This window comes from Silurus aristotelis, assembly GCF_946808225.1.
Source record: "Silurus aristotelis genome assembly, chromosome: 12".
NCBI classification, from domain to species: Eukaryota; Metazoa; Chordata; class Actinopteri; order Siluriformes; family Siluridae; genus Silurus; species Silurus aristotelis.
Genome location: NC_139585.1, coordinates 13,564,418 through 13,813,164, shown reverse-complemented (window position 1 = coordinate 13,813,164; position 248,747 = coordinate 13,564,418). Strand labels below are relative to the sequence as shown.

The following is a 248,747-nucleotide window of genomic DNA, read 5'->3' as shown; positions in this document are numbered from 1 at the left end:
TTACTTTTACAAGAGGAGTGATATAGCATATGACTAACCACATACAGGATTAAAAGTCGCTCCAGAAATAAGGGCATCTGTTAAATGCACAAGTGTACACAAGTGTAACTGAAATGTACGATTTTGACATTTATTCACCATTTTTCGCATGTCATTTGTGAAATGTTGTACAGTGTTTATTTTACACAAAAAAATGTTTTAAGTCCAGTGACTCTTGTTCCAGTGCTATCTTGTTCCAAAATGAGCAATGGTACATGTTTTTTGGAAGTTAGTAGAATCAATCATATTTTAATTTTCAATGTTTGGAAGATTGTGGGCAGCAAAGTGTACCAAAGCTATTACATGATCCATATACTGTGAATGAGTCATCTGAAGCTGAAGCTAATCTTCTAACTGTGAATCGCTCAGAACAGATATTCACATTCCATAACTGGAGCACCTTGCTTTTAATTGTATTATTTACTGAGCATGACAAGTTGTGTCTTTTTGTGTGTTTGCTTTTGAAAAATATTCAAGAATTAATTAGACTTATGAGGTCTGATGAATACAGATAGTTTTCCAAAAGAAAATACAGTTTAAAAAATGCAGTAGTACAGAAATGAGGCCTTGGTGCTTTGTCTGATGGAAAGCTTATTGGTTTATTTGTTCCACTCCTTTCTGTTCCTGTAAATTTGGTCCTTTGTCTTAGGCACCCAGAACTGATGAAATATTGCCAATATGTGGCATGAAACCACACCAGGGCACTGTTGATACATGGTGATAGTGGCCACTGCAAACACATTTTAAATTCCATTCTAAACGTGAACTAGAGGAGTGTTGTTTTATGGTGTGGCTGCAAACAATGATTTTAATGTTTTGTTAGTTTGGGCTTTCTGTGGAAAAAAATGCTCAAAAATATTTCATGGGTTTAATATTGCTTTATCTCTATTTACAACACAAAAACAATAACTAATTATTAATGACTAGCCACCAGGCTACAATTAATGAATAGTCAACAAAGTAGGAATGGGCAAATCCTGTAACAAGGAAATGTTCCACTTGACAATTTTCAAAATTCTTGGTTTGGATAAAAAAAGGTAAACATGTATCTCTCTAATTGTAATGTGTTTTTGTGGTTTTTTCAGCCTTAAAAAAAATCCATCTCCTTTTGAGTTTTAAAGAGAGTGTGGTAATGGAAAAAAATCTGTTTGTCTCTCTAATGCTTAAACTACACAAAACACAAAGTCAGACACTACGCTAGTAATTTTCCTGTATTTCAGCATTGGGGCATCAAAAAGCATTAAATCAGTGGTGACTTTAAAGCCAAATGGCAAAAAGCCACATGAAATCCACAAGCCAAGTGTTGACTGTCAAGGCTCACAGAGCAAAGCACAAAGCATGAACAACACCAGAGCACCTCTCACCTGGGCCTGTCACCTGATTCTGTGCTAACCACAAGCCAATTACTGTTGCTTTTGACTAACATTTTGCTATAATCACTTCAATGTTTCATTTTCTGCAGCTTACTAAAGTGAAGACATACAGTGATTATAGTGTATGCAGAAGTATTACGCTGTATAGAATGGCAATAATATACTGTATGTCTAGCAGTTAAAATTAATATAGGTTTATATAATACATAGAATTTATTTTAAACTATGCAATGCATACATTTTTATTTTTTAAATAATTTAAACATTTGTATTACTTTAGCTTTTTATTCTTATTGTATATCTTGTGTGAATTTGTGCCTTGTCTTTATGCATGCTGTTGAAACAGTTTAATTTCCCCTGGAATCTTAATTGTATGACCAAGTGATCCTATAATCTTAAAGCTATACACCTACACTGGTGTCTGCTTGTAAAGAAACTTCCGTTTAACATTCTTTCTGAGCTTAACACGAATTCAGGTATTACAATTTATATTATTAGCAACAACTTCAGTGAACAGTACAATCTTAAAAAGTCAATTTCAGTTTGGAATTTTTTTATTTGTCCATTGTTTGCATTAATAACATTCTGGATTTGATCTAAAACAGACCTCAGAAGTGTCTACAAACGCAGACCCATATTAGATCAAATCCATCAGCATGTTGTCTGTAAACCTGCTTCAATAGAAGGTATAAATCAAAGGATAGAAGGATATAACAGAGTCAATATAACAATGTTATTTACGTTTAAAGAGTGGCTTACAAATTTTACATGTGTTTTTAAACAGTCAAGATCTAAGTTTCTTTTTTGTTTAATAATTAAAAAAAAAATTTTTTTTTGTACAAATTTTCACTTTTTCAATGTGGTTTTAGAATTTTGCACTCCACTGTGTTTGTGTCACAAACCTCAAATCTCATTATGTTTTGGTTAAGAGAAAAAAAACTTTTAAAAACGTATTTTTAAAAACTTTATTTGTTTCCTATTTAATAAGGGAATCGTGGGGTTAATGACTTCCTGAGTAATTAGTTGTTGCTAAAACTTTGTGGATGCTTTCCTTTCTTGCGCTTCCCTTATCCACCTTGTCTTAACTCAAAGCCCTTGGCTGAAGGTGACCAGCATCAAAGACTAGCGTTGACATCTGAGCTAATGGATTCCAAGAGACAACGTGAATAGAATAATGCTGCCCTTTAAGTATCTTTAGTTTATGTGTGTGAGTACATAACAGTACCCTTTGCATGTGTATTACAATTTAGTAGTATTTAATATTGGCAGCAACAGTTGTATGACTGATAAAAAAAAAAAAAAAAACATTTTATTTGTATATAGCTTTCAATGTAGATCTTGGAAAGGGATCATAATTAATATAAAAGTCTGATAATTATTGCTCTCATTAGATGACATGAAGTAGTGGAAAGTTCTAGTAGGGGCAACAATGAACAAACTGCTTAAATAGACATGCATATTGAAATGTTTGTGTAGATTATTAATCTTTTAGCATTTCATAGTTTTGTTATCTTCACTGCAAATAACTCTCATGGACAACATCCCTCTTGACTTTTAAATGCAGATAATTTGTCTCCTTTGCCACCTGTGGTTTGATATATTGCAGGTAACTTTGTTCTATGGCCAGTTGCCTGCCTTCTGGAGGCTTTTAAAGCCAAGTACTAAATCACTTATCAACTCACAAACAATGTATTTTTTTGCAAAAGGGAGCACAAGGCTACATTTTATGGACCTAAACCTTGCTTTGATTATTTTTCCCTTGCTTCTCTGCCTTCAATAAACTTCTACTGCTTAAAGTGAAAATTTATGAGAGAAAAATAATTACTGTGCAGTAAATAAAGTCATTACTGAACTGTGATGATGAGTACATTTTTGATATTGTGCTATCATTCATAAGGAACAACAAAGCAAGACTGGCAATTGGAAAATTGCCAGAAAGTTTCTTAATGTTTAGCTGTTTAGATTCTCATATGCTCACTCCATGAAAAGAAGGCTCCTTTTCAGGAGATAACAAAAGCCTCACTGCATAATTACCCCAGCATAGGTCACCTTGGGCTTTGGAGGAACACGCTAAGGTGGAGACATTAGACATAATGAGGTCCAGAAGCGAAGGACAATTTGGGTAACATTCCCTACACTTATGGATTGATTTTAATGTTATTTATTAAACATTTAATAACCTGTAGCTTTCACAAACAAAAGGCTTTTAGTCTGGTCAAAACCTGAACATATATATATAGATATATATATATACATTAACGTAAATACATTTTTATCGCACATATTTTATTAATGCACGATTAATGCAGCACGCATATCTGTTTGACCAATTTTATTACAAATATAAATAAATAAATATATGAGGCAAAATTAAAACCTTCAACGCAACACACATTTATTCACAACGTTCTTTCTTAACAGAAATATAAAAAAATTATCTTCACAATTTTTAATCACTAAACATTTGTTTTATTGATTCGCCAAGTCTCAAATTAAGCACCAAAATCCTCATGATGCACACATCCGGCAATGAAAACCATCTGTGTGGAAAAATAGCAAAAGTTGGGTTTGGTGTCCTGATGATTTAAGTAATTTAAAACACCATAATTACTTTAAAACATTTACAAGAATATTTTGCCTTAATGCTCCATGTTGAGTATAGTTTCACTAATAATAAACATACATTTGCATAAAGCATCCATATTTGTCCATGCCCATGTTGATTAGAGTATTAAAAACTTGAAAAGTATTAATTGAAGGTACCTTCAGAACAGGTAAAAATCTAAGATGCGATTATATATCAATTGACAGCCCTAATATATATATATATATATATATATATATATATATATATATATATATATATATATATATATATATATATATATATATATATATATATATTCTTCACAAAAATTACTAAAACATTTAGAGGAGAACTTATCTTGGACATTGATACTGGTCAACACTTTCATATTGTTTCTTATATAATAAGGTACATAATAAGGACATAGAAGAACTATATTTTAATCACAATCCCTAAAGTATAAGGTGGTACTAAATGCAGAAGGTAGCATTCAGACAAGTCTTTCAGTAACCTCTTTTAAAAAAAGCCGCAAATTACATGGGATCTATTGATAGGCTTTTGTGATTTATTAAAGCATTGTAGGTACTTGATAATACTGATAATAGAATACCATTTGATTCACCCTGCAATGTGGAGAGAGCAAAAGAGATACAGAGAGAGAGAGAGAGAGAGAGAGAGAGAGAGAGAGAGAGAGAGAGAGAGATCAAAAATATTTTTGACTTTCTTGAGGTTTATAAAATTAAGTGTTACAGCTGATTACATGGATCAACACCAACTCGATTTTCAAAATAAAAGAAAAAGGACACATTACTATAGATAGTATAATCTATTTATATACCACATTAATTCTTAAAAAAAAGTCTTGTACAATCATTGTATTATTGCACTTTGTTAAACAAAAGAAAGCCCGAAATGTATAGGTCTGCTTCTTTTTTAGCAGAAGTCAATGGTAGTTTTCAAACTGGTTCTTGGAATTCAGTTTCAGCTGTGTGGAAAATAAATTTTTAAATTTGAAGGGTCAAACCTCAGACTCTAGACTAGAGATCCTTCCCCATGTCAGAGGTACACCTGGGGAACTGACCCTGTAAAGGACCCTGCTGCCTGGAACAGGGAGCAGATGGCCATCCTGCAGGTGTACAGGAGCCCTATACCCCCTATACCTACTTTCACTGGGATGACCCATGCAGGGAAAGATGTTGCACAGTTCAGCTGGTCCATATGGCAGTGGGCTCTGGTAGGTTGGAAGGTCAGGGTAGGAGTATTGTCTATGTACAAGACTGGAGGCCCTCCTCATGCCTATAGCATCATGATGTACTGCTTCCCTGTAAGAGGGTAGGTAGGTCGACTGGGAGTGCCTTAACTTCAGATTCTTTCGTGGCTGGTGGCGGTATGAGTGAAGGTAAATGTGTTCCACAGGCAAAGGGTGGTATTTATTTCTTCGTTGTCCATATACCTCTGTGAAAGGAAACAGATCGGGGATGTCCACTCGACAAGAGACTGGGTCAGATGGCCTTTCATTAGGAAACCGCACCCTGCCTGGGCCCCAGGTGGCTTTAAGGAAGGAGGGTCTGCGATGGATTTTTCTCTTTCCTATTAAAGGTATGCCATCTAGCCCAGGATCTGCATATGTATTAATGCAGGAATTACAGGTAATATCTCCTGGTCGATAAGGGCTTTCTAAAGAAGAAGGGTACACATCATGCGCAAAATGGTTTGCTTGGACTTCTGAAAGACTTACATTGTGACCTATGTCATCATGTAATCCTCTAAGATCCACAGACTCTTCCAGACAACTTTGGGATCTTTTTTTCCATCTGGGCCCCACAAAGTTGTGGCAAGGTTCCTGATGCTCAGCGAAAATGTCTGGTGTCTGTAGATCCTTATGTGAGGTGAAACGAGAGGTCCTTTTGACTGGCTTTTGCGAATGTAGATCATACGTTGCTAAATGAGGAGTGCTCATGCTGGACATGGGAAGAAGCCCTTTATACAAGCCACCAGATCGTGAAGGGACAGTGTAGTGAGCTGGAGTGGGGTGTGATATCAGTCTTTGGGTAGATGCATGTGGTGAACTGGCAGTTTCAGGATAATGCTGTGCGAACTGGGGTGCTATAGAGTGTTGCACAAGGGAAGAATGGTTTTCTGTGATGTTAGTAATGTAAGAGAGGTGAGCTGGGAGTGTATCAGTGGTGGTCACCTGTGGAATGCGTGCTGGTAAACTCCCACCTTTTCGACTCCAGTTCTCAATAGTTTTTGTTGCCTTGTCCAAAGAATTCTCCACCTTTGCTGATGAGACAATGTCTTTGGCTGTCTGAAGCATTTTAAGCATGTTAGCCTGGGCATAGTTTGCTGTGATGTCAAGATTCTGCAAGTTTGCTGATTTTTCTATGTCCTCAACACCATTAAAGCAGCTGTAAATTCCCTAAAAAAGAGACATCATTGTATTATGAATGTATTACACATATTTAATATGCACTCATAAATTTAAACCATCATGACTAATTTCATAATGAATTATTAATAAACAAACAAATTAATAAATATAGTAAAAATCATAAAATATATCAAAAAAATATATGCTATGATACTATTTCATGCAAAATGATATTATATAAATATAAGGTTTTCCCTGTCACATGATGTGGGGCTTGAGATGTTTGCAAAGGCAGTTTTTTAATGTTTGTTTCTGTCTTTGTCTGTTTGATTTGTATCAAATTTTCAGGTTTTTTTTTTTTTTGGTTGATCAACTAGTAAAAAAAAATAATTAAAGTTTTCATTAACACTTTGATATCTTTTGATAACCTTATCCAGCTCTGAGAACGTTCGATATTTTCTCTTGTGTGTGTTATGATAGCTTTTTCCTGATCTCATCCCTTTTACCTTGACTGCTCACAGAAAACTGCTTTGGAGTTTAAACCTATTTGAACCCTTCGTGGCTAAATAAAACTAAACCGAGAAAACATGTTGACAGGTTTGAATCATTAGACAGTAATAGGAAAAATGCAAACAGTTAGAGCATGTCAATAGGGATACAAACATTCAGCTGGCTAATAAAGATATTGACTCAAATGTTTAAATGAGACTTTGTGGTATAGAATTTTATGTCAAAAATAATGTGAAAAATAAGACACATTTATATTTTGTACAAACATTTTACAAACATTTCACCCAGAAAATAAAGGGATAGAATGCTTTGCACTCTATAAAATATATTTATGTTTTCTTTACAAAGTATCATCTAATATTATTTTTAAAAATAATAATAATGCCATAAAGCAAGAACAAGCTGCTTCCATTGTATGTGATTCAACTGAAGGCTTCTAACAATTTACAACCACACATTAAAATAAACTACAAGACTAAACACACTGTCTGAACACACTGTGATATTTTAGAATGCTAAAACATAAACTAAATGCTTTAGCATTCCTCAACACCACCAAGCTTGACTTTGCAGCCTTAGTATGAGAAAAGCTAATTGGTTTTATGAAACAGCATGCTGTTGTTTGGCATACACCTACCCTGCTTATGGCCAAGAGGAAGTCTAGACGTTCAGATTTGTGCACACAGTGTCTGATTTTCCAATAAAGCAGATGTTCCCAGGCAAAGACAAGCAGACTCAGACCCATAGCCACTAGAAGCATGTAGAAGACACCTGCCATGTTGTCTATGTCCAGCTTGGAACTCATCACCTCATTCTTCTCATTCTGGCATATTCCTGACAGCCAGACAGTTTCCAGTCTCTGTGTGTCCCCTTCAAGAACATTTTAAGAAAGCTACTTAGTACTGGCAATGAGAACATTGTTCAACAGACAACATGTCAAATATCATGCAACACATATATACGTATTTTTTATTTGTAAAAAATGTCTATATTTTATACTCAAATTCTAAAAGGTTTTTATATTTATCTATATGCTATATTTAAAATACATTTAGAGTGTATTTTAAAACTAACAGTAAGTTTAGTTTATTTACATACATATAGTAAGTAAAAATAGTTTGCATAATGTTAAAAGGGATTCAAACGGTCACTGTAATAAACCTTATGAACTCACGGGTCTCTAATGGTATTATAGAGACCCTGAGAGAGGACAGTAACGGCTTCACATTGAGATTGAGGATATTAATTGTGGAACAGATCTGATCCCCTGATGATGATTTACCATCTCCCAGGAACTGGAGGAGAGCCAGGTCTATGGGGCGTTTCCAGCGGGAGTCCTTCTGCAAAGCAATGCCATAGCCTGTTGTAGCAAACACCTTCCCACTGCCAATGGTCACCAGCTTGCAGCCCTCATCCTTGCCAGCCATGTAATTAAGCACTGCAGCATCATATATGAAGGCATCCAGCTTCCTGAAGCAAAGACCATGTGACATTTATCTTACTGATAAGCTCACGATAAAGTAATAATTACATTGGGTTACGTATAATTACATATACTTACATCAAACAAATAATTACTGTCTGTTTATTTGACTTAATAGTAGCCTGTTGAAGGTGTATTCAAGACCAGCTGCTTTGGATTATTCAAAATCACAATAAAGTTCAGAGAAAAACGCACCCTGTTTTGAGACTGTTGAGTGCCTCTTCCACTCCTTTCTGGTTGTATTTGGTCATGTGACTGTGCATGTCTGGATAATTGCTGCGAATGTTTCTCTCAGTGCTGCCATTTGGTACTGTGCCAAAGCGAAATGGGGGGTAATGCTCTTGGGGCTTCTGAAACTGCAGGATAACACAGACTGTGAACTTTGGTTAGATGTCTGATTGTTAGCTGAAAGCAGTGTTAAATTTCCCCATTTTTAAAATTTTTCTAATACTTCACTTAGTATTTTCTTTCATAGCTCATCAACAAATTGTTTTGGCAAATATGTGTCAGATATTCCACACTACATTTTAAAGGTGCATGCGTAAGAAGACATTTTGCATTTGAATGTTTTGGACAATCTGGTAATTTCCTTCCAAAGCCTCTCTAATCTTTCTAAAATAGAATAGGATCAGTCTGCAACATATAAGGTTTAAGAACAGATTTTTTAATTCCTCCCTGTTTTATTCTGAAGCATAGTGCATGTGAATTCTGCATACATTACGTAAACTATGTATCACTGCTGTCAGATTTATTAAATATGCATCCTGGGGTTTATTCAGTTTTGTAGATCTGGAGCTCTTGAGAGTTATTATGTAAGCATAAAAAAATCTTAATGGTGGTAATTTATTTAACTGTAATTAACAACTGGAATATAATAACTTTTCTAAGCAGAGCACATCTGTTTCTATACATATGTATATATTGCTATGTGTAATTCAGAACATTAAACTGTGATCCTAATTTTTTAGGAAGTGTCTGCTTGTCATACCTTTTTATCGCTGAGCCCAGACACAGTATCTATATACTGCTCTTGTATCATGAAGGCAGCTAAATTTGCAGTATAACTGGCTAGAAAGATGACAGCAAAAAAGGCCCAAACTAGAACCATAATCTTGCTGGTTGTTCCTTTAGGGTTTTCTATAGGGACAGAGTTATTAAAGACAATTCCCCACAAGAGCCAGACTGACTTCCCAATAGTGAATGTGGGTCCCCCAGGCCCTGTGTGAAGAGATGAAGAAAAAGGAGAAAAAAGAAAATCACTCATGTATTACTTCATGTCATGACTCGTATTCTGTCTAGAACTGATATATATATATATATATATATATATATATATATATATATATATATATATATATATATATATGTAAATGGCAATGTGAAAAGAGTGAAAACAGTTTTTAACTTAGTTTATTCTTTCTCAAACTGTTACCACCAAGACTGATACATACAATAAAATTTTCCTCTAATTTGAAGTAGGAGACACAAACTTTCTCCAGCATGACAATGCTTCTCTGCACCATGCAAGCCCCTTGAAAACATGGTTTACATGTTTTGAAGTGGAAGATCTTGATTGGCCTGCTATAGAGCTGTGACCTCAACCCCACTGAACACGTTTGAGATTAAATGGAATGCTGACTGCACCACAGGCTTCCTCATCCTACAACAGTACTTGACTTTACTTTAACACCCTTGTGGCTGAATTAGCACAAATCTCCACAACCTCACTCTAAAATCTTTTGGAAAATCTACAGCAAATGTCCCCAAATTTGTGCTATGGAATATGGACTGGAATGTCCAAAACCAAATACAAATCTTACGGTCAAACACAAACGGTCAGTCTGCTATCCTTCATCATCAAAACAGAGGAGAGCTGCTAAGTGTAAAAATAAGTAAAATGAAATTTTCTTTAGAATAGTGCTGACTGAACAAATCAGTGATTATTTATTTATTGAGAAATATTAAAAGTACAATCATCAGCCGAGGGAAAAACAATGATTGTACAACGATGAGGCTCATGTTCTCATGCTGCAAGTAATGAGGTGATGAAACAGAGCCTGGATGATGCTGATAATCAAATTGATAACTCAAGTGACAAGTTATTTCTCATTGTAAATGTACTGCATAATTCTTTACAATTTGACACTAATGTTGTTTTCCACAAGTAGATTGGGTAATAATGTATATGTAGAGGTAGGCTGGGTGTCTTACAGTGGAATTGGAACGAAATCTTTAAAATTAATTTTCCAATTATTGAGGTTAACCAGAGTTCACAATAATATAACACATATTTCAGTTAACTTTGTAATTATATTAAAACTAGAAAGAAATAGCAATATTTTGTAGCCTAAAAGGCTTTTTTTCCCAGACCACAAAACGTATATCTTTTGTCTTTCTTTTATAGTCTAAATAGATTTAATACAATAATGTTACTGATGATGTTAATAAAAGCACACACACTAAATAAAAGCAAATATATTGTGTCTGATTAGAATAAAGAAAGAATTCTCAAAATGTTGTTGGCTGATAAGTGATACATGTATTCTGAAGAGGTTCTGCTTTTTTGATAAGAAAACCCTCCCAGGAATCTTTAAAGTTACTTTAGAGAGTAAAAGAAAAGAAAATTTTAATGATAATGAGAGCATATATCTATTAATTATGCTAGTTTTGTTCTGTCCCTTGTTTTCAACAGAACTTTAAAACTCAAATCATGAAATTATAATAATAAAAAAAAAACATCACTAACCTTTGGCATTGACTAGACTACGATTGTATCCAACAGGACTGAAGTACTCAAAGATGAATACTGTTACAGCCACAACAGTCAGGCACATAACAAACATCATAACCCACACTGCTGGACTGTAAGGCTCTGTAAGGAGAGAAACATATTAACCTACATTTCACAACCTCCAAGAGAAAACATAATGGCATTATTAACCACTGCAATCAGACATGATGAGATATACTACATTATTTCAGGTCTCTGCTGTCCTATTAGAGGATGAATAAGGACTTGATAAATGATTAGCCTTAGAAAACAAGAACAAAACAAAACAAATGGCAGTGCTTTGTTTTTAAAAGACAAATAGGACATGAAATCTGTAAAAAACCTTTTTGCTTCATTTGGGACTTGTCCCAATTTTAGATGAGAACTTTGCTCCAACTGTAGCTGAACAAAACTTCAATTAGCAGAAAATATTTAGTGCTGTCTGTAACTGTTTCAAAAAGTCGGTGTGACTGCCAAAGGGGAGAATGACTGTGAACAAAACTTTCTCACCTAGAAAGGCGGATGGGGAGACAGTGCCATTGCTCCTGGCTACCATGACACTAATCCCCGTCTCTACAAATGGCACAGAAAAGTCAATGATCTCCGAACGCTCTTCATTAATAGTGAGTGAGCCAATAGCCATATCCGCTCGCTTGTAAAAGACCTAAAAATCATTAGTGAGAAATAGATCAATAATGAGTCCAGCTAATTAATGGAAGGCATAACTACTAACATTGCTTAAATGGTTTATTTATGGTTCATCTAGTTTTGGGGTGTTTTTATGCATGGCTTTATGATTACTACATTACAGCTAAAACAGCACCTAATTATACCCACACAGGATTAATTAGATAAGAACTAAGTGTGTAACAGCACATATCAGTATGACATATACACTCTATAGCATTGCCTAAGGAGAAACCTCAAAGTAAGATGGAAAGACCCTGTCAAACAGTTATGCAGTATTAATAAAGTTCAGTTCATCAATTGCTTTTTCATGGCACAAACATTTAAATACTATGAGTGCTAATTTTAAATGTGGGACATGTGGGGAGGTGCAGGTGATAGAAATGCTGAAAACACCAGCAGCTGTGGAAGACACTTAACTACCGGATCAAGTGAGACTACACGCGACAGGAGTTGACAGGATGAATGTTGTTGAGATTGTATTTAAAATTCGGTTCACTCTGTGAACACATTTAATGACACAGGCTGCATCTCACATAATAATTAGACACACACAAGATACGTGTTGAGGAAAGGATGCTCCATTAGAAGTTATTGCTAGTTTTAAATTTAGAACAATGTGTTTAGTTATAATACAATTGAATTTTGATGAGGATTTAATTATCAGTGTATGTGCATGTGTGTTGTGTGTGTGTGTGTGTGTGTGTGTGTGTGTGTGTGTTTGTGTGTGTTTGTGTGTGTGTGTGTGTGTGTGTGTGTGTGTGTGTGTGTGTGTGTGTGTGTGTGTGTGTGTGAATGCTAGCATCTTTAATACCTCGCCGATCATCCCATTCCAGATGCCTCGGACAAGCTTCCCATGTTTACCATTGGTGACCAAGTAGAGATCATAGGAGAACTTGATTGTGCGTGAGAGCTTCTTAAGAATGTCGATGCAGAAGCCCTTGCAGCACAGTTTTGTGTAAGGCTCTGAATGACCAATAACACTATAAATAGAGGTAAAAAAAAACATTATTTACATTATTTTGAAAATATTAGAAAACTGAACACAACCCACCAGATACACAACAGTTACTTGTGTCAAACTTTCAGTGAAACTATCATTAAGAGTACTTTTATGTTAAAAAGTCAATACTATTTAGGGCTTTGCAGAGCTTATAGTTAGTATGCCAATTTAATAAATAATTTTCATGATTTTTAGAGTTGCATAGTATTTGATAAATTCTCTATTTGTTTTAATGGCAGTATGCATTTGAGCTGGCAAGAAATCCCCAAGTTTGTGTAAAACCTTGAAATAGTGCAGAATGTTTTTCTTAAATATTCGTTGTATTAAACATTAACTACTCTGGTTTAAAATAAAAAAAATATATATATTTTTTTTCAATGTGTTCTCAGAATTTTGGACCTCATAGAGACAGATGGACAGAAAGAAAAAAAAAAGATAAATGGACAACAGACAGACAGATAAAAGTAAAGGTTTCATAAAACAATGCACACACACTAATCTGTTTAGACATCAGTCAGATGGAGCTCTGAACAGAGAAGCACTAAGAGCAATGATAGTGCATCACCTCTACTCTTCACCAGACCTCCCACCTGCTGCTGTAGCGGAAGAGACAAGGACAGGTGGACGCCAAGCAAAACAAAGGAAAACAAATGAAGTGTTGATGTGAAGATGAAAGTCTCCGTGTGCAAGCAACCCAGGCAGAACATAAACAAGCTTGTCCCCTGCTACCCAGTCTCTAGTAGCTGAATGTTGCACTAGAGATTTTGGGTTAAGTGGGCTGTGAATTGTAGCCAGATTCTTTAATCAATGTGAGCTCACACACATACTATAGACACCCGAAGCGCTTATGTTGAAGGAGTGAGGTCACTGTAAGCAGTATAAGGAGAAAATTGAGGTCTGAGTTCATTGGTTTCTTTAGTGGGCATGTGCACACATACTTCTTACTTTTTCTGTTTCAAAATAAATTGCTTGGAGATATATCTCTTCTGCCATTATGAGCTTGTTTAACATGGTTAAAGGATCAGCAACAATGTGCTAAAACAGCTAGCACACTAGTGAACAAAAATATTCAGTGCATACAGGCAAAACATTGTTTACTGAATGCGGTTTCAACATTTATACCACAATCAATTGTGGTACATTACAATATCTTAAACTCATTTAATAGTTTTAAGAGACTGTTGACTGTGTTTCCGCAGGTAGAAAGCAGATGAAATGATATATAATTATGGAATTCACTTTAATATATGGCTAAAGGTGCCAAGACTTTCCAACCAGTAATGTAATTTAATATGGAGATTTGTGACAGCCCAGGGCACTGATTTCATCATTACTGTTATTTATCACCACGCCCCTCTTGGGCATCCCATCTTCCCTGAGGGGTGATTATTCCCTTCACTGATTTATTAACATGTTCTCTCCTCAGCATGCTGTCATAATGAAACTATCCTCTATTCCCTCAGGATACAAGGTGCTCCGCACTCACTATGTGTTTCACTTTACTGCCTCTGCACAATTCATTGATCCACCTTTTATTGCCATGTGAGCTGGGCAACACCAACACTACTATTTTGATTTCATTCATGCCTGCTTGTTGGGTCCATATCAGTTTAAAACGCACACCACCATCATTTTTCCATGAAGAGCTTCATGTTCAAAGAAAATATATGGTTATTATAATTATTGGTTCTTCCTAACCCTAAATAACTGGAAGAAATCTAAAATGCAAGCCAAACCAAAGCTCAGGTCTTAGGAGGTTAAAGCAAAAAATGTATATAACAAAATACTAAGAAACTATAATTATGTAAATATTTTAAAGATTCCACATTTCCTTCAAGTACAATCGATAATAAAAATTGTTGTATTTGATTAGAAAGAATGCAAACTAGACACATCATTCAGGCTCAGACTTTGGACCCCACTGTCAGCTTAGATTGAACCTAATGAATATGTGGCATTTAGCTTCAGATATTTTGTTTCATCTGAGATAATACATAACAAGTAAACCATGAGGCAAAGTGAAAAGGGCATTAACACAATATAGTTTATAATTTTACTAAAAACATCATTGCAGAGTGTTTTATACCTCTGATACAATACAATTGTGTAATTTGCCAAAGTATTTTTATTTATTGAGTAATGACATTTCATGTTTTGTCTGTGAAACAAATTTGTTCTGTTTTCTCTTACATTATAGTGGCTATAAACTTAATTAGTCACCTTTTCTCTTTGTTGAATGCAAAAAACAAATGTACTTAACGATGAGAAATGTGCTAAAGACATTTATTTGAGTTAGGATTCAGTACTACTGTCAGAGCTGTGCTGTTTTAGGGAATTAATCAACAACTTTTAAACAATCAGATTCGAGAATTCATCATCACTGTGGTATAAATTCAAATTCTTCAGAGAGCCACATCTATAACGTTTGAATATTTATTGGTAACCCTGCATTCATAATTAGATTAGATTAGATTAAATTAAACTTTAATATAGATGACAATAGACAATATAGATGTATTTTATAACATGTTAGAAAGCATCCACTGCAGCTGATGATGCACCTGATACATGCATAAAAAATTTCAATTATGAAATCATTCAATCATAGTTGGATATACAGTATAAAAACTTAAATTGTCAATTTTTTAACTGCAGTGTATGTTATTTCTATCTCTTCACCTAAAACATCCTGCTTTTTAAATCACCTTGTTTTATACAGCTGCTTTTTGTTTTCAAAGTCACACTGAAAGGCAAACAATACATAATATCACACAACATCAAAAGTGAATGTAACAAATAAAATTTGTGTAAGTGACAAATAAAATTTGATTTGATTTGATTTTGAAAGAAAAAAGTCTACTGGCTTACACTTCAGTCCTGTTAGCCTGCCGACGACAGGGCACAGTGTTCCTAACACATGTCCCTGTGCTTGGATCAACACTCTCCACGATGACAAAGGGTCTCTCTTCCAGCGTGGCAACTGTCAAGTGACGGTTATCAGACACAGGCTCCAGGAAGCTGCCATAGCGAGGCCAAACTGGGTAGCGCATGTGCAGTATTCCCGCTTCATATCTCCCTACCTGTGAAAACACAAAATGAAAAATAAGTGACTTCACTTTAAAGCTTTGGGATGCCACTGTAAGGGAGAGAAAAGAGATGACTAAAAGGGCACTGAAGTTCTGCAGGTGAGTGGCAGCAGTAATAAAGAAAAGACATCCCATAATTCAATTAAACGTTTACTCCCCACAGGTAGTGCACATCAGTTTCATGCTGAATAAATAATTTGCTCTTCAGTATGATACATTCAGGTAGTGCAATTCTGTCAGTCATCCTAATGACAAATAACTAGCAATAAAACATAAAAATTATATTGTGCTCTTTTAATCCAAGATTCAGGTTCTTCCCTAAACTGGAAGAAGCATTCCTTTAAAGAAATAACTGCCACTGGAATCTACAGGATAAAATCCACACAAAGCACACTTCTTTGGCTTTCTGTGTAACAAAACTATTAGGTGACCTTAAGTCTCCTGCTGTGAAGCTATGAAAGACCTCCCTAGCCTAAATAAGCATATTTATAAAAAAAAAAGGAAAAAGACTGAAAGAAATAAATAGTTGCTGAGTTCTAACATAAGTACAACAGAAGAGAAAACAATATATGGAAAGTAAACAGTTGGACTGCTCCTTGAAATGCTGTTACACAGCATTTACACAAGCTTTCCAAGTACACAGAAATACAGCTCTTTTTTTTTTATCTGGCACTAAAAATAAAGTGTGCTTCATGTAGCTATTTAAATAAGAAGTTTAATCAGTTGATTGTTGTAGCAGATTATCATTTATTCAGACAAGTCAGTTTTACTATATCAGGACTGCTTAAGTAATCATTTTGTTCTATGATTTTTGAGTGAGTGTTATTCTCTCCCCATAAGAACAAGCGTCAAGAGACTTTTCCAAAATCATCTTATCACGTACAGCAGGGTGTCTCTTAGCTCTGTTGGAAGCTTCAAAAGCTGTGCTGGCCTCCAAAAGAATTTTGGGTTTTGAGTTTGATCAAAATTGTTAAATAATATAGACACTCTGGCAAACATTCCATTGCCAATTTACCATTTTCAAATTTAACATAAAGCCAGGCTTCCCATGTAGTCTTAATAACCTGTAATTTATATGATTGTCTTGAAAAGCAATGCCAATTCCCTGACCCAGTAATAACTGAATTATGTATTACTTCTAATCCTAAATTTGTAGGTTGTCATGACATTCAAACATAATTCATCCCATAATATTATGGCAACAACAACAATGCATGTATGTAGCTTATATGATATATATCTGTTTATAAGCCTTTATAAACTTTCCTGCAATATTATCTCAGCTGCCACTAAATGGGTTATATAAGGTCATGTAGACCTACAATATAATCACGGCTCTAATAAATTCTTAACCATCTGCTATTGTTCTGGTGATCTGAATGCAGAAACAGGAACTGAAATCAGATTGGTGATAGTCCACATCATTGTATTCTATGTTTGTTCATGATTAACAAGGATGATAAGCTTAGGCAAAGGGGATTTATTGAGGTATTATTCACAAAATCAGCAAAGCAAACAAATCCAATATTGTGGCTTTGAGGTGTGGGTAATGAGACAGGCCTGCTGCATGATAACAATGGCTCTGTCTTTTGAACCATTAATAATCACCACTTGGTGGATGGACATTGTAAATAAAGGTACAATGCTATTCTTTTCAAACAAGAATAGATTAAGTAGACAGATGTGATTTAACCATGCAGAGTCTTGGTTGTTACTCATGAGGTAACTTTACAGGTGCCAAAGATGAATAAAGTAATGTAATTTTAATTTACATTATTTGGGAAGACAGGTTTTTGATGGAAACAGAATCTGGTCTGTATAGAAGTCTAGTCTGTAATCTGTATAGAAATGTAGATTGTAGAAAAGAAATGTAGAAAAGTAATTTACCTTGTGCTGTGAATGATGAATCTACTCCTGTCACAGTAAATAGTACAATTTATGTTTTTTTTTTGTTTTTTTTTATAAATTCTAAAAGAGCCAATGCACTACTTTGGCATAGACACACTCTCAATGATCAGCACTCCAAATCTCTGAAGAGTAAACAGCTACTGTATTATGTCCAAGAATTTAATGGCAGTATCTAAAACTATCTATTTGTACATATTTATTTAAAGTCATGTGGGTGACATGGTGATTCAGCAGGTAATACAACCTGCCTCAGAGCTTCAAAGTTATTGTATCTGAGGTTCCACTTGGTTCTCCGGTTTTCTTATTCCTTTCAAAAACATACGGAAGGATTGGCTTTTCTAAATTTTACGAATGAGTGTGAGAAGATGCATGTGCATCAAAGGTACTCTGGATGGGTTCTGAATTTACTGTATTTAATTCTTTTTTTTTGTCCTAATGAGACACATAACTTCCCGTGGGCTCACCACCTGCAGGAGGGACCGTAAGGGACGGTGCTGTAAGGATTGTGCAGCAGTCGAAGGTGGGGGCCTGCTTAAACTGCTGCCCTTTGCAACCCGAATTACGGATAAGCGGGAGAAAATGAATGAATGAATGAATGAATGAGACACATAACAATTTAACAAAAAAGCATAAAAGTGGCAGCTTCTGTTCATTAACAGGAAATGCTAAAAAGTTCAATCAGTAAGACATAGTTGCCAAAGATCCCCAAACACAGTAGATATCTACACTCTCTGGGATGTCTTTTGGCTGGCACTTTAAAATAGTGCAGCATGAGTGACAGAAGTAGCACTAAATTGTTGATAGGAAAACAAGCAATACAGATAGAGCTAAGTTGTAAGGCAGCAGACATGACTCTTTTCTAACCCCATGCTGCTGATCTAGAAAGTATATTTATCTTGTCTTTGTGGTCTGTGTTTAACAATGTGCTCATTCGTATTATTTTATCCTCTCATTCACCTCAAGGAGGCTCTGATTGACCTATTTATATGCACATCTGCTTCTGCAGTCAGGTGGCGTTAGCACACTGCCAGCCACTCTCCACATGTCTCATGTCATCAGAAAGAACCATAGCCCTGGGGGTCTGACTAAATGAGGGCAAAAAAATTGTTTTAGACAACAAACTGTAATTGCATCATCTGCTGTCGCTGACAGTGACAAATGATTTGTGTATAACAATATAAGAATAATTATAGTTGTATTCAACTTCTAACAGGTGTAATTTATTGCCCTTAGTATTAACTCATCTGAATTTCTGCAGGAATTGCACCTAAACTGTGATATGACCCCATTCACAGGTATGAAGTACATGGAATCATAACTAACAATACTTCTCATAGCTACTGGTTGGTTATATGCAGTAGTCAGAGGCAATTTAAATATATAGAATACAAAATGTCTTTATTCTAAGTTTCAGTTATTTTTCTATGTGTTTGATTTGAAAATAATCTACTGTCTGCTTGACCGAACATATTTTTGGATCGCAGACAGACATCCTGCTGTATAATTTCCTAGATGACCTACTGTGTAAATCACTGCTCCCTTTAATGATGGTACATATGTACAGCAAACAGTTCCTGAGGCAGCAAAACATTCTCTAATGATTTAACATGTTTTTGGTTGCATTTTCTTTTTTTTCAAAATTATAATTATCTTATACAGTTTTCCCAAAAACAAAATTCTTTGTACAATTACAAATTTCCATTAATTACACAGTTCTGTGGAACATACAAGTGGTTTTAAAACACATGGTTTCTTTCATGGTTCCCTTCTATTATTATAATCATACTTTAATCTTTTCTTATTATTTGTTCAATTCTGAATATATTGTCATTCTTAAAGTTCTTTTTGTCACTTGTTGGAAATTCTTTTTTTTTTGGTTTTGACCAATTTTATTTGAGAGACAATTCATCCACTGAATCTCACCAAGGTCTGACCCATAAAACCTTTAAATGAAAATAAAAATTTTTACCTTACCTTGTCCCAGAGTTTCTCTTGGTCTAAAGCAATGATCACCATGGAGGGATTTGTGAGATAGCCATGAGCATTAAAAGACAAGTCTCGGTGCTCCCATGTAACATTTAGCATATGTCTATAAAAAAAAAAAAAAAAATTTTTTTTCAATACTTTTTTTGCATTAGTCAGACACATCATTAGAAGAATTAATTTTTTTCATGTTTGGCAGTCCTGAAACTGATATATCAAGTACAAATTTTTTTTTAACAAATATATTGAAAATGTATAATAATAAACTTATTAAGTACCTAGCACAAACTATAAAAGAACAATAAATATAAAAATGAAATATTAGAATATGTAAAACTGATGTTTACTTCAGATGCATTAAAGAACATTTGACTTGCCCATTTCATAAATGCCCTTTACAGTTGCTTTGTTCAAATGGACACATTAGAATTTTCTGAAAATATTGCACCAACAGACAAAGGACTTAACCATGCATTAGATTTTACTATTTAATTGCTAAATAGATGGATCCCTATCTATTGCTATGAGCAATTAAACCTCAAAAGCCCAATGCTAGAATATAATCAATGAAAAAGTCTTCAGTGTGCCTCTGAAACTCTTGATCACAGACGGTCTGGGGAAGTATTTGAAGCAGGCTTTAATGAGGTCAGCTGTTCCCAGGTGAAAAACTGATTTAACTAGGAAATCTCTGAATCTCATTAGAAAGAAGAAGACTGATCAAAAAACACCTGTGATCTTTCATTTTTGCCTGTAGAATATTTAGAATGAATGGCATCTCCATGTTTACTTACAATAGATCCTTTTTTTCTAAGCCTATTTAAACTTCTTGGTATATACAGAATAGTTGCATACAAAAGATTTTCTGATATAATAAGAAAAAAAGAAGTCAAGAAGAGGGCATAATGATATAGGGCAAAGAAGGACTACAGTTATTATAAGTTTATATATAAAATTTCTATATCTGTATCTAACACATTTCTGCATATAAAACACACACACACACTATATATATATATATATATATATATATATATATATATATATATATATATATATATATATATATATATATATATATATATATATATATAAAAGATTAATGTAATTTAGTTAAGAGTTCTCCATAACCAGTAGGTAAGGAAATGTTGAAATCTCACCTAAAAAGTAAATGGTGTTCATAGGATTTTGCAGAACTGTTACATTGACTGTGAGCTTCAGGAACAAATCCTCTATGTTTGTGGAAACTGTATACTCCCTGGACCACCACGGCCACTCCTTCCCTCACCCTCTGGCGGAGAGTTTTCCTCCAGTGATCTGAAATAATGCTAATGACCCCAATCGGAAAACTGTCTGGAGGTGAGGCCTCTGGGTTTCCAACTGCTAGACTGGGGATGACCCAAATGTAGCCTGGTCCTAAGAGCCCCACATCAGATGCCATTCTAAATAGGTACTGAGCCTCATCGTGTGAGCAGTACACCAGATACACCTGAGCATCCATTTGTTGGAGCAGCCGACGTGAGCGGATGTCATTGGCACCCACTGACATCTCGAAGCTCAGCACATCCTGCAGCTCCCAAAGAAAGTAACTGGAGTCAGTGAAGGAGCGGATGTAGTCCACAAAGTTTTCATAGCCTGGATGAAGGCTGGTTACTACTACAAAGCTTCCCCAGTTGTATTCCTCCATCACTTTGAACATAGTATTGATCTGCTGCTCAATGGAAGCTCCCATCTGGAGGAAAGTCGAACCTTCAGCCTGGAAGAAAAGTGTTGAAAAAGACATGCCGATATTTTTTAAGCACTTCTGTAAACTACAATAAACGAGTTGTGTAAAAGAGTGGTTACAGTTTAGTCAAAGACTATAAACTATGACATAATTGTTAATATGTGAAAATTGTTTGTTTGGAATATTTCTTTTCTGTCATATTTTTTTATTGAACAACAAACAATACAATTGGAAATTCAAACTATGCCATTAAGTAATGAACAGCTGAAAATAATGCATGTTCTGAAAATAATTTTCTACTTTGAATTGTTTTTCTATTAACACGAGTAAGGACAAGATAAGAGATGCCCTAAATTGTTATGACAAAATCTGATGTAAAGTATACATTTTTGCTTTTGCTTAAGAAAAAAATTTATGAACAATTTAGGAATGAATGAAATGACAGGTATCATTTAGGCACCTGTTTGCTTTAGAAATTATGCCTTAAAACAGCACAAAGGAAACTAAGTGGATCCCATTGTGGGGAGGCACATTTGAATTTTCTTCTAACTATCAACGTGTATCCATGAGTCACTCTGAAAAGTTGACCTTGAGCACTTTTTCTGGTGTGTAGGGGAGTGGATCCTCAATACAAAGATAAATTGCTGGAATATTGATTCAGCTGTACATTTGCCACAATCCACAATCATGATTTATTGTCCAACTTTTAATAATATTTCTTTTCATTTCTTGACAATTTAGTTTTAATATCGGTTTAAAGTTTGTGCTGTTATATACAGTAGTCATGAATGTATAGCAAAATTATTCACAAATTACACAAGTACACATTCTTCTTGCCTTTTAATTCTGTCAAATTAGAAGATGTCTTTGTGCACTATTCTGCAAGGAGCCTTTCCAAGGTGGCTGAAAATACAGGAGGGAGATGGAAATGCCCAATTAAGCTCTGATCTGAGAAAAATGAGTGGAAAGGTCTCGTCTTGTCAGGAGCTGGGAGACATTTTCCCAAGACTCCTATCTGACAGGAGCTTGCTCAAACCCATATATGCTGATCCAGTGTCCTTCAGGTAACTTCTATAGCTTGCCTAAAGTAGGCTTTCTATGGGAATGAGAAGGGCTCTAGCTGATGAGAGCTCTGGGACTTACTCTTACATTTCAGTGTAACTTTACTTTATTTTAAGAAGGAGAAAAAGATCACCTAGGTCCACCCCTCTAGGGCCTGACACCCAGATGCATCCAATTAATTGAATCGAAAGTAATAGGCTTGTTCCTGCATATCTACCATGACGGAGATATTTAAATGGGGATCACTCTGTTTTACTATTCAGGCTCATAAATTAAGCGCTATTAATTCAAAACAGAATATCTTCTCGATGAGTGCATGTCATACATGTGCTCAATTTATTGGTCTTTCAGTTCCTGTTATGAGCATATACTATACACTTTGTATTAGTTGAGAACTTAAAAGGAGAATCTCATTGCAGATGTTTTTTTCAAGCAACAGGATACTGATAATTGACTGACATTTTATCCTTGGTGAGTATATGACACAATCTTGGGAATTTTCCTTTAATACCTTGAATTAGGATTTATTGCATTGTACAGCATACATTTTCTATGCAAAAGTAATAATAAAATTTTTTTTTGTGTTAATTAATTTAACTGAATAAGCTTATAAGATCCTAATAGTGACACTACATTTAAAAGATATTTGGAGTATAGTAATATTTTTCACACAGTCTTTGCAAGGTACTGTACATTTAAGTGGTATAACTATGTAGAGGTACAGCTATACTGTATGTGGTCTATTTTTGACTCTGTTTTTCTCTTTACTGTTTTACTCCTTTACTATAAAAAAATACAGCCCTTTTGTATTAAATGAAGATTTTATGGCAAATAATTACAAAGTTATTGGGAGAAGTGGAAAGAGCATGTAATTGCATATCGAATACAGGAATAGAAAAAGATGCAATAAAAAAGTCAAAACTCATCTGCTGGTATTTAACATGCATAAAAAATGTATAACAAAAGCTCTACTTTTTCTTAGCTTGTTGGAAGGCGAGCAGAATCAGCTTTTTTTTTTTTTTTTTTTTTTTCAATTAAAACAATTTCCAGTACCATCATGATATGAAGGATGTTATGTGTCTTTCTGTTTAATTATCTTGCACTTCATTTATTTATTATTTAATTAGCAATAAATAAAGAGCAAACTGTAGTCTTTGTATTCAACCCTAAACATTCAACACCATCTATCTAGTAATCACTGCAAGAAATTATATGTTGTGTAAGATGTTAATTTGTAAAACACTTTCTTTTCTTTATCAATCATAAAATATGGTGGGACACTGACACGTTCTTGCATGCTTATAAAATTTATAATATATTTATTTTGAGGCCTCACTGATTCTACTGGAAAATAGTACTGCAAATTTAAATATGAATAAATAGGCATCGCTTTAATCCTTTTAAATGTGTGAAGTTGTATTGTAATTAAACAAAGTTTGTACCTGTCTGTATAAGATTCTGATCTGCTTTACAGGTGCAACTAGGAACACATGATATTTAACATTATTTGACCCTTAGTGTGTGTTATGTTGCTAGCTGATTAAACATTTTTGTTCATATCTGTAAAGAGTTCATTTGAATGCAGTCTTTTGCAGTAATATATCAACCCAGATTAGTCTACTTTAAGGATACAGTGTTCTATTCTACTTCAAGAATTAAGCTCACATCTTATTACTGTTAGGTAGCAAGGTTTTCTTCAGTCAGGTCTCAAGCCTTTTAATATGAGCTTCAAATGATTGGAATCCACATTATTATTAAAGGCACTGATGCTAATTTTAGATAAAATTAACATTACAATTGATCACCTCAATTATCTCTATTATTTGAAAGAAATTAATTGTAGGTCTAAAACCCTGTGTCACTTATGGAACATATTGCAGTAGTGGGTTACTTACACATCTCTGAATAATAAACACAAATTTCAATAACATCTAACATTTACAAAAGCAAAAGTTTGCACACCATAATCACCGTGCACCCAGGCATTTATTGCCTTTATACAGTATATAAATAGCCGATCTATTGTGTAGGCTTACGCTAGATATGTCAATTTACCTTTTCAGGAATGACTAAGGCAGATCCTCCATTGATGCCAACTATAGGTATGGACGTCTGGGAAGAAAGAAAGTCTAGAATCTGAGCTATAGCCTCTGAGTCAACATCATCCTCGAACACCACACCATGGAGGCTCTCAGCAGCCATGGTTTGACAGAGGCGTGTAAGCAGTGCACTTGGGCTTGTATCATTTACTAACACAGTGATGGGGTTTACATCCAGTGGCAGGTCCAGAAAGTTCTCCCGGCTGAGGCGGCCCTTTATTTCAATCTGGTGACCGGAGCTGCTAAACACAACTGCTACATTAACTGTAGGGGGCCCAAAAAAAGGACGAGCCTGGTAGTGTGGCATGAGAGTAAACAACAGGAGGAGCTGGAGAGAGAGACTCAAACACCCCTGATGAATGGCCATTTCAGGCACCTACAGCCTACAAAAACAAAGAAAACAGAGAAATAAATACATGCAACAAAATACAAGCTAAAATAATTCAATACCTAAGATTTTTCCTGTACACTCTCTTTGCATGTGTCCAGTACAAAGTATATTGAGTACACGCTGTGTATTTGTATACAATGTGTGTTTGGTCCTGACTACACCACTGCTTTGCTCTCAGCATGTTGGTTGTGTGTGTATCTAAGTAATTCTGACACACAACAGGTAGTTTTGCAATATAAAGAAGAAATACACTGAGCGCACTGTCAGGAGGTCACAGCAAACTGTGCTCTGTTAACACTTCCCAGTGTCCACTATTTGACTCGACTAACACACTGAAGGTGCCAGTCACTTAAAGAGAGAAGCACAACATAAAACAGCTGTTGTTGTGTGCGTGTGTGTGAAATTCTGTGATATACTATAGACTTTTATATTTTCCAAAACAAAAATAATGTGACACTGTAATGGCCGTAATGATAAAATGACCAGACAGAGACTCAGTATACTTAATGTATTATATAATACTGCATAATATTATTTTTAATAGGTTTCTTATAAAACTAACAATTCAATAACTAATATTATGGCAGGCCATAAATTTGAAATATAACATTTTAAATGAGAGATCTGCTTATACAATAGATAACCTATAATATTAGTGTTCAATACAATGTGTGAACATTTCGATCTGCATGCTGCATTGACCTAGGGACATTTGTGAGAACAAATAAATGTATTGCTTTTTTGTGTTTAAATGAATTTGTTTATGTCTGAAAATGGTAATGAGAGTCTACCAGTACTGGATAGACTCCAAAACAGTGACAGGTGTGCTGCTAATGGTGTTGTTTGAAGATTCTTATAAATCACTAATCATTGTCATTGTTAGATTATTTTACCACAGATACCCTGACACTCTGCTTTTCTCCTTTATATATTATCTGATAACAATATATGGTCCCCAGGGTACATGCAAGCATGTGAGCACACATCCTTGAGGATAGATATCCTCATTTCAGGATTTAGGACATCCAATATTTCAAAAGACTGCACAAAGGATAAACAGGATTATGTTTGATGCATGATGTGATAAATACTAAAAAATATATATGAAAAACCTTACCAGTGCTCAGTGGATCTGGATAAACTTATAGCTTCATTTCTACAATCAGTATGGGTCCAAATTATGTGATGTCAATGAGATCACTTTTCTTAGGAGCAGTGTTAGTACTGTTAAAAACTAATTTCAACAAGTATAAGCTGTCATGAAGCTTACATTTGTGATTTTGTTGTAATTTTTTCTTTTTTTTTCTTTGTGTTAATACTGCAATCAAGACTGCCATTGTCAAGTCCAAGATAGATCAAGCCTAGCTGAGATCGGGTTAGGATTGATTCTTAATGGAATCGAGACCAAGTCAAGATCAAGAGCAAATAAGTGTCAAAGCCTGAGAAAGGAAACCATCAAATAGTTGTGAGGCCAAATCTTTAATTTACTAAGTTGCCATTATCTTTGCATTAGTGCTTCATTGATTTGAGTTTTCAAGATGAAGCAATACCTTCTCAAATTGTGTGCATGTGAAAAGAATAGACAACAAAAACATTATTTTTATAAACTCAGACCAGTCCTATATTTAGAAAAATTTATCCCAGAGACTGTGATCACTATAAGTCAAAGTACAAATTCCAATATATTTGAAATCTATAAAGAATAGAGCCCATAGCCTCTCCTAGACCTGGCATTAACATCATTCTGGGTGACTGGATCACAAGTACGTACAAGTGTGAACTGTGTCAATTGTGATCAGTTAACTCAAACCAAATTCAGAGGTGTTCTGGCACATATATGTCCATAATCACATTTATAGTGTGAATACAAATGTGCCTTAATGTGTCCCAGAGAGCAATGCAAAACAATCTGCCTGAAAGCCTTTGATGTATGAAATCAATCTGATCACAAGTGGTCAGTGGATACATATTCATAATCTATTCATCATTTCTGGTGCTGTGATTGTAATATCGTGTTTTTAGAACAGTTTTTAGAAATAAATAAATGTCACAATTTTCCTATTAAACTTTTCAATCACATCATCATCATCAATTGAGAAAATTATAACAGAGCCTAATTTCACAAACATTTATTACACTTGCAAAAACAGTTAGACATTTTTATACATAGTAATATTGATATAAATAAATCTGTCCTAAAGGGTTTATGCATGTCACACAAAGTTCATAATTAAATTATTACAATGAATTAGCATTATTAAAAATTGCACACATGATCCATACAAAGCAACATAGAACATAATATCTACAGAGCTCCATATCCCTAGCGTACGAATTAACTATTACTGTGGTATAGAGTATTCAGCTAATACACCTTATTTACTGTAGCAGATACAAAGTACAGTGATATTAAAGCTATATTTAGAACTGCATTCCTGCCCCACACCACATATAAACTTAAATTTAAGCTTAACATTATATCCCTGCATTTAAAATATCAGTTTTTGAGGCGTTCATACCACCAGATTGGGCCATGGCTGATGCTAACTCATTAATTACAAATGACCAAACTGGCCATTATGCACTGTGTGTCCCACAACATGTTGGCCCTGTCTTTCAGAGCTCTGATCAGGTTCCAAAAAAAAGGGAACTGATTCACACACACAGCACAAAGCTGTGTGCATTACAGAAAGCTGCTGCTTTTTTTAAGTATGAAGCCAAACAGCATTACAGCATAATGAGATAAACCTGATTTAGAAGCGTAAAGGTTATTCCCATCAATCCATGCCAGCATTTTACATGTGCGACCATACACCCATTTAAGCAATCAGAGCAGCTACAATACTCATCTAAATTACAGTGATTGATAAATATCTGTTGCTAATCTGTAGTTCACTCAATAGAATGTTTAGACTCAATGATAAAAAAACAACTCCTTGTTTAATTGGAGATCATAAGAAGTATCCAGTTCGGATGCAACAGATGGCTAGGCAGATAGGATGACATAGTGTCCATCTAAATGAGGCTCAAAGCAAATCAGTGCTTGCCAAGAGGAATCCTAGGTAGGGTATTTATACACCCTCATTTTCATTAAATTATCACATTTTCGTTGGTATACTGATTGTGGAAACATGAATCCTTACTTACGTTATGGAGACAATGCAAAATATTCTACTATATGTATAATCTTTGCCTAAGAAAGAACATATGATAAAAACACACAAAAGCACAGGGATTGTTAAATAAATAATTCATAAAGTTAGGAGATTTTATAACGTTCAAAGCATCATGACTTATTCCTATCTAACTACGAAAATTGACTTTCCCAATCAATAGACAAAAAGAAACTGGCAGAAAAAAACATGATTTTGCTTTGTAAACCGAAATGAGTTTAAAGCCATGCTGAGCTACTATACAGTATGCGTCACATATAATAGAATTCATTGTTTCATTTATCTAGCTGTTCCCTTTTTCTAGGAAATAAGGAGGATGATTAGATTTTTTTTCCAGTCCCACTTTTATGGTTTATTCTTTTGCATATCCTCCCAGCAGTATACTCTCAGAACAATGTACTAAACTGACACCTTCAATGTATATCGTTTGTGCCTTTAATATCTGTATTTAAAATGAAAATGTGGATACAACATACCTAAAGAAATGATTTAAAGTATGTAAATGGGTTGTAAATAGTTTATTAAGTCAAGTGTAAAAGATACAGTACATGAACATTTCTATGTAAAAGTATCAGAAATGTATTTGTCTTTGTTGTTTTGTTTGCTATAGCTATTTGCTTTTTTAATGTCTCCACTTCATCTTGTCATTGGTCTTTACCAACATGTTCACCTGCATTTTGTCACTGATTCTTTTTTGAAGTTATTTTAACTTGTTTTATTTAAATGCTTCTATTACTCAAATGAAAGTCTTGCCCGGGGTCTTGGTGCATTTCTGGGCATATACTTTGCCTATCTCTGTTTTTGAATAATGATTATTCTTTTTTTTTACATTGGCTGCAGGGGTTTTGACTCTTATATCAAACCATGACTATGACTTTTGGATTGGTCACAATGAATAACATGCACCTGTTTCTTGCCTCATCACACAGTGTGTTACAGAAAATTACATACCAAAGGTATAAAAGGTAAATGCATGAGATATCCCAGGAACATAAAAAAAAAAAAAAGGGTTAGGGTTAGTAACTTTTCTGAGCTTTTCTAATTTTCTGAGCCACCGAATGTATAGCTATATTCTTATTCTATAAATATTTGTATGTATATCAGTACAAGAGACTAACATTGATAACACCACAAAATATATTATTTATTAATCATATGATTATTATTCAGCCTGCACCTTTGAATTTTTAGATAATTCAAATTAATGATTTTAGATTATTCTAGTTCTAGTGTTGTTGGGAGATAATTCTGCCAATTAAACAAGACAAAAAAAATTATTTGGGCAAAAATATATAGGCATTATAAGAATTTAGAATCAGCTTTACAGGCAAAGTATACCTGTGCATACAAGGACTTTGTTTCCGGTATATAAACTTATAGTACATTTATTGTCATTATATTTACATTCAAGAACTGATTTGTTTTTTCTTTTTTTTTCCCGATAGAGTATTCGTTTTTTGCAGTAAGTAGCACTGACTTTAAAATGAGTAAAAGATGTGGTGATTTGTTACTCAATGTACCATTTGTTTATTAATTTGTTTATTTTTCTGCACAGTTTCCCAGAGTAAATCAGTGAAACACCTGCAGCCCTCCTTTGATGGCAGCAATAGCATATAAGCTGTGAATGGTGTTAATATATTCACATTGCAGCATGTTGGATGTGCTGGAGATCTTCTCATGTCCATCATTTGAACTCCTCTGATCCTTTTTCAAACACTTAAATGTGTTTGATCACAGGTCCTCTTCAAAATGAGCATCAGAGATAGAGCATTTGTTTCCTTAATTAAACCATCATAGAATAATAATTAAAAAAACATGAAACAAGTTCTTTTGCCCCCTCATGTCTGGTATTAGTGGGGCAGTAGAATGCAATAAATAAATAAATAAATAAAATAATTAATTAAACAAACAAAAAAAAACTACATATATTAAAAGGTTATATACAGTATACACTAAATGGTTATAGTGTAGGTAATTTAGTTCCAATACATAATAATTACATTGTAAACAGGTTTAACAAAAGATACTGTCTATTGACTAGCAGCTTTACATAAATATGGAATTAGATTTATATCGCTATAAGAAAGCCAGAAGCAACAGAGCAGAATAACCTTCTGGAAATGAAACTACTTAGACATGCTCTCCTATTACACTCAAATCTACTCACTAAAAACGGTATAAATTATATTTGCATACATCCTTTCAGCACTTCAACATGTCTGCTCTACAGAGCATAAATACATTTTCACTTCTCTTCTCTGCCGTTGAGCTTCTCCCTTTTTCTCTGATTACCACATTAACACCACAGATGTTTGAAGCTGTTGAAAAAAGATCTAGTACAGTGCTGCTGTCAGATGTGAAAACTTAACTTATGTACATGTATAGTGCAATTCAGCAAAATGATTCATCACATATTTTAATCCCAGTTGAAAAATACTGGAAATAACATATTTATGACAAACTTCAGCTGTGGAATGACAGCTGCTCTAATGACATCTGATTCAACATAGTAGCTCCAAACACCTTCATGTGTGTGCATGAACATATAAATAATGAAACCATCATTATTAATCAAACCATAACTCTTTATCAGGACAGCAGTGGTTTGATTGATCATTTAAAAAAAAAAAAATCCCAACACATAATACTTTGTGGGTTTTTTGTAATGTAATTTTATACCTTTAGATAGTAATAGCCCTGCTGTTGATTTTAATATTTCTGTGATATTTCACAGGCTAAATTATAATTTTTAGTGTTAGTTTTGACTTCTAGGTGGACTGTAAATTACTTTAAGTGTGATAGGGTACATATACATATATCTAAATGGAGTAAAGTGGACTGAGTGGACATTGCCTTCAATAGCCTCAGGAGACTCCATTGTCCTGAGGTGAGAACAACACCTTTTCTTCCAACTTCTAAAATAATCATATGAGCATAGGTAACCCAAAAGTCTCTATGTTTGACTATATTGACAGTGTCCATAATTATCAAGTGCAAATAAGCAAAATTAGCCAAAAGAAGTTACAAGGCACACAGCAATGGAGGTTTGAGTAATGAGAACAGATGTGGATGGATACTGCAGTAACGAGCCCATAATGGTCTTTCCAGAAATGTTAAAAGATTTTCAAACCCCATGAGCCAATATTTTATTTACAATAGAACATAGAGAACATAACAAATGTTTAAACTGAGAAACTTTACACTTTTAAGCACAAAATTATTTCAAAATTTTAAATTTGATGCCTGCAACAGGTCTCAAAAAACTTGGCACAAGGGCATGTTTACCATGGTGTAACTTTTATTGTCAAAACAGTTTAAAGATGTCTGGGCATTGAGGTTATGAGTTTGTGGAGTTTTGCTGTTGGAATTTGGTCCCATTCTGGCCTGATATAGGTTTTCAACTGCTGAAGAGTTTGTGGTCGTCTTTGGAGTATTTTTTGTTTAATGATGCGCCAAATGTTCTCTATAGATGAAAAATGGACTGCAGGCAGGTCAATTAAGCACCCGTACTATTCTCCTATAAAGCCATGCTGTTGTAATAGCTGCAGTATGTGGTTGTGGTTGCAGCTTGTGTCCTGCTGAAATACACAAGGCTTTCCCTGAAATAGACGTCATCTTCAGGGGAGCATTCTATATTTCTCCAGTCTTTCTACATCTTTTCATCATGTTATGTTCTGTAGATTATAAGATTGTCAAAGCCTTTGCAATTTGACGTTAAGGAACGTTGTTTTTAAAGTATTCCACATTCTTTTTACGCACTCGTTCACAGATTGGAGAGCCTCTGGACATTGTTACTTCTGAGAGACTCTGCTTCTCTAAGACGTTCCTTTTATAGCGAATCGTGTTACAGACCTGATGTCAATTCACAAAATTTCTGGCTTTTTGAGCCCTTTGTGGCCCCTGTGCCAACTTTTTTGAAACCTGTAGCAGGCTTTACATTTTAAATGAGCTCATTTAGTGCATAAAAGTGTCAGATTTCACAGTTTAAACATTCTCTACGTTCTATTGTGAATAAAATATTGGCTCATGTGATTTAAAATACTTTGTTTTTATTTTATCCAATTAAAAAAACATCGCAATATTTCTGGAATTCGGTTGTATTATGAGATAAGTGATGCTTATGGACATAAAATGCTAAAGTAGCAACACATTAGCATCTCTCTGATTCGATCGGCAACATATTTCTCAATCAATTTAGCCTCTTGTTGCATCCCACATTGCAGTTTGATTCATGTGTTTACAATAAGGATAATGGCAGCTGAAATTAATTACACAATTTGCAGCTCTTGGTAAAGCTTTTTAATGAATTCTTCTATGTATATGACTTGGAGTAACACACAACAGTATAGTATGCTTGGCAGGTTTTTATTTAAGCTATGCTTATCCCTATTGGGTGGTGATGCGATTTTATGTTGCTGCATATTATTTGCCTGCTTTGCATAGGCTATGAGATATTGCATGCTGTTGGGCTGCAATCATAGTTAAAGCTAAAAAGACTGAGATAACATTCCTTTAATATCAAGGTCACAAAAGTCATGTCAAACATAAGCACTTTGTTCTCCTTAACCACTCAGTGAAAGTATACCAACCAGCACACACTCAGTTTGTGTGTTAATTTATAATATAATCTACGCTTATCATGAAACGTGCAGATTATTTACACATTAGCAACTCTGATTATCGAGTGTTCAGTATGCTAGACAGTAAAAAAAAAACTAACATTCATGTATCCACATTTTTTTTCTGATCATATGAAAGAGCCTATGAAAACAGCTCCACAAGGTCTGCTTCAAAAAACCATAAACCTGACATGTTAGTAATTACATTTCTATCTAAATAGAAAAGTCAAGATGGGTTTCAACATTAGTAATGGAGTTGTAATCTTCATTTATTACCTACTTAGCAGTGTGAACATAAGCAGACATTAACTGATGCATTAGACTCCCTATAAACATGTCTGCATGCAAATTAAACTATAAATTGTTGATGCTGTTTCTTTTTCTCAGGTGTAGAGCATGGTCTTACAACTACAAATTAGTAATCAATTGCATGAGCCAAGCCTTAGGAAAAAAGTTAGGAAGGGTTGCACATTTGGTGCTCGTGGTTACTTTTATAGCTACGTACATAATAAAAAGTTGTTTTGTTTATAGTTTATTTAAATTTATTGTAAGATTGGTTAAAACAGGTACATGAAATCCATATATACAACAATGGACAACGATGCACACATAATTTTCAAGGTTACACAGAGGAGAACAAACACATGTACAATAGCATAAAGATTCACAGGCTATTGCATAAACTGTATGTAGTCATATGTATATGTCAAGCTCAAGCTATAAGATTCCCCATATAAATATAATAAATCCTAAATTCGTTATCAGATTCATAAACCATGCAGCTTTCTCCACTGTGACCTTGTCTGATTTGATAGACTGCATTTGCAATGAATGCAATGATTATCAAACCTATATTTGGATTATATCTTTAGCACGTCATAATAGTAATAAGAATAATTGCTTTAAAGAAACACATTTTGTGCAATTTTTAACTCTGCTCTCCTTCCTAAATGCATTACTTAACATAATACAGTGAACTGTAACCAATACTTAGTCAAATATTAAAGACATGCATATAGTTATACAATATATTTCTGTTCACCATACATGCTTTACATGTGAAAACATTGCTTGCACTGAAAGACCTATACCTATGAATAGTCTGTCAGCATTAGCATTGATAGAAATTAAAATATTGGATATCAAGTTTCAAAATAAATATTATTGCTAATGTATGTTACAAGCCTGGGTGTATAACATACCATTTATAGCACGTCTGCTGTCTGCATTGCATTTCCCTCTTTCTAGGAACACTATTACTACAAGCTGACAGCGAGCAGCACACCTGTTACCACACTATAAGTCCCCCCTACACAGACATCACCTTTGAAATGCAAAAACACAGTCTCTCTGTGCAAACAGCAGGTACAGCAGCGACTCGGGAGCATCAACCAATGCATCCAAAATAGAGATCTGAGTTAAAATCCATGACTCAGAAACAGAAAAGGGCATATACAGAAGGAGTGAGTTTGCTTACCTGCACTGGCTGGATGCATCCGCGCCTGACCTCGAGCAGTGCGTACTTTCACTGCAGGTGTCTAGGGTTCCCCTATATTCCTCCCGTCCTCTTTTGTCTCTTTTTTTTGTTGATCCCTTTCTCTCTGTCACTCTTTTTTTCTTTTAGCTTTTAGTGAGTTCACTGATGTACAAGCAGAGGACCTTGCAGGGGCAGAGATCCTTGGCATTAAGACAAAAGTTGTGTCTGGTGAAGACAAAAAAAAAAGAAAGGAGGAGTTTTGGAGAGATGAGCGTCCCAGTAGAAGCAGAAAGGCAGATGTTGGCAGCTTGACTGCCTCGTGATGGCAGCGAGAGGTATCTAGAGGATTGCAGTTGTGATTTCTGCCTAGGAAAAGATGTGAGTGCAGGTGGAGAGGTGAGCCGAGTTGAGAATGGAGATTCCCTGCCAGGACTGTGTGTGAATGCGGATATGTCTGAGAGAAAAAGCTAAATATTTATAAAGAACATTTGATTAGCTTTTGCCAAACAGATTTTAGGGTCTTGATTTGTATGATTGGTGTTAATTAAATTGCCAAATTTTGCACAAATTTTATGTTTATACTGAATTTCAGATTGTTAAAAAATAATGCTAAAATACAGAGACTTTTGAAAGGACGACAACATGAAACAGCTGATAATTGACAAAGATGATGAAAAAAAAGAGAAATGGTGTGATGTCTGACCTCTTCTATTCCAGCTGCTGCTGTTTTTTCTGATAATTAAGGCAGAAGTCCAGAAGTCCAAATTCCATAAAGTTGGTTACACAGAAATGGATTTAATTATTTAGCTGTGACTTTTTCCCTGTAAGCTGCAGCTCCAGTTCCTCAATTCAGATCCAATGAGGCAGTGATGATTGAAAAGCATGAATAAAGAAATAGGCGTAGAGTTTTCTGTCCTTGTCCTGCTTCCGTGCTTCAGTGGCATGTCAGAGATGTTCAGGCACTTGCTGCTCTCCATGCGATGCAACAGCTTCTGAGCCCTGATAATCTTGCTGTACGGATTTATCCTCCTCCTCTCCCTCCCATGCTCTCTCCTCACTACCACACACTCTTCCCCCCTCTTTCCATCTCTCTCACTACCTGAGCCCCTCACTATCACTGATTCTATACACATCACTGATTCCCCATTTTTACACCTTCTCTGATTTAGTTTATTACATGCAGTGATATTTTTTTCCACTCACACCTCTCTGATTTCTGAAGTTTTGGAATTTGAGCCCCTCTCATTTTTCCCCTTTCTTTCCATTTTCTGTGATGAGTATGAAGGTTTTTCTCCAGGTCTTCCATTTTGTGGATTTTCTCCTTAATCCCTTTTTACCAATCTCACCACATACACGCGCACACACACACGCAGGCACGCACGCACGCACACACACACACACACACACGCACACACACACAAACACACACACGCACACACCCACACGCACGCACGCACACACACACACACACACACACACACACAAACGCACACACACACACACACACACACACACACATTTAGACATACTACAAACTTTACCTTGAAAATATCTAGACATTGCATTGCCACATATAAAAGGTATATATAAAAATTCACTATAAATTAAGGGAGTTTGAATAATTGAGAAAATATCATGCGAAAAAAAGTTTTTTTACATGTCTGTGATGAAATTAGAAAAAGAACAATGCTTAGTGCTTTACAGTTTTTACCAATTGTTTACACACGTTTTCAAAACCAAGTCTCCTTTTTTCAAAACTCTACACACAATTCTCAAAACTGCACACACAAAATGCAAAATAGCTCACATCTCCTTCAAAATGCAACACTGCATTCAAAATGCCATAAACACGTGTCAGAATGAAAGCATTTGCATCAAATGGAAAACACCTCTTTAATAATAATACATTTCTGGATATACCATGTAAACACTGCTGTTTTAAATCTAAAGCTCTTTGGTCTTTTATAGACTTATATTTACATTTCAATATGTTCTACAGTGAAAGTAACCTGCTAACAAGTACACCGGAAATGCCAATGCAATGTAGAAACAGAAAATATGTATTAGGCCAAAAATTACTGTTGTATACATTAGCATACAACATAACAATAAACAAAAACCAAAGGTATATTCCTTACGGTAGAATACCGTAAATTGTGTGTGGGGTCCCGGTCCAGGTATTGGCACGGGGGAGGGGGGGTGCAGTCCCCAGTGCTAAGCTTCATCTCTTCTCCGAGTCTGGCCACAATACTCGTCCACATCACAAACTACGTTTTCTCTATGTCCCCACATTCGTCCTCCATTGCCTGGAGAAGTGGCATGTGGGCCAAGGGTTGTCGATCATACACTTTCCAGCACCAGGCTGAGAAGAATTCCTCTATGGGATTTAGAAAAGGTGAATATGGGGGTAGGTACAAAACTACAAATTGTAAAAGGGTGGCAAACCAGTTTTGCACCAGAACATCCCGGTGAAAACTAACATTGTCCCATATAGGCACAAACCTAGCAGGCACCTGATTTGGATCAGGGACAAGCATTGTGTGAATTGCATCCAGAAAAGTGAGTATATGGCCGGTGTTTTATGTACCCAGTGTGGCATTGTGATGGAGGACCCCGTTTTGAATGATGTCAGCACACATGGTTATATTACCCCCACGCTGTCCAGGGACATTGGTAATTGAACTCTGTCCTATTACATTTCGTCCACGGCGCCTGGTTTTGGTGAGGTTGAAGCCAACTTCATCCACATAAATAAATGACAAATTACATGGGCATCCATTCAATGCAGTGTAGTAAATGGAGGGCTTAGAGTTACAAATGTTTATGCAATACTATGCAGTCATACGTATTTTACAGTACATTACTATAATGCTAAAATAGTCATTACATAGTTGCATACCTGTTCCCATTTCTGAAGGTTTGAATTATGGGTGCCACTGGAAATCGACTCAAGTTGGGCTGGACTCTCAGTCCAGCCTCTCTCATGGTCAAACCATGGTTGATTACATGATCAACAAGTGTTGCCCTAATCTCATCAGAGATGGCTCTCTATCCTTCTCTTATTTGCCCTCGTCCTCTTCTTCCTCTTCCCCTTCCTTTTCCTCCTCCTCCTCTTGCTCTCTGTTCATTGTTAGCAACCACTGTTGAAAACAGGTAATCTGATCTTTGACCTATTTATAGGCCTATCTATACTACTGTAAAGTAAGGCAGTGATTGGTTAGTGATCAATTAAGCAATTAGTGTTTGCAGATGTGTCTGTGACCTGGTGACTAAGTGTAGCATTTTGATCGGTTGTGTTTGGAAAAGGAATGCAAGTTACTTTCTGGTAGATCTTTGTGTTTTAGGTAGAGAATTGTGTGTAGTGTTTAGAACAAAGTGTTTTATGCAATTGAAAACTGAGTCAAAGGCTGAGAAATAGCTTATGGTTTTGGAGATTTGACATGTAGTTTTGCACTTTGAGTGAGAGGTTTAAAAAATCGTGTGACATGAAATGATTTTGTGTGTAAGCAATTGGTAAAAACTGTAATATCTTGTACTCCTCTGTTACAGCTCAGCTAAGGGATTACTCTTAGTAATGTCGTTCACAATAAGTGTGATCCTCTTTTTTTCTTATTTGAACAGCCCCCATTCCCCTGTTTCAATCTCTATCTTGTATTCAAAGAAAAGTCTAAAAATTGTCTGTAGTGCTTTGTTTGCTGCACATTTATTTTAACGAAAGCTAAAAACAAGTTGAGATATTTTTGATCAGGCCAGGTGATGACATGCTGACAGGTGCAAGAGCTAATGTCTTGCTTCTTTGAACATCTATTACAATACAACGCTCCCAGCCTTGCATGAATCACATTCACATGTTACATAAAAGTCCTATTTTGCCTCTATTGCACTAATTTCCCAAAAATATTATTCCATTCTACTCTTCCAGACATATACTCTAATATTGTTTTTTAAATGATAAGCTAATAAACACTTTATTGGATTTGTGACTGTAATCCTTTATTTAACTAATGAACTAATATAAGCCATGAATCATCAGTTGCATTAGAGAAGCAGCGTGTTTACCACCGTGTCCACATTTTATTTCGTGCCAAACTAAAAGATGCAAAGTTACACAGTTACATGTTTGTCAGATTAAGAACATTATAATCAATCAAATTGAAAGGAGAACAGTAGGCAATCAATAATGATAATGATAGTGTTTAACTGATGGGTTACTGGAATATAGCTGGTGGCCATTTCTATATCACATGTAATGACTAATTCAGTGCCGTCCAGCTCACACATAGCACTGCTGTTTATTTGCGTTGAACTATAAGAAATGCATTCATTAATTCATTTATTTGTCTTCAGTACCAGGTTCATGCTGGTTATGGTTGCTGTAGATCTGGAGCCTGTCTTTGGGAACATTGGTCATAATGTAGGAATACACTCTGGATGAATCACCTATTGCTTTAATTATATGTCGTCCTTTTTCTAGTGATCAAATCAGTATGATTTCATATTTCTCAATACATGTAAAAACTTTAAAAGTTTTGGGTCGGCTTTTATACATTTTCTTACAATCGGATTCAGTAATAAAATCAAGCACTTTGCTGAAGTTAAATGCATTTAACTTGCATTACAAGTTACAATACAGTCACATTAAAATAATGTATATTGCAGAGTTTTCAGAACAAGGTATTATGTATATCCAGATGCAATGGCACTATTATGTAAGTCCTGGGTCTTTTGAGTGCAGTTGTAGTCACATGGAAAAGTCTTCGGAAGGAGCTTTGATGTGGTCTGGTGTTCTCACATGGCTAAGGTTGTGTCTGTCAGTCTGTCAGGTCTCTCAGCAGTAGAGAGCAGCAAACCCCAGGAAACAGCTGCCTGACTTAGTACATCAGATGGACTTGTAAGAGACAAAGAGAAAAATATTCTGTAAGTATACAAATACTGCAGTGTATTATGACAGATATTTTGCTGCTGTAAATGGTAGCTATTATTAGAAAATGGCTTTGTGGAGAAAAATCAAATTAATTAGGGTTAATCCCACAGCCAAATTTCCAGGAGTAACATCTGGAAGACTGCTGTTTTTGTTCAATGGGAGCCATAAAAGTTTGCAAATGGATTATTTGGAAACTTGAATAAATTAGGCAACATAAAGCTTAGTAAAGTTTTTAGTCAATTAAACTCAAGGTTTACCTTTGAAAAAAATAAGGGGCCATTCCAAGTGATTAATGTATGTGTTGAATAATAAATAAGTGATTTAGAGAAATATTATAGTATTATAATATCATGGTCAAAGTGCAAATATAATAGTCAGCTGCATACAATTAAATAGCGTGTAAATGAATGTTTCTGTGTAGCGTGTGGTGAAGTGTGGAGCAAATATCCACTACACTTCACCACACCTGAACTCTGGTTACTGACAATATGTGTCCCATGTGTTTTTTTTTATACGTTTTCTGGTTTTAACCCACCAATAAAAACATTAGTGTGTGGATTAGCTAAAATTAATTTCCATATGCATGAATGCCTGTGTGAATGTGTACATGAATGATGTTTTGGATCCCATTTAGCATGTGGCCCTTCCTAGAATAAGTTATAACTAGGGATAAACACAATTCTTGCTTCCCATAGCTTTATTTTGCTTCCACGTTTATTCTAAACCAATAAGGAGAATTATAATTCCTTCATGGGTATTTAATACAGTTTTGTTGTTAGCTCTGTGACTGCAGACAACTGTCACTGTGTCAACTCTTCTGAGCAAGGCCCTTCATCATCCCTCACTTACTGCCACAAATCCCCAGCAATAACATCTTTAAACTCAGAAATTGATTAAAAGATTGAAAAAAAAATAGACATTTTTCCTATCACATGTTGAAAACTTACGTCCAAAAAAGTCCATCCCAATGGTTACTTTGTTTTCTCTATTTTATGTTTAGGCACAGCATTTATTTAAAGATCTTCTCAATATTATGAGCAAAATGGCTTGAGAGCTTAATACTGGTGCAGAGTATTTAGAAGGTAAAGAGATTACCGAAGGTGTGAATCCTCTCCTGACTAAACATGGGGCGTTCACAGCTCAGTCTGTGCACAGATTTTTCTTCAATTTCTACATGACACATTCAGGCTCCAAAAATACTTCCTGTATTTCTCTTGATCCTCCACTATGAAATATCTGTACTGAATGTGTTTATCTACTGCTCCATCTGCTGACTGGTAAAACTGGAGCAGACAGAAAACATAGCAATACTTAATTAACTCTCGTACATCACCAGATCTATGGATAGATACTTTATGTAAAAACAGTATCTTGACTCTGTGTTCACTCAAATAAATATTGCTGTGAGATTTACTCAAGAAATGCAGGACAACAATCTTCAAACATAAGGCTAAGTAAATATGAAAAAGCACTGTACTAAATACACACAATCTAAAAGCTATCCTTATTTGACAGTTACACCTTAAACAGTCCAACAAAATGCAACACTTTACTGGATAAATGCACACCAACTTTCAAAAAGACTGAACTGGTAGAACTCAACATGACTATATAATTGAATTGCATGCACACACTAAAAAGCATATGCCTGCCTGAGAAACTGTAGGATGAACCAGGAAAATAGAATAGCTTTAGGATTTAAATACAAAAAAATATATAATAACCCATCAATACACTCAATACATCCTAATTAAATAGTTACAACTTTTTTAAATGATCTACAACATTTTCTAGGAGCTTAGAGGGAGGATAAAGGGGAAGTTTGACGTTGGCCTGTAGTTACGTGGCTAGCTAACATGGTGTTCAGTTTTCTTAATCTAAGAGAATTCATCCATGGAACAGTGAAAATCTGACTCTAGGATTTTAGTTGCCTGATCAAGTTCTGTGGTGTCAGATGCTGAAATATTCAAAATGGACAACTCTGGAAGATTTTCAATGAAATGATGTGCTGTAGGTGATGTGATTGTACATGTGTGGTGAAGTGAGGGCAGACAAGGTTGGAAGAGCAACCAGGCTACTAAATAATTGCTAATTAATATTTTTTTTCTCTTTGCCAACCTTATCTATGTGCAGTGACTTGGAGTGTGGCTTGGAGCCATTCTTGTCTTCTCCTGCTTATGATTTATAATGATAACTATTACCAATTTGTTACAGGAAACGTACGGTCGAATTTTGTAATCTAGATTACATAATGATTATCTTTAAATAGTTTGGCAGTACTGTTAAACTGTGGTGAGTTTGAAAAATAATTTGGCATGAGGAGACAAATAATGCACAGCACATTCTCTTGCTCAGACAAGGGCAAAGCAGTTATTTGGATCAAAATGACTGAAAATTGACAACTGGACAAGTTTAATGATCATAAAACCCGAGGTGGCCCGCTCAGAAAGCTTTTTTCCCCTCCTGGCCAGATGGCAGTCTGCTAGGCTGATGAGTTTTGGCTCTGTATGCACAGACACACCTGCAGACTGTCTGTCTGTGGCTTCTGTTCCCCACACATGGAGGGATGAGGGTTAGGACAAAAGAAAGTGGTCAAAATATATTGCCTTAATAGCACCATTTGAATAACATTGCTTGTGGTGAGAATCTAAAAAAACCACTTTGCAAAGAGCCCATTGTGGGTTTCAAGATGTATGGACAACAGGAAGTGAGCCTGTTAATCTTATATAAACCAAAAGTATTTGAAGGCCAAAAAGCCGATGCATGAGCAGTTTCTCATTCTTGTAGCTGCTTAAAACAATACCATCAGTCCACATGTGTAGTTTTAATCTGTTAAATCTTATACAGTCCCTTCTCAATAAAGATTCAAGATTGTATACAAGCATAAACCTTGGTACATTAATTGTTTGCTTCTGGTTTGGATGGGTTTTTTTGGTCAAGTATTAAAGCTTGTGCTTTTGTCCCTTGCATTCATTTGTCAAGGTTGATTTAAGTGTTTTTAAATAATACATCTGTAAAGACTCCTATAATCCTGCCTGTCAGTTGTTTTGGATTCTGTCAGTTTAATCTTGTCAATTCATTTCCTGTTACATTAATATTTATATATTTATTTATTTAAAGGGACATCTCACAGTGCAATCCCACAACTCTAGTCATATGTGTATTTCATGTGGAATGTATTGTTAAACCCTCACATTGTCTATTATGTTCAAGGACCCTGCATTATTTAGGCATGTCTACATTACCCTGGTTTACTGGTTATTGCTGGAAGTGACTGTATCATTTTTATTACATATTGTAGATGTCTTCTTGAGCCACCCTTAAAGTCTTTCCCTTGATACACAGCTCAGTAATGTAACAAGCATGCCATCTGCTGGCTCTTCAGCTCAAAGCTATCATCTACCATGCTGCTATATTCTTTTAAATATATGATTATATAAAGAAGTAAATATGTATAAGAAAATAAACTATTTGTTTTACTGTAATGTCTATCACACAATTTCTGTAGACTTCCAATGATCAGCATAAACAAGTTTGAACAAAATGCTTGCAATATATGTATCTGATTACTGTTAGATTGTAATGTTTTTCAAGTATTTCTAGATCCATAATACTTATGTAGTATACCAAAATCACTTGTGTTTTGCAACATTACCAATCAGTCGGCTTTGCCAGCTGTTCCACTAAAGAGTATGTACAGTATGGTTACCTGTTTTTATCTCACTAGGATATTACTGTAGCTCTGATGCTCAAAAAACAGAGCTGCTCCTGCCAGAACTCACCTTAAAAGCAGGTCATTTCAAGGGAAGGGGATGGGTGGCCATTAGGGAAGTTTGTTTTGTTTTTTATACTGTGATACACTGCAATACACTGTATGCATGCTGATAGATAAAAAAAACAAAAAAAAGATTGTCATGGAATTTCTTGACAGAATTAGTATAATTTTGAATAATTTTGAATAATTTTAAAATTTAAATTATTCAGAAAATGAGTAAGAATTAATCAAATGGGCCTCGTGGGAGACCTCATGTGCCTCTATTTACTTGTTTAGTTTTGCTGTAGTGAACTGTATGGGAATAACTAGAAACAAAGAAATTCACTTCGATACTGTTTTCCTTTCAGCAAATGTAAAATTACAATGATTAATAAAATGTCTGATGCTAAATTAAAGCACACACAAAAGCGAATACATGTTAAAGTATACAAAATCTTTCATAAATATCTGTTGGAATCTTTTTTTTATATAAAAAGATTAGTTTTTAATCAGCTATCTGTTACACCCAATGAAGTTTACCAAGCTCATATATGGAGCCAGGATTGATAAAGCAGGAAGAGATCAACAGTTAAATTGTGACTAATGATTTGTTGATTAGACCATTAAAGTTTAATATTTTTGCCACTTTGGGCTTGGCCTATTTTTTTATGCCCAGCAGTGTGTACTGTATATAGAGCAATTATGAGCTGCTTTTGGGATCTGGGCATGTTATGAAATCAAGAAGGGCATGATGTAAAAATCTAATGTAATGTTATGAGTACTGAGTTTATTTCAAGAAATCTGGGCTGAGGAATGTGCTGTACTTTCACATCCTAATAAAGCGCACTGTAGGTGTTCTGAAATAGCTTCAACCCAAAGAGAGCACGACAAGCACTCCATGCGATTCAGCCTGACTCAAGACTTGTGGATCTTCTAGTCAGTGCCTCAGGGGTTCACTTTTTAGAACAATGAAAGGGTGTTGTTTCTAACCGTTATGTTGTTCTGCAATAACATTTACATCGAGCAGCTTTTCTAGCTTTATATTTACAGATAGTTATAGTGTACAATTATTGTGTAGGACTCCTAAAAACATTAAAACTACATTAAATATTTAAGATTTACTTTTAGAAGTACTGATAGATTTACAGTGTTTTATGACCTGATTAATGCATGAAAAAATGTCAAACAGATCAAATCTGGTTGGTAACGCTTTTATTAAAAAGAAAAAGAACCTAATAGCTAGTTAGGAATTGCTGTTGATCTGCAGTGTATTTGAAATTGTTGTGTTGAATTGGTAACAAAAAGTCACGTTAGCATTAATTAGGTTCTTCGATCTCCCATGTCTTTGGTGTCACTCCATATAAAATATTACAATACTGGTCACTTTTCAGGTGCATAACAATAATTAAGAAAAAGAACAACATTGTATCAAACAACATGACTTAAATACACAATACAAAGAGGTGCTTTTTCTCAACACTGACGTTCTTTCAATGCATGTACCCTGAAGAGAATTAGAATAAGAGTAAGAAACAAGCTGGTATTATCAACTAGGTCCACTGTAAAAAGAGCTATTTCAAAACAGGACTTTGTTTACTGCCACTGTGCTTAATCTGAGTCTTAGTAAGACCGCTTACATCCTCAGAGCTATACAGCAGTGCCATGTGTTTTTATCCCATCAATTACAAACAGGATGAATTTTTCTGTACATATATGAAGAATATGGTGATGTAATGGCTTGACACTAATTCCTTTTCATGGGTCTGTTCAATCTCTTTGCGCAATCACATTCAGTTATAAATATGAAGGACACATCCCAAGTATCTGATGAAAGGATTACAGACTCTTAGCCACCGAAAAATATCCCTCACTTCAGTGAAACCCTGTTCCCTTCGAGCAGTGAACTGTAACTGTTTGTTGATTTTGTTAGTGAAGACTGTGTAGTCAAGACTACGATATCTTGCACGTGGTCCTCGTACAGCTCTGTGATGGGCTCAGGGGAGGGTAGATGAGTTTGGATTTCTTCGTTCCGTTCCTCTTCGTGCCGCTGCTGGCTATGACGGAGTATGAGCGCCCGTGCATCATGCGGGCGTTGAGGCCGTTGGCCATGGAGAAGGACTTCAGGTGGCTCTTTAAGGCAACAGGAAGAGGGAGTTTGTCCACCAGGTGCACAGGAGTGCAGGAGACGATGGATCGACAGCACAGATCCTGCAGACTCAACACTGCATAGAGAGTGAGAGAGTGAGAGAGAGAGAGAGAGAGAGAGAGAGAGAGAGAGAGAGAGAGAGAGATGATCTAATGATACATTCTCTAGATTTATCAGTGTTATTAGTTTTTTAGTTTAGAGCTTTATTTATCCCCTTGGGGCAATTAATTTAAGCTGTCGTGGTGCTTCACACAATCAGAACACACACATACAAAAAATAAATAAATAAATAAATTATAAAAAAAATATTAAATAAATAATTTTTTTTTTTTTTAATTCATCTAATTCAACTGGATTTGTTACATAACCATATTGCTTTAGGCACAAAAGTAAATTCTTACAGGTTTGTGGAACATTTAGTTGATCTTAAACAGTCACCGATAATTTTGTGTGTCAGCCTCATCATTTGCTGTTCATAATAAAATGTGAGACTTCGCAAAGGAACACCTACAATTTTTGAGCAAAGATTTACTTTTCCTTGCAGGCGATTCCTATTCTTTACAGACAATAAAGAAAACCAACAAATAAAAGAAAAAGACAAGATACTTTCCACAAAAGAGTTATAAAAGGTCATAAGAATACGTCTCTGTACATTAAAAGAATTTAACTTCCTCAGCACAAATAATCTTTAATGTGACTTTTTACTAATTGCATTTGTATTTTGTTCAAAACTTCAACCTGTTATGTGTTTACTGGCAGTCAGTGTCTTCAAAGAGACACTACTTGTCTGCCTGCATACAAAACAATACTTCTGTTTTAGGTGCTTAGTGACAGCTGGAGGTGATATTAGAAAGGAGATTAAAATCTAATATCTTTCAGTGACAATAAAGCTATTAGGGTTGAGTAATGCATTATATTGCAAAGTATCACTGACGGCACAAGAGAAAATGCCTGGGGAGAAAATATGACGTATACACTCGCACACACACGCACAGATACAGCTCAGATAGAGGGTAATTCAAATATTGTAAAGTGTGCATTGCTTTACTGGTTTCAGGCCACCTTTCTATAAATACCAGAAAATCTTCCATTTGGGATAAACTTTTTACTCGTTAGTGGGACAACTGTTGTATAAAAGTACAAAAAAAAAAAAAACTAAGGATGTCTTGTATTATTAGGATAGATTTTACCAAAAGCTTATTTGCTGATCATGGCTACAGCCAAAACAGAGCTATTTCCACAAATTAAAGTTAAACTAACCCTAAATTCACATTGTTTATGTTTGCTCTCTAACAGCTTTGTTTAAATCCCAGGCTTTTGGAATTTAACCACTGGGTGTCTCCAAAGTGGCTGTGGAAGTTTTGCATGCTTTTGGTTTATGAAGCATTCTTTGGCTGCATATGTAATTTCTGTGTAAAGTTATGAGGTCATTTACGTAGAACTAAACAGGATTGAAGTGAAAACCAGCAATAAAAGTAATAGATAGATAGATAGATAGATAGATAGATAGATAGATAGATAGATAGATAGATAGATAGATAGATAGATAGATAGATAGATAGATAGATAGATAGATAGATAGATAGATAGATAGATAGATAGATAGATAGATAGATAGATAGATAGATAGATAGATCATTCACTTTTTTAGAAAGATATGCACACATGCTTATTCTTGCAAATATAAAATCAGCCAATGCATAAAAGCATGCTGATACAGTTTAAGGGCTTCGGGTAATGTTTACATCAAACATCAGAATGAAGTATGATCTCTCTGCAAAAAACAATGATGATGGTTTTATAGGCAAAAATGGCTTGTTAATAAGAGAGGTCAGAAGACATAAGAGGATTGTTTAAGCACTCTTTAGACTCATAAGCATGTGAAATGAAAAAAATGAAAGCCTCAGATTCCTTTTCTTGGATGGCAGGAGTTGTATATGTACATTCTTTTGTACAATCTTAGCTCATCCACCTCAAGGTTGGATGTGTTGTCCATTTTGAGATACTTTTGTGTCTCTTGTGTGACAATTGTGTGACAATCCCAGGAGATCACAATGTCTAAAATACTCAAACCAGCCCATCTGGTACAAACATCCAGGTCACAAATAAAATCACAAAGATCACTGAAGCTCTTTGCTTGTATCTGCTAGATTTTATGCATTACACTGCTGCCACATGATTAGCGGTCTAGATAATGGCATAAATGCACAGGTGTTCCTATTGAAGTGGACAGTGATCATACATTTAAATCCCTACCTTTACACGCAATGGAATTAAAGCCTAAGTCAGCATGATACTTTAGACTGTAAATAATTAAATAGTTTGGCGCTGGCACCTTTGTTAGGTCTCCAGAGTCTCTCCATGCCGTGCCGCATAAGAACTATGCGTGCCAACTCTGTGAAGGACTCTGTGATGTTGAAGTTACACAGAGGGCTGACTTCAAAAAATGTGACACCCAGTCGCTCAGCAAAGGCTTGGGCATTCTCAGTCGTCACCTGGCGTTTGTATGCCAAGTGCAGACGGTTCCCCACAAGAATCTTCGGAACTCCTGGCGCATGCTGGGAATTAATTATAATAATAAATTACAAAACATTTTAGCCACATCTAATCAAACAGAGACATGCAGACTTTTACAGTTTTCTGTAGTCCATATAAACATTTACCTACTTATATTTATATTCATATACACCACAGAAATCTAATACATGATTTGCTATCAGAATCTTAAAGACAAATGAGGGCATAAGCATGGGAATATTTTACCTCATCAATCTCTTTAATCCATCTGTCAATTCCGTCAAAGGACCAACGATTTGTAATGTCATATACAAGGATAACACCCTGTAAATAACAAAAAACAAAAAAACATTACATTAGATAATTAATGGTAGTAGGTCTTATATGGCATAAAGAAAATACAGTATATATTAAATTCTCTATTCTGATTGGTTAGAAGATTGATTATGTTTGATGATGCTAATTTATTTCCTGGAACAACAGCTCTGACGGTGCAAGTACGTTATTGTCTATATAGCAACATTTGAGCCACAGAGACTTTTTTTAACAGAATCTCCACTGCAAGTATCAGATAGTAATAATTAACAGATCAAACATGTTTTGTTATTTAACAAAAGAAAACATAATTGTTGATATGGTGAAATGTAAGGAGATGGTTCTGTCAGGAGAAAAGGCTTTGTGATAACATAAAATGTTTTGGGGTTTAATTTAAAAAGGAAAAAAGGAACAACATGTTTACAAATTTTCCACAACATTCAATGGAACCCTAAAAAGTGTAAAAGCACAAATTGTCAGTCATGGATAAATACAAATTTGTACAGGTATGTATCAGCAAGTTTTTTAAGTGCAATGTTTACTAGCATACAGTATCATCATGTTTCACTCCCTGCTGAATACACAGTCCATAAAAAGAAGTTCCCAGGTGACAGCAGGAAAGCTGAAGGTTATGCAGTAAGCCCAGTTACTTTATTACTCTTTTAATGAGGGATCCAGTAATATTTTTTATTAGCTCCCGCAGAGCACAGATACCCAGATATAATATTGTGCATAAAGCAGCAGACATAGTGCGGGTGTCATTTAAGGGAACTATTTCCTCTCATTGTGGACGAGACTCTCATGTGTGTTTGGGTCTGACCACGGGAAATGTCACATTAACAGTAGCGACCCACCCCTGTTTAACCACATACCACACAGTTTGAACAGGAACTGCTGATCTCTGGGTGGAGCTTTTCAAAACTCTGGCTAAATTTCAATAACTCCTCCAAAATGCACTGCCCAAATCCTCTCTCTCTCTCTTTCAATTCTCAAATGCAAGAGATTTTCTGAGAAACATGCAAGCGTGTACCTGTGCTCCTCTGGAGTATGAGCGGAATATGGTGCAGAAACGCCCTTGTCCAGAGGTGTCCCTGCAATATAAACATTACCACACTCAGTCCAGTATTTTTGTGCTAAGGAAAACAATAGCATACACAGGGCAACTTCAGTTCAGAGGTTGCTGTCTTTGTGGCTTTGTAAAGTATATGGGTTCAGGTGCATGCTGAGCAGAAGCTCAGGGCTCAGGGATAGAGAATGTATTATTATTATTATTATTATTATTATTATTATTATTAATATTTTAAACTTTCTTCAATTAAGTTATTCATGCACAGATGGAGGATTAAAGAAAATATGCAGGAATGTTACGAAGACTTATGTATCACTAATGGTAAAATTTCTATACTCAAGACTTCTGGTATACACTTCTGGGCAATAAATATAGTCCAAGCCCAAAATGTCAAGAATATGAAACCTTTAATGGTTATAACAACAAATTCCTGTGGTTCTTTCTCTGCTCGATCAAGCCTGGTTCCATTTATGACTATAATATAAGGCCCCGTTATGGACTGCATCAGGTGTGGCAGGTAGAAAGAAAAAGAAAAAGAAAAAAGTCTGTTAATCGTGATTTTATCTTTGTGTACAAAAAGACAATGTAAAGTGAATTACTCTGTTTCTATCTTTCCAAACAGTTTTTTACATCAAAAAGTACATTGTGAGTCAGAGCTCTCAGGAGGGCATTTGTTTAATTCTTGCTCATTTTCTGTTCTTTGATTTGTTGTCAAAAGCATTATAAGATTCATATTTGAAATCTTAGTGGATTTCTTTATTCAGGACTGTATTTGAAAAAAATATGTATATATTTTCACCAAAGCTGTAACTTGACTCTACGCCCATCAAGCAGTATGGTAGTGGTTTTGCAGTCAATCCCTGCAGAAGAAAACAACAGAAATAAATGGTGAAAGTACCAGAATTGTATTCTTAATGTTTGGGTTATGTTTTACCATTAAGATTTTTGACAATAACAATATTCACTACATGACATTATATCCTCTATAATATGAACAATATGAAGAGCAGGGCTCAGGCTGTAAGGCAAATCACAGTCTAATAATATTGCACTCAAATAATATCAAATAATATAATCATTTTGTATCTATAGTTGCTTACTGGGACTTATGTACAGTATGTTAATAGTATAAATGATAAAAGTAACTAACTTCACTTGTGGGTGTTAAGTAACAATGCAGGTAACTGTAAACTGACAAAATATTTATTTCAATGTTTAACTAATAAAAATGCCATTGCTGACAAATTTCTAACAAATATAAGAAAATTCTAAGTGTGCTGATAAAGGTAAATAAAATCTACTTCAGGATGGTGGTAGTTCAATGGTTAAGACATTGAACTTTGGATCTAGAGGTCACAAGTTTAAAGCTGCCACTGCTGGCCACTTGAGCAAGGCCCTTAACCCTCCTTCGCTCTGAATAAGGGCGTTAATGCCATAAATGTAAATGTAATGGTAAAATCATCACACTATTATTGATTATTTAGCTATATGAGCATGCCAAGTAGTGTTTTATTTTTCACTCTAAGCATAAACTCCAGCATTTTGCTTCCTACATACAGTACATACATTATTATATACATACACATTTTATTCACATGTACATTTTATTCACGCACGCACGCACGCGCACGCACACACACACGCACACACACTGATCACCTGGATTACTTCTGAAGAGCTGAAAGCCAATACTGTGAAGAGATACTCTTTTTTCTTTTTCTAAAGCATATCTAAGTGACACGGTTTGGTTATAGATCTGTCATTGTCTGAAAAGTTTTATCATAAACTCTGCAGGCATTAACATGAGACTGAGATGTGGAAACCAGAAATAATCTGAAGATATGCTTTAAACAGAACATGTCCTCAAACAGAACATTGTGCAATGGCTTTCTTTCAACTGTCTGTTAAACTTTCTAGCATAACACAATCAACGTGTTTCTGTTACCAGTCGAGTCACACTGTAAGGGACTTTAGAAGAATAAAGTAAAGACCTGAACACTTTTTCAATGTGGATTTATGTCCTTAAAAAATTAAACTGCACTGCTTTTGTTAAATATTCCACCCTAGACTTAATTGAACCCCAGCAGGGTTTTATATATATATATATATATATATATATATATATATATATATATATATATATATATATATATATATATATATATATATATGATTTTAACCCATGTGGTTTTTTTTTGTCCAAAAAGCAGGCTTCCTGTTTGTGTAGGCAACCTCTGATTCATCTGACAGATTTTTTTTTCCACAGCAACTTGTTCCTCTCTCTGAGCAATTATTCAGTGCACATCTTTTCTCTTCCTTCACACAAAACAGCAACGAGGCCTGGACAGTTTTCTGACATGATGGAACACAGACAACTGCAAAGAGGCAGTAGGAAAGCTGAAATCTGTAGTAGGTGATGACGTTCTAGACCTCAGGCTCACAGAGCTATCACCGGCACACACTCGCTGGTACAACAAAACAGACCAAACCACAACACAAATGCCCTTTGTGTTCCCTCCATCTTTGAGGAGACGGATTGTTTTATTAACCAAGCAGCACAAACAAGCCGAAATTATCACTATCTGACCTTAAATGTTAAGTTCCGTTCAAAACATTTAAGAGAAATGTTTGGCTTAATCTTCAGCTGTGAGGTTTCTTTCTCAGCTTTGAATGTTGTAAGCGGAGAAGCTTCATTTGTCGGTGACGCACTGAAGAACAGGCTACGGAGAAAGGCATCTTTCTATAAACATTCATTCTGGGAACACAGTCTTCCAAAGAGGGTCACACAAAAGCGCTTAGACAAACATCTGTATATTCAACGCTTTTATTGCCAGCAAACCTTGGCTGGGTTCACACTCCCACTTGGTTCATCATGTTTAGTGCCTGAGTGCCGAGGAAAGCAGAGTTATGTAAGTGGTTATGACAGTCATAATAATTGTGCCAGACAGAAAAAAGCCTTCTGCGATCTGGCAGCTCCGCATGGTTATCATCTTACCCATATTAATTCCAATCTGTTAAACTAAATCACAGGGCTACAGTGCTAGTATACTGACTGTCAGGATATCTTGAATATCTTAGAGAGTCTTGTTTTTAGAATAATACTATCTTGGCAACTGCATGTGGAGGTCTAAGGAGGAAAAATGATGCCAAAGATGAAGCACAGTAGATGAATCAACTGTGAAAACTTCAAGGCAAGAAGAAAGAGGATGGCAAATGTTCGATGTACGCATCACTCTCCCACCAGGAATCTAATCTTGGAACCGTTTGGATTCAATATATCCTGTGTCAACAACAAAGTGCGATGGGCTTGTCTGTTTGTAATTGCCAGCCAAAGGTTCCACATAAAGTAAATCCAACCAGCAGTTCTTCTGACATGAATCACATAAATCCCCTGTTTCCTTGTTTGCATTCAACACTCACAAAATAACACTGTCGGTGGGATGAACATAAAACAGCTTGGAAAGATATTCTGTGATCTTTGACATGGAACGAACAGGCTGTGATTCCCATTATATGTTGTCACAAGAAACAAAGTCAATCTGTCATTAATCTCCCCATTCTACACATCAGAACAAAAAGCAATCATATGTAAATGAGTCTCCAAATACTCTACTAGCATTTAGACTTTTAATAAAATGATCTATAATAAGACTAAGTGAAATCTAAAGCAGTTTTAAAGTCTGTAATAATTTATGATGCAATAGGTCACGCCGACAACACAACAGAAGGCAACAGCACGTCTGAACAATCCTAATGTTTACAAAAGAGCTACAGATGGTTGATGGGTCACATTTTTACAGTATCAAAACATCAACTTATGCAGAGTCTTGCCAGGAAAAACTGAACTTAAAAATATATATTTTTTAAAAGATAAGAAAAGGTCTGTGCTGCCAAGACACTTATAAATGTAATAAACAATCCCTACACTTATCGATCCAAAGTATGCACCTTAGGAGACACTGTTTACGAACAGGTAGGCTTGTAGGTGCCACTATTTCCAACATTTACATAATTTTCCCTCTGGTGTTTCAATCCACACTGGTCCCAGAGGAGCAGCTCTTTTCCAGAGTAGGTAATGTGTTACCAGAGTTCAGCTCCTAATGATAAGTCAATGTCTGGTTCTTAATCTATAAATGGTGAGCAAACAAACCAAGTAAATGCATCCTAACACATTCAATTAAAATAAAAGAACATATCCTACCCCACTAGAACACTGATGGCTCACTTTTCTTTACTAATTTTAATGCAAGTAATCATCATGCAGTTCTGTTCTATGCCGTACATTCTGTATCTCCTCTCGATAAATATTACTGTATATGATTGTAAATGCATAGCATATCCCAGATTATCCTATATAGCTATCATCTAGATATCATCTGTACATGCACTGTGTATAACATTTCTATATGTTTTTACGTACATCTCATATTGTAAATGTATATATCCCATATTTCTATACATAGATTGTCTCTAATGCATCATGCTCTAATTTAATTTTGTGTGTGTATATGTATATTCTTAATGCACTTGTTTAACAGCATTTCATGTTCTTGCTTAACACATTTTCACTGCCCAGAACCTTAATATTTATTTGTTGTATATATATTTACATATTTATCTGCACTTCTTAAGTTTGCGCAATAGTGATATTTGCACTTCTGGTAGATAATAAACTGCATTTTGTTGCTGTGTACCTGTACTCTGCCATGACAATAAAGTTCTTTCTTTCTTTCTTTCTTTCTTTCTTTCTTTCTTTCTTTCTTTCTTTCTTTCTTTCTTTCTTTCTTTCTTTCCATTCATCCATCCATCCATCCATCCATCCATCCATCCATCCGTATTGGACTGTTTCCATTAGCTTATGTCAAGCTGCAACCCTTTACACCTTCTTCATATTGAGAGGAACATCTCAACATTATCTGATTTGTGGCATAATGAACAAATTTTAAAACATTACAGGAAACTTTTATTTTTTTTAATGTTTAAGGAACTTTACATTTTTTTTTCTTTTTTACTTACTAACAGTACTGTACCTGTAAATGAACTTCTCGATCACACATATAAACACAGACCTTCTCAGAAAAAAAAAAGAAAACACAACACAAAGTAGGCTGGAGAAAAGGGAATAGGAAGAAAGAGAGAGAAAAAAACCCAATAAATCTTACATCTTTAAAGACTTACCCATATTATATCCATAAGGAGATTCTGTAGCCCCGTCCTGCAAACTGGCCAATATCTCGCCCTTGCCCACATCACTGTCTCCCACTAGCAGGAATTTCAACAGGAAATCGTACGCTTTAGCTGGGCTGCTCCTGTGGCTCATCTTCACCGCGCGCTCACTTCCATGGCTCAGTCTGGAGCGGCATCTTTTTTATTTATTTCTTTTTTATATATATATATATATATATATATATATATATATATATATATATATATATATATATATATATATATATATGTATTTATTAAATCTTTACTCTTTCTTGCTTTCCTCTAATCACAATCTCCAGAGCTGAGATTATTTTTACTGGACATTTCGCTTGATTTCCCCCCCCACACCCAGAGTACAGCTTGTTCTGATCTTTGTGATGCTGTCGAGGAATTGCGTTATGTCCCTGGGAATAAAGACTCTAATGTGCGACGCTTACATCAGTCTAAATCACTGTTTGCTTTCATTTCTAGTGTAAACAGTCTTTATAACCTAAAACAATAAGATATTTACACTACATAAGCTCATTACAGCATGCGCGTCCAAAACTTGCTATATTTCTTTATCTGCATTGTTTTGGTATTTTCCCTAATCCGCATCGCTCCATTAGGGTTGATGTGCTGTGATTCCTCTGGAGCTCCTCTCAACAAGGAGGAAAAAAAAGGGAAAAAGGCAGGGTCGTCCCTGGTTACATCCTGATTGGCTGTTCTGTGGAGTTGCTAGGGCAACTCGGTGCTTTTTCAGTAGTTCGAGAACGCGTCCGTCAAGATCCTTATTTATCTGTGCGTCGGGGCGGAGAAGTGGGCGTGGCTACCGGCGGCGAGCCCCGCTGAAGCACTGACTCGGGCGCAGCGGTGACGTCACCGAATCGGTTCAGTTAACAGCGCGCGATCGCGGCGCAGGGCTGATCCCAGGTCGGCGCGCTTTCTCCGCTCCGAGCGCAACGTGGTCTGGTTTGTTGTTTTCCGGGGCATCAACAGTGACGTAGGCTCGTGAAGCACAATACCCAGTCACTTCTTTCGTTGTTTTTTTTTTTTTATTTTTTTTTTTAAGTATGGTCTGAAAACATTCACAAAGTCCCGATCAGCAGTCAGGACTTTGTTGGGGATATTATATATATATATATATATATATATATATATATATATATATATATATATATATATATTTCCTGTTGCACATCTGGATTACGTAATTAATTCTTAACATGTCTGATCAACATTCTATTAATGACATTTACCTTTAGTTGACTTTGACGTATGAAAACGTCATCATGTACAATCAAACCAACCAACCAATCAACCAACAAACAAACAATCTGCACTTAACTCGAGGTTAAGTAATATATATATATATATATAAAAAATATGTTACTTCGGTAACTCAATTACCGTAATTCGGTTACGCTGTAAAATTAATTATTGCCCCTATTTCCTGTTAACAATCAAACAAATAGAATCTGAATTATAAGTAAAACATTATAAAGCGCCATTGTGCATTACAGCCAATTATTAAACATTGAGCTCACTTCTACACTTGCTGTGTAAATAGAAGGTTTTGCCCCTGGACTTGTTTTTATTCTCTCACCTTTATCTCATATCTTTATTTATGTGCCATTCCTAAATTGCGCAATATAGATTGTTTTTTCCATGCAGGTTGATGTGATTTTTCCATGCAGGTAAGATGTGTCTAACGTCTTCTAACACGCTACAATCCGTCAAGCTTCCTGAGATCTCAAAACTCCAGACTTCTAATAGTTCCTAGAATAGCAAAGTCCACTAAAGGCAGTAGAGCATTCTCACATTTAGCTCCTAAACTTTGGAATAGTCTTCTTGACAGTGTTTGTGGCTCAGACTCACTCTCCTAGTTAAAGTGCAGATTAAAGACGTATCTTTTTTGCAAAGCTTACACATAAAACACATCACATCAAATGCACATGATCAACTTGTGCTGTTAATATCATGAACAGCAGCTACGCTAATTCCTCTCCACTGCTTCTCTTTTTCTACCATCCCGAGGCATCCTGAGGTTGCTCCAGCCCCAGTCACGTCCCACCTCATGAAGAGTGTGGACTTTTAAATAAATCCCTGCAAACATCCCGAACCATCTAGAGATATACCAGTGCCATTTGGATCCCACTTCATTTGGAGTCAGGACACTGGACCTCCTGGAGTGTTTAAAGGCTCTGGCATAGAGAAGATGGTGTTGGATCATTAGCAAATGTTAAGCTATTTTATGAGTTGCTCAGTAGCTCCTAGTTTTATAACCACAAAAAAGACTGTATAAGACTGTAGAAAGAAAATTACTCATAATCTTATAATCCAGTGCTCAGGTTAGCTGCTTTGAGACAATGTCTGTAAAAAACAGAGCTATTATACGTTATATTCTAATCTATGCACGTATTTTTTTAGCGAATGAAGGCAAAATAGAAATTTACGCAGTTTCGCCATCTAGTGTTCACAAATAAATCATCCCATGCAGAAGAAAGTCAGTACACTTGATTGATTTATTGCACTGTAAAAAGTCATTGCCTACATGACAACATTTTAAGGGAAGTATCATAACCTTGTCATTGTGCATTAGTTTCAGTTGAACATGGATAACATACTGGCAAGAATAAGGAGAAAAGGCTTTAGCAACACCATTCCATGAATACTTCTCTCTTTATGGTTTATTAAATATCTTAAGTCTCAAAACAACATACTGTAGCATGTGCTGCAGGTTTAACTGTAGCCAGGAAGTGGTAATGTCTGTCCTTCTTTAGCTTCAAAAAAGGTGTAAGAGAGTGTAATTGTGTCCACTCGAGCCATCCTGGGATCTTCATCAAACTCGGGGTCAATGTAAAAGAAAACGGGCATGTCCACCTCTTCATGAGGGTTTAACCTCTGTTCTTCAAAGCAGAAGCACTGTTTTAGTACAAAAACAATTAGTTTAGTTTTAATGAAGGCACAAAGAAGAGGAAATTTGAAACGACACAAAACATACCAGCAGAGGACAGAAAAATAAACCTGGGATAACTGGGAAAACTAACAAGATTGTCAAATTTTTTTAAATCACTTCTGTCTTGAATTCAACCAATCTTTCATCAACATTTTGTTTTCTACATTTGTGTCTGCAGTGAATTCTGGTACTTTAAGTCCAATGTGCAGTTTTGTTGTTGTTTTGTTGTTGTTGTTCTGTAATTTGTGTGGCAAAAGAGTGACATGCAACCAAAGAGCTAAATTGAAGCACTAACCAACAAATCAGAACCAAAATCAGACCAGCACATAATCACCATTTCAAAATAAAATAAATGAATGCATTTTGGGCTTGTGTTTTCTTTTGAATTATAAAAGACAAAACTTTAAAACTATACCCATGTTGAAACAAGGCAGATAAAGTGACGGATGGGAAGCAGTATTTCAGCATTTACACTATTACAAACATTATATTAAGTTCTCTACATCACCTGAATCTTGTTGAAGTACTGCCCAGCTTCAAACGGCACCACGTTGTACGTAGCGATTCCGATCACCGGTTTATCTGTGGGATTCTGAGCCGTGTAAAATGCCAGTGCAGTTTCTCCTGGCACAATCTAAAATAAAAAAAATCAAGCACTTGGGTGAATCTACAGCAAAGAGAAGATCTACATGACCAGACAAATCTACTTTACTGTCAAAAAAACCATTAATCTAAAAACAACTGGACTTTTGCATTCATGTTGCATGTTTGAACAACAATTTAAAACACATAATATTTCATCGTCGTACATAGATCTCTGACTGTTGAGGACGAAAGTTCCACTGCAGGCTGGCGTGTGTGTCAGCATTAAAGGTCACTTTAAGAATGCGGTCCTTAACTGGCTTCATTGTTTCCACAACATCTGTATCGTTTCCTGCTGTCGCTGTGCCTCCCAGTCCAGATGCCTGAGGTACAAAAACAAATCATGTGCAATCAAAGCAGTAAAGTAGTCAGAGCTGCACTATTTTGATGTTAGCTAAATAGGCCCTATAATCAGCAGCATTAAAGTCATAATACATCCAGCACTTACCTGGCAGTACAGTCTGTAGAGTGGCACAGCAGCATACGACATCCCAATCATTCCAACTCCAGCTGCTGCAATATATGTCAAAATGGTCTTGTTTTTTCGCTTCCATTCCTCCTCCTGTTGCTGCTTCTGCCTGTGAGTTTTAACGCCTCGTTTCTGGTTGACAAATCGCTGAGGGGTTCTCCTGACACACAGCTGGCTGTAGGAGGTAGAGAGTCCTCTCACATTCAGGCTTTTAACACATTTCTGGGCAGTACACAATGCTTGCTGTATATAGTGCCGTGCGCAGCACTGGCGGAGAGCACAGGATAGTAACATTCCCTTTAAAGATGTACAATAACACCTCTTCAGGACTGTTCTTTCATCAGTCTGTAGCACCTGAAGGACAAAATAGAACAAGTAGAACAAAAAACTTGCATTATAGAATATCTAGTACTATTACGTCTTGTTACACTTTTATTGAAATAATGCTTGACACACTCTGACCAGGCATAATATTATGAAATTATAACATCATCATGGCATCTGTTAGTGGGTAAGATATTAGGCAGTAAGTGAACACTTTGTCTTCAAAGTTGATGTGTTAGAAGCAAGAAAGATGCAGGATTTGAGTTTTACAAGGGCCAAATTGTGATGGCTAGACGACTGGGTCAGAGCATCTCCAAAACTGCAGCTCTTGTGGGATGTGCCCAGTCTGCAGTGGTCAGTATCTATCAAAAGTGGTCCAAGGAAGGAACAGTGGTGAAAGAGTCATGGGCAACCAAGGCTTATTGATGCACGTGGGGAGAGAAGTCTGGTCTTATCCAACAGACGAGCTCCTGTAGCTTAAACTGTTGAAGTTAATGCTGTTAATGCTCCACAGGTCAGGACTGTTTTGGCAGCAAAACTGATTTGGGACCAACACAATATTAGGCAGGTGGCATAAAGTTGCCTAGTCGTTGTATAACAAATGATCAGAAAATGACTAACGTAGTTAAAACATACTATGCATCAACAGACACTGCCTAAATCGTGTAAATGTGTACAGATATTATATGTTCAACTATTTAAATAATATAATGTGCCACAACTGAAATACATGATTTGCAATGTTGGGTTAATCCATGAGTCAGTAGAACTGGGTTTTTCTCTGTTTGTAGTCTGTTTCCTTATTGTAAAAAAAAAAATCTCAAAACTCAGGAAAACTTAACTTTTAAATACTTAAACATGTAAGATAACATTTTGCCTATTTGCTAGATTTAATAAAGCTTTCTACTTTAAAACTTGAATCACACACCAGATCCAAGTTATTTGCGGACTTGCTCTTTTATTTGGAGGAAACCCCATTAATTTTAACTGATCAGTCAAACATGGCAAATTTTTCGGTAACAAACTGTGTGTGTGTGTGTGTGTGTGTGTGTGTGTGTGTGTGTGTGTGTGTGTGTGTGTGTGTGTGTGTGTGTGTGTGTGTGTGTGTGTGTGTGCGTGTGTGTGTGCGTGTGTGTGCGTGTGCGTGTGTGTGTGTGTGCGTGTGCGTGTGTGTGTGTGTGTGTGTGTGCGTGTGTGTAAGGACATCTAGCTAACTAGACATCTAGCCGGTCCAACACGTGCATTTTAGTATGCTTTATCATTTCATTTGTTGTAGATAACTCAGTTAATGTGCTTTTATTAATTATTTAACAAATAATAATGCCACATTAAAACATGAGATTCTTACCGACACCAAATAACTGCGCTGAATACAACACTGTCAACCTGCAAGCAGTATCAGGAACATTGGTCCCACTAAATAATTACTCCCCCCGGAAACAAAATGCAGTAGCACTGGTTCCGACCGTCGTCTACTTCGTCTTCTTGGCATCCACACTGCCCTCTGTTTTCTGACGTGGGAATGCAGCAAAGATCCAATCAAGCCTCTGTGGAGACAGAGACTGCACTGCTTTATTTAGTTCACCTCTCCTGCATGTATGTGTAACAGATAATTCTATGAGCAAGCCAAAGGTTTGATCTGTGTTTAATCTTATCAGTTAGACCAATGATAGCTATTTGAAATGCATTCATAGGTAATTACTTATATACACAGATTGATCATATTTCTTAATGAAATACATACGTTAAAAATGTATTAATTCACTTTAATTCCACTTTCAACTGCTTTATCCTGGTTAGTCCCAGGAACACTGAGGGAAGGATGGGATCTAAGTTGGTTATAACAGGTCAAACTGTAAACCAGAATTCACACTTACAACAATTACACATGACAAACCCACCTACTGACATGTTTTTGGAGGGTGGAAGGAATAAAGAGCACCTGGAAGTAAACACAAACAGACACAGAAACAACATGTGCAAGAACTCCACATAGACAGAAACTCAAGCTCTGGCTATTGGATCTTCTTGCTGCAAACCAAAATTAACGAATTATAAGCATCAATTAAAAATGAATGCATGTCTGCAGCTACTTATTTAGATTTTCATTTAGATCATTACATTTGTTTTGCTGACTGTAATTGCATTAATGGAAAACTGGTAATTACAAACAAACAAAATCCTCTGAAAATAATATGAAAATAAACGATAGTAATGCATGATAGACCCTATTTTATATTTAATGTATATATGTTTGATAGATGTGTGTGACCTTATCGTACTCTGTTAAACTTCCAGCCTTATGTTTGTTTGTTGCGTTGTTAAAGATGCAGAGATCCATATTATCAGGAGTGGCTGTGAATAGAGAGGTAAAGCACACCATGTGACTGCTGGGTATCAGGGGAGATTAGTGGATAGGTAGGAGCGTGTCTGTAGCTGTCAGTCTAGATTGCTATGTCTCGGTCATCTTGGACCGTCCTGATTTGAACTGTCATCCCCCCCAACCTGGTGATGAGGTTGCATCTATAATATTTCATTCTCTGTTTTTTGAAGCTGCAATGCCACTGCTGCCAGAGTCAGTGGAGGCAGAGCACTTTGACGGACTATCCCTGCTTTACTGGTAGGTTGGTTTTGTTTGTTTTCAGATGTAGAATGTTTTCAGGTCTGGCAATGCTGTGCATGTTTTTTAGACTAGTTTTTCTCCTGAAATCATGACATGATTTGAATTCTTTTTTTTTTAGTTTGGGTTGAGGGTGTGACAGTGAGATACACTGAATGACTGTGAGGGTTAGGTTAGCAGTGCATGTGTAAGTGAAGAGGATTTGCTGTGTTTATGGAGTCCAGGCAGGATTTACGCACACACATACACACATTGTTTGACTCGGAAATTTTACAATAATTCAAAGCAGAGTGCAGTCACAAACAGTTTGTACTAATTTCTATATAAGGAAAATTATTTTGTCATGGAAATCCATTGTGGTGGAATTTTGCAGGCTTTACTTTTTTTAATGCATTCTAGGCATGCATGCAGCATGGTTCCACAGTCTGTATCCTAATGTGGTACATTTAAATGATCAGTTTTAATGCTTCATCTCCTGCAACACAATCTGTTATAGCAAAGCCATGCTGATTCTGTTGCAGAGATTAAACTGCAATGCTTTTGAGTTGCATTTGGAAGTGGCAACAGTTCACACTGGGAAAAGTTCAAACACACCAGGTCAGACACAGGTCATCTTAGCGTGGTCTTTATTTCCTGATTTTCCTTTGTTTTCTCACACATTAGCACATTAAATGCAACAGGAAACAAGTAAAATCCTTTTCTTAATGTATTTTTTATTTGCTTTATTTCTTATATTTGTAAAAAAAAAAAAAAAAACAGCATTTAAAGCACTTTCAAGATCTACATTCAATGTTAATGGCCTAGATACAATAAAGAATTTAAAAAATCTTCATTAATTCTGCCTGTTATTGTAGAGATTAAATTCTAGACATAAAATTGGAGGTTCCTTCAATAATGATTAGGTAGTCAATTTAAATGTTAGGATCAGTCGCTTAACTCCATTTAAAATCACTGCTTTTCCTTTTCTATTGTAAAGCTGTATTTGATTAATTTTGCAGCTTTTATTTTAAAATTGCTCAAATGTAATTAGTGGATAACAACATAAAAGGTGTTTTTCAGGACAATCATGGGTCCTCACGGCATCAACCGAGCTGTGCAAAGACTGGAATTCTCTGACTGCCGACAAGGACTTGGTGAGGACAAAAAAAAAAACTGCTTACAAATGCTTGATTTTGCCATCAGTTTATTAGTTTATTAGAAAATGAACAAATGTTCCAGTTCTATGATTCACATTGTTTCAATGAAATTACATAGATAGTAGGAATAATTACAAAGAGGGGTTACAGAGGTATGTCACAGGGGCACTATAACTCCCAAACCTTTGCTTTTGTCTGATAGGGGTGAAAATTATTGGAGGTTACAGAGAGCTGAGTGGTGAAGAATTCGGGATTTTTATTAAGCGAGTGTTACCTGGTGGTGTTGCAGCACAGGATGGTATGTTGGACTTTAATTTCACATAACATATCTATAATGAACAATTGAAATAATTGATTTGTTAATTCTATTTGTGCCAGGACGACTTAAAGCAGGTGACCTCATATTAGACGTCAACAACATGAATTTAACAGGCATTACAAATGAGAGGTAAACATTTTAATACACCAACGGTGGTCTATACAATATTGATGAATATTTAGCATCACATTTGAGCATCAAGAATCTGTTGCTCTTACCCACCTTGTCAAATGCTTCTATAACTATATCCTAATCTCAATTATTCCATTCAATTCAATTCAATTTTAATTCATTTTTATTTGTATAGCGCTTTTAACAATGGTCATTGTCTCAAAGCAGCTGTACTTAGAAAAAAAATAATGATTATTTATATATGTTTATTCACATATTTATTATTTATATGTGTAATTGCTGAAATAATGCATGTATTAATACATAAATAATAAAGGAATGTTGTTTGCTGTGTTTTGTCAGGGCAGTGGAGATTTTGCGCATGGCATCAGCCACAAATCACATGTCTCTTCTCATCGTCCGTGACGAGGAGTCCAGGTATATGCTTTATGTATAGGCTACGCTTCATGTAATTTCTTTCATAAATGTATTTTTGACAAGGTGTCTTTATCTTTTAGTCATTGTTATAAATAAAGTTCAGAGATAAATTCTGATGTGGGCAAATAAAAAATATTAAAACAAAACACATTCGCTCATTTATATTAATCTTGTTAGATGGTGACAACATGGCCTCTTTATTTTTTTTTATAAATCTAAAAATAGTCTTAATACATTAAGTACATTAAAGACTTATGCTTAATTCAGACCGTTGTACAATTTTCTTTATATTCTCAAAATTTTTTTACTGTATTGTGGAACTATTTCTTAGCACACATCTAAAGCTAGATGCTAATCTTGGTTACTGCAATAGAATAATCAGTATTTTCTATCAAGGACATCTGTCTAAATCTGCTGATATTCAGTTGGCTTAATTGAGCTGGCATTGTGTTCACTACTGAGACTGTCTGTGGCACAGAGCTAGAGCTGGATGCATGTTGACGTATTAGGGCCACCGGTCAATCAGATGCCACCTGGAATGAATAAGCAAAATAAAAACAATCCCTACACTTTGAAGAGGAACATTACTGTTAATGAAAACCTACTTATGTGTTTCAGTCTGGGTGCTTTCTTTATTAGTGTTTTTTATGTGTTATACATGTACATTTATTCATTCATTCAGACATTCTAGCTTAGAAATTTTTTCAGCCCAAAAAATGTTTTCCGTTTTGTGTGTATATATATATATATATATATATATATATATATATATATATATATATATATATATATATATATATATATAACAATCGATTACAATATTTAATTGCGATTAATCGCATGATTACCGTAATTTCCAGACTATTAAACGCACCCAAATATAAGCCGCACCCACTGAATTTGACAAAGATTTTTTATTTTGAACATAAATACGCCGCACCTGTCTATACGCCGCAGGTGTCTGCACTGAAACTAATGAACTTTACACAGGCTTTAACGAAAGAGCGTCTGTTACATGGCTTGTATCTAAACAGTAGCCTACCAAGAAAGTCATTGTTCACTGTCTTCCTCCTTCCTTTCACAACTATTTCTCTGGGGAGTTTATCTTTTGACATCATTGTACGTTTAAAAAACAGCGGCAGGTCAAACATCAGAGGAACCTTATCCATATTTATGATGTGGTGCAGCCCGATTCACTGGGAGCGCATCTGATTTCATATAAAGAGTTTCATTGGTTCACCTGAACCCGTTCCGCAATTTCATTGGTCTAATGTTATGGGGCTCAGTTTTTTGGCTTGAAGTTTGTGAAACCGGGAAAAACCCAGGAAAAAAATTCATAAATAAGCCGCTTCGTTGTTTAAGCCGCGGGGTTCAAAATGTGGGAAAAAAAGTAGCGGCTAATAGTCCGAAAAATACGGTACTCTTTAAGGCAGTCTGGTGCAAATTTTGGGACACAAGCTCTAAGTAGAAGCATTCATAGCTCCTGTGATTTGCATGCTCGAGACCATGTAATTGCTCTATTCAGACATGACCTGTTTGACTGTTGTGTATATTCTTAGAGGAGAGTTTGCTGAGCTCATGGAGAAATATGGCTCAAACAGCAATACAAGCTCAGGAACGGGCAGGATTTCTCCTCCTCTTCTGTCTACAGGTATTTTCATTATGTAAAATATTTCTAAATAATTGGCAGACAGATGTCTGTTAACCTCTTTAGCTTTAAAAATAAAACTACTCCTGGAATCTAAGTAGACTAAGTAGACAGTTGACGTATTACACTAGAGATTTAAGTGACCTTTTCTTTACCTCTGGCACTTTGCCCTTCAAGAAGGCACTTAATCCCTCTGGGCCAAACCTGTGTACTTCCTGCAGTGCATTCTGCAGCAATAGGAAAGAACAAATGCTCTTTTTTTTGCAATTCATAGATGGCTTGAGCTTGGTATTTATTTAGTTGTTGTTTTGGTGAATTTGTTTACATTTGTACGATCTAATAAAAATTTATTTCAATTTTTTAGGTAAACTGACTGACACTGCATCATCGTCATCATCATCCAGATCAACAAGCCCTCAGATCTTGAGCCCTAAAGACTGTAGCATGAACTCAATTACTCCACAGGTCTGCTGGTAAGATCTGTACAGGGGAATCATTACAGTTATTGCACTTTTATTATTGCCTTTTATTATTGCCTGATTCATTTGCACTTTAATAAGGAATGTGCTTCTTACTGATTAAATGTTTTTTTGTTTTTTTTTACTGAAAACCTGTCCCAAGTATCATTGCATAGACTGCTAAGTTAATAATATTGGCATTTTTGCAAAGCTGTGTTCCTGCAATGACAGATGTTTGTTCTGCACAGGTAGAAAATCCTGCAAATGATTACTTCAGGTCGGGAAAAAATATTAATCCGCTTGTAAGTAATTATATTGGCCACAGTTGTAAATTTTTTTTTTCTTATCCCCCAGTGACTGCATGATTCAGCTGATATGTGTTGCAAAGGGAACAGGACTAGGCTTGATCATTAAAGGTGGAGCAAACCGTGCAGAAGGGCCAATTGTGTTTATTCAGGAGATCATTCCTGGAGGAGACTGCCAAAGGGTAAAACACAATGCCACTTTCATTTATTCGGTTTTTATATATATATATATATATATATATATATATATATATATATATATATATATATATATATATATATATATATATATATATATATATATATATATATACAGTGAGGAAAATAAGTATTTGAACACCCTGCTATTTTGCAAGTTCTCCCACTTAGAAATCATGGAGGGGTCTGAAATTGTCATCGTAGGTGCATGTCCACTGTGAGAGACTGTGTGTCCAGAAATCACAATGTATGATTTTTTTTAACTATTTATTTGTATGATACAGCTGCAAATAAGTATTTGAACACCTGAGAAAGTCAATGTTAATATTTGGTACAGTAGCCTTTGTTTGCAATTACAGAGTTCAAACGTTTCCTGTAGTTTTTCACCAGGTTTGCACACACTGCAGGAGGGATTTTGGCCCACTCCTCCACACAGATCTTCTCTAGATCAGTCAGGTTTCTGGCCTGTCGCTGAGAAACACGGAGTTTGAGCTCCCTCCAAAGATTCTCTATTGGGTTTAGGTCTGGAGACTGGCTAGGCCACGCCAGAACCTTGATATGCTTCTTACAGAGCCACTCCTTGGTTATCCTGGCTGTGTGCTTCGGGTCATTGTCATGTTGGAAGACCCAGCCTCGACCCATCTTCAATGCTCTAACTGAAGGAAGGAGGTTGTTCTCCAAAATCTCGCAATACATGGCCCCGGTCATCCTCTCCTTAATACAGTGCAGTCACCCTGTCCCATGTGCAGAAAAACACCCCCAAAGCATGATGCTACCACCCCCATGCTTCACAGTAGGGATGGTGTTCTTGGGATGGTACTCATCATTCTTCTTCCTTCAAACATGTTTAGTGGAATTATGACCCAAAAGTTCTATTTTGGTCTCATCTGACCACATGACTTTCTCCCATGACTCCTCTGGATCATCCAAATGGTCATTGGCAAACTTAAGACGTGCCTGGACATGTGCTGGTTTAAGCAGGGGAACCTTCCGTGCCATGCATGATTTCAAACCATGACGTCTTAGTGTATTACCAACAGTAACCTTGGAAACGGTGGTCCCAGCTCTTTTCAGGTCATTGACCAGCTCCTCCCATGTAGTTCTGGGCTGATTTCTCACCTTCCTAAGGATCATTGAGACCCCACGAGGTGAGATCTTGCATGAAGCCCCAGTCCGAGGGAGATTGACAGTCATGTTTAGCTTCTTCCATTTTCTAATGATTGCTCCAACAGTGGACCTTTTTTCACCAAGCTGCTTGGCAATTTCCCCGTAGCCCTTTCCAGCCTTGTGGAGATGTACAATTTTGTCTCTAGTGCCTTTGACAGCTCTTTGGTCTTGGCCATGTTAGTAGTTGGATTCTTACTGATTGTATGGGGTGGACAGGTGTTTTTATGCAGCTAACGACCTCAAACAGGTGCATCTAATTTAGGATAATAAATGTAGTGGAGGTGGACATTTTAAAGGCAGACTAACAGACTAATAGCTGATAGACAGGTGTTCAAATACTTATTTGCAGCTGTATCATACAAATAAATAGTTTAAAAATCATATATTGTGATTTCTGGATTTTTTTTTTTAGATTATGTCTCTCACAGTGGACATCCACCTACGATGACAATTTCAGACCCCTCCATGATTTCTAAGTGGGAGAACTTGCAAAATAGCAGGGTGTTCAAATACTTATTTTCCTCACTGTATATATATATATATATATATATATATATATATATATATATATATATATAAATGTGTTGTGTTGTTAATAATAACATAACAATATAATATATGTTTCATGCTAGGATGGAAGACTTAAAGCAGGAGATCAGCTCATATCAATCAATAAAGAGTCCTTAATCGGGGTAACACACGAAGAGGCCAAAAGCATTTTTAGTAGAACAAAGCTCAGGTAAAAGAGAGTTTTGCAATGTTCACATTAATATTTGTTTCTGGAAACTTTATGAATAACGTATTTAAAGATTCCATCTGATGCCAACACAGACCTGATCCAACAGTGGAGATAGCATTTATCAGGCGAAGGTCTTCCTCTGGGTCCAGCAGTGGTCCACACAGCCCTATTTCCCTGCAACCCCTATCAACTACAGGTTCCCAGCCCAGACCACTGGCCCATGGGGGAGTAGCTGTAACTATGCCAGGAGGTCTAATGCCCAAAATGAACATGTCCCCTATCTTCGGAAGTGAGACACTGCCTTCTGTCAAACTTACTCAGGCAAGGTTTGGTTATGTGCATTTGACAAAACAAAAAATTCCATTGAGTTCTTAAATGAAACTGGAAATTCGTTAGCCAGTTATATACAAGGCATATATATATATATATGCCTTGTATATATATATATATATATATAGTATATATATATATTTATATATATATATATAAAGTAATGCTGTATAGCAAATAATTCATCTTTAAAAATAATGATTTGCCTCACATCAGTAGTCTCAGGCACAATTATCCAAACATGCTTCTGTTTTTGCTGATAATCTACACAATACTTTTTTTAATTGTAACTTTTCATTGTTGATGGTAAAATAATGTTTTACAGATTAAATAATGCCAATGGCAAACTCATAAAATAGTCATCCCAGATTAAATTTAATGAAAAATACCCTGCCTAGGATTGTTAACAGTAATGTGCCTGATGAAGCAAATGGTGATAGAAATTACAAAACTGCATGATTATTGTGATTATGATTTTATGTTCAGGCCAGGAGACTTCAATGCTGCCTTAAAAAAAAAAACCCATACAAATAGGAGATATACCTATACAGGAAAATATTTATGTACAGTACATATGTGTGTGTGTGTGTGTATGTACACTTGTACATAGGTACATAGGTATATAGGTACTTGAAGACCTCTGATTGTTTCTCTCTCGTTCTGCTTAGGTGCGGGAAGTACCAGTGAAGCCAGAGCTTCCTTTAGTCACTACCTCTGACAATGCCTGCACCACAGTGGACAACTCTGGTACTGCAACATTTATATTTAAATAAGAAAATAAATGAGCTTTTTCATATATATATATATATATATATATATATATATATATATATATATATATATATATATATATATATATATATATATATATATATATATATGTGTGTGTGTGTGAAAATGACCATTAAATCTTCCAATCACGGACACTTTACCTCCGTCCAATAGAGGGCAGTGTGGTCATGTATGGCGCGGTGGGACATTAGTGAATTTGGTTACGTGAAATGGCAGTCTGATTTGTTAACGAAAGGAAAGGTGGACTTTTGGCTGTACTGGTGTACTGGTGTACATTTTGGACATTAAAATCCTTAATAAACATCAGTTTCAAGAGAGTAAAGTGTATCTGTTCAGCTGGGTATGCTACAGTAAGAGCTTAGCCCTTACTCTGGAGAGTAAGCGCTTTACCACGTTAGTCATATCACATATCTATAAGCTGTTTAACAACAATCAAAGCAATTGAGAACAGGAATCTAAGTCTGTGGCACTCGTGTAAAGAAAATGGATGCCTCTGAAAATAAAGACCCAGACCAGCAGGTGGAGGTCCTAAAGATGGATATTAGTGAGAGCCAACTGGTAGCACTTATTAATGCACTGGAGAAAGGACGGGATGATGTCATGCACATCTACCTGGAAATCAGAGATTATATTGCTCCATCCAGTGACACTAGACGCAGAATTGATACTTGTGAAGCTGTGACAAAAGACATTTCAAAGATTATATTTGACAGAATGGCATGCCTTGAAGAATTTGAACAAGGAAATGTAAACCACAACCTGCAGCAGTTACTCCATCATGATTATGCTCGCTCTGTGTATGGATCCAGAGTTTCATGCCCCACATCATCAAGATCTTCTGTTACATCCATTGCAGCCAAGCGGGCAGATGCAGCAGCTGAATTAGCGGCCAAAGAAGTGAAATACGTAATGATGCAAGAGATTGAAGCTCGAAAGTGTGAACTGGAAAAACTAAAGGCAGACAAGGATCTGAAAGCAGCTCGAGCCAGACTGCAGGCTTATGATCAAGAAATAGCACAAGAACTCAGCATTCATTCTTCAGACTCAAATATAAAGGAAAAGCAGGACGCAAGTATAACAGCGCAGCAACATGTGGTCCCATTTCCTACCCAACGTCCTACTAACATCAGAGCAACATCCTCACCTTCAAAATCTGATATATCCTATCTCGCTCAAGCTGTCCAAGATTGCATAGCCCTGAACAGACTGCCTACAACAGAACCATCGGTGTTTAATGGTGATTCTATCCAGTTCATTGAGTGGAAGGCTGCATTCTTGTCACTAATTGATGGAAAGGCCATTTCTTCTGCTGACAAGCTACACTATTTAAAAAGGTATGTTGGTGGGCCAGCTCGTAAGTCTCTTGATGGAATCTTCTACAGAACTGATGATGAAGCATATAATGATGCATGGAACAAGCTGAACCAAAGGTACGGACAGCCATTTGTCATACAGAAGGCATTCAGGGAAAAACTAGCCAGATGGCCCAAGATTCAAGCTAAGGATTCAGAGAATTCTCTGACTTCTTGAGTGCATGTCATCAAGCTATGCCTCATGTCAAAGGGCTTGAAATATTAAATGATTGTGATGAAAATCAGAAACTTGTACACAAATGACCAGATTGGGTGGCAGCCCGGTGGAACCGTCAGGTCACACAGACATTGATTGAGACTCAAGACTTTCCAAAGTTTATGGATTTTGTGACCTTCATGTCAATGGAAGCAGAGATCACATGTAATCCTGTCACCTCCTTCAGCGCTCTTCGTGCCTCTGAACCCACTTCAGAAAAACTTAACTATAAGGACACTAAAGGGAACAGGGCTAACGTCTTTCACATTCAAACAGCTAGTGAACGTAACCAAAATGGTGAAAACGAACAAAGGTCTTCTAAAGGACATTACACAATGTGTCTCCTCTGCAAAGACAACAAGCATAAGGTTCACAACTGTTCTAAATTTGTGGAAAAAACATTAGAAGAGAAATGGAAATATGTGAAGGAGAACAAACTCTGCTATGGTTGCATGAAACCAGGCCACAGCGCAAAGGACTGCCGTTACCGTCTATCCTGTGACACCTGTAGAGGTAGACATCCAACCTGTCTACATGATGACAACTACATAAGGAAAGTTTACCCTGCCTCAGTATCAAACCAAGGTGCCACTGAGACAACTACTGCTACGTCTCACAAAGTAGAGAATAAAGAGTCATTCACCAACACTTCAATGATCGTTCCAGTGTGGGTATCAACCGAGATGAATCCAGGCTCTGAAAAACTTGTTTATGCTTTGCTTAACACCCAGAGTGACACTGTGTTTGTCGACAAAGAGCTAAGCAACAAGCTCCAAGCTGACTCTTGTCACATAAGACTGAAGTTGACGACCATGACCTCAAAGGATGTTGTTGTGCTAAGCGAAATGGTGTCAGGTCTCAAAGTAAGAGGTTACAGCTCCTCTGTTGTTCTCAATCTGCCCCCTGCCTACACTAAGGACTCCATTCCAGTGAACCGTACTCATATCCCCACGTGTGAAACAGCACAACACTGAAAACATCTCTCTACAATAGTGGACAAAATTCCACCTCTGCTAGATTGTGAGATTGGTCTTCTGATCTCCAAAAGCTTTGGCACCAAAACAAGTGATTTTAGGAGGAGACGATGAACCTTATGCAGTAAATACAGACCTAGGATGCAGCATTGTTGGTCGCCTGTCTTCACACCATGAATCACAAAGCTTTAGCACTGTCTGTCATAGAGTCAGCATTAAAGAGCTTCCTCCAGTGACCCCAGCAGATGTTAAAGTATTGGAGTCTGACTTTAAAGATGCTGGTGAAGATGATAAAACTGTCTCGCAGGACGACATCCTTTTCTTGACCAAACTGCAGCAAGGCATAGAAAACAACAACCTTGGGCATTATGAGATGCCTCTTCCTTTCAAAGCAAGACCTCACTTGCCTAACAACAAGCAGCTTGCTCTCGTAAGGCTCAATCATCTTAAAAGAAAACTGCTGAAAGATGAAAGGTACAAGGGACTTTATGTAAGGTTTATGGAAGAGATCATTGAGAGAGTTAATGCAGAAGAAGTGCATGATAAAGGAAAGGATGGAGAAAGGTGGTACATCCCTCATCATGGGGTGTACTATCCTAAGAAGCCAGACAAGCTTTGTGTTGTCTTCGATTGTTCCGCCAAGTACCATGGAACCAGCCTCAATGACTACTTGCTCCAAGGCCCAGATTTAATGAATAATCTGACTGGGATTCTTGTAAGATTCAGACAACATCCCATTGCTCTTATGTGCGATGTTGAAATTATGTTTCACCAATTTCATGTTGAAGAAGCAGATCGAAACTACCTCCGTTTCCTATGGTGGAAAAAGGGAGATTTTGCTTTATGCCCACAGGAATACCGCATGAAGGTACATCTTTTCGGTGCAACTTCATCACCTGGGTGCGCCAACTATGGTTTGAAACATCTCGCTAAGGAGAATGAGCTTACATATCCCCTTGCCTCAAAATTTATCACAATGGACTTCTATGTAGATGATGGTGTCACCAGTGTGGCCAGTACAGAAGTAGCTGTTCAGGTAGCAAGAAAAGCTCGACAACTGTGTGCTTTAGGTGGTCTTAGCCTGCACAAATTTATTTTGAATGACAGAGTTGTTCTGGATAGCATTCCAATGTCTGAACGAGCCCCTGAAGTAAAGGCACTAGACCTCAACTTCGATGACACACCTATAGAGAGAGCTTTAGGGATCTACTGGCACATTGATTCTGACAGACTCAGATATTCTGCTGACCTCAAAGACCAGCCTGCAACACGTCGTGGCATACTATCAACAATTGCATCACTGTATGATCCACTGGGCTTGATTGCTCCTTACCTGCTCAATGGAAAATTAGTGCTTCAGAAAATGTGCAGAAACGGAACAGGCTGGGATGACCCCGTTCCTAAAGAAGTACAGCCAAGGTGGCAACATTGGAAGGCTGATCTTGTGAACTTGAAAAGTTTTAATATACCCTGCTGCTTTGTGCCTGCAAACTTTGGAAAGGTCATCAAAAGAGAGCTTCATCACTTCTCTGATGCTTGCAATAGTGGTTATGGCCAGTGTTCCTATTTGAGATTCACAAACGAAACAGGAAACATTCATTGTACTTTGGTAATGGGGAAATTCAGAGTTGCCCCGATCAAGGTCCAGACTATTCCCAGGCTCGAACTGACAGCTGCTGTCATCTCAGTTGCTATGAGCAATATGCTTAAACAGGAGCTTAAATATGAAGACATAGAAGAGCACTTCTGGACAGACTCTCAAGTGGTTTTGGGATACATTAACAACGAGGCACGCCGATTCCATACATTCGTGGCAAACAGAGTGCAGAAGATACATCTTAGCACTACTCCTCAATAATGGAAATATGTTCCCACTAATGAAAACCCTGCGGACCATGCATCAAGAGGTTTAAGCGCTGGTGAAATTCTTACATCCAATTGGATGGCAGGACCAGGATTCCTATTGAAGAAGGATATACCTCCTGTCGCAGCTATTGACACAGCATTAACAGTTGGAGATTCTGAAGTGAGACAGGCTCAGGCTTTGAGTGTAGAAACAACAGAGTTTAGCCTCCTAGACCGCTTGTCAAAGCTGTCTTCATGGTCTAGAGCTGTCCAAGCTGTGGCACGTCTCGTTCGCCGAGCCAAAGCGGACAAGTCCAGTATTCCCAGTACGGTAGCTGAAAGAGAAGATGACAAACGCATCATAATGAACCACTTACAAAGAAACACATATTCTGAGGAAATTAAGTTATTGAGTAAAGAGGCCCAGCTGTCACCTAGCAGCAAATTGTATCATCTGGATGCCTTTCTTGATCAAGAAGGAGTTCTCAATGTGGGAGGAAGGCTCAGTGATGCGCTCTTACCCAGCTCAGTCAAACACCCAATAATCATTCCTAAAGATCACCACATAACAAAGATGATCATCTCTCAGTGTTATGAGAATGTCAAACATCAAGGAAAGGATCTCACAATTAATGAGATCAGATCACAAGGCTACTGGATTCCAGGAATGAACAGAGCAGTAGCATCCTATGTGCATCACTGTGTGACATGTCGGAAGCTCAGGAGACCCAAGGAGGAACAAAGAATGGCTGATCTCCCTTCTGAGCGTACAAATCCATCTCCACCCTTCACCTACTGTGGTGTGGACTGCTTTGGTCCCTTTGTCACTAAACAGGCTCGGAAGGTTCATAAAAGGTATCTTCACGTTTCAGCTCCAGAGCTATCCATATTGAAATGCTAGATGACATGTCTACAGACTCTTTCATCAATGGTCTGCGCTGTTTCATTGCATTGCGAGAGAGACAAATTAGAACAGTGAGAAATGTTCTTCGCTCAACACTCTCACTCTCTTTTGGCAGACTGGATGATGCATCACTGCGCACATTCCTTTATGAAGCTATGACGATCGTAAACAGTAGACCACTCTCAGTTGACAACCTAAATGATCCTAACAGCCTTGTACCTCTTACCCCTAATCACCTGCTTACTATGAAGTCTGCTCCAGCATTACCACCCCCAGGCAGATTCATCAAAGAAAATATCTATGCAAGGAAAAGGTGGCGTCATGTTCAGTTCCTCGCAGAGCAGTTTTGGAGTCGCTGGTGTAAGGAGTATCTATCCAACATTGCCACTAGGCAGCGCTGGCATGCAGCAAAGAGAAACCTGCAAGTAGGAGATATTGTCATGGAAAAGGCTGACTATCTTCCCAGAAACGAGTGGAGGCTGGCCAGAGTAACGGAGACTACTACGGATAAAGACGGGCTTGTGAGAAGAGTCAAGGTGTGTCTTGGTGACCGGAATCTAAAAGGGGATGGTCGTCGCCTCAACAAGCTGTCTGTCGTTGAACGCCCAGTTCAGAAGCTGATCCTGTTATTAGAGACTATTTAGCTGCTCTCGGGAGCAAGAAATGTATCCCTTCATCATATTTAAATTCTAATGTTCATTCAGTATAATATGGTTTTTGAGTTTAAGCTTATTTTTGTTTTAAATCATTTGTACTCCTTAATGTCACACAATCACCTATGATTTGGTGGGAGTGTAAATGACCATTAAATCTTCCAATCACGGACACTTTACCTCCGTCCAATAGAGGGCAGTGTGGTCATGTATGGCGCGGTGGGACATTAGTGAATTTGGTTACGTGAAATGGCAGTCTGATTTGTTAACGAAAGGAAAGGTGGACTTTTGGCTGTACTGGTTGTCAAACACGCGTTCTTAAAAGGGTTTCTTCCTGCCTCTTAGCTCCTAGCTGATGAAGAGCACAAGGTATCATTTTAATTTTATTTGTGTGGGAAATTTGGTGGTTTTGAAATGTTTATTTTAACCCATCTCCATTGAAGCTAATGGGTAATGCTAAGCAGGTCGCTAATGTATGTATGCAGGTTAACATTCCACGTGCTGATTTTGCTATATAGAGATTGGAGCATTAATTGTTGTTTTAAGCATAATAAGGTGTATTGTTATTTTGTTAACATTATGATTGTGTGTTTTCAGTTCAAACGTTTTGTTTGTAGCTATGTGAGTTTTATTTAGTCACTTTGTATGTTTTGTGTTTTTATTCAGCTCTTACGGTGCTTTATTTTGGACATTAAAATCCTTAATAAACATCAGTTTCAAGAGAGTAAAGTGTATCTGTTCAGCTGGGTATGCTACTATATATATATATATATATATATATATATATATATATATATATATATATATATATATATATATATATCAAAAGTTTGAACACAACTTCTACAGTGTTTTATTTTCGCATTGTACTTTAACATTAATAATATTAGGAAATTCACAGTAAGACATTCAAACTATGAAAGAGCACATATGGAATTATGTCACACAAAAACCCCAGAATTATTTTTTTTTTTTTTTGATTGTCCAAAGTAGCTACATTTTGCTTTGATGAAACAGCTTGGCAAACTCATTACATTCTTTCATTAGATTTACAAGGAAGTCACCTGGAATGCTTTAAATTTCACAGATGCATCTTGTCAAGAGTAAATTTGTGACATATCTTGCCTTTTTAAAGTGCCCTATACCATCAGTTGTCTCAGAGAAAAGGATGAGTAGATAGTCAATAGCCCTATTAGTGCTACGACAGCTTCTGTTAAAAAAAATCTATATTATGGCAACAAACACTCAGTTAATTAAAGAGAAAATTCCGTCCCTACTTACTTTAATAAATGAAGGTCAGTCAATTAGAAAAATCTCAGGAAATTTCCTGTTCCAGGACAGGAAGACTAAGAGCTACCCATGCTGAATAGGATGAGTTTATTAGAATTACTAGCCTCAGAAACCACAGATTTACTTAAGTGCTACTTGGAGTTTAATAGCAGACGTATTTCAACATCCACTGTTCAGAGGAGACTGCCTGAATCCGGCCTTCATGGTTGAATTGTGGCAAATATCATTACTTGAGAATAACAATAAGCAGGAAAGACTTGTTTGTGCCAAGAAACACAAGGAATGGACATTAGATCAGTGGAAAACTGTCCTTTGATATTATCAGTCCAAATATGAGGTTTTTGGTACTAACTGCCAAACCAGAGGGTGAACAATCGGTTCCTGAATGTGTGTTCCACTGTGTAGCATGGAGGAGGAGGTGTGATGGTGTGGAAATGCATTGCTATGCTTTGAGGGCACACTTAACAAGCATGGCTACCACATCATTTTGCAGTGACATGCCATCCCATCTGGTTTGCACTTAATGGGGATCATAATTTGTTTTCCAAAAGAAAATGACCCCCAAACACACCTCTTGTTTATGCGAAAGCTAATTGTTCAAGAAGGAGAGTGATAGAGTGCTGCATCAGATGACATAGCATCCACAATCACCTGATATAAATTCAGTTGTAATGGTTTGGACCTGAGAGTGAAGGAAAATCAACAAAGAAGCACTTAACACTTTTGGAATCTCCTTAACATTATTGGAAACCATTCCAGGTGACCACCTCATGAAGCTGACTTCCAGAATTCCAAAGCTGATTGAGAGAAAGCCAAATGTAAAAAGCTGTCTTTTGTTTACTACACAATTCCATATGTATTCTTTCATAGTTGGATGTCTTGAAAATGTGTATATATATATATATATATATATATATATATATATATATATATATATATATATATATATATATATATATATATATATATATATCATAATCTTGTGTATGACCTGGATGACCTTTTCACTATAGCAAGCTTTCAATATGTACTCTACTGATTATATACTGTGTGTGTATGTGTGTGTATATATATATATATATTTTAATACAATATAATTTGTATATTATGATAATCCAGTCAGCAGATTGTTGCTTCAATATCAGAAGAGTAAAATTGATGTTATCAACTTATTTCAGCATAATCCTCCAGGATAAGACAAAAATAAACTAAGGTCAGTTTAGGTCAGGCACAAACTGTCGAGGAACAGTATGACCGAGTTTTTGTTTGACACCAGTTTACATGAGGAAGTTGCCATATGGGAGGCTCTGGGAGTTTAGGATTCTTAACAGAATAGAAACATATTTCTAGTCTTATTTATTTCATCCTTCTGCTATGTTTATGGTAATATGTCAGTGCTACATGTGGTCCAGGGAGTTTATTTATTCAGTTATTACCACTTGAAGATGTGCAAATAGAAAGAAAGTAAAAAATTTGTTTTTAATAATACAAATCTAGTTGAAAGTATATGCACAGACAATAATTCTATTAACATTTTTTCCAAGTGTATACATAAACTGTATTAGGAGAGTAATTTGGCCACTGTGAGGCATCATTATATGAATGTTCTTGTACTAATACAGAAACAAATATAAACCATTTAATACTGTATTGTTTATGGTTATTGTTGTACTTAATAGTGAGCATGATTGCAGTAGTAATGTTGTAATGGTAGTAATGGTCAGTTTTTTACTCAGCATTTCTGAGATAACTAGTCACTGAAGTCATCAGTGGCTTTTCTTTTGCAATCTCTTATCCCTATGTGAGAGCTCAGGGTAATAAAAATACATTTATTAAGATTTTCTCGTCATAAAAGACTACAAGGTATATATACTAGTTTTTAAGTCATAGTAAATATGATATGAGCCTGGGTATATATGTATATGTATATATTTCATAAATGTATATATTTCATGAAAATATTTTTATTTCAGATTCCACTACTGCCTGTAAGTTCAGCACCACGATCACCGTCACTCAACAGAAGCCTTCTTCACTTCTATCTAGCTGCAGAGTCAAACTGGAGAAGCTGGAGCAGGTTCATTATTTACTACATGTTAACAGCTGGGTCAAATGTTGGTGAACTAACCAGCAGACAATCACGTTAAATTCTGCTCAGCGTTGCTCTTTATTACACTGAGCCATTACTGTGGTGTATCATGTAGAAACAAATTACTGGCACTGCTGGATGCTATAAAGATGATACATGTCATTAGTACGCTCTTGCTGTGCAATAATGGGAAAATTTGATAGCAGCTGTTCACCCTGCTCAGTCACACCAGGCCGTGACATTTTTAGTCTGCTAATTTTGCTATATTTCATTTAAGTCGTTTTTTTTTGTAGTTTTTTGTTTTTTTAAAACTGTAGTGTCTTTGACTTAGACATATAAAAAGTAAATGTTTTAAAAATGACAAGAATGTGAAAAGGGTTAAAAGAAAGGATAGAGAAAATAAAATGAAATTACACTCTGAATCAGTTTTTGTAAGAGGACAGTGTTATATCCGCAGGCACTGGGGGTCTTGGGCCTAAAGCTGACGGAGTGTCAGCTCCAGACACTGAGAGAAAGACTCCAAGTTGACCAAGGAGGACCCATGGCCTATGGAGGTGAGAAATTTCTAATTCATTATTAACTTAATGCTGCTGGTTGTTCAAATCATGGTAAATAGGAATATAAAATTTGTTCCTTTGTAATCATTTAAAATTTACATTTTATTTTACAATATGGTTCTAAACAAAATAATAGAATACACATGTTCCCATTCGTTTTGTTTTGTAAATCAGACTTTGAGATGCTGATAAAGGAATTTTTGAAGTTGACAAACAAATCAGGAGTAAGACAGCAAACATCTGGAGTCACTTCTGGTGATCTGACAGACTTATCTTCAAATCCACAGGTAGGATTTGTATACTCCTGACTAGGGTGGGAAATATATAGGATATAATTTTGAAAAAAAAAAAAGCATGGTGAACTTATGTTCTTCTTTGTGTTCTCTGAGGTATCAACATCTGACACTGATGACCTGGATGAGATGGAGAGAATGAGAAAAGATCATATTGAGGCCTTAAGAGAAATAAAGAGACTGCAGGTGACATTTATTATATCACTTTGAGTAAACATGAAGATAATTTGCCCATTAAAATGAACAGTGGTGTAAATAACATAAAGATACACAACTTATCTATATATAGGCTATATATATAAAGAGTGTAAAGACAATTAAGAATGTTATTTAGAATAAATCTGAAAAAGCTAATTATTCCGACTTAACTGAAGTTTAACCCTGACAGGATAGGGTGGCTGAGTCTGAGAGTTTGTGTCAGGAGATGCAGCAAGAGCTGACTAAAGCCAAGCTGGTGAGTACCTGTCACTTTACATCAGATCTTTCCATGATTATATTTGCATTGCACAAAAAGCACTAGGGGGAGCTCTCTGCAAGCTGCCTTTATGCTCTACATAAATCATGTTCTGTTGAAAATTATCAGCATAATGTGAAGTGGCTAGTGCTGAAGATGCATATGCAAACTTTTAACATGTATATGACTAGATGTTGTGCATATACTATACCTCATTCACACTATACTTCTATACTCCATTCTTAGCTTTATGTGTGTGTTAAAGCTGCCCTGGGTTCAGGAGGCATGTACCACGCACTGTATGTGGGAGTTAGAGTGTGTAGGGCACAGTAAAGAATGGAGCTTGTGTGTAGAAATAGTTCTCTTCAGTGAGTCATGAAAAAATTAAATCAACTCCAAGAGGCGTTTTCAGTTCAATCTGTTATATAAATTAAATTCATTAGTCTAGCAGATGTAATTGAATATCATTAACACCAGATGAAGTTATTAAAGGATTGTACTGATGTCTTAATATAACACATTGAAAGTAAGATTCATTGGAATACGTTTTTCGTGTAATGAAGATAGATGTATGGGGTTTTATGTATCCCTTTTCATTTTTGCAGCAACTTGGCCTAAAAAGATACCTGAGATTTATCGTCTCTGCCTTGCTCTCATCCTTCTATATTTGTGCTAAAATTTCAGTGGTCCAGCTAGAATTTTTTTTTTTTAGTTTGAGTTATTACCAAGATGTAGAAATGTAGAAAAGAAAACAACTGAGCTCCATCACTTAGTCTTTTATCACTATATCTACTTACATATATATATATATGAATAGCATGATTGTCTTGAGTTACTTAATGATTAATCACAGCATAATTGCACATTTCTATCTATTTTAAATGTACCTTAAGTTAATACTTTTAAAGTTTTTAATACTCTAATCAAATATGGATGCTTTATGCAAATGCATGTTTATTATTAGTAAAACCATACTCAACATAGAGCATGATATAACAAATAACAAAATATTCTTGCAAATGTTTTAAAGTAATTATGGTGTTTTAAATTACGTAAATCATCAGGACACCAAACGGAACTTTTGCTATGTTTCCACACGAATGGTTTTAATTGGCAGATGTGTGCATCATGGCGGATGTTGGTGCTTTGTTTAATGTTTAATGATTACAAATAATTTTTTAGTGGTTCTTTATTTTTTTCATATCTAAGTAAAAAAAAAATAAGGACGTTGTGAATAAATGTGAATTGTGTTGAAGTTTTAAATTTAATAAACCTCTTTTATTTTTATTATTTTTATTTTATTTTATTTATTTTTTAATAAAAAATGGTCAAACAGAATAAATATTTGTTTAATTAAAATCAATTTGCTGCGTTAAGATGTTATTAAAACATTAATTTTGACAGCTCTAATGTGTGTGTGTTTTTATATATATATATATATATATATATATATATATATATATATATATATATATATAATAAATAAATAAATAAACAGGATCTCACACCCCTCTTATTTCAGCAACCATTTAAGTATATCTTCTCAAGTGATAATACTACAGAAATTAACCTTGCATATATTTTAGAGTAGTCAATGTGCAGATTGTATAGCAGTGTAGATTTACTGTCCTCTGAAAATAACTCAACATACAGCCTTTATTGTAAAAATAGCTGCCAACAAAAGTGAGTACACCCTAAGTAATAATAACTGTATGTCATGTAACCATGCAAAGCCATGTCATATAAAATAATGTTTAAGGATTTTGTCTGCTTGGTAGGAACATTTATCTTGTTTATCTTGTATTAGATCAGTTAAAGTGTGGTGATTTGAGTACAATTCTCTTATACTGACCACTGGATGTTCAAAATGGCACCTTATAGCAAAGAACTGAGGATTTAAGAATTAGAATTGCTGCTTTCCATAACGATGGCCGAGTCTATAAGAAGATCAGTAACACCCTGAAACTGAGTTTCAGTACAATAGCCAGGGTCATACAGATGTTTTATAAGACAGGTTCCACTCAAAACAGGCCTTGCAAGGGTTGATCAAAAAAGTCCTGATTTCTTGTGCTGTCAGGTGCAGAAGCTGGCTTCAAAAAACAGATGCGTGAGTGCTGCAGCATTGCTTTAGAGGTTGCAGAAGTGGAAAATCTGCTTGTCAGTGCTCAGACCATACGGCGAACACTGCAAGTTTTCATGGCCGTCGTCCCAGAAGGAAGCTTCTTCTGAAGCTGGCTCACAAAAGCCTCAAACAGTTTGCTGAAAACAACCTGTCCAGGAGCATTAATTACTGGTTTGATGAGACTAAGATAAACTTGTTTGGCCCAGATGGGATCCAGCATGTGTGGTAAAGCACTAGTGAGGATTACCAAGAAAATCGTGTCTTGCCCACAGTCAAGCAAGGTGGTGGTAGCATCATTGTCTATGGCTGCATGAGTGCTGCTGGTACTGGGGAGCTGCAGTTCATTGATTACCAACATGTACTCTAACATTCTGAAGCAAAACATGACGCCCTCCCTTCAGAAACTGGGCAGTTTCCCAACATGAAAACGACCCCGAACACACTACCAAAATGACAACTACCCTATTAAGCACCTGTGGGGCATCCTCAAGTGGAAGGTGTAAAAGTGTCATTTGTCTAACATCCAGCAGCTCTGTGATGTCATTATGGAGGCATGAAAGAGGAACCCAGCAACAAACTGTGCAGCTCTGGTGAATTCTATGCACAGGAGGATCAAGGCAGTGCTGGATAACAATGGTGCTCACACAAAATATTGACATGTTGGACACAGTTTTAACATGTACACTTAGGGTGCACTCACGTTTGTTGCCAGTTATTTAGAAAATAATGGCTGTATGAGATGTTGAGTTTTTTTAGAGGAAAGTAAATCTGTACTTCTATACAAGCTGCACATTGACTACTATAAAGTAATCCCTAATAATATAATATAATATAAAGTCCAATTTTAATTTCGTTATTTTAATATTCTCATTCATTTTAATAAGATGGTTGCTGAAATGTGACAGGTGTACTTACATTTGTAAGATTATATATATATATACACACACACACACACACACAGATAAATCTGAGATGTGTGACCCCCCACCTCTTAAAGGGTGATTGGGTCAAAGCAAACCTTCTCCTCACCTTTGTCACACTGAGCACAATGATAGATTTGTGATCCCTACCCCACACTGAGCTCCATTACTTAGAAAACCAAACACAAATGCAACCAAGAGGGAGCGCTGAAAGCCCAGTCTTGAGGAAGCAAGGATTTATTTTAAAAGCCTGCACTTCTTTCAAACCTGGATCTGCCTCTCTGGATCCGTTCTGCTCTCTTCACCCCCGCCCACGCGCTCTGTGCTATATATGCATTTGAGTAACAGGTAGGCAGACAGGCTGCCCAGCAGAGGAGCAGCAGGCTTTTAAGCCTTCCCTTTAGAGATGAGTGTGCCATCCACGCATTGCACCAGGGCCACTGAGCACTGAAAAGTGTGTGCGCATGTATGTGTGTGTATGTGGGGTGAGCTGTGACCCACGTGAGAATGGGCATGCAGTTCAGGAATGAGGTGTCTCCATTTGATTCTTTTATTGAGATGTGCAATGCTTCAAATAAACTGTTCCTGGATTTAATATAAATGGAGTATTACCATCACAAATAAATGTGCTTCATGTTTTAGCTATAAGCATGGCTTAAACATTGTCTGAATGTTTTCCATGCCATAATTTGCTATTCAAAACAGCATACAAAGCATTGAGCACTAGTATTGAACTTTTTGAAGTATAATTAGCCTCTAAATGTTGGTTTGTGTTTTTATAAATCAGGTCTTCCTATGATGCTATCTTTATGTATTTATTTACTATATAATTGCATAGTATTATTATGTAAAAACAATGTACTGTATTGTGCAAAAATAAATGTGAGAGAGACCTGTGACTGCTAAAAGGAGGGAGCACTGGAGCTCATGGTTTATTTGGCTTGTGAAAAGTTGGCAGCTGCTGCAGAAGTTTGAAGAGATTATTCCTGCTCCTTATAGCACATATCTTGTGCACTGGTGACATGAGATTGATATTGCAGGGAAAACTTGTGGAATGAGCATTGCCTTGTTCACTTGTGGAAATCTATAGAAATATATGTACAAATAGTCTTGTGATGTTGCATTTTTTTCTGTGCACTGCTTAAGAGTCTCATCATTTTAATGAGGTACTATGGAAAAGTATTTTTGTTTATGAATGATTGCATTAAAATAAAGCATTTATTAAATATGTAACTGACTCACACAAGCTACAAATGTGATATGAATCTCTTAAGACATATGCATTTTTCTCTAACAGTAGCATGTGTATTTAATCAGACTTATGAAATGGAAAAAAAAGATTTGACTCATGCCACTAGTGTTACCTGTTTATTACTCACCATTAAGGCACTTCATTGCGTTTTAATTCAACTGGCCTTGTAGCATTCCCCCTGTTTTTTTTTTTTTTTTTGGAATATGTTTTTCTGTGCACTGGCATGATTAATACCGTCCCGTCCCGTCCCGTCCCGTCCCGTCCCGTCCCGTCCCGTCCCGTCTCCCTCCCTTCCTTCCTTCCTTCCTTCCTTCCTTCCTTCCTTCCTTCCTTCCTTCCTTCCTTCCTTCCTTCCTTCCTTCCTTCCTTCTCACTCACTCACTCACTCACTCACTCACTCACTCACTCACTCACTCACTCACTCACTCACTCCACTCCACTCCACTCCACTCCACTCCACACCCATTCACTGTAGATGAATTCAACAACATTTCTTCAAACCAAAACCAGAGTTAGACTCTGCATTCAAAAAGTTAGAATTGTAGCTGATCTAGAGCAGTGCCTGGTCATGCTGAGAGCATGTGGAGACAGTGAGACAGCATGCTGAGTGTGATTTGTTGGGGGGAGAACCCTTTAGCACCGTACTCAGTGCATTCCCAGCAGCATCGTTCTGACTCTTACTGTGTTGCTACAGGAGGCAAAAGCGGCTGTGGATGAGAGAAGATCTCTGCAGACGCAGGTCCAGCTGGCTGAGGCTGCAAACAAGCAGGCACGGGGCATGGAGATGGACTATGAAGAGGTTATCCACCTCCTGGAGGAAGAGATAGCAGAGATGAAGTCTCAGAGAGCAGAAAAGTCAGACCAACCCAAGGTATAGTCCAGGAAAAAAGCTAGTCTCCCAGCCACTAAAGTAAAGACATTAGCCCACTCCTCTAACGCCCACTTCCCATTCCCTACTCTGATCCAGCTCAAGTTTTCCCTCTCCCCTGTACCATGAAAAAGTAGGTCACTGTTTGCTTTGTATTATTCAGTAACTGGGCTGAAGTGCAGTAAAGGCTTTTAGCGTGGTCTTGCTGAGTGACGTGGGTTAATGAAGAAAAATCTGGTTAACAGCCTCACAGGTCACAGAAGAATCTCATTTATGTTATTGTATTTGTAAGATCGCAGTTTTTCACCAAATGAAAAGTGGAAGTGAAAAAAGCATGACATACTTTATTGTTTGTCTGAAGAGCTTTTCTGCTTTCAAGCCTAGAAACACCGCAAGTAGTTTTCATCTTTTCCCTGTATATATATGCTGTATTTAGATATAAACAAAAACACATTGATATGTGGCCAAAACACTGGCTCTTTTGCATAAGTATTGTTAGAATTTGGAATTTTGCTTTAGGCTTTACTAATTGGAAAAGACAGGCAGGAAGGGACAAAATTGTTGCCAGGATTTACTGAATCTTAATGCATGTCTTAGGAAGTCTAGGTGACACAAGCTAGTTCCCCTACTCTCATAAACTCTTCCTTCAACCACTCCTTTCTTCAAAAGTGTGCTGTATGAAATTATAATATTCTACATGCATTTGCATTTACATGAACATTTATTGCATTTGGCAGAAACCCATATCCAGAGCGACCCCAAATCTACTATTCATATTGATCATGCCTATTATACCATTACATAGGATGAGTGCTACTTTTGTGAACAGAGCAGCATTTTGCACTGTAATAACAAGATTCAACATGGACCCAATAATTTCATAACTACACTTAAGGAATGTGACACATTCAGTGAAAGAACTGTGAACAGTGACACATTTTGGTTATGAATGTGACAAGACACAAGATAAAATAAACAAACAGCAAAGTATATGTACAACAGTGTCTGGATTAATTTCTGTGCAATTTAAGATGTAAGGTGCAAGTAAAAATGAAAATTCTAAAGGAAATTACATGCAAAAAACACCCAGCATGGGATCACTTTTTTCCAGGGCTGCAGAGAAAATTTTAAAGTTGGTTGGAAGTAAATGCTAATAGATAAATGTTAACATCAATACTGTCTGGTAATACCATCTAGTAACTTCAGTATTTGATTCAGGAGGATCAGGATTTGAAGAAAAGGATTGCTCTGCTCGAGTGTCAATTAAGGAAAAGTGAAGCTACAAAGAAAGGCTTTGAAACTTCCAGTGGCAAACTTCTGCACTTTGTGGAGGTAATGTATAAATGAATAACTGTGTAATCATATTCAACTTTGCCAATTTATTATTTGTCAATTCTGTGTTTGGCTATAACCTTATTAACCTAACTATGATCTTGACATAACATCTTATTTTTTGGACTTTGCCTAATACATTGCACTTAATAATAAATCCTCCTTGTTAGAGAAATCCCCTGTTGTTTTCTATTTTTAATTAATTTAAACTAAGTTCATAATAATGGATCTATTTTAATGGATCCATCTACTGTAGCCCTTTACCATTACCGTTTATTTACTGGACTTATTATTTAACATCAGGGGAGGTTTTATAATGCATATGACATATATAATGTTAATATTAGACCAGATAAATGTATTAACAAGTATAAATAGATAATAAAAATATAAATAAAAACTATAGGAACTTACACATTAATGGTATACTGTAAATATATTTTTGCCAGGTCATTCAAGATTTTCTAAGAGAAAATCAAGCATCTTTCGGGAGTTATAGGTAAGAGAGTTTATTTTTACCTTTATGTTTACAGACCAGCTAGAGAAATACAGTATAAGCTCATTTATTATATATAAGCTTAATTAAAATATTTTTTCATAAACATTTAGAAATGAAATTATTATTTAGGCACAAGTAAAAGTAATGGACATATGATTTACTAGTGCGCAGATGAGGTAATTATTGTCTAACATGTATTTTCTACATTTATTAAGGATTAGAAACAATACAATGTGCTAAATAAAAACAGAATTCAATAATTTGCAAATCTCATTAAAACCCATATTTTTCACAATAGCACATAGAAAACAAACTTCAAAGTGTTTTGCAGACTGGTGAACCTCTGCCCATCTTTACTTCTGAGAGACTGATGCTCTTTTTATACTCAGTCATGTTACTGTTGTCACTTAAGCCTAATTATTTGCAAAATGTTATTTCAGTTGTTGCTTTTTATAACCACATACTTTTCCAGCCTTTTAATGTCACCATCCCAAAAGTTGTGTTCTGGCCATTAAATAAAAAATTGCCTGATTTCCTTCCTAAAATGGTAAATTTCCTCATTTCAAACATTTGATATGTTTTTCTATGTTCTATTGTGATTACAATATGTGTTCATGTAATTTGCAAATCATTGCATTGTGTTTTTATTTATATTTTACAGTATCTCAACATTTTTGGAGTTTGTTGTACACAACTAAGTTACACCTTAACAACTTCTTTTATTACTATATGCCACAAGATTAGCGGCGTGTTTTAACAAGCTTCTGAGAGCTCATCGCACTGATCAGATGTTTTAATTTGGATTGTGTTGTGTCAAAAGCACAACACAATGCCTGTTACTTACATATCACAAAGTTAACTTACACTGTGTACAAAAACACAATGTAAATTACTTATATTAAAACTTTGTTCATCCTTAAATTTATTAAAAGACGATGTTAATTTTGAATGATTAGTATTATCAGTGCTTACTAATTTATAAATCGGCATGGCCTCATTGTGAATTTTTTAAGCCCCAATTAGTACAGCTACTCACATTCTCTTGCTGTACACATTTGTTAACCACAGACATTTAATGATCATCCCTACTAAATCAAGTTACTGATGTGTCTATATGTCTACCACACAAGTTCGGGAGAATGGGACATGTTTGTAAAAGACAGAATAGGCCTGCAGTTCGTTTTATGAAACTAAATAAAATGTTATTGTATTTGGGAAAAGGAACTATACTGTTGGTTAAAGTTGTCACTATATCCAAATAGGGTCTATACATGTGTAGGATAATATATATTTTGCAGTAAGTATTACAGAAAACAATCAATTTAAGTCCTGTTTTATTTGCATAGCACATTTAATGACAAGCAGTGTCATAAAGCAGCTTTACAGGAATCTGGATGTAGATTTCGATCCTTAATAAGCAGCCGAGAGGAGACAGAGGCCAGGAAAAACTCCCTGAGACAACATGAGAAGGAAATTTTGAGAGGAACCTATCCTCTTCTGGGTGACACCAGATAGTGTGAAATCTTGAAATAATGAGAATGTGTTTCTGGTCATTTGAAAAGTGAGAAAGTGAATTGTTTGCTGGAAAATATGTGTATCATCCTTCAGGTGCCAAATAATAAGGTTAAAATAGGAAAAGATCAATGAAGGAAAAGTAAATCAATAAATAATTTAAACTGTATGTCATATGTAAGAGCTTTTCAAAATGTAACAGACTGTATGCTTGCAATGTATTCAAACAACTTTTGGTAAGAAGGACAATATTTCTTTCAGCTTTGTTCCAGTGTCCTGAAAGTGTGGCAATTGTGCAATATTTTTATGTTTCATAACTCTCTATCTGTGTCAGTGGGTCTGAGTACATGAAGCCCATTCCCCACTAACATTTTCTGTGTAAGGTGTCACACTGGACAGTGGGTTGTAGCATTCAAGCCGCCTGGTCTTTGTGCTTTTGTTCCTGTCAGGTCAAAGGGAGGTCATTTTTGTATAGCTTTTATAATGCTATATTGCCTTAGAACACAATACAAAAAATACAAAAAATTTTCAATGCCACAATTTGAGGAATAAAAAAAAAATAATAAAGAAAAAAATGGATAAAGGAAAGACTGAACAGATCACAGCATGTACAGCAAATACACAGATGTAACACATTCCCACCAATTTTCCACCATAATTGATAAATCCACACACTGTATATTGTTTTAGTCACTTCCTATTAGTGAGTATTTCAATTTTGTACATTTTTATTCTGGTTATCAGCTCTGTGCTTGGCAGTCAGAGCTTCATGTTTGTTACCAATGATTGTGCAGATATAAGATCCCAGTCTCATTCAGCAACCTGGATGTAATTCTAAACAATATTATAGGTCACTGTGTCGAGCTTTACATGTTCTTTATGTGTCCATGTGAGTTTTCTTATAATGCTTTTCAGATAATGCTTTTCCTCCCACCCCCCAAATCCCTGCTGGTAAGTAAATTGGCAATGCCAAATTGACCAAAGATGTGAATGAGTGTGTCAGTGTGTGATCATGGTGCCCTACAATTCACAAAGTATTTTCCTGTCTTGTGCCTAGCATTCCTGTAATAAGCTCTGATCCACTCAGACCCTGAATGCTGTCCATAATAAAAGATCAGGAGTAGTGCAGTGCTACTTTATACTACCTTAATTCTAATCCAAGAAAACATCCAGTGACCTGCAGCCTGTTAAACATTTTCAATATTTCTAATTTATTATTCATTACAGATAACAATAAACATGTTTTTGAGATTGAGATTATCTATATAACAAGCACCTTTTCTCTGTACACATGACCAATCTAACCTGTTTAATTGGAAATAAGTGCATCATTTCTGGATACCAGTGCTGTATTTTTCTTTATGTTTTGTAGTTCTGAATGTCAGCAAACTCTGGCTACAACATCTCAAACTCTGGCTAAACAAACTGGGAAGAAAGCATCTGGAACGGCCTCTACGCTTGCTCTGGAGGCTCAGGAGCTCATTCGCACAGTGCAAGCCATCATAGAGGTGGACTGTAAGTAGATTTTATGAGAATGTTCAAAGGACAAAAAAAAATGTAAAATGAAACATTTATGGTGTGCTAGGGGTATCATCATTTTTTCTGATGATGCATTCTGATTCTGAGGGACTATTATATTTGGGGCTACCATCCAAAATCTTAATTTCCACATGTAACATGTACTGCAAGTATCTAACGAAAGTTTTTACAAGAATTAAATTTAAAACAAGAAAATATAAAGATATTGAAGATATTTGTAGACACGAATATAGGGTACTTTTATCTGATTAATTTGTTCATTTTCACCCATAATCATACGATATAGTAGATACTGAACATATTGGTCGCATTATCCTTTCACTGTACCACATTAAAGGAATATGTTATAGAATGGAATAAACTAATCAGTGAAAAATCTCATCTGGTTTTGGTGTGAAAAGAATTAGGTCAATCCAATAAGGAAGCACAATCCAAGGTGCATTTCCTGGTACAATACGCCCATTGGGTCTGATTTGCCTCAGCGCTGCAGTCGTTGCCTGGATACAAATCTCTGAAAAGGCAATTGTCAGGTTCTTCAAAAGCATTGGATGTCACGCAGCACTCAGCAGAGATCAGGCGTTGTACAAAGAGTCAGACAACAATGTCAAACTGAAACAGAAGGGGGCTTATTAAAGCAAAGCAGCCAGAAATTGCTGCCAGAAAAGTGTTTTAGTTACAAATATCTTAAATCAGTTGGCTGGTTTACTAATTATTCATTTTTTGGTTTAGTTTTCAATGTGGGAATGCATTGTATTTGGTAAGTTCTTTAATAAAGTATAGTATAATGCAGCACTGTTTAGGTTTATAAAGAAGTGTTTATCTGTTGAAGTTTGCTTATATATTTTTTTATTTATTGAATTATTAACTCATATGTACTGTTAACCTATTAAGGATGAGTTACAGATAGTGTCCACTGAGATTTAGAGCAGAATCATGAGAAATAAAGAAGCTCATTAAACCATAGGATCACTGTTTCTTTCTTTTAGTTTTTAGATCTTCATAAAATAGGATATATAACTTAATGTATATGCAGATGTATTTGGCTTTTCTGAATCATGGTTGCATAGCCCCTGATCCACAAGATCTACCACCATTGATGTTTTTTGGTCCCTGCTTAATCTAACACACCTGATACAGTTAATCATAGATTTCAGGAGCATATAGAAATGATGTGCCAGGTGTGCTGGCATGAAATTCTGCCGAGTGGATGATGTCCAGGAAAAAAGTTGGGCACGTCTAGATGTTGATGGATGAAACAGTAGAGCCCAAACCATAAGCGTTTGCCCAAACAGATGTTTCTCTCTTTTTAAAAAATCATAGACTTCTCTATCTTACTCAGTTTCAGTAGTTTTCAGTAGTTTAGTAGTTCTGGTCAGGATCACAACAGATCTTGAGTGTAACAGAGACACAGTGAACAAGACACTAGTTCATCTTAGTACACAACACAACACACACACACACACACACATTCACACACCTAGAGGCAATTTATCATAGCCAATCCACCAACTAGCAAAAGAAGGAAACTAAAAACTCAACCCAGGCAGTAAGCTCAGGATAAAACTCTTATAGACAGTGTAAAATCATCATAATGTGGATGCATAAATGTTAAATGACATGCACCACCAATGTGTTCAAGAGAATCAAGATATTTTTTCCCTATTCTCAAAGTGTGAAGGTAATATATCATAGGATCATAAATATGTTGCAGATGTGATATAAATACATACATTTGAATTATTATTTTTAGTATGAACAAACATACAACAACATTTACAAAATAAGCATGATTATAACTCTCTCTATCTTGCTTGGTGGCAATACTTATTTTATATGTATACCCAATCATGTGGACACACACAGCAACACAGAAACAATTCTGAACTGTCAGCCAAGAAAGTAATTTTAGTATAGAACCATTGAAACAGGAATGTTAAAGATTAGAAAAAAGTACAGTATTTCCTGTTCTTTTTTCAGTCTTTAACTCTCCCATCCAGCCATCAACCTCAAGATTTGATGTGGCGTGCATTCTGAGATGATTTTCTGTTCACCAAAGTTGTAAAGAGTATCTGAGTTACTATAGACTATCTGTCAGCTCAGGCTAGTTCGGACATTTTTTTCTGATACATCAATAAAATGTTTCAGAATGCTGACCCTATGCTGATTTTTTTTTGTGGTTTTTCTCACTATTTACCATTCACCATCCTGTGGCATGGGAAAGTAACAGGAGTTTCTGGAATACTCAAACCAGTACCAAATACTCTATACCAATACTGAAATCTGGCAGCAGCATTCATGCCATGGCTAAAGAATGGATGGTGAGTGTAGATCAGACATCAATCTGTTTTGCAGTAAGGAAGTAGACATTTTCCTAAAATATGATTTTATTTACAAAAGCCATACGTGGAAAAAATTTTTCTAAGGCAAAAACAGATTTAAAATGTAAACCTGCAATAGCCAAATCATTGAGCAATTTTTTTCCTTCAAATCTGGGATATTGTGTCAAATTAAAAGTTGTTTCTCTGTTAATTAAATGACGTACAATCTTCAGATTTTATCTCATACAGTCTTTAGATTCATAATGAAGAAGAAAAGGCAAGAAATTTAGAAAAGAAGGGTAAATAGATTGATGAAAGAGAGGATGATGAGGCAGTAGAAGTGTTGGAGGGGGAGGACAGATAATCAGCCAGGAGCTGAAGGATCAGGTGAAAAGAATGGCGGGGGAGGAAGAGGAAAAAAAAGGAAAACGTGTCTCACACGCTGGGCTGCATGTGACCTCTTAAAGAATGATGCTCACGTTTCAGCTGAGTGCTGTCCACTGGGAGGGCTGTTGTTTTGAGTTGCACATGGAGTGTCACCGTGCCCTCACCTGCTAAAGCTAAAGAAGAAATGCTTAACTTTGAGAATGATGATGCATGTGTGGTACATGTGACAGACTGCAGAATACTCACTGACTCATTCAATGAAGTGTAACAGAGTGTGATGTAGACTGATCACTTGTGCAAATTAGTAAATATCTGGCACACATAAATGCGTTAGAGCTTTAAGACACTGTTATGTCTGTCTCCACCTAGGTTTACCTTATGGCTGGGATGAAGCATATACTGCAAATGGAGAAAAATACTACATCAAGTTAGTTGCTTTCAGTACATTTTTTTATCTAGTATCATTGCTTATTGTTGCTTGCTCCTCGTTGATTTTCAGTATATAATAGATTTTAATTGATCACAATTACATTTGACTGCTTCAAATGAAGGGTGTGATTTGTCAGTGTATATGTGATTTGGTGTCTCTTTTTATTTCCACAGCCATGTGACTCAGACAACATCATGGATCCACCCCGTGATGATCTCCTTGGGTCTGTCTGATCCAGAAGCAAATAAGCTGATGCAGAACTCACCAGAGTTGGAAGGCTAGACCCGATCTCTGCAATAGCACATCATTTGAGTATCTTTTTTTATCAAACAAAAAACGACTGAAGCTATTGCATTAAATGCATAATATGTAGATCAAATCTAACACATTCATTTTACTAGTGTAAAGTTCAAATACACTTTACAGTGGGGTTCCATTATTTTCTGAGCTATAAGAAAATGCAGACTGTTCATGCACTGATAATTAGTACAGATCTCTTAAAGGTACTCCTACACCTATTTCCACTAAGTCTATTTTTATGTTTGACGTTTTGTGTTTTAGTCTGGACAGGTGTAATACTCTACATTTCTTAAGTGTTCACATATTTAACAAAGATGACAAGCAAGTTAAACAGATTAGTCAGTGGCATGATCATTTCCTTTTTTTAGAAGTCGTTAAAAGGTGGAGGTGCATATTGTTACGGTTACATTCAGAGCATTTAGCTGCTGTCTTTCAATACCTCACTTATACTGTAGCTCAGAATTGATGCCAGATTGATAGCAAGTGCCAGATCTGTGCAGTGTGCCAGATTTTTTCAATTGTCTTACATGGTGTAGTTATTCCTAATTGAAGCTTTAACATTAGAATTTGTAAATTTATATATATATACCCCACATGTTTTAAATCATGAACAAACACAAATTCTGCATTTTGATTGTCCAACCTTTTTCCATTTCTCTTGTTATTCCACTCTGATTTTAGCTGTTTTCCAATTTTTTTTGTCTTGGACTATTCATCATTTCTGCTCTTTAAACAATCAATATTAATATTTGAAGTCGTCAGGTCTGTCAACCTGAAGCTGAAACTTTAAGACAATAAAGTGAGCTTAGCCAACCTGATAGATATAACAACATATCTACAATGGACAGTATAATTTGATGTTTCTAGGTTGCTCACAAAAAGTGTTTCAAAGATAGAACACTGTCCATAACTCCCAATGACATGTTAAGATACTTTCATATTTAATTCTTGTGCAGTCTGATATTCTCAACACAAAAAAGCAATACTTGTCTGCTGTAAACCTATGTGGAATTTATAACTGTTAAAAGGCATAGCACACGTGAACATGCAAACAGCTGCATGCGTGGATGTACCCTAAGCCTTATGTTGATATTTTTTAAAAGTATGTCTCGAAGGTTTGCTTTGCTAAGTGCTGATCGACTTCAAGCTTTTATTATTTAACTAATGCCTAATAAGAGATATACTGTAGAAACAGATGTATTGTTTTGATTAGTTATGTTCCCTGTTTTATTCAGGAATATATACTGAATTTGTTGTGAAGGAAATAAAGTATATCAAATAACAGAATTTGATCATTTCCAGTTTACTTTTTTGCACTGAGTGTGCCGGGTCTAGCTATTTCTGAGTTGGAGTGTACAGCACAACTTGATACACAAAATGCTCAGGGCCATGTGTATTGATTTGTTTCCTCTCATTCTCCATGCTGTTAAATATATCTGCTTCCAGGGATTGAAAATCAGAGATCGCACATGCTCTACCATATCTCTAACCCAAATTAAAGATGGTCCTCCAACAAAATAAACAAATTTTAGAATGAAGCATGGCACATAGCTGTGTCATGTGTGATATAATTTTTGTTTTCAGATTTTCACTTGGGCTATGAAATAAAACTACCTCCAATAATGTTCCAATCATTTACCTAAATGCAACCATGTAAATATCATTTCTATTAAATGTGCTAAAAAATCTGAAAGGATTAAATATTAAAATTATGTTAAAGAAATTGGAAAGAAGGTAAATTTTAAGTATGACATTTAATACTATTTTACCTGATGCCAATTTAAACAATTTCTCCAAAGTTGTGTATTGGGTTTGGCATTTCTCAAAAACTTAACTCCACCCCATCTATTTATTCAGGGATCAAATATGATTAACTCTACATCTATCTGCTTCTAACCAGTAAAGCAACAACAACAAAAACAAACCCTGTTGAGCTAGTGACGGGCGAAGCTTTCAGCTGGCACATGTTGCGCCATGTGGCTGGTCGTGTTTCAGACAGAGTGGCCTCTCATGACGACCTACTTTCACGTTTATTGCTTTACTAACCCGTTGTCAAGGAAACTTCCAAATAGGAAAATACGTAATGCGCATATTTATGCGTTAAATATGTTCATGCTTTGACGCATTAAAGTCTGACTACAAACAAAGTTTGCAAAAGAAATCTAAAATGTCTTAATTGTTACTATTTGTTTGTGACTTGTGCAGAAAAAAAACCTGCACCAAATCTGAACGCAAGCGCCACTTTTCCCCTTAGCAGCGCGTGAGATTCAACGTGACCATCAAGGGGCAGTCGCACGAGCCCGCGCGTTCTTATTTGACAAAAGTAGGTCAAGCCGCCCGGATCACGTGACCTGCCGCTCCCAAGCACGCGCCCGGTGCGTGCCAGCGGCTGAGCGGAGGGCGCGTGCTGTTTTTTCCCAAACGTGCGTGCAAAGAAACAGTTGTAAAGACAAAATTTTGCTATGATCCAAAGTTACATACGTTTACAAAACCTACTGAAGCCCAAAGTGCTCCCTTTAACTCACATATTTTTCTTGTGTTTAGTTAATGATAACTAAACACATAAAACACAAGTTTGCTCCTCTCCGATGAACCCTGCTTTACTACATTGCGTTGCATCTAACACATTGGAATCGAGTTTCATTCAAACGCAAGGAGACTATAGCTCGAGCATTTGCTACTGATGTGTATTTGTGTGCGTCTGTGCGCGCGCGCGTATAGTTTCCAATGCAGCTGGAAATTCGGTCCAGCCTCCCCAGCTTTGACGTCACGCAGTGTTCACACATGGAAGTGATCATTACAGTCCACTCAACAGTTTAAGGTTGCAGAGCCCAGAGCTCATAGTACATCTATCTATCTATCTATCTATCTATCTATCTATCTATCTATCTATCTATCTATCTATCTATCTATCTATCTATCTATCTATCTATCTATCTATCTATCTATCTATCTATCTATCTATCTATCTATCTATCTATCTATCTACAGTATCTATCTACAGTATCTAGCTGTCAGTCGAGTTGATTTTTATCAGTCGTGTTTATTCTCGTCTTCTGCATAGAGGATTGTGCAATTTCTTCTGCTCGTCTCTCGGGTTTTGTTTTGCTTTTCTTTTCTTTTTTTCTTTTTTTTTCTTTTTTGCCTGCACGGAGTACGGCTGGCATGTCCAGACCTCTGACCATGAACCCCAACTTTCTACCTCCTCCAGCTTACGGAGTGCTCAAATCTCTCCTTGAATATCCAATGAAACTACCACTGCAGCACGAAGAAGGTAAAACATTTCCTTACTTTTGTCCAACCCTTGCTACAAGTCTGTAATCTATATATGAACCTGTCAAGGCGAGATAGTTACATTATTTGACGTGCAGTCGGAAGTTCATGCAGCTCAATGCAAGTTTTCTCATTTATTTTTGGATGCAATTGTTGAACTCCTGCCAAAACCGAGGCAAAGTGCAATTTGTGTTTAGAGTCAGTCCTGGAATATGACCCGCAGCCTGCTAACCTCATTTATAAAAGACCACAAAAATACTTTTATAAGAGATATATTAACGAGGCTAGCTAAATAAAGTGAAATTGTAAAGCAGTGAAACTCAGGTTTACATGTTTCCTTTACATTGCAGTGTATGAAAAGGAAAAGAAGTTGGAGGAAGAGAGGAATGTGCCACAGTCTGCTTTCCTGGGGCCGGTACTTTGGGATAAGACCTTGCCTTATGTTGGCGATCATTTTCAGTTGGAGTACATGGACCTTGATGAGTTTCTGTATGAAAATGGCATCCCATCCAGTCCACCTCAGCATGAGCAAAGCCAGTGTCCTCAGCAGCAGCCGCAACAACAGACCCCCGTCTCTGTTATGGACCTCAGCAACAGAGTCAGCACCTCCATCCACACGAGCATGGTCCCCCAACCCAGCCTCCAGAGCCCCACTAGAACAGGTACAAATGCTGTTAAAACAGAAAAGAAGCAATGTTCCTGCAGTAAAAGCTGGAAACCATTGCATGTAATTCAAGTGTAAATATATATTATATATATATTATGTATTAGGGGGAGTGGTGGCTCCAGCGGTTAAGGCGCTGGGTTACCGATCGGAAGGTCGGGGGTTCAAGCCCCGGTATCGCCAAGCTGCCACTCTTGGGCCCTTGAGCAAGGCCCTTAACCCTCTATGCTCCAGGGGACCCTTACGAAAAAAATAAACCAAGGAACGAGCCTTCCCGTGGGCTCACCACCTGCAGGAGGGACCGAAAGGGACCGGTGCTGAGAGGATTGGGCAGCAGTCGAAGGCGGGGGCCTTGACAGCCCGATCCCTGGACACGGAAAGGTGTCTGGGGAATCTGCTTAGACTGCTGCCCCCGCGACCCGAATTACGGATAAGCGGGAGAAGATGAATGAATGAATGTATTATGTATTATACACACTAGACAGAGGCAGCTGCAGTGAGCACTCAAGTGTATGCTGATGTCTATGTCAGTCAGCGTGTGTGAAAACGTGACAGGGCCATTTGCTTTAACACGTGCAAGCTCTAAGCAGACCGCATGTTCTTTCGTTCAAAGACTAAAATCCCTTTCTTCCACTTTAGCAGTTTAACCATTCATTTACATTCATAGAACACAAAATGCAGTCATTTGGGGTTTATATAAGGGCTAGTCGCTAGTCTAATACCTGATTATTGTTTGTGCTGTGTCACAGTGTTACAAGCCTCCTTTAGTGTTGTTAAGTCTCCTGAGAGTATTTATCGTGTAAAGTATTTTGATATAAATATAATCTAAAATGATCTTTTCTTATTTGAAGATGTTTTCTCAACATTTTTTTCTGCGACCTAAACAGAACCAGGCTTGGTTTTCTTGGCATCTTGAAACTGGAACTTGTTTTACAGCATTTATTTTTAGCACCAGCATTGATCTAGATAACATTTATAACAAACTAGCTTCTTAAAGAGTTAAAAACAAAAACATATTTGCACAATACAAACAATGATATGCTTCACAAGCTATTAAACTCATTTATGCATCATTCTCTTGGCATGTTCTTCCTATTCTCTGTCAAAACCCAGCCATAATATACAGTAGTTCTTTAGGGTGTGCAGGTAGAGGTGTGTGCATGAGTTACACTAGGCAACTCTAAATCTTTTGGTTAAAAAAAAAAAACTTTTTCAAATGTACATTAATTTAAAACTAAATGATTACTATAAATTATTTTGAAGGTTGTTTGGGTTTGTAAGTAAACCATATCTGTAAGTTTGAAAAGTCTTGAATATACACAGTTTTTCATTAATACTTTAGGATGCATGAGCCATATGTGCCATTAAAAATAATAAAAACAGCACCAAATTATATTTAAAGGTATTGCTTGACAATCAGATTCTGGAATGTAGCTATTGCTACAGCTGATTCACTCCTGCAGTTTACTGAATGTGTACTTACTTACAGTGTGTACTGTGTTGCCACTTAGTGGATTAGTGCTGACACTACAAGCTTATCCCGAAATGTATGCAGATTTACGTGAACAGTAACTACAGATACTTTCTATAGGCTTCTAGAGCTATCTACATTTAATGTGCATATTTATTAGACATACTTTTCCTTCCTCAAATTTTATATAAAATATATACATTTTATTTGCAGTGTTGCCTTCATCACGCAACACTCCCAGCCCAGGTGACCCAGAATCTATCCAAGTGCTGGTTAGCTACGAGCCCGACCCAACAGACCTGGCTCTATCGAGTGTCCCAGGCCAGGAAGCATTCGACCCACGCAAGTGCAGGTTCTCTGAAGAAGAGCTCAAACCTAAGCCAGTCATCAAAAAGGCACGCAAGGTTTTCATTCCTGAAGACATTAAGGTAACAGTGCAGCTACAATACTTATTCAGTGGTGTGTGTGTGTTAGGCACTTAGTTTGTGCTCTTACCCCCCTTCCCACTGACACATCCAATGTTACTTGCATCTTTTGCTAAGAATCTTATGCCCAGTATTTCATTCATTCATCTTTGGGTGGCTGAACCCATGTGATCCTACTTTTCATGGAGCACACTAGACCTTCTGGGGTTAAGATTAAAGGATTTGCCATTTTAATTCAATGCAAGGATTTGCAGAGTAATATATTGCTCCAAGCTGATTTCACAGTCATGACTTTCTAAAAAACAGCATCAGCACACAGATGGATAATTTTTCAATACTCATTGTCTCATTAAAAACAAACCTAAAAATGGTATTGACTGTATGAGACTGTTAAAAGGACATTACTCATAATTTTTCATTTCAGTGCTCATGTTAATTTTTACTCTCCAGTGTTCTGTATTGTTTAAAGACTATAATCACACTCTTGATATCACCCAAATGAGGATGGGTTCCTCTTTTGAGTTTGGTTCCTGTCAAGGTTTTTTCCCTCATAACATCTCAGGGAGATTTTCCTTGCCACAGTCACCATGGCTTATTATCAGGGATAAACACACATCGTGCACCTTAACTGTTAAATTCTGTAAAGCTGCTTTGAGACAATGTCCGTTGTGAAAAGCGCTATAGAAATAAACTTGACTTGACTTGACTATTGGATTGTATTTATACACCATGTTTTAGAGACAACTTATTTAACTTTACCTCCATGCAATGCAAGTTTATTATTGCCTGCAGTTTGTGTGAACACCTGCATATATCTTCAAAGCATTGGTCCTTGATCTAGAAATTTTATATGCAACCAGCTAACAGAATAACAATAAGACCAGTGACTTCTAAAACCTCTGTGACATTAAACAATAATTTAATATCATATGGCAAGAAAGCAGCAGCAAAATACCTGAGATAATATAATCTCTTATCATTTAATTTAGATTAAAAAAACATTTGCCAGTCAGAAATTATATTAATGTTTGTGTTATATTAATAATTTTTTATAAAACTACATCAATTGTTCTAGTAATTTAAATGGCCAGTGAGTTTTTCTTTATGATTAACTGATTGATCATTTTTGCAGGATGAAAAATACTGGGCACGGCGCAGAAAGAATAACATGGCTGCCAAGAGGTCAAGGGACGCTCGGCGCTTGAAGGAGAACCAGATTGCCATCCGGGCCGGTTTCCTAGAGAAAGAGAACTCTGCTCTCCGACAGGAAGTGGCTGATTTGCGGAAAGAGCTTGGGCGCTGTAAGAATATTGTAGCAAAGTATGAAGCTCAACATGGCCCTCTGTGAGGCCAACAGGTTCGTGAAATAGGAAGGACGATGTGTAAAGGTGTGAAGCCCTTTCAGCAGTTAAACCTGTACACACTCACCTCTGTCTGTTCTTGGCACTTTAGAATTCTGTGTTAGTGTGAGGTCATGTTTGAGTTGTCAGCCTGCTTTTTTAAAATACAGTTATAAATGTTTTAGTGTTTTATTAAACCATTTATAAAAAAAAACAAAAAAAAAAACAAAAACAACTTTTATTTGCTTGTCATAGTACTTACATTCTTACAATTTTTTTAATTAATGAAAAAGAGTTTGCAGGCTTTACATGTTTACTGTGTCACCCTCTAGTGCTATATCTGGTGAGGAAATTTTTACGTTTAGTTCTCACACTAGCTTTGGTCACTACAATGGCCTAATGTTTTTACAGAGAATAAATAATAGAAAAAAATATATAAAAATGAGTATTTATGAGTATGCTTTTTTAACATGACCATTTTCTAATGAAACTATTTTACTCTATAAGCTGTTACATGATTGTTAAATACCATTATTAGCATCCCAGTTTATTTCTGATTGGGATTTGTGTTGATATAAAGGCATCAAGCCTCTCATCAGCATGTTTGTTGAATGCTTTGACCAGAATATGATCTAGAATTTTAAATATTTGATTTTCTGGCTACATTTAACATTATGTCTTTAATAGCCATCTTTTTATTCTCAATGAAAGATTTATGATAAGATGAATTATAACACTATACTTGTGGCAATAATTTTATTGGCTTCTATATTTAACATGAATGGAGATTTGGGACATTTTGTTTATTAAAATAAAGGTTAATGACACTGCCAAGTTTTATTAGCACCAGTCATTTCACAGAGAATGGTAATATGTTCGAAACACGATTAATAATAATAATAATAATAATTATAATAATAATAATAATTAAATAATAACAAATTTATAAGAATATACACTCTGCTTACCTTTTGGAACCTGTGTGGTCATAATGTGAAGGTGGGGTAATTTTCTGTCTCTGAATATCAGTCTCTAATCCAGACCAAAAAAAAGAAAATATCTACGATGTGTTTTAAATGTTTTACAAAGCTTTTTTTTTTTTTTGGTTTTGTTTTGTTTTTTAACAGTATTTTCCTATGAATCTTTAAAGATGTGTTTTAAAAGGTGTTTGACTACATTGGGGGAAAAGCTTTTGGATATTTCAAGTGCTGTATCTTGCTGGAATTCTGCATGGGCATTAGTGGAGTATAATCCAGTCTATTTATCTAATGCATTCTGCATTTAACATCCATCTGTTATCTCTTAGCCAAACTGAGTCTATTTTTATGCATTACTGAATGTGAACAAGGGTTTTTTTTTCCCCCTTCTCTTTTGGTCATATTGTTAGGATGAACACAGTCTGCAGTGTTTCTTGCTGGTTAAATGATTTGTTTTAAAAGAGGGTATTATTATGTATTTGCTGTACTGGTGGAAAAATTGAATGTTGACTGTAAAAGAATCTTATGACATTATATTTAAAGCATGTCTATTTTCAGTAGAATATTTATTGGCTTTAAAGATGAATTTTATTGTCTGTTTATTGTTCAACATTTTTTTTCTTTATCCTGTTTTCTTGGCCAAAATCATGATCTAAATAAATTCTGAACAAAGCACTTAATGGCCTTATTTTTATTTTCAAAATATGTTATTTTTTTTTAATAGCATTAATGTCATTTGAATATTTTTTTTTATGCTAAATATAAATAAAAACTCAAGCAGCTTTTTACTTGACTTCTGTTAGTATCTGATAAAAATTATATTATAAACATGATATTTTTTAAATAAATTCTTATTAAAGAAATAAATAACATCAATGCACATTTATTTATTGCAAACTAGGCAAAAAACGTTTCTAGGTTACGTGTGTAACCCTAGTTACCTAAGGGAATGAGAGCTGCATCGAAAACGCTTTGGGAATGCCTCGCGTTGTTCACGCTCTGAATTATGTGTTAAATCTGGCCAATAGGCAGTCATGACGTCATTGGCGGGCGACATCGCGCAAACCAGGAAGCTACAAAATGGGATCGCAATGGGAGCGACATTAGCTTCTGAAAAAGAAGAAGGTAAGCGCTGCAGGGATGCAGGGAGTATGGCCCATTGACTCAGCTCTCGTTCCCTCAGGGAACTAGGGTTACATACGTAACCTATAGACATTCCCTTTCAGGAACTCGAGCTGCGTCAAAAACACTTTGGGAATGAGTGTCCAATCACGCCATACTGAACAGTCCCTGCTTAGTGTGTCTGAGCACAACCTGACCGTAGAGGCCGCCATTCCCCGCGTGGAATGAGCCTTATGCCGAAAGGAGTGGAAAGACCAGAGGACTCATAACACAGACAAATGGCATCCACAATCCATCTAATGAGTGTCTGCTTATTAGCCTTTCCCATGGGGGCCATTGCAGAAGAACAGCTGCTCCGACTTTCTCAACAGACTTGTTCTGTGGAGGTATGTGTCAAGTGCTCGTTCGATTTTGCTTTTCCTGGTTAGGGACTAGAAAAGGAAGAGGGCAGAATGCCTGCCTGGGACAGGTCGTGAGGGAGCCGCAGGCCCTCAAACTGTTCCTGCAAGAACTCCAGAACTGAACCAACTGGGCACCATGCTCACACCACATGGTGAACAGATGCCATTTAGTGGCATACAACCTCCTCGTCGAGGAAGCTCTGGAATAGAGAATGGTCTCTGCTACCTCAGTAGAAAGACCACCTGCTTCCATAACTCTGGGCGGGGGTGATCCAGGGTTTCCCCTGCCTATGAGAGGAGATCCCTCCTAGGCGGAATTTCCCAAGGAGGTCCCTCTAGGAGGGACAGCAGGTCCATAACCCACAGTCTGCCCAACCAACGAGGTGCCACCAGGAGGAATCCTGGCGGATTCTCTGCAGAACTCCCGGGAGCAGCACAATAGGGGAAAGGGCATACAGACGTAGCCTCAGCCATGTCTGCATCATGGTGTCCAGCCCCAATGGGGCTGGGTGAGAGAGTGAACCAGAGGGGACACTGCAAAGTCTCCTGAGACGCAAACAGATTCACCTGGGCTCTGTAATATCTTTGCCATCTCTCGGGGTGGAACCTCAATTTCCCTGACCTCAGCCCTTGCCTCGAAAGGGCATCTGCACACCAGTTCAACCGACCCGGGATGTAAACTGCTCTTAATGAGAGATGTTTTCCCAGGCCATGGACGGGCTGGGGCTGCGCCTGCCGAGCAGCCCTGTGAAAACGGCGGGGAAGTACTCCTGAACCTGTCGGCGATCGCCCTTACCTACAGAGTCACCTGAACAGGCCAGGTGGGGCCACCAGGGCATTCAGAAGGAAAGCCCTGTCCCTGTTCGGAATCTCCGCTTACAGGGTAAGCCACAGAAAACTTTCTGTGCGTACTAGAGCTGACATGGGCCGACCTACGGCCCGAGCCGTAACTTTGTGGCTTGGTTAGGTCGCAGCGCAGCATAACTCCTAAATTGTCAGCCCCAGAGCTGAATCCCTTGTCTATCTCTCATAACAGGTCAGCCTGGTATGCCTGCAACACACTCATCGTGTGGAGGCAAACCCCAGCCTGACCTACTAGAGCAGAAGTGTCTTTCGTAGGCAATACCGGAACCTTCAGCGATGCATCACCTGGGGAGAGATAGCTAGCTAGCTTCTCTTCAACCCTGGGCATCTTCCTATAGCTGCACTCCCTGAACCCTACTATATTCGCGTATAGCGAATAAGGGCAAAGCTCCCAGGACCTAGACACTTCTGTGTGTATGGTCGGGAAAGAACAGTAGGCTCCGGGGCGGAGGCTGTGGCGCGGGATGCAGGAAACCCTCATCCAGCTGTCTGGAAATGCGTTGCTTCCATTTCTCATCAGGCCAGGCTATCTCTAGCTTAGCGATGACCCGCGTCACTACCTCCAGGAGCTCCTCGAATAGCACAGGTTTTGAGGAGTCTGTAGGCTTGCTGGCATCCGACGAAGCGAGTGCTTTCCCCGGGGAACGGGAGCTCGGCCCAGCAGCCTGCGAGGCCCCCGCGACCTAAAGCGCCGCTTCGCCTCGGTGAGAGCGGGACCCTTGCCGCGAGAGAGCGCATAGCCACATGGCTAAAAATGCCAACAGTTGACTCCTTTAAAAGCCAAATAAGCATGCTCCTAAGCTAAGCAAACAACACATCGGCAGTCGGAATTCTGTTTGCATGTAAAACTCATGGCTGCACACAAAGCGCTTACCTGAACAGAAAAAGCTAATGCTGTTCCCATCGGTTCCATTTTGTAGCTTTGTGGTTTGTGCGATGTTGCCCGCCAATGGCGTCACGACTGCCTATTGGCCAGATTTTACAAATGATTCAGATCGTGAACAACCCGAGGCGTTCCCAAAGCATTTTTTGACGCAGCTCAAGTTCCTGAAAGGGAACCAAGTTTTCACTTTGTGCATCTGTTTTTTTCAAGTTTCTGGGTTTGTTGTTTCCACAATAAACCACTAGAGGGCAGCCTTTCGTTAACAATAAAAATGCTCTCATTCTGCGACATTTATAATTTTAGCTCCTTATATCACTATGATCCCAATCCCCACCTCTGCACTGTTCTCTTCATCATCCTATCTGCCATCATGTCAAGAGGATCTTTAATGCCCTCAAGCATCAAACAGCAGTGTCCCAAATTGAAGCGGTATCACAATTCTAATTAATTGACAGAACAAACCATTTATTAATAAGAAAATAATGGAAAAAATTTAAGAGGAGAATTGTGTGATACAACACACAACATCGAATTGTTTTATGCAATGTAGGCAGGAATATTTATATTAGTTAATATGGTTGTATTATATAGTAATTTATACAATCATGTGGAATTGGTTCTTCAATGGTTCTTTTGATAGAAAAGAGTCAATCTTTCCAAATTGGTGGACTTCTCTGTAAAGAGGAAACTCTGATACAGGGTAAAAGTTGCAAATAGCCTCTGCAAACTTTTAGATCACTATGTGGAACCTGTAAAAATCTTACCTGCAGGCATGTCTACACATACATAATGGTATAAATAAACTGTAGAATATCTCTCTCTCTCTCTCTCTCTCTCTCTCTCGCTCTCACTCTCTCGTTCTCTAACACACACACACACACACACACACACACACACACACACACACACACACACACACACACACACACACACACACACACACACACACACAAATATATTCATGGTAAATCTGTAATATCCTCTTTTGTATTCTACTTTCCTCCCACTTTCTGTTCTCTCCCTTTGTACAGGTTAATGATCTGCCTCTCCTGCTACATCTGCACTATAATGACGTGTGATCGGAGCAGCTGTTGTGCATGTTTATTTGTGTAGCCATCCTCTGGGTGAAGTCTTGATGACCATTTACCCCACACTAACACAGATGACATACTGGAGGGATTTTTGTTGCATTTATCAAATAGACACAAGGTTATATAAAGCCATTTGCAAATGCAAAGGGAGCAGATGGGATCTGCTGTTAATCCCATGCTGATCCAGGCCTGCATGTGGATGTGCTTGGAAAAGCAGCATCAGAACCCACCAGCCAGCTCAAACTCACTAACACTGTCTTTCCACCATCATCTTCCTCAGCTGTGTACTTTGTGAACCTGATTCTTAAACATGATACATCCTTTCAACCTCCGTACTCATTTTCTTGCAAAATGTTTATTTATTAAATTAGCTAAGATAATTGTTTAAAGTCAGTTAACAAGCATTTGTAATTCTTTTTTTTTTTTCAATTTGTTTACTGGACATATCTTTATATATTTATTTTTAAATGTTTATAATTGTAAACATTGTCAAAGAATACACAGTCATTTTCCTATTTATGTTCTTCTAAACAAAAGTATTTTACGTCATTTCTGCACATATTTTGAAACATATTTCATAACACACATTTGAAATAGAGGTGGTTTATGATATACATTGTTTGAAATAATCATAACTTTTTTTTTCTTTTTTTTTTTTTTTACAGATATTGTCTATTAGTTGAATAAGTCAAAACCAGTGCTGATTCATTCAGTGGCTCATTTTATTATTATTGATTATAACTTTAATTTACTGTACAATCATCTACCTTTTTTGTGCATACTGTATATGCTTTCATATTTTTATATACAATTCAGTTTTATTGAAACAGCATGTGAGAAGTTGGCCATCATAGTAATGACTGCTAAAAAAGCAACTTGGAGAAGTGCTCAAGGTGGTGTTCAAATCTAAGTGCACATCTGCTATTCAAAATCTGTAAACTAAGTATTCTTTTCGGACACTACACAACTGTCATTAGAACACATAGACATGTCAAATACACATCATCATGTATCATGATATGGTTGAAAAGGTTTATAGACAAACAAAGACAGTGGCACTGTGCAGGTCCTCAGTCACGTCGTGCCTTTAGGATTTTTCTGCTCCAGCCAGTGTTCTCCGATGATCTCTGCGCCCAGATACTTATGCTGACACCATTTTTAGAATCTGTAAGTATTCATATTGGTAACCTGGATTATAGATGGCACTAGAAAAGAAAAAAATATTTGACATACTGGTTTGTTATTAAAAATTATTAACACAATGCTGTGCAACTATAAGTAAGTATAGCTTGCACTGATATTCAACTCTGTTTCAGAGAATAATGCGTTAAAATATATAAATAATAGAAAAGAATTCATTGTTAATATTATTAATATATAATATTTTTTTAAATATATAAAAAAAAAACATTAAAAAACATTTGGTAAATTAGCAATAAGACATTTAATAAAGATGCATATGTGGAGGTAGGTGGGTGAGTGAGAAAAACTTTTAACTCCATTGTATGTGTCTCACATTATCAACGTTGTGAAAGATCAGGAGCCTATCCTAGAAATATTGGCTGCAAGACAGATCAATTTCCTGTATGGAACACCACTGCATTATAGATCAGCACCAATCATGCATTTTTTCACATCTTTGGGCAATTCTTAGTCAACAGTGCTATTACAGTCATGTTTTGGGAGGAAGCAGGAAACTGATGTTGACACAAGTAGAACAGGCAAAATCCAGGATTAAACTCAGGACATTGTATCTGTGAATCTCCAAACAATACAGGTTGTGTCCTAACATCAACCATACCTTTTGTTCCTTTACATTCTACATGATCAGTTCAATTTAAGTTGTTTATATTCAAGAGAAGCCGAAAGAAAGTTTATATTCAAGTGTGACCTTTCTTTGCTCTCTAAATGCTAGCTCTTGTATCTTGGGTTATCTGATTGTTATACCCCCTACCATCCCCCAAAACCATTTCCCCTATGCATTTGTTGACAACATTAAATGCTATTTGAGATATTATCCCAAATTCGTGCTCTGTAAAAAATGCCACATTATGACACATTACTGTACAAATTTTCTTTTTTTTTTTTACAAGCTTCAATAACTTGTATACACTCCGAGACCATTGGCAATCAGAGCTCCAGATGTGTACAAAGCAACCATTTCCAACATTAATGTGTGCTGTTGATTCAAACTGGAAGTGTGTCTTGATTGTGACAGGTACTGTTCTGCCTTCAGAATAATGCAAAAGGAATATTTTTCTTCTGCTTTAATGTTTATTATATACTGGCAGTATTGCTTTGCCATTTCTCCCTTTTGAGAGCCTAGTAAGTGGTACGTTTTGAGATAAGATTCCAATGTAATTTGTCAGCTTGTGAGCTATTTGTTTACCCACCATTGCCCTTTGACTCCACTGACCTACAGGATGTTGACCATATTTTTGGCACCATTGTCATTACAAAAATGCTTCAGTAAAAACCTACATTTACGAAACATTCAAATTTATTCAAATATAAGATGTTAGAGTGAAACTCTTCCATTTAATTTTTTTTTGTATTTAACAAAGAAAAAGCATTTAAATGTTATTGAAAGGTTCTACAGTATAACAATAATACAGTACATTGGCATTGATTGAAGTGTAGAGGTGTGAGCCAGCAAATAATTAATGTATAACAATTATATTTATAAACTGTTGTTTACGGTATAGAAGTCATCATACATGGCAAAATAGCATTTAAGTTTAAATAAAACACTATATGACCAAAGGTTTCTGGACATCTGACCATCAAAACTATAGATGGGCTTGCCCCTAACTGTTACTTCACACAACCTATTGATAACTGGATCTAAACCTGCTCCAGCATGACAATGCTCCTGTGTACAAAGATTAATAAGGACATGGTTTGCCACAGTTGTTGTGGAAAAAAACTCAACTGACCTGCAAACAAAGCTGCTGAACATTGGCTTCAAGTCAAATGTTCTCGGCTGACATCACTAACCAATGTTCACTTAAGCTTTTGTGGCTGAATGGTCACAAATCACTTTATAGTCTGTTTTTAACATCTACTGTAAAGCCTTCTGTGAATAGTGAAGGTTCTTAGAGGAGGAAAGAGGGGATTACCATCATATTAATGACTTTGAAATGTAATGTTTATTAAGCATAAAAGAGTACAATGGTCAGGTTCACATACTTTTAGCAATATACTGTATGTTGACCTTTTTAAATAAAAAAAAGTGTTTAAAACATCTGAAAATTATCCATGTGGCATTATAATAAATCATATTTAGGCCAAATGAATACATTTTTAAACTAAGCCTTGACAACTGCATTTAGTTTAAGATATTCAGTGCAATGTCCTTTTCAGAAATCTGGTGAAACAGCATGAAACAGAATGCAGTAGCTAACCCTAGTTTAATTATTTCCATGTTGCTTTATGATTAAAAATTACCCAAATCCTGGAGCATATGTCTTGTCCCAGCTGGCACATCAAAATAACAATTGTGATAATCATTCATTCATTCTTTCATTGTTTTTTTTTTTTATATATATATATTTTCATTCATTTATCCATTCACTATGTGAGACAGAAGAAAGGGAGGTGCCCTAGAGAACCATGTTTTGTATATTACACGAGGCTGACAATTTTAAGTGTCGCAACTGCATCATTTACAATATAAAGTTTTCAAAAGTTCATGTGAAAATGATTAGATTAGTATTTAAAGACAATGATAACGTTTGTGACCAAAACTTTATGAACCTTTGTAAAAAGCACACAAATCCCTATAATATTTAAAGCATCATGCTCAAAAATTGCTTGCAAAAAAAAAAGTTATGAAAAAGAAATTGGATCACAAGTAGGAAATATTGTAGTTACACAGAAAATGTAAAAGCATAACTGGGATATGTGTGTGTGTGTGTGTGTGTGTGTGTGTGTGTGTGTGTGTGTGTGAGAGAGAGAGAGAGAGAGAGAGAGAGAAAGAGAGAGAGAGAGAGAGGGGGAGAACAGTGCTGAGAGCTGACGCAACAGTGATGTGATGCAGCTAGAGATAATCTGTCTGCTTCTAATGGCTCTTCCAGGATAATGGCAAGCAAATGCTGTCACAAATCAAATATAATCCATTTTTATTAAGAACACATCTAATGTGTTCTCTGAAAACAGCCACGCGATAACAAGAAACTGAGGCGTGAAAATGAATTTTCATGGATGGTGGATACTAGAAAATAACCCTGGGTTACTGCTTTAGAGCTTAAAAAGTTATGTGCTCTATACTCATTTTGATTTCATGTCAGGTTTGTTTGCAGTTTAAAGATTGAAATTAAACTTTTAATGCCTTACCTGTTAAAGCTTGGCATTGGAGGAATTACTGCCCAGTTAAAAAAAAAAAAAAAACAGAAAAGGAAAAAAAAGTTTTCCTATTTGAGTAACCTGCAGGCAATTATACCAGAGTGCTCCTCTTCTCACGGGTATCAGGGGTGGGTGGCACATAGCTGTTGACACTCGTACTGTTGTGCTCGTTATACTGGGCAGATGGTGGAGAGTTTGCCACAGCCTGAACCGGAGGTTGCTGCTGCTGTGGGGCAAGAGGCTCCGGATCATACTCCTTAGTGGGGTCTTTGCCTCGGCAGTCATAGAGGACACAGGAGATGAGGAAGACCAGGAGCAGGATCACGTAGCTGGCAATGAGAATAATGAGGTTTAAAGTGACTGGGTCAATCTCCAGGTAGAACTCCATAAACCCCATGGCAAAGCTTCATTCCTCACGCTGGGCTCTGAGAAAAATGTAGGCACCGTGAACCATTGTCTTGCGTCTTTGCTGAAATGTCCCAGAGTGCACCAGCAGGGCCATCCGCAAAGGACAGAGTGCATATAGAGCTTTGCAGAGACAAGATTTTAATCCTCCATGCTACTCCTCCATCCTCCAACAGTGAATTCACAAATAGTGATTAAATCCTAATCCATTTAATGACTTTAGCTATCATCTTAATTGTATCAACTGCATGCTGCTGGAGGAAATTTTGAGAAATCACAGACAAATAGAGATAGCATTTTTATTAAAAGCATTATTTTGATTTAATCAACAATGATTTTGAGGCAAGATAACAATGATGCTCACTGAAAAATTGACATTTTGGACCCAGTTTTTTACATGTTAACTGTACTCAATTTTGTTGCCAGCCATTTTGCCAATAATCTTTTATTATTATTTAATTATTATATAATTATTATTAATTAAAATAGTTATTTTTAGAGTAAAGTAAATCTATACTGCTACACAATCTTTATAATGACTACTGTAAAATATATCCAAGTTTAATTTCTATAGTATTGTCCTTATATACTTCCCGTGGGCTCACCACCTGCAGGAGGGACCGTAAGGGACGGTGCTGTGAGGATTGGGCAGCAGTCGAAGGCAGGGGCCTGCTTAGACTGCTGCCCCCGCGACCTGAATTACGGATAAGCGGGAGAAAATGAATGAATGAATGTCCTTATATATATATATATATATATATATATATATATATATATATATATATATATATATATATATATATATATATATATAGTAAGAAAAATAAGTATTTGAACACTCTGCTATTTTGCAAGTTCTCCCACTTAGAAATCATGGAGGGGTCTGAAATTGTCATCGTAGCTGCATGTCCACTGTGAGAGACATAATCCAAAAAAAAATCCAGAAATCACAATATATGATTTTTAAACTATTTATTTGTATGATACAGCTGCAAATAAGTATTTGAACACCTGTCTATCAGCTAGAATTCTGACCCTCAAACACCTGTTAGTCTGCCTTTAAAATCTCCACCTCCACTACATTTATTATCCTAAATTAGATGCACCTGTTTGAGGTCGTTAGCTGCATAAAGACACCTGTCCACCCCATACAATCAGTAAGAATCCAACTACTAACATGGCCAAGACCAAAGAGCTGTCCAAAGACACTAGAGACAAAATTGTACACCTCCACAAGGCTGGAAAGGCCTATGTGGAAATTGGCAAGCAGCTCTGAATGAGAGTCGCCAGTCAGAATGAAAGTCGCGAGCATGCGAGGTCGCGAGCGCTGAGGCCGCGAGCTCCGAGGTTCCACTGTATATATATATATATATATATATATATATATATATATATATATATATATATATATATATATATATATATATATATAGATAGATAGATAGATAGATAGATATATATAGTGGGGTCTCAAACTCTCCACTAGAGTGCACTGGCTTGCTGACTGTCTATTTTTTTCGACATATCTGAGTTTCCAGTGCAGTGCAGCGATGGCAAGCAGCAGCAATTTAAGAGATTGCTGAAAAGCAGCACCAGTCCCAGGATGGAGATGACGGAACCAAGGGAGTTGAAGCTGTAACTGAAATGTCAATCGTCAGGAGCACTGAATGGTTGAGTGCAGTGATAACATGATTCCTCTGTTCCTCCAGTGGCTCAGCACTCATGTTTTTGACTGTAGAATCACAGATATTCAGAACACTGTGATTTAGCTTCAAGCTTTGCTAAGTGGCCCATTTACTTTTCTCCATCATATCATCTGAAAAAGAAAAGGAAATTTGTACAAAGTTGGAAGTTTTGAGTTTTGCTTTAACTAATCCATTATTAAGGTATAACATGAAATAATATTGTATTAGCAGTAATTAGCAACCCTATAGTTCATTAATTTTCAACATATTTGAATATTTAAATTACATCATTACTGCAAAAATGGAGCCTATCTGCAAGCTTACATAAACCAAGTAAGAGTGCAGTTAATGCATTTACTATTCTACAGTAAAAGCTTTCAGTTTTGTCAGAAGTAATCCCACTGTTTAACTTACCATGTCTTTTGTGGAGGGGTATTTGTCTGATGTCTATCTTCAGTCTGAAATAAGGAATTAGTAAAACAAGAGGGAGTTCCTGTCTCCTCACCCTATCACAGGACATATTAACCCTTACCATGCTTAACTTGTATTTCAGTTAGAAAACACAATATTTAGTATTATCATATATATATATATATATATATATATATATATATATATATATATATATATATATATATATATATATATATGTGTGTGTGTGTGTGTGTGTGTGTGTGTGTGTGTGTGTGTGTGTGTGTGTGTGTTTTAAACACACATCAGGATAATACTACAGCCTTCTAAGTTCTTAGTGCACCAAACCTTACATATTGCAAGAAACAAAAAAGTCAAACAATCACACAAACATGAACCCAATTAATATAATATATATTATATCCAGCTTATAGTACACCTGGTCAGCAAACAGAAAACCAATATTTACTCTTCAGTAACTGCTTTACATGGGTCAAGGATGTGGTGGATCTGGAGCTCATCCAAGGAACACTCTGTGTAAGGTGGGAAAATTGACTGGATGGGATGACAGATCACCAGCCACGATTGTTTTAAAGAAATTTATTTCATAATTTGAGGCTGAAGTACAGGTTCCTAATTCAGATCTCATCTGAAATGTTTAACATGTATCTCTTTCAGAAAGTCGGTATAATGCATATGCTATAACAGCATTTTACTGAACTTTCAAAAAATATTTGATCCTTTTACTGTTACTGAATCAGACAGGGAGAGTGGGGTCAGAGAAAACAACCATTCATGGTCCATGAAAGGCGAACAGGGTGCCACATCATCCCAGAAAGCAAAACAATTAATTGGGCCACAGCTGCAAGGGCAAACAGTGTCCTGGACATGCTGCCATGATGTGGATTACTGACAGATGTCCTTTACCATCTATATTCTTTCATCCTCTCCAAACTCCGGTTGCTCATAATCTGATTCTAAATCTACATCTGTGTAATCTCCATACACAAAATGCAAGTGGCTCTTTCCTCCAACTTCCTGACTGCACAGAGACATACTACACAGGAAAAGAACATATTGTGTCCTAATTCTTTTTAAAGAACATGTGAACATCTCAGTAACACTCAATTAATATTTGTATGCATTTTAGGTTCTAGTCAGCATGCCAGATTGAATCTTTATTTGTATACACACAGAGTAAAAATACACATATATTTTTGTTCTGTAAAATACAGATTAAATTTGTCTTTGAGGCCTGTTCAGGTACTTTCAATGAGTTTAACATGACAACATGCAAAACATACACCATACAAAAGACTCATCCTTCAGGGAACCAATATAGTTTCTATGTAAACTTGTGAAAATTTTTTGCATAGCATAATAAAAGAAACAAACAAAAAAACTGTACAATGTACAGAACATTTTGACTAACCCACAGCTAGGTTTTCCAGCTGAAATATCCAGCTCTGCCTGACAAGTTAACAGCACCTGGCAACACAGGCCAAGCTGGTAAAAGCTGCTTCTAAATTACTGCTGCTAATGGTGTATTAAAAATCTGCCCTGCTGAAAAAAAAGCAACAATAAAACCGTTAAACAAATTCTAATAGTTTCCACTACAAATACCATTACAAACCACCAGCTATTGCCAAATGGTTGCCATTATGTAATGTGTTTGCAACATCTCTAATGAAAAAAACTATTGTAGAAACTGCGGAATCTGCATGCTTACTGATGTCCTAATGGTGTTAAGTGAATGTGTGATCTACAGTTGCCATAGTTGTTCTTATTATTCACTAGACATAACATGAAATAGAACAACAAAGTAGAGAGCTACAGGTACAGATTAATTCTAATAAAACCGATGTTATATCATTTGTAACGATCAAAATCGTTTCAAACTGCATAAATCAAATACGGACTTGTATATATTTTTTTCTAGATGTTTAATCAATCAGTAGGCCTAAGGAATACGCCAAAAAAGTCTGATTTGAAAATGTTATGCAACTGATTTATGTTTTATAAGTATTATTATCTTTTAGTGTGTGATTAGAACAGTTCAAATCCAGTAGTTTCTATAACATTATGAACTCTTTAAAATGTTATTCCCTTTATAATGCACTTAAACATATTATAGCTACTTATTATAGCTTAATATAATCTTTTGTTGGGGGGGGATTCATCCAGATGCCCTACACTGCATCACGCAGTGCAGCTGAGGATGGTTCCACAGCCCAAAAATCCATGAAGTTCCCTTTTGAGTCTGGTTCCTCTCAAGGTTTCTTTCTCATATCATCTCTGGGAGTTTTTCCTTGTCACCGTCACCACTGGCTTCCTAGGGAAGAACTTAAGTGTTAAACTTATACGTAACATATAAATTCATATTTTATAACCTATTTATCTCCGTAAAGCTGCTTTGGGACAATGTCCAGTGTTAAAATCGCTATACAAATAAAACTAACTTGACTTGATAGCCATCTCTGCCAGACTGACTCTGCCATGTCGAGATATAAGTTGGTTATTACATTTCATGCCCACTTCTGCTTCACCATAGTGCAGCTTTATCAATGTGGGATTCTATCCAAGCTCCGAAGAGAGCCAGTTGAAGCAGTCATTCGAGTCTCTGCTCATAAGCGATGAATCCTGGGGATGAAGATGCACTGTTTATCTAAACTCCACAGCCTAATTACTGCAGCTTCGCAATTTTCCCTTTGCAACTACACAAATATTTCCTGTCCAAAGCTGTCTTCCCTCCGGCGTCTGTTCTTTCTGAAGCTCGGACTCTGATTCTCTCACTCCTTCTCTCTCTCTCTCTCTTTTTCTCTGCAACGTCTAAACGAAATCGACATTTCAAAATAGCTCATCGAAAAAAAAAGAAACATTAAAACTTTGTCAGAGAGCCGAGTGCGGAATATGAGACGCTACTCTAGACATGGAAAGTTTTCTTTTTGCTGCAAAGAATAAGTGCCAGATGACAGAGGGATCAGAGATTGGGTCACTTCCTGATGCCGAACAGGGACCCTACATGGTGAGTTTAGTCCAAAACTTTGTCCTTTTTTTATTTTATTTTTTATTTTACTTAACCTTTTATATATATATATATATATATATATATATATATATATATATATATATATATATATATACACACACACACTTTTCTTTGCTTGCCTTGTGAATGATGAGCAGTTCACGGGAAGCTCAGTTTTGAACAGACTTACGGGAACTGAATGCAGATGTTTGGAGTTGGATTTGGAGTTGGAGGGGAAAGAAAAAAAGTCTACAGAGCAGATCTAGAGAACAAAGGAGGTAGCCGAGTTAGCTTCATGAAGGAAGAACGCTATGAGAAGGAGTTATGGAGGTTTAGTGCGACCGCTGATGTGGACAGAAGAGTAAACAAATCCAAGGTTAGGGTGGCAGTGGGGCGCTTTTTGTTCAAAATAAATAAATAAAATAGGAAGAATCATGAAGCTAATGTTGAGGGACGAACGAGTTTAAGATGGATGAATGAGGAGCATGGATATGGTAACATCAGCGAGAGGGAGAAGTGTGTGTGTGTGTGTGTGTGTGTGTGTGTGAGAGAGAGAGAGAGAGAGAGAGAGGGAGAGATAATGAATGAATATTACTCCTCTTCCTCTGCTGGGAATGTTAGGAAGCTGTTATGTGTTGTGTTTGTGTGTGTGTGTGTGTGTGTGTGTGTGTGTGTCTTTTCCTTACCATTCTTCTTCTTCTTCTTCTTCTTCTTTCGGCTGCTCCCATTAGGGGTCGCCACAGCGGATCATCCGTCTCCATACCACCCTGTCCTCTATATCTGCCTCTTTTACACCAACTACCTGCATGTCTTCCCTCACCACATCCATGAACCTCCTCCTTGGCCTTCCTCTTTTCCTCCTACCTGGTGGCTCCATCTTCAGCATTTTTCTACCAATATAATTCATGTCCCTTCTCTGCACATGTCCAAACCATCTCAATCTCGCCTCCCTCACCTTGTCACCACAACATCCTACATGTGCTGTCCCTCTAATAAACTCATTTCTAATCTTGTCCATCCTCGTCACTCCCAACGAAAACCTCAACATCTTCAGCTCTGCTACCTCCAGCTCTACCTCCTGTCTTTTACTCAATGCCACTGTCTCTAATCCATACAACATCGCAGGTCTCACCACAGTCCTATAAACTTTCCCTTTCATTCTTGCAGATACTCTTCTATCACAAATCACTCCTGTCACTCTTCTCCACCCACTCCACCCTGCCTGCACTCTTTTCTTTACTTCCCTAACACACTCTCCATTACTTTGCACTGTTGACCCCAGGTACCTGAACTCCTCCACCTTCTTCACCTCTTCACCCTGCAACCGCATCACTCCACTGCCCTCCCTCTCATTCACACACATGTACTCTGTCTTACTCCTACTGACTTTCATTCCCCTTCTCTCCAGCGCATATCTCCACCTCTCCAGGCTCTTCTCAACCTGCTCTCTACTCTCACCACAAATCACAATATCATCTGCAAACATCATAGTCCAGGGAGACTCCTGTCTGACCTCGTCCGTCAACCTGTCCATCACCACTGCAAACAGGAAAGGGCTCAGGGCCGATCCTTGATGTAGTCCAACCTTCACCCGAACCAGTCTGTCGTACCTACTGCACACTTTACTGCCGTCACACTGTCCTCATACATGTCCTGCACCACCCTCAAATACTTCTCTGACACACCTGACTTCCTCATACAATACCACAACTCCTCTCTCGGCACCCTGTCGTACGCTTTCTCTAAATCCACAAATACACAATGCAGCTCCTTCTGTCCTTCTCTATACTTCTCCATCAACATCCTCAAAGCAAATAAGGCATCTGTGGTGCTCTTCCTCGGCATGAAACCATACTGTTGCTCACAGATGGTCACCTCTTCTCTCAGCCTGGCTTCCACTACTCTTTCCCATAACTTCATGGTGTGACTGATCAACTTAATTCCCCTGTAGTTACTGCAGGTCTGCACATCTCCCTTATGCTTAAAGATCGGAACCAGCACACTCCTTCTCCATTCCTCAGGCATCCTCTCCCCTTCCAGAATCCTGTTAAACAATCTGGTTAAAAACTCCACTGCCATCTCTCCTAAACATCTCCACGCTTCTACCGGTATGTCATCTGGTCCAACCGACTTTCCATTCTTCATCCTCTTAATCGCTGCTCTCACTTCCTCCTTACTAATCCTATCTACATCCTGCTTCACCAACTCCACATCCTCCAACCTTCTCTCTCTCTGATTTTCCTCATTCATCAGCTGCTCAATCGGTATAAATCCTTTTCTCCTTCCTTAGTGTCCAACCTCTTATACAGTTCCTCATATGCCTTTTCCTTGGCTTTCGCCACATCCCTTTTAACCTGCTGCCGCATCTCCTTGTACTCCTGCCTACTTTTCTCATCACTCTGTCGATCCCACTTCTGTTTTGCCAATCTCTTTCCCCTAATGCTCTCCTGCACTTCCTCATTCCACCACCACGTCTCCTTGTCTTGCTTTCTATTTCCAGATGTCACACCAAGTACTTTTCTAGCTGCCTCCCTCATCACTCCTGCAGTAGTTGCCCAATCATCCGGCACCTCTTCACCACCACCGAGCCCCTGTCTGACCTCTTCCCTGAACCTCACACTACACTCTTCCTCCTTCAGTTTCCACCATCTTATTCTTCTTTCAAACCTTACTTTCCTCCTCTTCTTCTTCGCCTCCAAAACCATCCTACAGACCACCATTCGATGCTGTCTAGCTACACTGTCCCCTGCCAACACCTTACAGTCTCCAATCTCCTTCAGGTTGCATCTCCTACACAGAAGATAATCCACCTGTGTGCACCTTCCTCCACTCTTATACGTCACCCTATGATCCTCCTTCTTCTTAAAATACGTGTTCACCACTGCCATTTCCATCCTTTTAGCAAAATCTACCACCATCTGCCCTTCCACATTCCTCTCCTTAAAACCATACCTACCCATCACCTCCTCATCACCTCTGTTCCCTTCACCTACATGCCCATTAAAGTCTGCCCCAATCACCAATCGTTCTTTCCTAGGTACACCATCTACCACTTCATCTAATTCACTCCAGAATCTTTCCTTGTCCTCCATCTCACAGCCAACTTGTGGAGCATAGGCACTGATGACATTTATCATCATCCCTTCAACCTCCACCTTCACGATCATCACCCTATCAGAAACTCTCTTCACCTCCACTACACTCTTACTGTACTCTTCCTTCAGAATCACCCCTACACCATTTCTCTTCCCATCCACACCATGATAAAACAGTTTAAACCCACCTCCAATGTTCCTGGCCTTACTCCCTTTCCACTTGGTCTCCTGAACACACAACACATCTACCTTTCTCCTCTCCATCATATCAGCTATCTCTCTCCCCTTACCCGTCATAGTACCAACATTTAAAGTACCAACCCGAACCTCTACTCTCCTACACTGCTCCTTTTCCTGCCGTCTCTGTAAACGCCTTCCTCCTCTCCTTCTCCTCCTTCGGCCAACAGTAGCCCAATTTCCACCGGTACCCTGTCGGCTAACGATACCTGTGGCGGTCGTTGTTAACCCGGGCCTCGACCGATCCGGTATGAAATTCTCATTTGTGATCCGCATATTTGATTTGGCACATGTTTTACGCTGGATGCCCTTCCTAACGCAACCCTCCCCATTTACCCGGGCTTGGGACCGGCACTAAGAGTACACTGGCTTGTGCCCCCCTAATGGCTGGGTTATGTCTTTTCCTTACCATAATATTCCTTATTCACACTGACTTTGGCTGTGCCAATTTTCCTTATTTCTGTCTCTGAGTCACAGTTCAGCTCAGTTTCCAAACCCTGTCCATATACCCCACTGTCTCCAGTAAATTGATTTGCCTTTATTTTTTTTTGGGATAAATTCTAAACGAAAAATATTTCAATTAATAAACTTTTAACTAATGTATATACATTTTCAATAAACTGCAAATATTTTTGCACCTTAATTTAATTTTTTGCACAGATAAATCCACATCCTCTAATAAACCTCTGGAAGTGCATTATATAAGAGTTCATTCTGTAACCAGAAAAATGTTCCCCATGTTGTCCCCTATTATTCTCTTCGGTGCATGGTTAGAGATGGCTCAACATGGCTTATGAATCTGAGAAGACATGCCTGTTGATTCCTCGGGAATCGCGAGCATCCTGTGTGTTCCACACGGCAGATGAGAAAGATGAGATCCCAGGCATCGGAGAGGACAGGTATCAGCTGTGTGTTTTGTGACATACATTAATGTGTGCTGTTTTAGTTTCGTTAATTATCCAAATGTTAAGCAAAATGTCAACAGCACATCAGGTGTTTCCTGCTAGTATTACCAACTGACATTTTTTAAAGAGATCTTTTACCTGATCATTATTTTAATGGATGTGTGCAGTGTTTTAGAGATGCTGAGTTACTCTAAGTTCATGGATCTGGAGTCGTGGCTGTGTATGCCATCAACATTGCTACCCAGGAGCTTGGACTCGACCTGCTCTGCCTCACCAGTGTCCACCGATAGCGAATCTGGAGATGCTGAAAATAGGTAAGGCACCTACAGAATGTCTACAGTTCATGTTTGAATAGTGGAGATGTCCAGCTGTTCATTGCTATCTGACCGAATCAGTTATGGTTTTATATTTTGGTTCACTTTTCTGTCTTTTGTTTTCTAGTAATTTTTTCTCTTTGCAATGTTTTTAAAGAGCATGGTGTTTTGATTTGCCTTTATTATTTTAAAAGCACAAAAAATTTTCCAACCTTGCAGATACTCTTGTGCAGTATTATGCATGCGTGTGTCCACCAGATGTCATAATTGAATTGATATGATGGAATTCAAAGGCAGGTTGCCCTTTTAATGTATCATCATCGTGACTATTGTAGTGTGGATGGTCTGAGTTGCACAGTATGGCAGCTCTAAGAAAATTGTGTGCTGATGGACAATTGCTATTATAGATCAGCTATACCTCATAGGAAAGTAGAATTCTAATCATTCAGAAAGTTTCAACTTCATATGAATTTTAGTGAACAGAATGTTATAGAACTTTGTTTGATTGTTTATGATTACTATGGATTCTCTGGTTTCCACACTACTGTCCCAAAATTACCAGTAGGTGGCAAATAAGTTTAAATTGACCCAGGTATAAAGGAGAGTATGAATGTGTAACACAAACCATAGTGTTCTGTGGTGGACCGACATCCCATCCAAGGTGCATTGCTGCATCTTGGCAAATGTTCCTGGGATAGAACCTGCTACCCTGACTAGGATAAAGTGGTGAATGAAGGTAAATAAATGACATAAAAATTCAAACTAAAGAATAAAAATAGTATAAGGATATGCACACTTTTATATAGTTGTAATGAACTAAAAAGATAAAATAGAAAGTTCAAGTAAAAAGATTTTGAATTTTTTCCTACTGAAGAGCAACTGTGCAAGATATGCAAAGTGAGTATTGTGTTAAAACAGGATGAGATAATGGGTGTTGAGTCCGGTCTGAAACATTAGTGTGTTAACTCTCAAGTGTTAAGTGAATGGTTAGTAAGAATACCAGATATACTAGTGATCGGTATTAGTATGCACAATGCAAGAAAGTGATCATTAGCAGATTTTAATATTGGTTGTTGTTGTTGTTTTCCTTTATTTTTACAGGCAAGTCATTAAGAACAGGTTCTTATTTACAATGGCGGCCTGACAAGTGAAAAAAACCACTTAGGGAAAGGGAAATAGGGCTAAAATAAGTACAAAACATTAAAAATACATACATGTAAACAATTACATAAATACATTATGACGAGAAGCAACTGCATATATCCGTGAACAAATACGATATAATATTTTTAAAGGTTGAAATTGGAATGAATTTATCCAGTTTGAGAGTATTTTGCAAAGCATTCCAGTTGCGAGCGGCAGCAGATTGAAAAGATGCAAGACCAAATGCAGAGTTGGTTTTAGGAATGCTTAATTGTAAATGAAGTGAGGACCGGGTTATATGTGACAGGCTTTAGCTGCAGCAAGTGACCTAAGTAAGGAGGTGAGTGGCCGAGAAGGGTCTTATAAATGAAGGTGAACCAGTGAATTTTACGGCGCTTTATGCTTCGCCACCAATTGCTATATTCTAAGGATTAGTGTTGCAGAAAAAGAGATAAAAAGCAGACGTTTTTTTATGTAAATAGTGGGATGTATTTTTAGTAAAGGTACATTTTGAAATTTAGAATATATCAGAGGGAAAGATAACTAGTTCTTTTTGTGCACAACATTCTACTCTTCTGTTTATTGCAATTGTGTTTCTGCAATAACATCAAGAATGTTTCTATGAACATGGCACATTTCGCTTCCAAAAGAGAAACTTGTCAGCTTTTAGTCACTAGAGTAGTGTAGCCTGAACAATGGATATCTGTTTCAGAAATCTGAACAGCTCTCCAACAAATTCATGTCAAGGTCTTGTGGAAGGGCAACAAAAATGAAAAGAGAAAAGAGATTTATCACTGAGCTGTTTACTGGATACAGTGGAAAGAATAGTTTACCATACAACTGGTATTGCATCTCTTAATGGAAACAGAAGTATACAGTGGAAACCGCTCATATCTCGCTTCAGGCGATCAGGACCTGGCTCATTCACAATCAGATACACGCAACACTTGACTCTTGATTGACAGACGTGGCTTTTGTGCGTTCTTTGTTGGCACACTTTAGCCGCAGGTGAAATTCAATATTTATGATGGACGTTGATCACAAGAGAGCACTACTTCTGCTTTTATCCGGGGGCCTTCTACCACCCTGTGTTTTTACTCTGACTATACCACTTAGGGAGTTCTTAACAAATGAGCTGCCACCACACACATATGGCAAATATAGATTACACGGAGGAGTGTTGTGAAAAATCGTCATGAGCTCAGTTTTGTGATGTGATGAATGAAGGATTCGCAGCTACGTGGGCAGCATGTTTACAGTGGAGCGCCTGGTTGAGTTTATACTCAGAAGAAAAAAGAAGAAGTCATACAAGAGAGGATCATGGAAAAGCCAAAGTTATACACTTCCAATCAGCAGGTACCTTAGACCAACAAGGAATTTGATATCTTTCAGGTCTAATTTGGAGTCTGCATTTTATTTTTATATATATATATATTATTATGTGGATTGTGTGTGTGGACCTGAAGATTTGACTGGATGAGAATTAGAATCTTTAAGAATTGAGTCTATTGTGTGGAATATCTGTGCAAAATTGAGTGGAATTATGATATAATGTTTTGATCATGTTTTTTGTCAGAAGCTGTACTGACAGAATTTGGCTGATGTTAAAAAATCATTATCAATAAAATCAAATTACTATTCAAAAGCTTGATTTGTAGAATATTATAGCTTAAAATGCATTATATACTTTCTTATCACCACCTACTCATTCATTACATCACACTTTTTTTCTGTCAAATGTGTCAGGGAGAATTTCAAGATATTTCTTTCTATTTGAAGAGCTTCTGCATTATTACTTAGAAGAATCACACAAAAAAATCACATAAACTGTGTATTTCCAGCAGACCCCCAGAGAGGAAGTCTATCTATCTGAACCACTCCCCAGAAAGGAAAAACTGTCATGTGCCACCTCTCCGCACTGTGCCAGTCTCTGTGACCTCTCAGTCCCCTGTGGCCCTGCAGACCTCCACTCCAGCTCAGAAGCCAGGCACGCTCTCCTCAAAGCAGAGTGCAAGTGTAAGGAAGAGGCGGCGTCTAGCTGCTAGCCCTGGAGGATTGCACTGGAACGCTTCAGGTAAATCCACAACCTTGGTAAACAGTAAAAAAGTGTTTACTTTTCAGCCTTTACTGTGATTTGAAGATATATGTCCTTCTAAAAACTTAGTTCAGACATCAAATATTGTTGACAATGGTATTTGATCATATTATATAATAGTTTATTGATGGCGATTATAAAATCAGTTCTATTCATCCAGCCATGTGCCACTGGCATTCTGACCAACTTGACCAATTGTAGGTACACCAAGCTGATGGACTCCACCCTGATAGACTAAATGCAAATAGAAAGAAAACTCTATCACTCTGTTATATCAGTATCATGATATCAGCTTTTAAAGAATTTTCAATAACATCTACCAGCTTTTTTTTATTATAAATACTATAATTACAATTTATAATAATCTATAATAGGTTTTCTTCTTTACAGATGCAAGTAGTTTTTGTTATGCCTCTTTCACATGGTGGTGGAGGGACTCTGTTTTCTTGTCCATTAAGTAAAAAATTAATTCACTCAGTGAGATGTTGAATGTTTGTAGGCTTTTTTATGAAACGATGATGAACAGCAGGTGATGATCTGACACTTTCTCAGAATTTATCCAAACAGGGTCAAAATCAGGACAAGTTTGATTGTTTTTTGTTTGATGTTTATTTTAAATGCATTTCAGTCACAAGAAAAGCTAGACTTGTTGACAGCTGAGGCATCCTTATCGATATTTGGTGTTTGGAGTTGCACTAGTTTTTTTACTTGATGTGTATTTTTACTCATTTATGTGTGCCTAGATGTTTGCCTGTCTAATTAGCTTTTCATCTGAGCTTATATCCGTTTTAGAGTTTCTTAACACTCGTAATATCTAAAGTATTTTAGCCAACAAAAGTACAGTTTAATATTACTGGCTTAGCCTGCAGTATCAGTATCTCCCACTGGGGGGCACATCTGACAGATTATAAACAACTGAGTTACTAGAAGATAAATTAAGATATTATCAGAAAGAAATATTGAATTTATATGAATAAAATTGGTAAAAAACTAGAAAAATTTTCAGAACTGTTGATGCTTATGGCCATTGATTTGAAACAGGCAAATGCAGTGAAGATGTAGTGTGTAAAAGGGAAACGGTCATAGAAACAAGACCATCTTGAGATAATAGAGAAAGGGTAAGGCTTGCCTAGGGCACAAAATGTGCTGAACATAAACATGCATTTATATAAGGAGAAAGAGAGTGGGTGTATGCTAAACTGGCATGTTGACTTCTAGACTGGACAAGATTGGCAGTGTTCTCAATTGTACAAACAAAGAGAAAACTGCTTATAATAAGTACACAAATAATGTGGAGATTTATGCATGGCATGTTTGTGAAGACGTGCATGTCGAGCCTTCGTGAAGGTGTGTAGCAGCCACATTATTATAGAATGGTGGAAACCAGGCCAAGAATGCATACAGTTAAACTCCCAATCAACAGAGGTGACCCTGTCATTAGTGCCTTGTTGGACAAGGAAATGGCTCCTAATTGCACACTGTAATTGTGGCGGCCACCTGCAGACGTTGCTAATTAGTGGTGGAACAATTGCTGTGTCAAAGCTTGCTGATGGCTTAATGAGCGATTCTTTTGTCAAGAAGCTGTCAACTAAAACAACAGTGGCTAGCGGCAATGGGCTGAGAGCAGATCAGTCGCCTCTACTTCAAGCCTTTCTTGTTCAGCAGAGACAGAGAGCTATTATCACACTCATTATGGGTGGAGCAGTGAGGCAGGATGTGACTTTTACAACATTACTGTAATGGAGGTTCTAGTACATACATTGTAGTCTATACTGTACATCTGTTCCTACGCTGATGTTTCAGTGCATTTGATATACCACAAACCTGCATACAGCAGAATTTTTTTTTTTGTAACCTAGAACAATGTGTTCCCTCAGCAGGACCATCAAAGCCCTGCAGCTTTTTTAATGCTCAAGTGATGTTATAAAATCTGGGTTTTCTGAGAGAGCTTTAACACTGTAGACATACAGCATTAGCATTAGAATCAACAGCTTATGAAGGAGGCCTGTGGGTATTGAATCTCATGCTACTTGGTGTAATGTAATGCAGTAGGTGGGAGTTGGACCACTACATCCTCTTCAGGGGTTTGTGGCTCAGTGTGAAGGTTTTTAAGATATAATCAGCATCTGATAACCACTGTCAGTGTAGAGTGGCTTAGGCTGTCTGAAATGATTGGATTATTCTGTTGTTCCTTTGACTGTTCATTTTTCCAGCTGTCCATGTGCTGGCTAATGTATGCATTTATTCAGTTCTATAGAAGGAATAATTGACCGGGGTCTGTTTAAATATTAGAAAATCATGGACACCCGAAGTGGTAATGCAGCTTTGACGCGACGCATAGTAACAGAGTAACAAGTAACGAGAGGCTTGCACCACTGATATGCAGTTATTGGACAGAGAGGGAAAGAAAGAGATAGACAGAGAGCATGTGTGATTTCAGACAGAAAAAGTCTGTGAACAAGTACAAATATATACTTATTTTTTTATTTATTTTTTTATTTTTTGTAGAATTAATTAACAACAACAAAAAACCCTTTAAACAAGTAGGCCTATCAATCATTTTTTATTCTTTTTTTAAATATTATTATAAATATAAATCAAGCGTAAATCAAGTTTGGCAAAGTGATATGGAGCTGAATGTACTGAAGACCCACCTGGAACTACTTTATCTGTACATGAAATGTAAATGCACACCTTGGAATGTCTGTTATCCAATCAGATCGGATTACAAATCAGTATTTATGTAAACCTAAACTAAAAACAGGGTTAATAACAATGTTCATCCTAAAATCACAGACAAAACATGCGATTTCACACTGTAGCATGCTTGCACCTGTATCAAAGATCTAGTGATCTGAAGAGTCAGAATGCTTTGCTGCATTATTTCAATTTTGTCATGATATTATGTTATTTCATTACTATACAGGTTGTTGGTCTAAGCATGAAAGGTTCAGGTTTATTGTTGACAATGCTATAATTCTAACTATTAATGTATGTATACATACTGTATCTCACAAAAGTGAGTACGCCCCTCACATTTCAGCCACCATTTTAGTTTATCTTCTCAAGGGACAATACTATAGAAATAAAACTTGGATACATTTTAGAGTAGTTATTGTACCGTTTGTATAGTAGTATATATATTTGCTGTCCTCTGGAAAACATCTCAAAATACAGCCATTATTGTCAAAATATTATAGGAAATAGAAAGCAAGACAAGGAGACGTGGTGGTGGAATGAGGAAGTGCAGGAGAGCATTAGGGGAAAGAGATTGGCAAAACAGAAGTGGGATCTACAGAGTGATGAGAAAAGTAGGCTTGAGTACAAGGAGATGCGGCAGCAGGTAAAAAGGGATGTGGCGAAAGCCAAGGAAAAGGCATATGAGGAGCTGTATAAGAGGTTGGACACTAAGGAGGGAGAAAAGGATTTATACCGATTGGCCAGGCAGAGGGACCGAGCTGGGAAGGATGTACTGCAAGTTAGAGCAATAAAGGATGGAGAGGGAAATGTGTTGACTAGTGAGGAGAGTGTGTTGAGAAGATGGAGGGAGTATTTTGAACAGCTGATGAATGAGGAAAATCAGAGAGAGAGAAGGTTGGAGGATGTGAAGTTGGTGAAGCAGGATGTAGATAGGATTAGTAAGGAGGAAGTGAGAGCAGCGATTAAGAGGATGAAGAGTGGAAAGTCGGTTGGACCAGATGACATACCGGTAGAAGCGTGGAGATGTTTAGGAGAGATGGCAGTGGAGTTTTTAACCAGATTGTTTAACAGGATTCTGGAAGGGGAGAGGATGCCTGAGGAATGGAGAAGGAGTGTGCTGGTACCGATCTTTAAGCATAAGGGAGATGTGCAGACCTGCAGTAACTACAGGGGAATTAAGTTGATCAGTCACACCATGAAGTTATGGGAAAGAGTAGTGGAAGCCAGGCTGAGAGAAGAGGTGACCATCTGTGAGCAACAGTATGGTTTCATGCCGAGGAAGAGCACCACAGATGCCTTATTTGCTTTGAGGATGTTGATGGAGAAGTATAGAGAAGGACAGAAGGAGCTGCATTGTGTATTTGTGGATTTAGAGAAAGCGTACGACAGGGTGCCGAGAGAGGAGTTGTGGTATTGTATGAGGAAGTCTGGTGTGTCAGAGAAGTATTTGAGGGTGGTGCAGGACATGTATGAGGACAGTGTGACGGCAGTGAAGTGTGCAGTAGGTACGACAGACTGGTTCAGGGTGAAGGTTGGACTGCATCAAGGATCGGCCCTGAGCCCTTTCCTGTTTGCAGTGGTGATGGACAGGTTGACGGACGAGGTCAGACAGGAGTCTCCCTGGACTATGATGTTTGCAGATGATATTGTGATTTGTGGTGAGAGTAGAGAGCAGGCTGAGAAGAGCCTGGAGAGGTGGAGATATGCGCTGGAGAGAAGGGGAATGAAAGTCAGTAGGAGTAAGACAGAGTACATGTGTGTGAATGAGAGGGAGGGCAGTGGAGTGATGCGGTTGCAGGGAGAAGAGGTGGAGAAGGTGGAGGAGTTCAGGTACCTGGGGTCAACAGTGCAAAGTAATGGAGAGTGTGTTAGAGAAGTAAAGAAAAGAGTGCAGGCAGGGTGGAGTGGGTGGAGAAGAGTGACAGGAGTGATTTGTGATAGTAGGGTATCTGCAAGAATGAAAGGGAAAGTTTATAGGACTGTGGTGAGACCTGCGATGTTGTATGGATTAGAGACAGTGGCATTGAGTAAAAGACAGGAGGTGGAGCTGGAGGTAGCAGAGCTGAAGATGTTAAGGTTTTCATTGGGAGTGACGAGGATGGACAAGATTAGAAATGAGTTTATTAGAGGAACAGCACATGTAGGATGTTTTGGTGACAAGGTGAGGGAGGCGAGATTGAGATGGTTTGGACATGTGCAGAGAAGGGACATAAATTATATTGGTAGAAAAATGCTGAAGATGGAGCCACCAGGTAGGAGGAAAAGAGGAAGGCCAAGGAGGAGGTTCATGGATGTGGTGAGGGAAGACATGCAGGTAGTTGGTGTGAAAGAGGCAGATGTAGAGGACAGGGTGGTATGGAGACGGATGATCCGCTGTGGCGACCCCTAATGGGAGCAGCCGAAAGAAGAAGAAGAAGATTGTCAAAATATTATTGCCAATAGCCAGAGGTGGCAAAAGTACACACATCTATTACTTAAGTAGAAGTACAGATACTAATGTTTTAAAATACTCGGGTAAAAGTTAAAGTACTGATTATACCTTTTTACTTAAGTGTAAGTAAAGAAGTTTTGGCTCTGACATGTACTTAAGTAAAAAGTAGTTATTACTTCTACCTGTTTTAGCTGTTAACTGAACCTTACATCATATTAATATTAGATAGATGATTAGATAGATAGATAGATAGATAGATAGATAGATAGATAGATAGATAGATAGATAGATAGATAGATAGATAGATAGATAGATAGATAGATAGATAGATAGAAAGAAATTTATTGTCATTGCATAGTACACAGCAACGACAGTTACCAGAAGTGCAAAAAGTAGCAATCGTGCAAATAGTGCAGATAGATATGTAGCATATTTACAGCATGTGATATATATGTAAGCATATGTACAGTGATTAAATATAAAGGCTATAGCAGTGCAGAGACGTGTGGACATCATTAAGAGCCTTCGCTATGTTTCCACACGGACAGTTAATGAGGTGATACCGGAGAAAGTGCACCTCTTCAAGTCAAGAAGCTTTTATATATATATATATATATATATATATATATATATATATATATATATATATATATATATATATATATATATATATATATATATATATATATAATCATAGACATTTTACAGATTTAATTGATGTATTGTTTTTATCTGTACGATCAATAGAGACAGTAATTTAAGTTCGTTTCGGCATTATGAGGGAAAAACCCCACAAAACGCCACCTAGAGGGTTAATTGTGTAAAACATGGCCGATTTGGTGTTTAATTTGAGACTTGGCGCAGAAATAAAACGAGAGTTTACTGATAAAAATATTTTTCAGTGGAGTTTATTTATTTATTTTATATCTAAGTAAAGAAAGGACGTCGTGAATAAGTGTATGTTTTGCTGGAGGTTTTAATTTCTTTTATATTTAGTTTTTTATTTATGTATTTACATTTTTTTAAATAAAAATGGTAAAAACAGAAATGCGCGCTGAATTGATAGCGCGTTAATAACATTTAGTTCCGTTTAAAATAATTGAAATTTTGACAGCCAAATATATATATATTAATACAAAACTAATTAAAAATGTTGTTACCTAATGAATGTGTCCAGGCTGAAGATCCACATATAGAACACAAGCAGAGAAAAGATGATGATGATCAGGAATGTGTCTGTTCTCAGTCATGTTTACATCACTGACTCCCTCTGTCTCATCCACATTAACCCAAAACTTCTTACTGCCTTCTGCCTGCTGATTCTTATCTTCGTAAAGAGTGAGAGTCAGGACTTTATACACCAGCGAATTGAAAAAGACGCGCAGTAACAGGAAATTGGTTGTTCGGCTGAAATCGACGCGCAGTGAAAAGGAAAATTTGATATTTCACCAAATCAATGGATTAAAACTAAAGTAACGAGTCTGTGTTGAAAATGTAGGAAGGAAAAAGTACAGATATTTGTGTAAAAATGTAATGAGTGAAAGTAAAAAGTTGTCTGGATAATAAATAGTGGAGTAAAGTACTCATACCGAAAAAATCTACTTAAGTACAGTAACAAAGTATTTGTACTCCGTTACTAACCACCTCTGCCAATAGCTAACAACAAAAGTGAATACACCCTAAGTGAAAATGTCAAAACTGTGTCCAAAGAGTCAATATTTTTTAGTGAGCACCATTGTTATCCAGCACTGCCTCCTGGGCATGGAATTCTCCAGAGCTGCAAAGGTTGTTGCTGGGATCCTCTTTTACTCCTCCATAATGACATCAAGGAGCTGCTGGATGTTAGACACATGGCACTTAATCACCTTGCGATTGAGGATGCCCCACAGGTGCTCAATAGTGTTCAGTTCTGGAGACCACTCCATCGCCTTTACCTTCAGCTTCCTATGCAAGGCAGTTGTTATCTTGGCGCTGTGTTTGGGGTCATTAGTATGTTGGAAAAAAGCTGTTTGGATCAGTTTCCGAAGGGAGGTCATCATGTTCTGCTACATAATGTCGCAGTACATGTTGTGTTCCATGTTTCCCTCAATTAACCGCAGCTCCCCAGTACCAGAAGCACTTATGCAGCTCTAGACTCTTCTGGAGACTCCAGACTCCAGAGCTCCAGACTCTTCACCATCTGGATTCCATCTGACCCAAACAAGTTTATCTTAATGTTATCAGACCAGAGGACATGGTTCCAGTAATTCATGCTCTTGGAGAGGTTGTCTTCATCAAACTGTTTGTGGCTCTTGTAAGCCAGCTTTATAAGAGGCTTCTTTCTGGGACGACGGCCATGCAAATAGACTTGTTGCAGTGTGTGACATATTGTCTGAGCACTAACAAGCGGAGCTTCCGTCTGTTTTTTGAAGCAGCTTTTGCACCTGACGCACAGCATGAGGACTCAACTTCTTTGAACGACCCTTGCAAGGTCTGTTCCGAGTGGAACCCGTCTTTGAAATAAAACCTCTGTATGACTCGGCCAACTTTGTGGAGAGCAACAATTCTAATTCTCAAATCCTCAGTTCTTTGCCTTGAGGTGCCACGTTAAACATCCAGAGGTCAGTATGAAAGAATTGTACTCAAATCACAAACTTTTCACTGCTCTAATACAAGATACACACGTTTTTATGGTCCTGTCAAGCAGACAAAAACTTGAACATAATGAATAGGACATGTGGCTTCGCATGGTTAAGCGACATACAGTTGTTATCATTAGGGTGTACTCACTATTATTTTGCTAGCTATTTAGACAACAATGGCTGCATGTTGAGTTATTTTCAAAGGACAGTAAATGCTTCACAATGACTGCTCTAAAATATATTCACATATTTTATACAATTATCATACAATATAGTATTGTCCCTTGAGAGGATACAAATTGTTGCTGAAATGTGAGGTCTGTTTGTATATATATGTATATATGTATATATGTGTGTATGTATATATCTTCCCGTGGGCTCACCACCTGCAGGAGGGACCGTAAGGGACGGTGCTGTGAGGATTGGGCAGCAGTCGAAGGCGGGGGCCTGCTTAGACTGCTGCCCCCGCAACCCGAATTACGGATAAGCGGGAGAAAATGAATGAATGAATGAATATATAGATAGATAGATAGATAGATAGATAGATAGATAGATAGATAGATAGATAGATAGATAGATAGATAGATAGATAGATAGATAGATAGATAGATAGATAGATAGATAGATAGATAGATTATAGTCATTATTTGAGTCCACAAAAAAGCAACCTTGATGTTAAAATGAGACTTTACTAATTAACCTCATGAAAGAGAGTTGGATGTCATTGGCATCCAGTAGATGGGCATGTTGTGCCAGCTGTGCAAGACCTTTTCCAGTAAAGCTGCTGCATTTATCATTTCAGTGGACAGGCAGGAGCAAATCAGCATCTTAAAGCTGTAAAAACACTGTACTGTCCAGCTGTCTGGATTTGTTTCCTGTTCAATTCACTGCTGTTTAAAAAAAATCACTTTTAGGATTCCCTGATATGTAATAGCAGGAGCTACGGTAAACCTTTTTGATGAGTGCCAAGTGTCTTTTTCATTCAGTACACAATCTTTACTTTTCCTGTAGAGGGCACTACAGCATTTGTTCTAGTGCAACAGGAAAGGGTGGAAGCTGTGTAACATTTCTGAAGAGATAGTTTCAGACTGAAAATATTTAGTTTCTCATCTCGCAAGTCTCTTGAGTTCCGTTTAATCATGTCGGCACAGGGAAATGCTACAGGGCAATAGATGGCCTGCTGCTCTTTCCTCTGGCTTACGTTCCGCTATAAAAATGTCTTTTATTATTCACGCTGCAAAGGCGTGATTAACCACACACACCCACAGCATAAGGTAGAACAGCCATTGACACCTTGCTTTTAATCTCCTGCGATTTGACTTTGCTCAATGAAGTGAATCCATAATACAGTTATAGAAAGGGTGTAAGACCAGGGCATTGGGTTATTTCTGTTCTATGCCACAATGTTTTACAAAATTATGTGGTTTGGTCTTTTTCTATTGTATAAATTGCCTATTTAATGCATTTTATCACAAAATAATAATGTATATTAGCTGTTATTATCACATTACTAGATTATTAGTCATACATACCTATGTAATACTACCATCATTCTATCTATCTATCTATCTATCTATCTATCTATCTATCTATCTATCTATCTATCTATCTATCTATCTATCTATCTATCTATCTATCTATCTATCTATCTATCTATCTATCTATCTATCTATATTATTTTTTTTAATGCTTTGCTTTTCTATATTAGCTTAAAGCCCTGGGGTATACCTAAAACTAGCATTCTTAATGCATTTCTCAATAGCAGGATGTGATCAGCTACAAGCAGCTATAAAACCACCCTCTTTATGTTTTTTTTTTAAAGATGAATATTAGGATGATGATGATGATGATGATGATGATGATGATGATGATGAAACTCATAATCATTACCTATGCTTTGTTACAATAATTTTTGGACAATTGAACATGCAGTAAGAAATGTAAGTGAGTTTGTGCATAAATTGCCCTGTACTTTATCTTGTTTGCACTGGATAGACAGAGACAGCACGAACAAAGACTCCATCTCAGAATTTCTTTTTTTTTTTTTTTGGGGGTTTTTGGGTCATTGAATTTTTGAGGAATGATTACTTTCATTAGACACACACCACTGAAACACAAAGACTTTTATATAACTTGTAATTTGAAAGTACATGATCATCTAGTGCAATACGATACAGATCAGTGCATCTGCCAAAAAAACTTTTAGTCCAAAAAATATAGTCCAATTAATGAATCAAAAGTTTGAATTGATCAAGTTATTACTAAGCATGTACATGATTCAGTTAGAATTGAAGTTGCTTGAAGATATTTGATATACTTGGTGTATATTGATTTGGGTATATTAAGCTGATTAGAGTTGAGTCTGCAACGCACTCTGACGCACGAGTGCCTGGGGTAAGACCGGGTCTTGAACAGGTAAGCATCTGCTCAGTTCTTAGTGACATAACTGCTATTGAATTTGTTGGTCAAACCCTAATTGACAAAATTTACGCAAGCGAAGATTTTAAAGCTAACGAATGGAACATTCTATGTATCATGAATGTAAAAAATTGTGCCCACTTTTACAGAAAATGTCAAAATGGAATTTTCATGCTACCGATTTTATGTTGTGTGATTTTTATAATGATCAAAGGTTCTGTTTCACACAACATAGTGTGCCATATGAAGTATGCCTAAAAATAGAGAACTTTATAGATATAAAAAATAAATTATTTGCTGCAGGTGGTATGACATATAACTGTCACATTTAATGAGTGTTATAAAAATAAGCAACCCTTTCAGCAGGAGCTTGTCTTTAAGCAACTGTCAGCTCTCACTATGTCTGCCTGATCATGCATTAGTGTGTATTATCAAGGTGTAACTATGCTTATTGCTAATATGCAGTGCACATATCTCCTACAGAAGGTCACCTCACTAGATCTGGTTGAATGGATAAACATTTCTCAGTGTGAATAGAGTGACTTTCCGTTGGGCTGTACCCATCTCTGGAGCTGTCAGTTGTAAGCTGTCATGTGAACAAAAGTTACATGGCTATAGAACAATATTTAAAATACAATGATCAGAACGATCAGAGACTGGTGGATGGTGTATCGAATATCAAATAGTGAAGAGTTCTGAGTTTAAATACTGAAAATGCACAGAAATTACACACACAATTATTTGTTATCAAGTTGCTAGCTACTATTGGTTCTTTAGCTCATACAATTTTTGTGACTTGGAAATGGTAAAAATTTCACAAACAAAATACATCAGAAGATTACCATTCACAAGCTTTATTTTTCTGATGAATAGGGTGCCATTGCTGTCTGAAAAAAAAAGAAAAACTACAAAACTAACCATGGTTAATCTAACAAAACAGATGGTGCGAAAAGATACATGTTCATAATGAGAAAATAATGACACAGCCTCGCATACTAGCACTCAACAGGAATCCTACTCCAGCGAGGCAACATGATCCAGCACAATGGGACACATGATATGGATACACAGCTCTGCCTCTTTTCCCCTCCGCCATCACCATCAAAGTCACCATAGTGATGAACTACAGGAGAGACACTCCAAACATCTCTAAAGTATGACTGTGATACCACAAAGCCTCTCGCACTGGCACTGTTCCCAGCATCGAACAAAAGTACAAAGAAGCAATAAAAAAAAAGGAATGTTCATACACAAGCCGTAGGAAAGTGGACTAAACAAGTGCCAGTAATTCCACATCTGAGCTTCATTGTCTAGTGAATCTGCTTAGTTTTTACTTTAGCGTTTTTTTTTTTTTTTTTTTCACAATTACTGCAGTGTTTCATCACAGTGGCTCAGAGGTCATTCCTGTTCCCATAACAGCTTTCTCTGGAAGACAATACATGCAAAACGCTCATGAAGTTTTAATTGCTGAGCTGATTAAACACTAGGTGGCTTCCAGTGACTCAGTACTAGCTGACTAGATAGATACAAGGATGAACTTGATCTACTGTTGCTTTGCAGATGGCGGGAATGAATACGAGGAAATGAGACACCCTCTCACCTGGAGGTGTACTGGTACCTTGTGTGTGTGTGTGTGTGTGTGTGTGTGTGTGTGTGTGTGTGTGTGTGTGTGTGTGTGTGTGTGTGTGTGTGTGTGTATATGTGTGTGTGTGTGTGTGTGTGTGTGTGTGTGTGTGTGTGTGTGTGCATGTGTGTATTTATGTATGTGTTTTAATCTATCTATCTATCTATCTATCTATCTATCTATCTATCTATCTATCTATCTATCTATCTATCTATCTATCTATCTATCTATCTATCTATCTATCTATCTATCTATCTATCTATCTATCTATCTATCTATTCAATAATTCTGTATAAAAAAAAAATTTGAGGCCACTTTAATTAACTGCTTTATCGTGGTGTTTGAAAATGTGCTGCATATATTTCTGAATAAAGTGTCTGCATAAAAACATAAAAAATGTAATCAGATTATTTAACAGTCCCCAACATATATAGCACATAAGCAAAAAGAAAAGTCAAAGATATTATACTTAGTCATTTATTTAGGAAAGTGACCCAATAGCACATATTTGTAATTGCAAAAATGTTCACCTCTAGAATTAACAGTTGATCTGAAACAGAAATTGAAATAAGGTGTAATAAGGATTTCAACCAAATGGATGACAATTGAAAATTGCATACATTTTTGTTTTTTTTTATCTTGCCTGGAATATTTTGATGGTTCCTACGAGCAAAATTAAATTGTATTAAATATATTTAACGTTAGTTGAACAAAAGTATTTTATTCAAGCAAGACCAAAAGCATTTTAATGTAATGCAATACAGTCATTCTTCTTTGTGTGTGAAATTTTTCTTTAAAAGCTGCATATTTTATGATGTATTTTTCTTTTCTTTATGCTACTTTGGCTCCATAGAATAGTGTAAACTGGCTCCATGTAGTATTTTAATCATATCCCTTTGTCATCTTAATTTTTCTTGTTCTTTGTCTTTAATGGAATAGTCTCAGAGTTAGTACTTGTTTGTTCTGTACCAGATGCATGCTTTCATCTCTGCATCTCAATGATTAGTGTAAGCTCAGGAGAATGTAATGGCTGTCAGAAGGAAGTAGTGGGATGCACTAAAAAAAATGATCAGGACCAAGACAGGAAATGAGTCAAGTGGTCGCTTTGACAGCTAGTTTATTATGAGCATCCCTGTGAATGAAAATAATAATTATCACATTTCCTGTTCTCATTAAGCTCCTCTCTCTGATGCACCCCCACCCCCCCTTTTTTTCTCTGGGTGTCAGTTATCACCTGAGGTGTCTGTTTTCCTCTCTTAGGCTCAGTGCTGCGTGAATACGAGCGAGGAGAGGCGGCCGCTGCGTTGCAGGTGAAACGCGTCCCTAAACCTTTGGAGTCTGCGAAACCTGGTGCAGAGCTGTGGGGGGACAAAGCAGCACTCAGGAAATGTGTGTCAGTGGATGACAGCCTGCTGCAGCAGACGCCCACAGAGCCTGGTACACTGCTGAGCCGCCTGGAGAGAGGAAAGAAGAAACTCAGGAACATCCACGTGAGTAGGAGTGACACTAGCCAGGTCTAAGGGAGAAATAGAGTAAGTTTATGTGATAAAAAATATTTTGGTGAGAATGACAACAGTAGATTTAGGAAGTGACTGGCTAATGAACTGATTCGAGGAAAAAGAAAGATAATTTTAAATCTCTAATCTGAGCTGCCATAAATTACGCCTGCTGTTATTCTGCACATTGGAACGCAGCCACTTCTCCATGCAGACTTCACACAATATGTGCTAGTATTGAATTTCCTGCCAGTTTCCAGTGACTGGTATATTTATGCTGTATCATATGTTCATAAAAATGTGTAAACACGACAATAAGTTCATACTCTTTTGTAGAAGGATATTGAATTCTTGACTTGAGGGGTTTTGTGGTTTCTGTGGTGTTGTCTTACTCTTGCATAGCCACTATAAACCTCTAGTTTTATAACAACAGTAGTCATTTTTTACCCTTTAAATACAGTACACTCAACTGACATCCCACACTAGTGAGTCAGTGTTCTGTACTTTGGAGAATACTATGCAATGGCCTTAATGTTCTGTGCTTTCACAGCAGATGAGTCCTATCTGCATCTGTTTGCCTTAATTTGAGATGCAACTATATTGTCCATTACCTACAGGGTAGGTTATTGTTTTTCCCCAACCTACGAGTGAATATACGACTGATTTACTCTAGTATGTGTCTGACCAAACTGTGATAGAGTTGTAAAGCGATGTTGCAATTAAAATATGGATAAAACTCTTTGATAATGTTTTAATAAATGTCTGTTACCGTGCACATCATAACATAAAATATACAAATAAAAAAAAAAAACACACTATATGCAATATATGTGCCATAAATGCCATATGTGGTTCTTCCCCAAACTGTTCCCACAAAGTTCGAGGTTCACAGTTTGTCATCTATTCACATCTTTGGATGCTGTAGAATCTAATTTTCCATTTACTTAAACTAAGAGACCTAAACCTGTTCCAGCATGGCAATACCCCTGTGTAAAAAGCCAGCTCCATGAAGATATGGTTGAAATGGTAAGACTTAAAGATCTGGAGTTGCCTGCTATTGAACTCTGACCTCAACCCTATTATACATCATTGTGAAGAACTGGAGCACTGACTGCACCCCAGGCCTCCTCACTCTATATCAGTACATGACTTTGCTAATGCCCTTGTGGTTGAATGAGCACAAATCTCCACAAGCACACTCCAAAATCTAGTGGAACATCTTCCCAGAAGAGTGGAGCCTATTATAACAGCGAATGTGGTCTAAATGTGAAATCGTATGTTCGGAAAGCACATGTGAATCTTATGGATATGTGCCCACAAACCTTTGTCCATAAAGTGTATAAAGCACTTTATTATAATTATGGCTTTTGAATTGTATTAGACAGTGCTTTAATTCAATAGGCCTTATGTCTTTTCTAGGAAACTGTTCAGTAAGTGCACAAGTGCACGGCGTGGATCAAGAGAGTTATTTCAGTTTCATCAAATTTTCCAATCTGATGTTATACACAGGTGCCGCTTGGGTGCTTGGGAAGTCACTATCCAGGAACAAATAATAATAATAGAAATAATAAAAATACAGCGGAAAAACAATAAATTATAGTTTTTAGAATATATAGATTTTTTTTTATAATATAAACGGTAATAATAGAAATAGGTGTTCTATAATAATAGAAATATTATTATTATTATTATAATTATTATTATTTTACTTTTACATATTTTAACACCTCTTGGAAAATCATAAAAAATTTATTTAAAAAAAATGAAACTATGTTCTTAGTTTACTTGTTAAACATAATGTTTAAGGAGCCAGTATAAAAATTGCAGTAGTAAAAAGCCAGTCTGCTCAAGATGTCTACAACTTTGCTAGCAAAGTGCCTGTGCAGTTCATAAAATCCTGCACATACAGGTCAAGAGCTTCAGTTCAAACATCAGAACAGGGAAGAAATGTAATCTCACTGACACAGAGATGTTCTTAAAAAAAACTGCTTTGAGAATTGTAGAAACAGCTGATTTTTATGCATTGGAATCAAAAGAATTTTCACAAAATGGTGCCAAAACATCTGGTAAGCAGCAGCAAGGAAAAGCTTTGTTGCTGAGACATGACAGAGTAGATTGGCCAGATTGACTCAAGCTGACAGGAAGGCTTCGGTAACTTGTAACCACGGTTTACCACTGTGACATCTGGCATATCGGGGTGGATCGAGGATCGTGGAACAGCAAAAGACTAATCAATTTTGGTCAGACAATTAAGTAAAGAAAAAGAAAATTTTAATCTGAAGATAAAATTATATTCCTGTTTTGGTGAATTTATGCTCAGTGTAAACTTTCTCACGTTTTACATGACTGGCTAACTGAATAACTGCGTAAATAAACAGGTGTACAGGTGTTTCTATGATTGTGGTCAGTGCGTATATCTAAACTTGAGATTTGCAAATTTACAAACAAATGGAAATGGGATCTTCCACCCAGCATATGTCTCAGGAAAACATGACGTCCCCTGAGACATTTTTTAATGCAGTTGTAACACTCAAGGCTCACTGGTTGAAGGAGAATATTTTAATAGAGTGAATAAAAACAGAGCATCTGGAGATGATTTCCTAGTCTGGTAAATCCTTTTATCTTAAGTCAGTAGTTGACTTTTTCTTATTCTAGAATCAGAACACTATCGAGTCTCCAAAAATATACGCCTGGTAATTGCATATTTACGTAGTTGTCACAGCAGATATTCAGTTTCCTGATGCTGCCGTAGTTCTTTACTTTTCTTACTCTACATCATGAAGTATGTTGAAATAGAGTGGCATGCCTAATTCCTGTGCCTCTGCCAAAGAGCAGGATTTCTGAGAAGTGATGTGAATAAAAAAAAGGTAAATCTAGCACAGACCACTACCTCAGTTTTGTTTGCCATTCTCTAAATACTATTCTGAATGAGCTGTCAGGCCTTATAACTGCAGGGCTGGAGAAAACACAGTGGCAGATATTTTCCCGCATTTTCCACCTCCGCTGCTCATGATTGAGTGAATGGAAATTGGCACATGGAGCGCTCCTTTGTAATGGCCAACATCAGCGTGAAAAGTAAAATCTTTGGAATTTCAATTCTGTTTAAATTGCATTTTTCAACAAGGTCTCCATGGTGTGTGACTATCTGTCCATTTATTATTTATTAGCAAGCACTCCAAGACCCTGTAATGATATAGCCTAGTTATAGCTCTCACCTGCTGTGGAATATTGAGAGGAATATTGAGATATTGAGCGACACAATAAGAGCCATTCTCTCCTCGCTTATTAGGCTGTGCTCCAGTTGTTATTTAAACCAACAAATCGGCGCCATGTTATTGTTTGTGTAAAGTCTACATTATGCTTCGGCAATGCCCTTGGGTCAGTTTTGAATACAGTCGCATGAGAGTCATGGCTAATTGTAGAGAAAAACGTTGACACGAACGACACCACATACACATGCGGTGCTATGTACAACGCAGTGATTTATTGCCCATAGTCCACCTTGTTGCTATGGAGCGTGGATAAGGTCTTTTGCTTTTTTGCTGGAGGTGCTTTAGGAAAACACTGAAACACTGGAATAGCTTGAGACAGAGAGCACGAAATCCAGTTATTCCATTCCAGCTGTGAGAAAACTGTTTCATTATTCTTCTGATACATTACAATGTGCATTAGCCAACAAAAACTTATTGATTTAAAAAGGGAGCCTTGAAAAAAGCAAGCTTATTATTTTGAATGTGGACTCTAACAGAGGTCTCAACAAGTCTCCCATTCTACAAAACCACCAGAGCGCAGCCGGATATCAGTCTTTTTAATATTGTGTTGACATGCTGGTGTAGAAATTTACACAACAGTATCTGTCAGCGATATTGTACCGACTGTGAGTACATTTAGGAAAAGATTGGATCTAATGTTCATTTGCAGTGGTAACTCACTGTCCTCTCCTGTCTATTCCTCTCCTATCTTCTCTTTCTTTTCTCTCCACTCCTTTCTTCTCCTCTCATCAATTTTTTCTTTGCATTCCATTTCTTTCTGCACATCTCTCTTTTCGTTTCCTCGTTTTCTCGTTTTCTTCTTTTCTCCTTTTCTCTTTCTCCTCTCCTCTCCTCTCCTCTCCTCTCCTCTCCTCTCCTCTCCTCTCCTCTCCTCTCCTCGTTCATCTGCAGTGGTTTCTAGCAGAACGTGCCCTGGTAACTCTAACCAAACCAACCAGGTTTTTAACCACTAATGCAGAGTGAAAACCCTCCTACTGTTAATCTGTAAATAATATTTCTTGAAAAAGTTCACACTTTTTTTTTTTTTACTTTTTTAGAACAAATAATCAAAATACATAAAAAACATCTTAACTTCTCAACATCAAACAATTGCCTCAAAACCATTGCATGTGTACTCAAAATCGAACAATGCATTCAGAATGTACATACAGATGGACAATATACAAACATTAGACAAAAATGCAGAATATATGCTTTAAAGAATGCAAGTAATGCAATTTAATTGCATATTCAACCATAAAAATACAGTGCAGAAGCACAGGTAATAACATAAAAAAAACAACCTCTAAATGAACAGTCTATTACAGTTCACTCAAAAATGAATAAATAGTCTAAATATTTGTAAAAAGTGGTAAAATAGTAATTTAGAAAATCATTCAGCTGCAGCATTATGGCTTTGTGCTGGATTCACCATACAGGCAATGATGTTCCTTGCCAGGCAATTGGGGAAATACTCCGTGTTGTGCCGGATCCAGTTCACACAACACTCCACACCAATGTCACCACAGGCCAATCCCAGGCCAAGTGCCTGTATGAGATTTTCTCTCTTATACGGGTTTGGTCAAAGACCATTCACAGTCGCATAAAAAAGATTCTTCTATTAGGTTTGGGAAAAGGCTGTGTTGTTTTCTTATATTGTAGATGCCAACATTCAACACACCTGTACCACATCTTGTGGTTAAAAAACAGGTTGAACAGTTTTGTGTTATTGTGTGTAAATGATTACATCTGTATTTAGCTTGTGTTCACTTCATTTTGTGTTCATTTTACATCGTGCATCACAGTGAAAACCTGTTCAGGAAATGAATGTGTTTAGAGTTAATAAAAAAAAGTGGATGAAGTGGATTTGCAAATGGAATCTAACTACCTAAAATAAGGATTGGTGTTATAGCGATTAAGAAAACTGTTACAGTGTTTGCTTTTGTACAAAGTGAAGTAAGTGAAGTTTGTTTTGCTTCAAGCATTGTGTAAATTCATTTCTTGGAAACACCATAAGGGGGCAAGCTTGCCCTCTTGCTGCTCACTTGCTGAAACTGTTGTCTGGCCCAAGGTGACAGTAGAGAAAAACAGCATGATTTTCGAGCCACGTTGCACAAATGCATCTTAACAGTCAGAGTAATGAGAAAGAGATTATGACAGTTTTTCCTTTCAGACACACTTTTCATGTCTGTGAAATTTTTCAGTACATTAAAAAAAAAAAAGAATATAAAGCCTCATGCAGAGCATCTCACTAAGCTCTGAAATCTGTAGAGACCTTACTTAAGGGTGTATTAATATTTGGCTATTTTTCTTACTTTTATACTAATCCTACAGTTATTCTTTCTTCGTGCTCAATGTCTTTTTAAACAGTAGCCTTTATACAAGAGAAATGTCTCCATTAACATTTGATCATCCCATCAGGCACAGCCTGCTTATGCACAGTGATCTTTATTGCTTTTCACAGCAGGAGTTAAGATGCTTTTCGTTGCACTATTGCGATTGGGAGTGCAGTATTGCAAATTTGCAAGATCTAGTTTTGATGTTATTGTTTTAAGACTGTCATCATTGAACAATCTCAATCTATATCTTGCTCTGTGTAAATGTGTCCTGACACCTGGGTAAACTCTGCACATGGTCTGTTTAGAAAAAACCTCTAACAAAAGCTTGGATGCTCCTAGTATGACAACAGCCTGATTAATTATAAAGGAGTACAGTTTGCTAATGTGTCTCACTGCATTAAAATCTCTTGGGCCGTATACAATCTGGTTGTCGCCCACACTTATAAAACAGCTATGCAGACCATGAATTTCAGCAGTCACTTAATATTGCAGCCTTACAGGCTGGAAGCTGCCAGACCAGGCTGCCAGAGGCACCAGCACAGCGCCCCCCTCCTCCTCTCGGGCCAGCAGCACGAGCTCACCTATGAATGCTAGCATTGCTCTCTTAATTAGGTCTGGGAAAGGTTTAACAACCATGCTACAGTTTAGTCCACTGACAAATAGAAAAATAAAACCCTTGTTTAAATTAGCACAGTGAAGTGAGAAGTTCTAGCAGCCCTGGACTGTCTCGGCAGTCGGCTCGAAGCTAATCACTGGATAGAGGTTATTTTGGTTCAGCCAAGCTGCACTGATTTGACTTCATTCCATCCATGTACTATGAATTCAATCAATTAAGATCATAAAAACCAGGGTCAAGATGCTGTGGCCTCATTAAAACAAGCATAAATGATTGATTTTTCAAAGCATTTTGTCGCTGAATCAGAGGTGAACACAAATTATCACAGTATGCGGATATGCAGATGATGTAAATGCACCATCTAAATTTGTTTTTATTAAACACTAGTTGGTACATCTGTAGTTCTTCCGAAGTGATTAGAGCTGCCTAATAACAAAGCAATTGAGCCCTAATTTTTTTTTTTTAATTGAGTAAGCCTCTGTGATTGCAGCAATCATCATTCAGACTCAATGAATGCAGCAGCACTGGAACACTTCTAGCTGTGCTGTGAAAGGACGAATTGCTAAAGATTTTACATGACGTGTTTATTAGGGGAAATGGGAACACTATTTTACTTGTGAGCCCCCTAATCCCAAATGTGTGTCTTTCAGAACAGTTATTTCAGTACTGGTGAATCCTTTTTAACTTTTTCTTGGGCAGTGTGCAAGCCTTCAATGCGAGTGTTTGCTTACGCCATTTATTATCAAGCCACAGTGTGCACAGCTGTGGCTGAGCCTGACCTAACTGCTGTTGTATGAGGGGAAAATGTAGGCGTAAAATACCTGTTGTTACTAGAGGCATATATGATGTTTTGCTTTAGTGTATGTGTGTATTTGTGGATAATTACATGCTGTAAGTCAGAAGTAAAGTACAAACCAATGACTTCAAGACGATTTACACTTAAGCAGTGGTGGGTTATACAAAGGGAGAGTTGGTGCAGCCTAATCATATATAAAGAATATAAATGGTCACCCCCTTATTAAAATGAAAGATTGTTTTGCAGCATCAATTTAAAAATACACATTTAATCTGATTTTCAAAACTAATTGTTATATAACTGTCATCCTAATGAAACCCAAATAAAGATAGCAGCATCTGTAGGATTTTAACTGTATTTTTTTTCTTCAGAACAGTCAGGATAGGGGTAAGTTGAGACTATTATTAAAGCAGAAATGTGATGATGAAAAACCACATCAAAGCACAAAAAGCATATTTTTGACTTATATAGCGTAACTTGCATGGATGTTAATGTGCCTTTGGATTATCAGCAACCAGAAACCATCACAGTTAAGCCGATTGCTTATAAAATGATGTCTGGTTTAAATAAAATCATGATTGAAAGATTTGTATATCTGAAGAATTGAATAAGATCTTATTTTTCACAAGTGATGCCAATTAAACAGTAAGGTGGAAACATCAGTTTATAGATGTCATTGACAGATTAATTTCATCATCTGCAAAATTGTACTGTGTTAGACTGTTTATATGTGCAAGGGCCACTGGCTTTTAGACCAAATTACATCTTTCTGTTCTCTCTTTGAAGATCGTTTGTTTCTTCAAGTTTGTTCTGTACTGTAAATGATCACTGCATAGTAGATTAGAAGAGTAATTGTTGACTAATGATCTTCAGATCAGAAGGTCACAGTATTGGTCAAAAGTTCTCTCACGTTGAACTCACAGAATGAACTCTACCAAACTTTTATGACAATAATAATTTATACTATCAGTAATAAATAACACCTAATAAAAGTCCATTTCATCGAAACAGATCCAAAGTAATTCTCAGTAATACTCTTGGTCCCCAGGATTTACCCTAACCACTAGGAGCCCAGAAATAACCCCATTATAAGAATGACTGAATAATTGTAGAATTCATTTTTCATCTTTTACAATTGGGGTTAAACAAGGTTAACATACAGGTAATCGGTATTAAATTATATAAGCAGTTAAACCTTTAAGCACAGTTAGGTCACAGGAATAAGGATGATGAAGAAAGTAATAAAACAAACCCAAAGGTTACAGGTTTAAAAATGCTTAGCTTAGTTGTTTTGTGTGCTTTTTAAGTCTCAAAATCAACCATTAAATGTCACTTTCATAATAAATCAAAGCTGTTTGTAAGCACTGCAAGGAAGAATGCACATCATTTAAGCATGTCAATTGAGAGAGAATTTAATCTCATGCACATTGTGCAAAACACAACAGCAGAGATTTGGCAATGATGATGTCAGACCACTGAAAGCTTAATCATAAAGTGAGCTTAAAGTTGATACCAGCCATCTTAATGCCCTCCAACTGTGTTGAACATTATGCTATTCAATTTAATAAAATTCACTTGTTTCAAAATGTAGTTTATCACCTATGTTATATTAATAATTGTTATTTTCCATAAAAGGAGCCTATAAATATGGATGGATCTGTATAAAAAATCTTATCAAGCAGTCATCAATTCTCATGCAGTTTCCAACAGAATGACCCTGGAGACATTCTTCTTAGAAATCTCATGAATAAAAATATACCTGCTATAATCTTATAAAGGGTGACTCGAATCTGAAGCAGGATTATTAAATGAATGTGAAATTTAAGCAAAATAAATTAGGAAATGTATAATATTGCTGCAGAAATGTTCTCATTTAATCCCATTCATTTTTTTCTGCTTTCTCTAGTTACTGTTGTTGTGAATGCACCAATCATATTCTTTCCTTTTTTTTAAATTCAGTCTACTTGTTGATATCTGCTACTGATCTGATACAAAACAAGTAAATTCTCTGCAGGTTATGCAAAACATTGCTGATGTATACATGCAACAGCTCTGTGTCAGTCAAAATTACAAATTTAAAGACAAATCACAAACTCTTGGAATCAAATACACGATTGGAAAAATACATTTCAGCGATTCTTGGGCAGCAGCCATAGGAGCACAATTGGCCATGCTCTATGCATGAGAGGGATGGCATGCTTTTGTTCTTCCTCACAGCAACACTAGAGAACAATAGATCTTTCCTTTAAGTATGTTACACTGCCCCCTGACAAAGGACGAACAGCTGTTAAAAAAGTTTGCTGGAGACACATGACTTGGAGTAGCTGCTAAAGTAGCTGCTGTCTGATCAGGCAGAGGAGGCTGGTGAGTGGGGAGTAGATGCAAGTGCAGATTTATTTTATGTACAAATGTAAAACATAAAAGAACACGAAACACTAAGTACACAAAGCAAAAGCTTGAGCGTACCGGTGAACTGTGAACTATGGATAGACATAGACGTGAGGCAACCTGTGAAGTGCAAGGTGCTGATTAAAGGTGACAAGGAACCTGTGTCTGTGAGATCAGTGACATGTCACAAGGGCATGTGGCATGCATGAGCTGATGGGTAATGGAGTTCATGGCTCCATAATCCTTACACAGGTGACCGTATTGCGACGAGTGCTTGAGTGGGTGGTTTACATCATTGTATAAACATTTATTTAATATTTTTAGTGATTCTTAGTGATAGTGAAACAATTTTAATAAAATAAGATCTAATTAGTAAGAGCAAAAGGGTTAAAAGGGCTATTTGGATTGACACTTGTCATGCAGGAACCTTTCCTGACTAAAACAATTACCGAGTTGAGCCGTGGGGATGGACAGATGTTTCCCTGCACGTGTCGTGTTTGTTGAAGGGGTCGACCGACATTAAAGAAAAAGCACAGACAAGTTCAGCTCTGTGCCATGTTCCAGACAACAGACTTCTGAGTGTGACATTTAAGTGAAATCACGAAGATGCCAGTAGCTACAGTGTTTATTAGACACAGCAAAGCCTCATAAAGTGGCTCCTCAGCTTGCTAAATCCTTTCCAGTGAAATTTTAGTGTACTGATTTAGACATAGTTTAGACATAAGTATAGCTATGAGATGGTTTAGCATATGCAATAAATACCATTGTGCAATTATCGCAAATAATAAAATATCTAAAATCTTCCAATACTAGTATGAACAGGCTGCTTTTTTGCTTCCATATAATCCATTCTTTTAAGCTACAATGTCTGTAGCTAAACTCATAACGTCCTATAATAAGCATAAAGAAAATAATAAGCACTTAAGAATGACCAAGATTCACAAGGAATATGGTGTTTGCTCACATTTGGTAAATCAAATTCAAGTTCAGATGTTGACCTAATATATTTCTTGAGTGGAATATGATGTGCTGTACTTAAGCAAGGCTGTCAATGTTTTATTCAGAGAAAAAAACACAGTTTAAGCTTTGTTGTTTATCTGTGCATGATGCATCATACTGAATGAAGGAACCTTGAGCCATCTTTAATCTGCTTGTCATGCTAAAATGAGAGATTTTAGCAGGCAAGGTTTACCTTCCAACAATGTTCTCTTAAAAGTAGTATGTACGTAGGTGTTAGTCCAGAAAAACACATTAACATTATTGTAATGTTTCCACAAGACCAGTTTAAATGCAAGAGATAATACTTGGTATGCAGGAAAGGTAAGGCCTGTTTCCTTCATGTTTTTCATTATTACATGGAAATAATTTGCTTCATACATGCTGCATTTACACTGGTGAACATTTCGGTTCAATAGCAGTATCATATTATTCACTCAAGAGTGATTTCTGTTCATGCGGAAAAAGGCAGTGTTCTAAAATGCACAGTTGTTTACACTAAAAGCATTTACACACACACACACACACACACACACACACACACACACTCACACACACACACACACACACACATGCATTTTTCTATAAGTAGATTTCTTGGCATGATGGAAACAATAATACATCTATTAAAGCCCCGATCCTTATATAACTTATACAATGGGTACAACATGTGCAGACGACTTTACATGAAAGAGCTACAGATCCACCAGGAAGGAAAATTTCCCAACATCATTCTTGAAGGTTGCTATAACAACCATGCAGCTGCCAGTTTTAAGTACAATGAGACTTGTTCTTATACAAACTGGTCTAAGTGTCTATCAAATTAAAGTGTCTCTGAAATGGCATTAAGTAAAATTAAAATGAAGACAAGTGCATTACTTATTCTGTAATTAGAAGAATCAAATGACACATGATAGTACTGTACTTGTTACCCGTTAAGCTATACCGCTGTCGACATGACCTTGTTCTCTACTGATAGAGACTGATGTGTCTTGTTTATACTAGTTTACATATTTTTTAAGTAAATAATGATTGAGCTAAATTATATGAATATATTCTGCTCTTTAGAATTAAAGCTATTAATTTTTGTCCTTTGCAGAGCCTCGCGGAGACTGGAAGATACGAAACCCGTAAAAAGTAAGTTTTTTTATTTACTCTCTAAAGCCCCATAAAACCCATATAGATCACTTAGGAAAATAACCGCATGCATTATCAAAAGATTTATGTTAAAAGGGGGGCGGTTATGTTAATTTCATCGCACAGTTTTCAGAATAAGGAAATTTATTAAGGGTAAATAGTCTAGAGTGTAAGAAATGTATGAGGATTGTCAGTTTGGTTAGTCATTTAATATCTACCGTAAATCTCTGATCGTCTATAAGACTTCCACTAAAAATAAGCATGAAATAATATTATTCAACACACAATACTACATACAAAAGTTATTTGGACACCTGACCATGAGATTCATATGTGCTTTTTGAGCATCCCATTCAACATTTAGTCACAATTCCTGTTATAATTAACCCTCACTATTCTGGGAAGATGTTCCACTAGAGTTTAGAATGTGCTTGTGGAGATTTATGCTGAGTCAGCCACAAGGAAATTTCAAAAATCAGGTATGGGTGTAGGGTGAGGCAGCCCAGGGTTATCTACTTCTACGTATTTCTCCTTTTTTATTCTTGTCAATTGTTTTATTTATTCATCCTATATGTACAGTTCCGTATAGTGAGGTAAATTATTTCTTCATCAGATAGTACTCCTTCCTTTTTCCATCAACATATGTACAAATGTACAGTACATTTGTAGGTGTGAATTGCTGTTTATTAATTTCAAGATTAATTAAAGGCACAAAAGACAAAACATTTTATTTAATGATTCACTAGGGTGAAAACACCTTTATGTTTGCTTGTAGGCATTTGTGTTTCTTTTCTGCCATATTCTTTACTGCTTTGTCCAGTGAGTCTAAACAGAAAAGTCATAATGGAACCATTTTCTAGTAAAGTCACAATGGAACCATTTCTACCTCAGAGAAGGATGTCTAACTTGATTAACTGAGTCATTAGAGGATGTCCTCAGGGAATAGCTACAATGTTTATCTTATCAATAAGGTTAAAACAACAATTGTCATCCAACCAATGTGCACCAGGGGACTAGAGGCAAAAAATCCACTTCACAAGTGGTTCATTCTTTTCTATCAATGAACCTCTGTTAGCTATTATCTTATAGCATAGGCAGGGAGGTCAAGCATTAGCAGTCAATGGCACAGTCAGTAAGGTGAGGCTGAGCTCAGACTGAGAGATTTATTACCTGATTAAGGGCTAATTGGCAGCACTGGCTATCTCCTTATCCGGAGCTCCTGGAAAACTTTCTGAGCCCTGAGCATCAAAATCTTTTAGAAACATAGCTAAGGTCATTGTTGTAGCTAACCAAAACTTTTTATCTTAAAATGTTTAAATTAAGAAATATATAAATAAGTAAAAAAATATATATAATATAAAATATTATACAAACAAGAGTGCCTTTTTTTTATCATATAATTGAATAAGTATTCCCTCACCTAGAACCTTTTCATATTTTGTTGTGGTTGCACTGTGGGCCTCGGTTTATGCATTTTAAGCAAATCCATAAATAATATAGTTTGCATAAATATTAAATACAAATTTGTAAGTATAAAACATTTAAAATAGAAAATAGAAAAAGGTAAGTGTAAAGTGTAGTGAATGCATTGAACCTGCCTGCAATTATTGTCATATGATCTCAGTATAAGTACACCTGTTTTTGGAAGGCTTGAGATTTTGCTAGAAAAGACCAAGGAGTCATAAGTTGAATGAGTCAGCATTCTGGAAAAGTATCACTTAAGGTTGGTTTTTGAAAATATCTGAAATTCTGAACATCAACAATGAGCACAGATAAAAACATTATTAAATATGGAAATGGTATAAATGCAACTTTGCTTAGAGAAGGCCACCTACCAACAGTCAATCAATGCATGAATTATGGGTGAATTATGGGCTATTTGGATTTAATATTTTTTCTTAGTAGGTCAAGCAAGGGTTTAAAATCAGCCTGAATCAAATATTATTAAAAATAAACCTTTTGTGTTGAGCTGGGTGAAAATCATTTGCTAGCAAATGCTGATAATCATTACCATCAAAACATTGCATTTGGTTGAATCATCACTGATACAATACTGATCCTGGTGACTGCCCTTGTCAGTTGATAAAAAAACAACATAGCTCATAGTGCAATAAAACTTCGTTTCTTTAGAAACATTTATTGGGACTTTAAAATTAAGCAAAATATTTCTGCATATTAACCTAAATCTGTTTGCTCCAGCCTCAAAGAGTATGTTCAGAGAGTAATGTCAATGTTACATAATACTGTGCCTGTAAAAAGTTTGGAATCATCTAGTAGTTTTTTTTTGTTTTTGATAGACACATGCATGTTCTTTCTGTTTTAATGCAAAAAAACAAGGTAATTTAACAGCATGAACATTTACGTTGACCAAACAATTATATAAATGTACAAACACTGAAATGTATTTTCAATGAAAAATGCACCCTTAGCATGCATAACAGCTTTACACACTCTTGGCATGCAGACAGTCAGTTTCTACAAACATTCAGCTGAAAAACTTGCCAAAATGATCTTCGCTAGTTTTTTTACCTTATGATACAGCTCATCTCAGAATAGTTCAGTAAGATTTAGGTCTGGTGACTGGGCAGGCCATTCCATAATAGATAATACTCCAGGCAATTGGTTTTTGCTTCGATTTATGCTGCAGGCCAGTGTCTTTTTGTGTGGTAAAGTTGGTTCCAATTAGCTGCAGTTTAGATGGAATTGCATGGCATTGAAGTATGGAATTGTAGCCATTTTGGTTCAGTATTTCTTTTTTCCTGGAATAAGTCTCTAACCTCTTCTCTGCTTCAAAACAACCCCAAATGACTAAGCTTCTACCCCCATGTTTGTGTCTTACATAATTTCTTCTGTTAGAGCCAAATGTCAAATTTTGACTTATCTGTGAAAAGTACTTTCTTTTATTCATTCACGATCCAATTCTTGTGTTTTTGCCTTTTGCCTAGTTTATTGCATATAAAAAAGGGACATGAATGTGTCCCAAAAACGATAAAAGAATAGATGTTTTCAAGGCAGTATTCAATCAGATGAAAGCCAAGTAAAATCCATGATATTTTCTTCAGAGTAGAGTATTTATTTAAGCTTTGACTTTGCATGTTAGCATGTGCACAATATGCTGTACATTTTTTTGTTTGAACCTAAAATTAAAATACAGGTTTTGAATGGATGTCCTTTTTACATTAAAGTATAAAAGCCTTGAGGCTTGATATGTCTTTATTATGCCTTCAATAGTGTATCGTGTCTACCTGTGCTTCGAAACCTTGGAACTGGTGAATGCGTGCTTTCTGCTCTGTGATGGCTAGTCATGACCAAGAGAAGAATGAAGAGCATATATATATATTTATAGCATGGTCAGTCTGAATATTTGATTCTGATAGGCTGAAAGGTGTGCATTCAAAGCATTAAAGCTACGGTCAGGGTAATCATCATTCCAAAGCAATGCACTGCCCTATAAACATTTGTAACCATAGTAACCTATACAAGATGATTTTGAAAACTGGAAATATAAGTTAAAATAAGCAATATAATGAAGAACAGCATAAGGAATTAAGACTTAATTAGTAGAAAAGATGTGTATAACACACAATCTTTCACACATTACTTTCTCTCACTCACACACACACACACACACACACACACACACACACACACACACACACACACACACACACAAATATTTATTAAAATATATATTTTTTCATACATATTTTAACTTTATCTGTTGTTTGATTTGAAGCACACAAAATTCTAGATCTAATGACACAAATGATCAAAAGACCTTTGTGTCTTGTAGCTCTTTGCCTTTGCAATGTACAACCCAATTTCCAAAAAAGTTAGGACACTGTGTAAAACATAAATATGAAAAACGGAATGCAATGATTAGCAAATCTCATAAACCTATATTTTATTTGCAATAGAAGATAGAAAACATTTCAAAGGTGTGAACTGAGGAAATGTACAGTTTTAGGAAAAAAATTGATGGCTGCTACTCCTGAAAAAGTGAGGGTTACTAAAAAAAACAGCTGGAGAAACATTTTGCAACTAACTAGGTTAATTAGCAACAGGTCAGTAACATGATTGGATATAAAAAAAAGAGTTAAGGCATCGTGTGTGTTGACAAAATCAAATAAATCAGTATTGGATCCCTGTCATCTTCAGGCCTTCAGAAGGCAATGCATTTTATAATAGAAATCACTGAATAGGCTCAGAAACACCTTCAGAAATCCTTGTTTGTGAGCACAGTTTTTTTGTGTGTCATCTATAAATACAGGCTCTATAGCTCTATAATGCAAAGAAGAAGCCATATTTATACAATAACATAATCCAGAAATGCTGCCATCCTCTCTGGCGAAGTAGAAAACTGTTCTGTGGTCAGACGAATAAAAATTTGAGATTCATATTGGAAACCATGGATGTCATGTCTGAATTAAAGAGCAACTGGACCACAAGGCTTGTTATAAGCCCTTATTTTTAACGGAAGGCCTGGCATATTTCTGGTTCTTCTCAAGGTTTCTTTCTTATGCCATCTCGGGGAGTTTTTCCTTGCCACAGTCACCACCGGCTTGCACATCAGGGACAAACTTACACTTATAAAGAACATTTTTATCACCACATTATCTGTGTAAAGCTGCTTTGAGACAATGTTCATTGTTAAAAGTGCTATACGAATAAAAATGATTTGAATTGAATATTTCAGCAAGACAATGCTGAACCACATACTGTACCTATTACAACGGCATGGCTTCATAGTAAAAGAGGCAAAGTGTTGAATTGGCCTGCCTGCAGTCTAGACATTTACCATTTGATAATATTTGGTGCAACATAAAACAAAAAATGACAAAGAAGACCCAGGACAATTGAGCAGTTATAATCTTATCTCAGACACAAATGAGACCATATTCCTCTTCCAAAACTCTAGGGAATAGTCTTCTCAGTTCCCAGATGTATATGGATTGTTGTTAAGGAAAGAGGGGTTTTACACCTTGGTAAACATGGCCCAGTCCCAACTTTTTTTGAGACATGGTGCAGCCATCAAATTCAAATCTACCTTTTTTTTTTTCTCAGTGTAAACATTTGATATATTTACTATGTTCTATTGTGAGTAAAATATGGGTTTGTAAGATTTGCAAATCATTGCATTCTGTTTTTATTTACACTTCACACAGCATCCAAAATTTGTGTTTGTTTGTGTGTGTGTGTGTGTGTGTGTGTGTGTGTGTGTGTGTGTGTGTGTGTGTGTGTTTGTGTGTGTGTGTGCGTGTGTGTGCGTGTGTGTGTGAGTGCAAGGAACATAGGATTTAAGGTGGGAACACTAAACACTATGTGACTAGGTTTCCTAGAACCCATTGGAATTTCTTGTTGCAGTGAAATTTAAAACCTCTCACAGACAAAGCAAGTGGATGCTATTCAAGTGTCAGGGGTTGTCTGTTTGATTCTTCAGCTTAGAAGATCAGTGCGGGAAAATTAGGAAAAATAAACAACTGTTTGCATTTTTTTAAGTATTTCATATTTTGCTCATCTACTAAGCTTTTTTCAGCATCTTCCCATCAACTGCTGGATATATTTTTGAAATGAAATGACTGAGAAGATTATTAAAATTGTAGGTAGACTATTTAGACAGATGTGGTGTGGTCACTAAATGGTAGCTAGGATAGTTTGTTTTGGCCATGTCTCAAACCTCATACTGATATACTGCAGAGTTTGTCACTTTTGTATGCCATTATAGGCAGTGATATTTGTTAAGCTTAGTACATTTTGTTCCAGTATAGACTCCATATGCATCATGCTGAGAAGATGGTCTGTTGATGAATGAATGAACTTATTTACAGAAGTACATAAATTGAGTACAGAACGATGCAATTTGGGAAAAGCTTTATCTTTCTATTACATTGGACCCTTTTACAGAAGTCATATGAGCAAACAGGAGGCAATTATCAGTCAACCTTGGATGATGCTAGTTTTTTCACGTCAGAGAGGTGAGTCACAGCTATGAAAAAAAATCCCTTTTTAAAACATCAGAAACCATTCAGACAAATTTCTTAGTGTAAGTTCCAGTTGTGGTCCTCATACAAAGGTTAAGGTAGTTATAGCTCTAGAGGATGTGATCTTGGCCTGCATTTTTGTGCTGTATTTAAGTAATTTGTTCATGTGTTTGCATTTTTAGTTTTTAGCAAAAGCCTGTTTGCAGATGCAGGTTTAATAGCGCTGCAGAGGCGAGCGGCTTTGTACACTTTTACCCCCATCGTGACAGATCGCAGTGCCTGCAGCTAGATGAGCCCCTGATAGCCTTTAAGAAATATAGCACTAGTGGTGTTGCCATGGAGATCAACTCAATGCAAGCTGCATTTAAGCCTCAGGAACACATAATCAACTTCTTTGGGTTTCATTTCAGCACAGTGTGCAGCACAAAGGTGTGTTGCAGAGAAGAATCTTTCCACTCAGAAGTTTAGGCAGCTGGAAGCAAAGTGAATTACCATTTTCTTTTTTTTCCCCTGATTACATTTGTTGACACTTTATCAGCATGTAATCCGTTGCAGAAAGTCTGTATGTGAAAGCAGTTCAAATTAGATAAAACCAATTCACAATATGAGATGGCTGATAAGATGTTAAAAGAGAAAAATCTCATTTTGCAATACAAAATGAGTAGCGCAGTACAATTATTTTCTAATAGAGGGGTATAAAGATCATTTTGGTTTTGCCTTTATATCAGTACCTGTTATACAATCAAATGGCATTACAGTGCTTTGCATTAGTATTCACACCCCTTGTTATTTATAGAATCAATGTGTGTCATAAATCAATTTAAAATAGCCCAGACTTTTTCTGCAGCAGTTGAAATCAATATACAATTATAAAGATATAAATTGTAATCTTCGCATTATTTTATTTCATTCAGCTTTATCTTTAGTAGTCAGATTTTACAAGCATTGAATTAGCTTGTTGACTCGCTTTAAATGTTAAATAAGTAGGTTTTGTAAATTAACAAAGGATGTATATTGTTGTTTCTTTTTGCTAAAGAGATTTATAGTTGTTCATCTATCATCTATTTTCAGTGACATCAGAAGTTATACCCTGATGTACATCGTGTATAAGCAGTGGTTGACCCCACACTAAAGGAACACGGGTTCGATCCTGAGTTGTGGTTTCTGAATGTTTAGAGCATTGCTTGTTCTGCTCAAGTGCACATAGGCTACTTCTAGGTGCTTTGGTTTCCTTTACCTCTCATGAGACATTCTGTGCAGGTCAACTAACAACTCTAGAAACGTTGCTATGTGTGAGTAAGACCCAGCCCTTAGAGTGCTGAATTTAGCTACTTTTCCGAAAATAAAGTTGTTCATGGTTTTTTGTGTGGGTGTCAAAAATGGTAGTTATGTTCACCTGGATGTTTTATTGTTAAGCGTTGAGCTGTTATAGACTGGTGATTTATGTAATTTTTTTGACAGTTTTTATAGAGAAATATATTGTTTTTGTTCTGAGGCTCAATTCACCTCAACACATGAAACACCTCCTGAGGTTGTCAATTCTAGACTGTTTTAATTGTGGCTTGTTAAAAATGATGATGGAAATATAATTGGTTATGTACAGTTCAAATAAAGAGGTAAAGAAATCCAACATTTTAAGTTTTTACGTGCTTTTATTTAAACAAAAATTCAGATTGTATTTATGTATTTAAATATGCTGCTATTGAATAATAATAATAGAATAATCATTATTGATTAGATCTAAAGTGTATTAGCGATTAAGCCTGCAGAATACATTACCCAGCAGTCACTGCAGTTCCTTGTTTTTCATGTCACTAATCACTTACACCTGCTTTAGGTCACCTTGATTAGCCCTTGTGTATATAGCATATAGTATTCCCAGAACTCATTGTGTTATGTTTGTCTTTAATGTTCCATGTTATTGTTAATTAAGCTCATGCACAGGTTTATGTTTCGCGTTATTTTGTGATTGTTTTATGATCTGAGTTTCTTGGTTTTATATATTTGCACATTAAAGTAATCTGCATTTGCATCCACTCAATGTTTTTTGTTTTATGACATAGAGGGTAAAATTTTAAGTTGCTTTATGTATTTCAACAAGTTTTATTGACAAAACCAAAATGACAAAATATTTTTTTCCTGCTGTTTTGTGCCATTATGATTGAATTTTTATTTTTTGGTTGTGAACTAAATTATTTACGACCTTCATTGTATCTACGTGTATCTACATTATAATCCACATGTCATCCTTCATATATTATGTTCTGCCTATTCTACCTAATATTCAATATCTAACTACATTCAAAATATTCTTAAGAATACAGTTTTGTGTGTGTGTGTGTGTGTGTGTGTGTGTGTGTGTGTCTGCTTTTGAATTGAAGTGACACTATCACTGATTACCATTTATTGATTAGCAATATTATTAATGAGTCAATACTGACTTGCTGTACATTTATTTCAAAACAAAAAGCAGCTGCAGAATTTTTATAATTCAGGGTTGATTTCAGAAAGACAAGTAAAAAGAAAGCATTATCACAGCATATTAGTGTCACTTAACTTTTTTACAAATTCTGTATGCTGGTGTCATGGTGAATTCTGTTCTAATTAAATATGTGCAGTGAGTTTATTTAAGTTTCTGTAATTATGCTGTCTGTATGGATTAATCATTTGTATTTGTTGTAGTATGCTGCACTTGTCATTCTAAGATACTGTTTGTTGTGAGACATTTGTTTCCTTTTATAAACGTCTAACAAACACATCCACTGGTAGAGATAATGAATATAGACCCTGGTGATATGGCCTTCTCACAGAGCTATCAGTGTCACAGTTCATTAGGCTTCTGCCTTGTGAGTATCCACAAGCAAGATGCTTTTAAGCTGCAGCTATGGAAACAGCTTTGTTCTTTTTTCATGGACATTAAGCTCGCAAAATTATATTTAAATGATAAAAGTATTGTTTCGGAGTGAATAGGCGATCCCTCCATGTCATCAGAGTATACCCTCTTCAACCTTCCCTATTTCTGTATTTCGTCAAATGAACCTTGTTTGCTGCATTTGATGAGTGTGTCCTCATTAAGATTTATGCCTGCATCTTGTTATACCTGCATCATTCCTGATTAATATAAGACTTTTAACTCTTTTTTTTCAGTTGGAGCATATTTTTTTTTTATTCAATTCCACTGACCAAATTTACTGTTGTTATGCACATGCTGGTCTGATCAGAAAAATAAGTATACAGCTAGCTTCTGTAGAATAAACAACTTATTATAATGGAAGTGGAGTTTAATAGCTTATAATGAAAATAACTAAATAAATAAATATACTTTTTTTTAGGACTTTTTCAAATACATTTCTTTCTTTTCTAGCGATAATATATAAAATAATATAATATGATATAATATAATTTTAAAATGATTTGATATAGGAAATTATTTCATACTGTGTGTGTGTGTGTGTGTGTGTGTGTGTGTGTGTGTGTGTGTGTGTGTGTGTGTCTTGAAACGTGAACTGTTTTGTCTCAGCTTGAAATCAAGCATTGCTGTTTTATGAGAGGAATGTCTTTTACTTTTCCATTTGAAACTTTGTCTGCTACCTTGCATGATATTATCACTCCACTGGTCTTCGATGTGTAAGCACCAGGAGATGACTTTCAGGCCTTCAGTACAATAGCTATGAATGATTACATATCCATATTACATGAGCTTTCATGTGAAGTAGTAGCTGTTCTGTTTCAGAAATAAAACATTGGAACATGAGTATTATATTCAAATAAATAATAGTCACTGTCATTTACCTTTTCCCCATAGCCTTGTTTCAGGTCATGACTTTGTCACAATGTTTTATATTTTATTTTACTCTTATAAAAATTAGATATATCTTTAAAAAATATTACATAAAGAAAATAAGGCTGTAATTTTCCAGTGGCCACTGAAAACAATAAAAATTAGCCCATGCATTGTGCACAGGAGCACTTAGTACACTGTTTTGAAAAATAGACCACTATGGGGAATTTGGAAATCAGAATAAAAAAATAAATAAACAAAAACACAAGAACAAAACAAAACATTGTGTGATCAAGGATTCGAGATTTGACTCTTTTTGCGAAAGCATATGACACATACTAGGTATAAAAACAAAATGATAAGCAGTGAAAGTTTTTGCACTAAATCAGCTGGTTATTTACTTCTTATATGAAAATAAATGAATATCCTTAAGGTGAATTTGAGTTCATAAGAGTATAAAGTATAGAAAGTCTATTTTTGCATTAATACAGTGCAATCAAACTAAGATATTCCTTTAATGATTTATAAAGATAACATATGATCCATGTGGTGGAAAAGGACACAATGCATATATGTGCCAATGACCTGTGGACCTAAGGTCTGAACGACGGTCATGGTACTGATTGTTAAGAGATAAGCGACACTGCAGAGAACACAAGTGATGAGAGGAAGAACAACAGGTTCTCTTCTCTGCATGACCACCCCCACTCACAACTGCACACTCTGAGCATGCTCAGTGGGGACCTTGCTGTAAATGCCTGGGTGCTTTTGTTGTCTCTGCGCTACTCATCCTAGTGCTGACAGAATGCCCCTCTCCTCCCCTCCCTCTTTTTCTCTATTTTTCCTCTTCCTTCCTTTCTCTCACTCACTCTCCCTCCCCCCGCCATCTCTCCTCTCCATGCTCCTGTCTCTGCGCATTAAACAGCCAGCTTTCTGGCGAGATGCGCATGGATAGGAGCGTGCTGGTGACCACCAGGTGTTCCCTGTCAACTTTGAGGAGCAGGGTCTTCAGGGCTATGAAGCTCTTCTTAAAGACTGAACATCCAAAAAACTGACCTGGGCTTCTCTCCTTGCTGTCTTGTCAGATCCGAGAGTAAGATTTCCCGCTTGGCTCAGAGACTCAACCAAAGGCAGAGAGATGCCGCGCTGATCAAGGACTTTCGGCCGCTTCTCTACTTCAGCGTTTCTCCAGGGAGCTCACAGAGCCTTGACAGGTGAGTACTCTCTAACCTGCCTGTTCCTCCCTGCCCCCTGTTTCCTATGACACCTTTACGAATCAACTGACTTCATCTAACCCAGGTACGATTCGTGCTGTCACTCTGCACCTGCTAGGTGTTGCTCAGGCTTTCATGTTCTGATTAATGGAGTTGGGTGATGGGAAAAAGTCAGTTTCAGACATGGCATGGAGGAAAGAAGAACTCTCAAGACATTCTCTAAATCACTTGCTAGTGTCAGAGGCTGTGCTCCTGCGCTGTAGAGCGTGTATTATTAGCGCTACGTGGGCGTTCTTGCAGAAACTTGGTGCAAAGCAATGAAAAATGGCATACTGCTGTAATTTCATGTCCGAAAGGATTATAGACTGCTGGGTGAGAAATATTACCCTGGACCCTGTGGTTCAATGGACCTCAAGGGAAGTGTCAATCTTAAATGTGGACTATTTTCTTATCCTACATAATGATGAGTGGGTTTTTTTTCTGCCTCTGCTGTCTTCAGTTTCTCATACAGTCAATACTTTTAACGTAGAACAGTTTGTACCCAGACCATTTAACTGTAAAACTAGCATTTTTGTGAATGATTTTCAGTCTTGAATTTTTTGAATGATGTGTTTTTGTCAAGCTTGTATGTGTTTTGTATTGTGTGTGTGTGTGTGTGTGTGTGTGTGTGTGTGTGTGTGTGTGTGTGTGCGCGCACGCGCGCGCGTGCGCGCGTGCGTGCGTGCGTGCGTGCGTGCGTGTGTGTGTGTGTGTCTGATGTTATGTAACACTGTTCATTCAGTCCAGAAATATAATGTAATCATACTCACACTGGCTCTCAGGTAATATCTTCATGTTTATACATTAGGGGAAAATGTATTAAATTCTTTTTTTTTATAATGCCAGAGAAGATATTTCATACAACAATGCGGTTTTATTGGATTTTACAGTATTTGCCAGGTTCAGCAAAAATTTCATTCATAAAGCAAAATCATCAAAGACATCCTTTGAACTTTAAAAAAGACAAAAGAGAAGGCCACTGATAGTAATGTCAAAAGATTATAGTGGTGTGATATTGAGATATCATGCAGTGTATTTTTAATCAGAATAAAGAATGACTACTTTTGTTATTCTAATCATATCTAACAAATATGTAATATGCCAAGGAACAACCGTGACAAGAATGAGAAGAAATGTAATGGCATCCGAGCTCAATTACATTTGTCAATCAAGCTTACAGAAACATTGGCGGATATTAAAAGTACACTTTTTAAAGGTTAAACAAAATTAGGCTTTTTTCTTTACATTAATTACCATTAGTCAGAAAACAAACAACAGAGAATGTATAGGAAATATAATTTTTTTTAATTCACTTGTGATGCAGTAAACGGGACATACTAGTAATGGGGCTCCTTATAAAAAGTTTTTGTCTCCTCCTTTCTCCAGGAGCTTCTGCGTTAATATGACCCAGCAGATGCAGAACCTCCAGCTGAGCCACAGTAAGAAGGGGGCTGCGCCTGCTTCCCCCAATGCAGCCAAGCGCCTTTACCGCAACCTCTCTGAAAAGTTCAAGGGCAGCCACTCGTCCTTTGAGGATGCTTACTTCTTTGGCCGATCAGATCGCATCCGCAAAGCCTCGGTGAGTGACCAATAAGTCACTTGGAATACTGTATATGTGCTTGTTGTGACCTGGATGTTTTTTTGTTTTTTCTTTTTTTTTCCAAGAGGTGTAGCTCGGCAAAGACAAAGCACATTCTAAATCATAACTTCACCAAATGTTGACCCGCTTGCAAATGTCACAGAGTATTGATTTTTCTGTTTCAGAGCTGCTCCAGGAATGGTCTTTTCACATGTGATAGTGACAGTTTCCTTGCTCTCTGCTTGCACACTTTACATTGTGACCCTCTTTAGTTTACGTATATAACTGAGCTCTCTTACATAATGAAAATTGCACCGAATTCCTCTGTTATGTAACATTCCTGTGTTATGTAATACTCAGGACATTATAACCTGCAATCTTTGTCACCTTCACATAGTCACATAGTTAACTTCTGGAGAAAAGACACAATTATATAACATTTTCAATCAAACATAAAAAAAAAAAGAGCTTCATTTTCTTTAAACGATTTTCCTCTTTTTTCCTAATATATATGATGAAATATTAAGAAATATTTAATAAGCTTTATTGCATATTTTTAACTTTTTCTTTTTTTTTAATGGAATGTGGAGCCAGTAAATTAAACTGAAATAGTAACATATAATTGTTAAATAATAACAATAAATTGACTTCAATTGTCCATTTGTGTACCATTACTGAATGCCTTCACAAAATTTTTTTCACAATATAGAATTACAGAGCACATATCAGGCATGTTAAGCTTGTCTTCTGTGTCTATGCTGCAGAATATTCAGAGCAGTGAGGCTCTGTTTGAGGCTGTGGAACAGCAAGACCTGGATGCTGTACAGATCCTTCTGTTCCAGTACACAGCAGATGAACTGGATCTCAATACACCCAACAGTGAAGGCCTGACCCCGCTCGACATCTCCATCATGACCAACAATGTGCCAATAGCCAAGCTGCTGCTCAAAGCAGGGGCCAAAGAGAGCCCACATTGTGAGTACTTATGCATGGCTTCTAAGCTTTAAACAATATCAGAGTGTACACAGTGTACATATCATTTGAACCAACTTGCATGCTGACAGACAGATATAGTGGAAACTCATACGGACTGGTTTGAGATATTTACAGAGTTTTAAGCTCCTGCAGTTACAAAGGGAAAAAATCCACCCTGAACTACTTGATTATTAATCTTTATTATGAGCATGTGATCTTCAGTGGCTTATTTAGTCAGTAATGAAATTCCGGTTCTGAGTTGGTCAGTTTCACGTTAACCTTTTGCAATATTACCCACAGTACTGTTCAACTACCCACTGATAGTGATGCCAATTAGAATTAGCTGTTTCTCTTGTTTAATAGATAAAAAGTGATATACATATTCTATATGCGTTTTAATACTTTAGTCTGTCCAGCTCTCACTTCCTCATACATTCTGATCTGATTAGGTTCCAACACTTCAGATCTTTATGTTAATAGTGCTTTCAATGCCATTGCCTTGAAACCCACTATGTAACTGAACTGGCTTTCTGCCATAACTGATTGGAACTGCATTGTATAGATGCAAACATTTGGTGCCTCCACTGCTTTTACATTAAATTTGACATTAATATGACATTAAACACTGGAAAAATGACGATTTAGTCAAAGGCTCTTCCTCTTTTGTTTTTAAACCCTGATTAATTTCTTTCATGCTTGAGATCTTTAACATTTTTACTCTTATGAAATGCTATTGTAAGTGTGCTAACAACATCTATATAATGAAAAGAACAAAACCATCTAAAATTTCTGCAACAGAATTGGAAAGGCCCAACACACTAATTGAATCATACTGTCTGTGATTGAGGGTAAACATTTAATTTAAGACACATAATATGAAAGATTCACTGTGCACATAGCATTCTATATCGTTGAATAATAATCTTATTTGGTGATTGATATGCAGCTTTTGACATTATGCATAAAATTTGAGTTTAAACCTAAACAGGCTTGGTGTATCTGGATTTGCACACTCAAACAAGGATCATGGGGTTGTGTACAAAACCACTAAAGCCTTCAGAGATTGAAGGTTTATTGCAGTAATTCATCATCATGAGGAGATTTGTCTTGTGTCAAAATGTTGTTTTTTAATGTTGAGACCAAACGCAGGCCTCACTAATGTGACAAGCCGTTTACAGTGAAAACAGGTATACATAGAGGGAGGCAGTGTGATGTTTTCTCGCACTTCGCTTTAGAGACTTGTGCAGCAAGCGGCTCTACACTTGAATAAGTCAACCTTTCCATGACAGCTGTCATAAGCGGTCATAGTTAGGTTATAAAATGACAAATCAAATGATGACTGTCATAGCTATTTCTATCATGACTACAGTGGTTGGTTACAAAACAAGCTGGGATACATACCAGCTGTATATACTGTATATGTAATACCAAATCAGATCAATTTGATTGGTCTGAAATGTTTGATTGCTATAACTAGTCTCTAATTAGCAATGTACAACAGAAACATTTAACAGGTTAGAAATATTGCTCTATTTCTCTACACTAAAGCTACAGTGAAGCAACCCATTAAACCTTAAAAGATTTGGGGTTGCAGGAAATCACCTTAAATCTTCACGGTTAAGAAACTCATGAAAATGAATGTTCTGAATATAGAGAGCAATAAACTGGATGTAGTGTACAGACATACAGCAACAGCTCTGTTCTGCACTCAGGGCTCTCCAAATAATCAATAGTATATTCATCTCTGCAAGCAGTTGGCAATAGAAACAGGTGTTTCTTACCTCCCATGTCTCTGAAAGGGGAAAAAAGCCTCACGAGAGGGCAAGCACTTGAATCATTTGGAGCAAGAAAAAGCCAAATGTTGTCTGAGAGCAGACAGAAAGCAGTGTGCTGCCGTCTGGACGTTAGGGTGGCAAGGGGACACATCGCACAGCATCCTCCTGAAAAATCTTAACAAGGTTTGTCATTTAATGGTTTAACTTTTCCAATGATGCATGTAACCCAGAGCAATTATACTAAGTGATTTATTGTACCCAGGTGGCAGTTAAATTTCAAAACATTTCACCGTGGCACAATTCGATCCTTGTAAACAAACAGAAAATAAACATTGCCGCATTTTCCCCTTCTGGGCTTTCTGCATTATATTTATGTCAGGCCAGAAGTGCCAAGTAAATCAATCAGCCAGACGCCTTACAGTTTGGAGGTCCAGGCGTAGGTTGAAGTTAAAGCATGTTTATGACCTTCAGTGGGTTGCCATAATGTCTATATTTAGGGCGATCCCTGCTTCTCGACAATGCCAACTGTGTAAGACAAACCACCACTGGCATAGTTAGAGCTTAAATTTATAGTTTGTTCAATTAACCACACATAGTGGCTGAATGTCAATCTTCATAGAACAGGAAATTGCACCTCAAGGCTGCTAATATTGCTGGCTTTTTCACTGCGCCATGGACCCCCAAGTACGACTGGTTCGTTTTATTACCCCCACCCCCTCTCCCCAATGCCAACTTTTTTTTTTTTTTTTTTTTGAGAAGACAACACTTACTTTATCATTTCTCCTGGAGAGCTCTCGTCTCGAGGGGTTAGGGCCAAGCAGAACAGCCACAGTGAAAGAGGGTTTCTTTGGCCATGTATTTATTTGTTTATTTTGCTGTCATGGTCTATGACTAAGGCTCTGAAAGTCCATGCAGTCGTTTTCAGACTACGAGGAGCACTGGCCAGGCAGCATTCATTTTACCATGACAAATCTATATGGCCAAACACAGTGCTGTGTGTTTCAGCTTGCCGCCAAGTATGTCCATATTTTTTACTCCACCACCCCCAAACGAGTTCAAATGCAACAACACGGACACTGGCTTTGACAAGCTGCAGCATTGTGCTGATTAATGGAGTTTTGATGGCTTTGTTGCACTTTCATATGCTGTTAGGATAGTTATCTCTTAATCTGATGTATATGAAAATGATTTTTAGGGTTTTATTGGCACCCTATGAGCGCATAAAACATAGGTTTATTTTCCTAATTAGCCTGTTTACTGTGATGATGGATTAGCTAATCATGCTCTCGTCCCTGGAGCTGTACTTTTGTTGTCTACATCAGGACAACAATTTGGTCATTAAAAATTCTAATTAGAGTAGACCCCAGGATCCATTGTATTATGTTTAAATAACTTGGTTTGCCCTAACTGCATGTTTTAGTTATTTTGTTGCACTGAAAAGGATATTTGTTTGACTTCTGAGATGTTAAGCGAATCAAAAGTAGTGTAGTTTTACTTGAAGGTTTTGATTGGCTGGTTAGAAATATTCAGATCATGTACATCACACAAGAGACTGACTGGATAGTTTGCAAGTTGAATTTGTCTGTAGGTGATACTGGCTATGTTTGGGAGGCCATCAGATTCATAGAGGTTTGACATGGTGTTTTTAAAGTGGTGGTAGATATAGTGCTGTGAAAACCACTCTGAGGATATATTTAAATCTGGATCATGTATAAAACCTAAGCAAAATATCTTATTAAAAACACTTTTATATAATTAACCTCTGTATGAATCCTATTTTCTAGCATATAATCTTATTGTACTAAATGTATAAGAACTGTACACTCACTTTGCCAACAAGTAATGCTAGGCTGCCATAGGTCAGACTCTGTCATGACTATCTGTCATGACTATCCTTGATCTCTGACCCCAGCTTTCTAGGATTTCAAAACTATTGCTAGGATAAATGTACTTTCTTTTTTAATGTATATGTCCTGTATAACTACATTATATTGACCTATGCATCTGAATGCCCTGATAGATATTGGTTAGCCTTCAAATTTGGTACCTTCATACTTTTATTGATTTGATATAACTGCATAACTGTATTTCCAGATACAGTATATAAAATAAGTTTGAAGTTTCTGTTCGGATTTTGCAAGCTAACAGTCATCAAGCTAACAGCAACAAGCCATCAGTCATATTCCTACATTCTCAACCCTCAACATCCCTTAGAATCTCCTGTGTACTCATTTATTTCATTTTTGTGCTGCATTTAAGAATTGTCTTTCAGAATGAATGATGGTAGGTTTTTAATCTGGCACTGATAAAGAAAAACATTGGCTCAAAAATCAGAACATAGTTAAGATGGTAGGAAAAGGTAATGTATCAAAGGTAAGATAGTAAGGTAACCAAATTAATTTACTGTAACGGCACAGCTTTGATAGGTGCAAGATTTATATTCATATGCTTAGAATAAGGTTATTGTTACCATAGTAAAATGTTAGGCAGTGTCTTGTATGGCAAACTCTCCAAACAAACAAACAAACAGATAACAGATTCAGGAGGTGGTAGCCTAGTGGTTAAGGCATTGGACTTTGAATTCTGGGGTTGTGGGTTTGAGTCCTGGTTATACCAGGCTTAGGCCCTTGAGCACCCCATGGGTGCTCATTTGTGGGACTCTGCCATGGATTGTCCCTGTCTCTAAAAGGAGGAGGGTGGGCTTTGGCTAGCAACCTGACTCCCTAACAAACCTTTACAGAAACAACAAGTAAATCATTAGGTCCTTGTAAAAAACACTGAATGTGCCTCATGGTGTAGAAATAAAAAAAAAAAAAAAAAAATGCATACAGTAAATATTTTGGAAGAAGTTTCCAGTGCCAGCACTTATAGCTGTAAATTTCTTGGCAATATGACAAGCTGCAAGTTTTTACTTTACAAAATCACCTGATGCATACATGCTCTTTACTTACTCCTGTCTATAACCTTTGTATAAAGCTGTGTATCATCCTGTGTATTATCCTGTGTATAGTCCTGTGTATAGGTCAGTATGTTCTAGTTATATCTGTGTCATGTAGGTCCTAGAGTAAAGTTTTTTACATTTTACAGCGTTCTGTACCAACTGTACATGGTCGAAATGACAATGAAAACTTGACTTGACTAAACTGGATAAGCTGGACAACAAGTGATAACAAAAACAAACTTGTTTCATTGGTGTTCCACATCTTTAACTAAGAAAAACTATGCATTGTGTATTATTAGAAATTCTCAAAATCTTAGTGTGATTATTAAAACACTGGGATGTGCTGGTATTGGAAAATGGCTTTCACAAATAAATCAGAACAGGATCAATAGGCAGTGAGGTGAAATAAACGATGAGTTACACTTTTAATTCACAGAATTAGTGTTTTTAAATGTTTTAATTTTTTTTTAAAGTTGTGAGTCAGGAGAGCCGCGAGGCTCATCTCTCGTCGCTGGTGCAGGAGGCTCAGAGGCGAGCGAGCGATCTTTCCACACAGGTGATGAGAGAGAGCCTCAGTCTGGAGACATCAGACAAGGAGAAGCAGCTCAAGGCCTGGGAGTGGAAATGCAAGCTGTACAAACGCATGCGCACTGGATTTGAGCACGCACGTGAGTGCTTTAATTCACATTTTCTTTTTACAAGTGATCAACATATGTGAAAGAGAAGAACCTATTGTAGTAACAGAATTTTACGAATTGCACATGGTGGGATTTTGAAGATCCCTGACAAAAGATTGTGACACACACACATACACACACACTCACACGTGCGCGGTCTCGGTATACGGATAATATGCTCTAAAGATTCCAACTGTTGAATATCACTGACCCAGAATTTTATCCACCCGTGTAATTGTAGTCTTAATTGTATCATTAGCTTTTCAATTGGAATTCAGTTTGAATTGTTCTGACAAATTGGCAGCAGTGTATTAATAGCATACTGTCTGGAAAAATAGGAACAATCTAATTTCCTCAAATAGCCCTTGTACCTTGATGGTATGGAACACTCTAATGGCAAATGGAATGGCTTTTTTTTTTTTTTTATCAGCTTGCCTTTGTGATCTACAAATGCCATTGCAGCTATAACTTATTAAGCAAGCTATGATACAAACACTCAATTCTCAATGGAGGCAAATGATTAAGTGTTTAAGATGAGTAACATTTCGTTGTTTGTAGCGCAGTGTGTTCTGGGTTACATATATACAGATTCAGCTCAGTAAATGCAGCAAGAGGTCTGATTAAGAATCTAAAGAAGAAGAGGGGACTATAATCTTTTAAGTAGCAGAAATTCACTGCAATCTGTATGCAAATGTCACAGTAAACTGTGGCTTTTGAAAGCATATAAAGAAGCATTTTTTATTACACAAAATCCATTTTGTTTATCAAATGAAAAAATCGGAGGCCACCATGACCAATAAAAAAGCTCTCTATTTGTAACCAGTAGACAGTAAAACACAATCAATAGTCTAGTGCTTTATTCACACACTGTGTGAAAGTTCATCTAGTCTCCATCAAATCTGGCATCGAATTATGCAGTTGCTAATAGTAACCCGTTCACAGCACAGTTCATAATACTTCGTTCGTACATATCCAGATACCTGCTTGATACTTTTCAAACCACTCTGAGTCATGCCTTGGCTGCCACTTTACTTTACAGCATGATGCCATTAATCTTCTTCTGTGTATTAGATTTGTATTTGTTGTATTTGATAGTTTTGCTGAATATAAAATCTGATACAGTGACAGATTCTTTGATCATAACACATTTAAGTTTGCAATCTAGGAAAAAAAACCAGAAAGATAGTCCATGTTAGTTTTCTCTCAAGGCATGCAACAAATATTCGTTTAGAAAGAATTCCTGAGCATCGTTCCTCCAACGCAACAATTTTTTATATTAAATAATTGAAAACATTTTCAATCATCTGCTGTTCCAATTTCATGAAGTGTTTTGTTAACTGATAGTGTGGATATTTAATGCCTTTTGTACCACAGTGCTGTTAATTTCTCCATGCTGATGAGTTAAAAGCATGTTCTAATATGTTTTGTTCTATAGTAACAACTAATACCCAGGGACTTGTGTGGCAGGCTCTTTACACAGTCTAAATATGTGGACTGAATATATGTTGTCATTTAACAAAGAAAATTTTTTAAATGCTTTTGAAAAAGTGAGTGGGTTTACCATCACACGAGAGCTTTCAGGACAGAGAAACTTCAAATGTTTTCATATTAACTTTAAGTTAGAGAGCAAAACGATATGAGGGAATGATAGTTTGAACATTGTACACAATGCATTTGTAAAAACTAGGACAAACATATTTTGTGGACATTTCACAACTACTGTTATGCTATAAATGGCTAATACATATGGGATTTTATTTTCTGACATATAAAAACATGTTCACATTGGTAGAGATGGGTAAAACTTTGGATTGTGCCAGTATTGGAAAATATTCTATTGTGCACCCCATTGTTGATCATTTCCCTCTAGCAGCACTTTCCATTGTGCATTATTTTCTTGACATAAGTATTAGTGGGTCTGCAACAACAATTTTCAATCTGTTTCTTATTGGACATTTTTGACAGAAGCTCCAGAGACCCCGACAGCTGTGCGTTTAACTGTGAGCAGCAGCACATCCCTCACTGTCACATTTCAGGAGCCGGCCAGCATCAATTCAGCTGTGGTCACCAAATATAAAGGTGGGAATTTCCTCTTCTGCATTCTGAGTCTGTAGCAACAACACATACAAGTTATCAGGGGAAAAACCACCACTTGCAGCAGATTGACAATTGACAGTTGCTTTTTTCGGTGTACATTTAATTTTTTTGTACACTTATGTAAAATAACCTATAGCACTATTCAGCACATTGCTGGATTTTTATTATGCAAAATTCTATTGTTTAATCTGTTCTCACCTGTTTTCTTTTTTTTTTTTTTTTCTGGCAGTGGAGTGGAGCTGTCTAAAAGACTTCTCTTTATTAGCTGGAGAACTGATCCTTGAAAATCTGCAGTGTCTCAAATGCACAATTACAGGCCTTACAACGGTAACTGAAGGGGAAAAAAAAAAGAAATGGTGTTTTAACACATAATCTTGCACACAATATGTACCAGATTGCATGTGCTTGTACTAAAGACAGTACTAAGGATGCAGCAGAATTATAAGTAACCTTTGTAAGCATTTATGACTTTATTATATTTATAAATATCTCTTAAATTGTTAGTGATGTATTATGTACAGCTTTAGAACAGTTGTTCTCCTGTGTGGCAGTGTTGATTTCCTAACAACAAAACCCTTATCCAGAGCAACTTACATTTTTATCTCATTCATGCAACTGAGCAGCTATGTGGTTAAGGGCCTTGCTCAGGAGCCCAGGAGTGACAGCTTGATGAGGTTGGGATTTGAATTCATGACTTTGGATCCAAAGGCCTTAACCAATCAAGCTACCATCTCCCCAAGGAAGAGATAAACATATGCAGACATACAGACTTTTTGCCTTACATCCAACCTGGTGTGGATGTTTTTCATTTAGAATCTTTTAATTAATTGAAAAAATTAAGAAACCTTTAACATACAGCTTCATGTGAATGCGAAATAGTCTGCGTTTTCTGTCCCCTGATATTTTCTAGGCTTCAGGGCAAATGTTTGTGTTTTGAAGTAATGCTTTGGACACTGTCTATGCCAAAATGTTTTTTGGCAAACTCACATACGTAACTCATTTTTTAAATCAGAATTGTTCCCCTAGAAAGTTGGCTTAATAGGGCGATTCTGAATATGGAGAACTTTGTAAATAATCATATATGGTCAAATGAGTCAAATACGATTAAGCCATCAAGTGTTTATTTATTTTTTTTAAAGACTATGAATTGAACAAAATGTAGATTAGCTGTAAAAAATTTTTTTTAAAAAAGAACATTGCTGAGCAGGACAAAGTTTTACAGTAAGAGCCAAGCATGTGTTAGGCCTCAGCCTTTCAAAAATTTTAGCTGTTTTTGTGATAAACTAGATAAATTGGGTGTCAATTGGGTAAAAATAAATTAACATTTGCCTTAATGTATGTGTTTGTTGCAGGGAAGGCAATACTATGTACGTGTGTCTGCCTACAACATGAAGGGATGGGGCCTGTCACAAACCTCTCAACCTCCTTGTGCTGCTCCATCAAGTGAGTGAACACTAGTACCACTAGAACCACCAGGATATCTATCTGTGTACATACATAACCATGAAGGAATATGTTGGCTTGAACGCAGTATTAGCTTAATAATAACAAATAAGAAGAAGAGGAATGTTTGTACGTACTTTTTTTGCACTATATTCTTGAAAAAAGAAGCTCTGCGATTTTATGTGACTGTCACGACTTCCTTGCTTCACACTGCTTGTGCTATTCATCGTGTCTGGCCTCGAGGTGCTCCTTTAAAAGCAGCGTTCAATAAGAAAAAGGGCAAATCTGTCATTGCTATTAGAGCTGGCTGGCTATGCATCTGTAGCTGGCAATCAATTCACACTGAGTGTTGAGATTTATCTGTATAAAGGGAATGTTTTGTAATGGAGTTTTTTTATTATTAAAATACCTGTGAAAACACGATTTCTACTGCTTAATGGTTAAAAAAGTGTTTCATGTTGTTTGCACTGCACATACATGTAGTCATTTGTCACTTAAAGTACTGTTTCTAAATTGTGGGCTGCAAATCTCCAGGGGCTCATTGAGTTATAAACATTGCTTGGCAAATCTGATTTGGTGGTCTGAAGTTTTATGTTCGCATGAATTTGTCATGAGGCGCACGCCCGCATCAAGTCCAATCAATCTCCCCATTTACAGAACAACTGAGAATTGTTCTCGTGTGTATGGAGCGACAGAATGTAATATTCAGGCAGTTTGTTTTGATGTGTATCTGTTACTCGTTTTAGCTCAGCTCAGACGCTTCTACTAATATTTTCAATCCAGTGACTCAAATAATCAGGCATTTATGCTAATTTTGTTTTGGATGATCCACTTTTAGCCAGGCATTAAACAAATTCATGGTAGCTTCTGTGCTGGGCGTCTAATTTGCATTTACTAATTCACAGAGAGCCTTTCATAATGCTAGTCTTTTTACTGAGTGCACTTTGTTTGTGTTTTAATGACTGAGTTAGTATCAGATGTACGGTTTGCAATTAAAATTCATAATTTTTTCTACACCCAAACAAGCAAACTATATAGTTTCATATAATAAAAATATAACCAAATATAAAAATTTTGTGGTAGTGTGGACTATAAACCCAATGTTTATTCTAAGGGGAGATGTTTTTTTAGGGGCAGAATAAATCTCTAAGGTGTAATATGAACTGTGTGTGTATGTTTGTGTGTGTGTGTGTGTGTGTGTGTGTGTGTGTGTGTGTGTGTGTGTGTGTGTGTGTGTGTGTCAGACTGGAAGGAGAGCGATGGCAGAGAGTCTCGGTGGAGAGGGCACATCGAGGCCATGGAGAGACTGCTCCAGCAGGTCCGCGCCACACACCAACACTACAGCTGTGGAGGTACAAATGCACCCCCACCCCCACACACACTTCACTTGCCTAAAGACTCTTACTCATAGTACATGTGCACAGCTCTTTTTGTCTCTTTCTCACTCAGTGACTCAAATAATTACTCCACATTGTGTGTGCAGTGGAGCATGAACATTTTTTATTTGTTTGTCATAATTGCGGGTATTGATGATTTTATCCTTTTATGTTGATGATTGAAGTCCGAGCTAGACGAAAAACTCTTTTTGGGTGGTCTTAGTGTGTTTTCTTTTTGCCTCTAACATGTCAGGAAATGTCCAAAAAGAATACAAAAAAGAAATTCCATATTGACTCATACAAGGTACAATAACTTTCTGATATATTACAAATAGTATACAGAATGTCCTATACAAGTCTCCATACATTTAAGACAATGTTATTCAGCAATTTACTTGTGATTTTGTCAGTAGACCCACATTTCCAGACTTTTTGACATTGTTAATAACTTTGGCAACAATATCAACTATGATGTTTTCTTGTTAAAGTCCATCACATTTCAACAGCTTCCCCATCCAGGAGAATGACTTCAGTATGTATTTCTTTTGTCATAGGCAGTGTTAAAGGTTGTTTAAAAAAAATAAAAAAATAAATAAACATCTATCTATCTATCTATCTATCTATCTATCTATCTATCTATCTATCTATCTATCTATCTATCTATCTATCTATCTATCTATCTATCTATCTATCTATCTATCTATCTATCTATCTATCTATTCCTATGTCTAGCTTTAATTTCCTTTATATATGGAGACTTTTGAGACACACTGTATGTCTAAGTCTCAGTCAAAATTATTTAATTAAATTAGCAGAATGTTCAGCATTGCCTGAATCTTTGTTACAACAGTAAAAGTAAGGAAAGCAGTATAGTTAAAGCCAGTAAGGACTGCACGTGTAAGCCCACAAACTTGTTTACAGGAATAAAGTTAATAAAATCACCAAAATGAACTTATTTATGTCAAAATGACAGTATTTCAAATCATCACTGAAAAAATTAAATACCAAGCACATATTTAATTTATGTTGCTATGTTAAATGCATCCAAATTTACTTATCCAGTTTTTCCATAGTGAGGATTAGAGGAAAAGATTAGTGTTAGAGATAAGGTAATTAGAGATTAATTAGTGTTAGTTTACATTAATTATTTTGTATTGTATTTGATAGTCAACATTTTTTATGATACATTTTTCTGTGCAAATATTTTGCATTCAAGTGAAAATTAAATAGTTCTGGCAATGATTCTGCTCTCCTACGCTGTTCCAGAAAATTGTGGTGGCATAGACACGTGTCCTTTTTGCTGTGCTTTGATTGTACTGCAGCTACTGCTGCTATAAGAGGAGTGGCAATAGTTTGAAGAGCTTAGATGGTAAATGCAGAAATGACATCATGCTCATCAACTGTGTGCCTTTTTTTTTGTTTTGTTTTGTTTTTTGTTCGTTCTCAGCCTTTCCGTTCTTCTTTTTTATTGTGTTTTTCATCTCTTCTTTTATAACCCACATAAGGATTTCAATCTTTCTGCTCACTCACAAGGACTGCTTTCAGCCTCCTCATCTGCCTTCTCGTTTCCCTTTAAGCCTCGCTCCTTTCGCTAGATTAACTCGGTATTACAGTGTAAAAATGAAGCGTGATAAAAAATCTTTGCGCTTTAGGCATCCAAAAAGTAGTGTGAATGCTCTCTCTCAGCCTCGAGTGGACTGAAGAGACAGGAGCAGAGTTCATGAGATTGTTTACATAAATAATCTTTTAATACATTTATCCATTTTGGATTGCACACGTTTATGCGGCTGAGCTTGCATACTGTAGCTTTGTAAATCAGAGAGTCCAAACACCTTTCCAGATTAGCGAGGCTGGACGATGTCTATACGTGAGAAGCGCAGTGCCAGCTTTGGCCTGTCGCCCACTCCCTAATCCAGAAGTCGGTGAGAGGGGCATAGAGGAGTGTTGTTCTCTGTGCTGACAGTAGCTCAGAGCTCACAAACACCAACTTCATTAGGCAGCTATGTGGGCCGCCACTGGCAGGAGGGTGGTGGGGGGTGAGAGAAAAAAAAAGTCTGCATCACTCATCTGTTTATGAGTCAACACATGAGTCAATGATGTCAGGGGGGAATGACTGCCAGAGTCTCAAACAACATTATACTGGATAATTAATCTAGAAGAAAAAGTCTATTTGAGAGTTGTTTATGGTAAGTGTTTTCCCCATCACGATTCGTGATGTTTAAGGATTTGCACTGAAATGTAGAAAAACAGAAAATAGCCTCCCACTCGGTCTGACAGAAAACCCCCTCTTACGTTCACGCTTCAAGTAGAATTAAGCTTTTAGAGCTGTCTGATTTTGAGTGCTCGAGACATAGTACTCTCTCACGTCTGTTTGTCTCACTGAGCTGTGTGTGCATGTGTGTTCTGTGCTCGCAAGCACACATGCTGGAAGACGTCGCTGTATTTACTCAGTTTATTTCTGGAGAGATGGTGTTTGAAAATAAATCTGCAAAATTAATCAGTGCTGGTACAATGCCACCACTATAAAAACCCCGGCAAAAATGCTGCTCATTTAAGGGGAGGTTATCTTAATTTATGATGTGTATATGTGGAGCTGAGAGGGTGCTCACAGAACGAGGGGTGTGTGCACTACACACAGCTCTCTGTGTTCCACATGAGACACAGTGACACCCACACACTCAAGCACACACAGACACACATAGACACACACACATACACATGCCTCCTCGGCTATAAGCTTCTCTTGCAAGCAGGCGCCTGGAAAGTCTTGCAGTGGTCGTTATGGATGAGATTGCGAGCTTCACATAGCTTAAAAAAGAGGCTGTTCTGACCTTCACTAAATTACTTGGAGAAAATGGAGAAATGCTCCCAGGAGTACTCCACTCTGCTCACACACGTTCTCACTCACCTCTTTTCATGGTTCCTTACAGTGTGTACAGCAGACAGATGGATTGCCAAGTCATTAATCAAACGTGATCCATTTTTTATTTTCGTAAATGAAAAAGCATTTCTATATTTATTTGGGGTGACAGTTTGGCGGCACAGGAGGCCAGTGCACTCATGTCGTATAATCCAGTTGTCAAAGTCAGTTAACCTCCAGAGCGAGAAATACAAATTCAGAGGCCGAGTTATCAGCACGTTCAGCAGCGGCAGCAGTAACCATGCTTACTATGAGCTTCCCCTTTTCTAATTTACTACAGCTTTTTTTATTTGCTGGACATAAAGCTTGTAGTGTCACATATCCATATCCATAGTCTCAGAATGGTATATGTTCTGTTCGTGAAGGTTTAAGCAAATAAATCAAGCTGTTGAAATAAATGTTCTTGTCAGTTTCCTTATTGAAATTAATTATTACAAAAATCATAGACATAATGAAGCTCTTTGGGGGCTTGTATTACACAGTAGTCCATATGTGGGCTAATAGTGGTGTATAAATGGAAAGTTCCCCCTTGTCCAACCCCTCCTATGGAGACAGCGAGACTACAGCTAGCGTGATTAGTCTTGCGGTGACTGGGTCTTTCTGATGGCCACTTGCATGCTGTAAACAGCTTCTCAGTCTCCCGGATTGTTCAGTCTGCCGCACTGTTTACACGGGGGGCAATTATGTGACGCTTAATTTCATGAAAACAGGGTCGTCTGAAGATAGGCATCACTGAAAGGACCACTGATAGTACTGCATTTGAAGCAGGAGATACGCAGCTCAAAAGTTGTAGATAATACTTCTTTCTGTGGTGTGACCCTCCTGACCTTCCCGATTTAGCAGCCCCGAGGCGCACTCTCACACGATGCGCCTCTGTTTCACCCATTTCTGTTTCACGAAGCACACGCACACCTCATGCTGTCTTAATCGGCCTCCAGACGTGCTTGCTTTCACCTTTTGTAGCGAGAGCACGCAAGGTACAAAGTAGCTGCTTCATAGCATTGTGCTCTCCTCAACCTTCTGCTTACATATCGTGCTTCTGTTTATTGTTCAGTTAAATGCTTTTGCTTTCAAAAGGACTAGCGTTTCTGGCTCAGTATGGTATGAATATGTGAGTATGTGACCTTACTTCCCTTTCTCCTCTCAGACACATCGAAGCTACAGAACCCAAGTCGCAAGCAATCAGTCTCTAGGAGCCTGAAACATCTCTTTCATTCCTCCTCTAAATTTGTCAAAACTCTCAAAAGGTCAGTATACTTTATGTGCTTAAATCAGCACTTATGATGACATGTGTTACTGCCTTCTGTCATTCTGGGTAATCCCTCATGCACTGAGCGTGTGCTCTCGCTCGGGCTCTAGGGGAATCTACATAGCAGCAGTGTTTTATCATAAGGACAGTCTACTGGTGACTAATGAGGATCAGATACCCATCGTGGAGGTGGAGGACTCCTACAGCAATTCCCTCATGCAGGACTTTCTGTGGTTTACCAAGGTATGACAAACACTTCAGCTGACCGCTTTGCCTGAGTAATGGAAGGAGCAGAATGAGTCTAGTTAAGAAATGGCACGTTTTTATAAGCATGGATTATTGCACAATGACAGGCATGGTAAAATATTCTGCGAAGGTTTATTCTATTTTAAACGACCATATTAAAACTAATTAATATGTACTTTTCTATTCTGCTCAGTGATTTATCATGACTGTACAATTCCTTCACTAAATCTGTCAAAGCAAAACCAAGATTCATTGGTAGAGCATTCGGGTTTTCCAGTGACAGTACATATGCTTAACAGCTTTCGTGTATGTGGGAGGATGTCCGATGGCTCAGGCAGAGCATGGCTGTTTCCACCTCGTCTTCGTCCACACTGCAGTCCAGGCAAAAGATGCTGACTGCCGCCGGCCAGCTACAGGTCTGCCAGCCCTCAATTATCCTCTCTAGCATCCAATCAGCCTAATGCAGTTTTGTCTCACAACATAGTAATTGAATTGAGTCTGAAAAGCCACAGTAAGAAATTTGGAACCTTTTTTTTTTGGTTCGTGCACATGTGTAGGTGGCTGTGCAGTTTGTGTGTCCAGCATGTGTGAAATGAGGCAATTATAGCTGCTGCTCCCGAACAATTTGTGTTATTTATTCCAAAGCCACTCGTGATTAAGAGCTGACTCTTACTACACAGTTGTACCCACTCCTTTTGTTAGCATTGTAGACTCATAGAGCACATAAGAGCACTGTTTAGCCAATACAGTAATATTGTAGAGTGCATGCTTTCATAATCACAGCTGTTCATCTTTCCGTCCACACAGAACCTTCTGGGCACGCACAACCTAGGCCGCGTCCACTACGAGCCTATTAAAGACCGCCATGGCAATGTACTGTTAGTGACAGTCAGGGAGACAGACAGCTCATATTCCTTCTTCAATGGCAAGTGGATGCAGGTGTCCAAACTGCAGAGCCAGAGAAAGTCTCTGTCCACACCGGAAGAGCCCTACGCCCTGGACATTCTGCTCATCACGATACAGGTACAACTTGCCTTTTTTCTTAGTAAATGTTAGAAACACTGTGGTTTATCAAATTCCTGCTTTAGCTATTTCTATGGATAAATACTGTTTTTAATGAGTGAGTAAATTGTTATGGACAATTCGTAAACAGGACATTCTGGCGTACCAGCGGCGAAGTCAGCATCGTCTGTCTCCAGGCCTCTATCTGGGCTACTTGAAGCTCAGCAGCTCTGTGGATCAGATCAAGGTCCTGGTCCCACAGCGAACACCCAATATGCTTTGCCATTCCAAGATACGAGACAACTGGAACGTCTCCAGGTTAGCTCTATATTTCAGACATACTTAACACTCATATATGAATTGATATGTTTTATAAAACTGTATATATATTTTAAAATCTTTATTACATTGATCTCTTTTAAACTATATGATTGTAGCCAGCAATTTCTCAGTTACTGACTATTTTTGGGCGTTGACTCTCTACTCCGCTCCCGCAGTCATCCTGCAGTAGTGTTGTTCACGAAGGCGCCAAGTTTCTCGTGTTTGTTTTTCTGCAATGAATCACATAGCTTGAACCCCTCTGATAAACAGCCAATGAACCAATGTCCAAGAAGAATTCAGATTCATCTGCTGAAATGCACAGCATATCTCCAAATCGAGTTGATCAATTGTCTATCTGTGTGGGATTGCAAGGGCAAAATGAAAGCATGGGAATAATGCCTTTTATAACAAACAGAATGTCAAACCCCAAAGGGATGTTGGAAACCACAGAAATAAAACCAAACACAACCAGATTCTTGGCAAAGCATGCAGCTCGAATCTTTCTAATCAATATTTCCATCATATTTTTATCTTCTTTCTCTCTTTCGTTTTTTTTTTTTACGCACAAATAAATGACACATCATACACAGCTTTTGTGTTCCTTTCTTGAGAAAGTTTAGACTGAATCTGCAATCAAAGATTGTGTAGTGTGTGACTTTTCTATGTGCACAATCATGTTGCATAGTGTGGGAAAGTCAGCGTTCAGTGATTTTGTAACTTGTGTAATGCGCACCTGGCGATGCACTAATGCACAAATGCTCAAATCATAAACAATATTAACACCATGTTTTCACAATTCCACATTTTTTGCCTTGTCAATAATACAAATAAATCTAGATAAACATATCTTGTAAGAAACAGACAGATTCAGGTAGTTTGTGATCACACTAATAAATGACCCTCTTAGTAATAAGTGTAATATTACTGCACACTCGAAAGAGACATGTATATGTCTGATGAATAAGTCCAGCTGTAAATGCTATATAACGCAGGTCCAGACAAACAGGTTCCTCATTGGTACGTTGCATAAATGAGGAGTGTGAGTGCCTGTAAAGATGAAATATTGAAATATGTCAAAGCGCTGGCTTGTAGTGGAATGCTCGCCTTCACCACAGGAGCACATACTTTCTTGACGTGGTCATTTTTTATGAGCAAAACAAAACTCCTGTTTGTTTTTGTTCGGTAAAGGAGCTATTTATTTATTTTCATCTCAGGTCATGTTGTTGACCCCGGTAGGTTGGTCCAGACAGGGAGGGCATTATCCTGCCGCTCAGTGTGGTAGTAAAACTAAATTTATTATGGGGCCGGTGCATGGAAGCTAGCGGGAGGCTCACACAGGATGATGCCCACTCATGGCTCGAGGAAAACCTCTGGAGCAAAGAAATCCTTTTTTTTTTTTTCCACCAGCTTAGCCCCTAAACACTTATTTATCATTATAGGCTACACCAAAATGCTCCTTATTACACCATCTGGGGCTTATCAGCCTCTAGCTGTGCTGATGAGACACAAACGTTAGACGAGAAAAGAAGCAGTAGTCCTTTTTTTTTCCTTCCTCAAATGTCAGACATTCCCACTTCTTTGATGCCAAGTGGTTGTATTCTCAGTGTTAAATGCCTTGCATGTTAGTGATTATAAAGATAAGCGCTCTGTTACCCTCTAAGCATCCACATATTCCCATCCAGCTTTTCTATACATTCTATAAAGCATCCTTCCTCATGTGAGTTTGGCATGAACTGTCGCACAAAGGACATTCAGACTGAAAATAATGGGGTGTCTAGTGGTTGGTGGCTCTGCATATCAGGAACTGGTGTGGCTCCTTAACTACTGACATTTTTCTGGAAACTCCGCCGTCATGTAATGGGAGTGTGGAGTGGCACGGCCTATAGTGGGCACCTCAGCAGAATCGGAATTGTCGGTTATGTTTTTTCCATGTGTGTATGTGTATTTATCGAGTGCCGTATCTTCCCACCCAGAGATGAGTGGGAATGGCTGAACACTCTGTCTGGCCCTGAGGAGGTGGAAAGAGCAGATCAGGCGGCAGACTGCAACGCTCCTTTGCTCTTCTGTGAGCTCCAGACAGCCATTAAAAATCTGCTGCGCCAGATCAATCTACCTCTGCATCAGGTACAAAACACATAAAAGATCACCTTTATACTGGTATGTCAATAGTTGAGTACACACCACAGGAACACTTGGTATAATCATGTCAAATTGATGAACTTTATATAACATCCAACATGCCAACATCCATAGTTTAGTTGTAGTGTTTAGAATTTCTTAAAATACCATGTTTATAAATGAAATTACATAACTCGTTAGTTTTAATTCACACAGACTTTCTCTAGGTGAATTCTAATCTGTGAATTTACAACCCTGAGCCTTATAAAAATAAGAAGATACAACCTCAGAAAAACCTTAAAAATCTCATCCAACAACACACTCTTGGAATATTTTTTTTTTCTTACAATTCTGATGTTTTTTTTCCTCTGCTTGCAAGGATTTTTTTGTTAACAGTGTTGGCACATTTGGAATGATGGGTGATTCTTAGAAGACACTGTGTATGAAACAGCTCAGATTCCCATGTTTCCACTCTACCATTTCTAAAAGTATATAACTTAAGGATACTTCACGATTTTTTTTTTTTATCAAATCTCCCTCTACCACATTAGAAGCATGTGTGAGATTACCACCCACAAAAGTCTGTGTCCCCTTACTGAGAAAAGAACATGTTTACTTAGTACAGTCCTATAATGGGAGTTTAATGGTATGTGTCTACATCCAAGTTCAGCACCCAGCATGCTGTTCATGCCGCTGAAGATCACAATGTACTTATGCAAATAAGTGTAGTCACCACATTGCATTTAACCAACCAAGGTTACATTTATGTCCGTAATAAATGTGAGGAACTATAATTGACCATAATAAAAGCCATAAATTAATGTTTTGAATAAATTAATTTTTGGAAAGTTCAACAAGGGATATTAAAAACGTGTAACATCTTTTCATGAAACCGGAAAAATTAGAAAAACATTGCAGACTTTTTACTGCAGTTACACAACTATTGAGTAACACATAAACACAAGTTCTTTCCTATGAAGAATGACTAATTATGCAGATTTAGATCTTAATGAACAAATACTTGTGAATAATGTATGAACACATTCTACAGAACATATGTTTCTGAAAACTGTTTATTGCCCTTAGATGTCCATTATCAGTGAGTAATCAGTAAACATCCTTCTGTGTTCTTTTCTTGGTACAGACTGATGTGTTAAAATTTCCTGTCTGTGATAATCAAGCATAAACTCCAAAAGTGGTAAATAGAGATTAGACTGAAAAACACTGCAGTTTTCATGTGAAAGCTAACATCTAGACATTGAAATGAATCGTCTAGACTATACTCAGGATGTAGACAGTATAGAAGAGTAATAAATGTATATGTAACTTGTTCAAACATTACATGTTAAATATAAAAATATAGAAATATCTTGGAAACATTTTTAAATTGTACTTCTCTTTGCAGCAATTGTGTTAAATTTGACTCATCCTTCAACTGTACCCATGTTTATTAAAAAGCATTGCCTCTGATTGTTGTTGGCAGCTAAGCTGAAATGGCCTGCCATTGTTTTATTTAAACTGAAAACTGTGTGTTTTTGTGTGTGTCTATTTCTTGCACAGGCTAAGCACTTCCGTCTCTACACACAGGAGGTGCTCGAGTTGGGTCACAATGTGTCCTTTCTTTTGCTGCTGCCTGCCTCAGACGCTGTGTGCACGGCCCCGGGCCAGACCAATCCCTACACACCCCACTCGGGCTTCCTCAACCTCCCTCTTCAAATGTTTGAGCTTGGTACACTGGCTTCTGTTTCAAGCTCTACAATATTAGCTCAGTTGGCCTTATAAAATCCACAGATTCCTTTCTCCCCTCAGCCCCCCCCTCCCCTCTAGGTCCAATCACACTCCCAGCGGAGCCTCACTAAATCACACAGACCCACAAATACACACGCCAGCAGGGGAGCAGTCTGCTTTGCGGCTAGCCAAATACCCCATTCCACCCCAGACTGGGTAAAAATGAAAAAAGGTTAAACAAGTAATCGATATTGTAATTGAACCAGATCTGTGCAAACACCACTAAATCATTTTTATTTTAATCATCCTGTGAAATTTGTGTGAAGAAGCAAATCTTGTTGATGTGCAAAGCCATGCTTGTAATTTAGAATGCTCACTTACTTGTTTGACTGATGGATTCATGTTATTTGGGCAGTTTGGAACTGTCTTATTTGAAATATGATCCTGTGGAGCAAATTATATTGATATACATGTACAAACTGAGCAAAAAGAATTCCATTAAAGGCGAGACTTTTCAAAGAATTGTCAATTTTCTTAGTACATTAATTATAGCCTTGCAATGTACTTAAGTCTTAACCCAAAAAAAAATCATTAAGAATTTTTTTACAGCATTAAACTGACTATATAAACTGAGATTTCTAATGTAGATGGTTATTAGATTATTATTATTATTATTATTATAATTATTATTATTATTATGTAACACAGCATTACTGAATGACTATTCTTTCTTCTCTCTCCATGTCTCTGTGTTCAGTTCACTTCTGTGCATATAAGGAAAAGTTTATAAGCCTGTACTGCCGCCTGTCCTCTGTGCTTGACCTGGACGCCTTGATAACCCAACAGGCTTTGAGAGAGGCCATTACAGATTCTGAACTGTCTATTGCTAAACAACGACACCAACATATACTCGACTATATTCAGGTATTAATACTGCACGCTGTGCTTCCCCACATTTGGTGTACACAGTGTCTTTTTTTGCACTTTCATTTCATCATTTTATCACACATCCATGACTCCAACACTAACAGTAAGATATGACGAAGTGTAATTTGTTGCAAAGTGGTGATGGCTGTTCCACATATTCCCAGACACACCGAAGTGTTCGAAATGCCAAACTACAAAAACAACTTAACCTAATAATCCAATTAGAATAGTTTATTGATGTTGTAAAGTATAACTACTAGACATATAAACTGTAAAATGGCTTGTTTTTCTTGTGTAGAAATTTCAATACGAGCTTAACAGAGTCTCACTACAGGACTTGAAAGAGAGCTGTCTTCTGTTCAGTGCACTGGGCTGAAATAATCCCTCTTCGCCACCACGGTCTGGACTATTAATTGAGATTGACCACAAAACCACAAGAGTGTTTGTGTGATGTCGGATCCAAGAGGCTGTGGAAAAAAGTGGCACACTGACCGCAGATTACACACTGCCTGAGAGCGGTGAAGGGAGAGAAAGTATACCAATCAATGCGAGGAACTGCGTGGCCTGTATGAGGCTACGCAATGTGGCACCAATTAGCATAAACATTTTAATGTTCCACAGAGGAGCATGCGAGAAAAAAAGGGCCACATCTGTCAAAATGGCACATTAGCGCAAAGCAGCAAAGCACTTAAGGTTTTGCTCTGGTATGAGAGATGGATTTTTCCACTGTCAGGTCCTGTCAAGGAGCTAATACAGACTGACCACAAAAACATGCACTTTATATATTTGAGCCATATCATGTCATTCACCAAGGAAGATTCCGTGACATTTCTTTGCTTAAGTGGGAACCTCGATCTCTTAATTTCCCAGGCTGATTATTTTACTTAAGATTGGTTCAGTGTGCCATCAACTACATCATGAAAAAGTGTGATTGACCACCATAGCTTTTAAAACTCTTGTGATGCCTTCTTAATTTGTGGAAGCTTTTGCAATCTCTGAATCATTTCCATTCAGCAAAAAGTTCATTATAGTTCACGACTCTTTGGAAATCATATTGAGTTGAGTTATGAATAGAAAAACAGATCCACAAAATACAGTATCCTTATTTCATAATGCAGGAAAATGAATACACTTATGTGGACTACATGGTTCTTTGAGTGCTTTCCCCTTATTTGCTGTAGTATCACCAAGCCAACATCAAAATGAACAATGATTTGTTGAATTGAGCTCTCTCACACAATTGAAAGCAGCCCCTTCCATTTTACTTCACTTGTCGTATTCTAGTTCCTCCTTTTGTCATTAGAGCACCAGCATACTTTCCAAAGCAGTCATTCTCTGGTGTCAGACCTCATTCCCATAAGTTGAATCTCACATGACATTTTCAAGGAGAAGCTCAAATTGCATTTTTTAAAATCTCCCCAGACTTTTTTTTCTCTACATTTCCCTTACTATTCTAAAATGAGCTCCTTGTAAATACAATTGCATAGTAAGTTTCAAGAATGGAAAATATGAAAGTGGGAATAGAGGAGATTCACTATGTGCAAGTCAACAGCTCTGATTGAAAACACATTTTGCTTCTCACTTTATTTAACCAATGACTGAGGTTTATTCAAATTTAAAGATTCACTTTGTGAAACTAAGGCACAGAAATTTTATATCTTAAAAAAAAAAGACTTGAGAGCATGACATTTGTATTACTTATTTGATTTTATTGTATTATGTATGTGCCAATAACTATATATCACTACTTTTTAACAAAAATGAGATTAAATTAGATTATCTGCTTTGATGTTATTGACGATAAAATAAATATTTATAGCTTCAATATTATTTAATTAAAACTTAATTTATATAGCACACAACAACTACCAGGTAGAACCTAAGTGCTGAACAAAGTGCAAAATGCAATGTGCAAATTATATTAATAAAATTTGAGATAACATAAAAGTAATAAAATATAGCAATATCATAAAAATAAATAGTAGGAACTAAAACAGGAGAATTATTAAAAAATTTAATTATTAAACAGTACAAATTGATAGAAACATTAAGATGCAGAAGAATAAGCACACTCTCTACTACAAAATAAGGGCTTTGGTGAATAAATATGTCTTTAGTTTAGCTTTGAAGGTAAAGAATTCTCTTTCAGAGGTAAAAATCAGGAGGGAGGGATTTTCAATGCTTAGGAGCTGCAACTGAGAAAGTGCGGTCACCCAACAATTTATATCTTCTTCTAGGCACTTGTGAATCTGGTTTTAAAGGAACATATAATTGGATGTCATCAGCGTAGAAGTGAAATGAGATATTGTATTTTTAAATTATATTACCCAGAGGTAGCATATATAGGAAGAACAACACCGGGCCAAGTAACAATCCCTTTGGTACACCATAGAGTTAAGGGACGCTCATGGATGAGATGTCACCCCGTCTCACGGAAAAACTTCTGTTTGACATGTAAGATGTGCACCAATCAAGCACTGTACCCTGAATTTTAACCAGCTTCTTTAGCCTTGTCCTCTTTAGAGGACAAACAACTGGGCAGCCAGTATATTTGGCTAGCATTATATCGTTGTGAATCTTTAATAGGGCAAGACTCTATGACGTGTTCTAAGACCAGATTGAAATTACTCCAGAATTAAATTTTCATAAAAAAAAAGAAATTGTTGTAATTGCTCAAATACAAGCTTCTCTAGTATTTTAGAGAGGAACAGTAAGTGTGAAAAAATGTTCTAAAATTTGCTTAAACAGAAGGTCAAGATGTTTTTTTTAAGAGAGGAGTGAAAACAGCATGTTTAAAAGCATCTGGCACATACCCCAACCTAAGGCAATCATTAAAAAATTTCTTGATATTTTAGATCCCAGGTTATAGTTTATGGTCAGATTATAGACTCTTATAGTTCTTAGGTAATGTCATGGCATTGATTTTTTTTTTTTTGTTGCAACTTGCCATTTTAATCTGGTTTTATTGCACCACATATCAACTCTAGACAGCTTAGACTTAGAAAACTAAGTAAATGTGTAGGTAAGAAAAGCATCGTTCTAAATAATGTTTCTTTTAGAGTCAGTTATTCTAGTGAAATAAACCGTAAACTGGAAGCTCATTAATTGAATTCTCTGTTTTAACTCTGGTATTATTAATGTGTTGTTTTACAGCAAATGGATGAGATGTGGCGAGATATCCGCTGGATCACTGATGCCCTGCAGTATGCCCGCTATAAACAGCCTCTGGGCGGTGTGCCTGTCACATGGCTGGTGGATGCCAGCTTAGAACTTGTAACACAGAAGTACGACTCAATCTCCTCCAATGCAGACTACTTGCCTACCCCCTCTCCCTCACCTGAGTTAAGAAGAAAGGCTACAGATGGTAAAATATGTTTGTTATCATCATGGTGGTGTTTACTAATGCAGGCATTTTAATAATGACATGTATCACTAGAGAATTTATGCAAATTAAGGTGGGTTGAACTGATGGGCTCTAATAAGAATGAATAGCAGATAAAAATGCAAACATCAAATCTCAAACATTACAAATGTAAAAAAGAATTGCACTTTCTATAAGCTCAGTGAAAATAAATTGACGTTGCTATGCTATTATAGTGACTACTTCCTTTTTTAGGTGGGCTTTCAGTTTCCACATGCTCATATTATTAATGACATACCAAGCCACTGGCACATTTTTTAATATCATAAAACATTAGAATGCACTATGATATAAATAAGCACAACATTTTAGGTGATTTATTTATATTTGTATTTTTGTTAATTGTAAACTCTTTCCTTCTGTTTCTGTTTTTTTTTTTTTTTCTCAAACGGACACATACATTTGAGACTTTCTGATTTATCTGTTACATTGTTTTTTTCATTTCAGACTTCCAGGCAGCCTCAGATGAAGAAGGCTGCTCTGAAGTCTTTCTTCCTACAGACAGTGACTATGATTCGAGTGACGCACTGAGCCCAAGAGATCTGGACCTGGTTTATTCTTCAGCCCAGGATCTATCCCATCAGGCTGTGCACACACTGAGCGGCAGCGCCCCTGATGTCCTGCAGATGCACGATCTCAAACCCAGCGCCTGCTCTAAGCCGATGCTGGAGACTGAATCCTTTACTAAAGACCTGGAGGAGCTGTCCTTGTCCTCTTACTCTAGCAGATCGTCAGAAAAAATGTCTCGTTACAAACGCAAGCTGCTGTCTAGGAGCCAGCCACAGAGGACCTGCTTCAGCGGAACCCATCGCTGGCTGAGGGTCCAGAGTGAGAACCAGACACCTTCACTTTCAGAAGGGGTGTACACTCGGCAGAGCGAGCTGGACCTGCCTCTAGAGCTCCCTGTCTCTTTCACACACTCCTCTTACAGCATGGATGATTGGAAGTCCAGTAACAGGGAGAGTAAACCCACAGTGCGTAGGATCTTTGTGGAGTCTTGCAGTGAGACCTCCCCAAGCAGCGATGGTGCTCGGTGGCCAGATAAAAAGGACGAGGCGCAAGGAGGAGCTACAGGAGTAGTGACAGCAGTTCAGGAAGTGGACTCAGATGACCAAACCAATGAGCTGGTTTCTGAAATACTCAGCAGCACTCTCTAGAACCATCATGTATTATTGGAAAAGCCTACACACCCCTTTTAGAACGGCAAAAAAGGAGCCAAGATAAATCATTTCATCAGTTTTGTTGTACACCATTTAAGTCATTTTGGTTAAGAGCATAGTGCCATGTCTTGATTTGGCAATATTCTCTCACTCTTTTTTTAAAACCATCAGATTGTAGGAACATCTCCACTGCACAGCTTACTTTAGGTCACCCCAGAGATTTTCAATTAGATTACGGTCTTCTTTATGCCATTGTCATACCGAAAGTTTAAATGCTGTCATCTTCAGCTTAATAGCAAACAAGTTTTACACTAAAATCAGCTGGTATTTGTAGATATTTATTTTAAAAATACAGAACTGGCTGAATATAAACAGCCTTAAAGCATGATGCTGTCACTGCCATGCTGTATTGTGGATACGGTGGGGTTTTTTTTGGAATGTTTTGGACCAATCATACCTTTTTAGAATTAGAAATTATGATACCCTTTGGGATTGCGCTTTACATTAACATTTATGGCAGCTTGCAGACACCTTTACCCAGAGTGATATACAGACTCATTTATACAACTAAGCAGTTAAGGGTTAAGGGTCTTGCTCAAAGGCCCAGCAGTGGCAGCTTGGTGGTGCTGGGATTTGAACTCACAACCTATTTCTGTAGCTCCGTTACTGTTGCTGTAGGTCTCTTGGCAGCCTCCCTGGTAAGTTTTTATCTTATCCTTTTATGCATTTTAAAGGGACAGCCTGTTCTTGGTTATGTCACCATGGTGTTTTATTTTCTCTATTTGTTGATGATGGCTTTTACAGTGTTCCATGGTACATATAATGTATTGGAAATTCTCGTAAATTACTTTTGAACACAAGCTTGAATGCAGTTGGGTCAATCTGAACACAGGAACATACCCATTTATAAAAGGGTTTAAACACTTATGAAACTAGGTTATTTAACCGTTTTTTTTTTTTTTTTTTTTTTTTTTTTTTCATATTCCCCTAAATATTTGATAATTGTTTTGGTAACTTAATACATTTTAATTTTACACTGAAGGTGGAAAAAGTTCTGATGATTTTATTTAGTTAAATTTTTTTACATTACAAAATTGTTTCAATTTATTAGGGGGTGTGTAGACCTTTTATATCGATTGTATGTCATGTTGATGAGTTTTGTCATATCGCCACCAGACAGCCTCTAAGTGAATACAGTTATAGAATGCAGACTCTCAGTGTTGTAGTATGTGGAAAATCCATTAATAGAATGTGCAGAAAGAAAGAAATAAGTTGCTGGTCAACTCTGTAGAACTCATAAACTGTGGCTATGACTGTTAATATACTTACTATAAATGCAACATGAAATAAAGTGCTGCTTTAACCTCTGAACTTGAAAATGCCTCTGCAGAGACAGATAGGACAGGTGAAAAGTAGTTCCCCAAAACTTTAGAATCGGCTTTCACATTCAGTTCTTACATGTGAGAGATAAATGTCTGCCTGTGAGTTAATCCGATGTCAGTCTGCTTCACCTGATAAATCATTAGTGGCAGATATATTTAAAGAATAATTTTTCATGATCTGATGGTGCTGAAAAAAAAAAAAAAAAACAGTTCACCTTGTAAAATCTGCCTTCCAGACACCTATAAGCCATTTTAAATAACAAGGCTCTGAATCTGATAGTAAACTATCCAATCACCTTCTATTAGGAATTTTAAATCACTTGCTCTAGAAGCTGTGAAATGGTTTTTGGAAGCTTTTGACTTGTCCACTTTATCTCAGAAGCTAAATGTAATAAACAGGCAGATGTCCTTCATAAACATATTTCTTGACTTGCATTCTGTTTACCTCTTCTGAATGATTTGTGATGTACGTTTGCTATAATTCTAAGTGTCAACTTTTTTTTTTCTTTTTTTTTTGGCTGATCGCTATCTTGCTGGCATTAAAAAACTAATCAAAACCACTCATGTTTTATGAACAGGCACATAAAAAGTGCACTTTAGAGACCTGTTTACATCCTTTGTGCAGCAAAATGCAGGGATTATTGACATTTCTGTTCTGTTGGCCCTGTAAAAAAAAAAAAAAAAATGGAAAAAAAAGTTACTCATAATTGTTTTGGTATCTCATAATTTTGTTTTTATTTTTGGTACTGGACATTTGTACCATTTTCTATGAAGGGTATGCACCACTTTTTGAATAGCTGTATTAAAGTAAGATTAGTATTGAAGATTAAAGTAAAACTTTAAGGATTATTTAGATTTTTTAGTGTTTTCAAAGCTACAGAGATTTGAAGTGTATGAAGAATAATATCCTTAAAAAAGAAAAAAACTAAACAAAAAATGCTGCCTGTGGATTCAGTACTGCACTGATAGTGGGGTTGTATTCATTCAGCCACAATATATCTCTCTGTACATGTATAATGGCGAATTCAATACAGTTTCACTTTATTAATAGTATGTAGAATATACTGGATGTTTAATACTGGGGTATTTGAAGACAAAGCGGTTGTCAGGGCGAAAATGACAGTACAGGCAGCTTAATGTGAGCAACATTGTGAATTTGTCTGTTGCACTGTTATGACCTGTCGATGTTACAGTGTATTAAAAAATATGTATTTGCACCGTTGTTTCCTCAGAAAGAAAAGTTTCTACTGCACTTGTGTCCTCTTAAAGATAATAAAACTGTTTCATCATCCCAATTTCTGTACAGTGATGTCGGTTGAACTAATGATGAAATGCACTACTTAATTGTGTGTGTGTGTGTGTGTGTGTGTGTGTGTGTGTGTGTGTGTGTGTGTGTGTGTGTGTGTGTGTGTGTGTATTTACATTATGTGTTCTGCCTGTTCCCTAATAAGTAAAGAAATCACTGCAATTACTTTTGTTAAAAACAATCGTTATTCCAGATAAGGTTAAATGATATAACTTTGTCATGATACCTTTATACTGTGCACACAGCAAGCCAAAAGCATTTGAGAGCAGCGTATCTGTATATTTTTGAATTATGCATTTATTGATCCAGATAATATATTTGTGTATCATATTTTTGACAGTTGTTGTCTATTACTCCTGTTTTAGTTGTTGCCTATTAGCTTTTGCAATGCCCCTGAATCTGACCGTGTGGTAGTTTATGAACAGAAATAAATCATCAATGCATTGTAGATATGCTGTGTGTCTGAAATCACTTAAACAAAAAAGATATTTCTTATAACTTTACTTTTCATTGAAGTAGTTTTCTTGACAGGATTATGAATGTTTGTACCTCTAAATGTGTAATGTTCTAATCGAAAATATAAATAAACTGGACATTTTTTAATGATTTTTGTTGTAATATTTCTGGTGTGAGTTGATCTAAATTGATCTAAATTGGGATGGTGTGATGAATCTATTCCTGTTGGACTCAGTGATATCAGATGGAAAAATATCCTGAGTGTCCGAACCAAATAAAAAAAGGGAAAGAGGTCATGAGGGAGAGAGAGAGTTTGTGTATATGTTTGCATTTAAAACTGAAGTGACCTTAAGCCAGCTACAGTGAAACTATACCTCGTAAATCGAGCGTTCAAATTGGTCTCCTGTTAGATCATCAAAGGTCTTGGTGAGGAATTAAACAAAAACAAATTACATTTTTATCTAGCTGGATCATGAAAGAATCAGGAATATTTGTGCCTCGACCTGGGAGGGCCTTTTGATCCACCGGTAAGATTGAGTGCACTGAACACTTTCCATTGTGTGTGCAAGACCACTGATGTTCATTGCGACTTTTTTTTGATATTTTTATTTACAGGTAAAGTGGCCTGCTAATGAAATAAATAAAAAGGAACAGAAGTGCTGAATATGATGTATGCATCTAGAATTAATCATTGATCCTTATCAGAAACAGCTATTATTTGACAATTTAAAGGCCCTTCCTATAGCTACCTTCGGAAATGATCTAAAAAGTATAGTTCTTAACTGTAAAAAAAAAAAAAAATAGAATTAGAAATGAATTAGAATTAATACGGCTTCTAATTGAATTACAGAGTGCGCTAACTTAAAAAAAAAGATGCTTATTGGTGTAAAATGATTTGCACAATCAACTTGTTTAATATGTCTGTCAATTGTTGAATTTTTCTGTCTTGCTCAGAGCAGTTTCAAACTATTTTTGCAGTATTTGCCTCAGGGAGGGAGAGAGAGTGGGAGGGAGGGGGGCACCAATCCCCCTGTCACTACAGTTGGTTGGCACTCTTATCTCGGAAACATAATTTCACCCCATTTCCTTTGTCTCGAGTAAGACCTCACATCCTACTGGCGCCGGACGTATATTGTCACAGTATTAGGCCAGAAAATTGCTCCAAGGTCAATTTAGACATTAAAGGGGAATACAGGAATATCGGAAACATCCACCCACAGGAGTTCCCAAACACAGTGCCTTTTTAACCCTGCATGCCCTCATGGGCTGTTGCTTCCATTGCTGCTCAGTGCTGTTGAGTTATAAAGTTGATTAAAGAGCTCTAAATCGTTTTAATGTAAAAATCAGTTGATTCAGAGAGTTGTAACAAATCATGATATAATACTGTAAAATCGGTTTCGGTGCCTCAGGTGTTAAAATGTGAATTAATGAATGTATGACAGACTGCTAATATGCTGGTAAGGAAAAACCAGGTTTGATCAAGACACTCAAAGTCTTTTTCAAGGTGTGACATTCAGACAGGTTGGAATAGCGATGTGCGCATGCACCCTCCCCGCCATCCCACCTCGACTCCATAATCCCCTCCACCCCTCCCTCTGCGAGAAGGAGGCGCCGGGGGAGCCCTGGCAAAACCCCCGGCATTCACACTGGGCTATTTTTTTTTTTTTGCGTTACATCACAAACGGCGAGCATAAATCGGACGAGCCATGGCGACTCTCAGTTGGGAGCTGGACGACACGACGCGAGGAAGCATCATGCGGACACAGGGCGGCGCGGAGACACGCGGACGCAGCAACCAGGAGCCGAGCGCCGTGCGCGCGCCGTGTGACAAAGCCACGCGCTTACCACTGCACTGGCGCCTGGCGTGACCTTCAACTAGGCGACTTGTGGATGCGCACTTCTCACGTGCACTACTGCGAAATCGACTCATCGTCGTGTGGAGCGGCCTGTTCAGGCGACCGAAAGTTTTCAAGCAGAACACTGTTTAATAGTGGCGTTTTTTTTTTATTAATTTATTTTTTTGGCCGGATCACTTTTTTTTGACGCTTTGCACGCGTGGACGTTTTCTTTCGATTTCTTTCTCTCCCTCTCCTTCTCTCTTCTCCAGGATTTAACACGTGAGATTTCCTCGCGCGCCAGATCACATGGATAACATGGATAACGTGCCTCACTTTCTGGTCATGTGCGTGCTATTTTTCGCGCTCGGCTTCCGGATAGATGGCGGCTCGTGTCAGCACCACACATCAATGCACTACCTCCTGCGTCCTATCCCTAGTGACAGCTTACCTGTGAAGAATGTGGTGGAAGACCCCGATCCCACGCTCGACCCCAAAGAGCGCGATCTGAATGAGACGGAGCTGCACGGGATGCTGGGAGCGCACTTCGACGCGCGCTTCATGTCCATCGTGTCGCCCGAGGAGAAGCGAGAGGACCCGGGTATGGACTCTGAAGGGACCAGGCAGCAATTTCTGCAGCGTCCCATGCCCAAGGAGTTCCGCGCGTTGGACTTCGACACGGCGCACGACGCCAAGAAACATAACAAGAAGCTGCGCAGGCGCCTCCAGCTGTGGCTCTGGTCGTACGCGTTTTGCCCGGTGGTGTACGCGTGGCAGGACTTGGGCATCCGTTTCTGGCCGCGCTACATCAAAGTGAGCAACTGCTTGACTAAGCGCTCGTGTTCAGTGCCCGAGGGCATGATGTGTAAACCTTCCAAGGCTGTGCGCTACACGCTGCTGCGCTGGCACTGCAAGTCCCGGAGCATAACCAAGTGCAAATGGATCTACGTGCAGTACCCAGTCATTTCCGAGTGCAAGTGCTCCTGTCCGAACTGAACCCGAACTCACCCCTGAGGGTTACCCTGTCTCCCACGCACTGCCCGAAGTGTACGAATGTCTCTGCTATGTATATGTGGTGTTATTTTAACGTGTTTTTTGTTTTTGTTTATACCTTGTAAAAGAGGTCAGTATTTACTTATATCCAGCGTCTACTGTATTTGTTGAGCATACTCTGGGTTAATGTATTTATGTGGAGAAAATTTCGCGCTGCGAAAAATTAAAGGAAGTTTTTACTGAAGGAAATTTAAGCTTTTTTTTTTTTTTCCATTATTCGGAAAAAATATCTACGTTTTTTATAGACCTCAGATAACGTCTGGATTACGGTGTAATTGTTACAGCTTGATTGTTACAGCTGTGAATATTAAAGTTGCAATAGATTAATCATAAATCTGTAAATTAAGAGAAACACCTATTTATTCTTTATTTCCATGTAGTCCAAAGTCATTTGAAATAAAACCACTTAAACTGCATTTTTGTTTTTTTTTTCCTTTTCTTTGTAACCTTGTTCTTTTCTGCAACATCTTTTGTGCCTTTTAGCCTTTATGTGATAGCTAATAAGACCCTATTTTATTTACCCTGTTTGAACTATTATGTCAAAACCCTTGAGAAAGTGACATATGTATAGGTGTTAGGATTTAATTCTTAGGGCTAAGAAAGAGTGGATCAGTGACTTCAGCTTTTTTTCTCCTCCCTACAGACGCCATCCATCCTCAGACAGTCTGAAGGGTCTTTGTAAAAGGATTAAAAGTTAAAGACCTTCATTTTCAGATTCTTTCATTTAATCTGTGTGGCGCCTGAAACACATAGTGGATGAATGATCACATGTAAAAACATTCTTGCTGTCTGCAGCCTAAAGTCTATTGGCATGAAAAGAACAACTTGACCCTGGTGAAGAATGAAAACACTAAAGTTTTCGTTCTGTATCGATTAAATGTAAAGCTTCTTAAAGGACGAGTGGAAAGAAGGCTGCCATGGTGCCTGTACAACTCCGAACTATTTAAAAGCAATTTTCAATGAGTAGGGATTAGTATAAAAGAAATGTAAGACCTAAAAATAACATTAGACTAATGATAAGCTTATTTTTCCCCATGCATACAGTTTGAGAAGTGATGAAACTATACTGTTGAGTGATTTGTTGCAAGTTTGACATATTGATAGTCGTCTGAGAGGGTAGTCATAACATGCTCGGGACTATGTTACATGGCCTAGTGTGCTTGTAGATGTTTGGCAGTTTTCAAAACAGACTTTAAATTTCCCCCATGCAGAGTGAGAAACACTGCCCCTCTTTGTGTACATGATGCCAAAAAAAAAAAAAAAAAAAAGGCTAATGTGGACTGGCTTCATGGGTTACAAACATATTTAGGTGTATTTAGGATCATAAACAATGTGTGTGTGTGTGTGTGTGTATATATATATATATATATATATATATATATATATATATATATATATATATATATATATACACACACATTTTATTAATCACCAAAAGTATGTTGGCTCTCATCTGTTTTGCACAGAAGATTGTGCTTGCTATAATATATTTTCTTCATTACTTACTGCTTCATAAATATCACACGTTCCGTCTTCCCCATGTAATATGATCACAGTGTTACAGTCTGCTGTTTAATAAGCGTCTTCCATTACAATTACACCCCTTAAACCCTTGTTCATTATCAGTGCACTATTACCGATTCACCATTTGTAATTTACACTGTTCCACATTAGTATGCACAGTTAAAAATCCCTCTGAACAATGGTATCATTAAGGTTCTGCAGCCTTAAGCTAAATGCTGATAGATTCTCAGAGACCATGTCTCTCCCCCACACGCTTAGACCATCTCATTCCGGGTGATATAAGAGAAAGCTCTGTGTCATTAAACCACAGCATGCCACCCAGGCACTGGCATTTATCCGGAATCACTAACAATCAGGTGTCAGGGCCTCAACCATGAGGAGGGCTTGCTTGGCCACCCACAATTTCACTTTCACCATGCCAGGGTGGTAAAAATCACTGCTTTTAAACATTCACACTGGCTTTTTCCAGCCACGCCTTGGCAACAAAACTGATTCTTATTGCTGGTGTTTGTTGCTAAGTAACTAGACTAAATATCATTCTGGCTAGAATGTGCATACTAGAATGAGGATGCTTAAAAAACAATAACAACACTGGTGTATCTCAACTACTTTCTTTTAAACAATCCAAGATCATACCTTTTTGCCAGACACTGACATAATTAATATATTACCAATCACAAAAACCTGGAATTAGAGGTATCCTTTGCGCTTGCTTCATGGGTAGATCTCATGATAAATATCTAGCCAATTATAACACATGCTTTACATCATTAGTATGGTGTTTCATACGAGTAATGGAGAAAATACACTTTACCACAAAAAAGAAAAAAAACCCACACTGAACACACCAGTGAAAGCTGGGCTAACGGAGAAATTGAGGAAAGATGTTTTCATTACTGTCAGAAAAACATAGCTTTATATAACTTTGTCTGCATTTTTGCTTATGAAAGTCGAATGCCTTGTCAGAGCATCAAATGACAAATAAGGAGAAACAATAATTACAGGGTGAGGCAGGTTATTATTCTAAAAAAATAATAGAGACTTTACACAGAATAATTGATCTATTATTCTATGTGTAGCATACTGTATATACACAGTGCATTCCCAATGTGTTTCAATAAACCCTGTATTATTATTATTAATAATAATATTATTATATTAGCATAATAACTAATTTACAACAATAGACTCTCTGTCAGTCTGAACATAACAAACACCCTCTAGAATGAGCTATTTATGCACTGTAAAACTTACATTTGTACGTTTGGAAGTATTTACACTTGTCTCTGCTTTTTCAGATTATAAAAAAATGAAACCAGAATTTCATTCAGTCAGACAGAACAGCATTTAGTAAATCAGAATGTTATTTAGAAAATTTGAATGTTATTTAGTCAATCAGAATACATAACTGGTGTTCAGTTATACTGTAGTGAACAAGCAGATATTTCATTGTATTTAATTTGACAGACAATATGAACACTATAGGCATGCATGCTTTACTGCCTATTCACTGCCTTTTTTCATTTATAAACTGGCATGGGCATGAGCTGCTGTTTGGATAAGTCATGTTGAATGTACTCATTTCTTTCCCCAATGAATCAGTGAGGAGCACAGGTGTTAAAAATGGTTCTGTCACTCAAATGTCTCATTCTGCTCAGCATGCTACTCTGCATCTGACTCATCAGCTTATCCAAGATAAATTCCCCAGCTCATAATGTCTGGAAGACATGAACATGTTTCTGGAATTTTTCTTCATGTCTAATGAATTTCTTTCAATAGCATAAAAGTGTACTCTAGTAAAAGCTGGATTTAAATAGAACTAAAACATTTACTAAATTCTTAGTCATTTAGCGAAGGGGTCTGTTTTAACTGGTGTATTTATACTTCTAAGTATGTAACATGGTATAAATGTTTTTCTATCCTTAACATTTCTAAAGGTTCCACAGATACTAGTTAATGATGTTTGAATATGCTGTGACATACTAACCTACAGAAAACATAACAGACCTGTATACCAATAACCCTTAAAATTAACATCATCAAACTCCAATCACAAAACTAGGGGGAAAAGTAGTCTGGAATTGCACTGCATGTTACTGACATCATATTCATTTTTTCATCAGCTCAAGAATTCTTCTTCATTTCTATGAAAAAAAAAAAAAAAAAAAAAACCCCCAGCGTCTAATGCTTGAGTCAATTTGACTTAATCGAACCACAAGCTGCATCTCCCTTTGTTCTGCCTGGCTTATGGCAGTAGAAACTGGCAGCTTCCCACTGTAATTTTCTCCCCGTGGCCAGGCCTGTGTGGGCTGTGTGCCATTATTCCACCTATTCCTTTTGTACCACCAGAATAATTTCTACAGCACTGGCAACAGATTTTCTACTTTGCTCATAGCACTTCTCAGAGCCTCCAGCTGTCTGCTGCACAATAATTTTTGACATTTTATCAGAAAAAGCTTATAAAAAACAAGATGGATAACTTTTCACAGGGCCAGATTTTAGTGGTTTTGTACGGTAAATTCAGAGGAAGGCATTTGAGCTTAATTTGTAATGTAGTTGGAACAAATCACATTTATTCAGGAGAGAAATCTGAAAGCTTTGGGTCAGGGGTCTAAGGTTGAACTCTCAACTTGCTGTGTTCCCTGTTAAGATTTATCATTCGGATGATTCGGGTGTTGGAGTATGAGGATTTCTGGACTCCAGGATTGGCAGAGAACACATGGGATCTGTCTGCATCAGTCATGTGTGGTGGAATGAGATCCATCATGTATCAGCTTGTAGCTGTTTGGAGAAGGCTGGACTGGTGTTGAAAGTATTGGCAGCGCTGATCCATAATAAATGCACCCAGCAGACTGTGGCGCCACTTCTGTATTATGTGTAAGTGTGTATGCGCATATCTGCTGTCTGTACTATATTAAAGAGAGACAGAGGAGAGAGAGAGAGAGAGAGAGAGAGAGAGAGAGAGAGAGAGAGAGAGAGAGAGAGAGAGAGAGAGAGAGAGAGAGAGAGAGAGAGAGAGAGAGAGAGAGAGAGAGAGAGAGAGAGAGAGCACACTGGGTGTGGGTGCAAATGAAAGTTTCTGTCTGTCTGCAATTGTATAAAATTAGGTGTTTCAACAAGAATGATAGACCACTTTCTAAAATGCCCTTATATGAAAACTTCTGATTATACATTCTAGAACTGTGCTCTTTTCCAGCATGTGGAGTAATGGAAGAAGAGAACAGTCATAAAGAATATTGGCGTGCAGAGTCTGTGTTGTGTGCGTTTCTAAGTAAACTTGTGTCATGTGTTTGATCGATGGAGACAGTATAAAAATTTACTTATACTGTTTTCAAAGACAATATATCTTTTTTAATCCCGCTTTTTATCCCCAAGTCTTTTACAGACCAACAAAACCAATCAAACAAGACAGCTCAGTGTTTCTGTGGTTTATCTAGTTGCTAGAACAGATTTGGCTCAGAGAAATCTTGACTGGAAGTCCTCTGACACCTCTGACATGTTTCAGCACACGCTCCGTGCAAGTGATCCAAAATAAAAAAGAAAGAATTACGATCCGTTCGATGAAAGAAATGCATACCAGTAAAGGCTTGCTGTGTTTGCTGTACATGCCATTCATTAATAACATGAGCATCAACTCTGCAGGCTGATGCCCTTGTTTTTTTCATCTTTCTAATGATTGCATTTAAAGTAAAGACTTAAAAATAAAAAATGTGTGAAAGATGCTTTCCCATCTAGACAAATGACAACGCGCCCCCTAGTGGCTCAGTTGTGAACATATACAAAAAAAAAAAGAAGAAGAATTTCAGCAGGTCTTGGCTCACAGCCTACATTTGAAATCATGGCTGCCTGAATTAACTTGTTGCAACACTTTGATACTAACGTTGCTAAAATTAACAACCCAAAAAAAAAAACATGTTGGCAGAATGAGAGAGAGAGAGAGGGGGGGGGGTGGCTGGGGGTGTAGTGAGGGGGGTTGTCTGGCAAAGAGAGGATGTCAGTTTCCGAAAACGAGTGGAAAATGCGAGGCATTGTTTTTGAATATTTGTCCTTGACCGCATTTTTCCGCATGTATTTGGATGTGGTTAATCACTGAAGCACAAAATGATTAGATACAGCCCTTACTATGTATTTTACTTTTTCCTAGTAATTGCGTCCCTAGTAATTGCATCGGTTCTTTAAACGCTATTATAAAACACATTTACTTTTTTTTTTTATTTGCACAATGTGCATATGATTTGTAGATCATTCTGAGAGCACTGACAATGCACGAATCTCATACATGGAGTCTAAATCAGATTTAAAAAAAAAAATAGCAGATGTCATGCTCTGAGGTATAATTATACAAAACTGGAAATCTTAGATTATTTCAGCTGAGGAGCCTATCTCTTGATCTCATGTGATGGATTATTTTTGAAATGTTTAAATTTGCAAATTTTAAATGCATGGGGAAAAAAATACCTCAGGATTTGAAAGAATTAGTCTTTAAACGTCATAGCAGTTACTAGCTGGCAGTCTACAGTTGAACTGAATATCTTCTTATCCATATGGATATGTTCAGGCACATTAAAGTCTTCTCAAGGGCTGACTGGCACAAAGCATTTTAAGACTTGTGTCTGTCATAATAAAAGGAGAAAGAGATTTATAACCTCCTATTGAGACTATTTCCCCCACACAGTCAGTCGATATTACCTCCCAAATCTTGCAGCTATGGTAGAGTTATTCAGGCTGGCAGGGGAGGGCTAGGCAGCAGCGGTGAAGCCTGCACCCACATGTTGGCATGGAGAAAAGTTATCATGGATTAACGCCTTGTTTCAGCTCAAAGGCATGCCTTTTGCCTTAACAGCCTGGGCAGGATGGCAGGGACAGGAATGAGCTCACACATGCTGTGTGTGGATGTGGAGGTGTCGAGTCAGTTTTTCCGTGGTTTTAGCCACAGAAGAAAGAAAGGCCGGCAGGCGTGCTACACAGTGACACCTCATTGACAGGTATGTCGTGGGGTCCGTGGCCAGCTAGGCTGGCAAGACTGCAGGAGTAAATCTGCCGTCACAAGCTCCTCTCACCCGAGTGCAAGGCGACACGGTTCTTGTCAGCCCCCGCAGGACAAGGCCGCTGGCAGACATGGCGTTTGACCAAGACCACCAAAGCATCCTGGCTAGTTCCTGTGAAATAGCTCACATGGTTTCAAACCTCATCTACGCTCTGAGATTCACAAAGCTTTAAAGACACGCAGCTCATGGGAAATGCACATACTCCCAGTAAATGAAATTGAAAATTACACTTTAATATGAACAAACAGCACCTCGAGTTCCCACAGCTTTCTCACCTTTCTTTTTGAGGTGCTATATAATCATATCAACGAAAGATGAGCTAATGGGACAGTCTCTAAGGTAAGAGTTGTGAAATTCTACCAAGGAAAGGCAGACCAGAAGTCTAAACCATGCTGGCATGAAACAGGTCACAGGTCTTTTTAGCCTCTTAGTAGTATGTGACACTTCATGACAGATCTGGCATTCAACATCATAAACATACAGAAAGAGAAAAGCAAAAAAAAAAAAAGTATGTGGAAAAAGAAAGAGAGGTAGAGAGAAAGACAGAAAGAGAGAGAGACAGAGAGACAGAAAGAGAGAGGACTGACTCTAAAGAATGGGAGTGTTTGACATGTCCTGTCTGAATTGATGGATTAGTTGGGAGAGTGTTAGTGTGTCCCAGTCTGGTGTCGGATTGTTGTCATAGTGTAAACGTGCTGTTCTCTCATCCATGGCTTCAGAGCGAAATTCGCTTTTGTTTACGTTATGACGCTCAGTGGCAGACTTCACAGTCATAACAGCTTTACAAAAGACAGTTAACACAAGGCTGAGATCTGGCGCTGCATACATACTTATAATGGCTGAGATAAGAGCAATAGAGGTGGCGTCTCCCACTATGCTATAGGTATTGAAAAGTGTCAAACTACAGCTAGAAATGAGATTACTGCAGCTACTAAGCCTAATTATAGGCCATGTATAGAAGCAGAGATGTTATTGCACTGAAAGATAAATTGAAGTCTGGCACATGTGCCAAGGGGGAGACTCCACATTTCCAGACTGGCTCTGTTCTACTCTGGCGGGTGCCTGAGTATGTGTGTGTGTGTGTGTGTGTGTGTGTGTGTGTGTGTGTGTGTGTGTGTGTGTGTGTGTGCGTGCATGCATGTGTGTGTGTGTGTGCATGTGTGTGTGTGTGTGTGTGTAGGTGTGTGTGTTCAAATGGGGGTTACACTGCAGCGCACTGTTCAAACTGTTTATGCATACCAGGCTGCTCTGAGTGGCTCTTTGTCATGAGCTGTTTACATAAACTTATTTTTGGAAAATTCCACATGACTGGACAGGATTTCACTATAAATCATTGAATCTGCAGCTTTGTGTAATGATAACTTCTGTCATCCATTTACACCCCCTGTCTTAAAAAAAAAAAAAACCTTAAACACAGGTAAGTAAAAAAATTACGGTACAGTAACAATACAGATATAAATTCTCTTAATAATGCACATTTTGTGTTTAGGATTCTACTGTTTACTTATTATTATTTAAAATAAAGTCAATGTTTTTGTTATGGGAAGCAAAGAGCTTGTTATAACTACTATCACCACTAGATGGCATTTTAGAACCAGGACACAAGCCTGTTACAATTCGAATGACACCATAAATTATATAACATTATTTATCGGAATGACCATTAGTTTATAGTAGATTATTTTATTATTATTTTGCAATGGACCAAAATATATTTAATAGGTATCTTGACAATAATTATGTTAATGTTTCTCACTAATCAAATTTGAGCAGACAAATTTATGTTAGCTAAAAATACATAAAACTATTTACAAAAATAGATGGTATGACAAGCTAAGTTTAATGAAATCTCCTTCACTGCAAATTATACATACAATTTTCTATTTAAATAGTTACCAATCAACACGTGGTCTTATTTTATTTTTGTGGATAATGTAAAATAACAATTTATCAACACGCAATACAATTGAATGCTCTTACATTGTTGTTTGCATTGGATCAATTTTGTCTTCATATTCTTCTTTGATATGATACCTACAGAAATAAAAGAAGAGAAAGAAAGGTGAATAAAAAATGGGATCTTAATTGATTTATCATAAATGTGTGTCTGACCTATTTTACCTTATATTTGTTCTTTTTCTTTTGAAGAGATTATAAGATGAAGCGATAATGAAGACAACTATTAGAAACCCAGCCCCTGCAGCAAGGCCAATTATAATTATCATCTGGTCTTTTTCTGATAAAAGAAGACAACATGGGAGCCAGACATCACACAATATACATTTTAAGCACATGTTGACATTCAGCCTTGTTTTATTATAATTTTTTTAAACTTGGTTTGCCATATCAGCTTAGAATATTAGCCATATTTAGCCATTTCTTTTAATCATTTATTCCTTTTTTTAATGCATTCTTTTTTTTCTTTCTTTTTTTTTTATCACTAAGATTGTCTGTATATGTAATGCTACTTCAACTTGATTTTTAAGCATTAGCTTTTAAATGTTAGATCTAGCCACCACTGTACACATTTGACTCGTTTCAAGGAAATTATGGGGAAATCATGCACAGTATTACACAGTATTTCAAAACTGTTTTTCATATGCCTTTGCTACCACCATGAAAAATGTAATTTTGGTGGTTAGATATAATCTTGTCTAGAAAAAGAACAATATAACCACCCAGTATCAAGATACTTTATCTGATACTTATCCAGAGATCTAATCTAATATAAACAAAGTTCAAAACGATACAATAAGATTTAATTTTATTAGCTCCGGTGTTCTAAGATTATCATTGATGTTTAAGACAAGGTTTTAAATCAGTGAAACCAAACTCACCTTTGCTGTCACATTGTTGCCCACCAGAGACTAGAAGATGTTTGGTGTTATCGAGTGAGCCATCATGGACCTCAGGCTTTATTCCCAGTAGATGACACATTAAGGGATAAACATTAACTGTTTCAAAAGGGCCTACAATCCTGTTCTTGTGGAAATCAGGCCCCACTGCCCTGAAGAAAGCCTTCATGTCTAAGGCTTGATTATCAAATCAATGTTCTCCTTTACTGGTCTGAACTGGGAGAATCTGTATAATGATGCAAACAAAGGACAGTTCACCTTATATTATCTTGTGAAGACATGTTTAACACCTGAAAGAATTCAGACATTTTTGCAAATGTATATTATACAGTGCATTTAACCACTCACCCCATTAATTATATATCCTGGGTCAGCATAAAGAATGAGGGGTAAAATACGAGGATTATTTGAATAATGAAGACGAGCAGGCATATCTTCCTTCTTGTAGACATGAAGATTAGGATGAGCACCTTTGAGGACTTGATACACCTTCTCCAGCATTCCCTCCTTAGGCAACAGCATCCCATTAGGGCCATAGTCTAACAACTGAAACCTAATATCCTGAAACGAGAATCCAGGGATTTGGGAGAGAATAATCTTTTTTATTCCAGTCCCTTTTTGTACTGTAGTCATGCCATGATCAGCAGTGATGATAATGTTCAGGCGGCCAGCAAGACCATGTTTTTGTGCAGTTTCACATATATAGCCGATGGTGCGGTCCACTTTGCTCACTGCATCACGCCGTTCTGGCGTTTCAGGCCCATATTTATGGCCTGTCTGGTCTGGTTCACCAAAATACAATGAGACAAAATCCAGATCCCGAGTTTTAAACCAATCACCCATCACTTTATCCACATTTACTCTCCAATCTGTCTCATTGGAGTAGTCATAAAATTGTGATTCCACCTCATGTACTTGCACTCTTTCTTTTTGGTATTTGGCAGCTGTACCTGGAAAATGCCAGGAGCCAGTTTTCAAACCCTATAAAAATTAAAAATAATATGGTGAGTTTAAGAAATAGCTGCGTTTGATACCACAGTTATGGAAGATTTTTGGTAAACTGCCAAAAATCACACGAACTGGGTTATGACCTCACAGTTTTCTCACAGAATAAACACTGTTATATTTAGAAATAGACTAGCTGGGTCAATGATATTTTACCTGTCTTTGAGCTGTAATCCATATTGGTAGACTGCCATTGTCCCAGTAGTCATCAACAAACTGTGCCATGTAGTATTGCTTCTTCTCCTGAGTCGTGGTGTTAAACCATATATTGTGAATCACGCCATGATTCTCAATGTACCGTCCTATTAAGAGACCAGTTCTGCATTAGTCACATTTATCATTTTTGGTAAATCTTGTAAATGTAACAATAAAAGGAATTTGTCAAGGTACATTATATTTTCCTACAGAGTGAGACTACTTAATATATGATTCAAAACCACATGTTTTTCAGCACACAAGTATTTCATTCACACCATAATCATTATTAAAGTTTGTCTAGATTCTGTATATCTACTCATATGATGTTACTTGATGTGCTGTAGCTACTATCTGCTATTCTTTCTTTTAACTTACCTGTAAGCAGAGTGAAGTGACTTGGGCTAGTGATAGTTATATAGGGTGGGATGACATAAGTAGCCTTTACACCATCTTGAGCCATTTTGTCGAGATTTGGTGTGTACACATCACGGTCATAATCCCATCTGAATCCATCAAAGGAGATTAGCAGCAGCTTGTTTCTTCCTGTTGTACAGTGTTCTTTGACTGGAGCAAAGAGAGCTGGAGAAACTGCAAACAGCCAAAGACTTACTGTCAGCAACATGGTTCGAAGACTTCTGTTACACTAACAGTGCTAAAATGTGCTAAGATCTTCCTCTGACTGCTGCCTGACCTTTCCCACACTTTATGGTATTTCACTTCACCTTGACATTTATGATCAGATTACCTCAATTTATCTTATCACAGCTGCTGTATCAGAGATTAATGATGGGACAGTTTTCACTCAGCACTTTTCTGCACATTTATAATTATTCAGATTATGTTACAGATTTACTCTAGTGATAATGTGTACCTGACATGGAATATTTTAGCATTTCAGACGGTTTACTCCAGCATAATATAATATTAGATTTAAAATTGTATAAGTCGAATCGAAAAACTAATTTTAATTACTAATTAATAATAATAAAAAAAAAAACCCAAACAAAAAAGAAACATATGCTTAGCCACCTTACATAGCATGATGTGGGACATGTTTTATATGAAAAGACATTTTAACTGTGTACTGTCAAACAAACAAACAAAAATAAAAATAATCCATATGCACAACTAGCAAAGATTGATGTCTTATAAAAAACTATGTTATATAAATCAAATTCTACAACTACCAGTGTACAGTACAAACAACCCTGTACTTGCATAGTCAACATTCAGTCAGGGCTGATATAAATAATAAATTAGGAAACTAATTTGCTTAGCTATTTCTTTTTCACATGCAAATTAATAAAAGTGATTTCTTTTCATAGCTGATGGAACTGTGAGTACCCTTGCTGTCTCTTGGCTCAAGAGTCCCCAGTGCAATCCTGAGCTCATGTTACTGTCTGTTGGGATAAGGTTTTGCACTGGCGACAACTCCAGTTGCTTACTACTGTTTAAAACATGCAGGTAGTATGATTGGTTACACTAAATTGCCAGTAGGTGTAAAGGACTGTGTGAAATATTTGTGTGCAAAAAGACCCACAATCTCTGGTGAATACGCTCAGTTTTCACTCAGTGATACTGGATAGCCTCTGGCTCCAGCATGAACCTGACCAGGATAAGGCAGTAGATGAATGATTAAGTTACATTTTATCAGTAGGTCAGAAATCAGTCGTAGCCCAACTAATGACTAGTGGCAACCGGTGTTTTTTCAATGTATTCATAAGTGGACAAATATGACAGACGGGTGGTAGGAAGAGAGTTGTTATGTGGCACTATAAAATAAATATTGTTATAAATTAAATTAAATATTGTGATAAAATTTCTTTATATATGAACTGAATTGCTGCAAGATGAGGGGAAACTTTCAGGGACCAAAAAGAGCATAATATTTCCAACAGAGGGCGCTATTCACTATGTTTAGAATGAAAAACAGCTTTAATTTTAATCACTCGTGGACCACTGATGTGGAAGCACTGAACATAGTAGACTTCGTAATTTTACAGTCCAACAAACCTTTGTAAATACTAAACATCCCATGTATACTTTCATCCATGTCATCCATGTAGTTGTACAGTTTGGGATATGGAATAACAAGTTGGAATGTCCATTTCTTGAGTTGGTATACTGTTCATCTTCTTCTTCTTTCGACTTCTCCCATTAGTGGTCACCACAGCAGATCATCAGTCTCCATACCCCCCTGTCCTCTACATCTGCCTCTCAAACTAACTACCTGGATGTCTTTCCTCACCACATCCATAAACCTCCTCCTTGGTCTTCCTCTTTTCCATCTTTCTGGCAGCTCCATCCTCAGCATTCTTCTACCGATATACTCTATGTCCCTCCTCTGCACATGTACAAACCATCTCAATCTCGTTTTCCTTACCTTGTCTCCAAAACGTCCTACATGCGCGGTTCATAAAATCATTTCTAATCCTGTCCATCCTCGTCACTCCCAATAAAAATCTCAACATCTTCAGCTCAGCTACCTCAAGCTTCTATCACAAATCAATGATGCCACTCTTCTCCAACCTGCCTGCACTCTTTTCTTTACTTCTCTATCACACTCTCCATTATTTTACACTGTTGACCCCAGGTACTTAAATCCATCCACCTTCACCACCTCTTTTCCCTGCAACTGCAACACTTCAATGCCCTCCCTCTCATTCACACACATGTACTCTCTCTTACACCTGCTAACTTTTATTCCCCTTCTCTCTAGCACGTACCTTCACCTCTCCAGCCTCTTCTCAACCTGCTCCCAACTCTCACCACTAATAACAAAATCATCCACAAACATCATAGTCCATGGAGACTCCTTTGGCCATCACCACTGCAAACAGGAAAGGGTTTAGAACCGATCCTTGATGCAGTCCAACCTCCACCTTGAACCAGTCTGTCGTTCCTACTGCACACTTCACTGCTGTCACACTGTCCTCATACATGTCGTGCACCACCCTCACATACTTCTCTGACACACCTGACTTCCTCATACAATTCCCCAAATCCTCTCTCGGCACCCTGTCGTAAGCTTTCTCTAAATCCACAAATACACAATGCAACTCCTTCTGACCTTCTCTATACTTCTCTATTAACATCCTTAAAGTAAATCTGTTGCTCACAGATGGTCACCTCTTCCCTCAGCCTGACTTCCACTACTCTTTCCATAACTTTATGGTGTGACTGATCAACTTTATTCCCTTGTATTTACTGCAGGTCAAGTCAAGTTTATTTCTATAGCGCTTTTCACAACAGCATAGCAGCTTTACAGAATTTAGCAGTTAAGGTGAATGATGTGTATTGATCCCTGATGAGCAGCCATGGCGACTGTGGCAAGGAAAATCTCTGTTAGATGTAATGAGGAAGAAACCTTGAGAGGAACCCGACTCAAAAGGGGAACCCATCCTTATTTGGGTGATATCAAGAGTGTGATTATAAATCTTTAAACAATACAGAACACCGCGGAGTGAGAACTAATATGAGCACTGGAATGTAAGATTATGAGTAATGTCCTTTCCTCTCTAATAAAGTAATTTAAGATTATGGAACCAGGAGCTACTGAGCAACTCATAAAATAGCTCAACATTTGCAATCATCATAGATCCAACACCAGTTTCTCAATGCCAGAACCTTCAAACACTCAAAAAGGTCCAATGTCCAAACTCCTTATGAAGTGGGATCCAAATGGCGCTGGTACATCTCTAGATGGTTTGGGATGTTTGCGGGGTTGGCATCTACTTCTTTAAAGGTTGACAATCATCATAAGGTGGGATGTGAGTGGAGCTGGTGCAACCTCAGGATGCCTGTGGCGGTCATTGATAACCCAGGCCTCAGCCGATCCGGTATGAAATTCTGTTTGTGATGCGCATATTTGATTTGGCACATGTTTTACGCTGGATGCCCTTCCTAACGCAACCCTCCCCATTTATCCAGGCTTGGGACCGGCACTAAGAGTGCACTGGCTTGTGCAACCCTAATGGCTAGGTTTAAAATAATTGTGTGATAATTGTTTTATATCTTTTGAATTGCTTTAATGACAAGATCTGTAATGTCAGTTATTCTTATGTGATTAGTAGGCTTAATATGTCTTTAGGATGTAACAATATCAATTAACTAAACATTATATTTTAAATATATTGACAAAATACAGCTCGCACAAGATGATAAACTGAAAAATATTTTAAAAAGAATGCAGATGGTCAAGAATGATTTGAACACCATTTGTAGGCAAATTTCCAATTATGTAATTTCATCAGAGCTACAGGAATCATGTACTTGAAAGCTGGGAATGGTGTACCCTATTGATATTTTCTATCTCAATATGTGTGCTTTCTTTTCAAAATCATTATTCATTCAAACTTACAGGGCACTGTAAAATTTGTTAGCTTTATGTAATTTATTTCATTACTGACTAGCAAGTAGCTAGTTACTCTCTATTCTGGTTTTTGTACATTCATCTTTATATACTATTGGATACTCCAGCAGTTTCCTGCTAAGTTGGTTTCTCTCTTAGCATTTTGCCTTTGAATAGTCCATATTCCCTGGCAACTAGCAGGCACTAATGCATTGCTAAAGTTTTTGAGTAATAATCACTTGACATAAAATGTACTGCCTATTTCTGAACCTTCAACTTTGGTTAAAATCTTAATTCTCAGTGCATTTTCTCTTCACATAATGTTCATTTTCCATAACATTTTAGTCAGATCACTCCAATAGTTCATTATATGCCTAAACATGACTAATATAAATAAATAACAATGCAAAGTCATATGTGGTGCTTATGAAGTCAGTATATAAATCTCTTGGACGGCAATGAATGATCACAGCTTTGGACCTGACCATCTCAAGGACACTGTGCCTGATTTGGACATCCTGGCTTTGAATGCATGGCAATGCCAATGTTGACATGATGCACTTGGCTGGCAGATTTGAAACCTGGCTCAGAGTGGAATCTGGCCCAAATCCCTTATTCTAAACAGCTTGCTGGTCACAAAGGCCCAAGGCCGGCAATGACCAGCAAGCACAACAAGAAGCCGGAAAACAGTCTGAATTACTCTCTAGAGGAATCAAGATCTTGGCAGCAGGCATTGCTCAGCTGAAATCAATGATACAGGAACTGAGACTATACAAGTCTGAGGCTTCTTAACAGAAGATTCCTTATAGCTCAATATCCAGTCATCCTTCAATCCACTTATCAAAGGAGCATGAGGAAACAATGTCTACAGAAGCACCTGGGAGTTATTTCTTTTGGACTAGCAATTACTTAATAATTGAGTCATTACTTTCAACTCTGGTCTCAGAAGCTTATAACCTGTTTATTTTAATATAATGTTACAAGAACCTATCACAGTTTAAAATAGTGCTAGCATATTGAAGATGGTTAACGCTTAAGTAAATGTGGATTATGCATTGTAAACAGCCAAGCAATACACTCCTTTAGAGTGCTGAGTGCAGAAGCCCAGGTGAAGACTATATGCATGCATTGGTAATTGACAGCCATTCTACTGCTCACATCAGTGTACTTTCCTCAATCTTAAGATACTAACCACTCAGTAAGGGACTTGACTGGCAGCAGGAAATCACAAATCCAGTGTGTCAAATTTCACTTTTAGTCAGGGGCTGGCAATGAAGCAATGTAAGTAAAACCTATTTTGAACAATGACATCATCAATTTTGTGAGTCCTGATAATCTCACAAGAATACAAATTACACATCTCCTGCCAGCTACCTAGGTTTTCTGATGATCAATGCCATATCAGTCTGATGGTCCCAATAAGAAGGTATTACTTTATATATGGATTTTATTTCCTTATTAATGAAGAAAGCATCGACCCTGTGGTTCACAATAAAGGGGTTTTATTCAATTTATTATTCAGAAAATGGATTTCTAATTTCTTAAAGTCTGCATCACAAAATGGTGGACCATATCTTATTTGGGATTAAAAAAAATGCTTTTCTAATCTCCAGCTATCCAGTTTTAGTAAACCTATGCCCAGTGTAGCATCAGATTCTTGTTATTGGTTGTGAAGTGGGATGCAATTTAGTTTTTTTTGGGTAGTCTAGTCGCCTCAAGGTTTGAATCTCTGTACATTTGAAAATTCTTTTTTGTTCACCACGGTATCAAAGAATAGTGATTTAAGTTACCTTAGACTTTCTGTCAGCTTGAATCAGTCTGGATATTCTCATCTGACCTCCATCAAAAAGGTAATTCTTCCTGCAGAACTGCAATTCTATTTCTTGCTTACTTTGTTTTGGTTTTCCCATCATTCTGTGTTAATTTTATAGAGTGTTTTGTATGAAAATCCAGGAGATCAGATGTTTTCCAAATACACAAAACAGCATATCTGCTACCAACAACCAATGCTTCGGTCAAAGACACTAAAGTGTTTAATATAAATTTCACCTGAAAATCATGTTCTGAAACAGCATGATACTACTGTCATATGATTGGATGTTTGTATAGTTGCATATGAATGGGTGTAATAGTGCCTGTGTGTGTAGCATTTGGAAAATAATTACTAAAAGCAGTAAAAGTAAAACTAGTAAAACTAGTCTATCCACAAGTCATGATACTGCAAATGTGGGATGTTTATTTAAAATATGCTCAGGGCTAGAAAGTAATACATTATATGTGCTCTTCTTACATTTGCATATTTTTTTAACTTTACTTGAGTTATGGATTTAGCTTTGCTACATTTATGTATGATTCCAATTACAAAAGAAAAATAGTGTATAAGAAAAATAATGCATTTAATGCTAGAAGATTGTAAGCCAATCAAGATATGTTAAAATTTGAAATCATTTATTTTCTAGACAGAATCAAAATAAAGTAACTTCCTGCCAAAACTCTACAATTATCTACTATCATAAGTTTTAAATGCTTTAAAGGAATAGAATTATATTGATCTGCAAATTATGTTTTCAGCCATACCCCATGAAAATCAGCATTTCACAGAGCAGTATCCAGCCTATAAAAACATGTACAGGTAAGCCATTAGCCAGTTGAGTGAGACAGAATGGCTAGCCTGATATATTGATGTTTTATATGAAAATTAGCTGTGACTGTATTGTTCAATAGCAAATACCAATTGTGTTAAATATTTGTATTAAACATATTTAAGTGCAATTCTAAGGGTGACAATTCAAGGCTTGCAGGCCAAACAAAACCTGCTATCTTGTTTTATTTTTCCTATGTGAAGTTGCCTAGGTGTGAGTCAATGAAATCAATAATGTGTTTTGAATTGCTTTAAAAAAAATACAATTAGCCTTACATTGTGATCCTTTAAATGCTGATGTATAGGAACTGCTCAGGATAAATTTTCAGGGGCATTTTGAGAGACAGCTAACAATGTAGCTAGAAACATGTATTTACATGTATGCACTAGCTAGCTAATAAACCTAGCAAGCTACTCAAACCCGAACAGCAATTGGCTTTAATAGCTAGCTAGCTAATCATACCTTTCTGTATAGTCAGATAATTAGTGAACATAAGAACAGACTAGAAGGTAGACTTTTTTTTTGTCATTAGTTATGATGAAAGCACACTTAGTAAATACATTTTGTTTGGTTTTCCTTTTTATTACGAAATATGTCCCTAGAAGATACCAGGTCAAAGTTAGAATATTTATTTTTTAATACAAACAAGTGTAAATAATATATTTCCAAAAAACAATAGTGAAGTACATTTTCTAATCAGCCACAGCCAATCCACTAGGTTTTCCAACACTGACACCACACACATCCCATGGTAGTGAGAACAGCCTACATCCACTATCTTGCATAGCACAAATTCACTGTCAGATACTCAGTGGAGCACTTGAGCCAAGTCAGCCAAGGCACTCTAGGGACATTATGTACAAATTAGTGAGGCCTTACATAATATATCTAATGATGCGAATAAAAAACAAGAAACACAGACTGATGCTTGTGCTGTCAGTGCCAGTCTGGTCATATTAAATGTGGTGTTCATGGCACACTTAACTGGTTCTAGGCTACAAATCTGCAATTACAAAAGAATTTACATCGATATCTTTACAGCATTGTCCCTCTTGTTCTGGAGTTTTTGATGGGGAAGTGAGAACACATCAAAACTTTTCAAAGTGAAATTTAGAATATGTTAGAGCTTGTGCAGTTCTACAGACACTATGCACAGTGAAATTGTCATATGGCCAATAAACTAGTCATTGTTAGAAAGGTGGATTTGTTCATGAGGAAAGTGAGAACACTTTGGTGTTTAATTTTGAGCAATAGAGGATATTTTTTTCTTCATTAAATTATGGGCTGTTGGAACTTATTATACAGTAGGCTGAAAATATGTTACAAGTCTTGTGTATTCGATAAGACACTATAGAGACGCACACACTTAGTTTTATTGCAGCACCTACACTTCACATATTTATTTGTTGTGTCATTTTCAGACAATTTTACTGTTTTTGATATTCTAATATTTCAAACAGTATATCTTTTAGAGTACTTCATTTAGAATACTTCTGCTATAGTTGTGTTTAGAGAATGAAAACAAGAAAATGAAAACAATGATTTCTAATATTAAATTGTAGACCAATCAAGTTTAGTCTATTAAGAATTTCACAATTTACTCTTCAAAATATAAAATATCTAAATCTAAAGTTACATCCAATGATTAATAATAGGTCTAATGGTGTGCTATTTTTCAGCAGAATACATCTATGTCCTTATCACTCTAGTGTCTATGTTAATGTATGGTGTGGGTGGTAGATGGGTGGTCTCTAAAAAGTCTTGTTCTCAGGGGGTTTGCATGACCATGATCCATTGCAAGCAGGCAAATTGCAAAGACTGATCACCAATGATATGCAGAGACCCAGAAGATAAGGTTAAAAATAAAAATCTGGCCATCTACGTTATTAAAAAAAAGAGTTTGGCAAAGTAACATGATAAACTGTTTTTTTTTTTTCTACATTTATTTTTCATTTGTTTGTGGCAGCAAACAGATGTTGATGTCAGTTTGCAAGTAAATAAGAATGTTTAATACATATACAGCATGAGTTGTGCAGACAGTTAATGATAATTTCAGATTCTACAGACTTTGTAACATGAGAATGCTTTCTGTTTTAAACATATTTTAAGTTTAGAGAAGTAATATTTTAAAGTTATTGACCTGCATATGTTTTCCAATAATACTGCATCAATATCTTAGGGGAGTTCAATAGCTAACAGGCAATGTAGTCTAGCAATTGGTTACACAGAACACTCACTATAATTAGTAAGTCAGGTCTGAAACAATTTGGACTTGACGAAATTATAATTTCAGCTGCAAATGACGAATATGAGCTCAAAATGTAAACTATCAGCTGTAATCCTGGGGTATTTACATTTAAAATGGCATATCAATGTCAAACTGACAATGAAATTACTGTAAAACTTCCACAGGAGCACTTGAGCCAGAATCAAACAAATTCCCCTGATAAACAAACTGAGAATAAACACTATTGTGATCTTGAATAGATGTAGTCTAAAGACAGAGTGCTGATTTTTTTTGCCTAAGGTCTTAAGCAACACAAGACTCTTGAAGTTAAAGAACTATGAAACACTAAAGTAACATTACATATCAATGACAAAACTAAAAAAAAAAAAAAAAAAAATATATATATATATATATATATATATATATATATATATATATATATATATATATATATATATATATATATATATATACAATAAAAAGCTAGCAGAGTCTCAGTTAAACATTTATTCTTTTAAAGCTTTTAAGATGTTTAAGGTTTTTGTCACCACATACTTTTAGAAGTGAGGTTCCGTGATCAGGATACCTTTTCTGTAACTTCACACCTTTAACAGGGAATATTGTCAAACTGAAAAACCTTTTACCTCATAAAAATACATCCAATACATGATAGGAGAACAGATGTGTAAGAGTATTACATACAAAATAAGCAGCAAAAAAATTAATGACTGAAGCAAAGTCTGGACTTAATGCTTCTTGCTTTATCTAGCATAAAATATTTATCTTCATATTATATCATATTTAAATGATCACATTATGAAAGCACTCTTAGGCTAAAATGTAGTGTGCAACCAGTATCAGATAATGTATGTTCTTGTGTTTGTTGTAAAACACTTATGTTCAGCATGACTGAGCTTTCTTGGAATCCATCAGCTTGTCATAGATTAAGGGCATCGATTGTATTTTATTTTCATTTGGTACTAATTGTACTCATTGACATTTACCCAAGTAGGTGAGGGAAACTAAGAAATATGTGTGTGGTATGAATAGGGTTGTTCAGCCAAAAAAACAGCCAGAGTTAAATTTGAAGAAAAATATAAATCTTCTTCTTCTTTCGGCTGCTCCCATTAGGGGTCGCCACAGCGGATCATCCGTCTCCATACCACCCTGTCCTCTACATCTGCCTCTTTCACACCAACTACCTGCATGTCTTCCCTCACCACATCCATGAACCTCCTCCTTGGCCTTCCTCTTTTCCTCCTACCTGGTGGCTCCATCTTCAGCATTTTTCTACCAATATAATTCATGTCCCTTCTCTGCACATGTCCAAACCATCTCAATCTCGCCTCCCTCACCTTGTCACCAAAACATCCTACATGTGCTGTCCCTCTAATAAACTCATTTCTAATCTTGTCCATCCTCGTCACTCCCAACGAAAACCTTAACATTTTCAGCTCTGCTACCTCCAGCTCCACCTCCTGTCTTTTACTCAATGCCACTGTCTCTAATCCATACAACATCGCAGGTCTCACCACAGTCCTATAAACTTTCCCTTTCATTCTTGCAGATACCCTACTATCACAAATCACTCCTGTCACTCTTCTCCACCCACTCCACCCTGCCTGCACTCTTTTCTTTACTTCTCTAACACACTCTCCATTACTTTGCACTGTTGACCCCAGGTACCTGAACTCCTCCACCTTTTCCACCTCTACTCCCTGCAACCGCATCACTCCACTGCCCTCCCTCTCATTCACACACATGTACTCTGTCTTACTCCTACTGACTTTCATTCCCCTTCTCTCAAGCGCATATCTCCACCTCTCCAGGCTCTTCTCAACCTGCTCTCTACTCTCACCACAAATCACAATATCATCTGCAAACATCATAGTCCAGGGAGACTCCTGTCTGACCTCGTCCGTCAACCTGTCCATCACCACTGCAAACAGGAAAGGGCTCAGGGCCGATCCTTGATGCAGTCCAACCTTCACCCTGAACCAGTCTGTCGTACCTACTGCACACTTCACTGCCGTCACACTGTCCTCATACATGTCCTGCACCACCCTCACATACTTCTCTGACACACCAGACTTCCTCATACAATACCACAACTCCTCTCTCGGCACCCTGTCGTATGCTTTCTCTAAATCCACAAATACACAATGCAGCTCCTTCTGTCCTACTCTATACTTCTCCATCAACATCCTCAAAGCAAATAAGGCATCTGTGGTGCTCTTCCTCGGCATGAAACCATACTGTTGCTCACAGATGGTCACCTCTTCTCTTAGCCTGGCTTCCACTACTCTTTCCCATAACTTCATGGTGTGACTGATCAACTTAATTCCCCTGTAGTTACTGCAGGTCTGCACATCTCCCTTATGCTTAAAGATCGGTACCAGCACACTCCTTCTCCATTCCTCAGGCATCTTCTCACCTTCCAAAATCCTGTTAAACAATCTGGTTAAAAACTCCACTGCCATCTCTCCTAAACATCTCCACGCTTCTACCGGTATGTCATCTGGTCCAACCGACTTTCCATTCTTCATCCTCTTAATCGCTGCTCTCACTTCCTCCTTACTAATCCTATCTACATCCTGCTTCACCAACTCCACATCCTCCAATCTTCTCTCTCTCTGATTTTCCTCATTCATCAGCTGCTTAAAATACTCCCTCCATCTTCTCAACACACTCTCCTCATTAGTCAACACATTTCCCTCTCCATCCTTTATTGCTCTAACTTGCAGTACATCCTTCCCAGCTCGGTCCCTCTGCCTGGCCAATCGGTATAAATCCTTTTCTCCTTCCTTAGTGTCCAACCTCTTATACAGCTCCTCATATGCCTTTTCCTTGGCTTTCGCCACATCCCTTTTTACCTGCTGCCGCATCTCCTTGTACTCCTGCCTATTTTTCTCATCACTCTGTCGATCCCACTTCTGTTTTGCCAACCTCTTTCCCCTAATGCTCTCCTGCACTTCCTCATTCCACCACCACGTCTCCTTGTCTTGCTTTCTATTTCCAGATGTCACACCAAGTACTTTTCTAGCTGCCTCCCTCATCACTCCTGCAGTAGTTGCCCAATCATCCGGCACCTCTTCACCACCACCAAGCCCCTGTCTGACCTCTTCCCTGAACCTCACACTACACTCTTCCTCCTTCAGTTTCCACCATCTTATTTGAAGAAAAAATATAAATGTCTGCCTGAATAATACAAGCTATTATTGGAAATAGTACAGTGGGGCAAAAAAGTAGACTGGTGTGGACAGCAGAGTGGGACAATTTATAGTGGGGCAAAAAAGTATTTAGTCAGCCACCAATTGCCAACTAATGAAAATTTCAGGCCTCATTCATCATTTTAAGTGGGAGAACTTGCACAATTGGTGGCTGACTAAATACTTTTTTGGCCCCACTATAAATTGTCCCACTCTACTGTCCACACCAGTCTACTTTTTGTGCTATGTATTTATCTGCATTCCACAATTATTTCAACCAACTTGGCATTACCTCCAATAGATCTGATCAGGCTGAACAGGTAGACAGATTACCGAAATTTCCGGACTATAAATCGCACCGATATATAAGCCGCACGGAATTTTACAAATATTTTTATTTTGAACATAAATAAGCCGCACCTGTCTATAAGCCGCAGTCTTATGTCTACACTAATGTTCTTTACACAGGTTTTAACAAAAGACACGTTACACGTGGTGTAACGGGTGAAATATGTTGCGCTTCCTTTAGGAGCATAGCGGTATTTTGTGAATATGGGGTGTTTTTATTATATTATAAAATGGGTATTTTTCCGGTATTACTGCATGTGTGGAGACCGAGGAATATGTCCTTATTATTTTCTGATGCTGATTTCTAAAATTTCTTTGACTAACCCCTAACGCTGTTGCCAAGTAAAATAAAAAAGGTTTTGGAAACCTGTCTGTGCTCATATGATTTCTGTTGCAACTGGAGTTAGCGAGCTCTCCCTTCACCCAGACTCTCAACGCGCTACAACGGCTTGTATCTAAACAGTAGCCGACCAAGTAAGTCATTGTTCACTGTCTTCCTCCTTTCTTTCACAACTAGTTCTCTCGGGAGTTTATCTTTTGGCATCATCGTGCTTTTAAAAAAAAGTTTTTTCTCCCGATGCCATGCAGCTCAGAACACAGGTGAGGTGCGTTTTTTCGTTTCCGTTCGGAAATTTTATTGGTCTAATGTTATGTCGCTCAGTTTTTTGGCTTAAAGTTTGTGAAACCGGGAAAAACCCAGGAAAAATCCATAAATTAGGCGCTTCATTGTTTAAGCCGCGGGGTTCAAAACTTTGGAAAAAATTAGCGGCTTATAGTCCGAAAAATACGGTAACTGCAGTAGGTATGTTGGATTAAAGTTGCAACTCCAGTCTGTAGAAGTGGTATAAATGTAAGCTTGGCAAATGATTGTGTGTCTGTGTCTTTCTGTACACGTAGGGTTAGAACTAAGCCATCATAAAGCTTTGCTCTGAGTAAGGCTGCAAATACTACACAGTGTAAGCCGGATAGTTCCAGTGCCTTATGTTAACCTGGTGAAAGATTTGGGGATAACGGAGACCACAGTTTAAAATATTGAAGGGTTTATAGCTTAAAGTGAGTAAAAAAGCCTACCGTTATAGCCTGTCATACAGACACTGCGAAGGTCCGCAGAAATAAAGAGTTATTAAAAACACCAGACTGAATGTAATTATAGACTGGAATAGAATCAGTGGGTTGTTTTGCACATATGAGCAGGTGGAACTTTTGCTCTGGCACAGATGGGTTTGAGGGGCAAGTTTCTCACAACAGTATTCTCACAAATTAAACCATTTGTATCAGTGCCGTAAAAAGAAAATGCATCGCAAATTTATGAGTCCTTAAGCGTTTAAGTACCAACCTGAATAAGTAACACAAAGCTGAGATTTTTAAATGTAGCTTCCTGTTTAGCTCTGTACCTAATCAGTAGTTTTCTCAAACCAATTCCATCTAGCCACAAGAAAAAATAAAGCATGCACAATTAACTAATGCACTAATGATGCATGTATATACTAGACTATAATTTTACTTCTATTTCTTTATTTTTTATATAATTTTTTGTGTATAGCACTGATACATTTCTTGCAGAGCCAGAGGCAATAGTGACAAGGCAAAACCCAATGAGGTGATGTGGAAGAAACCTTGAGAGGATTTAAAAAAAGACCTATTCTTTTCTATGCAGTGTGGGATAGCGAAATTCATAAATCATTATTCCTGTATAGCTGTATATAAATTCAAACTACATGTGCTAAATGTTCAAAATAAGCATATTGTGAATAGGAGTCTTTATGTTTACAGCAGCAGCTTTTTGTCAGTTAGATTAAAAGATAAAGGTATACAATTTCCTTGTTGCTACAGTTGATCATTTGTTTCTTTAATATCTATCTCACCTAGAAACATGAATGTAGTATAGTGTATACATATAAATAAGTACAAATAATTTATGGTATACTCATGTACCTTTCTAGCAATGACACATACACTACCACATTTATACTTAATACTTTATTCAATGGTAAAGAGCCAATGAGGACTACATTTTGATACCTTTTGAGTGTAAAGGGCAAGACTTTGCGAAGTGCAGATCTTTTGGACAAATTATGCTAAAATCTATTTGTAATTTGTGTAATGAGTAATTTTGGGGTAATTTGTTAGACAAGAAATAATATCAAGTATGAAACGTTCAATGTTATTTGTAAATACAGCATGATAGGTCAGTTAATATAATTCATTGGCATTGGAGAATGGACTGTATAGGACTTACTTGTCATCCTGTTGCAGCACAATACATCCTTCCTGTTCTACATAGTCATTTGGAAATATCAAATCTGCTGCTGTACTTCTTTTTTAATCAACGATTATTGCTTAATATCTTTTTGTGGCAAATGTTGTTACACAGCAGCAGTCTCATACGAATCTAATACTGATATCTTTTCGATTAATTAAGTGTGTTAATTGTGAGTGTGGCAGATGAATACAGCATGGTTGGCTTCCCCTAAGCTCTCTCTTCTGCACACCTCTGTTCATCACTAGGAGATCAGGCTTTTCAAACTCCACCAAAGCTGCAGCTGACTAATTACCTGTCATTAAGGTTGAACCCGCTCTAAACACACTCCACACAGACACAAACTCAGCTGGAAAGATGTGTGCATGTCTGGCCTTGTTTGCTGTTTTGGTTTTTGCTTCATGAATATCTGATGTAGCGTACTGAAGATTTGCATCAGGCATGTCATAATTATATTAGTAGAATTAGACAGAGTGGAATAGATGGAGCCAGTTTTATTGTGTTAATTTAATGCTGGGAAATCAAACATGGCTGCTGTTAACTGTTGGGTCGTAATTACTGTCAAACATAAGGTATGTCCATGGTGACAAAGCTAGTCTGTAGCATACAAGCATAAGACGTACTGCCATCTGCTTGTCTGGAGAAGACAATGTCAACGTGCCTCCACTGAGCAACATCCCAATCTATCTATCTATCTATCTATCTATCTATCTATCTATCTATCTATCTATCTATCTATCTATCTATCTATCTATCTATCTATCCATCCATCCATCCATCCATCCATCCATCCATCCATCCATCCATCCATCCATCCATCCATCCATCCATCCATCCATCCATCCATCCATCCATCCATCCATCCATCCATCCATCCATCCATCCATCCATCCTGAAAGAGGTTTGTTGCCTTCCACAAAAGCAAACATAGATGCAATCGAATATAAAAAACTTTCTTATAGCTTCTCTCGTTAGGGGTCACCACAGCGGATCATCCTCATGTTTTTACGCTGGATGCCCTTCCTAACGCAACCCTCCCCATTTATCCGGGTTAGGGACCAGCACTAAGAGTGGCTGGGGTTGGTTCCCTGACCGGGGATCAAACCTGGGCCACCGTGGTGAGAGCGCCATATCCTAACCACTAGACCACCAGGGAACCATATAGATGCACTCGAATATAATATTTTTAAATGTTTATTTGCATATTGTATTGTATAATTAGCATAAATATTTTTAAAGGTGCAACAGGAACATTTTAGTACATGGATTAAATAAAACAGCTATTTTAAATTATTACACTTATTCCATACGCACTTTGGGTAGTGATCTTTCATGTGAAAGCCACTTGATTGATTCCTTATTGTGCCATTTTTTATTTTGAGCTAAGGTACCATAAACTTTATTAGATGTTTTCAACTCTATTAAAATGCTGTTGGTTTGATTAAATTGAAGCTTCTTATAATCAAACCAATTGCCTCTCACTTTCCTTCTGAGTATATCTGTGAGTGATTCTGCTTGTGTTTGAGTCATACCATAAGAAATACCTAAAGTGATCTGAAGTTTATTTTGCCATTGTTGTTTTTAAAAATTGCATTAAGTAACCAAACACTTTAACTTCTTTATTGCTCATTCCTAATTATTTTCTATTTTGTGGACTAGTTTATGTTTATCACATTCCTATATGCCATACTGTGTGTCAGTGTATGTATTTGTCTATTTATATGTGTCTGTGTACCTGGAATGGTGCAGTGAGGCATGCCATAGGGTGTGAGATTGCTGTGCCACCTTAGCGCCCTCCTCTGACTGCTGACTGGCCACTGGAACAGCAGCCCCTTGTGTGCTGACAGTGATTTATGGGTAATTTTAAAAGTCATTCTTTTCAAAGCAGCTGGCTGTGGAGAGGGCATCCATCTGTGGCTTGTTCCCCCACAGTTAGGGCAAAAAAAACTAATTTGAATTTACCTTACAGATTAAGGCAAATCAGGCCTGCATTAAATTGGTTGCATCCTTCCGGTGTTCCATTCATGAACGTTAACAAACAACCCTTCCAACTGTCCTCCAGTCTGTCCCTTAACAATGTGATATAAGAAAAGTTATACTTAATAAATGCACATTATAAACTTCAAAGTTTTGGTAAAAGTGCTTGTTGACCATCCCTTTATAGATTAAATAACCCCTTTACTGTTTTTATAAATGTGGTACTTCTGGGAAGGGTGTTTTTTTTAACCAGATTTTATAGCGTGGTCAAAGGAGCATTAGTGAGGTCAAACCCTGATGTCTGCTGAGAAGATGTGAGGTGCAGTTAACATTCCAGTTCCTCCCAACGGTGTTCAGTGAAATTGAGGTGTCTCTGTAAAGATTGGGTAAAGATTACCCAAGTTCTTTCACTCCAACCTTGACAAATCATGTCTTTATGGACCTCAGTTTCAGAACAGGTTTGAGTCAATTAGTGTCAGTGAAGGAAAATTTTAATACTACAGTATGCAAAGACATACTTTACAACTGTGTACTTCCATATATGGGTGTAATGTTCACCTGTTCACATACTATTTAGTGAAGTTTATAATCATAATCACTTATATTCATTTTGTTGTTTTCTTTAATACACAATTATGTTAGGACTTTTCTTTATAATGCTGTGCTTCATAAGTAAAAGATTACTGACATGCTACTCTAGAGTTTCAAGTGTTCACTAAGGAGAATCTGGGGCAGTGCAGCTTACTATCATTTCTAGGTAAGCATTAAGACTTTTACTAGACTGTAGGTAATTATTAAAATGGCTTGTGTTCAGCATATTATTCTGTGCTGAGTGTGATGGCCAAGTGTGTGTCACCCTGCAGGCTGGTGAAAACTGCCCTGTTTGCTCCATAACATCTGTTACAATAAATATACATAAATAACACAAGAACTAGTATGATATGATTTTTGTGAGATTCTGTTACTGTTATTATACAAGTGAGCTAGATTCCAATAAGTAAATATGTTTAATAGTCAACAGAGCTAACAAAGGTAGCTGGATAGATAATTCGTCCCTTGTTTTTTAGCAGAGTGTTGGAAAATTATTTCTTATTCTTTTGCATGTTTGTCACACTTTAATGTTTAACATCATCAAACTAATTCAAATATTAGTAAAAGATAGCACAAGTGAACACAGCATGCAGTTTTTAAATGAAAGTTTTTATTATTGAACAAAATCCAAAACTACATGGCCCTGTGTGAAAAAGTGTTTGCCTCTAAAACGAATAACTGCAATTAAGCGTTTGCGATAACTTGCAATGAGTCTGTTACAGCACTGTGAAGGAATTTTGGTCCACTCATCTATCCAGAATCGAAGAATTCAGCCAGGATGGTTTTTGAGCATAACCCGCCTTTTTAAGGTCATGCCACAGCATCTCAAAAAGATTCAGGTCAGGACTTTGACTAGGCCACTTCAAAGTCTTCATTTTGTTTTGTTTTTTAAGCCAGAGGTGGACTTGCTGGTGAGTTTTGGATCATTGTCCTGCTGCAGTACCCAAGTTCACGAACAGATGGCCAGACATGCTCCTTCAGGATTTTTTGGTAAACAGCAGAATTTATGGTTCCATTTATCACAGCAAGTCTTCCAGGCCCTGAAGCAGCAAAACAGCTCCATACCATCACACTACCACCACCATATTTTACTGTTGGTATAATGTTCTTTTTCTGAAATGCGGTGTTACTTTTATGCCAAACATAATGGGACACACACCTTCCAAAAAGTTAAACTTTTCAATTGAATTGAATTCATTTTTATTTGTATAGCGCTTTTAACAATGAACATTGTCTCAAAGCAGCTTTACACAGATAATGTGGTGATTAAACGTAAATATGTTCTTTGTAAGTATGTTTGTCCCTGATGAGCAACTGTGGCAAGGAAAAACTCCCCGAGATGGCATAAGGAAGAAACCTTGAGAGGAACCAGACTCAAGAGGGAACCCATCCTCATCTGGGTTGCACCAAATGTCCATTTGAAGCAGAAATACAATGCTGCAGGGTACAGTGATGACGAACAGAAGCAAACTGCACTCCCGAGTCAGTGCAGCAGACCGCCGACACCAACTACAGTCCAATCTATCCTCAAAGCACCCGTTCTACTCCAGAATTACATGGAACCACCCAAGGTGTTGATGAGAGACCGTCCCAAGCTGCACAGAAGTCTGAAGGTCCACGGAGGGGAGAGGGGCAGGAACAGTGGTCACTGAAGCCTCAGGAGCATGTTTACCTCGACCGAGAGAGAGAGAGAGAGAGAGAGAGAGAGAGAGAGAGAGAGAGAGAGAGAGAGAGAGAGAGAGAGAGAAGAGGGTGACGGGAAGAGAAGGATATGGATTATTAAGTGTCCCTATTGGTGTATGAAAGTTAATGTCACTGTGCAGTTTGGACTCTGGCAAGACTCACTATGGCAGCATAACTAAAAGGGAGAACCAGAAGGTAACACAGACATGAGGGATCTCTGGGATAAGAGACGACCCACCACACCACCGTCAACAAACCCGAGTGAACGTGTGAATGTGAGGGGACGACAGCATACAAATATACCAGTTCACCAAACACTCTATATCCATGCTCCCTCCAGATCTGAGCCTTTACCTAAGAAAAATCTACTGATAAAAGGCTTGACTAAATAAATAAGTTTTCAACCTCGACTTGAACACTGAGACTGTGTCTGAGTCCCGAACACTGGTTGGAAGGCTGTTCCATAACTGTGGGGGTTTATAAGAGAACGATCTGCCCCCTGCTGTAGTCTTCATTATTTGAGGAACCAACAGATAGCCAGCACCTTTTGATCTAAGTAGGCGTGGAGGATCATACTGGTACAGAAGTTCACTCAGATACTGCGGTGCGAGACAGTTTGAGAAAGTGCTTTATACGTCAGTAGTAGTATTTTATAATCAATGCGAGATTTGATTGGGAGCCAGTGTAGATTGATTAAAACAGGGGTGATGTGGTCATATTTCCTAGATCTAGTGAGGACTCTTGCTGCTGCATTCTGAACTAACTGAAGCTTATTTATGCACTTACTCGCACACCCAGACAGTAAAGCATTACAGTAGTCTAATCTACAGTAGTCCACAGAGTATTTCTCCAAAATTTTTGGGAACCTCATCGGGATGTTTTCCGGCAAACTGAGACTAACCTTTATGTTCTTTTTGCTCAGCAGCAGTTTTCGTCTTGGAACTCTGCCATGCAGACCATTTTTTGGCCAGTCTCTTTTTTATGGTGGAGTCATGAACACTGACCTTAACTGAGGCAAGTAATGCCTGTAGTTCATTGGATGTGGTTGTGGGGGTAATTTTCCGGCCACTTCTGGGAGGGTTCTCCACTCTTCCATGTTTTTGCCATTTGTGAATAATGGCTCTCACTGTGGTTCGCTGGAGTCCCAAAGCTTTAGAAATGGCTTTATAACCTTTTCCAGACTGACTGATCTCAATTACTTTCTTTTTCATATTTTTTGGAATTTCTTTGGATCTCGGCATTATGTCTAGCTTTTGAGGATCTTTTGGTCTACTTCACTTTGTCAGGCAGGTCCTATTCAAGAGATTTCTTAATTGTGAACATGTATGGCAGTAATCATCCTGGGTGGACTAGAGAAATTGATAAACCACAGTTTTTACAGGGCCATGTAGTTTTGGATTTTGTTTTCCCTCAGTAATAAAAACCTTAATTTAAAAACTGCATATTATGTCCACTTGTGTGATCTTTTACTAATATTTAAATTAGTTTGATGATCTTAAACATTAAAGTGTGACAAACATGCAAAAAAATAAGACATCAGTAACAAAACATTTTCACACCACTGTATTAATCTTGTGTCTTTGTTTCTTTACGTTCGAAGGCATATGTCTATTCGAATATATATGAGTCAGGGTTTTGTTCATTTATTAATTAAGCAATTGGTTAGGAATCACTGCTTTACTGCAGAAACTAGTTTGATTTGACCCCAAGGTTCACATCATGGATTAGCCTCCAAGTGCTAATGGGCACAGCTGCACAATGTCCAAATTCTGCCAAGTGTGTATCACCTGCCTGTTGAGTGTGTGCCAGTGTATATTAATAGAGAAGTAGAGATGCCAGTTCCTAACTAGTCACATCCAGCTATCTGGATTTGGGATAATGACAGCAGCCAATTAGTGCTGTGGACGCGACTCAGCAGGTGGGGGCCATGCAAACAGGCGGGATTCCCCGTTGTCTGCCAGCTGATGGCAAAGCAGACGGCCTCTAATCAGCTAGGAGTGACAGGGCTCCTGAAAGCAATTCTCGTGCAGTAATCCTCCCCTCTAAGGACTGCGTGGGAGATAAGTTGGCTGGGTTAATGCACCATGGTCTCCTCTGCAGCCACTGACAGCGCCCTGACAGCCAGACATGGCCACCGTCGCTTGTTTATGCTAATGGCATGTCACGACTGGGCAGATAGAGATGTCGTGGGTGTGGGACAGAGCTGGGTACACTCACATACACACTCCAGAACCTGCAAAGCCTTGACCTGTGAGCAGCCCTTACAGTGCAACCTGGATGGACAACACTAATCACACATAACAAATCAGACATGTTTGTCCACAAGGCTGGTGCTTCACATTTCAACTAATGCCACAGCCTCTGAACAGAGATATCAATAATAAACTAGAAGTGGAAAATAAGTGCATTCTTCCATGGCCAACAGTCTTTACTAATCATGAAATAAAATTTTGAAAATCGGTGAAAACTGTTTCCTTTCCAGATGAGCTTTCTTCAGGTAAATAATGATTTTGCTTATTGGTAACATGCCACAAAAGCTGAGAGTTTGTGCTTAAAAATCTGGATCAGCAAAAATATTTTGCTGGGTCTGCATTTGGGTACATATATTGAGGGATTATAAATGTGTACCTGGGTGCTCGTAATGGCTAATGGCTGGGGGTGATTCTTGTCCCTCAGTGGTTGTCCCTCAGGCAGGTCAACAGCTCAGCAGGGAGTTAGGTATGGAAGGCCATTACTTATATGTGAGCACACAGGGAGGAGCTGAAGAGGTTGGGAGCTATGAATCAAGGGCGAGCAGCCATCACACAGAGATTGATGAAAAGCCAACGCATGGTTAAATCTGATTTCATTTACAAGCACAATTTTACTGGAGGTGTGTGCATGGATGCACGTGAGCTGAGGGGACAAACAACATACCTCAGGGCTGCGATTTAATAAAACAAATACTTGTAATAAATAATGGCACAATGACTTTGATGGAATACTAGTGGGACTGCCTTGATCATTGATTCAAAAAACCTGAGTCTTGTTTTAGGCATCTGCCTCCGAGGTCATATCCCCTTCTTTACATGTTTATGGCATGCAAAGATGCATGGCATCAATTGGTTATCATATAGGTTTCAATTTCTCAGGTATTAATGGATTGATAAAGGAAGAGAATGCATTATTTGCCAAAAAATGCAAATGCGATCATGTGTGCAAAAACATTTTAGATCATCATGGATAGTTGAATTACATCATGTTCATTTGTATCATCATTCAGTGTTTACAGTATGTGACTTTAGCATGTTATACAAAATAATTTAAAGAAAAAAATGTATTAGTAATTTTCATTAAATATAAATCAATAGTAATGCAGTAGTATCCTTGGGTGTATAGGATAGCTTTTTGGAATGCTGCTTTGGTCACCTAACATAGTGATTTTACCTATTGTTTATTTTCAGAGTAGATAATAAAATAATTACAAAATAAATGTATGCTTATTATTCAATTATTCACTCTCACTCACTCACTCACTCACTCACTCACTCACTCACTCACTCACTCATTCGTTTATTCATTCATTCATTCATTCATTCATTCATTCATTCATTCATTCATTCATGCATACTCTGACTTTATAATTTATATGTAGGCATAATTATGCATGTTGTCCTATTTGTGTCTGATACAGGATTCCAGCCGCTTAACAGTCCTGGGTTTTCTTTGTTGTATTTTTTGTTTTATATTGCACTAAATATGGAGTCATTGCAGGCTTTTAAATTGAATGCTGATAACAAGCCAGATGATCCCTCTCATCTTTTGTCTGGAGGACACAGCACACAGCATCCATCCCAAACACCCCCCCCCCCCACCACACACACACACACACACACACACACACACACACACACACACACACACACAGACACACAGACACACACACACACACACACACACACACACACACACACACACACACACACACACACACACACACACACACACAAAATTTATAATAATAAAAAAAAAAAAAAACTTTAAATTGTTATTAATCTGACCACAGAACAGTTTTCCACTTTGCCTCAGTTTAATTTAAAATAGCTTTGGCTAAGAGAAGACAATGGCATTTCTTAAACATGTTCACATGTGGCTGCTTCTTTGCATGCTAAAACTTCACCCTGCATTTATGGATGGCATGGCAAACTGTGTTCACAATGATTTCCGGAGGTGTTTTTGAACCCATGCAGTGATTTCCATTACAGAAATATATCTGTTTTAAATGCAGTGCACCCTGAGGGCCCAAAGGTTACAGGCATCCAGTATTGATTTTCACCCTTGTTCCTTTGTACATAGCGATTTCTCCATATTTCCTGGAATCTTTTCATGATATTATGTTCTTTAGATGATGAGATATTATATTAATATATTTGCACAGTTTTATGTTGATAAAAAATTGTATTTGAATTATTGTTCTACAATTCAATTGCTAAACCCCTGCCCATCTTTACCTCTGAGAGACTATGTCTCTCTAAGATGGTCTTTTTTTATAACTTACCTGTTGCCATTTAACCTGATTAGTTTCAAAATGTTCCTCCAGCTGTTTCTTTTTACTAGAACTTAATTTTGTAACTTTTTTTAAGACAAAAACAAACCTAAAATTGAACATTTCCAAAATTTTTTTGATAAGGTTTGTCTCAATTATTTATGTTGTATTGTGAATAAAATATGGGTTTATGGGCTTCGCAAATCTTTGCATTCTGTATTTATTTTATTTTTACACAGCATTAACCTTTTTGGACTTAGCATTGTATTTTTTTTAAAACATTTAGACAAATGTGTTCTTGCAACATCACTATCACTACTATGTAATATCACTCCAACTAATTAACATAAAAATATTTCTTCATATTATAATCTATTGAATTAAGGCAGCTACACATATTAGAAACTTGAATAAGTATTCATCATTAATAAACTAAAGACAAAACCTTAGCAAATATGAGCAAAATATTATGACAATATTATCATGGCAAATGATTAATTTAAATTACTATGCACATCACTCACACCTCCTTCTATGTTCCCCTTAATCCAATTCACACAATGTATATTTGGGATGTGAATACATTAGGGACACATAAAAATACATTTATTCATTACCAGTAGAGCAGTTTTATTTGTTACTATGACTAAAGATGATGTTGGTCAAAATAGTTCTTAGATCTTTTGCTGGAGATAAGAAGATGTCTGAGAGGTTACTAATCCCCAGTTAAAGCTTTGGTAAATGGCATGTCAGTACAGGCTGAGTAGTTCTACAGCAGACTGTAGCAAGGAGTTATGGAATAGCCTCAATACTTTGTGTATCCTACACCATTCAACATCCCCAGGGTGCTCCATCCAAATGTGTGCCTGATCCGCTCCAGCCTTCTGCTCTAATTTTATAATAATGATATTTGCCCAGGACGCCCTCTGCTTGCACAGTGTAATTACTTACATTTTATATGATGTCCATTATTGGAATTCGATGCCGATAAGAGTGCTCCATTAGAGCTTGTTATTATCACAGCTTGCTTTTTGCAACACTGTCATTATTATTTTACACTCTGTGGACTGGCAGGGTTTACAGCCTTGCTAAAGAGTCAGTATGATCCCAACCCCTATTGTTTGAGGAATTGAACCACATCTGTATGGATGCCTAGTTGTGTTGCCATATGAGCATGGACTATGGGAATCTTACACATTAATATCATCCATTAATTCATTTTATATATATATATATATATATATATATATATATATATATATATATATATATATATATATATATATATATATATATATATATATAGTTACTATAGTTTATATATATATATATATATATATATATATATATATATATATATATATATATATATATATATATATATATATATATATAGTTACTATAGTTTATATATATATATATATATATATATATATATATATATATATATATATATATATATATATATATATAAAATAGTTATACTATAGTTTATATATATATATATATATATATATATATATATATATATATATATATATATATATATATATATATATATATATATATATATAGTTGCTTCTCGGGTTTGCCCAGTCTAAAACTGTAAAAGTGTCTAAAAGTGATACTACTACTGTACTTTCCTTTTTTACTTTTCATGACCTGTAGCAACTGAAACATTAGCAGTCATGAATAATTAGAATGAGCTTACAAGCTAGCAGAGAGTGTAGCCCAAGGCATATTTGTCAGCAGTAAGAAATGAAATCCAAACCTTTGCCAGGAGTTCATAGAAGAGTTTTTTTTTCCATGAGCTAATGACACAGAATTTACATTTAAGTTAAGAAATAATTGTTGCAAGAAAACCTTGTAAACCTGTAATCAGAATGAAGACTATAAAGAAAGATTAAATTGTGTGCAAAATAATCATTAACAGTTCAGCTTGTTAGTACTAAGAGAAGTGCATGAAGCCAATGATGTATAAAATAACAATAATACAATAAGCAAATATAAATCATGTCATTAATGCAGTATAGTTCTAAGTATAACTATAGAGGCTTTGTTGAAGTTATTGCAACCAAGAGCAACGTGCTTCAGTTATTTTTAAATCACTCAGAAGAAGACCCTGTGGATCAGAAGGCCCTGTCTCTGACCTGCTATGTTTAGACATTTTAATCACATTCCTATGTGGTAGGTGGTTTAAAGACAAAGACTCTGGGTTTCTACTGCTTTTGCTTCAAAGAGTTTGTACTGCAAATACCCTGATCATGCATTACCTGAAAGCTTTTAGACAAAGAAACCTTTTATAAATCCAAAGTTATCTGCATTTGTAATATTACAAAGCAAGATTGCATGTATTTCATGTTGCCTTTTGTCAATAATACAGTTTTACAACTAATTAACACCTTGTTACAAAGGAGTAATATTTGTTCAGCTAATTTGTCACATGGAAAATATGGCATAATTTGTGTTACCGAAAGCAAAACAAATAATCCAAAGTCCATCATACAAATGTCTTCTCAGTCATCCAAATAAGAATCTACCTTGTGTCAATAGCTTCTAGCTCCTTTCTGTATCTATTTATAGAGTTATGTCTGTTTATGAGGGAAAAAGGCTTTAATCCTGACTCTTTTTAGGTTCAGAATGAAATCCAATAGCCCTGGGGAAGTCTGTAATAAATGATGGAGGTTTGATGCTCTGTAATCTCTGATCATCAACAACTGCAACAATGTTTTTCTCTAGAATGCCTGCAGAAATCTTACCAAAAAAAAAAAAAAGACTTGTCACACTGAAGCTCTGCTCGCATGTAATCTGTAATCTGATGCTGCTTTGACAAAGTGCTTAAAGGCATGAGAAACACACTTTACTCGTATTTACAGCTGTTACTTTTCTGTGCTTTAATAGCATCATGAACACTGTGTGGGAGGGACATGCTGATCAAATGGATACATATGGAAATATGGTAACTTCAATGTGCAAAAAAAGCTTTCAAAACCATAATTATAGGGTGGTTACTATGATTTTTCTGTCAAAATATTACTAGAATGGTCAGTAAAATGGCCAGGAAATGTGATTAACATTGCAGAAATATTTGAGTTCTATGTGTTGTCCTGTATTAAAGTATTAATAAATAAAATTTGTTATTTATGTAAAATAAAAAAATAAAAAAATAAAAAAATAAATATATATATATATATATATATATATATATATATATATATATATATATATATATATATATATATATATATATATATATATATATATATATATATATATACACACTGGTGCATCTTAATAAATTTGAATATCATTAAAAAGTTTCTTATTTATTTATTTTAGTAATTCAATACAAAAAGTGAAACTCGTGTTTTATATAGATTCATCACACACAGACTGATAAATTTCTTTTAGTTTTGATGATTATGGTTTAAAGCTAATGAAAACTCAAAATTCAGAATTTCAAAAATAAAAAATATTGTGAAAAAGTTCAATATTGGAGACCCATGGTGTCAAACTCTTATCAGGTAATTAAATCCAAACACCTGCAATGGTTTCCTGAGCCTTTAAATGGTGTCTCAGTCTGATTCAGGCTACACAATTATGTGGAAGACTGCTGACTTGACAGTTGTCCAGAAGATGATCATTGACACAAAAGGTCATTGCTAAAGAACCTGGCTGTTCACAAAGTGCTGTATCCAAGCACATTAATGAAAAATTGAATGGAAGGGAAAAATGTTGTAGAAAAAGGTGAAATGAAGCCCATTTAAGAATTTGTGGGAGATTCACAGAGTGGACTGCAGCTGGAGTCAGTGTTTCAAGAGCCACCACGAACAGACGTATCCATGGGCTACAACTGACGCATTTCTTGTGTCAAGCCATTCCTGAACCAGAGACAACGTCAGCAGTGTCTTACCTGGGCAAAGGACAAAAAGGACTGGACTGTTGCTCAGTGGGCCGAAGTCGTCTTTTCAGATAAAAGGAAAGAAAAATATGCATTTCATTTGGAAATCAAGGTCCCAGAGTCTGGAGGAAGAGAGAGAGGAGAGGCACAGAATCCAAGTTGCTTGAGGTCCAGTGTAAAGTTTGCATAGTCAGTGGTGGTTTGAAGAGTCATGTCATCTGCTGGTGTTGGTCCACTGTGTTTTATCAGGTCCAAGGTCAGCACAACTGTCAACCAAAGCGTGCTTCATGCTTCCGATTTCTGACCAACTTTATGGAGATGCTGATTTCATTTTTCAGCAAGATTTGGCACTTGCCCACACTGCCAAAAGCACCAAAAGTTGATTAAATGACCATGGTGTTGGTGTGCTTGACTGGCCAGCAAAATCACTAGACCTAAACCCCATAGAGAATCTATGGGGCATTGTGAAAAGGAAAATGAGAAACAAGGGACCAAAAAATGCAAGTGAGCTGAAGGACACTGTGAAAGAAACCTGGGCTTCCATACCACCTCAGCAGTGCCACAGACTGATCACCTCCATGCCACACCGACTTGAGGCAGTAAATAAAGCAGAAGGAGCCCCTACCAAGTATTGAGTACATATACAGTAAATTAACATACTTTCCAGAAGGCCACAATTCACAAATATTGTTTTTTGATTGGTCTTATAAAGTATTCTATTTTTTTAAGTTAGTCACTTGGTGGGTTTTTGTAATTAAAAATTATCAAAAAGAAATAAATACTTGAAATATATCAGTCTGTGTGTGATGAATCTATATAATATATGAGTTTCACTTTTTATATTGAATTACCAAATGAAATCAACTTTTTAATGATATTCTAATTTATTAAGATGCACCTGTATACATGAGAGACATGAAGTATTGTATTTGATTTTGTCTTAAAATTGGTCAAATACCATTCGTCAAGTGATATTTTAGTAATAGCAATATTTCCTTTTAACCTGAGTGGATATCATGTAAGATTAAACTTAATACTACTGTACCAGTAAGTCATCATCGTTTTAGCTAAGGCATATAATGTTTCTTTATTCTTCATATACACAATTGCTATGTAAAAACACAGACCTTTTTAATAGAGTTAGATAACTATGCTAACCAACATCATAATGTGTTTACACTGCACAACCTGTTTAAAATATCTAATTTTACTCATAGGAATAACATACAAGCACAATTATGACTGATGTTCACATTAGTACTAAGAGTTTGTGTTTCAGTAAAAGTACTTGTATTTAAGTAAAAGCCAGCCTGCTAAACAGAATTCTATGATTTCTTATATTACTTTGTATTTGGCTGAAATAACAAGTCTGAACTTGATCTTTTTAAATGTTGTTAAGGCCACCACTGATACCCCCCGAAAAACTGCAGTTAATTTTAAATAGCTTCTTATGGTTTCTTATCTTATTTTTTAAATGGCTAGTTGGAGCATAGAGAAAGGAAAGTAAGTGGAAAGACACAGAGGGAGAGAGAGAGAGAGAGAGAGAGAGAGAGAGAGAGAGAGACAGAGAGAGAGAGAGAGAGAGAGAGAGAGAGAGAGAGAGAGAGAGAGCGAGGGAGAGAGAGAGAGAGAGAGAGAGAGAGAGAGAGAGAGAGAGAGAGAGAGCGAGGAAGAGAGAGAGAGAGAGAGAGAGAGAGAGAGAGAGAGAGAGAGAGAGAGAGAGAGAGAGGAAATATAGTAAGACTTGCTATCGTTTGAGTTGAGTTGAGAAGAGAGACAGCATGGAGCAGAGTAGACAAGTGAATAGTCAGGTACAGATGAGTCTGATACTATCACCTTAGAACCTGATATCCACTTAAAGTAAATCAAACAGTACTGTTCAAAAGAGACAGTCAGGCTGTCGTGTCTCGATTGGGATTGAAAAAGACTTTAATCCAATACTCGGATAAACATCAAGCATTGAAACACTTAAAATTTGACTATTAGGTCTCGCCTAATCTAATACTAATGTGATGCCAATATGTTTCAAATGATAAATTTCTTTCTAATGTGGATAGGCAATAATAATAATTAAAATAATAAAATAATAATAAAAGTTGTGCTTATTAAAAGTCCTTAGATAAGCTATGGGCATTATTCTGTTTACTTGTTGGTTGTTTGCATATTTTCAGTATCAGATGTAAGAAATAAAACAAACATGGCATCTGTGTGAGATTTGTGATAATGATGCCAGGCACGGACAAGTGGAGCACAGGTCATGTTTACTCTCTGCTTTGGCTTCATGCTTTGACTTTCATGAAAGTAGTATAAAAGTTGCCCAGGATAAAAATTTAATGGTTTAAGAATATGAATGAGAGTTACTACCCAGCTGATTGTGGGTATAACAAGTTCTTGGAAGACTTCAAGGACATTTTAGAAGTTGGAGAGAACAAATATCCTCAAATATACATTTTATACATTTTTTTCTCTACCAGATTGTCTTTAAAGCTATATGAACAGCTTTAAACCAACATTTACAGATCCTAAAAAATTAATGTGTTGCAATTTAAAACTCTTCAGTATGAACATATGTAATATGTATGTATGTAATAATGTTTGGTGTCCAAATTCTCTTCATTCATATATATTTTCATCAGGTACAAAACCATTGCTCATGTCGACTTTTTACTATGTGCTTTTCAATACACACATCAAACATGACCTCAAACAACATACTGTATTGCTCAACAATGTTATACTTTATACTAGGGATGCAACTGAATACAAATATATTATTCAGATTGAAGGTTCACAGAGCATCTGGTTGAGACTAGAGATGTGCCCGAGGATCCTGAAAGATACAACCAGAAAGTTGCACAAGAAAGAGTTTTTTTTTTTTTTTTCATGTGGTCACAAGTGAGTTGAAAACCTGCAATGGTCCTTAGCAACTGCATTATCAGGCTGATGGTGGTTTAAATTAGTCTTCTTAATATTTTGTGAAGTAAAAGCAATTAGTATTTGTTTTGCACAGACAAAATAATTAACTTTGTGAGTGGAATTAACAGCTCTTCCTACATCTCTCAAGTGATATTAAATGAGTTGTTATCAGTGGATGAAACAAGTGGCAGCTCTCAGTATTTCTACTTTTATTTTTATTTAATTTCTTAATTCTCTTTCATTGTTTTCCAGTGTTTCTTGGGTGTAGTCAAAGGGTTCACATTTTCTATAATTAAAAAAAATAAATAAAACACAAAATTCAAGTAAAGGCCACACCCACTCCCAGTTTAAATCTGAATACAGACAGAGACATGAATATGTATTTTCAGAGCAGATATCGAAAGTTTGTATAGAGGGTCAAGTCAGTTTTGAGTCAAACAAGGTAAACAGAACATTCCTGGATGTATAATCATTTACAATGAAAACAGAAAAAAAAACTTGTGTGTGATTGCACAAAATTAAATATCTTTGCCCCAGAGGCTTGTGTCTAGCTCAGTCTCAGATGAAATGGCAAATGGCTTTAAAGCTAATCTCAGATTTTATGAGATGTTGAGACTTTGTCTGTTTTCCCTCATTCTGTAATATTAAAAGGAAAAATGAGAGTATTGATTTTCTGTCTGTTTCTCTCTGTTTGGTGTATTAAAATAGACACTAAGGTCTTGCACACAGCCCTTTACCTGATTGCCAGTGACAGCTGATGTGTAAATGTACAACTCTAGCAACTCTACATTTTCACATTCGCAGAGGTTCACAAAGCCATGAGGTAAAAAAGTTTCATTTGTAATACACCATTTCTTTTTGTTCTTCTTTTGGCTGCTTCCATTAGGATTCGCAACAACAGATCATCCATCTCCATACTACTCTGTCCTCTACATCTGCTTCTTTCAAGCCAACTACCTACATGTCTTCCTTCCTCCTCCTTGGTCTTACTCTTTTTGACTTTCCTGGCAGCTCCATCCACAGCATTCTTCTGCTGATGTACCCCATGTCCCTCCTCTGCACATGTCCAAACCATCTCACTTTGTTCCAAAAATGTCCTACAAGCATTGTCCCTCTAATAAACTAGTTTCTAATCCTGTCATCACTCAAAATGAAAATTTCAGCTTCTTTAACTCTGCCACCTCCAGCGCCACCCCCTGTCTATTAGTCCAACTTGTAATACACCATTTAAGATTAATTATTATGGCCCCCTTCATGGCAATATATTTAGAATTTCAAAACCTATAGATCTATCTAAACAATGTTTTAGCAAACAATTTTAGTTTGGTGCAATCTTAAAAATTCCCCTGCACTCCAAGGAGACTAAATTCTCATATTATCATTTCATCAATATAACTACTGCTTGTGTTTGTAGAATGTAGAAATTCAGAGCATGGGTTCCATTTTGCCTCTGGTTACTCTTGGCTTTTCTTCCTTTCCTTTCATCTCAGAGAGCTTTTCTTTTGCCACTGTTCCCTCTGGTGTGCTCAATAAGGCTCGAATTCTACATCTGGATTTGTGTAAGGTTGCATTTTTACATTATATGCTTGTTTATATATTTATGTAATCAGTAAGTTCAATCAGACAATCCACATTTTACTTGAAATGAAGCTCTGAATTCTTTAGTCATCAATATTTTCATTTAACACAATGTTTATAATATACGTTATAAAAGCTTATAATTTTTTGCTTTGAATGAAAAGGAAAAAAAGATTAAGACACTAATATGTGCTAGACTCCGACATGACCATTACTCTTTATTGTTCCTTTTTATTTTAATGTGCTGTATGCTTCAGTCTGTGCTCTATATGGCAACAGAAATGATGCTTGAAGAAATAAAGCTAGGTAAGAGTGAAGCACAGAGTAGCAAGTGCAAAATATTAAAATAAATAATAACCCAGACTTTGGCTGGAGGTCACTTTGAAATCTCCCCAAGCAGTTGTTCCAAAGCTGTATGTCTTTTTCTTTAAAAACACCCTTGAGACGAGCACCACAAAGGTTACAATGTTAAGGCAGCCAGTATTAATGGTGAGTCTGCTAAACTGAACTGTGTTCTCAGGGTTAAAACCTCCCCGAGTGACCATGGAATGCAATGTTTGAGGAAAATATGTGGCTCTGAGCCTTACATCTCTACACAATCTATACAAGGCTTTCTCAAGGTGAGGGCTGCCACAAATACTACCCATTTTAAGTGATTTTTGGGTCCTGTCAAAAGCCAGTGCAAATTTTTTTTCATGTGTTCTCGCTTTGATATCCACCATTCTCTCTTTGGAGTCGTAAATTGTTTTTCACTGAATGGCTTCTCCTTGAGCTTGTGATTTTTTTATTAAAAGTATGTTACAGAAAGTTTGTTTTGAAGGATGTCTTTGGCATTTGACCGTGCTCTTATCTTGTATATATTACTGTGAGGTAAAGGGTATTGTTTGTGACAAGTATGAATGAAAGCCTTCAACCTTACAGTGATCTTATTTCCTTGAAATTTCCATGGTTCAACAGAATAGAGTTTAATGATGTACCTACTGTGGCTTAGCATGTAATGTAAAGTGAAATGGTTAAAACTGCCATTGCACTAACTGTTAATATAATATGTTTACTGTTTATTACAATTTCTTAAAATTCTTAAATAGGAATATTTTTCTCATTTGTATTTAGTAAGCTATGTTCAATTTAAGAAAATCAATACATACTGTATTAATACATAGAACACACGTCTCTTTATTTTTTTTTCGATACATACTATATTTAGAAATTCAAGCCCTTGACAACATCAAAACAGTGTATGGTGAAACATTCAAGAAAATTTTGTAACAGTGAGGCCAAAGGTTTTCATTCGCAGTCGTCACAAACAATATGGATTGTCTTTTTTTTGCCATTGCTAGGGACAGATCTATCAATAGGTAAAGTAAGTAAACAAAAAAGTTAGAAAATCTTACTTTTATATATGAATCTACTCATGCTCAATTATTCATTCATTCATTCATTTTCTCCCGCTTATCCGTAATTCGGGTCGCGGGGGCAGCAGTCTAAGCAGGCCCCCGCCTTCGACTGCTTCCCAATCCTCACAGCACCGTCCCTTACAGTCCCTCCTGCAGGTGGTGAGCCCACGGGAAGTCATGCTCAATTAGATTTGTGAAATAAATTTACTGAAATAAATACTTGAACTTGAGTATTGGCAGACAGTCTACTGCCTTCACTCTGCTTGTAGGAGAGTGTTTTTTATTTATTTATTTATTTATTTATTTATTTATTTATTTATTTATTTATTCATATGCAACAGTAATCAGAGTGCCTGTTAACTAATATACTAATATACTAATATAGACTGCCAAAGCAAAAAAAAAAGAAAAACATGTTAATTGGTAATAATACATTTTTCCACTCTAAACTTAAAAAAAAAGAGTTTCATGTAGCATAAAGTAAGGCTATTTCAGCTTTTCCTCCTGGGGGGCTTTTAGATTTTCTTATGTATAAATGACAACAGATAGGTAAAGGTAGAAATGTAATTCATTAAATTAAGTTTCCAAAAAATATATATTAATATTTTTAAATAGAAAGTATGGGCATGTTATATAGAAAAAAATTGCTTTTTTTTCTAAGCAGTCATACCTAAAAAAAAAAAAAAAAAACCCTAGCAAAACAACAACAAAAAAACCAACAGCAACAAATACATCTTAATTTGCCAATGTTGTTTGTAGTTTATATTTTGTGGTTTATTTGTAGTTCTGATTTTATACAATGATTAATTAATGTTTAATTACGAATATTATAATACATGCTAGTTTTGCTGGGGTTTTTTTTTATTTATTTTTATTATAACAAAGTGCATGGGAGAAAATAGAATGGGTACAATAATGTACTGTTGTTGTATACATATATTATTGTTAGTACCTTTCTTCTTATTTGGCAAAAAACACAAATACTTACCTTCTCTCTCAAAACCATAATGAGATCATTAGTTTACACGTATTTACCATTTTCGTGCAATGGTATTTGATTTATTGTATTTTATTAGTACTATGTAAAGTTTGTTGATCTGTTAACATCTACATTTGCTTATTTCTTCTGTGCTACATTAATTATGACCCTAATTTGGAGCTATTGTATGTTAATATGATATGGTACTTGTATTTTCATGAATATCCTAGGGGCATTTTAATATCTTATTTTGTTGTGTATATTCTGGGTTGCATACTGATGCAGTAATATATTCCTTTAAGTTTTACATATATTAGTATATGTAAAATACTGTACATCTAATTGTTTGGATATTTTTTAATTAAATTGAATAGAAAAAAGTTTTCAGAAGGCTCCCATTAGCCGTTCTAATTCATTCATTCATTCATTCATTCATTCATTCATTCATTCATTTAAGTTACAATCCAATGCGAGGTTTCATGCTCAACAGCTGCAGTCTGTGTTTTACTAGCCAGACACAGAGGCATACAATGTATCAAATTACTGTGTAACTGTCCTTCAGGGAGGTATCTAGCCCTGAATACAGCCACGCTAGACTTTCTAACTGTGACACCAGCTCATTAGATCACAGAGGTCATTCGCCCCCTGCTCATTTAGTGACCAGGCCACCAATAAGGAACACTTTGGCCATCATTGGGATGGAGCAGCATGTCAAAGCAGAGCTGGACTTCAATTTGAAAAGTATCTGAAAGCTCCAATGGGAATCTGTCCTCTGTCTTAGCTCTGTTTGTCCAGTGACCTTCAAGGGTCACTAATATTTTTTTTTATATAAATGCAATCCCTTGCCTTTTTTATTTATTTAATTTTTTTTTTTTATTATTATTTTTTTTTACAGTGTCAATCCTAAATTCTGATAGAGGTGAAGATCAGTGACTTTATCATGATTAACTCAAGTCATTTTAGATACGAATAATTTTTCACTGCAGTGTTCCAGAAAACTGTTGTGTATTGTTCTGTAGTAGTGTACTGCAGATACACAGACATTCTAAAACTACCGCATTCTTGATAACCTACTGCACGTCATTTTTTTCATAAGAGGTCCTTTAAAAATGATTCAGTCAATACAAACTGACATCTATCTCACTGTTGCTGTTTTTTGAATGTCTGGCCTTCAAATAAATGAGCTTCATTGTGGAGCATTATGCATCTTTCATGTATAAGCTCAAGAGACATTTGTTCAGTGGAAAACACCCCAAATTGAAGCACTCCTGGCACCTGTGATTGATTTTCTCTTGTGTGACTTTGAAGCAAAGCTGATGGCTTTTTTCTCCTCACCAAATGCAACAGCCAGATTCAGAGGACAGCAGTGATCATTGTGTCTGGTTGAATATTATCTTGAGTTCTCCTCAAGGCAAACTGAAGGATGTCTTTCAGCTTCCATAACCATGAAAGTAGTACTTCGAATAGCACACATGCCATGCTGGGTACAAATGAAAAGATTTTATAGAGCTTTGATTATCTGAATTGTGACGATTCGAGATTCTTAATTTTGAAATAAAAAAGAGGGTTTGTGTCCATGTTCTAGATCTAATTATATTTAGAAATGAATGAGAAATTAAAGTATTTTCAAAAAGTTATCTTATATTTATAACAGAGCGTTGTGCAGAATTACTACAACCTATTTTTGTTGGTTTGTAAAAATAAAAAATAAAAGAGATCTGTGCACTGTAATAGAAAGAAATATGTGTTGTGAGGTTTATATATATCATCCCCTGTTTTCCTAATCACCTACTATACACTCAGAAAATTATTCTTGCCACTTATTAAAATTAAGCAAACAATTCAAATAAGATATATTTAAAATGCCATAAATTATCTATTATTGTTCCAAATTACACTTTTATACCCTGAATGTAATGGATCGGAAACCGATCTGATCAAATTACATACCCTATACTTGATGTAGATTTTGAGACTTACAGTCGCAAAAACATTAAAAAAAAAAATTATAAAATGTGGCAAGTCAAGGCGGAATGCTACCTGCAATGCTGATTCAGCAACACAGAAGATTTGGATGAACAGATGTGAAGATTTAACAAGGTAGGATTTTTTTTTATATTTTATTAATGATTTACACCTAAACATCAACTATTTTTATGATTTAATCTGTCTTGATTAAATACATATCTGAGTTTTACCATGACTGCAATGGGCAAAATAACTATTTCTATAAATCTATAAAAAAATATATATAATATATAATTATAAGATGTACTGTTAACTGACTGTGTGCTTTACAGATTATGTGTTTGTTTTTTTAATAAACAGCTTTGTCATCTCGATGTACATTTTACTTTGCTAATATGGTAACATTCAATCAAACATATAAATGTTCTCTAAATTTAAACATTTATAATATTTCTTGGCAAAACAAATCTGTTGACTAACTTGAATAATTGTAAGATATATGGTCGACTATATGAATCATATTTAAGCTAATGTATGATTTGTCATCTCAAAGTTCATTTTGCTTTGCTAGAAATATATTTTGCAAATATGCCAAAATGTTGCACAAACACATTTAGTCAACTGTATATGAATGTTATCTGCATTTAAAGGTTGATTTTTTCTATTTCAAAAACCTTATCGGTGTTACATCATTCCACACAGGGGCGTAGATTAGGCGGGGGACACGGGGGACATGTCCCCCTCACTTTTTATAAAAAGTTAATTCGTCCCCCCCACTTTTGAAATGATGGCTACGCCCCTGATTCCACATTTTCATATTTTTGACTCCAGTTTGGGAAAACACTAAATTATGGTATATGTTTTTTATTTCCTTTTTTAAAATTATTATTATACTGAACTTTACTCGTAATTTCTTTGTGAAACGCTTAATGTATACATTTTATGTATTACAAGCTTAAATTACAGTTAATCAGTTTACATAATATTTATTTAATTCATTCATGTTAATTGAATGTAATGGTGAAGCTTAAATCAATGCTAATTTTTATGTTGGATTTATGTGAATAAATTGAATGGAAAATTGACGTAATTGAAATACATAAGTTTTAACTTTTGTGGTTAATAATTTTTTGAGTATATACATGCAAAGGAGGGACATGAGTTATATTGGAAGAAGAATGCTGAAGATGGAGCCACCAGGTAGGAGGTTTATGGATGTGGTGAGGGAAGACATGCAGGTAGTTGGTGTGAAAAAGGCAGATGTAGAGGACAGGGTGGTATGGAGACGGATGATCCGCTGTGTTCTGTTTTAACTGTTCTAAATGTACCTTCAATTAGTACTTTTCAAGTTTTTAATACTCTAATCAACATTGACATAAACAAATATAGATGCTTTATTCAAATGTATGTTTATTATTAGTGAAACCATACTCAACATAGAGCATGAAGACAAAATATTCTTGTAAAAGTTTAAACCTCCTACGACCTGGGTGTCCACATATGTTGACATTGTGCACAATGGTGTCTTGATTTTTTTCTGAAGATACAGACCGAGTGCCCACATAAGTGACATTATTTTTTTTCCAAGAAGAGCTTCATGTTCAAAGAAAATATATGGTTATTATAGTTATTGGTTCTTCCTAACCCCCAAATAACTGGAAGAAATCTAAAATGCAATGCAAACCAAAGCTCAGGTCTTGGGAGGTTAAAGTAATTATGGTCTTTCAAATTACGTAAGTCATCAAAACACCAAACTGAACTTTTGCTATGTTTCCACACAAGTTTGTTTGGTGCATTTATTTTATTTATTATTGTAACTTGTAAACATACACAAGAATTCCAGGGGTATAAAAAAATAAACTAGAGTTAGCACAGTGTCACTGTGGCTGCTCACACCTTACAGGAAATAAGAATTCCTTTGCACATGAAAGCGCTAAAGAAGCCATAGCGCTTGCGTTGGCTGCTAGCCACTCCCTGGCACTATGAATTCTTTAGCATTTTATGTCCAACTTCCAAAATTGTAAATGATTGAATGCAGGAAGGAATGAAGACTTTTTTAAGTATGCTGATATACGTTGTACAGTTAAGTACAGTGCCTTGTAAAAGTATTGACCCCCTTTGGCGTTTTTCCTATTTTGTTGCCTTACAACTTGGAATTAAATTTTTTTTTTATTTGGATTTCATGTAATAGACATACACAAAATAGTCCAAATTGGTGAAGTGAAATGAAAAAAATAACTTGTTTAAAAAAATTCTAAAAAATAAATAACGGAAAAGTGGTGCGTGCATATGTATTCACCCCCTTTGCTATTAAGCCTCTAAACAAGATCTGGTGCAACCAATTACCTTCAGAAGTCACGTAATTACTTAAATAAAGTCCACCTGTGTGCAATCTAAGTGTCACATGATCTCAGTATATATATATATATATATATATATATATATATATATATATATATATATATATATATATATATATATATATATATATATATATATATATATACACCTGTTCTAAAAGGCCCCAGAGTCTGCAACACCACTAAGCAAGGGGCACCACCAAGCAAGCAGCACCATGAAGACAAAGGAGCTCGCCAAACAGGTCAGGGACAAAGTTGTGGAGAAGTACAGATCAGGGTTGGGTTATAAAAAAATATCCAAAACTTTGAACATCCCACGGAGCACCATTAAAGCCATTATTAAAAAATGGAAAGACTATGGCACCACAACAAACATGGCAAGAGAGGGCTGCACACCAAAACTCACGGACCAGGCAAGGAGGGCATTAATCAGAGAGGCAACAAGGAGACCAAAGATAACCCTGAAGGAGCTGCAAAGCTCCACAGCGGAGATTGAAGTATCTGTCCATAGGACCACTTTAAGCCGTACACTCCACAGGGCTGGGCTTTATGGAAGAGTGGCCAGAAAAAAGCCATTGCTTAAAGAAAAAATAAGCAAACACGTTTGGTGTTCGCCAAAAGGCATGTGGGAGAAGGTACTCTGGTCAGATGAGACTAAAACTTTTTGCCCATCAAGGAAAACGCTATGTCTGGCGCAAACCCAACACCTCTCATCACCCCGAGAACACCATCCCCACAGTGAAGCATGGTGGTGGCAGCATCATGCTGTGGGGATGTTTTTCATTAGCAGGGACTGGGAAACTAGTAAGAATTGAAGGAATGATGGATGGCACTAAATACAGGTAAATTCTTAAGGGAAACCTGTTTCAGTCTTCCAGAGATTTGCGACTGGGACGGAGCTTCACCTTCCAGGAGGACAATGACCCTAAGCATACTGCTAAAGCAACACTGGAGTGGTTTAAGGGGAAACATTTAAATGTCTTGGAATGGCCTAGTCAAAGCCCAGACCTAAATCCAACTGAGAATCTGTGGTATGACTTAAAGATAGCTGTACACCAGCGGAACCCATCCAACTTGAAGGAGCTGGAGCAGTTTTGCCTTGAAGAATGGGCAAAAATCCCAGTGGCTAGATGTGCCAAGCTTATAGATACATACCCCAAGAGACTTGCAGCTGTAATTGCTGCAAAAGGTGGCTGTACAAAGTATTGCTTTGGGGGGGGAATAGTTATGCACGCTTAAGTTTTCTGTTTTTTTGTCTTATTTCTTGTTTGTTTCACAATAAAAAATATTTTGCATCTTCAAAGTGGTAGGCTTGTTGTGTAAATCAAATGATACAAACCCCCAAAAAAATCAATTTTAATTCCAGGTTTTAGGACAACAAAATAGGAAAAACGCCAAGGGGGGTCAATACTTTTGCAAGGCACTGTATATCATATCATAAAATTTTTTATATATTAAAATAATTGAAAATTATTTTAGAAATAAAACATTTAACCATGTATGTGTACCATTACACCTCCAATATATATATATATATATATATATATATATATATATATATATATATATATATATATATATATATATATATATATATATATATATATATATACATATTATTTACAAAATGCAAAGTGAGCTGTTGTTGTTGTCTTCCTTTATTTTTACAGGCAAGTCATTAAGAACAGGTTCTTATTTACAATGGCGGCCTGACAAGTGGAAAAGCCACTTAGGGAAAGGGAAATAGAGCTAAAATAAGTACAAAACATTAAAAATACATACATGTAAACAATTACATAAATACATTTTAAAACAAAATTATGACGAGAAGCAACTGCATATATCCGTGAACAAATACGATATAATATTTTTAAAGGTTGAAATTGGAATAAATTTATCCAGTTTGAAAGTATTTTGCAAAGCATTCCAGTCGCGAGCGGCAGCAGATTGAAAAGAGCGAACAGAAGAACTATCTAAATCAAATAATTATTTTGTTTTTACCACCGTTGGGCTCCAGACCAGCATTAATTCTTACTTTTGCACACTTTGTACACTTGGACAAAGTCAGGGATTTTGTAGGATCAGTCAGGTGTATGATTAAGCAATTATACCAAGTAGATGCTAAAGTCAACAATTTAGCATGTAGTTTGAAACCTAGTCGTGACCTTAAAAAGAAACAGCTGTGAAGGAGGCTTAAGACTGGGTGAGAAACAGCCAAACTCTGCTAAGGCGAGGATGTGGAAAACAGTTTCACATCACAGGTCATACACCACGACTGAGCATAGCAGCAAGACAAAAGGTAGTTATACTGCATCATCAAGGTCTCTCCCAAGAAAGATTTTAAGCAGACTGGGTTTTTAAGATCTGCTGTTCAAGCTATTTTAACCCAAAGCACAAAAAACAGGGAATATTGAGGACCGTAGCCACAATGGTCAACCAAGTAAACATAATATAGTGAATGAAACACACATCATGCTTACTTCCATTTGACACTGGAAGATGTTTAGCAGTGCCATCAGCAAAGAACTGGTGGAAATCAGTTAGACCCAGGTACTGTACATCCATTTACCTTCCAGAGAAGTCTGGCCAGAAGTGGTCTTCATGGAAGAATTATGGTCAAAAGCAATACCTTTGACCTGAAAATAATATGACAGGACTATGCATGAAATCATAGGAACTGTGGTGCAGAAAAATGGCAGCAGGTGCTCTGGCCTGATGAGTAAAATATAAAGCATTTGGCTGTTGCAGGAGAAAGATTGTTTGTCAAAAAGTGGAAAAGCAGTACCATGAGTGTCTGCCGGAAACATTGAAGCATGGGGGAGGTTTGTTGCAAGTTTGTGGCTGCATTTCTGCAAATGGATTTTAGTGAGAATTGATAGTGTCCTCAGTGCTGAGAAATACAGGCAAATACCAGTCCATCATGCAATACATCAGGTAGGCATCTGATTGGCTTTGAATTTATTCTGCAGCTGGACAACAAGCACAAACCTACAGCCAATGTCATTAAGAAATATCTTCAGGGTAAAGAAAAACAAGGAGTTCTGGAACTGATAATCTTGCCCCACAGAGAGCCCTGATCTCAACATCTTTGATTTTGTCTGGGATTACATAAAGAGACAGAAAGATTGAAGGTAGCCTGTAACCACAGAAGATCTGTGGTTGCTTCTCCAAGATGTTTTGAATAACTTACCTTCTGAGTTGCTTTAAAGTGTATGCAAAAGTGCCTAGAATTAAAGGTGGTCACACTAAATATTTTGATTTTTCTTCTGTTTTTTTTTATATTAATTTTGTTAATTGATAAATAAAAAAAACTATTACCAATTCTATTTTTTAAAGCATTTTTAATTCTTACAGCAATTTTTACACCTGCCTAAAACTTTTGCAAACTACTGTATATACTGTGCATAAGAATATAGCTTGCAGAAATAATCTCTGACTTGTGCTACCAGAAATACTTGAATCACGGTTCTTCTAAGTTAAATCCAAAAACTGGTGCAATATCATGTTGTTAGTATTCAACAGATACAGTCCAGACAAAATTTGTGATTCTATGAAATATTTAAAACTAAATATATTCCTTCCAGCAACTTATAATTAGCATGATATGTGACTGTTGAGTCGGTGTGTTTGTGTTTTGCTAGTCAGAAACTGTACACTTCAAATACTTAATGTGACATATCATAAAAGTGTTTTACTGGAAGGCTGCTAGAAGATATTAAGATATGAAAAATTTGGCTAAAAGAGCATCCCGTGATTAAATTTACCGATGACTGGTGAAGTTAACATTCATACACCTGTCTGTAAGAGACAAATGAGCTAGCAAAAAATGATCAAATCAAAATGGAATATTTACTTTGCTATGAATGCAAAATTGAAAGTGATTTATTTGTTTCATTGAGCAGGTAAACATTTGGAAGGAGTTGGTACTTGTATACTGATGTGCTTATAAATGTAGTCAATGAGAACCCCATGATTTAATTTCAGGTAGAAAATGATCAGAGTAAATAATCATTGCTGTCTTCTTTTAGTTCTCATGTGGGTATTTGATTATTAATAAATTATAAAAAGAAAAAATCCAATATGATGTGATATGAATATTAGTATGTGCCTTGAACTATTAACTATTTTATCAAGCAATTTGTTATACATTATGCTGAATATATTAGCAGATAATTTACACTTTAATTTCCTGAAAACAAAAAATCAAGAATAAAAGATTTGTAGAAGTGTCATTGTAAAGGTATATCAAATGAGATGTCGTTCTTCTATGTACCAAATGTGCAATACAATGTACCAAAGGTACTCTCTACAGGCTTTTTGGTGCCAAAACATTTGCATTAAGGTTAGTAGTTAATAAGAAATGTGTGTGAAGTCGGCTGACAGATTGCAATGCCATATTTCAGTATTGTGTTATTATTTGTATAAGGATCTATCTGTGCCAGTTAAACTGCATCTTATACCAATCCTTTTGACAGACAAGCGAGAATCTGCCAGTGACCCTAACCCATCCTCTTCTTTGTTGTACCATAGCACAGTTTAACACTGACCCATCCACTGTGAGGATCTCTGTCTTTTTGACAGTGATAGATGTGCTGCATGTTCCAGGCAAGAAGCCTTCACAGTTACCTTTCAAAAGCAACAGCACTCAATAAGGCAAATAGTCATGAATCAAAAGCACTGTTATATAGTAACCTAGAGTTTGATGCTACTCAGAGCTGCACATTTTTTTTATATTTTCAGTATACACCTGATTGTACTGTCTCAGCGGTTGGTTTAAGATTAGGGATACCTCATATAGGTCTTTTCACTTTTGGCGTACCTGCAGGATTTTATAATTCAGCCATTTTGTATATCTCTTATCCTACACAGGGTTGCAAGTGAGTGTGAAGCCTATCTCAGGAAACTTTGGGCACAAGGTGTGGGACACTATAAATCTCACATCCATTCACTATTTGTTTAGAAATGCCAATCCTACAAAGAGGAAACTGGAAGCAAGATAAAAAATAGTAAACTATATATACACAGGACAGAGGAGGGATTTAAACATTTAACCTCAGAGTTGCAAAGTCAATGATTTGAGCTATAGAGCTGAATGTTTGCTTTACTACAGTTGCATAGCTAAGGGTTGGCCTGGATGGGCCTGGGCCCCTCTCCCCCTTCACAAATAGTACAATTTACAGAGGGACACAAAAGTTTAGCTAAGTATGTAAAACTAAAATTGCAACTTACTAAAGTTCATGTCATAAAGACGTTGTGGGTGGTTGCAGGAGGAAGATAATTCAGATGTTCATGAGCCATCAATCTTAAGTATTAAAGTGCTAAACAGCTCCGCTAAAGTTAACGTTAATATACCTGCTAAACCAGACTATCACCAAGCATTGTTTTTACAAACTGTCTGCTACTGTACGATCCAGTACTGTACTGCTGATGATGGTATTGTGTTGCGTTTTTCATATACTTGTGTGTGTAGCGAAGCCGGCATTCCAATGATGTTCTTATCGTTATGTTCTTAACACATACAGGCTCATTTTCTGATTATATGATTGTGTATTCAAACAGGAGTAGTTGTGTAAATCTATTTTGATAATAGCTGAATTTTAGGCTAGGCCCACCTGTTTTTTCTCTCGGCCCACCCACCTTGTGATTCCTGGCTACACCTGGAACTATTATGCCATTAAAGGTTTACTTTAAAATCTGAGAACTGTAAGCTCTTAGAGCGAGTTAATAAGTATGTGCACTTTTAGAATGTAGATTATGTTAACTGTTTTTTATTTCTGACCAAATCCAATGATTGTAAATACTGTTGCCTTGATAGATGCTGTTGCATGCTAAATTTACTCATCCAGCATCATGGAGTGTTGGTAGCTGGCATCATAGAACAGCTCGTACATTCTGGGGTATTACACTAAACCACAGTAATGCAAGGTAGTTGATTTTTTTTTTAATGGCCTCATTTGTTCATTGTTCATTTGTTTGTTTAATGAAACCTGCACAATATTTTCTATAGCATCATGTCAACAACATGCTTACATGGACCAGAGTTGATACTGTTTTAGGAGTATGAATTATTTACATGTCAACAAATGATCTACCAAACATCACAAACAAAGAACTGGACTATTAAAATAAAGTAAAAACAAAAAAGGGACAAATTGGTAGTATATAGATTGTGTGCAGATAAAATATAAAGCATCAATGA

General features: G+C 36.8%; 9 protein-coding genes across 18 annotated transcripts; 4 read left to right on the top strand and 5 right to left on the bottom strand.

The window, feature by feature from the left end:
- Positions 1-4,546: 4,546 nt before the first annotated feature.
- On the bottom strand, positions 4,547-35,298 carry grin2cb (glutamate receptor, ionotropic, N-methyl D-aspartate 2Cb). 2 transcript variants are annotated; one of them, XM_083555848.1, is made up of 14 exons: positions 35,048-35,298; positions 34,345-34,569; positions 24,641-25,067; positions 20,958-21,553; positions 19,792-19,906; positions 15,692-15,903; positions 12,635-12,803; positions 11,644-11,797; positions 11,110-11,235; positions 9,352-9,581; positions 8,559-8,719; positions 8,163-8,350; positions 7,518-7,750; positions 4,547-6,418 (listed from the first exon to the last, which is right to left on the bottom strand). In XM_083555848.1, the coding sequence occupies exons 3-14, from the start codon at positions 25,049-25,051 to the stop codon at positions 5,018-5,020; spliced, it is 3,996 nt and encodes a 1,331-aa protein (XP_083411974.1). In that variant the 5' UTR covers positions 25,052-25,067; positions 34,345-34,569; positions 35,048-35,298; the 3' UTR covers positions 4,547-5,017. The 2 variants fall into 2 exon arrangements, with proteins under 2 accessions (XP_083411974.1, XP_083411973.1); XM_083555847.1 differs by having other exon boundaries at positions 34,345-35,298.
- Positions 35,299-44,217: 8,919 nt separating this feature from the next.
- On the bottom strand, positions 44,218-54,467 carry rab40b (RAB40B, member RAS oncogene family). Its single transcript, XM_083556060.1, has 6 exons — positions 54,248-54,467; positions 49,869-49,929; positions 49,031-49,091; positions 47,932-48,009; positions 47,504-47,726; positions 44,218-45,244 (listed from the first exon to the last, which is right to left on the bottom strand). Exons 1-6 carry the CDS (start codon positions 54,387-54,389, stop codon positions 44,973-44,975), a joined length of 837 nt encoding a protein of 278 aa, XP_083412186.1. The 5' UTR covers positions 54,390-54,467; the 3' UTR covers positions 44,218-44,972.
- Positions 54,468-56,767: 2,300 nt separating this feature from the next.
- Positions 56,768-60,144, bottom strand: cox11 (cytochrome c oxidase assembly homolog 11 (yeast)). The gene is made up of 5 exons (XM_083556061.1): positions 59,999-60,144; positions 58,306-58,680; positions 58,025-58,180; positions 57,724-57,849; positions 56,768-57,181 (listed from the first exon to the last, which is right to left on the bottom strand). Exons 2-5 carry the CDS (start codon positions 58,618-58,620, stop codon positions 56,999-57,001), a joined length of 780 nt encoding a protein of 259 aa, XP_083412187.1. The 5' UTR covers positions 58,621-58,680; positions 59,999-60,144; the 3' UTR covers positions 56,768-56,998.
- On the top strand, positions 60,128-94,305 carry stxbp4 (syntaxin binding protein 4). 5 transcript variants are annotated; one of them, XM_083556058.1, is made up of 24 exons: positions 61,001-61,019; positions 61,204-61,270; positions 61,792-61,867; positions 62,330-62,403; positions 62,609-62,704; positions 62,785-62,854; positions 63,200-63,274; positions 64,834-64,925; positions 65,287-65,395; positions 65,735-65,867; positions 67,683-67,789; positions 67,882-68,110; positions 68,788-68,866; positions 78,120-78,223; positions 78,693-78,789; positions 78,967-79,079; positions 79,182-79,271; positions 79,474-79,539; positions 84,528-84,704; positions 85,920-86,033; positions 86,483-86,532; positions 89,417-89,559; positions 92,658-92,715; positions 92,892-94,305. In XM_083556058.1, exons 4-24 carry the CDS (start codon positions 62,337-62,339, stop codon positions 92,998-93,000), a joined length of 2,178 nt encoding a protein of 725 aa, XP_083412184.1. In that variant the 5' UTR covers positions 61,001-61,019; positions 61,204-61,270; positions 61,792-61,867; positions 62,330-62,336; the 3' UTR covers positions 93,001-94,305. The 5 variants fall into 5 exon arrangements, with proteins under 5 accessions (XP_083412182.1, XP_083412185.1, XP_083412184.1 ...); XM_083556056.1 differs by lacking the exons at positions 61,001-61,019; positions 61,792-61,867 and adding an exon at positions 60,128-60,246; XM_083556059.1 differs by lacking the exons at positions 61,001-61,019; positions 61,204-61,270; positions 61,792-61,867 and adding an exon at positions 60,276-60,282.
- Positions 94,306-95,951: 1,646 nt separating this feature from the next.
- hlfb (HLF transcription factor, PAR bZIP family member b) lies at positions 95,952-101,260 on the top strand. Its single transcript, XM_083555560.1, has 4 exons — positions 95,952-96,292; positions 96,642-96,953; positions 98,640-98,854; positions 99,984-101,260. The coding sequence occupies exons 1-4, from the start codon at positions 96,184-96,186 to the stop codon at positions 100,197-100,199; spliced, it is 852 nt and encodes a 283-aa protein (XP_083411686.1). The 5' UTR covers positions 95,952-96,183; the 3' UTR covers positions 100,200-101,260.
- A 5,087-nt stretch (positions 101,261-106,347) lies between these two features.
- smim36 (small integral membrane protein 36) lies at positions 106,348-110,561 on the bottom strand. Its single transcript, XM_083555783.1, has 2 exons — positions 109,865-110,561; positions 106,348-106,734 (listed from the first exon to the last, which is right to left on the bottom strand). The coding sequence occupies exon 1, from the start codon at positions 110,268-110,270 to the stop codon at positions 109,965-109,967; it is 306 nt and encodes a 101-aa protein (XP_083411909.1). The 5' UTR covers positions 110,271-110,561; the 3' UTR covers positions 106,348-106,734; positions 109,865-109,964.
- Positions 110,562-114,588: 4,027 nt separating this feature from the next.
- Positions 114,589-190,268, top strand: ankfn1a (ankyrin repeat and fibronectin type III domain containing 1a). 5 transcript variants are annotated; one of them, XM_083556122.1, is made up of 25 exons: positions 114,589-115,399; positions 119,509-119,633; positions 119,807-119,953; positions 122,938-123,170; positions 136,246-136,475; positions 147,967-148,004; positions 158,852-158,980; positions 160,406-160,598; positions 161,363-161,573; positions 166,763-166,957; positions 168,932-169,045; positions 169,293-169,390; positions 170,416-170,506; positions 171,751-171,858; positions 175,950-176,049; positions 176,162-176,294; positions 176,597-176,713; positions 177,105-177,320; positions 177,451-177,617; positions 179,594-179,744; positions 181,299-181,467; positions 182,224-182,390; positions 185,547-185,757; positions 186,262-186,840; positions 186,877-187,041. In XM_083556122.1, exons 1-25 carry the CDS (start codon positions 115,304-115,306, stop codon positions 186,969-186,971), a joined length of 4,113 nt encoding a protein of 1,370 aa, XP_083412248.1. In that variant the 5' UTR covers positions 114,589-115,303; the 3' UTR covers positions 186,972-187,041. The 5 variants fall into 5 exon arrangements, with proteins under 5 accessions (XP_083412248.1, XP_083412247.1, XP_083412246.1 ...); XM_083556121.1 differs by having other exon boundaries at positions 122,941-123,170; positions 186,262-190,268; XM_083556120.1 differs by having other exon boundaries at positions 186,262-190,268.
- A 1,399-nt stretch (positions 190,269-191,667) lies between these two features.
- Positions 191,668-194,349, top strand: nog3 (noggin 3). The gene has a single exon (XM_083556165.1). The coding sequence runs from the start codon at positions 192,263-192,265 to the stop codon at positions 192,947-192,949; it is 687 nt and encodes a 228-aa protein (XP_083412291.1). The 5' UTR covers positions 191,668-192,262; the 3' UTR covers positions 192,950-194,349.
- A 7,205-nt stretch (positions 194,350-201,554) lies between these two features.
- Positions 201,555-204,258, bottom strand: enpp7.2 (ectonucleotide pyrophosphatase/phosphodiesterase 7, tandem duplicate 2; the record flags this gene model as incomplete). Its single annotated transcript, XM_083557398.1, is given in 7 exon segments — positions 201,555-201,612; positions 201,700-201,814; positions 202,416-202,623; positions 202,627-202,659; positions 202,782-203,414; positions 203,595-203,740; positions 204,012-204,258. Coding segments are annotated over 7 exon segments (1,440 nt in total).
- Between the last annotated feature and the right edge of the window lie 44,489 nt (positions 204,259-248,747).

What these genes read in the sequence shown, in the direction of transcription:
- stxbp4 (XM_083556056.1), top strand. Translation starts at nt 61,209, where the DNA reads ATGCCACTGCTGCCAGAGTCAGTGGAGGCAGAGCACTTTGACGGACTA. An exon ending in CTTCTGTCAAACTTACTCAG is followed by an intron (nt 68,111 to 68,787) that starts GCAAGGTTTGGT and finishes CGTTCTGCTTAG; the next exon opens with GTGCGGGAAGTACCAGTGAA. An exon ending in AGGACCCATGGCCTATGGAG is followed by an intron (nt 78,790 to 78,966) that starts GTGAGAAATTTC and finishes TTTGTAAATCAG; the next exon opens with ACTTTGAGATGCTGATAAAG.
- cox11 (XM_083556061.1), bottom strand. Translation starts at nt 58,620, where the DNA reads ATGTTACTATCCTGTGCTCTCCGCCAGTGCTGCGCACGGCACTATATA. An exon ending in TCTACAGACTGTACTGCCAG is followed by an intron (nt 58,181 to 58,305) that starts GTAAGTGCTGGA and finishes TTTGTACCTCAG; the next exon opens with GCATCTGGACTGGGAGGCAC. An exon ending in CTCAACAGTCAGAGATCTAT is followed by an intron (nt 57,850 to 58,024) that starts GTACGACGATGA and finishes TTTTTATTTTAG; the next exon opens with ATTGTGCCAGGAGAAACTGC.
- grin2cb (XM_083555847.1), bottom strand. Translation starts at nt 25,051, where the DNA reads ATGGCCATTCATCAGGGGTGTTTGAGTCTCTCTCTCCAGCTCCTCCTG. An exon ending in GGAATGGGATGATCGGCGAG is followed by an intron (nt 11,798 to 12,634) that starts GTATTAAAGATG and finishes AATGATTTTTAG; the next exon opens with GTCTTTTACAAGCGAGCGGA. An exon ending in TAGTCTAGTCAATGCCAAAG is followed by an intron (nt 9,582 to 11,109) that starts GTTAGTGATGTT and finishes CTCTTCACACAG; the next exon opens with GGCCTGGGGGACCCACATTC.
- hlfb (XM_083555560.1), top strand. Translation starts at nt 96,184, where the DNA reads ATGTCCAGACCTCTGACCATGAACCCCAACTTTCTACCTCCTCCAGCT. An exon ending in ACCACTGCAGCACGAAGAAG is followed by an intron (nt 96,293 to 96,641) that starts GTAAAACATTTC and finishes TTTACATTGCAG; the next exon opens with TGTATGAAAAGGAAAAGAAG. An exon ending in TCATTCCTGAAGACATTAAG is followed by an intron (nt 98,855 to 99,983) that starts GTAACAGTGCAG and finishes TCATTTTTGCAG; the next exon opens with GATGAAAAATACTGGGCACG.
- nog3 (XM_083556165.1), top strand. Translation starts at nt 192,263, where the DNA reads ATGGATAACATGGATAACGTGCCTCACTTTCTGGTCATGTGCGTGCTA.
- rab40b (XM_083556060.1), bottom strand. Translation starts at nt 54,389, where the DNA reads ATGAGCCACAGGAGCAGCCCAGCTAAAGCGTACGATTTCCTGTTGAAA. An exon ending in TCCTTATGGATATAATATGG is followed by an intron (nt 49,930 to 54,247) that starts GTAAGTCTTTAA and finishes TTTCTTCTGCAG; the next exon opens with GGATTGACTGCAAAACCACT. An exon ending in AGAGTCAAGTTACAGCTTTG is followed by an intron (nt 49,092 to 49,868) that starts GTGAAAATATAT and finishes TTTATATTGCAG; the next exon opens with GGACACCTCTGGACAAGGGC.
- ankfn1a (XM_083556120.1), top strand. Translation starts at nt 115,304, where the DNA reads ATGGAAAGTTTTCTTTTTGCTGCAAAGAATAAGTGCCAGATGACAGAG. An exon ending in AGAAACTCAGGAACATCCAC is followed by an intron (nt 136,476 to 147,966) that starts GTGAGTAGGAGT and finishes TGTCCTTTGCAG; the next exon opens with AGCCTCGCGGAGACTGGAAG. An exon ending in CTGCCGCCGGCCAGCTACAG is followed by an intron (nt 176,714 to 177,104) that starts GTCTGCCAGCCC and finishes CCGTCCACACAG; the next exon opens with AACCTTCTGGGCACGCACAA.
- smim36 (XM_083555783.1), bottom strand. Translation starts at nt 110,270, where the DNA reads ATGGGGTTTATGGAGTTCTACCTGGAGATTGACCCAGTCACTTTAAAC.